Source organism: Hyperolius riggenbachi, chromosome 3, assembly GCF_040937935.1.
Source record: "Hyperolius riggenbachi isolate aHypRig1 chromosome 3, aHypRig1.pri, whole genome shotgun sequence".
In the NCBI taxonomy this organism is placed as follows: domain Eukaryota; kingdom Metazoa; phylum Chordata; class Amphibia; order Anura; family Hyperoliidae; genus Hyperolius; species Hyperolius riggenbachi.
This window is the reverse complement of record NC_090648.1, coordinates 125103326-125381324: the sequence shown is the minus strand read 5'-3', so window position 1 is coordinate 125381324 and position 277999 is coordinate 125103326. Positions and strand designations below refer to the sequence as shown.

At 44.8% G+C, this 277999-nt stretch overlaps 4 protein-coding genes and 1 long non-coding RNA gene across 8 annotated transcripts; 2 read left to right on the top strand and 3 right to left on the bottom strand.

Moving 5' to 3' along the window:
- The first annotated feature begins 54647 nt into the window (after positions 1–54647).
- Positions 54648–129978, top strand: LOC137562993 (metal transporter CNNM4-like). Its single transcript, XM_068274886.1, has 8 exons — positions 54648–55731; positions 71027–71390; positions 81479–81622; positions 91089–91226; positions 91339–91508; positions 92587–92686; positions 107877–108049; positions 124577–129978. Exons 1-8 carry the CDS (start codon positions 54721–54723, stop codon positions 124760–124762), a joined length of 2286 nt encoding a protein of 761 aa, XP_068130987.1. The 5' UTR covers positions 54648–54720; the 3' UTR covers positions 124763–129978.
- LOC137562994 (uncharacterized) lies at positions 116328–125535 on the bottom strand. Its single transcript, XR_011030229.1, has 2 exons — positions 125198–125535; positions 116328–116618 (listed from the first exon to the last, which is right to left on the bottom strand). It is a non-coding gene; the product is annotated as an uncharacterized lncRNA (long non-coding RNA).
- A 4082-nt stretch (positions 129979–134060) lies between the features above and the next one.
- On the top strand, positions 134061–164164 carry LOC137562998 (metal transporter CNNM3-like). Of its 4 annotated transcripts, none has more exons than XM_068274897.1 (9): positions 134061–135467; positions 135920–136063; positions 144534–144686; positions 145993–146162; positions 146240–146336; positions 147134–147240; positions 149844–149979; positions 160637–160711; positions 163660–164164. In XM_068274897.1, exons 1-8 carry the CDS (start codon positions 134072–134074, stop codon positions 160702–160704), a joined length of 2271 nt encoding a protein of 756 aa, XP_068130998.1. In that variant the 5' UTR covers positions 134061–134071; the 3' UTR covers positions 160705–160711; positions 163660–164164. The 4 variants fall into 4 exon arrangements, with proteins under 4 accessions (XP_068130998.1, XP_068130997.1, XP_068131000.1 ...); XM_068274896.1 differs by lacking the exon at positions 160637–160711 and adding an exon at positions 159502–159566; XM_068274899.1 differs by lacking the exon at positions 160637–160711 and adding an exon at positions 155144–155211.
- A 4774-nt stretch (positions 164165–168938) lies between these two features.
- On the bottom strand, positions 168939–181441 carry LOC137562999 (ankyrin repeat domain-containing protein 39-like). Its single transcript, XM_068274900.1, has 4 exons — positions 181287–181441; positions 179272–179375; positions 176192–176395; positions 168939–169167 (listed from the first exon to the last, which is right to left on the bottom strand). Exons 1-4 carry the CDS (start codon positions 181393–181395, stop codon positions 169033–169035), a joined length of 552 nt encoding a protein of 183 aa, XP_068131001.1. The 5' UTR covers positions 181396–181441; the 3' UTR covers positions 168939–169032.
- A 38128-nt stretch (positions 181442–219569) lies between these two features.
- On the bottom strand, positions 219570–275595 carry LOC137562997 (semaphorin-4C-like). Its single transcript, XM_068274895.1, has 15 exons — positions 275187–275595; positions 239500–239627; positions 238999–239150; positions 238819–238881; positions 237810–237908; positions 236958–237054; positions 235771–235887; positions 234167–234318; positions 232040–232215; positions 229755–229899; positions 227428–227650; positions 227171–227286; positions 224115–224272; positions 223964–224031; positions 219570–222289 (listed from the first exon to the last, which is right to left on the bottom strand). Exons 2-15 carry the CDS (start codon positions 239591–239593, stop codon positions 221445–221447), a joined length of 2505 nt encoding a protein of 834 aa, XP_068130996.1. The 5' UTR covers positions 239594–239627; positions 275187–275595; the 3' UTR covers positions 219570–221444.
- Between the last annotated feature and the right edge of the window lie 2404 nt (positions 275596–277999).

The window sequence follows — 277999 nt, the reverse complement described above, 5'->3', positions numbered from 1 at the left end:
TAAGACTGATAAGAAGTCAATACAACTGTTGGATTGACTTCTTATCAGTATCAGCTCTTTGAACAACAGCAAAATACTTTTTTTTAGGTGTTTGAACTTGTTTCACAACAAAAGTTGTGAACGCATAAAAGACCACTGTTAACCACTTCTCAACTGAGGGGTTTTACCCCTTGAGCACCAGAGCAATTTTCACCTTTCAGCGCTCCTTCCATTCATTCGTCTATAACTTTATCATTACTTCTCACAATGAAATGAACTATATCTTGTTTTTTTCCGCTACCAATTAGGCTTTCTTTAGGTGGGACATTATGCCAAGAATTATTTTATTCTAATTGTTTTTTAATGGGAAAATAGGAAAAAATGTGGGAAAAAATACATTATTTTTCAGTTTTCGGCCATTATAGTTTTAAAATAATGCATGGCACTGTTATTAAAACCCATGAAATGTATTTGCCTATTTGTCCTGGTTATAAAACCGTTTAAATTATGTCCCTATCACAATATTTGGCGCCAATATTTTATTTGGAAATAAAGGTGCATTTTTTTTCAGTTTTGCGTCCATCCCTAATTACAAGCCCATAGTTTATAAAGTAACAGTGTTATACCCTCTTGACATAAATATTTAAAAAGTTCAGTCCCTAAGGTAACTATTTATGTATTTTTTTCTTGTAATTTTTTTTAATTACAAAAAAAAATAAAAATTGGGGAGTGTGGGAGGTAATGAGTTAATTTCTAGTGTAAAACTAATGTATTTGTATATGAAAAATGCTTTAGGGTGTAGTTTTACTATTTGGCCACAAGATAACCACAGTAACTTTTTGTTTATGCGACCTACAAGCGTAGGAAGTACGCTTGCAGGAAGTCTTATGAGGCTGGGAATAGTGATGGGAATTCCGGCTCTTCTCGGAGAATCGGCTCTTCTGAAACGGCTCCCATTAAAGAGCCGGCTCTTACAGCTCTAAATCGGCTTTTCATTAGATATCACTAGACACCACTCAGAATCGGAGTAAAAGCCCCGCCCCCGTCTCCATGACAACTCCAGACTGCTTCTCTGATTGGGGCAATCCCTCCTGCTACTGCTCTGCTCCGCCCCATACACTCCTACAAGCTGCAAGAGGAGGACTACATCTCCCAGCATGCCTCAGCGCCCTTTATTACACAGCAAATCAGAGCTGTGTGGGGCGGCTGAGGCATCGGCTCTTTCAAAACTGAGAATCGGCTCTTGTCGTTCGCAGCAAAGAGCCGGCTCTTAGAGCCGGCTCGTTCGCAAACGACCCATCACTAGCTGGGAAACTTTTTTTTTTCACAATGATCACGCTGCTTCTCATAGAAGCAGCCGATCATTGCGGGGGCTTAGATCAACGAACGAGAATGTTTTTTCCCATTCATTGATCTCCGGGCAAGTGGGCAGCGGTGTGCACGAGTGTGGGGGCGCGCGCACGAGCGAGCAGGAGTGCGGACAGCGGCGGAAGCGGCGGGAGGTGAGAATATCTCCATCCCTGGTGTTGACAGGGTGGAAAAAGGGATGGAGATATCTGCACCTGTGGGGGTAAAGTGGTTAATATGGGGCTTGAGGCGCACATCTAGGTCTATTATCATCAGATTTCTCTGATAATTTGCTAATCCCCCTGAAAGGGAAGCCTAGGTGAGAGACATGTGGAGGCTGACATATTTATTTCCTTTTAAACAATGCCAGTTGCCTGGCTGTCCTGCCAATCTACTGCCTCTAATACTCTAAGGGTGCCCATTAATGGTACAATTTCTCAATCAGATGATATCATTCAACGTGATTTTTTAAAGTACCGGTATATAGAAAACTGTGCAGTTTGTGTCAAAAATTGTAAAACGATTCTACGGTCAATTGGAACAGAGAGTTTAATTGATCTGAATAATGGGTTTTACGATCAAATTGGAAGAGAGAAATGCCCTAAAGGACCCGTTCATGGGAACAATCGATAATTACTTTCCGATTACTCATACGAGTGATCATAAAAATTGCATCAAAAGATCACATCTGATGAAAAAATTGTACCGTCAATGGGCAACTTTAGCCATAGACCCTGAACAAGCATGCAGATCTGATGTTCCTGACAGAAATCTGATAAGATTGGTTGCATGATTGTTTCAGGTGTGTGATACCAACACTACTGATCAGAAAGATCAGCAGGGCGTCCAGGCAACCAGTATTGTTTAAAATGAAATAAATATGGCAGCCTCCATATACCTCTCACCTCAGGTTACTTTGAAATCTAGATTGTGGTTTACTCATATTTATAAATGAAAAACACCTGGAGACAATATTGTGTTGTGCCCTGATAGCCTTTGTCACCTTATCTTTTCCTGTCTGTTTTTAGCTCCCGCTCTCTCGATAGTTTCAGCACGAGAAAAAGAACTGAAAATAAAGTGACTTATGTTATTAAGGGACAGTTCTCACTTAGGCAATTAGCATCCGTTTACCGCTAATCGTTGAACTGCTAGCTAGCCCAAAATTAACTACATGGCAGTGATCTCACTGCCGTCATTGCCGCTGATCGTGGGTGATTTGCGATTAGCACAATTTTTGCTTTCAAATGTGCTGTGCTTATGATGGCCCATACTCACGGGCTACAAATGTCGCCGCAACCCGCAGAGCGCGCGTGTTGCAGCGACAGGTCGCCCGTGAGTATGCAGCGTTGCACGGGCGCGCACCCCGAACTGCCACTCGTCGCTGATGTCGCCGGGCGATTGAACCGCTCACTGCCGCCCGCAACTCCGCCGCAACTGTCGCTAGTCCGCGTGAGTACGCGGACTAGCGACAGCAACAAGATAAGAAATACATTGGGCTTCCGGCGGGGGGAGGAGCAACAGCGACCGCTTCCGCCGCATCAGTTGCCAGGTCCCTCCGCCGTGTGTATGCGGAGGGACCTGGCGACGAACTGTCACCGGCCTGTCGCGCACACGCTCACGTGTGCTGGCGACAGGCCAAAAAGTTGCCCGTGAGTATGGGCCATGAAAGCGCTGATCGTGAGGAAATCGTGAACATGTATAGTAAAATCACCCGCGTAAAACGATAGCGCGACTTTTAAACATGTTTGGGAACTTGCCAAAATAAACATGTTTTATTCTCTTAGGGCCCAGAACGGGTCCTAAGAGAATAAAACATGCTTATTTTGGCAAGTTCCCAAACACGTTTAAAAGTCGCGCTATCGTTTTGCGCGGGTGATTTTACTGTTCCCAAACATGTTTAAAATAATAAAGGTTCCCAAACACGTGTAAAATAATTTAAAACTACAAAAAGGAAATGTTGAGAACCTCCCTGGGGCTAAGAAGTGAAAAAAAGAAGACAAAGTGAAAGTTCTCTCTTCACAGCATACAGCCAAGCATCTCAGATTTTTTATAACTGGGCTCAAATCATTGTGAGTATTTCTTTTCCCTGCTAGATTATCGGTGTCAAACTCAAATACAAAGTGGGCCGTAATGGAACACTGGGACCAAGTCATGGGCCATCATCAATGTCTAGTGCCCCCTACCCTCCCCCCTCCCCCCCCCCCCCCCCCCCCCCACACACACACACACACACACACACCACCACCACCACCAGGGGACTTTATAAGAGAAAGAGGTAGCCACTAGACATTGATGTTGTCCCGTGACTTGATCCCAGTGTTCGATTTTGGCCCACTTTGTATTTGAGTTTGACACCCCTGGTCTAGATTGAGTGATTACGTAAATCTGCTAATCTAGAGCACCAAAAAGAATGTTTCCAGTAAATATATGACCACAGGTACACTTTAAATCCCAATTTATTGCCCTGTTGGGTTGGCATTTTTTACCTGCTTACCCCTTGACCTGTCCCAGTGCAGTGCTGTACAGAGTAAAACTCCATAAAGTCACATTACTAACTTTCCCACGGAGGAGCTCACAACCTAATCGCTACCATAGTCATATCGCCATCGTAGTCTAGGGCCAATTTAAGGGGAAGCCTATTAACGTGTCTGTGTGCTTTTTGGATGTGGGAGAAAACCAGAGTGCCTGGAGGAAACCCACATCGACACAGGAAGAACATACAAACTCTGTGCCCTGGATGGGATCTGAACTAAAGACCCAGCCCTGCAAGGGGAAAGTGCTATCCACTGTGCCACTGTGTAACAGCTCCCCAGTGACAGCTCCACAGTGACAGCTCCCCAATGATAACTCCACGGTGACAGCGCCCCACTGACAGATCCCAAGTAATAGCTCCTCAGTAACAGATCCCCAGGAACAGCTCCCTAGTGTCAGCCCCAAGTAACAGATCATCAGTGACATATTACCAGTAATAGTTAGAGACAGATCCCCAGTAAAAGGTCCTCAGTGACGGGTCCCAAGAAACAGCTGCCCAGGGACACATCCCCAGTGACAGATCCCCAGTAACAGCTATCAGGTTCCAAGCAGGGCATAGATTTTATTTAGCCTGGTCTGGAAGTGGTTAACGTCCCTTTAATTAATTGAACACACTGTGACCTTTTCCCTTCACTAGCTATCTTCATGGTCTTCATTGGTGCATAAATGTAAAGTTTTATTGCTACTTGGACCTATATGCTGACGACACACGAATCAATCTCTGCTCTCAGGCTCGGTGCCTAGGTGCAATATTAGACTTTGTGAGCCAATGGCAATTATCACAGGGTGAGAATTGGAAAGGTGCCCATTAACAATACAATCTTAACATCAGATGCAGGGTCCGTCTATGACGCCACCTGAACGTCTTGCGTAAGGCGGCGTCTTGCATCAGGCCCTCCCTCTCTGGGAGTCGGCGGCCGCCTCCTCCACAACAGTCCCCGGTCTTCCTCACTACCAGACCTCAGATCAGCGTTGACCCGTATCGCCACAAAGAGAGGAGGGCAGCTGCCGTGCAGGAAGTACTTACTTCCTGCATATGCACTGTTACCAGGGAAATTGCTCTCCTCTCTTCACTGTTGCGTATAGAGTTGGGCCGAACCTCCGATTTTAGGTTCGCGAACCGGGTTCGCGAACTTTCGCGGAACGTTCGGTTCGCGTTAAAGTTCGCGAACCGCAATAGACTTCAATGGGGATGCGAACTTTGAAAAAAAAAAAATAATTATGCTGGCCACAAAAGTGATGGAAAAGATGTTTCAAGGGGTCTAACACCTGGAGGGGGGCATGGCGGAGTGGGATACACGCCAAAAGTCCCCGGGAAAAATCTGAATTTGACGCAAAGCAGCGTTTTAAGGGCAGAAATCACATTGAATGCTAAATGACAGGCCTAAAGTGCTTTAAAACATCTTGCATGTGTATACATCAATCAGGTAGTGTAATTAAGGTACTGCTTCACACTGACACACCAGAACAGGTATACAGTGGCGGGTCCACTGAACAGAACAGGTATACAGTGGCGGGTTCACAGAACAGGTATACAGTGGCGGGTCCACTGAACAGAACAGGTATACAGTGGCGGGTTCACAGAACAGGTATGCAGTGGCAGGATCACTGAACACAATAGGTATGCAGTGGCGTGTTCACTAAACAGGTATACAGTGGCGGGTCCACTGAACAGAACAGGTATACAGTGGCGGGTTCACTAAACAGGTATACAGTGGCGGGTCCACTGAACAGAACAGGTATACAGTGGCGGGTTCACAGAACAGGTATGCAGTGGCAGGTTCACTGAACACAACAGGTATGCAGTGGCGGGTTCACTGAACAGGTATACAGTGGCGGGTCCACTGAACAGAACAGGTATACAGTGGCGGGTCCACTGAACAGAACAGGTATACAGTGGCGGGTCCACTGAACAGAACAGGTATACAGTGGCGGGTTCACAGAACAGGTATACAGTGGCGGGTCCACTGAACAGAACAGGTATACAGTGGCGGGTTCACAGAACAGGTATGCAGTGGCAGGATCACTGAACAGGTATGCAGTGGCAGGATCACTGAACAGGTATGGAGTGGCAGGATCACAGTACAGGTATGCAGTGGGCTGAGGGCTCACTGAACAGAACAGGTATGCAGTGGCAGGATCACTGAACAGGTATGCAGTGGCAGGATCACTGAACAGGTATGGAGTGGCAGGATCACAGTACAGGTATGCAGTGGGCTGAGGGCTCACTGAACAGAACAGGTATGGAGTGGCAGGATCACAGTACAGGTATGCAGTGGGCTGAGGGCTCACTGAACAGAACAGGTATGCAGCCAGGAAGAAGTTAAGCCTAACTAATCTTTCCCTATATGAGAGACTGCAGCAGCTCGCCCTACTCTCACTAATGCAGGCACACGAGTGGCCGTAATGGCCGCCGCTGCCTGCCTTATATAAGGGGGGGGTGGGGCTCCAGGGGCTAGTGTAGCCTAATTGGCTACACTGGGCCTGCTGACTGTGATGTAGAGGGTCAAAGTTGACCCTCAGTGCATTATGGGGCGAACCGAACTTCTTCCGCAAAAGGTTCGTGTGCGGTACCCGCACGCGAACCACCTACGTTCGCGCGAACCACGTTCGCCGGCGAACCGTTCGGCCCAACTCTAGTTGCGTAGCGGGTCACTGTTGATCTGAGGTGTAGCGAGGGGGACTGGGTACTGTCATAGAGTAGGTGGCCACCAACTCAGAAGGTAAATGAGCGGCAGCCAGGGAGGGAGCTGGGGCAGGCTGGTTACCTACAGGGGCACCTACCTGGCTAACATATACTGGTGGCAACTATGCCTGGCTACCTATTCTGTGGCTAACCTATACTGGGGGCACCTATATCTGTGTTTTTTTGAATTATGCATACTGATGCTGAATGTACGCTTGTGGCTGAATGTATACTTGTGCATGTATATATTTGGGGATGATGTATTACGGTCATATTTTTTATGGGGGCATTTTGCCGCTTTTGTTTCCATTTTTCTCCTGCCTTTCTGTCTATGTCCCGCTTGTTATTGTGCCAAACCCAATTCCTGGCATGACCCAGTCATGCTTGGCGAAATAAAATTATTCTGATTCTGGCTACCTATACTGGGGGTAACTATACTTGGCTAAACTATAATGTGGACAACTATACCTGGCTACCTATGCTGGGGGTAACTATACTGGGCTAACCTATACTTGGGGCATTTATACCTGGGTATCTATACTGGGGGTACCTATACTTGGCTACCTATGCTGGGGGCACCTTTACTTGGCTACCTATACTGGGGGTACCTATACCTCGTTTCCTAAATGGGGGGCACCTGTACTCGGCTACCTATACTGGGGGACCTATACCTGGCTACGTATACTGGGGGTACCAATATCTGGCCACCTACCTACCTATACTGAGGGTGTTTTTTTTTCCGGTGAAAATTGTTGAGTGCTGTGCGACCGTTCCAGGAAGGGGGGGGGGGGGGGTTACATCCTCACAAGTTTGCCTCAGGCAGCAAAAAGTCTAGAACCGGCCCTGATCAGCTTTGATCTTTAGATGCTATTTTTAATATTGAAAGTAACCGGAAGGTAATATTCGATTGTTCCCATATACGGGTGTATTAGGGTATTTTCGCTCTTCCGATTCGATTGTGAAGCCCAACATTCAGATCGGATCGATTACATTTTCACACACTCTGCGCATTTTTCTGTACAATTCAATCGTAAAAACTAAGTTGAAAGATTGCATCTGGTGAAAAAGTTGTAACATTAATGGTCACCTTAAAAATTAATAATTCTAAGTAATATCATTCTCTGGTCTTTATTGGGGGATGTGCAGTTGTGTACTCAAGTGGTTAATCTCACTCAGAATGCAGGAAAAATCTGGTTGAAAATTGACTAGTCTGCTTTCCCTGTTACGGTCGGTAACTTTGTATTGCTTAAAGAGGAGCTGTTAGGTATAGGGTCTCCGAGAAAAAAAACACATATATCAGTAGCTAAATATTGGCTGTACTTACATTACATATGCATTTCACTGTCCACGTTTGGATTTCACAGAATTTTTATATAGTATTTGCAGAGAATGATGCTCCTGACAGCTCATGGCAGGTTCCATGTTTGTCTGTCTCCTATGAAGCCAAAGTGTTGTCATGTCCTCCCTGCTTCCTGGTGATGCGACTCACAAAAAAGATCCTAATGGTTCATGATCCGGACAACACTACTGTGCAGTGAATATTAATTAGCCATGTGGTTAGGAACAATAGCGGACTCATGCAGTATACTCTAACGGAACATATGCCGTGATTTTTCAGTGCTGTGAGCTGGGCTGAGTTACAAGCTGCTGTAACTTGAGCCTGTAACTTCTCACTAGCTGCCGAGGGGAGGACCCAAGGTGGGAAGAAGCAGCCCCAGAATGCTTTGCAGTATGTTTTGCGGCCTCTCGTACTTTTAAGAGCTTGGGAATAACAGCCTTGCTGTTCAGCACACATCAAAAGTAAGAGAGATTTTTAACTTCAGTATTGCCTTTTTGGCTTCCTTCTAAACTGTTTAACACAGGAGAATAGAGGTTTAAATTAGCTTTTGCAGCCTGACAGTTACTCTTTAATGCATTACCATTACTCAGAACGACACTTTGGATTGATAACTTATTGCTGTATACTGAAAAGATAAAATGAAAAAATCAGAAGTGACAAATCACGAGTAGCGGTATGCACATCAGGATCATAGCAGTTTATACAGGGCAGTATGGCTTACTGGAACACTGTACCGCTTTTGTTATACACTGCAGGATCATGATTGCAGTGGAACTGGCATGGTGGTTTGATGCTGGATACAGGACAAACGTTCTTTGACGTTCAAAACAATGTTTCCTTTTAACTGCGTATGCTTGACATGAAAAATCATCTGTGTTTTGAGATTTCTTATCTCTCGTGAACAACAGAGAATGGAGAGCTCATGTCTACATGAAACCTCTCACCCTGCCTGACACAGCATATAGAGATGAGCATGTGAGTGTGTCTTGGAATTTCCTCTTTGGTTGTGTAACAAAACATTTATTTTTAACTCTGTACATACAGACAGTTTAAAACAGTTAGTCTTGGACTTGGTATGCCTCACATTTCTCTGTTCACCAATACACTTCCAACTGACTCTGTAACAGCATTTAGGCTGGGTTCACATATAAAAGGTGTCCAGTTTTAAATGAGTTTTCTATAGCTTGGTTCACACATAAATCTATACATTTCTGGTCTAGTCCTGTACTGTCCGTTGTGCATCCGTTTTGTAGGATTTTTCTATGGCTTGGTTCATACATAAACAGTGTACATGTCCAGTCCTGTCAGTTTTGTATTTATTTATTTATTGTATTTATAAAGCACCAACATATTACACAGCGCTGGACATTAGTTTAGGTTACAGATAATATTAAGGGTCGACATACAGCAATAAAACAATACAGGAATACAAGAAAAACCAGACCACGCAGCACAGTGTGAGTACAAGGTGATGATTAGTCAATCACTGGATGGGAGCCTGGGGATTAGGCAAGTTGAGTTCATTCAAATGCATAGCATGGGTGCACAATAATGGAGGTGCATGATCAGGAAGGAGAAAAAAGGAGGAGGACCTTGCCCGAAGGCTTACAATCTAGAGGGAGAGGCAGGGACACGAAAGGTAAGGGACCAGAGTTCAGCTGCGGGTTTAGAGCACTAGTGAGTGGTGGTAGGCCAGAGTGAAAAGTGAGTTTCAAAGGCCTTCTTGAAGATGTTGAAGGAGAGGGCTGCCCTAATAAGTGGAGGTAGGAAGTTCCATAGTGTTGGAGCAGCTCTTGAGAAGTCCTGGAGGCGTGCATGGGACTGGGTGATGCAAGGGGGGTGGGGGGGGGGATTCAGGCGAAGTTCATTGGAGGAGTGAAGGGAGCGGCTAGGTGTGTATCTCTGAGTAAGATCAGAGATGTAGATTGGACAGGTTTTATGGACAGTTTTGTAGGTCAGACATAGTATCTTGAATCTGATTCTCAACTGGATATGAAGCCAGTGGAGGGATTCACAGAGGGGAGCCGCATGGGAGGAGTGGATAATTCTGGCTGCCGCATTCATGATGGACTGCAGCAGGGCAATTTGGGTCAAAGGGAGACCAGACAGAAGGGCATTGCAGTAGTCAAGGCGGGAAATTATGAGGGCAAGGATGAGGAGTAGGGCGAATGGTAGTGCATCGATCTGAAACAATTTGGTTGTCTGCACACAATGCCATTTCTTATCAGATCACCAGATCTGATGGAAAATTGAACCGTTTGTATGGGGCTTAACAGCTGTAAGAAGGAAGTGAGCAGGGAAGCCTATAGCAGGTATGGAAGATAGCAGGTAAGAAAATAAAGGGAATCTCTTGGGAACAGCAGAAAGAACAGGCCGTAGCTAATTGAATTGCTCAGATATCCACTAGGCGGCGCTAGCAAGCTTTACGTGCAATGTTTCTTTCTGTGTATGCTGCTCTTGACAGCAGCAGCTGAGGCTGGCATCTGCTGTTATGCCAATATTCCCTAGTAGTGATGGTCATGTCTAGGAAAACACATGGAGATGCATGTGATTTGTTGGATCAGCTGACAGATTTGCAAAGCTCTGATTTGCTGTGATCACATACTGCTTTATCACATGATCATCATTAGCAAATCAAAGACTTCGGCCCGGTTCACACTTGCGTTGTTTTGTGGACCGCAGCCGGACCGCAAGGTCCGCAAACGGAACGGACGATTAAGGGTCCATTGTTAATCAATGGACTTGTGCGCACTCGTCCGTTCCTCCGGATCCGGATGCGGTCTGCGGTCCGGAATTTTCCAACATGCTCCATTTTTCCGGACCGGTCCTCCGTCCACCGCCACCGGAACGGATCCGGACAAGAAATCCAGCACAACAGCAACTGAGGGGAAACGGAAGTGCACAACACACTTCCGGATGAAAGCCGGACGTCCTACCCCACTTCCTGTGGGGTTTTCTATGGTGCAGGTGGCCATGTGGATGTACCCAGTGCCGGACAGCCCCCAGTCTCTCCACAGCCACCCCAGAACACAGCGGAGGATGGAAGGACCTGACCATCCAGACACAGGGCCCCGCGGGACGAGGAGGATGATGTCCGCACAGCAGGCTCTCCTCAAGAAGGACTCCAGCGCTTTTCCAGACCTTCCAGGCCCCTCTTTGAAAACGGAAACGGATCCAGGACGCATGAAGAACGGAAGAAGATCCGGATGAAAACTGAACGTGACCTGACCGGATCCTGATGGCCTCCTGATGGCGAACGGATGTTCTCAGAATGGACCGGAACGGAACGGACCCGTGCCACCGGTAAGTATTTTATCAAAACGTAAGTGTGAACCGGGCCTAACATATCTATCACCTGACCAAACTGATCACATGCTCCTCCATGAGTTCTCCTAGGCATGACCATCACTATTCCCTAGAGAAGTAGAAACCTGTACACACTTACTAGGACAGGTTTCAGTATATTTCTCTGCACAAAGTCCCGACAGCATAGCAGGTGGCGTGGGGTGAGCTGTGTGGCTTCTCTCACAAGCATTTGAACAAAGCACCCGTTGCTTTAATCTCATCCCGCTGCTAGCAGTGAAACCACACTGACCCCAAACCAGGAAGTCTCTGGGTGCTAGAAACGCACGCCAGGGAAACACACGCTGGCCCCACAGAAGCAGTAAGAAAGAGAGAGGGAGGATCATGCTGACAAAACGTTCATGCATTTAGCATACCGGTAATTTTCAAGCAGATTTTTATGAAAGCCTCTATTAGAAGCTAATACGCATAGCGCTCTCTAGCCCACAAGACCTACAGAATGGGTCAACCCCCTCCAATACCTACTTTATAGCTCACTAGAGGGCCCTCGACGGGAGAGGCCAACCTGAGGGAGGCTGCAGAAAACAGCCAGGGAGGGTAGAAGGAAAAAGCTCACACAGAAGCATGAAAAATGGTCCTTGGGTTAATCAGGAGGACAAAAGATGGAGGGGAGGGATACCTGATGCAAACAGCACACTTCACTTACGCCAGACTGGCTCCGACTGACAGAAGTGTGGGGACCTGGTTCCCGAAGCTGCGGGCAGCGGAGGACGGTGGCGTGGGAGCGATCGGAATGGATGGGGGCTGGAGGAAGCCCCAGGTATGTATACATCTTTTTTTTATTTCATTCAGCTGTGAGTCCCTTTTAAAGCAAACCTTCAGGTGCAAGAAGAATAGGGCCTAGCAAGCAGAGGTGGGCTGGAAGAGGATCAGGTAGACCTCTGGATCATTCCTACCTTTTTTGGGGGCGGCCACAGGTTGAATGTAAAGCCTGAATGAAAAAAAAAACAGATTGTAAAACTGATTTCCTGTGTGAATGTCATATGCATTTTGGTTGGGAAGAATAACAGTTTATAAGTTGTCTGAACCACTCCCCTTACCCAATCGTCACCCACAAGAGGTAGTCAAGGAAGAGCTGGGAGGTGCACCAGCAGTGGCATAACTACACAACTATGGACAGCAGTACAGATGTTACACTGGAGACACCTATCACTATTTGTATACGCATGATACAGGTAACCAAAACTGCCTCTCCAATGACAAGGATGTTTGAGAGAGGTGCAAACAGAGGAAAAGGAATGGTTTGTTAATGATTACTTCTACTCAAAGTGCATATAGAGGTGGTCATTACCACGATAGCACCAATGACAACAAAACATAATTAAAGGACAGCGAGAGGTATATAGAGGCTGCCATATTTATCCCCCCTTGAAGTGACTCTGTAACAAAAATTACAACGTTTTTTCTACCATCCTACAAGTTCCTAAAGCTATTCTAATGTGTTCTGGCTTACTGCAGCACTTTGTACTATGACAGTCTCTGTAATAAATCAATGTATCTTTCCCCTGTCAGACTTGTCGGCCTGTGTCTGGAAGGCTGCCAACTCTTCCGTGCTGATCTGTTCCTCTATGCACACTCCAGTGTGTGTTTTATTTACATAAGCCAGCAGCTTCTCTGCTATCTTACCAGTGATAGAAGAGAGCTGGATAAAAATCCTCCTCTTTTAGGCTGTGAAAGTAGCTGGCTGACACATACTGAGGAATTACAAACACAGGCACAGGCAGAGCTGTCTGCAGGAAGCCTGTAATGTTCAGTGCATGAGAGAAGAAGGGGACAGAAGGTAAACACACAAATGATCTTTTGAGATTCAAAAGGAAAGCTGTATACAGCCTGCTTGTGTATGGATGTATTTTCTATGTGTGGACATATTGTACATGAATCTACTTCCTGTTTTGGTGGCCATTTTGTTTGTTTATAAACAAACTTTTTAAAACTGTTTTTGACTACTTTTAATGCGGCGGGGAGCGGCGAAATTGTGACAGAGGGTAATAGGAGATGTTCCCTAACGCACTGGTATGTTTACTTTTGTGCGATTTTAACAATACAGATTCTCTTTAAGCAATACCAGTTGTCTGGCAGCCCTGCTGATCTATTTGGCTGCAGTAGTGTCTGAATAACACCAGAAACAAGCTTGCAGCTAATCTTGTCAGTTCCGACATTAATGTCGGAAACACCTGAGCTGCTGCATGCTTGTTCAGGGTCTGTGGCTAAAAGTATTAGAGGATCAGCAGGACAGCCAGGCAACTGGTATTGCATAAAAGGACATAAAATGGCAGCCTCCCTAAAGCTCCCCACACATTATTATGTAATGTGCCCCAACTCCAAATAATATAATTAGGCAGAATCCCCACACACATAACTAAGAAATGTACCCACCCACTCCAAAAATAAGCCATATTCAAAGGCTCATACACACGTACCAACAATCTGCCCAACTACGGTATCTTTCAAACTTGGTCTGTTGGAAGATAGTTGGGCGTGTGTATGGCTGGCAAACAACTAGACAGCCAACCGATAACAGGTTGTTTGCCAGATCCAACCGGTGGATCAGTCTGCACAACTATCATGCAGGTAGGAATGTATGTACAAGTATTTTGAACAACTTTGTTGTTTTTGAATGCAGATATGTTGTGCAGTTTGTCATTTAGTTTTCGCACATAGTATTTAAGTGAGTTGGTTGTTGGTTGGCATGTGTGTAGGTACTTGTCATGTGAACAACTTGTTGTGCAGTTGGTCATGTTGCGCGGCTGGTTGTGCATTATGTTGGACGTGTGTATGATTGGGCTAATAAGGTAAGGGGTAATTTGCCTAATTATATTATTTGGGGTGGTGGGCACACTGTGTGTAAGTGGGGCATGGGTGCACCCTCAGGGCTCTGTGCCCAGAGGCTGGCACCTCCTGAGCCTCTGTCTCGGCCCAGCATTGGTTAGTGAGCACTTCTCCCCAACCGATTAGTGATCTGACAAACCTGGCAATCCATTAATTCAAAACAAAAATGCAGCATATCACATAAATAGGCAGTGTCACTTAAGCATAACTAGGCAGAGTTACCTGGCTTCTGTGCTGCCTGGTGTAGCTGGGTGGGCTGGCCTGCCACCAGGTTATCTGGGAGTCCCCCCATAGCACTCCCTGATCTTCTAGTGGACCCCCTCCCATGGTCCCATGGGCCTCCCATTATGGCACCACAACTCTCAGCATGCTCCACTAGAAGACCCAAAGCTCCCTCCCTGCATTCCCCCATAAAGCCATAACAGCATCTAGCATGGCAACACAGCACCCAATATGCCCACATAGAGGCACCATGGCATCCAGCATACCCCCCATTGATATGTGCTGTGGTACCATGCTGCGTGCTATGGTGCCTTTATGAGGCATGTTGGGTGCTGTAATGCCATGCTTCTTGCTGTGGTGCCATGCAGGGTGCTGTGTAGTGTTATGCTGGATGCTGTGGTGCCTCAGTGGGGCATGCTGGATACTGTGTGGTGCCATGCAGGGTGCTGTGTAGTGTTATGCTGGATGCTGTGGTGCCTCAGTGGGGCATGCTGGATACTGTGTGGTGCCATGCTGGGTGCTGTGTAGTGTTATGCTGGATGCTGTGGTGCCTCAGTGGGGCATGCTGGATACTGTGTGGTGCCATGCAGGGTGCTGTGTAGTGTTATGCTGGATGCTGTGGTGCCTCAGTGGGGCATGCTGGATACTGTGTGGTGCCATGCTGGGTGCTGTGTAGTGTTATGCTGGATGCTGTGGTGCCTTAGTGGTACTGTATGGTGCCATGCTGGGTGCTGTGTAGTGTTATGCTGGATGCTGTGGTGCCTCAGTGGGGCATGCTGGATACTGTGTGGTGCCATGCTGGGTACTGTGTGGTGCCATGCTGGGTGCTGTGGTGGCTCTACTCTACCTGGGGGACATCCGGGGCACCACAGAATAGATCTGGGGCACATGCCACTGATCTTTGGTGCTAGCAACGCCCCTGCTGGCTGTCCTGAATTCATTCATTAAATATATATTCTTGCTGCAGATATCTGCAATACCACACAATAATTCACTAACCTTCTGCTTATTCTTGTTATATTCTGATATGACCCCAGAAGAGGTTCGCAAACTGCTGCCTTCTTCTAATAGCAGATATATTTAATTATAAAGAAAGAATAAACATGCAGCATGTTCATTCACACCTTTAATACTAAACTGGCGGGGCAAGTTATTTATAATGAGGCAATGGGCATGTTGCTGTGGCTGCATCACACATTTATCTGACTGTGAATAACACCGCTACCTTTTTACATTTTCTATTCAAATGTGTAGTGTTGCGAAACAGGAAGTGCACAGTGCCAAGTGCAAAGCCAGTGCCCTACGCCAGTGTCTATATTGTATTTCACAAATTAAAGTGACACTGAAGCGAAAAAAAAACTTAAGATATAATGAATTGTATGTGTAGTACAGATAATTAATAGAGCATTAGAAGCAAAGAAAAGATTCAAAAAAAAAAATTATTTTCAGGGATATAGCTTTTTTTTAGAACATTGCATCATTCTCTAATATTTACAGTTTACACACTACACTCTGCATTTTAAACTATGAAACAGAGCAGAGCTAATGGACCTTTGAACTTTCCTGCAGTAAAATTGTATCTGAAGTTGTCTTTCCACTGTTTCTTTGATGTATAAGTGCTTCAGGAAACAGCATTGTAGCTGACCAAAGTTTGGTTGGAGAGCTCAGAGAAACTCTTTTGCATTGATAACAAGTGAAGTTTCTTAACTCTCCCTGTACTGGAAACAGTATGAGACTCATACCTTTGCCATTTCTTAGCTGTACTACACATACAATCCATTATATCATAAGTTTATTTTCCCTTCAGATTTCCTTTAAAATGGTCTTCTAGTGTATGCCTCGCTATAGTGACCCGAGTTGTTCAGTAAAATTAGCCCTCACCTACGGTAAGGCAGTTCCTTCTCCATAAGCCTCTTGGGTTTCACATGCATAAATTTGATCCTGTTCATACTCTGTAGAAGTGAATGATGAAGCCTGCTTACCCTCGCTCAGCTGTGTCTGCCAATACAGGTCAGATTGCATTTAGAAGTCATGTAATATTCTGCCAACACAAGAGCAAACTACGCATATACAGTGTTCCTAGTCTCAGTAAATCTGTGCAGGGCCCTTTCACACTGGGGCAGTGCAGTGCGTCAAATTGATGCAATGCTACCGCTATCTAGTGCAAACCTAAGGGGTAGTTTACATTGCCTGCGTTGGGGTGCGGTACGCCAGAACACTTCCGCATACCCCGAAGCAGGAAGTGACCGCAAGCGCATGTCACTTCCTGCTTGGTCAGATGCGGAATTCCACGTAGTAACGCGGTATTCCCCGGAGGCCTATTTTTGGTGGTGCGGCGTGGCGGGTGCGCCGCACCGCACCGCCGGTTTGCAGTGTGAAACTGGCCTAAAGTGTACCTGAGCCAAAGCTCAAGGAGAAATTGAGATACTTACCTAAAGAGAGGGAAGCCTCAAGGTCCTATTGAGGCTTCCTTCTGTGTTCTATTGTCCCCTGTCACTGAGCGCAGCCCACAAAAGATTAGCATCAAGGCCACGCAGTAGCCGCACGAGCCGGCCCGCACATGCACAGTAAGCCGGATCGGCACGCTCTGTGCTACTGCGCATGCGCAGCTGTGCTCGCGTTTCTACGGAGGCGTTTGCAGGGCCGCTCAGCGATGTGGGACATCAGACCAGCGAGGGGAGCCTCAATAGAATCCTGAGGCTTCCCTCTCACCAGGTGAGTACTTTATTTTGATCCCGAGCTTTGGCTCGGAATCGCTTTAATCAATCTAACTAAACAGAATAAAGCACTGTAAGTATAGGTGAGAGGAGATCTTCATGCCTTGCAAGTCAGCACTCCTCACATTCCAGCATCCTCAATACACCTGAACTATCTATATACAGGAGAAGCCCCTCTGATGCTGCTAATTGCCCTCCGACACCCTGTTCTGGGTCACCGAAGTCGGGCATCACTGCGCCTGCGCTCCCAGTTCTGCGTGTCCCACAGTGAGCGACCGCAACTGGGAGCACTCTGCGCATGTGCATGATGTAATTGTGACATCACGCGTATGCACAGAGCACTCCCGCGCACTGTGGGACGCACCCAGCCGGGCAAGCGCAGGCGCAGTGATGCCTGACCTTGGCGACCTGAAAGAGGGTGCCAGAGAGGGCAATTAGCAGCATCCGAGGAGCAGAAAGGAGAATGGGGGGATGGGCCTCAGGACGGTTCACCATACATGCCAGCTTCCTTCGTCTCTCCTATATTTTTTGGATCTGGTATCCTTTATACAATACAAGTTGTCTGGCAGTCCTGCTGATCTGTTTGGCTTCAGTAGTGTCTAAATCACACACCTGAAACAAGCATGTGGCTAATCCAGTCAGACTTCAGTCAGAAGCTAGGAGCACACTAGGCAGAATCTCTAGAGTTGTGGAAAATGCTAGCGTTTTTGCCCATAATTAATGTCTATGGGCAGCTCAAAAAAAGCTTATATGTGCGTTTTTCAAAACGCACAACTTGCTGCATATTTCTCAAAAACTCATTTAAAATGCACATAATATGCACCTGAGATGAAAGGTGCGGGGGGAGTTATACATACCTAGGGCTTTCTCCAGCCCCCTCCAGGCTTATCGCTCCCTCGCTATCCTCCGCCTCCTGGTTCTTCTGCCCCAAAAAGTCCTGCAGTTGGGGTCAGTCGGCACAGGCGCAGTCTGGCCCGCACACTCCTCCTTCACAGTCACGTGGTCGGGAGTATTGCACAGGCACAGTAATGAGGGTGCCGTGGCCGGGCATGAGCAGTATGCCCCGGGCCAGAGAACTTTCCGAGGCCGATTGCAGAAGATCCAGGAGGTGGAGGTGGTTGGCAAGGGAGGGTGGAGGAAGCCCCAGGTATGTATTACCCCCCCCCCCCTCACACACACACACACTAGAGTTGGGCCGAACGGTTCACCTGCGAACGGTTCCATGCGAACTTCAGTGGTTCGCGTTCGCGTCCCGCAGGCGAACCTTTGCGGAAGTTCGGTTCGCCCCATAATGCACATGGAGGGTCAACTTTGACCCTCTACATCACAGTCAGCAGGCCCAGTGTAGCCAATTAGGCTACACTAGCCCCTGGAGCCCCACCCCCCCTTATATAAGGCAGGCAGCGGCGGCCATTACGGTCACTCGTGTGCTGCCTGCGTTAGTGAGAGTAGGGCGAGCTGCTGCAGACTGTCTCTCAGGGAAAGATTAGTTAGGCTTAACTTGTTCCTGTCTGGCTGCATACCTGTTCTGTGAACCCACCACTGCATACCTGTGCTGTGAACCCACCACTGCATACCTGTGCTGTGAACCCACCACTGCATACCTGTGCTGTGAACCCACCACTGCATACCTGTTCAGTGAACCCACCACTGCATACCTGTGCTGTGAACCCACCACTGCATACCTGTTCAGTGAACCTGCCACTGCATACCTGTTCTGTTCAGTGGACCCGCCACTGCATACCTGTTCATTGAACCCACCACTGCATACCTGTGCTGTGAACCCACCACTGCATACCTGTTCTGTGAACCCACCACTGCATACCTGTTCAGTGAACCCGCCACTGCATACCTGTTCTGTTCAGTGGACCCGCCACTGTATACCTGTTCAGTGAACCTGCCACTGCATACCTGTTCTGTTCAGTGGACCCGCCACTGTATACCTGTTCATTGAACCCACCATTGCATACCTGTGCTGTGAACCCACCACTGCATACCTGTTCTGTGAACCCGCCACTGTATACCTGTTCTGTTTAGTGAACCCGCCACTGTATACCTGTTCAGTTTAGTGAACCCGCCACTGTATACCTGTTCTGTATAGTGAACCCGCCACTGTATACCTGTTCTGTTTCGTGAACCCGCCACTGCATACCTGTTCTGTTCAGTGGACCCGCCACTGTATACCTGTTCAGTGAACCCGCCACTGCATACCTGTTCTGTTCAGTGGACCCGCCACTGTATACCTGTTCAGTGAACCCGCCACTGCATACCTGTTGTGATCAGTGTACCTGCCACTGCATACCTGTTCTGTGAACCCGCCACTGTATACCTGTTCTGTTCAGTGGACCCGCCACTGTATACCTGTTCTGTTTAGTGAACCCGCCACTGCATACCTGTTCTGTTCAGTGGACCCGCCACTGTATACCTGTTCAGTGAACCCGCCACTGCATACCTGTTCTGTTCAGTGGACCCGCCACTGTATACCTGTTCAGTGAACCCGCCACTGCATACCTGTTCTGTTCAGTGGACCCGCCACTGTATACCTGTTCATTGAACCCACCACTGCATACCTGTGCTGTGAACCCACCACTGCATACCTGTTCTGTGAACCTGCCACTGTATACCTGTTCTGTTTAGTGAACCCGCCACTGTATACCTGTTCTGTTTAGTGAACCCGCCACTGTATACCTGTTCAGTGAACCCGCCACTGCATACCTGTTGTGTTCAGTGAACCCGCCACTGCATACCTGTTGTGTTCAGTGAACCTGCCACTGCATACCTGTTCTGTGAACCCGCCACTGTATACCTGTTCTGTTTAGTGAACCCGCCACTGTATACCTGTTCTGTTTAGTGAACCCGCCACTGCATACCTGTTCTGTTCAGTGAACCCGCCACTGTATACCTGTTCAGTGAACCCGCCACTGCATACCTGTTGTGTTCAGTGAACCTGCCACTGCATACCTGTTGTGTTCAGTGAACCTGCCACTGCATACCTGTTCTGTGAACCCGCCACTGTATACCTGTTCTGTTCAGTGAACCCACCGCATCAGTGCGCATACCTGTGCAGTTAAGTGAACCCACCTACCTACGTGAGCGCACGCAGTGTGATATACCACTCCGTGCATACCCGATATGGACAGAACAGGTAGAGGAAGAGGTAGTGCCAGAGCCAGAGGAAGGCCACCCGGCAGATCTGCGCGAGGTCGTGTAAATGTAATTTCGTGTGGACCTGGCCCACAGTACAGTGCTCGGAAGAAGGCACGTCCCATCACCTCCCAAGATTGTCAGGACGTGGTTGAGTATTTAGCGACACAGAACACCTCATCTTGCTCAGCCACCAGCGCTACTACTAGCACCACTTCCGCTGCATTTGACACTTCGCAAGAATTATTTAGTGTTGAAATCACTGATGCACAGCCATTGTTGTTACAGCCAGATGAATTTTCACCAGCTCATATATTTGAGTTACCCGGCAACACTATGGATGTAACGTGTAAGGAGGATGAAGGACCTACTGATGGTGCATGTTTGGATTTGTCTGAGGCAAGCGAAGCTGGGCAGGATGATTACGATGATGATGATGATAGGGATCCTCTGTATGTTCCCAATAGAGGAGATGAAGAGGGGGACAGTTCAGAGGTGGAGTCAGAGAGTAGTAGGAGGAGAGAAGTTGCTGAAAGAAGCTGGGGCAGCTCTTCGTCAGAAACAGCTGGTGGCAGAGTCCGGCACCATGTATCGCCACCTATGTACAGCCAGCCAACTTGCCCTTCAGCATCAGCTGCTGAGGTGACGGTCCCCATAGTGCCCACATCCCAGGGTGGCTCAGCGGTGTGGAAATTTTTTAATGTGTGTGCCTCAGATCGGACCAAAGCCATCTGTTCGCTCTGCCAACAAAAATTGAGCCGTGGAAAGGCCAACACTCACGTAGGGACAAGTGCCTTACGAAGGCACCTGGAGAAAAGGCACAAACAGCAATGGGATGGCCACCTGAGCAAAAGCAGCAGCAGCACACAAAAGCAAAGCCACCCTCCTTCTCCTCTTCCTCCTCCATCAGGTGCATTATCTGCTTCTGCCGCTTTCTCCCTTCCACCTTCACAGGCACCCTCCTCCACTCCGCCTCTGCCCTTGAGCGGTTCCTGCTCCTCTGCCCACAGCAGCAGTCAGGTGTCCGTGAAGGAAATGTTTGAGCGGAAGAAGCCAATTTCGGCCAGTCACCCCCTTGCCCGGCGTCTGACAGCTGGCGTGGCGGAACTGTTAGCTCGGCAGCTGTTACCATACCGGCTGGTGGACTCTGAGGCCTTCCGTAAATTTGTGGCCATCGGAACACCGCAGTGGAAGATGCCAGGCCGCACTTATTTTTCGAGAAAGGCCATAACCCAACTGCACCGTGAAGTTGAGAGGCAAGTGGTGTCATCTCTTGCGAAGAGCATTGGGTCAAGGGTACACCTGACCACGGATGCCTGGTCTGCCAAGCACGGGCAGGGCCGCTACATTACCTACACAGCCCATTGGGTGAACCTGGTGGTGAACGATGGCAAGCAGGGCGCAGCGGACCAAATTGTGACACCTCCACGGCTTGCAGGCAGGCCTCCTGCCACTTCCTCTCCTCCTGCTACATGCTCTTCGCTGTCCTCCTCCTCCTTGGCTGAGTGGCAGTTCTCCTCTCCAGCTACACAGCCCCAGCTCCGCAGGGCCTATGCTGCATGCCAGGTAAGACGGTGTCACGCCATCTTAGACATGTCTTGTCTCAAAGCGGAGAGTCACACTGGAGCAGCTCTCCTGGCTGCTCTTAAGAAACAGGTGGATGAGTGGCTGACCCCGCACCACCTGGAGATAGGCAACGTGGTGTGCGACAATGGCAGCAATCTGCTTGCCGCTTTGCATATGGGGAAGCTGACACACATACCCTGCATGGCACATGTCATGAATCTAGTGGTTCAAAGATTTGTGGCAAAGTACCCTGGCTTAGCGAATGTCCTGAAGCAGGCCAGGAAGTTCTGTGGGCATTTGAGGCGGTCTTACACAGCCATGGCACGCTTTGCGGAAATTCAGCGCAAAACCAACATGCCGGTGAGACGCCTCATTTGCGATAGCCCGACTCGCTGGAACTCGACCCTGCTCATGTTCTCCCGCCTGCTAGAACAGAAGAAAGCCGTGACCCACTACCTCTACAACTACAGTAGAATGAAACAGTCTGGGAAGATGGGGATGTTCTGGCCCGACAACTGGACACTGATGGAAAATGCATGCAGGCTCATGCGGCCGTTTGAGGAGGTGACCAACCTGGTGAGCCGCAGTGAGGGCACCATCAGCGACTTAATTCCCTACGCTTACTTCTTGGAGCGTGCTGTGCGTAGAGTGGCGGATGAAGCTGTGAATGAGCATGACCAGGAACCGTTACGGCAGGAACAGGCATGGGACCAATTTTCATCAGACCCAGCTGTTTCCTCAACACCTGCGGCAGCACAGAGGGGGGAGGAGGAGGAAGAAGAGAAGTCGTGTGCAGAAGACGAGTCAGACTCAGAGGATGATGAGCAAGGTGTTTCTTTGGGGGAGGAGGAGGAGGAGGAGGGGACAGCGGCAGGAGAACAACCTCAGCAGGCATCGCAAGGGGCTTGTGCTGCTCAACCTTCCCGTGGTATTGTTCGCGGCTGGGGGGAGGAGGTTGACTTACCTGACGTCACTGAGGAAGAGCAAGAGGAGATGGAGGGTACTGGATCCGACTTTGTGCAGATGTCGTCTTTTATGCTGTCCTGCCTGTTGAGGGACCCCCGTATAAAAAACCTCAAGGGGAATGAGCTGTACTGGGTGGCCACACTACTAGACCCTCGGTACAGGCACAAAGTGGCGGACCTGTTACCAACTCACCGGAAGGTGGAAAGGATGCAGCACATGCAGAACCAGCTGTCAACTATGCTTTACAATGCCTTTAAGGGTGATGTGACGGCACAACGCCAGCAAGGTACCACTGCCACTAATCCTCCTCCCGTGTCCACGCAGTCAAAGACAAGACGCTCCAGCGATCTCATGGTGATGTCGGACATGCAGACGTTCTTTAGTCCAACGCCTCGCCGTAGCCCTTCCGGATCCACCCTCCACCAACGCCTGGAACGGCAGGTAGCCGACTACCTGGCCTTAAGTGTGGATGTAGACACTGCTGTGAACAGCGATGAGGAACCCTTGAACTACTGGGTGCGCAGGCTTGACCTGTGGCCAGAGCTGTCCCAATTTGCCATCCAACTTCTCTCCTGCCCTGCCGCAAGCGTCCTGTCAGAAAGGACCTTCAGCGCAGCTGGAGGCATTGTCACAGAGAAGAGAAGTCGCCTAAGTCACAAAAGTGTTAAGTACCTCACCTTTATCAAAATGAATGAGGCATGGATCCCGGAGGGCTGCTGCCCGCCCCAAGACTAAGTCAGTCCCCGCACACACAGCATCTCTGCCTGCACGCCGTGTGACTGGCTGCCTGGCCTGCCCCAAGAAGACTAAGTCGCTCCCAGTCCCTCCACACAGCATGTCTGCCTGCAGGCCGCTTGACTACCTTCTCCGCCACCACCAACAGGGTCCGGGACTCCAGGCGGATTGCTGAATTTTTTAGGCCGCTGCTAGCAGCGGCCGCTGTAATAATTTTTCTGGTGCGTGTACATGACTGCCTAATTTTTCTGGCTGCACTGCGGGCAGCTGCAACAACAAAAGAAAAGGCATGTACATGCGCCCATTCCCCTTCGTGATCATTACCTTGCCGTGGTGAAGGGGCTTGCGTATCACAATGAAGCAATGACCGGCGCCTAGATGAGTGTCTCGGGGGGCACACCCACGATAATAAGGTCGTTGCCTCATTGTAGTCAGACCAAATTTGATCAGCTGGACAGGCACTGTTCTGTCATTCAGCTACATCAGCCAGGCGACCATATGGGCTGTAAAGCCACCAAAACCTGCACTCTCGCCATGGTGCGCACCAGTCCATCACGGCCGTCACTACACAAACAGCTGTTTGCGGTGCGTTACACGGTGAGTTTGGTGTGTCGGTGTGAAGCAGTACCTTAATTACACTACCTGATTGATGTATACACATGCAAGATGTTTGAAAGCACTTTAGGCCTGTCATTTAGCATTCAATGTGATTTCTGCCCTTAAAACGCTGCTTTGCGTCAAATCCAGATTTTTCCCCGGGACTTTTGGCATGTATCCCACTCCGCCATGCCCCCCTCCAGGTGTTAGACCCCTTGAAACATCTTTTCCATCACTTTTGTGGCCAGCATAATTATTATTATTTTTTTCAAAGTTCGCATCCCCATTGAAGTCTATTGCGGTTCGCGAACTTTAACGCGAACCGAACCTTCCGCGGAAGTTCGCGAACCAGGTTCGCGAACCTAAAATCGGAGGTTCGGCCCAACTCTAACACACACACACACTTCTCAGGTTTACTTTAAATGGAGATGCAAAGGGCTGCGTTTTTACATTTTTTATTAATTAAATATAATACTGTACTTTAGTCCATTAAAAAAGGGAAGTCAATGAAATTGGCTTCTGACCGGCTCACAGAGCTCTGCCGTCATAGCGACAGCAGTGCAAGTGGCCTGCAGCAATGGGTGAGCGGCGAGAGCAGTGGATCCGTTCGACGAGACGTCAGTAGGCCCTGTTTTTGGTACCAGAAGTGCTTAAAGTGAACCTTAAGCCAGAAAAAAAAATGAGTTTTACTCACCTGGGGCTTCTACCAGCCCCCTGCAGCAGTCCTGTGCCCTTGCAGCCACTCACTAATCCTCTGGTCCCCCGCTGACAGCTAGTTTCGTTTTTGCCGACAGGCCCGTCAGGACTGGCCACGCGTAGCTTTTTCCGCTTTCCCGACTGTAATTAGCGCTATTGCGGGCCGTAATGCGTACAAAAATACGCATTGCCGCATATCTATACATGCGTAACACGGCAACGCGTATTTTTGTACATGTTGCGGCCCGCAATAGCGCTAATTACAGTAGGGAATGCGGAAAAAGCTACGCATGGCCAGTCCTGACGGGCCTGTCGGCAAAAACGAAACTAGCTGGCAGCGGGGGACCAGAGGATTAGTCAGTGGCTGCGAGGACACAGGACTGCTGCAGTGGGCTGGTAGAAGCCCCAGGTGAGTAAAACTCATTTTTTTTCTGACTTAAGTGTCTCTTTAAGGGGCCAGAGACTGCTGGTACACAAGCGGTTAATCAGCTCATGCAAATTAAACAAAATATAATTTCAAATTAGCATCATTTAGGCTCGGTTCACAGTGAGCGTTGCGTTACTGAAAAAACATGAATGCAATGAAATGGAAAAGTCATGCTGCACGTTGTACAACCATTGCACTGCATACAGTGAACCATACAGTCAATGAAGTATGCTTCACTGTCGCTGTTAACTCATGCATTTTGCGGTAATGCACTGCATGCAGTGCATTGGGATACTGCACTCTGCTAGATCGCACGGTCTGTATTATTGCAGTGCGACTTTCCGCAGTATGATGCGTTTCTTAAGTTGCACTGCAACACCCCAATGTGAACGTAGCCATAAATGTGTGCAACGTAAGAATTTCCTGTATACAGTAGCTATTACTACAAAGCTGGAATTTTCCTTTAAAGGAGTCATCAGGCTATTTATCCTACCCCCGATCTACTTACCTAAGGCTTCCTCCAGCCCAGGGCCGGCCCGCTCATGAGGCGGGGTGAAACTTTTGCCTCAGACGGCAAACTTCTAGGGGCGGCATCCGTGGGTGCGAGGGGGGGGGGGGGCGGCCGTCGAGCTGGAGGGGTAGCGGGCAGGACGGGGGTATTGGGCCTAGCGGTGGGGAGGGGGTCGAACCCCCCCTCCCTCGCCTGGGTCCCCCCAACTGTGCTCCCCTCCAGCTTTAAATAGCGAGTAAGCAGCCGTCCAGCCGACAGTAAGAGGCACGGGCGGGGGATCACTCACCTCTTCCTCGTTCCAGCGTGCGCTCCACTGACGTCACTTCCTGCAACGCCGCCCACTGTATTGTACGTGGCCAGCGTTGCAGGAAGTGACGTCAGTGGAGCGCACGTTGGAACGAGGAAGAGGTGAGTGATCCCCCGCCCGTGCCTCTTACTGTCGGCTGGACGGCTGCTTACTCGCTATTTAAAGCTGGAGGAGAGCGCAGATCGGGGGACCCAGGCGAGGGAGGGGCCACCGCTAGGCCCAATACCCCCGTCCTTTTTCAAAATTTGCCTCAGGCGGCAAAAAGTCCAGGGCTGGCCCTGCTCCAGCCCCTTGCAGCTGACATATCCCATGCTGCAGCTCCGCTCTTAGCCACCAGCCCGGGGTCCCAGCTGGTGCAGAGGCTGACCTCGAGGTCGTCCTCTCCTACACCTGCGTGAGCGCTGCTGTCAATGAAGTCCACATTGTCCATAATGGTTCTGCGCCTGCGCAGTACAGTCCAGACAACGTGGATTTGATTGACAGTGGCTCTCGCGCAGGTGCAGTAGAGGCGAGACACCGGCGGGGATCCCAGGCTGGCGGCTGAGAGCCGAGCTGTGGTGTAGGACATGTCAGCTGCAAGGGGCTGGAGGAAACCCCAGGTAAGTAGATCGGGGGGTAGGGTAAATAGCCCGATGACTCCTTTAAGTGATACTGAAGCCAGGAAAAAAGTCACATTCTCACCTATGGAGAGGGAAGGCTTTGAAATCCTATAGCGCTTTTACTATCCTCATTCTGGTCCCTCAATCCAGCTCTGATGCCCTCATAGCACATATCTACCAGCAGGTGGAATACACCTTTGGGGATCTGAAGACAGGGGCTGTGCAATCGAGAATGCGCAGTACTCAGCCTGGCGACACAAGTGCTTCCGAGGTTTCTGAGATTTCAAAGGGGGACAGGGCTGGAACCAGAACACAGTGAGGGGACTGGGAAGGCCCTATAGGATCCAGAGCCTTTTGCTCTACATAGGTGAGTATGGGACTTTTTTTGTCACTCTAGACTTGCTTTAAAGTGAACCTGAGGTGAAAATAAACTGATGAGATAAACAATTATATTTACTACTACTACTAAAAATGACTTTTTCTAAATATGGTAAATATTGAAATATGGTAAATATTTAAACATTTACAAAGTAGGTTGAATGTTTTACTGTCTTTAATCAGTGACAGCCTATTACAGTGGCTTGCAAAAGTATTCTGCCTCCTTGAAGTTTTCCACATTTTGTCATATTACTGCCACAAACATGGAACAATTTTATTGGAATTCCACGTGAAAGACCAATACAAAGTGGTGTACACATGAGAAGTGGAACGAAAATCATACATGATTCCAAACATTTTTTACAAATCAATAACTGCAAAGTGGGGTGTGCAAAATTATTCAGCCCCCTTTGGTCTGAGTGCAGTCAGTTGCCCATAGACATTGCCTGATGAGTGCTAATGACTAAATAGAGTGCACGTGTGTGTAATCTAATGTCAGTACAAATACAGCTGCTCTGTGACAGCCTCAGATGTTGTCTAAGAGAATATTTGGAGCAACAACACCATGAAGTCCAAAGAACACACCAGACAGGTCAGGGATAAAGTTATTGCAAAATTTAAAGAAGGCTCAGGCTACAAAAAGATTTCCAAAGCCTTGAACATCCCACAGAGCACTGTTCAAGCGATCATTCAGAAATGGAAGGAGTATGGCACAACTGTAAACCTACCAAGACAAGGCCATCCACCTAAACTCACAGGCCGAACAAGGAGAGCGCTGATCAGAAATGCAGTCAAGAGGCCCATGGTGACTCTGGATGAGCTGCAGAGATCTACAGCTCAGGGGGGTATCTGTCCATAGGACAACTATAAGTTGTGCACTGCACAAAGTTGGCCTTTATGGAAGAGTGGCAAGAAGAAAGCCAACAGAAAAGCATAAGAAGTCCCGTTTGCAGTTTGCCACAAGCCATGTGGGGGACACAGCAAACATGTGGAAGAAGGTGCTCTGGTCAGAAAAGACCAAAATTGAACTTTTTGGCCAAAATGCAAAACGCTATGTGTGACGGAAAACTAACACTGCACATCACTCAGAACGCACCATCTCCACTGTCAAATATGGTGGTGGTAGCATCATGCTCGGGGGGTGCATCTCTTCAGCAGGGACAGGGAAGCTGGAAAGAGTTGATGGGAAGATAGATGGAGCCAAATACAGGGCAAGCTTGGAAGAAAACCTCTTGGAGTCTGCAAAAGACTTGAGACTGGGGCGGAGGTTCACCTTCCAGCAGGACAATGACCCTAAAAATAAAGCCAGGGCAACAATGGAATGGTTTAAAACAAAACATATTCATGTGTTAGAATGGCCCAGTCAAAGTCCAGATCTAAATCCAATCGAGAATCTGTGGCAAGATCTGAAAACTGCTGTTCACAAACTCTGTCCATCTAATCTGATTGAGCTGGAGCTTTTTTGCAAAGAAGAATGGGTAAAGATTTGAGTCTCTAGATTTGCAAAGCTAGTAGAGACATACCCTAAAAGACTGGCAGCTGTAATTGCAGCAAAAGGTGGTTCTACAAAGTGTTGACACAGGGGGCTGAATAATTACGCACACCCCACTTTGCAGTTATTGATTTGTAAAAAATGTTTGGAATCATGTATGATTCTTGTTCCACTTCTCACGTGTACACCACTTTGTATTGGTCTTTCACGTGGAATTCCAATAAAATGTATTCATGTTTGGGGCAGTTATGTGACAAAATGTGGAAAACATCAAGGGGGCCGAATACTTTTGCAAGCCACTGTAAGTGTTACAGAGTTAAAATAAATGAACTATTTACCTTTCCCTTCCCTCCGAAGTATTTTGTCAGGAAAAAGCTGTCACTTCTATGCCTAGAAATTAACTCTTTTAGGCAGCAAAATAAAACAAGTAAAACAGCCTGGTAATTAATATGTTTTGTACTGTACATACACATGTTTATCTCATTATGTCCCATATCGCCTCGGGTACACTTTAAAGAGAACCCGAGGTGTGTTTAAAGAATGTTATCTGCATACAGAGGCTGGATCTGCCTATACAGCCCAGCCTCTGTTGCTATCCCAAACCCCACTAAGGTCCCCCTGCACTCTGCAATCCCTTATAAATCACAGTCATGCTGTGAGGCTGTGTTTACATCTGTAGTGTCAGTCTCAGCTGCTCCCCTGCCTCCTGCATAGCTCCGATCCCTGCCCCCGTCCCTTCCCTCCAATCAGCAGGGAGGGAAGGGATGCAGGCGGGGACTGGAGTTCTGCAGGAGGCGGGGAGAGCAGCAGACTGACACTATAGAGATAAACACAGCCAGCTCTGACAAGCTGTTTGTCAGCAGCGTGGCTGTGATTTATGAGGGATTGCAGAGTGCAGGGGGACCTTAGGGGGGTTTGGGATAGCAACAGAGGCTGGGCTGTATAGGCAGATCCAGCCTCTGTATGCAGATAATATTCTTCAAACCCACCTCGGGTTCTCTTTAAGTGAATATTGAGGCACATTATTACCTCAGAGACATGGGATGAGGGAGTCTGTATGCTGAGTACACCTGGTTGCATGGGCTCCTCACCAGCACAGGGATTCTTTGCTCAATACATAAAGTAGGTATTAGTTTTGAATGTTATTTTACTACCGGTAATTCTCTTTAATGATTCCTATTCATGTGTTTGCTGGGGTGTGATGGTATCCGCCTCTACGCTCTATAATTACCCTTTAAATTTATGAGTAAGGTTAGAGAGGCTGTATGGGCAAGCGGCCATAGCTGGCACAGATGCAAAAGCCAAGGTGTGGCCTGAAACATGTGCCAAAGACAATAGACTTGGATACAGCAAGAGAAAACAACACACAGACACCACTGAAACCTTCTGTGTCTACCTGAAGCTACAGTCTGTGATTCTAGTTATACAAGTCCAGGAAAAAGACATTATATAACTTCCTATCCCTGGGACCTCCTTAAATTCTGGTGGCCCTACGGGCAGGAAGTAAAAGACAACAATAAAGACTTGATTAAAGTTTAATGTTTAAAAAAAAAAAAAGTTTTATTTGCTTATCTCTTCATGGCTGTTGAAGAGACCAATCTACTTCTTGACAGATGAGCAAATAAGGGATCCCAGTATAAACAGAAACGTTTTTTCACGCTATCCAAAGCCAGCAGGAACTGGTACTAAATCTCAAAGCGGTTTTAAATCACTTGGTTAATTGTTTTTGTCATCATGTACAGTAAGCAGAGCATCACATAACAGCAAGCCTTATTTTCCTTACTGTCCTGCCCCACACTGTCCATTGTTCCTCCTGTGGTCAACTGTGATCTGCAACCGTGATTTCTACTCATGTGCCTATGTTATGATGGGATATCGCACCTATAGTATATAGCAAGAAGTGCTAGAGGTGGCAGGCTGCTGGAGGGTACATATTGTGTTGCCACTGCTTGAATTAGGTGCTGCTGATAGCTAAAATATTGGTAATGTCATATAATTTCACTGTAGATTCACCTGGTGCCTATTCTCACACTGAGCCCCCTCCAAGTGCCTAACACTACCCCCCACCTCCTTTCCTCATACCTAACACTAGCCCTCTCCTGATACCTAACACTAACCCCCTTGTAGTGCCTAACACTAGCCCCCTCCTGATACCTAACACTAGCCCCCTCCTGATACCTAACACTAACCCCCTTGTAGTGCCTAACACTAGCCCCCTCCTGATACCTAACACTAGCCCCCTCCTGATACCTAACACTAACCCCCTTGTAGTGCCTAACACTAGCCCCCTCCTGATACCTAACACTAGCCCCCTCCTGATACCTAACACTAACCCCCTTGTAGTGCCTAACATTACCACCCTCCTGATACCTAATACTAACCCCCTTGTAGTGCCTAACATTACCCCCCTCCTGATACCTAACACTAACCCCCTTGTAGTGCCTTGCATTACCACCCTCCTGATACCTAACACTAACATCCCCCCCCCCCCCTCACAATCAATCAAGGCAGGTTCTTGACTTTTTGCTGCCTAAAGCAAACCTGTGTGGGAAACCAGAGGGCAGAATGGCACATGGTGAGGAGATGGGGCTAGCAAAGAGCAGTGCATATTTTGGGCACACCATAAACCCAAATCACTGACTGGGCGCCCATTAACCGGCATTTGCATTGGTGTCTATGAGACGCCTGCCGCACCCATATGAACTGCTTCACGCTGGAGTTCTTCTGTCTTGGCAAAATGTATTATATGAGGCCTTCTTGACCCCCATATATAGCGATACTAGGTGCCCTGCCCCAAAGATAGCAGCATTAGGTGGCCTTTGGTTTTGTCCCTTCCCCCCACTCCCCTCAGATAGCATTAGAAAACCTATACCCCCCCCCCCCCCCCATAAAGCGGCATGAGTGAAATCTCTGTCCTTCCAACCCCCCACAAATATCAGTATTAGGTGGCTTTTATCTCTCCCTCCCCATAACAGTATGGATTGCTTTGTCCTCCTTACCCACCAATAACCATAACTGTATTAGGGTGCCCTTTGCCTCAGCTCCGAATGACACAGTTGTAGTCACTATAGGAGTGTGGTGCAAGTTAATGGTGGTCAGAGCCGGGACAAGGTCCTCCAGCACCCAAGGCTGAGACACCAAAGTTTGCCCCCCATCCCTCCCATCTCAGCCATCACACACTGATAGACTAAGAGGCACCCCAGGGCCCCCAACACCCTAATCTCTAGTTATCTGTCTTGCAGTCACTGCCATGTACTCCCCTATTCTTATTTCTCTCTGCTTCAAACACAATAGGGGAATGATAACTGAGTGCATTGTGCGCCCCTCTTATACTGCGCCCTGAGGCTGGAGCCTCTCTCGTCCCCCCTTCTTTCTTCAGCATCTGTTACAGTCACTTACATGCTTAGAATTGGTGGCTGCCACAATCGGGTGTCCATGCGCACGTCAAGGCACTGACACATGCTTCTACAAGGTAACATATATAACGGTGTGCGCACAGTTGTTTGGCACGTGTAATTTTGTGCCTTGTGCCCGAGTCTTGCCCTGTTTCTGTCTGATGCTGTTCCTTGTTTCTCCGAGAACCTGATCTGTTGCTGACCCCAAAGTAATTAACAGAGCTGTAAGTTGGACAACTTACGACTATTTTTGAATTTTGTATTGTGCCAATAAAATTTTGTCAACTTTTTGCACTGAAAGATTGTGCTATAATATTTTTCTTGAAAATTATAGTCCTCTCTAAAGAAGCAAGTAACCCTTAATCACCCCTGCCGCAAAGCCGCGATCAGTGGCAGTGAGCGGAAATAGGGCTACCAGCTGTGTAAATTGTGCAAATGCAACCCATACCTAAATACGGCGCAGAATAACTGGGGAGAGACACAGAGCCCAGAGAGAGCCCAGACACAGAGCTTTGCTGCCTTTGAGGTCACCATAGTAGACCTCACTTCCTAAATTAGTCATTAGTGTTAATACTAGTGCTAATACTTAGAATACTGTAATGATTTGCTCAGCTGCCTGTGCAGGCAGGCAGCCTTTTGACCATTGTGTAGGTTTGCATACTGCAGGACTCTGGAAAGAAGAGCTTCTGTCAGTTTTGCAGCTTGTGCTTGCAGAGGAATTTGCATACGTTGTCATGCAAATTGCCTGGCCACATTCATTGGAGGCGTGTACTATAAGTACTATGTCTTTCCCACAATGCTTCGCTGGTCATAAGGATTGCGTTCTATGTAACACTCCTGGTGGGGTGTCAGCCTTACTCTCTGTTTGAAGATCAGCTTAGAGTAATTCCTGGAAACTGTGCTAGGCAGATTTCCCTAAGTGCAGTTAGGATTGTTTATCTGTTTTGTTTGTCTGTTGCGATTGTCCTGTCCCAGCGGTGGTCGATAGGAAGTCGTTCTGATCTCTGTTCTTGGAGCATAGCTGTTGCAGCGGTTGCTACCAGCTATCTCTTCTGTTCTGCCTCTCTGGATCGCGCTAGCCACTTTCCGCTAGCGCTATGGATCCTTCTGTTCTGTCTCCTGGGATCGCGCTAGCCACTTTTCGCTAGCGCTGTGGATCCTTCTGTTCTGCTACTCTGTTCCTGGATTGCGCTAGCCACTTTCGCTAGTGCTGTGGATCCTATCTCTCGCTTGTCCCTGTTTTCGTGTGTCTGTCTTGTCTGCTACGCTTGCTAGAGGCTCGGTGAGGTAACCGTTAAGCAAGCGCTCGCGTCCTCTGTTTCATGTTTGTCTGCTAATGGTTAGTTAGGCGTGCTTGTCTCTATTGTGCTTATCACGTGGAGACCGCACATAACCACGTGCACTGTTGCGAATGAGTGCGGTGTTCGCGGTTAGTTAGCGTTTGTTATTTTCCGTATCTCCTCATTGTATTATTTGCTGTGCCTTTGCTAACCTCGTATTCTGTTCTGATCTGCCTTGTGTCACATCTGGCGATCGCACCTCTCGCGATTGCGTTCCTGTTTCATATCTGCTGTTGTGTGTGCACTGTCGCGGGGTGGCGACTAGGTTGGCGCACACACATACAACCTGTCCCTTTGCTCGTTCTCATTCGCAATCGCCTCTCTTGCGATTGCGTTCTGCGCTTCGTACAATTCCTGTCTGGCATTTGTGGAGGTACAGAGGATTGGTTCCTCTGCACTCCCCAGCGCCATCTGCCGACAGGAATTTTCCCTCTACGGGAGCGTAGCACCTTTTGCTGGGTGCCTGCAAATATACGCTTGTGGAGGATTTCCGTCGTATCAGCGCACGCGTTGTGCGCTGATCACGGCGAAAGTTCCACAATCGTTACAAATACCATATGATCCAAAAGGACTGATTTAACTGCTTCCGTATTGCTTTATTGGTCAGCTATTAATTTGCGACTGCTATTTATTGCTGCAATTTGGCCAGCGGGTAGCCCAGGGTGACTGCTAGTTTAAAGCGGTATTGTCACCATAAAAATCTAATTTCAACAGCAACTGGTCTGAGTGTATTAAGTGATAAAGATGCTAATCCTGCATTCAAAACTTTTTTCTGCTGTTATGGTTTGGAGTTATTACATACTGGCCTCTTCCATTTATTTCCCTGCCTAGCTGATCACTTGTGTTTACAAGCAAGGCTGAGGTGACTCAGTGATTGGATGTGTAAATAAAAAAAGGCTCTGGGAGGAGGGCAGCTAATGAATGCACAATGAGCAAGAGAAAGGAGGGGGAAAACTAGAGTCAGGGAGGAAATGATGTCAGCATTAGCTTGGCAAGATGGCCACTGCCTAGAATAAGATTTTCTGCTTTTCCTTTGTAAAATTCACAGGAATCATTACATGGATAGCACAATACATCTGTTATGTAAGTAGAGGTAGTATGTATCTACTTATATATGTGTTTATTATTTCTAGGTTAGCATGGGTGTCGCTTGTTCTTTAATGGGTGCCCAAATTTCCACTCATTGCTGCTAATCGTGGCTTTTATTATAGCTGCGAATTGCGGGCGCCCTTTTTTACCGGCTTTAGTATAATACAATCCATACCTAAACATGGTACAGAATAACTGAGGAGAGACACAGAGCCCAATAAGATGACTTTGTTGCCATTAGTCAGGCACTCAATGCAATAAGAAAAGCACTTATTCCATTGCACATCCATACAAAAGCATACATGTTGGAGCTGACAATAATAAGGTCACTATAGGAGAAATCACTTCCTAAATCAGTCATTAGTGTTTATACTAGTGCTAACACTGGGAATACCATATGTTACAATTGTACTGATTTATCTGCTACGGTATTGCTTTTTTGGTCAGCTTTTAATTTTGTACCAGCTTGTAAAGCTTTTTAATCCCCTGAACTGCCTCTCCCTCCCCAGCTGTTGCAGGACTGCTGTTCTCTGCAAGAGCCTGTGGTCACTTGGTAAGATTTGGCTCACACTATGAAATAAATAAATAATGGGGGAAAAACACAGGAAACCACAAAACATTGCCTTGTATTGTAAACTTGGTGTGTTTTGTTTCCCTCACTGCATTGCGTTGTAAGGCCTTGTTCCCTCTAAATTAGCAAGGAAAGTCATACAAAAATATGAGCATTTTTAATGCCCTTTGCTCCCTATGGGCTTGATTCACAAAAGAGTGCTGTTAGCACGGCTGTTTTCGCGCAAAATGATAACGTTTTACGCGCAAACGCGAATTTTCGCACTAAATCGATATCGTTTTTGTGTGAAAATTCGTGTTTGTGCACAAAAACGTTATCATTTCGCGCGAAAATTCGCGATCGCGCACAATGCGAAAATTCGCACGAAAACGGACGTGCTAACAGTTAGCACTCTTTTGTGAATCAAGCCCTATGTGTTTTTATATGCATTTGCCTTTTGTTTTTTTAAAGTGGACTATCAGTTACATTGCTCCACACACCTCTTCCCACAAAAACATGTGCAATATCTACTGTCATTGGTATTATTTGCTTGTGATTGATATTATCTGTCATTGGTATTACCTAGTGTTGGAATCAGGGATTCTTTATTTAGAAACCCAAAATTATGCCATACACCGTACTTCAACACCAAAGCTACTGAAGAGAGTATCCGGGCTGTGGTCCAAGTCACGGTTCATGTGACTCCAATCAGGCAGACAGACAAATGACAGCGCTCAAGGCTGCACCTGAAATGAAAACCAACAGAGGCATGCAGAGCCCCACTGGGGCTAAATACATGCCTTGAATACAAAACAGATGCAATTTATGCACTAATTCTAATCTAAAAAATGTTGAATGCAGATTTGAAGCAATTAGTGCAGCTAGCCACATCGCCAGTGGGGAATAATCTGTGCACACATTATTTACTGAAGCTAACACCCTCCTTTACCTGTTTTGAGAGCTAGGTGTGTACTAATGTTGTCCAGTTCCTGGAGCTCTGCACATCCATGCAGATAGATCATTCAGGTACAACCTCTGCCTGAAAGCGCTGCCATGTCTCCTGCTGTACAAATTGAACGTAAGTATACTAGTGGCTAGCTGCATTAATTGCTTCAAATCTGCATTCAAATTTTTTTAGAATAGAATTGGTTTTCATTTCAGGTGCAACCTTGAGCGCTGTCATTTGTCTGTCTGCCTGCTTGATGAAATGTGTATACCATTTATGATTAGCAGTCCAAGGAAAAATTATGTTTTTATTGCTAGACTAGTTTTAGGTCTTCCCCGTGAGGGTCCGTCATTGCCGTGGGGAAGTCCAGTAGGGAATAATCTATGCACACATTATTTACTGAAGCTAACACCCTCCTTTACCTGTTTTCAGAGCCGGCCTTTGGGGGGGGGGGCAAGTGGGGCAATCGCCCCAGGCCCCGCGCTTGAAGAGGACCCCCGCGCACCACCACTCAGAGCCGGCCTAATTCAATATTCACTTTCGGCTGCGCGGGCGGCCACAGCCGCTGATCGCTCACTGACCCGATGCGCTTCCTGTATGTGTGGAGCGCATCGGCATCCTTTCCCTCCTCTGCTGCCCGGCTGCTGGGTGCGCTCTGCAGTGACGTCACGAATGACGTTATATGCATGCGCAGAGAGAGTGCTCCCCGCGGCAGCCCGACCTGAAGAGCCGACCAGGACTGAGCGAGCAGCGAGCCACTGTCTGCAGCAGCCGCCGGACCTGGACGTATTGCAGAGGCCAGGGCACTGAGGGCAGGCAGAGCAGATACTGGTTCGACTCCGGTACTAGGTAGGAGGATTATTTGTGGGGCCGCTAATTAGAAAATTTGGGCGGGGCACTGGGGCTGGGGGAGCATAATTATTGTATACTAGCTATATACTGGGCACTATGCTAGCTATATACTGGGCACTATACTCGCTATATACTGGGCACTATGCAAGCTATATACTAAGCACTGTGCTAGCTATATACTGGGCACTATGCTAACTATATACTGGGCACTATACTCGCTATATACTGGGCACTATGCTAGCTATATACTGGGCACTATGCTAGCTATATACTGGGCACTATGCTAGCTATATACTGGGCACTATGCTAGCTATATACTGGGCACTATACTAGCTATATACTGGGCACTATACTAGCTATATACTGGGCACTATACTAGCTATATACTAGGCACTATACTAGCTATATACTGGGCACTATACTAGCTATATACTGGGCACTATACTAGCTCTATACTGGGCACTATACTGGGCACTATACTAGCTGTATACTGGGCACTAAACTAGCTATATACTGGGCACTATACTAGCTGTATACTGGGCACTATACTAGCTGTATACTGGGCACTATACTAGCTCTATACTGGGCACTATACTAGCTGTATACTGGGCACTATACTAGCTCTATACCACACACTATACTAGCTCTATACTGGGCACTATACTAGCTCTATACTGGGCACTATACTAGCTATATACTGGGCACTATAATGGGCACTATACTAGCTAAATACTGGCACTATACTAGCTATATACTGGGCACTATAATGGGCACTATACTAGCTATATACTGGGCACTATACTAGCTATATACTGGGCAATATACTGGGCACTATACTAGCTCTATACTGGGGACTATACTAGCTCTATACCACACACTATACTAGCTATATATTGGGCAATATACTAGCTCTATACTGGGCACTATACTAGCTCTATACTGGGCACTATACAAGCTCTATACTGGGCACTATAATGAGCACTATACTAGCTTTATACTGGGCACTATACTAGCTATATACTGGGCACTGTACTAGCTATATACTGGGCACTGTACTAGCTATATACTGGGCACTGTACTAGCTATATACTGGGCACTGTACTAGCTATATACTGGGCACTATACTAGCTATATACTGGAGCACTATACTAGCTATACTGGGCACTATACTAGCTATACTGGAGCACTATACTAGCTATACTGGGGCACTATACTAGCTCTATACTGGGCACTATACTAGCTCTATACCACACACTATACTAGCTATATACTGGGCACTATACTAGCTCTATACTGGGCACTATACTAGCTATATACTGGGCACTATAATGGGCACTATACTAGCTATATACTGGGCACTATACTAGCTATATACTGGGCACTGGGCACTATACTAGCTCTATACTGGGGACTATACTAGCTCTATACCACACACTATACTAGCTATATACTGGGCACTATACTAGCTCTATACTGGGCACTATACTAGCTCTATACTGGGCACCATAATGGGCACTATACTAGCTGTATACTGGGCACTAAACTAGCTATATACTGGGCACTATACTGGGCACTATACTAGCTGTATACTGGGCACTATACTAGCTCTATACTGAGCACTATACTAGCTGTATACTGGGCCCTATACTAGCTCTATACTGGGCACTATACTAGCTCTATACCACACACTATACTAGCTCTATACTGGGCACTATACTAGCTCTATACTGGGTGTCAGGAACCGGCCCGCGGCACGCCTGCGTATACGGTTCCCGACTGCGGGTTTGTCCAGACTGAGAGGGGAAGCAGCCTTAGTCAAGCTAAAACAAGGCTGGGACCCCTCAGAACACCTCTCACTGCCACCACTAGCGGTTCGCTAGACACTTCCACTCTGCTGTCGAGTCCTCAGCGCGCACTCCGCGTTTTCGTATTTGGGTCAGCTTTGCGCTTAGGCCAAATACGGGAACGCCACGCACCCACACACACACACAGTTGCAATCTTACACTGTCGTGAAGCAAAGACCCACTAACAGTCGTTCCGAACGATACTGTTAGCCACTCTGCTGTCGCTACTCGCACTGGCGTTGTTCGTACATTGGGTCAGCTGCGCGCTTAGGCCAACGTATGACAAACGCCCCCACACACAATGCAATTACAATTTTATACGGTAGTGTTGCTCAAGCGTACAATTAGGCATGAACTTATACACGGTTACACTTCAGTCTCTTCTAGGCTATGAGTGTTAGTTTAGTACGGCAGAAGTCAAGCTTATTAAATAATAATTTAATATTCCAGAGAAACATAGAACAGTGCAGAACTTAATATATACAAAAAGATTACAAAAAACAAAGTAAAAATAGTTACAAGATAAAAGTTACAAAGATAACACACACGGATATTTGCGTAAAAATAAACGGGGGAAAAAAGAACGTTACCAGCTTAGGTTAGAATGTTGTTTGACGGGAGGACGCCGCTTCGACCAGGAGTCGCGATCATCCCTAGCTATTCGCTACCTCCGAGAGAAGACACCGGTGGCTGTCCTGGGCCAGCTTAAATAGTCCGAAGTGTCCCCTGGGGCATTTAATGTCCAGCCCCCAGGAACTAATGCAGTTTCCCCGTTTGTGACATCCCCGAACGCTTGTCATAATCTTTCTTGTGATATGCAAACTTCAAAGGGGGTTCCTGTTTTAGCTTCTTGAAGTTTGGCAGAATACAATCTCACCCATTGAACTCTGCAGACATCAAAAAGCTTCCTCCACATTATTTCCTTGGTTAAAGTGTATTTTAGCACATCCATGAAAAGATTGAATTTTGGTTACAGGTAGCAGTTTGCCTGTAATCCTGTAGACAGACGCAGACAATCACACCTGGGACAGCAGATCAAAAGTGACTGCTAGTGGCTTGAGCCGCTTCCTTGCCTATTGAAGGTGACTGGTCTTATTCACTGAAGACCTCTTTAGATGCAAATGTAGGTCTAGTGACCCACCCACACAAATACATGAACAGTCCATGAATCTAGCCTGCATATCTACAACTTTGACATACCACAGCAGATATAAAAATGGGAAAATGAAAATATATTACTGTATTATCCTTACCAGCATCCGCACCCCAATATATCACCACACTGGGCACTATACTAGCTATACACTGGGCACTATAATAAGCACTATACTAGCTAAATACTGGGCACTATACTAGCTATATACTGGACACTATACTAGCTATATACTGGGCACTATAATGGGCACTATACTAGCTATATACTGGGCACTATACTAGCTATATACTGGGCACTATACTAGCTGTATACTGGGCACTATACTAGCTCTATACTGGGGACTATATTAGCTCTATACCACACACTATACTAGCTCTATACTGGGCACTATACTAGCTCTATACTGGGCACTATACTAGCTCTATACTGGGCACTATAATGGACACTATACAAGCTTTATACTGGGCACTATACTAGCTATATACTAGCTATATACTGGGCACTATACTAGCTATATACTGGGCACTATACTAGCTATATACTGGGCACTGTACTAGCTATATACTGGGCACTGTACTATCTATATACTGGGCACTGTACTAGCTATATACTGGGCACTATACTAGCTTTATACTGGCCACTATACTACACTGTACTAGCTATATACTGGGCACTGTACTAGCTATATACTGGGCACTGTACTAGCTATATACTGGGCACTATACTAGCTATATACTGGAGCACTATACTAGCTATACTGGAGCACTATACTAGCTATACTGGAGCCAGTGGCGTAGCTAAGGAGCTGTGGGCCCCGATGCAAGTTTTACAATGGGGCCCCCCAAACACTCTATACATATCAATTAATATGGCGCACCAAAACCTACCAATGGCAACTACAGTGTCAGAGGTGCAAGAAGGGGATGGGGAACAGTTTGGTAATGATTACCACTATTCAAAGTATCTATAGAAGTGATTATTATGAGCACAGGACCAATAGAGAGATAATTCTGCAGTTAAGAGAGGGCCCTTTCGGGGCCCCTCTGGCCCAAGGGCCCCGATGCGGTCGCTACCTCTGCACCCCCTATTGCTACGCCCCTGACTGGAGCACTATACTAGCTATACTGGAGCACTATACTAGCTATATACTGGGCACTATACTAGCTCTATACTGGGCACTATACTAGCTCTATACCACACACTATACTAGCTATATACAGGGCACTATACTAGCTCTATACTGGGCACTATACTAGCTATATACTGGGCACTATACTAGCTATATACTGGGCACTATACTAGCTCTATACTGGGGACTATACTAGCTCTATACCACACACTATACTAGCTATATACTGGGCACTATACTAGCTCTATACTGGGCACTATACTAACTATATACTGGGCACTATACTAGCTATATACTGGGCACTGTACTAGCTATATACTGGGCACTGTACTAGCTATATACTGGGCACTGTACTAGCTATATACTGGGCACTATACTAGCTATATACTGGGCACTATACTACACTATACTAGCTATATACTGGGCACTGTACTAGCTATATACTGGGCACTGTACTAGCTATATACTGGGCACTATACTAGCTTTATACTGGAGCACTATACTAGCTATACTGGAGAACTATACTAGCTATACTGGAGCACTATACTAGCTATATACTGGACACCATACTAGCTAAACTGGAGCACTATACTAGCTATACTGGAGCACTATACTAGCTATACTGGGGTAACTAAACCCCCTATACTGGGGCAACTATGCTAGCTATGCCACTGCACCCCAGCCCCCCCCCCCATTACCCGCTGAGCACGACACTGTCCACTAGGTCACGCGCACCGACCCAAATCCCCCCCGCCCCCCGTGGTCTCTAGGCCGGAAAAGGTTGGGGACCCCTGTTTTAACAACAACAACAACAACAACAACAAATAACATTTGTAAAGCGCTTTTCTCCCGTGGGACTCAAAGCGCATAAGCATGGCTCAGACCATCGTGGTACAGGGGAAGAAATTTTATAAGTCTGGAAATGCCAGGCTAAACAGGTAGCTTTTCAGTCTGGATTTGAATAGCTCCAGGGATGGTGCTGTCTTTACTGGGTGTGGTAGGGAGTTCCAGAGAGTAGGGGCAGCATGGCAGAAGGCTCTATCTCCAGATTTTTTGAGGTGCACTCTGGGAGTGACCAAGTTTACAGAACTTGCTGATCTGAGGTTGTGAGAGGTGTGGTGCAGCTTTAGCAAGTCCTTCATGTATCCAGGACCCAAACTGTGCAGGGATTTGAATGTCAGCAGTCCAATCTTGAAGAGTATTCTCCATTCTACTGGTAGCCAGTGCAGTGAGCGAAGGATCGGTGTAATGTGACAGTGGCGAGGCTGGTTTGTTAGCAATCTGGCAGCAGAATTCTGCACTAATTGCAGGCGACGCAGGTCCTTTTTGGGGAGGCCAACATAAAGGGCATTGCAGTAGTCCAGTCGTGATGTGATGAAGGCGTGGACTAGGGTTGGAAGATCCTCTGGGGGAATCAGATGTTTAATCTTTGCAATGTTCTTCAGATGAAAGAAGGAGGATTTAACTACAGATGAAATTTGGTTTCTGAAACTCAATTCCCCATCGATTAGTACGCCAAGGCTGGAGCTGTTTATGTCTGAATTCCCAATCCTGATTGGTGATGCTTTAGGATAGAGCTGTTTTGATGGCGGGCACTGGCCTTGGACAAACAGGACCTCAGTTTTGTCAGCATTCAGTTTCAACTAGTTACCATTCATCCATGCCTGTAGCTCAGCTAAGCAAGAGTTTATTTTTGGGGTAGGGTCTGTTCCACCAGGTTTGAAGGACAGGTATAGCTGTGTGTCATCGGCGTAGCAGTGGTACGTCAGGCCATGTCGTTGGATAAGTGTGCCGAGTGGCAACATGTAGATTGCAAACAGCAGAGGGGATAGGATTGATCCTTGTGGCACTCCGAATTGTAGAGGTGCAGGTTTGGACATTATAGGTCCTAGGGATACTCTCTGTGTTCTGTCAGTCAGGAATGATCTGAACCACTGGAGGACTGATCCACTGATGCCACAGTACTCCTGCAGTCTGTTAAGCAGGATTTCATGGTCAACTGTATCAAAAGCCGCTGAGAGATCCAACAGGATTAGGATGGAGCATTCCCCTCTGTCCCTTGCCATGAGCAGATCGTTGCAGACTTGGATGAGGGCTGTTTCACAGCTGTGGTGTTTCTTAAAGCCAGATTGTAGAGGGTCCAGGATGTTGTTTACTGACAGCCTGGTTTCAAGTTGCAGATAGACAGCCTTTTCAATAACTTTACCTAAGAAGGGGAGGTTGGAGACAGGTCTGTAGCTGCTCATAGCATCTGGATCCATGGAAGGTTTTTTAATAAGGGGCTTGATGATTCCTTCTTTTAGAGAGGTAGGAAACCTCCCTGCTTGCAGAGAGCAATTTACTATTTTGTGAAATGCTGGACCAAGCAGGTCAGGGCATTTCAGCATATGTTTAGTTGGTCCAGGGTCCAGGTCGCAGGTTGTCTGGCGGAGGCGACGGAGGATGTCTGAGATCTCTTCCTCACTAATACTTTTGAAGTCAGTCCAGGGTGTTAGGTTGTTTTTGCAGCTATATCCAGGAGTTGCATGAGTCTTGGGTGCTGTGGATTGAATGAGAGACCGAATAGAGGATACTTTGTCAGCAAAGTAGCAAGCAAATTTCTCACATAGCTCCTTTGAGGGAGTTATAGTAGGTTTTAGACAGGATGGATTACATAGTCTATCAACTGTGCGGAATAGTTGGGCTGGGCTGGCCTGTTGGCGGCCTTTGCGATCTCCTGTGATAGGTAGAAGGATTTTTTCTTGGTGATCGCATTTTGGTAGTTTTCCAGGTGAGAGACAAGGGCGTGTTTATCTTTTGAATTCTGGGATTTTCGCCACTTCCTTTCTAGTCTGCGCACTTCTTTCTTCATGTCCTTTAGTGAGCTGTCAAACCACCGTGCATGGTGAAGTGGTGTAGACCGTTTAATGTGAACTGGAGCAAGGGCGTCATAGGCAGATGACACTGCGTGGTTGTACATCAGTCTGGGTCTGCGCAATGATTGGTTAATGCGTCGAAGTTGAGGGTATTCTGAACGTGCTGGGGTGAGACATCTTTCAGTGAACGGTATTTTATGAGTTCTTTCCCTCTGTGTTTTATCGCTGGTGCTGTCAGAGAGAAGTGGATGGTGTGGTGGTCTGACCATACCACTGGGTTTATATCCATGTGTGATATTAAAAGTCCGGAATGAAATATAAGATCCAGGGTGTGCCCTTTCTTGTGGGTGGGGAGGTTGACAGCCTGAGAGAGACCCAGTTCATTCATTATGAGAAGTAGTTCACTTCCTAGGTGGGAGTCGTGATTATCCACCCATGCATTGAAGTCTCCCAGGATGATCCATCTAGGGTGTTCCACTGTTAGGCAGGATAAGAGTTCAGATATTTCCTTAAGAAAGGCTGGACCATTTTTTGGGGGGCGGTATATGAGCAATATGTTGATGTTTACTTCTGCTGACAGTTGGGCTGCAATACATTCAAAGGTTTCAGTGGGGCCTATGGGCAGGGGCCTTATGTTCAAAGAGGATCTGAAGCATATGGCAACCCCCCCACCCTTGCGGACTTGTCTCTCACAGTGCAAAACTGAATAATTGGTCGGCACGGTTGCTTCAAGAGTTGGGCCTGCATGCTTCCCAAGCCAGGTCTCTGTCAAAAAGGTCAAATCAGAGAGCTCTATTAGGTCATGTATAGTTGCAGTCTTATTATTTATCGATCTGGCGTTGCAGAGTGTGGCTGTGATTGAGCTTTGCTGGGGATGTTTTTTAGGCTTCACTGTCAAACTTGTTATCCTTTGCCTGGTGTTGCTTCCCTGGTGTTTATTTTTGGATCCACTACCTCTCCGCCCCCTTCTGCTTTTCCTGAGTATCCCAAAGGATTTTAAAAGGAGAGCTAGTGAGGTGTTAATTTGTAATTGATTCTTTGGAGGGCAGGCAGAGAAAAGGTCCTTTGATGAGTATTTGTATGTTGACATTAGAGACAATAGACTTGTTCTGATAGCTTGTACTTCTGGAGTCCTGCTGAGATCAAAGGGGATCTGTGCAAGCTCCTTTCATTCCTACACAGAGTTGGATCATAGATTTATTTTAAGTAAAGTTCCTTGTTTTAGAGTTAGATGATAAATGATAACATAAATGTGGAAAAATGTTTTAAGCAATTTGCCTGATGACTCCTTTAAATCTGTGATACTTCACAGATATAAGTATCATGAGAAGCAAAAATTATTGCAAGACAAAAGTTACTACAACAATGTGAATTTTGTGAAACATGAACCTTAGAATTTCCAGGTTGTTAGATGTTTAACAACATAGTTACTTAGTTTAAATGGAACCTGAACTGAGAAAAATTATTTAAAATAAACACATGATGTAGCTGAAAATGAATATTACATACTTATCTCACCATCTGTTCCTCTCAGAAGCTCACCATTTTCTTCTTACAGTGACCCCTTCCAGTTCTGACAATATTTTATAAGAACAGAAATATACCAGTTGCTGTCAGTTATATATTGGATGCTGTCAGTTACAACTGAATGTGCAAGGTAATGTCCATGTTTACCTATGGCTTAAGTGGGTGATATTACAGTTTAACACTGTGCTGACTAGGAAACAGTTATGCTGAATTGTACTGCTAATACTGCTAATACTGCATTAAAGGCGGACAAGCCCATGAACGTGGCGATACGGTATATGGCCTACACTTATGGCTCTAGGCCCCGCATGTGACACTCGCCCCAAGCCCCGCATACTCTAAGGCCGTCTCTGCCTGTTTTGAGTGCTAGGTGTGTAATGTGGTCCAGTTTCCCCAGCTCTGCACATCCATGCAGATAGATTATTCAGGTACAACCTTTGCCTGAAAGCGCTGCCATGTCTCCCGCTGTACATGTGACTCCAATGCTTCTTCTTTCCAAGCCAGAAGAAGGAAGTATCAGAGTCACACATGGGCGTAACTAGGGGGGCGTGAACTGACACCAGTTTAGAAGCACATACCAAAAAGGAGACTGTGTTATCAGCAGACTTTATATTAATTCCTAGAGTATTGATGCTCATATAGGACTTTTAAAGTGAACTTTTTAGTGTATCATGTGATTTTATTTGATTTATTCGATCCATATCAGCATTCATTTTTGTGCAGGAGTAATTTATATATTGTGTGAACACCTATCTGTAGCGCTTACATTATATATTTTTGCATGTAACTAGGGGGGAGCAGCCCCTGCAACCACATGGGGGCCCAGTGGTGTGGGAGGACCCCAACTACTAACTGTCCCTTTCTCTGATACTCCAGATCAGGTGATTTTGTGGCTACACGTGTTGTGGGTGTGAAGATCCCGATGGCCACACTTGTTATATGAGCCTTGTAAGATGGGCCCTCAGGCTGTGAGTGTTACCAAGAAGAGGCAAAAGAAGGGCTGTAAACATTAAGGGGGCCAATCAAAGTTTTGCTGGGGGGCCCCATGATTTGTAGTTACACCTCTGGAATAATGTGAAGCACGACATACACAGCCACCCTGTGACCCTCTCCACTAGCTTTGGTGCTGAAGTACAGTGCATGGCATAATTACAGTTTCCAAATAAAGAAACATGGATTCAAACACCAACATTAGTTTTACCTTCATGATATTTCCATCATGATATTTCCATCTGCCTGAATTATACGTGTGTTGTTAGCAATAGACTTTTGTTAGTAAAACCTGCATGTTGTTGGTAATATTCACATAATGCTGCCATCCCCATGGAGATCGCCGCTGTAATGAGAGATTGGGTGAGTTACACCCAATCACTCCTTAGCCACACAAGAATAGAGGGAGCAAGAAGGAGTGGGCTGCATTTAAGAGGAGGTCCAATTTCAAAAAAAGTTTGCCCACCCCTGGCCCACAGCTAAAAGTATTAAGCCCCATCTACACCATACAATTTTTATGCGATTTAATTCGATTCATCGATTTGATTCGGTTCAATCCGACATGTCCGATCGGGATTCGATTCGATCGGTAGTGTGATCGATTTGCCATTGTTTTGCAATGACATTCGACCACACTATCGAATCGAATCCCGATGGGACATGTCGGATTGAACCGAATCGAATCGATGAATCGAGTTGCACAAAAAATTGTATGGTGTAGATGGGGCTTTAGAAGCACATGATCACCAGGACTGCCAGGTAATCTGCATTGTTTAAAAAAATAAATAAATGTCACCTTCCATATTCCTCTGAATTTAGGTGTTGGAAGGTACTATCATACAAAGCTCTACGTAAGTTGTCACCTCCATACATTTCCTCATTAATCTTCAGATACCATCCTGCCCGGACCCTTCGCTCCTCCCATTGTTGTCCTCTAGCTAGGTCCCTCACCTTCTCTCACTCCCACTCCAGGACTTCTCAGGTGCACCATCTCTACTTTGGAACTCTTTCCCACAGCCTGTCTGTCTTGTTCCAAGCCTGGAAACCTTCAAACATACTTTCAAAACATACCTTTACAAATGAGCCTTTAATTTGCTGAAGGCCATAGTGGAGGCTCACTGCCTAATCCGCTAACTCCTGTATCTCCACCGCACTAGTACCCACAGGGGTATCAAACTCAATCACATCAAGGGCCAAAATCTACAACATAGTCTACGTCACAGGCCAAATTCATACAGTCCCTCTTATGGAACCCAGTCCCTCTGTCCCTCTTTCTTCCTCATTTGTCCCTCTTGTAGGGCTCATGTATAGATCTGTGTAAATATATGTATTTTTCTACTAAAAAAAATGAATTGACTCAAAACTTTATTCCCATCCTTTACATTGATATATTTGATATTTTCAAATGTTAATATGAAAGAAATTGAAACAGGATAGAAAGTACCAATGTGGTTTGAATCACAAAACAACATATTTTTCCTATGAAATCTTTATTGTATGTGTGACCAGGGTCAAGGGGTGTGTTGGTGGTGTGGCAGGGGTGTGGCTTAACTGTCCCTCTTTTTTTTAGCTCAAAAAGTTGGGAGGTATGCAAATTGTTTATTAAGATTTAACATTTATTGAACAGTCTCTAATAAAGTGGCGTGTGTGTGTGTGTGTGTGATTTCCTGGATACCTACTCCTCCCCCTTCTACAGAGTAGCACACTGCTCTGCTACTCTGCAATGTGGGAAGAGGGTGTCGGGGCCCAGGGGAAAGGTGTGTGTGTTTTATCAGCCACATGGGGGAAATTTTGGATCCAAGAAGTGGGTCACACGCTCAGGGCCGGTTCTAGACTTTTTGCCGCCTGAGGCAAACTTGTGAGAAACCACCGCCCCCTCCCCATCCCCCAGTATAGGTAGCCTGGAGGAGATAGCAGGCAGAAAGCGGGTATTGGGCACAGTAGCGGGGACCCCCTCCCTCACCTGGGTCCCCCGATCTGCGCTCCCCTTCCATCTATTAAGCCCAGCAGCGTAGTAATATCAGGCAGCAGGCGGGGATGACTCACCTCTTCTGCGTTCCAGTGTGCGTTCCACTCTCGTCACTTCCTGCAATGCATTATAGTACAGTGGCCGGCATTGCAGGAAATGACGAGCGTGGAACGCACACTGGAACGCGAAACAGGTGAGTTATCCCTGCCCACTGCCTGATATTACTATGCTGCTGTGCTTAATAGCTGGAGGGGGAGCGCAGATCGGGGACCCAGGTGACGGAAGGGGGGGTCCGACCCCCCCTCCCCGCCGCTGTGCCCAATACCCCCTTCCTGCCCGCTACCCCCTCCAGCTCGGCAGCACCCCACAGCCACGGGTAGGCGGGTGCCCCCCCCCGACTGAGGAATTTGCCTCACTGCGCATTATGGCCAGCCCGTTGCTTATTGCGCAGGGGGGTCCCATGGGATGGTGCTGCACTCAGGCTCAAACTGGCGATGTTTTAACCAGAATCACTGTCATCCTCTGGATGGGAAGGCAGGGTGGTGTTGTTCTTTTAGTGCTTACAGTGATGCACATTTCAAGCTCTTGAGGGCCACATAAAATGACGAGGGCCACATTCGGCCCACGGGCCTTGTGTTTGACACCTAGATTGTAACCAATTTTAGCGATGCCTCAAACCACACATCAACTTTGTATGTATTTTTCCATATGTTTCCATGGCAGCACAGTCGGGTTAAGTCCCACCCACTTGACCCCTATAGGACCATCCTATAAATTTCTCCCTTTAGCTCCCCCCCCTGTAATCTTTTTGTCCTCGTATCACCTGACTCTTAGGATCATCCTGCTGAACGAAAGTTTAGCAAAAAGAAGTTTACAGCAACTCCCTCCCTTTTACCCTCCATCAGGTCTGGCCTCGCCTGTATGAAGTCCCCAGCACAGAGTTTAAATAACTCACCGCTTGGGGAAAGAACCGCTGCTGGCCGCGGGCATGGGACTGTAAGGTAAATCCTTCTTGGCTCCCTCAGGTACGTCTGCCGGCGTTTCGCCGTATGGCTGCTCTGCTTTTGCTCTGCTTCCGCGTTAGGGGCGGTGGGCGGAGAGGCGTGCGCTCCATCTGCGGCTCAAGCCGTGGTTCAGCCTGCTTCCGGTTTCCGCCCAGCGGCGACGTCATCCGGACTCTAAGCCTTTTGCTGCGCAATACTGCCCCCCTCCCACATATCAGTCACGTGAGCGCAGTAAAGTATTCAGCGCTGGTGATTGGTGAAAGGAAGGAGGGAGGGGGTATTTAAACCTGCCGGCGCGACCTACTAGGTGGCTGCAGTATGGAGGAGACCTTGCCGGATTACGCTGCGGAGCTGCTGCTGCAGGCACAAGGATTTCCCTACATTGTATCCGGTTAGATTAAGCTTATTGGTGATAACTTGAAATGTGAAAACTTGCATGTATAGCTTGTTTACTCAGTACATATTGTTTATTGTTACAGCAGATGCTGTAGGTATGGAGCAGGAGCAGCCACAGACAAGTGACCAGTCTAGAGCTATTAGGTAGGAAGGGGGGGAGTTGAGAAGTAAGTATATTACTCCTTACCTGGGAAATTAGTGTGTCAATCCTGCTTTCAAACTATGGCAAGAGAACAGGAACCACCTAAAGACATAGCCACAATGATCAAAGAGGCTGTACAGGAATCGATGAACACTTATATTGCCTCACTACCACCTAATCAACCACCTCAGTCGGAATCAGTAACAACACAGCCCGGCCCATCACACTCGGATACGGAGACAGAGACCGCTGAAATTGGATTCAATTTTAATCTGGTGCAACCTTATATAACAGCAATCAGAGACGCAATAGAATGGCAAGATGAACAAGAACCGTCTACAAGTACTCAGAAGGAATACTATCCACACTTAAAGAAGTCAGTAAAGCCGTTTCCCCTGATGGACGTGATTCATGAAATAATGCTAGAGGAATGGAAAAAAACAGAAAAGAAAACCGTTTTATCTAACAGATTCAATAAACTCTATCCCATGGATGAAACTAAGTTGAATGCACTAGATGAACCTCCAAAAGTAGATGCTTCCGTAGTAGTTAGCACGTAACGCTACCCAGGGATGACGCCGCTTCTTTTAAAGATCCTATGGAAAGGAAAATTGACGCAGAATTCAAAAGATCGTATATGGCTTCAGGAAGTGCATGTAAGCCGGCAATAGCCTTAACATCTGTGGCAGAAGCACTGAGAGTATGGATACAAAATATAGAAGACGCATTAAGATCTGACACAGACAGAGACACTATTATCGCAGCCCTGGACGATGTTAAATTAACAGCAGATTTTGTAGGAGAAGCGGCGGTCGATGTGTTGAAGTGCTCTACGAAGTCTATACTCCATGCAGTAATGGCCAAGAGGGCGCTATGGCTGAAGAGTTGGTCTGCGGATTCCAATTCGAAACAAGATTGGTGTAAAATTACGTATGATGGGAAGAATTTGTTTGGCGAAGAAATGGATGCGGCCATTAAGAAAGTTACGGGGGGCAAATCGGGTTTGATCCCACAGGACCGCAGGAACAGAAGATCTACGTTCCAGAGAAACACCTACCAGTCTAGATACAAGACCAATATATCTTATAGACCTACACGTGACTTTAAAAAGAATTAGCAAAGTTCCCACTCTACACTTTTGAAATTAAATCGACAAAAGAAAGCCGGACAAGCCACAGCCTCCCAGAAGTCATTTTGATGTCCCGCCCGTCCAGACATCACCAGTAGGTGGCAGACTACAGGCCTTCAAGAATGTCTGGGCGGAAGAAATCAGCGACCAATGGGTGAGAGAGACGATAGCCCAAGGTCATCAGTGGAAATTCAAGAATATACCTCCAGATATGTTCGTCCGCACAAGCATACCGAGAGACAAGAACAAGAGAGAAACCCTATGGAAATATGTACAGGAATTAATTATGAAGAAGGCCGTAACAGAGGTCCCACTCAAAGAGAGAGGAATGGGAGTCTACTCACCTCTTTTCTTCGTCAAGAAAAAAACAGGAGACTTGAGGCCTGTAATGGATCTCAGGAAACTAAATTCTTTCATAGTCACGGAACACTTCAAAATGGAGACGTTACAAGCCGTTGTGAAGGTATTGCTTGTCAAGGACTGGGCACTTTCAGTAGACTTGGAGGATGCATATTTGCACATCCGAATCCATGCGGACTACCACAGATACTTGAGGTTCGCGGTAGGCAATCTACACCTGCAGTTTACATGCCTTCCCTTTGGAATCATGACAGCTCCCAGAACTTTCTCGAAGGTCCTACTGGCATTAGTAGAAACATTAAGAATCAAAGGCTTGAGGTTGCATCTCTACCTGGACGATCTGTCACTATTACATCAGGATCAAGAGACCATAAAACAACACAAACACTTGCTACTGTCGGAACTACAGAGATTCGGATGGAAAATAAACTTTGCCAAAAGCCAATTAGAACCGACAAGGGACATCTTGTTTCTAGGGGCACGTCTCCAGATGGAACACAATACAATCAGTCTACCAGAACAGAAGAAATTAGACATTCAGTCATTAATACAGAATATGTTGAAAAACACAATAATAACAGCAAAGCAGTGCCTCAGTATATTGGGAACTCTAACATCCACTATCCCAATGGTGCGATGGGCACAATGGCATACCAGGCAGTGGCAGCTGGGATTTCTGCGCCAGTGGCAGAAAGAACAGATGAACCAACCGATTCTAGTAACAAAACAGATGCGAGACAGCCTGTCTTGGTGGCTAAAACAAGAAAACTTGTCAAAACCATTACTCATCCAGCAACCAAGGACGATCATTCTTACTACCGACGCCAGCCAGAAGGGTTGGGGAGCACACCTAGAGTCATCCACAACGCAGGGAACATGGAAGCCGTGCAGGGAACACATACCAGCCAACATATTGGAGATCAGGGCAGCATTCTTGGCCCTTCTCAGTTTCAAAAACCAGATCCAGGGGGCAGATGTGACACTACGCATGGAAAATCTGACGGCGGTCGCATACATCAAGAAGCAGGGGGGGACAAGATCGAGGAGACTTCTCCAGGAGACTACTCCAATATTCTCATTTGCAGAGACTTACCTCAGAAGCCTAACAGCCATCTATATTCCGGGAGTACAGAACATCACTGCGGATTACTTGAGCAGAAAACAGATAGACAACAACGAGTGGTCCCTGAACAGCAAAATATTTCAATGGATATGCGCTCAGTTTGGCGATCCAGAAGTGGACTTGATGGCGACAGTGCACAACAACAAATGCGAGAGGTTTATATCCAGATGGAAAACACCGAAAGCGGAATCGGTGGACGCACTAGTAGCCCCATGGAGCTTCCTAACAGCTTATGTATTTCCTCCAGTCCCAGTGATTCACCGTTTACTGCAGAGACTGACACAGGAACAGGTAACGCTAATAGCAGTAATACCATTCTGGCCAAGAAGACCGTGGTTCCCACTACTGCTACAATTGAAGATAGGAGAACCACTACTATTACCAATAGTGCCAAACCTGCTGTCACAAGGGCCGGTGTTTCATCCCAATCCAGCCATCTTAAAGTTAGCAGTGTGGAGATTGAGAGGAGGAAATTGGAGTCGATAGGATGCTCGAGAGAGGTGATCCAGACGATTCTTAAAGCAAGAAAACCAACCACAAATGCTTCATATCAGAGAGTTTGGTCAAAATTCGAAGACTTTGCAGCACACCAGAATATAGACCCGCTCAAACCAAAAGTAACTGACGTCTTACTTTTCCTCCAGACGGGATTAGATAAAGGCCTAGGATACAATACACTCAAAGTACAAGTAACTGCACTGTCGGCCCTAACAGACCAGAGATGGGCATTACATCCCTTAGTGATGCAGTTCCACAAAGGAGTGATGAAGCAAAAACCACCAATCAGGACGTTCTTTCCAAAATGGGATTTGCCCCTAGTGCTGGAAACCTTATCTAAGCCTCCATATCATCCATCTAGTGAGTGTTCTCTTACGCTTCTAACTCAAAAAACAGTGTTCCTGGTAGCCATAACATCCGCCCGAAGGGTGTCTGAGTTACAAGCTTTAGGCTGCCAGGAACCTGCACTAACCTTCTATACAGACAGAGTTGTGCTAAGGCCAATACAGCATTTCGTGCCTAAAGTTGCCTCTATCTATCACTTCAATCAAGAGTGGACACTACCAACCCTCTTTGAAGAAACCAACTCGGTACCCCATCCTTTAGATGTAGGAGATGTACTCAGGACTTATATTGAAAAAACAAAGGACTTACGTAAAACGGATAGACTGTTTATTATATCTGCAGGTTATAGGTCTGGCCAGCCAGCCTCATCACGTACTATAGCAAACTGGCTAATGAGCACCATTCAGAACTCATACAAAATCAATAACTTGGTGCCTCCGCAACAAGTGACAGCGCACTCTACAAGAGGCATGGCAGCCTCTTGGGCGGCATTTTGCAAGGTTTCTCCCGAGAAAATATGCCAAGCGGCCAACTGGTCGTCATTAAATACCTTTATGAGACACTACAGGGTTGACCCTGCGGTCAACTCCACTTTACAATTTGGATCCAGTGTGTTAACTGCTAATTTGAGTTAATTAAACTTTCTTTCAGCATCACACTCATCCCTCCCTGTGTTTTATTGCTAGCTATCTCCCGACTGTGCTGCCATGGAAACATATGGAATACGGAAAATTGTATACTTACCTGACGGTAATTTTCCTTTCCAGATGTGTCCATGGCAGCACAGGGCTCCCTCCCTAGTTTCGGTGATCCGAATCAAAGATTACAGGGGGGGGGGGGGGGGGGGGGGGGGAGCTAAGGGAGAAATTTATAGGATGGTCCTATAGGGGTCAAGTGGGTGGGACTTAACCCGACTGTGCTGCCATGGACACATCTGGAAAGGAAAATTACCGTCAGGTAAGTATTCAATTTTCCGTAATTTGTACTTGTACTGCCGGACGTCCTTATGTTGTTTTCAACATCTCATGTATCTGTGTTCCCAAATATTTGTTTTGTACTATGTACAGCGCTAATGAAGATGTTGGCACTATATAAATAATAACAATCTGTATTCAATTGTATGCTTATGTAACTTTGTCCCAGTCATAACTTTATAACTTTCTGCGTTTTGCATGTATCATAAAGAGGCTTGTATTTGTTGACCTGTAAACCAGGACACAGCGTTCATATCACAGTGACCTGGAGAAACCTGTCATAGCCAAACATGTACAGAAGCCCCCTCCCATCTCCTCCACTCTGCTGAGTTTACCACTATCAGCACACGGCGCAGGATTGCAGATTTTGGGCGGGAGAAAGTGAAGGGGCGTGAACTGTCATTTCAAAGGCGTGATCTGTCAATGGAGTGAAGATACTCGTGTTTGAGCTTGAGGGGGCGAGTCAACAGGATACGGAGGCAGGGTTATAGGCCGGGCGTGGTTATGTAAATAATACCTCCAGCGTGGTGTCGGCCCAGCCCTCGAAAGTGTTTCTGCCGTGATGAAGGCGTGGCTTGAATGTACAGGATCGGGGTGGGGCGTGGTTGATACAGGCACGGGGCGTGGCCGCAGCGTCGCAAAGCCGGCTGTGGCCTCGGAGTGTGGCACACGCTATGGCTGGTCCGGGTGTTTTCTCGGCCGGTTTGTGGACGCTGCTCGTGTTACCCGCGCTGTGCGCTTCGCAGACGGATTCCCAGGACTCTCCGCAGCTTCCGCTCATCCTCGGCTTCCGGCTGGAGGGCAGCAACCGACACACCGAGCTGTCAGCGGACGGGGAGCTGGAGGTGACGGAGGGCAGCTGGCTGCAGCTCCGCTTCTATGGCCTCCACCTGCGAGCCGACAGCGCCCAGCTGCTGGCCTTCACCGAGGCGGAGCTGGGCGGCCAGGACAACCGCAGCTGCGGGGTCAGCACTCAGGACCTGACGTGGAACCACACCGGGCTGAACGTGAGCGAGGAGGCGGCGGGCACGGCCGCTCTGCTCCGCCTGGAGGTGCTGCCCCTGCGGAAGACCCATCACTCGCGTGTCTATGCTCTGTGCACCCGCCGGGGCCCCGGGCTGCCCTGGACCCTGCACCCGGGCCCTGACGGCCGCCTGCGGGTCCTGGAGGAGCACAAGCCTCTCATGCCGATCTGGCTGCAGGCGATCGTCATCGCGGTGCTGCTCGCCCTGTCCGGCATCTTCAGCGGCCTGAACCTGGGGCTGATGGCGCTGGACCCCATGGAGCTGCGGGTGGTGCAGCGCTGTGGCACGGACCGGGAGAGGAAGTACGCCGCCAAGATCGAGCCTGTGCGCCGCAAGGGCAACTACCTGCTGTGCTCCCTGCTGCTGGGCAACGTGCTGGTCAACACCACGCTCACTACCCTGCTGGACGAGCTGATCGGCTCCGGACTGGCTGCTGTGGCCGCCTCCACCATGGGCATCGTGGTGCTGGGAGAGATCGTGCCCCAAGCCCTGTGCTCCCGCCACGGCCTGGCAGTGGGGGCCAACACGCTCTTCCTCACCCGCTTCTTCATGATTGTCACCTTCCCCATTGCCTATCCTGTGAGCCGCCTGTTGGACTGCGTGCTGGGACAGGAGATCGGCACCGTCTACAACCGGGAGAAGCTGCTGGAGATGCTCAAGGTTTGTGTATGTGACTGGTGTCCTGCCAGCAGGGTGTGTGTGTCATTACACCTGCCTGCTCCTCGTCAGGGGTCTTCTGTAGGCACCAGGGAGGTGTGTCATTACACTGTCCTGCTTCTCATCAGGGGTCTCCTCTGCAGGCACCAGGGAGGTGTGTGTCATTACACTGTCCTGCTCCTCATCAGGGGTCTCCTCTACAGGCACAAGGGGGTGTGTCATTACACTGTCCTGCTCCTCATCAGGGGTCTCCTCTGCAGGCACAAGGGGGTGTGTCATCACACTGTCCTGCTCCTCATCAGGGGTCTCCTCTGCAGGCACCAGGGGGGTGTGTCATTACACTGTCCTGCTCCTCATCAGGGGTCTCTTCTGCAGGCACAAGGGAGGTGTGTCATTACACTGTCCTGCTCCTCATCAGGGGTCTACTCTGCAGGCACAAGCGGGTGTGTCAATACTGTCCTGCTTCTCATCAGGGGTCTCTTCTGCAGGCACAAGGGAGGTGTGTCATTACACTGTCCTGCTCCTCATCAGGGGTCTACTCTGCAGGCACAAGCGGGTGTGTCAATACTGTCCTGCTTCTCATCAGGGGTCTCCTCCTGCAGGCACCAGGTGTGTGTTTCATTACTGTCCTGCTCCTCATCGGGTCTACTCTGTGGTCAGGGTGTGTGTGGCAGGGGTCATTAGTCCTGCTCCTCATCAATAGTCTCCTCTGCAGAGTGCGTGTGGAGATGATGTCAGATCTAGTCCATGGTGGTGCGCTCTCTGGTGTGTATGTACACTCTCTCTCTCTCTCTCAATCCAAATCTCTCTCTCTCTCTCTCTCTCTCTCTTTGTTAGACAGTAGAGGTAAGCTCATTGGGAAATTTTCCTCTAGTTTTGAAACTTCCATAGATATAACCGTATGCCAGCTCAGAATATTTTCATCATATTGGGGTTGAGAGTGGATTCCATCTGGCTCTCTCTGCAGGAAGCCGCATTTCCCAGGACAGAACTGGAACTTAGAATGGGGCACGTTAGATTTTGAAGTACTGGCAGCTTATTAGCTTTCAGGTATTGTTAGGTATTGTTACCAGCCTTCTACATCAGTCTAACGTAATTTACAGGAAACCTAAAGTTAGAGAAATATGGAGGCTGACACTTATTTCTTACTAAAGTTTACCTGTTGGGTGGCCGCATACGTAGATCGATAGACAGATAGAAGCCTTGGATAGTCCAGAGGCTTCTAATGTCCGTGTTGTCAGGGTTGTTACCACGAGTGATTACCCGTGATTCGAATGAGGCTTAATTGGCGCAGGTGTGCGGCGGGGATACAAGGGGTTATTTACCAATAATTCCTCCTTCCTGCATTCCAAACAGCTTGCACGCACCCTATTGGTCGCGTTGCAAGCCTCACACCGGCGCACTTCCTCCTTCCGGCTTGAAGAAGGAAGTGCGCCATGGTGAGGCTTGCAACGCGACCATTAGGACACAAGCAAACGGTTTGGAACTCAGGGTGGATGCAGACCCACAGAACATATATCTGCCAAGAGCTTGACGGATGTTTTTGTGGCCGCAATCCTCATCATGCAGGAGTATGAAGTACTGACTACGTGAATATGGCCGTACTTGCGCAGTAAGATGAAGTTTCACATCCTTGAGCGGCTCTGTGCTACTGAGCAGGAGCAACTAGACAGTTGCAGTACAGAAGCAATCTTCCAGAGGGTCCTGGGCAGCAGTGGTGGTCTGCAGAAGGATGTGGGAGGCCTCTGGATCCAGCTTTGCTCTTTCAGACTCTAAGATGAAAAACTAAGGAGAATAGATGCTTACCTGGGGCTTCCTCCAACCCCATAAACACGAGTGGGTCCCTCGCCGTCCTCCCGCGGTCTGCTAATCAGCCCTGGTAACTGGCTCAGTCGGGATCAGTCTGGGTCTTCTACTGCACATGTGCATTAGAGCCAAACTTATCGGAGGTGATTACTGAACGGCAGACCACGGGAGGACGGCAAGGGACTCAAGTGTATTTATGGGGCTGGAGGAAGCCCCCGGGTAAGTATCAATTCTTCTTAGCTTTTCATCTCTGAGTCTCTTTAAAGGATACCTGAGTTGACATGAGATAGACTTGTACTGTATGTACAGTGCCTACCACACAAATAACTATGCTGTGTTCCTTCTCTCTCTCTCTCTCTCTCTCTCTCTCTCTCTCTCTCAGTTAACCACTTGATGACCCAGCCTTTACCCCCCCCTTAAGGACCAGCGTTTTAGCTGATCTGTGCTGGGTGGGCTCTACAGCCCCCAGCACAGATCAAACACCAGGCAGAGCGACCAGATCGCCCCCTTTTTCCCCCACTATGGGGATGATGTGCTGGGGGGGGTCTGATCGCTCCTGCCTGCGTGTGGCTGGCGAGGGCACCTCAAAGCCCCCTCCACCGCAGGATTCCTCCCTCCCTTCCCCGGAGATCCGAGGCTGCACAGGAACGGATCTGTCCTGTGCAGCCTCTAACAGGCTCCTGCCTGTCATGTGACAGCGATCCCTGGCCGCTGATTGGCCGGGGATCGCTGGTCTGGTACAACGCTGCTACTGTTAGCAGCGTTGTACAAATGTAAACAAAGCTGATTATTTCCGCTTGTGTTTACATTTAGCCTGCGAGCCGCGATCGGCGGCCTGCAGGCTATTCACAGAGCCCCCCGCCGTGAATTGATAGGAAGCAGCCGCTCGCGCAAGCGGCTGCTTCCTGATTAATTAGCCTGCAGCCGGCGAAGCAGAACTGCGTCGCTGGTCCTGCAGCTGCCACTTTGCTGACGCGCGTTATGAGTGCGCGGTCGGCAAGTGGTTAAACATCAGGTATGTAAGTACTGGACTGAATCAGACTACAGTGTGACCCTCACTGATAAGAAATTACAACTATAAAACACTTTCCTAGCAGAGAATGGCTTCTGAGAGCAGGAAAGGTATAAAAAGGGTCAATAGTCATAGATTTTAGCTCAGGTTTACTGCAATGAATGTGTCATTGAGCAAAAACAATAAAACAGAAAACATGTAAAAAGTAGATTTAAATATAAAATAAAACTGGAATCTCTTTTTTTTTTTTTTTTTTTTTTTTTTTTTTTTGTATAAAGAGCTTTATTATATAATAAGGCAAATATAACAACAAGCTGGAGAAGCTAAAATAGCAAAACATATACAGAAGGAAGATAAAAACAAACGTGGATAAACATCCTACACGTATATATGTTGAAGAGCAAAATTCCGATGTCCATACCGTTCAACCTAGGAAATGGGGCACAAAAGTGCCTCCTACTGAGATCCTAGGGATCAGTCCAATCTAATAAGTTCCATAGTACATTGCTCTTCTTGACTGAAAGGAAAATCCTAACCTAGAACTAACCCCAAAATAAAATCAAAGGAAAAAAAAAAAAAAAAAAAAAAAGGGGAAAAGGAAAAATAACATCCTGTCTAAGCACAAGAGTCCCGAATGTCATAGAGGTATACAAAACAATTAGAAACCCATCACACAACTGTCCAAGGGGAACTAAAATTGCCTATAGGATTTCCATGCATCCCAAATAAGATCAAATCTTGCTATATTCTCAACACTATAATAATAGACTCGATCAATTAACATCATCAAGTCAAGACGCTGAATAACCAGAGCTAACTCCAAATCAGTGGATTTCCACTGGAGGGCTATTGACCATTGGGCAGCCAATAACATATATCTATATAAGGGTCGGAAACTTCCAGGAACTTCATCATTAGCCATATATAAAAGGGCCTGGGAAGCAGTCAGAGAGATTGGAAAACCAAACACGTCTCGTATTAAATGTTTCCATGAATCCCAAAAACATTGTGCACGAGGGCAATCCCAAAAAACATGCACCAGAGACCCTTCTATACCACAACCGCGGAAACAAGACGAAGAGGCCAAAGGATAAATTTTATGAATTTTAACTGGGGTGTAATACCACCGAAACAAAAGCTTAACCGCCGTATCTTTCACCATATTTGACTTTACCACCTTAGAGACTGCAGTCCAGATAAGGGACCAGTCATATTGTGTAAGCTGAATTCCCAATTCCTGTTCCCAGGCCCTCATGTATGACTGGAATATCTTAAAGTATTTTCTTTTAGGAGGAGGAGAATAGATACTTTCATTAATTTATTTTCACCTGGGGTGTCCTTGCATCTCATTCGTTGTTTAACCGCCTCCTTACTTTAGCCACAGACCCTGAACAAGCATGCAGATCAGGTGGTATCACCTGGTTATTTGCATGCTTGTTTCAGGTGCGTGTCTCAGGCACTACTGCAACTAAAGAGATCGGCGCTAGCTTAGTGGACCAGAAAACCTCCTAGTGAATATTTCTCCAATCATGGCACCCTCTAAAGCACGAAGAGTTGTGATTGGCCTTATAGAGTGGGCATAGTTAGGGCCTGAACCCACTGCTGCATTTTTAGAAATGCATGCTTTTTTTTTAAAGCTTTTTAAAATACGTTTAGACGCGTTTTAACAGGTTCAAACGCGCCAAAACACATTCAAACTATTTAAAAAACACGTTTCTATGCGTTTTTAAAATGCAGCAGTGGGCTCAGGCCTTTACTGTGTAACCTATCTGAAGCCTGAAGTTTTGAGAGGGTGCCGTCCACCCAATTACGTTAGCGGAATTTCCCTGTAAGGTTTCCTGCTGGGTCCCCTAAAGTAGACCAGCTCCAAGAGATCAGTAGCAGTGCCAGGCAGCTGGTACAAAGAAATATGGCAATCTATTATTAAAATATGGTTCTTGCTTCAGGTTCCTTTTTAAAGTTCTTGTTTAGCCCTGGGGAGTTAATGCCATCATGAGATTACATTTTTTTTTTTTAATTTTTTTTATCTGCAGTCAGCTACAAGCTTTCCGAAAGAAACTGTAAGCTGAAAGAGACTCTGAGATGAGTCTTCTTGCCTTTGTTTTTACTTACCCGGGGCTTCCTCCAGCACCATATGTAAGGATGTGTCCCTCGCCGTCCTCCTGCGATCACCTGTTCAGCCGGAGTCCACTCCCAGTACGCGGCTCAGTCTGACTGAGTGATGTCAGCCGGGGCCTTCTGTACTTGCACATCCATGCTTGTGAGGCTGGAGGAAGCCCCAGGTAAGTTAAAACAAAAAATAAACTGAGTCCCTTTAAAGGCAACCTAAACTGAAAAATAAGTGCAGTGTAACTTACCTGGGCCTTCTTCCAGACCCCTGCAGTCCTTCTATGCCATTACAGCCTGGCGGTAACAGAGCGCAATATCTGGATGAGCGACAACCCCTGTCTCTGTCCCCCTAGTGTACTAATGTGCCCCCCTTTTGTGCATTGATACATTACCTGTCTTTTGTTGCCCATCTGTCTTTCGGTTCTTCCTCTATTTGCTCCTCACATGCCTCCGGTGTATAGCGCATGTGACGTCATACCCGCCATGCACTAAATGTTGGTGGTGTATGAGGCGCAAATAGAAGAGGAAGAACCGGAAGATAGATGGGCACCGCGCGATGGGTGACACAGTACAGGTAATGTATCATATGTATTTATACAATAGGGGTGGACTTGGATGATTCCCAAGAGATTTCATGCTGAAATTGTTTGGGAATCAGTCTGTGGTGTATGGACATCTGACAGATCTCTCTGGAATCAAATTCGATCAGAGAGAGATTTGTCTCTTGGTCGAATATGCCCATCATCCCTAGATGTATGGCTACCTTTATTCCTTTTCTTCTAAGTTAGCCAATAAATGGTATTATCCGGATTCAACATTTCTTGCTTTTACTGATGGCTAACACGGTACAATACTCCTTTAATCCTATCTTCAGTGATTGTTTTGGACAGCAGCTTAGGTACAAGCCCTGTGCAGACCAGTTGTCTCCCTACTGAGCAGCGTGTTCTGCTCTGAGGTGGTTGAGTGAACAGCCCTCCTTGCAGGAAGTTATCATGGAAATAATAGCAGTTGTGGGACAGCTGTCAGCTGAAGAGGCGGTCAACGTACACACCTTAAATTATTAATGCGAAAAAAATCTAAACAGTACAGCTCTAGTATGTTGCCCACATGCCCACATCTGGGCCGTTGTATGTCTTCTTCTATAATACTGCAGCATTGTCTCATGGGTCGGGGAGTTATATGAAGTGTACAGTAGACATATACAGTTTATGCACACTGTGTGTTGCAACCAGGACTAAATGATATTTAGCTCTATTCACAATACTTCTCATAAATGACTTATCACCTAATCGATAAAAATCTTTCAGCACATTTTACAAGCAAAATAATCACTCAAAGTAAGTTGTTCCTGATTAACTTCATTTCAATATTGGTTTTCTTAACTTAATCATATATTTGTACCCTTTTGTGAGCTTACAATTGTAACATAGATAAGGTGAAAACAGGTGAAAAAGCTTTGTGAACCTTGCCCAATATGTCCAAAAGTGAATCAGTCCTCCAATGCCAATGAAAGGAGGAAAGTGCAGCTCTCTCAGCGGTGGGATTTGACAAACATCTGTATCAGAAAAAGGAGAGCGAAGAATGCCTCTATGGCACTATACCTTTAGTTCAGTTTGCAAATTGCAAAAGAAATGCACGTACAAGATCGCATACATTTGCAAGCATATCTCACATGGCAGATGTCCACTCCTCGGACCACGACCGTGGCCAGCAGGGGACATAAACAAGGGTACGTGGTAGGTCTGGAGTCCAGGCAGGCTCCAGGTGCCGGGTGATGACATTTGCCATTTGCAAACTGAAAGGTATTACACCATAGAGGCACTCTCTTCTCTCTCCTTTTTCTGATACAGGTGTTGAGTCGAAGCTTGGGGAACAGAATCACATACTTAGCTTCCTTCTTCACAAGGGAAACCTTGCTCTTGCATATTAAATATTCGGAAGGGTCCCAATGTTCCAATTTTAATAATGCTGGAAGGAGTGAAGGCAAGACTAAATAATTAACTTCGGCCAGTCTGCGCAAGAGAAGTGCGCCCTTTACGTATTTCTCTCTGGCGGCTGCCAGACAGATGCATAGAGGGCGCACTACTCTTGCGCAGACTGGACGAAGTTACGGGACCGATACCGGCGCTACAGGAGACTGAGCCTGGCGGTGTGGGAGCGATCCATGCAGATGGGGCTGGAGGGAAGCTCCAGGTATGTATAAAACTTTTATTTAAAATCGTCTTTGGTTTCCTTTAACTACTTTGGCCTCCTGGACGTACTAGCTACGCCCAGGAGAACATGTGCACTGCCGCGCGTGCAGTGCACGCGCACTCCCGGCCCGCGGTTTGCTAGCCAGGCAATCTGTGAATCGGGCTATGGTGCCCGATCACTGATTGCCCCCACCCCCCACCCAGAAAAAACGTCAGTTTCGCATGGAAGCTGAGGTCCTATTTCCCCCGACGTCACTCTAACAAACTCATGTCTGCCATCTTGTGGCCAAAAAGCTAACTGCATGAAAATGCAAAAAAATATTAAAAAAATAGACCAATATGTACAAAAAAAATTGATTTGCATCCCACCCTCCCAAAAATACCCACATCAAATGTTTAATAATAAAAAAAAAAACATTACAATTAAAAAAACACATAAATATTTACCTAAGGGTCTAAACTTTGTAAATATCTATGTAAACATGAAATAATTCTATTTTTTTTTTAATTATAAGCTTGTAAATAGTGATGGATGCAAAACGTAAAAAATGCACTTTTATTTCCAAGTAAAATATTCTCGCCATACATTTTGACAGGGACATAATTTAAACGGTGTAATAACTGGGAGAAATGGGCACATGCGATACGTGAGTTTTAATTGTGGAGGCATGTATTATTTTAAAACTATAATGGCCGAAAACTGAGAAATAATGCATTTTTTCCGTTTTTTCCTTATTCTTCCTGTTAAAATGCATTTACAGTAAAGTGGCTCTTAGCAAAATGTACCCCCCCAAAGAAAGCCTAATTGGTGGCGGAAAAAACGAGACATAGATTAGTTTATTGTGATAAGTAGTGATAAAGTTATAGGCTAACGAATGGGAGGTGAACATTGCTCGGATGAATAAAGTGAAAACGACTGAAGGCTGAAGTGGTTAAGGACCTGCTTAAAGGGAACCTAAACTGAGATGGATATGGAGGTTTCCTTTTAAACAATACAGTTGCTTGGCAATCCTGTTGATCTCTTTGGGTGCAGTGGTGGCTGAATCACACACCTGAAACATGCAGCTAATCCAGTCAGAGCACCTGATCTGCATGCATGTTCAGGGGCTGTGGCTGAAAGTATTAGACACAGGATCAACAGGAGGGTCAGGGAACTGGTATTTTAAAAAGGAAAAAGACATATTCTTCTCAGTTTAGGTTCCCATTAAACTTGTTAAAGGTGGGAGTGAGCCTAATGGAGTGTTCCAGAGTAGGGGGCCGCTCTTGAGAAATCCTGGAGTCTTGCATGTGAGCAGGTAATGCGTGGGATGGACATCTGTAGTGTTGGTGAAGCAAAGAGCAATAAGAGTATTTCTGTTCTGTGTTTTTTTTTTTTTTTTTTTTTGCTTTAACATTGTAAATGTGTAGCTTGAGTCAGAGAAGAGGATGAGTGCATAGGGAGAGAATCTGTGGTTCAACTTGCATAACGTATGCTTTTTTTTTTGTGTGTGATTGTTTTTCAACGTGGCTCTCTCCTTAGTCACATAAGATGGAATAAAACAATGTGATCATTGTTCTGTCCACAGAAGATGGACAAGGAGATAAGTGTTGTTGCTATAGATAATTGATTTCAGAGGCAATGAGTATTTAGCGTTCAAGTCAGTTGTAACGCCCAACCTTTTACACACATTAGATCACATTAGATCAGAAGCCTGACGGTGCAGGAAATTTTGGTGGCCGATTGGTTATGTGACCACCGCATTGACCACAGTAGTAATTGGGGCTACAGCTGCACCCAAGGGATGTTTTTTGGCACGATGGTGAACGTTGGTGGATGTGAGTCTGTAGGTGTAGATTAGGGTGTACTAGAAGATGGGGTAGGATAGTGCTTGCCTTACAAAGCGGTAGGCATGTGTGTTTAGTTTTAGTTAGCGTTAGGAGTGGGGGTAGGTAGGGGGCAGGGTTAGTGTTAGGCTTAGACAACATTAAGTTAATGTTGGGAATAGATGGAGGGAGGGTTAGTGTGAGAGGAAGGTTAGGAAAAGCGATAATACACCAGGGCTGTAGAGTCGGTACAAAAATCTTCCGACTCCTCAGTTTATGAAACCACGACTCCGGGTACCCAAAATGGCTCCGACTCCTCGACTCAGACTCCTTAGTCTAATACTTAACAGGGCTGTGGATATTGTACAAAAATCATCCGACTCCTCAGTTTATGAAATCAACGACTCCAACTCCGGGTGCCCAAAATTACTCCGACTCCTCGACTCCAACTCTGACTCCACAGCCCTGTAATACACTATTGGTACAATACAGCTATTTTATTAGCGTAATTATCCAGCACTCAAGAATGTCGGTGGCACTGCTGATATTCTAGTAGTGGCTACACCCGGGGCCCAAATTTCCCTGTTGCTTTTTTTATGTACCTGAAGACAAGGACCCAGGTCTGATGACTGTAGGCAAAGGAACAAAGCATTTCAAGAGCCTTTGTTCATGTTCTCAGTCAGGAATAATATGTCATTTCTTGGCCCTGTGTCAGCCATGCACTACCATATAATTGCATTGGGAATATGTGATGGCTGCTAAAAGTGAGTTAAAATTTTCCAGTAAACTGCTGGGAATAGTGTGTGTGTGTGTGTGTGCGCTCCCCCCCCCCCCCAGTAGCTATGAGTGAACAATGACAGCTTGGATCTCAGCATGTATGATGGGACAGCTTCTGTTGTAAGGGGCCCAATAATGAAAATCTGCCTTGTCTAATCAGGTAGTACAAAGCTAGTAGCGACAGTAGAACGATCAATATTAGATCAGACCTCAACTGCGATTTCCTTAACTATTGAATGGTGCAAGGTGGCAAGCAACTAAAGTGACTGCAATCTGGTAGGTACCCATTGATTTTTCGGTTTAATAGCTTATGGCAGCTTTTAGGCATTCATCTGCACACATTGTTCTAAATGGCCTTATGTTGCAGCCATTATAGCCCAGATCCACTGTTTTTTTTTTTTTCTCTCCTATGGCTCCCCCAAATAACATTAAGAGGAACCACCCCTGACCAACCCCTTCCCCCATACTTTCCTGTAGGGTAATGTTATGCTCTTCTACGTGAAGTGCACAAACTTCTTCCCTCAGCTTCTGCCTGCTTAGTTTTTGCCCTGCCCTCTGGGTTGTTCCTATTGGGGATGCTCAATGACATGAAAAATAATTGCAGGTTGATGTAGGACTATGCAAATATATGTTGGTTGAAAATGGGCCAATACATTTTCTCCTTGGGGGAATTTTGTTAATTTTCAAGCTGCATAAATTTGCATTATCTGCATCAACTTAGAATCATTTGCATCTCATAGATCGTCCCTATTGCCTAATAGTGGTAGTCAGAATAAGCTGCAGGCCATCTCCATCTCCCTCTTCACCATGCTGTGGTATCTAAAATCATTTTTTAGAGGGTTTCCAGACTTCTACTTACAATAGAGATCGATCCCAATAGAACAAGTCCAACCGCATTCTAGTAAGTTGAAGACAGTAGTTTTTAAATAAATGCAGATGGGGTATGGAAGATTAAGGAATTGCTGTAATCTAGGTGAATCATTTAGAAAAGGAGGCACATGGGATAGAAAACAAGACACATGGGATGCGCTTAATCTACTATTCATGGCATGCAAAGGTATAATTTGAAAAAAATATTAATCTACATACCAAGAAAAGTAGGTGAAGGAAGCAAACAATGGATCTACGAAGAACCCATGCAGGGAAACTCGCTGAGTGGAGAAGCTTAGAGAATCAATTTTTTTTTTATCCAAATAAACCTCAAGGCTGGTGCACACCTAAAAGCACTAGCAGAATCGCAAATCCTAGGTTTTTTTTTTTTTTTTTTTTTTACAGAGTGAGATGATTCTACAGTCATTTTAAACTTATTTGCTTAGGTGCATGGCACAAAAATGCCACATCCCGTCATAGAAGCAGTGAAAGCGCTACGGGACTATCACATTGATTTGTGGTCCCAATGCAGTAGCACACTGCATGCAAGTGTGTTAATGGTATGATGGGAGTTTACCACATACATGAGGCATACTTTCATTGTACTGTATGCCTCACCGGTCGCCCCGAAGCATTATCATGCGGTGTGACCTGTCACGGGTTTGTTGCGCTGCAAATGCAAAAGAATCGCACCACAATCGACTGTTTAAAGCCTGGAAGGAGCCTCACAATGCATTGGACCTTGAGTGGCTTTATATATGGAGTACCCCGTTTTAAATTTGGTTATGGTCCCGAGTTGGTGAAAGGGCACAACATTAATGTGTAATGTCTATGGCAAGGAATCAACAGTCAAATTAAAAAAGAATGATCAAATCTGCAGGTAATCAATTTCCAAAAGCATTCCTTATAAGTCAATCAAAAGTATTGATTGGACCGAATGTAAGACTTAGCTTGGGCAGGGCAGGAGCTGTGGCCAGTCATCGTCCCATAGCGTTGCTCTGCATCGAGCAGTGCACCGCTGCGGTTCAGTTCTGTTTCTAAGGGCCTAAGCCCACTACTGTGTTTTTAGAAACGCATGTTTTTTTTAAGCGTTTTAAAACTTTCAAATGCGTCAAAACGCATTTTGAAACACTTAAACGCATGCATTTCTATGCATTTTTTAAAATGCTGCAGTGGGCTCAGGCCCTAATAGATTCCCTGCTGGCGTCTATTGAATCTAAGTGCAGTGTGTAGTAGAAATCTATTCCTCTCTAAATTGTTCCCTAGAAGATACGATTGTTTTGGCACATCAGGTGGCAATCTATAAATGTATAGGTACCGTTAGACATGTCTGTTTGAAATAAAAGATAACACCCCACCCGCAATGAACATGCCAAAACCCTTTATAAATTAACTTTAGCAACGCTTCTTTGTGTGGATGTGAGGATTAATAGCAACTCGTCTCTTTAGAGAGAATCAGTCAATTTATTTTCGCCAAGCTCGACTGGGTCGTGCCCGGAATTGGTCTTGGCACAAAAACAGGGCTTAAGAAATCGGAAAGGACACACACTAGAGATAACAAAGATAACTGGGTAGCATACATCAAGCAAAACCAATACAGTAATTACATACGAAAAACATTTCCACAAGGAAATGTGGGGTTTCAGCAGTGCAGACATGCTTAAAGGACGGTTCTGGCTAGTAGTAGGAGATCGTTCTAAGGAGAGGGGAAGGTGGTGATGGTAGTGGGAGATGGGAGTTGGTCGAGAGAGTTCAGTGATTTGACCGCTAAGGGGAAGAAGCTGTTCCTGTGCCTTGAGGTCCTGGTGTAGATGGACCGATACCTCTGGCCTGAACGGAGCTGCCTGAAAAGTGGGAGCCTGGGTGTGAGGGATCATACGCGATTTGCAAAACTTTGGAGTGCAGTCTGGTGTTGTAGAGGAGGTCCAGAGGGGGGGGGAGAGGTTTTCCGATGATTCTCTCCGCTGAACTGATGACCCTTTTGTAGTTTGTGTCTGTCGCCGGCAGAGGAGCCAGCGTACCAGACCAAGATAGAACAGATTCAATTGTATAGCATTACATATGAGAATAGTTCTGGCCAAGAAATGACAAATGTGGAGAAGATTGGAAGCCCATAAATCCAGCCACTGCTGATTGGGGTAATGATGGGGGATGAGTCTGATACCGTCTCAGACTTACCAAGTCCTTAAAGTTGATCTGTACATTTATGCCTAACCTAAGACTGAACTGTTTTTACATTTTTGTATAGACCGTGGAAAGTTTAGAACCTCTGTTAATTTGTTCGGACTGTTTGGTTCCCTCCCCCACTCCCCCCCCCCCCCCCCCCCCATTGGGGAAGAATTATGCCAAGTCCTGACTAGACATTAGCATTTTTTTCTAAAGGAAGCAGAATTAACATGGGCTGAACCTGAACTTCACACAGGGCTAATCTGTTCTGGAAAGTAATTTTATCTGAGAGATTTCAGATATCAATCATTAACATCGAGTCTGATTAGGCAAATGCAAAATTCCAGTTCAGCCCAGGGAGTTTGGCAAGTCAGAACCAAGATAACATCTCTATTGTTGGCCAGAAAGCACCATCAATGTTAAAGAGCAATGACACGTCTCCTAAAATGTTGATGTGACCTATATCAGTGCATTTTAGGGCCTGTTTCCACTACACGCAGATTGGATGCAGAAAAATTGACCAATGAATGTCTATGGACCTGTTTTCACGAAACGCAATTTTTCTGATGCAGATTATCCCATAGGCATTCATTGGAGTCAGTTTTTCTGCATCCAATCTGCATGTAGTGGAAACAGGCCCTTAATGTTTTTAAAATATATTCCTAATTTCAGGCTAGAGGTCCTTCAACTTTGTAAGGGTTTTGTACAAATTCTGTAGATCCATAAATAGTGCAAAAATAAGTCCAGCTGGCAAAAAAGGACATCACAACCGGTGGGGCATTGCTTAGCAGTGTGCCCTACAGTGTTGTCGAGTCGGTACAAAAATCATCCAACTCGGACTCCTCAGTTTATGAAATCACCAACCCTAGGTACCCAAAATGCCTCCGACTCCTCGACTCCGACTCCTTAGTCTAATACTTATTAGGGCTGTGGATTTGGTACAAAAATAATTTAACTCTGACTCCTCAGTTTATGAAACCTCCAACTCTGACTCCAGGTACCCAAAATTGCTCCAACTCAGACTCCACAACCCTGGTGCTCTACAGTGCTTATAGTGTGAAAGAGCCGTATGGCTCATTACAGTGGAACGGAAAGTTAAAGCAGTGCATCACCTGCTGATAAGAGCAGGAATGGCTAATAAGGTACCCACACACTATGCAATGTCCCTAATGGATTAGACATTAGATTCTGCAGTGGTGTGATCAATATTGTTGAAGACTTCTGTTGAGATCTAATTTAATGTCTACTGTTATAGAACTGGTAAGCCTCATACACAAGTACCAGGACTGCCACCCAAGAGGGATGTGGACTTAATCACTCGGGCGACAGTGCAGGGCCGAAACTGTACAGACCCGTCACTAGCCTCTAGGCTAGTTCACAGCAGTTGCCCAATTTACATATACCGGTAGTTAAAAAAAAATTTGACCATTGCCATTCCAGCATGGTGGACATAGATGAGTTACTTTGGCTTTGTTTTACCAGATGTCTGAGTGAGCAGTCTTTGCTACACCACTTACAATCTGTGTAGCCTAAGGTTTCGTGCACATGCTAGCTGGTTCATGGCCAGTTACAGCAGGCCAAGAATTTAGTATGTGTAGAGGCCCCAATATGTTGGCGGAGGCCCTACGGGTCCTGTAGGCTAGTGAAACGCCTGTACAGCACTCCACCCTGAGCTGTTTCTCAAGGGATAGAGTCCGGATACCAGCGGGTGATAGTCTTGTCCATGTGTACGACACTTAAAGAGAAACTTCAGCCTAAACAAACATACTGTCATTAAGTTACATTAGTTATGTTAATTAAAATTTATAGGTTTTAAAAGAACAGGCAAATGTTTGTGATTTATGAGTGCAGCCATGTTTTTGGTTGAAAGGAGATGATGGAGTATGAGACACAGTTCCAACTGTCCTGTGTCCTGATCACCCCTCCCAGTTGCTAGGCAATGAGAAAATCATTAGAAATCCCATCATGCTTTGCACAGCATCAGTGGAAAAATGCCCAGGCAGTTTTCTTTGATGGGGCAGAGCTTAGCTTCTGTGCAGCTAAAAATGAGACTTTGGTAAGAAAAACAAAGTTCTGATGCTGTGAAACTGTTAAAGAAACACCAAGGCTTTTCAGTGCTGCAGAGTAGATTTTTAGTCTGGAGGTTCACTTTAAGCGGTTATTGTCTCACACAAAGCTGTTCAGGCTGGACCTCCATACAAGGCAGTGAGGACAGCTTTAACTTCAATTCATATTGCAAAAGTCTTATGCTGCAATTGAAAATATTTATTGTTGAACTGCAAGTGAGGTGATGCAAATTATTTTTAAATATTTGAAAAAGCTGGACTAGTGTAAGTGCCTTCCTTTTCCTGAAGTGATAGCAGAGAGGAGAATGTCAGTTACAGGCCCCGCACACCTAATCCTCCTGTCCTTTGATGTATTGTGAAGGCTGATTGTATTTGGCTGATGTATCAGTACTCGCCAGGTGACAGTGAACAGTAAGGAAGGGTGAAGCGTCAGCCATGCATTGTATGATTAGCGCACATAGCTGCAGTCTGTTAAACATGTAATCCTTTTGTTGTAGGTTACTGAGCCATATAGTGGGTTGGTCCGTGAAGAGATGAACATCATTCAGGGTGCCTTGGAGTTGCGCACAAAGACAGTGGAAGATGTGATGACCAAAGTGGAAGACTGTTTTATGCTTCCCAACGATGCCATATTGGACTTTAACACGATGTCCAGCATCATGGAGAGTGGCTACACCCGTATTCCTGTCTATGAAAATGAGCGCTCCAACATTGTGGATATCCTCTATGTCAAAGACTTGGCCTTTGTAGACCCAGATGACTGCACCACTCTCAGCACTATTACCCGCTTCTACAGTCACCCTGTCCACTTTGTGTTCAGTGACACCAAACTGGATGCTGTGCTGGAGGAGTTCAAGAAGGGTGAGTGTCATCAGAAGCATGACAAGTTCTGTGTCACGGCTTTCATAAACGTCTCTTAATTTCTCACAGCTGCATGCGTAGCATTTGGACAGTTTCACCTAATGCATCATGACTTTTTCATATCCTTTATTCAATCATTGATTAATATTCACCTCTAAGCTGTAGATTGGCTGGAACCAGTTTTGCTTGTTAACTCCCTCTCTGGTCCAGCTGATTACATCTAAGAATAACTCCCTAAGTTATGGAAGATATCGCTATCCCTGATTTAAAAATGTCACTTGTGTGACTGTTGTGCTGCCTCCAGTTGAAACAAGTGTGCACACCTGACTGTTGTGTGGTCTCCAGTTGGAACAAGTTTGCACACCCAGGATTCTGAATTTACTGGTTCCATGCTTGTTCCAATAACTTACAACTCCTGAAGACAAAAGAGCATGACATCAAGTCAATTTAGCCATTTTCAAAATTAAGGTATAAAGATAACTGCTATTCTTCTCAGGAGAGGTATCCCTTAAAGTAAACTTAAGACTAACCTAAACCTTAAAGGGCAACTGTAACGAGAGGGATATGGAGGCTGCCATATTTATTTGCTTTTAAGAAATACCAGTTGCCTGGAAGCCCTGCTGATCCTCTGCCTCAAATACTTTAGCCATAGACCCCAAACACAAGCATGCATCAGATCAGGTGTTTCTGACATTGTCAGATCTGACAAGAATAGCTGCATGCTTGTTTCTGGTGGTATTCAGATACTACCACAGCCAAGTAGACCAAGATGGCTGCCAGGCAACTGGTATTGTTTAAAAGGAAATAAAGATGGCAGCCTCCATATCACTCACTTCAGTTGTCTTTTAAAAATACCTCAGAAGAAGGAAGTCTCTGGATCCTCCAGAGGTGTTCCATGTCCTCTTTGCCCCCACTGCTGCTGCTCAGGACTCTCTCTTGAAGTTCACGCCCACGCTCCTTTTCATTTACAAGCACGACCGTGGTACACCTGCATGATTACGAATGCCCCTGCACAAGAGCATGGGTTACTTCCCAAATGCTTCCATAGCTCCGCAATGTCCATGCATGAAGTGTTATATTTGGTGGTCAACCAGTTGACTTTCCCACTGAGGTGAGAGCACCCAAGAGCACTGGGTCGAAGTGACCATGGGTCTTCACTAAAACTCCCCACAAGTGACAATTGATTTAGCTGCCTAGTGCCCTCCAGGTCGCATTCAAGGGGAACTCTTTAACAGTGGTAGAGAGAACAGGTGATGCCACTATTAGGAGAGTACTTGTAGTCTGAAGCAGATCCGGGTCAAGAGGCAGGATTCATAAAGTTCAGTCATGAACGGATAACCATATGACTTGGGGCAGACAGCAAGACAAGATCAAGCCAAGGTCGATACAGAGGGATGCAGAGCAGGAATGGTCAAACAAGCTGAGTCACCATCAAAGGCCAATCAGATAAGAAACAAAACTGGGGGCCATATGCAATTCAGTTTTTCACCAGAGCTTTCTTCTAGGAGATAATTTTTCATCTTCAATTTAAAATAACTTTCCAGCACTTTTCAACTACAAAAGTACCAACAAGTAGGTGAAAAAGTGATATTCTAATTATTTTAACTATTTTCTTTCTGGTGGCTTAAAAGGCATTTTATTAACAAGTTTAAAAATGTCACCTAGGAGAAAACTCAGGAGAAAAGGTGAATTGCATATGAGCCTGGGTCACTAATGTTTACTAAAGCACAAAAAGGTATCAGCTGGGAGCCTCCTTGTAGGATGCCTTTTATAGGCCAGGCCAAACTGAATTGGCACGCAAGTTCGCACATGGACATGAATGGCAAGTCCCATGCATGCGTACCTTAACCACTTCTCTACCACGGGGTTTTTCACCTAAAAACCACAGCAATTTTCACATTTAAAGGAGGCAAGGGTTAATGGGGGTATAATTTATTTAAAAAAAACCTCACTGATGCTGATCAGTCACTAATGCTGTGTTAGTTATCCGAGATCCTCTCAGGAGTGATCTCAGTAACTGTAACAGCATAGTGACTGATACAATGTTTACACACATTCTGCATGAATAAGCACTGTCATTGGCTTTGTGAACACATGTTCACATCAGCCAATCACAGACCAGCGGGTGCCCGACGCGTATGCATGTCCGCATGCACGCGGACGCGATCGCGCACAGCAGGAAAATAAACAGGAGTTGCCTATCTACGCCCCTGTGACTCAGGTGAATTTTAAAGGGGCGTAGATAAGCGTGGCAGAGGTTGTTAAAGGGAACCTTAACTGAGAAGGATATGGATGTTTCCTGTTAAACAATACCAGTTGCCTGGCAGTCCAGCTGATCTCTGTGGCTGAAGTAGTGGCTGAATCACACCCTGAAACAAGCATGCAGCTAATCCAGTCTGACTTCAGTCAGAGCACCTGATCTGCATGCTTGTTCAGGGGCTGTGGCTAAAAGTATTAGAGACACAGGCTCAGCAGGCAATTCAGGCAACTGGTATTATTTTAAAAGGAAAAATCCATGTCCTTCTCAGTTTAGGTTCCCTTTAAGTGGTTAAACTCTGTGTATGCGTGCGAGCTCATGCCCCTAATCAAAGGATATAACCTGCTAGTGGCACATAGCGTGTCACGCAGCCATTCCAGCATCACAGAAGCCGAGCAATTCAGACAAGTGACAACTAACTGAGACCGACAGAGGAGCTTGCAGTTGCTATCACATTTCTGACAAGCTTGCATCAATAGTGGGGGCCAGGAGGATGTGGGGAGCCTCTGCAGGATTCAGGTAAGTATTTTTATTGCACTTTTCTCTGTTACACTTTAAAAGCCCCGTCCAGGAATACAATTAATATTCCACAGTCCAAATCGCACCCCCTGTATTCAGAACCAGCCTCCTCTATTGAGTACAAGAAGTAAGAGGTTGAGTGACAGCTTGGCCAGGACTTTACCCATGTCCTTATTGGAAGGGTTGGAGTAACAGTGATGGACAAATGACCATGGCTAGCTCACACAAGTGTTTTTTGTTTTTTTGTTTTCTTTTTTGAAATAAACTTGCACTTTTATTGCTCGTATAGTGGGAGTGTGGTTGTTTAAATTTTATGTGGACAGGTTTTAACGTGAACCCTTATTGTGAAATTGGAAGGGGGGGGGGGGTAGAGGGGGGCCGGTTCATTAACTTTCTTACATTCTTGAATAGTTTTAAGTTGGACTGTTGACATTCAAGTATCTACACAGTTTGGGTCCTGGATACATGCAGGACTTACTGAATCTGCACCACACCTCTCACAACTTCAGATCAGCAGGATCCATAAACTTGGTTACTTTCTGAGTGCACCTGAAAACCTTTGGAGCCAGAGCTTCTGTCATGCTGCCCCTACCCTTTGGAACTCCCTACCACACCCAGTAAAGATAGCACTATCCCTCAGTTATTCAAATCTAGACTGAAAAGCTACATGTTTAGCCTGGCATTTTGCATACTTGTAAAATTCTTCCTGTGTACCACAATTTACCTATCAATCAATTACTGGTCTGAGCCACACTTATGCATTTTGTTCTATGGGAGAAAAGCACTTTACAAATGTTGTTTTTTTGTTGTCTTTTCTTTGACTTCAGATTCCCTTTCTTGCTCCTTCTTAACACGCTTTTTATCCTTCAAGTACCTCTGAACTTTTTCTGTTGTATATGTGAGGCTGTGACATATGTCACAGCACCATCCTTTTTGTATAGTGCCCGCTGCGGTCCTTGTTCTGCTCAGATGAATTATTTGACTGGTTTAGAATGTCAGTTATGGGCAGGGAGGAACTGGCATTTCTCCTAACAATGCCTCTTCCTCCCTAGGCCACGCCCACTTGAACAACCCCTCCTACTTAATTTTTAATAGCCTGTTTAAAAAAAAAAATCACTGCACAACACTCCTACTCCAGGTTTCCTTTGCCACCCCTTCTGTCCTTTTGGCTTTGCTGTTCTGCCACAGTGTCCTCTTGTATATGCGGATGCAACTTCACAGCAATGGAGATGACTCGGTAGTACTTCAGGTGTACTCCCCAGTCAGCACCGTTGTTGTCAAGATGGCGGCATTTACTAAAAGAAACTGGCGGAACGGGAGAGCTGACAGGATGAAAGAAGCGGCGATGGGAACCCGGAATAGGTGAATTATGCGGTGGCTTTTTTTTTTTTTTTTTTTATGCGCCATTAAACCGCACGTCAGAAGTACTAACATCACAAATAGCTGTTACATTGACAGCCCCAGCCTGGAGGTTAAAGAGGAACGCTAGTGAAAATAATGTAATAAAAATTGCTTCATTTTTACAATAATTATGTATAAATGATTTAGTCAGTGTTTGCCCATTGTAAAATCTTTCCTCTCCCTGATTTACATTCAGACATTTATCACATGGTGACATTTTTACTGCTGGCAAGTGATGTTACTGGAAGGAGATGCTGCTTTCTTTTTTGGCAGATGGAAACCGCTGTTTCCCACAATGCAACAAGTTTCCCACAGTGTGATGTCAGGACCTCAGAGCTATGAGGTGCTGACGTCACACTGTGGGAGGGGTTTCACCACAAAATCAGCCATACAGAACCCCTTGATGATCCAATTGAGAAAAGGAAAAGATTTCTCCTGGGAAAGGGGGTATCGGCTACTGATTGGGATGAAGTTCAATTCTTGGTTACAGTTTCTAAATACAGAAAATCTCACTTTTTACCGCATGTTATAGTTTGTGGTATAAGGTATTTACCTCACAAATTTGGGAGTTTACCTCACTAGTTGGTAATTTTTAATTGACGTGACAAAATGTTCGGTAAAATCAGCTGTTTCCTGCTATGCCTCATAGGCCTTAAAGATAAATCGAATTTAAACCGAAATTGTGATCACCAAGATCACAACTTCGGAATCGTCAAAGCGGCAATTATCACGATCACGTAATTTCCACATGGGGAAGTTTGAAGAAGTGGCATCAAACTTTCCCAAAGTCCCAGCGCGTGCAGCCCGCAGTGTTGGACATACCTTCCGCATGAGTTGAAACGCTGTCCTTGGTCTATCATCATCTGCCGGCTCTTGTGCTTGGCAAAACTCCGTGTCACATGACATACAGGAAGTACTCTGTGCATTAGAGCCTACAGGAGGCGAGGTGGATAGACTGGCATTGCCAGACTCGTGCTTGAAGCCATAATCAGAACTGATGCAGCTTGGGGAGACAGAGGAGGCACAGAAGCACAAAGGGGGCAAGAGAAAGACCCAGAGGAGGCATAAAGAGGCAAAGGGGGCACAAAGACAGGGGGACAGAGGGGGAACAAACAGGCAAAGAGTGGGAACAAAGCTTGATTTGAAGGAAATCGTGAATCTAATCGAAATTGCAATTTCAGACAAATCGCTCAATTAAATATCTTCCTAAAATCATTCAGGCCTAATGCCTCATGCAGTAGTGCTTTGTGAATTGAGCCCAATATCATTGCTGGTGTCTCAGTGATGCCATTAATTCTAAGGCCTCTGATCTGTAGTACTTTATCGTGGACACCACAGTGCTGGCTGTGTAGGATTGCTGGATGCCTCAGATGCTTGCCTTGAATGAATGGCTTATGTACTGCAGCATAATGCAATCCTAGCTAGTAACAGAGGTGGTATCCTCACTGGGACTTCAGCTCACAGCTCTTGGATGACCTTGTACCATTTGTCATGGGGCTCTTTGTATGAGACTTGCATTCATTCATTATATATCTGCTGAGACAGTAACGGCATATTCTGTTTTTATTATGCGAGTAGCAATACACTCGCTTTATCTAATTCTAAAAATAAATGTCTGCCTTTTGTGGGGTGACAGCAGTTGGCTAGATTGCTCTCAGACAGGTTTCCTAACTAATAAGGGACATCATTGTTTGGTCTGATGCAGGCATGTGACCTTGTGTACGCAGCGGAGCTGGCATTAATATAGCCCCCTTCCCCCTCAACGTCCTCCTGGCCCAAAAGTCATTTCTAATTTCTGCCTGAGCTATTTAATGAAGGGGATATAGGGGAGATCTGGAAGTATGTAATTACCTTTCATTGCGTAATAACCTGCCTGGCACTCTGTACCCAGTTTATATCCTGCACACACACAGCACACATTGTATTTTTGTCATCCGAGAGCATTGCTCAATTGTCACTTTAATTATCTCTGTATTTGTTTTCTGTAATAACTGGCGTTTGGGTGGTGCCAATGGAGCAATTTTCCCATAGACGGGATAAGCTGACCCGGGCAAGTCATAACTCCAGAAAGGAGCTCTATTTGGGAGGCCAAAAACACTGAGGGGGCTGTCATTCCCAACCTCACGTGTCCTCCAAGTGTCTTACATCCTCTGAAATGTACGAGACACTACATTAAGCCAAATATGAAAAAGTAGTGTGATAAGTGCCAAACTGGTAACATTAATTGACCTGAGTTTAAAGTCTGACAGCGCTATCTGTATCATTTAAATACCCACATTGCACTAATACAGTGATGTGAAAAACTATTTGCCCCCTTCCTGATTTCCTATTCTTTTGCATGTTTGTCACACTTAAATGTTTCTGCTCATCAAAAACCGTAAACTATTAGTTAAAGATAACATAATTGAACACAAAATGCAGTTTTAAATGATGGTTTTTATTATTTAGTGAGAAAAAAAAACAACTCCAAATCTACATGGCCCTGTGTGAAAAAGTGATTGCCCCCTTGTTAAAAAATAACTTAACTGTGGTCTATCACACTTGAGTTCAATTTCTGTAGTCACCCCCAGGCCTGGTTACTGCCACACCTGTTTCAATCAAGAAATCACTTAAATAGGAGCTATCTGACACAGAGAAGTAGACCAAAAGCACCTCAAAAGCTAGACATCGTGCCAAGATCCAAAAAAATTCAGGAACAAATGAGAACAAGTCATCAAGGAGGGACAAGTCATCTAGGAGGAGAGAAAGATGGGGGACAGATTTTCAGGGGTAGCCAGGAACTTTCTCAGCACCAAAGAGGAGGCTCAGCCAATATAAGTATACAAATTGTCCTTGACACTTGGAGTGAGGAAGATATTTGTGATCTCATCCAAAGTCTCCGCCCTACTACTTGAGACCTGGATCGTGGTCCAACTGGTTCCTTAATGCAGTGCTATGAGCTGATCAGACCAGCACTACACAAAATAACTTGGTTCTTCTTGCAAAGCAGGCTATACCCAGAGGCACTAAAGAAATAAATCATAAAAGCCCTCTTGAAGAAACTGTCACAGAACTGTGGCTAACTATTCCTGTCAAAAAATCCAAAAGGCAGTCGCCAACCAGCTAAAAGCCAGGCTTACAGTGGACATATTTGATAACTTTCTGTTAGGATTCAGGAAAAGGCACAGCACTGAAACGGCACTAGTCTAGGTACTAAATGATCTACTTACAGCAAAATACAAGGGTGAATGCTTAATTCGGATTCTTGACGTGTTTGCAGCTTTTCATACCGTTGATCATGGAATATTAATCCAACAATTAAAGGAATACTGCGGCCTAATTGATGCCGTGTTCAGTCCTTTGTGTCGGACATGACACAGCAAGTGTGCCTGGGCACCCACTATTCTAATCCAGTGCCACTTGGCTATGGAGTCCCACTGGGTTCTGTGCTATCACCATTACTCTTTGCAGTTTACATGCTCTCAGTGTGCAAAATAGTCCAGACCTATGGCCTAGGATACCATTGTTACACAGACGGCACACAACTGTATCTGTCCTTCAAGCCTTACACACGACCCATCAGCATCCATCAATACCTGTCTAGTGCAGTGATCTGCAAACTTGGCTCTCCAGCTGTTAAAGGGGCACTATGGTTAAATAACTGGTTATGTCATTTAATATAAAATATGTGCAAGTGTAGCAATGTTTAACACATATATTGTGGCAGAAAAAAAGTCTATTTTAATATTACATTACCCTTAGTTACAGATGAGTGGCGTCAGCAGAGGAAATTATCTGACGCCAAATCAGCACATACCATTGTGCAGTAGGAGGCAGCTTATCAGCTGTTTGAGCTGCTGTTTTAATCCCCCCTTTGATATTTCAAGAGAGGATTCCTCCAACTCCTATAACGGCTCACTCTCGCTCACTCGTGCAGTTTTATTACTCATCTCAGCCGCCGTACGTCTCAGGACTTTGACATACGGCTCTGATGAAAAAATGCTCCTGGCTGAGGCATCCCAGCTGGCTCAGGAACGGACACGTTGTCCGTTGCTGTGGAGACCAGCTCTCTGAGCTGTATCTGTGTCCTGCATTCTTTTCATCAGAGCCGTATGTCAAAGTCCTGAGACGTACGGCGGCTGAGATGAGTAATAAAACTGCATGAGTGAGCGAGTGAGCCGTTATAGGAGTTGGAGGAGTCCTCTCACAAAACATCAAAGGGGGGATTAAAACAGCAGCTCAAACAGCTGATAAGCTGCCTCCTACTGCACAATGGTATGTGCTGATTTGGCGTCAGATAATTTCCTCTGCTGACGCCACTCATCTGTAACTAAGGGTAATGTAATATTGAAATAGACTTTTTTTCTGCCACAATTTATGTGTTAAACATTGCTACACTTGCACATATTTTATATTAAATGACATTATAACCAGTTATTTAACCATAGTGCCCCTTTAAGGAACTACAAGTCCCACAATGCATTTGCCTTTGTGAATCATGACTGTGGCTGTCAGACTCCTGTAATGCATTGTGGGACTTGTAGTTCCTTAACAGCTTGAGAGCCAAGTTTGCAGATCACTGGTCTAGTGGAATTACAAAACTGGATGAACACCAGCTGGTTGAGGCTGAACTCTAACAAAACAGATGTTTGTTCTAGGCGATCCACATATGATGGAAAACCTCTCCCCACTTAAAACGAGCAATTGGGGAGAAGCCATGAAGTATAAAGACTGGGTATAACCCGGGGGTTATCCTGGGTAGAAAACTAATACTCAGACATATCCTCATTCTTCCATCTGAGAAATATAGCGTAAATTAAACCCCTAATCCCAGCTGAAGACCTACCTACTCTAGTTCATACAATTGTATCCTCAGACCTGGACTTACTGCAATGCCCTTTTCATAGGATCCCCAGAAAAAGTTCTGTGCCCCTTACAACTAGTACGGAATGCAGCAGCCAGACTCCAAGCCAATGCCAACCCCCTGCCCGCAGCTCACCCCAGTAGTGCAAACTCTTCACTGGTTGCCAGTAAAATGGAGAATTACGGTAATTTTAGGATCTGCCTGTTGACATTCAAGGAGCTAAACCACAATGGGACCCAGTGTTCTCCCCAGGCTCTTTTAGCTGGGTGCTCCACCCGCCTCATTTTGGTGAGCACCCGGCTGTCATTTGGCTCTCCTCCCCATCCTCCTCCTCCTGTGGTACAAGCAGAATTGCGCCAGCACTGCATTCCCCCCCCCCCCCGGGTACTTTTTTTCATGCCACCCGGGTGGAAAAAAACATTCTGGGGAGAACACTGGGTACCCAAATACATAGCGGATCTATTTGAACATATAGCCCCTCTACAGACCCTCCGCTCTGCAAATAACATTGTTTGGTTATTCCCAGGATCCTCTTAAAGGGACTCAGAGCTGAACTAAAGGAAACTATATACATACCTGGGGCTTCCTCCAGCCCCATGCACAGGGATCGCTCCCACACCGCCATCCTCCTCTGCTTGCATTTCCGATACCGGGTCCCTGCACTTTTGTCAGTTGGGGCCAGTCTACGCCGGAGAAGTGCGCTATTTGCGTCTCTCTCCAGCATACCTGGGCCCTGCCAGGTAAGTATAAAACATTTTTTAATTCAGCTCTGAGTCCCTTTAAACATTTGGTGCTCGGGCCTTTTCCCATGCAGCCCCTACTCTATGGAACTCACTTTCACAATCGGTGCAAGAGGCCCCATCTTTGGACAGCTTTAAGAAAAAGCTAAAAACTCTCTCTTCCTAAGCCTTTGAGGGCTATCTATAGGCTTGTTCCTGGGCCTTTTTTTTCATTAGTTTCTCTTTAAGCTATCCGTTTTTCTATCCATTTTTTATGGAATGTATTGGAGGATGTTAAAGCTAATATCTTTGCATCTTTTTATTCATCATATTTGTTTTGGTCTCCTAGGAAAGTCCCACCTGGCCATTGTACAGAAGGTGAACAGTGAAGGAGAGGGAGATCCATTCTACGAGGTGATGGGCCTGGTAACCCTTGAAGATGTCATTGAAGAAATTATCAAGTCTGAGATTCTGGATGAATCAGATCTTTACAGTATGTTCCTTGTTGATGCCAGTGCTGACACTGCTAATCTATAGATCTTCAGAGATATTAGATTTTACTCATGCAAAAGGCACTTTAGGTGTCAGTGGTTTTGGTTTTTCTGTTCATATAATCGAAAAACACGTGCTTTAATACCTAGGTATCTTGTCTCTAAAATGTTAGAGGCAGATTCATTGGATTGGCATTTCGAGTGGTCTTGAATGTGTATTGTTTGCAATGTACATTCAATTTAGAATAAAGTATTGCTACTTGGGGTGGATGGGGGCAAGAGCTTAAAGTTATCCGGCTTAGGCCTGAGACGCACTGCGAGCACTTTTCTGATTGTCTGAGCGTTTTTTTTGTTTTTTTTTAAATGCTCCCATTGACTTGCATTAAAATCATGATTTTTCCACGGTTTTAATGCAAGTCAAGGGGAGCGGTTTAGAAAAAAATAAAAATGCTCTGACAGCACTGTCAGGAAAGCGCTCTAATATGCACACCTAATACTGCAGAAGCAACCAATGGTCTCCTGCTGTTTGTCTCCATCTTCTCTCCCCCATATGACCTTGTCCACTTTGTGTATTGTAGCAGTTGGTAGGAAGGGCTCATCAGCCTGGAAATCTCAGCCTCCTCCCCCCATGTAAAGTGTATAGTGCTGTTGTTACTGGACAATATGTAACCATGACAAACTCCTTTCTGGGCCTTATAGGCAGAGGTGCACCAAGCATGTTAATGACAGGCAGATTCATCCTTGCTGCACAAAAGTTTTTTTGGGAAACTGGGCTTGATTCTACTTTTATAGGGCTTACTTTTAAAGGTTGCAATTTTAAGCCCTTTTCCCAACAGCTTGCCACTTAAAGGACATCTGAAGTGAGAGGGACATGGAGGCTGCCATATTTATTTCTTTTTAGGCAATACCAGTTGCTGGGCTATCCTGCTGCTCCTCTGCCTCTAATACTTTTAGCCATAGACCCTGAACAAGCATGCAGCAGATCAGGTGTTTCTGACATTGTCAGATCTGACAAGATTAGCTGCATGCTTCTTTCTGGTGTTATTTAGACACTGCATCCAAATAGATCAGCATGGTTGCCATGAAACTGGTATTGTTTAAAAGGAAATAAATATGGCAGCCTCCATTTCCCTCTCACTTCAGTTGTGCTTTAAACTTCTTCCCATGGTGTCTGTGAGTGAGGACCCGCCAAGGAGTGAGTCCATTCAGATTATGGCTAGTGTTGTGCTACACACCTGATATGGATGTTTGTTCTGGGTCAGACATTCAAAATGCAGAGAAGACTGAGGTTCAGCATGACCACTAGACAAGTAATGGCCGTGGCACCTGACACGTTTGTTCTGTGGAAAGAAAATGTTTCACTTACCTTTGGCTCCTACCAGCCCCCTGCAGCCGTCCTGTACCTGCGCCGGTCCTCAATCATCCTCCAGTTCCCTGCTATGGCTAAGTTTCATTTTCCCCCGACTGGATAATGGCCACTGCGCCTGTGTGACCCTGGCCACGCACGTCCTCTTTCTGCACAGTACTTGGAAATCTCGTACTGCGCTTGTGCAGGATGCTCCCGGCGATGGGAGCTTTACTGGGTAATGCCCAGTGGTGTTTATCCAGGGATTTTGTCTGATTGTCATCTGGAGTCTGGAAGGATTTTTTTCCCTTTTGGGGCTAATTGGACCATGCCTTGGAAGGGTTCCTCTGGATCAACAGGGATATGTGAGGGAGTAGGCTGATGTTGTACTTTGTTTATCTGGTTGAACTCTATGGACGTATGTCTTTTTTTCAACCCAAATAACTATGCAACTGAATGAGGATCTGCGGGCACAATGGCAATCAACTGGCTAGTCGGGTGAAAACAAAACTTGGAAGCAGCAGGGGACTGGAGGATTGTTGAGTGACGGCACAGGGTGACTGCAGGGGCCTAGTAGAAGCCCCATGTAAGTGAAACTCTTTTCTGTTCGGTTGAGATAACTTTAACCAAAAAAGGATTGCCTTAAAAATAATGCTGACTCCTTTTTTCAAAAAAAAAAAAAAAAAAGTTTTATTGTCCTTTTTGTTGTAAAACAGAACAGCACAAACGATACAAATAGTAACAGAATGAAACCGTTCCCCGCTGCATAGAGTCTCAAAGCCAGTATACAACAGAATTTAAACATTACAGTATCCCATCATCTCTGATCCTGGTGTGGATGTTCTCACCTCAGAAACCACCCATTATCAATTAACAGTAAACAAACAACCATGTGCTAGTCGCTTAGTTTTAGCTTACAGTACGAAATCCAGCGCCTCCATACCTTTTTTTTTTTTTGTTATGACATTTGTCTTTGTACACACTTGTGTTAATTGTGCAAGCTCTCTATGCACATAAGATACACAGTTCCTCTTTAATGGGGGCATGGTTTGATTCCATTTTGGAATGATTTGGCGGGCATATGTTGGAATTGACCTAAATGCCAACATTTTGTCGGAAGACAGTACCTCATCATTTAGGTAACAGAGTAAGAGGTGTCAGTGGTATACTGACATCAAAATTTTTTTGCATCTCAACGTGGACAAGAGTCAAGTATTGTTGCATCATATTGCAGTGCCAGACCACATGGGCAAAGTCTGCATTGGTTTGTGACAATCTGATGCATAAACCGGTGGCGCCAGTATGAATATTCTGAAGTCAGAGCGGTGTGATGTAACTCCTGTGCAAGAACTTCAGTGAGATCAACCCATCACAGGCTGTAACTGGTACTTTGTAGATGTATCCCAGAACTGTCAAATTTCTTCAGACAGGTTAGGGACATCCTCACGCCATCTCTGCAGCAATTGTATAGTGTTGTGTTCACCTCTGGGAGGAAATGCAGGGCTGTGGAGTTGGTACAAAATTCATCTGACTCCGACTCCTCAGTTTATGAAACCTCCAACTCAGACTCCAGGTACCCAAAATGGGTCAGACTCCTTGACTCTGTCTCCTTAGTCTAATGCTTACCAGGGCTGTAGTTTTGGTGCAAAAATCATCCCACTCTGACTTCTCAGGTTAGGAAACCATTGACTGACTCCAGGTACCCAAAAATGCTCAGACTCCAACTCCACAGCCCTGAGGAAATGTTTGGTAGAGTACAGAGATGACCTATTCCAGTTACTCTTTTGCAATATTTTCCCTCGGGGGCATGGGACTGCATAAGCAGAGAAACTGCCTTGAGACTTGAACTGTGCCATAAAAGCATGGCTCAGCTGCAGGTATCGCTGACTGTGACATTTACCAACTCTTTCTGGTCTCTTGTTTCAATTCTGATCACCTGGTCCTATTCTGTAGGGCAGGGGAGAGACTGGCCCTGCCACATGCATCCAGCAATCTGTATAGTACGTCTAACCTTTGACTGTTAGAGAAGCCTATAGTGTATGCTTTGTATTCTTGCAGACACATTTTTGTCAGAAGGTTTAAGTTCGTTTTAAAAGCACAGTTGGAGTATTGAGCAATTTTGTAGAAGATTTGGACTGGGCAAACGTGTGCAACACCCATTGTTATTGCTAAAATCAAAGGTCATTTTATCTGGCACGGGTTTAAAAAAACAGGGCAGTTTATTGCTTTGCATTTGTTGCGAAATGTTGAAGTAAGTAATTCTGAATGACTGGAAATCTGTGCAGAGTGAGATCTGTAAGCTACCATTGTTAAGCTCCTTTAAGTGCTAGTCACTGGGCTGTTCTGTTAATTCCAGTCTTTCAGCCTTGTGCCTGGGGCCTGGAATGGACAGGTAGATTGTTTTCTTTTCCAGATCTTACAGGTTGCATACTAGATCCAGCTTGTGTGTGTACCACCACCTCTCCTCTCCACAATATTGCCTCTGCACCTAATACGAGACATGCTAGTGCAAAGCCTCACCACATCCCGACTAAACTGTATCTCTCCTGTGTGGTCCACCCATGAACTACTTGGCACGGCTCCCGTTCATTCTTTGCTCAGGTGCTACATCAACCTCTCTTATTGATCTCCATTGTTTGCCCTCAATTAAAGGATACAGTTTAAGCTTCTAAAGCCTTGTATGCCAGCTACAGGGAACTATACTTTGCTAAAAAGCACACAGCACTGTCTTGTACAGCTTCTCACTCCCCTTTCCTCTTGTGTTATGGGTTATCCCCTTTGACGGCAAGCTTCTCTGGCAATAGTGTGCAGATGGTTTAGCCAGCTATACGCAGCCATTTTGTAGTCTAGCGGTTGATTTTTGCACATCTTCCTATGGAAGTGAGTGGTCCAGTATGGGCCCTTGTGCATGATTCTCAAAAAAACTGAGTTCACCTTAAAGAAAACCAGAGATGGAGGGAAAAAAAGTCATACATACATGGAGCTTCCTCCAGCACCCTTCAATCTGTTGGCTCTCTCACCACCTCGATCATCCTCTGGCCATACAGGCATAACGGTCAGTTTTCACGTACTGCATATGCGCTGCAGAGGAGCGCGATGGGGCGGTATGCACCGACTGACAGATTTATTGGGACAACAGCAGAGGACTTGAGGAGGCCCAGGACGGCGACAAAGCCAACAGCCTGAAGGGGGCTGGAAGGAGCCCCAGGTGTCACACGTCCCCCTAGTGGCCGGACCGCTCAATGCCTTCTAATCTATTTCAACACACAGACCATCCAACCTTGTGGATGCAATCTGTGCGCTGAAACCAGGCCTGTGTAGTCGGTCCAAAAATCATCCAACTCAGACTCTTCAGTTTATGAACCCCCTGATTCCAGGTACCCAAAATTGCTCCGACTTCTCAACTCCACAGCCCTGGCTGCTACCACTGGAATTGGGCAGCAGACCGACTAGAAGGGAGTGAGCGAGCTACACAGAAACACAAAACTACACACTATTTCAGACACAGGGCTGCCACCATCCCTTTTACCCAGGAAAACGGGAAACCCGCTCTGTGAAGGACAAAACGACCTACGCTGACTGATTCTAAACCTGTGAATAAAAATTGTTAAACACTGCTCTGGCTAAATGATACAATACATCAGGGTAGTGACATTTCAGGAAGGCTAGGATTCTTTCTGTATGGCTGAAAGCAGGGCAGCTGAGAAACTGGCCTGAAGCAGTTTATTGTAAATGCAATATAAATAATAAATACAACAAATAATTAAAGGTAACAATTCTAGAGACAATGCTAACCCAGATACAATAAAAAGGTAAAACAAAAGAAAATACTTAAAGTTGGAAGAAATACTGTATGTCCAGAGTAAAAGACAAAATGGCCACCGGCCTTGGTTCTCATGCTGGCTGCTTGCAATCCTAATGCTGGATACACACGGTGCGTTCCCGCACTCGATGCGCCGCTCGATTATTTAGGAGCATTTCCGAGCGCATTTCGATGATTGTTAGGTCGATTGTCATGTCAAGTATGCCAAATCGACCTAACGATCCATCGAAACGCGAATCGGACATGTCGGAAATAATCGAGCGGCTGCGAATCGACGGGAATCGGGCGGCGCATTGAGTGCGGGAACGCACCGTGTGTATCCAGCATTAGGATGGTAAGAAATGGAGAACTGTTATCAGGTTTCACCCTTTTGCGTATATAGGACTCAGCTCTGAAACAGTCACCCCTCCCCCATAGCAGACCCTGTGTATTGCACACAAATGATAAATTTACATTCCTCAAAAAAAAATTAATTGGTCTCATTGACACTAGACTAGTATTGCACGATACTCTGTTACTGGGAAGTTTAATACTCCGGTTGCTGGGTATGTCAGCTGCATACATTTAATATGAGAATACTCAGTGGATCCTGACCATCAAAATATGATTTTCATACCCATCATAAATATGGCATCTCTTAGAATGTTATGAAGTGCCGCCACCATGAGTTCAAAAGAGGAACTGCATGTCGACATACGTGCTTAATTTTTTCTGCTTGTTCCTGCGGGTCAAAAATAACTAACTCTGATCCAGGCCACTGAATATCTAACCTCGGGCCATGATTGGCCTGTGGGCCAGACTTTGCATATGCCTGCCTTAGAGGCTAAAAAGATGTGGTCAAATAGGATGTTTTGAGCCTTTTACAAGGAAGAGACTAATGTGGAGATGAACTGATTAACCAAAGCAGTTAATTTGGGTGCCCAGGTAATATGGGTGGTGCCTATGTTAGTGGCCGGGATTAGCTGCTATTACTGGTAATTTGATAGCGGGCGATGGGGCCACAGGCTATTCAAACTGTGGCTACAAATGGCAGACGCTTCTCCCACAATACAAAGTCACTGCTGGCTCTGCAGGTGTCCACACCTTCATGCCTTCTCAGAATATATATATATATATATATATATATATATATATATATATATATATATATATATATATATATATATATATATATATATATATATATATATATATATATATATATATATATATATATATATATATATATATATATATATACACATATATATACACACACAGTGTTCTCCCCAGAATTTTTTTCCAGCCGGGTGGCATGAAATAGTAGCCGGGTGGCATGACATAGTAGCCGGGTGGGTCGAGATTAAAATGCAGGGCAACTCTGCTTACAGCATAGGAGGTGAGCCGATGACAGCCGGGTGGTCACCAAATCTAGCTGGGTGGCGCACCCGGCTAAAAGAGCCTGGGGAGAACACTATATATATATATATATATATATATATATATATATATATATATATATATATATATATATATATTCTAAATACTAACTTTTGCATTGTTTTCTTGATCAGCTGTCTAATGTCTTAAGATGAAGATGCTATTTTTGCTGAACAAGATCCTAAAACAGATATTTTTGAAAAGTCTGGTATTATGCAATTTCATTACAAACTATGACCCCAGCATTGTGTGTCTCAGCAATAAGGCAATTTGTGGAGTGGTTGATGTTGTGCAATTTGTAGAGGGGGTTGTGTAGTTGATTGGTGAGTTTTTTTCAGCATCTCTGAGAAAAGGGAAGGGCCCTTTCACCAATATCTCTCCATCAACTAACTTCTGGAGACTGGCTTTTTGGGCATGGGATATGCCAGTTGAAATCTTGTCAGTATTCAACCAATTCTTCTCCTGCTGCTCCAACCAAACCCAGACCTGTTTACCTACTACAAGACTAACCTCATTCTCTCACACTCTGCTTAACACAATTCTTGGCCCTTTAATAACAAATACCCTTCCTCCGTTATCCCAAACCAACTCCTAAACCTTATCTTAACCTCTCACTGGTGCCTAACCTGCCTATAATTGAGCAAAAAACTGTCACAGGACCCTAAAAGGAACCTGCCCCTAACCCTTAACTATCTTGACCTTACTAACAACCAAACAAGGGTGTAATGTACTGTAAAGTTTTTTTAATTCCCCAGAAGTTATGGTATATTGTTAATATTTCGTCTCTGCCATAATTGGTCCCTAAGTGCTTGATGTTGAGAAAATCAGCTCTTTGTATCCTTTATTTCTTAGACATTAAATATGTGCAGTTCATGATTAATAATGTTCTACACAGTACCATAACTGAGGCCAGTTTCATTCATGATTATTTGGATGGTTGTTAGTCAGTCTGTCTTCCAGGATTAAACTCTTCACTTTCTTCACTGTGGTCGCATAGTCCATCAGTGATGGTCTTTCAGGTCTTTGCTTGCCTGTGAGGGACAGGTGATCACTTTTGGAAATTCCTTTTTTTTTCTTCACAATATTGCTATAAGGTGGGCTATCGTTTCCATAAACTGCCATCTCATCATAAATCTGCTGGACATTATTAAGGTGGCCATATATCTAGCTATTTGGCTGTATGATCGACCATGTGGTTCAATCACTTAATCGAATCGAGAGAATCGAGTGTATTCCAATATGCCCAATCGAGGAAAAGTGGCTATGTTGAATTGACCAGCTTAGTCAATCAAGCAGGAGGCAATATATTGGTCAATTGCACAGAAATCAGCCACTGTTTACATGTCATTTGATCGACTCTGAATCGATTTTTGAATTCAGAGCATGGAGACACAATACTGGTCAGATCGATTAGTGAAGGTGAATCGCATAGGATATGACTTGTGTGAGGGCCACTAGTTGATCGACTTTGGATCTTTGTCAGTTGCATCAGAATCGCTAGATGTATGGCAACCATAAGCCTTGAAACTCAGGAATGTTAGCGCACTGTGAGCCTAATGCTGGGCATAGATGGTTCGAGAATACGGCGGTATCGAGCCAGCGGCTTGATGCCGGCGCGTCACCGCTCGTCCGCGTGTGCGCGGATCGATTCCCGCTCGTCCCCGCGGGCATTCTTCATCAGCCGCTCGATTCCCCCCTATCGTCCGCCCGAGCGGGGAATCTATCCGGCGGGTCATCGGACCTGTCGGATATGATCAATCGAGCCATCAGCGGCTTGATTGATAGGGACACAAACTAACAGTCTATGCCCAGCATTAATCCTTCTCTCATTTCTGGCTATATCTGGAAAGAAAATGATGCAATGAGCAGATTTTCTCAACATCGTGCACTTTGGAGTTTTATGATGACACTAACAAAATTTCATCAATCCACTATAACTTCCGGGTGAAAGTTAAAAACTTTACAATAGCCCCCATACTAGTGATGCATATTGGGATAAAGAGACCCAGTATAAAGTCCCTGGTGTTCACACCCAGCTGTTATGGATGTTAAGTAGAACCATTTCATACCTTCACTTAAAATAAAATGCATGTATTGTGGTAGAAGATAGAATTGAGGCAAAGGGCACTGCAAATGCCATTGTCATTTATGATATTCTGGTATAAACTAAGGCTGTTGTCAAGTGCATTTAATGCAGTATTCTCCCCAGGCTCTTTTAGCTGCGTGCTCCACCCGGCTAATTTTGGGGAGCACCCGGCTGTCATCTGGGTCCTCATCCTCCTATGCTGTAAGCAGTGTTGCGCCGGTCCTGGATTTGCCTGGTCGCGCCCCACCCGGCTACTTTATCATGCCACCCGGCTGGAAAACAATTCTGGGGAGAACACTGTAGTGTGCAAACTGATTTCAGTCTTACCTGTGTATTTCATCACTGAGTTTCCAGGAAAATCTATTACTTTGCTCAAAGGCAATAGACTCACTTGATCAGATGTACTAAAGTATAATCCAATCAAGCTCCCCGTCTTCAATTCCAATATCCAGTTACATGCAGGAAATAAAAAAAAACATTACGCAGCGCTGGACAATAAATAGGGGTACATACATTGTAAACAAAGGGTGACTGAGAGGTAGCAAACAGTTATACAACATAACCCAAGGTTACACATACAAATGGTGTATAAAATGTGTTTTACAGAGACCCAAAAAATCAAGTCATAGTCCATGAGAAGGGTGTCATTGCTGGGGTAGCACGATTAAGGACAGAGTGGGGGGAGGAACGACCCTGCCAAAGGCTTACAATCTTAACAATATTGATGGGTTATTTGTTACCTTAGTAATTTGCTTTACTGTGATCAACTTTGACTTGCTGTCTCTTCCTTTGCAGCTGATAATCGCAGTAAAAAACGTGTTGGTCGCCGCCAGGATAAAAAGGATTTTTCAGTCTTTAAAGATCACGACAATGAACTGCGAGTCAAAATTTCTCCGCAACTGCTACTTGCTGCCCACCGCTTCTTATCCACAGGTGAAAATATACTTCACACATTGACTGTGTCTGTGTGTCTTCATGTGTGCTAGGCTTGCTCTTACTCCTGCGTTGGGATTTGTCTGACCCCAGTCCCCATCTGTTTTTGCAGAGGTAGCATTGTTTGCACCCAGTTTGGTCTCTGAGAAGACACTTTTACGTCTCCTCAAATATCCAGATGTGGTGCAGGAGCTTCATTTTAATGAGGATGATAAGAAGGCAACAGAACATTATCTGTACCAGCGCAACAGGATGGCCGACTACTTCATTCTGGTATTGCAGGTATGTCTGTGCTCTGATCCTGAGCTTATACGGAACATAGTAGATTTTTGCATTTGGATTGAAATACTGGGCTGGTGTGCTGAATTTAACATTTTAGAACAGAGGTGTCGAACTCAATCACATAAAGGGCCCAAATCCAAAACCTAGTTGAAGTCGTGGGTCACACTGAGATAATAAATATTAAGTCTTAACAGTGGCATAACTACAGCACCCGGGGGGGGCATTAATCTCCCTTCTGCAGAGTAGTGCTGTGGAGCAGTTTTACTATTTGCCTGCTCTAGTGCTACTGAGGTATTGAAGTACAGACCGTGCAGCTACTGGGAAGAACAGAAGAAACCGACGCATTGCTGGAGCAGGTAACTATTACATTGCTCTGCTGCATTACTCTGCAATGTGGGGAAGGGTGTTTGGGTATGTGTTTTTCCAGCCACACAAGGGGGTTTGGATCCCAGAAGGGGGGGGGGGGGCATGTGAATATCCCTGATAAGTCCTGTGGATTATTGCTGCACCCTGGCTTAAACTGACAATGGCCTCAATTCACTAAGCTTAACTCCTGTCTTTAATAACTCTTTTGAGCTGTTTTACAGTTCTCACCATGGTGATATAATTGTGATAACTGTAAAACATTGAGCTGTTTTACAGTTCTCACCATGGTGATATAATTGTGATAACTGTAAAACAGCTCAGAAGAGTTATTAAAGACAGGAGTTAAGCTTAGTGAATTGAGGCCAATGTTTCAACCAGAAATACTGTCACCAGTGTGCTTCTCTGGATGGGAAGGCAGTGTACTGTCATCCAGGACTGTGGAGTTGAGGGGTCGGAGTAGTTTTGGGGTACCTGGAGTTGGTGGTTTCATAAACTAAGGAGTCTGACTTGGATGATTTTTGTTCTGACTCCACAGCCCTGCTGTTATCCTTTTAACTTCCTAGAATGATGCACATTTGAAGCTTTCAAGAGCCACATAAAATGGCAAGGAGGGCTGCGTTCGGCCCATGGGCCTTGAGTTTGACACCTGTGTTTTAGAAGGAAATATGATACAGTAACATTCCGGTAATTAGTGTTGTATTTTTCTACACAGGGAAAAGTTGAAGTAGAGGCTGGGAAGGAGAATATGAAATTTGAGTCTGGGGCCTTTTCCTATTACGGTGTGATGGCACTGAGTACACCTTCAACTAGTGGTGAGCATTTCATCGTCTTTGTAATTTGTGCTCCATGATTTGTGCAGAGTATAGATACAATCACATTTTTTGACTCTTGACTTCTCTATACCCTTATCATACAGTGTTTAAATCAAGGGCATCGTTATTAAACCATATCATAAATACATGTATTAGGATACTGCAGTGACTGGCTTCTTCTGACAGTATAGACTAGCTGGTAACTCCTTGCTCTGATTGAAAGAATGGCTGTCTAGGCAACACACCTATTGGTCCTTGTAGAAGGGGGGCGCAAGTAGCTGTATGGCCTTACATCCTTTCTGTAGGGCTTGGTAGAGGAATGAGTGTCAGCCCCGGCCGCACCTTGAGTACCAGAAATGCTTTTGAGGCTAAGATACGCAATGATAATTACTTGACTAAAGGCTATGAGCCTCATACAAATGGCAAAAATGTACCTCAAGTTAAATCTTTGTTTATATTTGGGATACATGTTTATGATGGTGTCCCCCTTCACCTATCCTGCTGCCTTTGGCGGTTTTGTTTGCAACACTACAGAATCTCTGAAGAACCTTTTTGCCTCATCCTCCTACTTGCCAGTCCTCCAATGGTCCACTTGCCCAATGCAGCGTAATATGCAAGGAAGGATGCGGGGGTGGGTTTGCTGGAGCTATCCTTCCTTTGTCTCCTGCATGCTCTTGTATTCATAGAGACTGCCACTTTCCACTACACAACTACAACCCCTCTGGGTCCAACTCTTCACTGTTATGAAGATGTCGGCAGTGAAAACTAGGACTCGGGTAAAGGGGACATCAGGTGGTCAGGACATGGGGAATTTGGGAGAGGCTACTTCCAGCATGCTGCTACATATTACTCTGCATTAGGTGAAGGGATTACTGGTGACTTGTTAGGACTGATGGGCAATTAAGAGAAGGGAGTGAAGCACTCCACTGTGCACTCTGGTATGGTGTTTTGGGGGAAACCACCACACTGGTTGCAGAAACAAATTAAATATTTCGTAATTGAATTAACAATTTTTACCCATTCTGTCAGCTATGAAGGGATGGGCCAGGGTGCGCTTGATATCTATCTATGGTTTTGTCTTAGTAATGGGAACCCTGGTGGTAAGAGGTCTTCTTTGGGGGGGGGAGGTACTGTTTCTAATCAAGAATGAAAACTTTACTTCCATGATAACAGACAGTTCCCTGCTGACTGTTACATTTATGAACAAACAAAAGAGAACGTAAGGCACTGTATACTGCAGGAAATGGTACCTTTAATCAACTGTGCACAGACATCGGGTATGCAGTGGGGGTGACGAAAGCCTTCATCACCCCCACTGCATACCCGATGTCTGTGCACCGTTGATCAAAGGTACCCTTTTCTTCAGTATACAGTGCCTTATGTTCTCTTGTTTGTTCATGCAAGATGTTTAATATGAAGTGCACGTAACTGCTGGGTCTGAATCTGGTGCAGGGCCAGTCCACCTCCTACTCAGATCTAGTGCCAGCTACTCTCTTCCATTTTTTGTGACTGTTACATTCATTCATAAATTCTGGCACAAAGGAATGGTTACTAGGAAGCAGGCTTAGACTTGGCATTTGCTTAGTGGACGCAGACTACTGTATATGGTACAAAGACGGACAGTGTAGGAGTTAAAATAATGGAATAGAAGGATGAGAAGCATTCATTTGTAAGTTTACAGCTCTGCTTTAATGCTTTCAAGTCCTAACCATTTCAGAACTGCTGGATTAGCGTAGTTCTGCAGTAAACAGGGCTACCGCCAGGGGACAGGCATTGCAGCCAGGGAATCAGGCATTTTTATAAGGTCAGGGTGACAGCTGCTATGTACTGAAAGGTGTGCTTCAGGCAGGGAACACACTTGACTGTTTTCGTACGCGTTTTCTGCACAGAAAAACTGAGAACTCATGTTAATCAATGGGCTAGTACACACTTAATATTTTGTTCGCGCAGAAAAAAAACTGACATTCTGCATCATGACTCTGCACATTTTGTCATTTTTTTGTATCAATTACATCAGCTGCTATGAAAAAACGCGCGCGTTTTCCTGCTCAGAGACACACTTGGTGTGCAGAAAAAGTATGCAGGAAAACGCGCGCAGAAAACTGAAAGACAAGTGTGTTCCCTGCCTCAAGCTGCTCTGCTTATAGTAACATTTTCGCAGCACATCTATAAACCTTTCATGACAAAAGTGCTAATAAAGTGAGTATACTAAAATTGCTGCATAGTATTAAGGAAATTTCCCGAAGGTCCCAGACTTAATGTATATTGCAGGTACTTGTAGTAAAACAAACTGTAACATTTATATAATGTGTGTGTGTATCTACAGTATATTGTGTAGTGATGATAGTAAAGTTAAATAATAGTAAATCTTTACTTTTTATAAGCCTAGCATTAGACACATCTGTTACAATTTTGACCCTTTTGCTTTCATAGTAGTGTGTAATCTCACTTGGGCAGCTCTAAAGCCCCATCTACACCATGGGACATTGCAGCGATCCGGCGGCTCGATTAGCCGCCGGATCGCCTCTTCCGCGTGCCGGCCGCGTCCCCGCTTGCGCCGCATTCGATTCCCCGCCGGCGCCGCTTATCTCCCGCACGATCCCTGCCATTGTCCCCTCGCGGGGATCGAGCAGGGAATCGGCGGTGCGGAGATCCGTCCTGTCGGATCTTATCAATCGAGCCGCATCAGCGGCTCGATTGATAAGGAGCATCGTGGCCGCATCTACTCGTGTAGATGTGGCTTAAAGGTGGCCACACACCATACAATAAAATGATCCCATTTTACTGCAATTCGATAAATATGATCGGATCTCCTGAAAAATGTGAGCTTTTTTTTATTTATTTTTTTCCTCTTTTGACTGAAAAATCTGATCGGATAACCCTGTATTAACCTGCAGGCTGTCGGTCTATCAGAGCTCCCCCACCTCTGTCCCCGCTGCACAGCAGACCCCGGGGGGAGTAGAGGCGGCCATAGCGAGACCCAGAGGCATGTCATTATGTGCAGGACATGCCTCTGTGGTTTCTGAAGATTTAAAATGCCCACCTCGGGTTCTCTTTTTAAGGGAGGCACTAAGGAAACTACCGGAAATCTATAGCAGTTATCCTGAGCAACCAATGGGGTTTTTAGCTTTTTGTAGCAGTTATCCTGAGCAACCAATGGGGTTTTTAGCTTTTAATGAAACAAGGATTAGTTGTCCCGGACTCTAGTTTTTTGTGCATGTAATCAGCGCCAGTAAGTTTGCATGCATCAACTGTACAGCTCAAGTAAAGACGGATTCTGACAGCACTGAACTGGTCTTGTGAATTGCACCAAGGAGTCGTGAACTTAGACACTTACCCTTCAGGTTTTACCTGAACATTATTGAAAACTACTCCATACCAAAGCTTGGTTGTATCTATTGTTGTGCACCACATTGCTATGTTCCTTTTCTTTTTCTTTGCATCTGTATTATATCTAAAGAAAAGCGCTTGGTGATGTCCATTTCACTAATTTATTTCTAAATATCAGACAAATCCTGGGGTGTAGTAATTGCTTTTTTTTCCTGCTTAATTTTATCAAATGGATAACAGATGCAGGCAGTCTGGCACTTGTGACCCTCCGATTAATTGCAATTTCAAAAAGGCATATTAGGCCCAGTGCACACCGAGCGGTTTTTGTAGCGATCCGCCGGCCGCATCCGCCTCTAAAAACGCTTGTCTAATGTATTGCAATTGGATGGTGCACACCGGCGGTTTGCGTTTTTTGCCAAGCCGCAAACGCGCCCCCTGCTGCGCGTTTGCGGTTTTTGGAAGCGTTTCGTCCTCAATGTAAAGTATAGGAAAACCGCAAACCGCTCTGAAAAACGCTACTTCAGAGCGGTTTGCCAGGCATTTTTGTTACAGTAGCTGTTCTTTAACAGCTTTTACTGTAACAATATGTGTAATCTGCTACACAAAAACGCACGCAAAACCGCTAGGTATGTTTAGAAAACCTCTCTAAACATACCTAGAATCGCTCTGAAATCGGCTCCCAAAACCGCTAGCGTATTGCGGATCTGCTAGCGGTTTTGGTGTGCACTGGGCCTTAGTTAGGTTAGGTCAGTGATCTGTAAACTTGGCTCTCCAGTTGTTCAGAAACTACAAGTCCCACAATGCATTTGCCTTTATGAATCATGACTTCGGCTGTCAGACTCCTACAATGCATTGTGGGACTTAACAGCTGGAGAGCCAAGCTTGCAGATCACTGGGTTAGGTAATATTGCAGCATACTTGCAGCGAGCTGTGGGTGATTATAACAAGTAGATAATAGAAAGTAAGAGAAGTTATCCCAGCATTGCTGTTAAAATGTCAGCTTTATAGTATCCAGCTCTTCATACAGCACACATGGCACATATGGTCACGCCCAGCATGAAAGCATACCCGTCACCAGAATGAGGCTGTGGGCAGTGTGGGACCATGACAACCCGCCTGACAATTATTTCACAGCCTGCACATCTTTTAAAGGGGAACTGAAGAGAGAGGTTTATGGAGGCTGCCATGTTTATTTCCTTTTAAGCAATACCAGTTGCCTGGCAGCCCCGCTGATCCTCTGCCTCTAATACTATTAGCCATAGTCCCTGAACAAGCATGCAGCAGATCGGGTGTTTCTGACATTGTCAGATCTGATAAGATTAGCTGCATGCTTGTTTCTGGTGTTGTTCAGTTACTACTGCAGAGAAATGGACCAGCAGGGCTGCCAGGCAACTGGTATTGATTAAAACGAAATAAATATGGCAGCCTCTGTATACCTCTTTCTTCAGTTCCCCTTTAAAGAGACACTGAAGCGAAAAAATGTTTGATATTATGATTTGTATGTGTAGCACAGCTAAGAAATAAAACATTAAGATCAGATACATCAGTGTAATTGTTTCCAGTACAGGAAGAGTTAAGAAACTCCAGTTGTTATCTCTATGCAAAAAAGCCATTAACCACTTGATGACCCACCCTTTACCCCCCCTTAAGGACCAGCGCTGGTTTGATTGATCTGTGCTGGGTGGGCTCTGCAGCCCCCAGCACAGATCAGGGTGCAGGCAGGGAGATCAGGTGGCCCCCCTTTTTTCCCCCCTATGGGGATGATGTGCTGGGGGGGTCTGATCTCTCCTGCCTGCTGTGGGTGGCGGGGGGGGCACCTCAAAGCCCCCCTCCGCGGCGAAATTCCCCCTCCCTCTCCTACCTGCTGCCTCCCCCTGGTGTTCCGGGCTGCACAGGACGCTATCCGTCCTGTGCAGCCAGTGACAGGATGTGGTCTGTCACATGGCGGCGATCCCCGGCCGCTGATTGGCCGGGGATCGCCGATCTGCCTTACGGCGCTGCTGCCGTACAAATGTAAACAAAGCGGATTATTTCCGCTTGTGTTTACATCTAGCCTGCGAGCCGCCATCGGCGGCCCGCAGGCTATTCACGGAGCCCCCCGCCGTGATTTGACAGGAAGCAGCTGCTCGTACGAGCGGCTGCTTCCTGATTAATTAGGCTGCAGCTGGCGACGCAGTACTGCGTCGCTGGTCCTGCAGCTGCCACTTTGCCGACGCACGTTATGAGTGTGCGGTCGGCAAGTGGTTAATCTCTACGACTTTCAAAGTCGTGGAGAGGGCTGTCTTCTGACTTTTATTATCTCAACTGTAAGTGAACAGTTTTCTTTTTATCTGCCAGAGGAGAGGTCATTAGTTCAGACTGCTCTGAAAGAATAATTTTGAATGCAGAGTGTAATCTGCACATATTAGAGAATGATGCAATGTTAGAAAACACACTATATACCTGAAAATAAAAATATGAGAATATTTTCTTTGCTGCTAATCTTCTAGTAATTATTCATAGTACACAACCAATTCATTATATCATATTTTTTTTTTTCGCTTCAGTGTCTCTTTAAGGCTCTGTGTCAGAGGTGTACTTCCTGGTCTAGGATTTATTGCATGGGGGAAACTCGTACAATATCACCCGCCTTCAGCTCTCCTCGGAAACGCTCCCATCATCTGTAACATACAGCATGTGCTCTGTATGATGCTCAAAGCACTATTTTTGGCAATAGCTTTCCCTATTTGAAAATGGAGGCACCAAATAGTAAAATTATGCAAAAAGTGTTGAATTTAAAGAAGGGGGTGGAACCAAAAAAGTGGGCAAAAGCATCGGATTTATAAATTGAGGATTGTTCAGTAAGCCAGGGGAAGGGGGGACGAGTGTGTACATTTCATACTACAAAAAGAAGGGGAGAAAACAAATTATAGAGACAGGCGGAGCCAGGTGATGTCAATGGAGTGTACTCCATGCAATCAATCTTAGATTGGGAGGTAGGCCACAGAGCCTCAGACACCCAGGGCTTGAAACGATCGTCAGACAGACAGGTTGTCCTGCTGCCGCACGGCATTGCTGGTGACGGGTATGTTTGCATATGAACCATATGTGCCATGCATGCTGTATGAAGAGCCGGATGCAATAAAGGGGACACAATTATAAATTGTGCTGCATTCAATTCTAAAAAGGCTGCCTAGAAAGAATTGCATAGTAATCAAACAATGTACCTGTGCAGCTCTGTGGAGAGGACTCCAGGCTTGGTCACCACTGAGGCAGCATTATTTGTTGTTGTGCCTGAAAGTGCTTGTGCTGCCTATAGCTAATTAAATGGTAGCATTAAAGGGTGTGCAATTTAAGTTGCAATAACCGCTCTGAAGCCTCCGTCTCCCAAAGAAATGATACTTGATCATCTCTTAATTTTACGGCTGGTTCACATGGGCGATATATGGGTTGTTTCCTGCTGGCCGCGGTTCTTGTCATGAATGGGCAGCACCTGTTCCGCAGGTTGCCGCAGTTTACGTGAATACTGCTGCTTCCACGGTCATTTGCCTCAGTGTCTGTGTCCCCCTGCGGGGAGGAAAACCGGCAAAAGCCAACAGAAGGTGTCAAATGCTTTTGTGCATGCTTTCAGGAAAGCGCTTGGTTGACACGCCAGCAGTAGTGATGGTCAAGTAGATGCAAATAACTTCGAGTTGATGCAAATTTGTATACAACGGTATGCAGCTTGAAAATGAACCACTCGAATTTTACCTCAGCGGGATTTGATTGGTTCATTTTCAAGCTGCATACATTTGCATCAACTCGAAGTTATTTGCATCTACTTGACCATCACTAGCCGGCAGATGCCTGTGTGAACCGGCCCTTAGCAGTGCCTCAGTTTCCCAGGGACTGCAGATCCTAGTACTGCTTTCTCCTTATTTCGACATATCTTATCTTCCATCTTGTACCAGCTCCTGCCCGTCCATCCCTTAAAAGGGGGTCTCTGTTTTCAAGGCTAATAGGTAATTATATGCATGCGTGTGAACATATACGCCTATTCACATAGAATGCCGGGGTGACTTTTTTTTTTTGTCTACATTTTTTTTTTATTACTCTGTAATCTTATTAGCAGCCCTCTAAATTGTAGTACTGGAGAGTAATAACCTGTGTGACAATTTGTGGACATGCATGTATTAACACGCAAGGTGTGTATCACTCACATTTGAATGACAACATAATACAAATGATCACTAAAAGGTTTTTCAACTACTTTATTTTACTGATGCATGAACATGTGCTCCAAACGTTGTTTTGGCCATGGCTATAACTGGTCTTGCCATGAGTTTGAATCACATAGCCTCCCTGTCGGTATGGACCAGCATGACTTGTCCAGGGAAAAATAGCTGAAAACCGTGTGAACAAATCGGGCTCATCTAGCAGTTCTAAGGCAGGGTTCTGTTTGTTTAGATTTGTGTGCACATTTCTGTATGCTCTGGAAACCTGCATGTGAAAGTTTGCACACAAACGTGCATTTTAAAGTGAAAAACGCTTTATGGCAAAAAGCTGAAGAATGGGGCAGTTGGTGCCTGGCAGAAAAGGAAAATGTATTGGTCATGATTTGGTTTTATTCTCACAAAGTATACTAGACCCTTGCTTGACACATTTTGGTAAGTATTAAAGGACATCCGAGGTGAAAATAACTGATGAGAAACCATTGTATCTATCCTCCTTCTCCTAAAAATGACTTAAGATATCCCACAGTTTTATTTTATATTTAAATCTAGTTTAAGTTTTTACTGTTCCATTGTCTCTGCTCAATGATACATACATTGAAGTAGGCCAGAGCTCAAGTCTATGAACTATTAACTCTTTATCTCTTCCCTGCTTTCAGACACCATTTACTGACAGGAAAGTGGTTTATGGCTGTAATTCCTTATCCGTGAGGGTTATGCTATAGTCCAATCCAGTCCCGATGTGGACAGAAACTGTCACTTGCATACCTGATGTTTAACTCTTTCAGGAAGAGAAAAAAAAAGGAACACAGCATAGTCATTTGAGTGCTTGGCACTGTATATACACGGCTGTCACGTCACCTCGGTTGTCCTTTAAGTTTAATATTAAGGGTTGTGCTCCACAACAGAAAACACAATGTAGATAAAGAATGGAAATTGGCTCAAAGAAAGTATATAGCATATCACTCCAAATGTCAAGAGGGGATGTCTGCTTATTCAGGTCGGTTTGTTGAACATAGTACCTGAATTAGTCTTAAATATCCAATTCACCCATGTGACCAATGCACTGCAATCCAGGAGGTGTCCACTCCAAGTTCAGCAAGATCAAGAGGCAGAGAAGGAAAAATAGAAACACACAGCGGAGTGCAAAACACGCCCCCACCATAGATTGCACGCACTGAAGAGTCCATTTGCATTATAGCGTATAAGCCCTCCTGGATCTGGGCAACATCACATAGCATCAACCTTGAATAAAAATCAAATGCTTCCATAGCGTAAAACCATACATTTAATAACCAGCCCAATCCCCTTTAAAATACATGTACAGTGTAATGTGCAGAGTTAGGCTTATCTGAAATACAATGCTCTCCAATCTGCCGCGGTCGTTGGATCAGTCAGCACGCATCCTGCCTCTCTGATATTGGCTGTGTTTCACCATACTTTCAGGTATGTCCTGGTCCACACGTGTCTCTGAAACAAGTTGGTTACAGGCAAAAATTTCATGAAATATGAACCGCTTTTTGCACAGAAATACAGCAGAAATTGATCTTCATGAGAGGTTTGTTTGTCTCGATTATTCTGGCCGTTGGGCTGCTGGTTTGCCAACAAATCAGACAGAAGTTTCTACAACTCTTAGTTCCTGCTCACACTATCCACACTGTTTAGCTATTGCTTAGAATTTGTCCATTTACACTATGCGCAGTGAAATTTGGATTCATGTGCACATGATGGGCTTCATGAATCCTCTTTATATAAATATGTTAAAAAGCCACATCACACATTGACATGTGTATAGTAATGTGTGGGTGATATGTGATAGTGTTAGTGTTTTTTCCCTTATATTTTTTCCCTTTAAACTGCATAAAAAAATAAAATAAAAAAAACACCCTATAGTTGTCAAATAAACAATGCTACTGTAGATGAAACCCACACATTTTATTGTCCCTATTTGTCCTGGTTATCACAACATTGAAAGTATGTTTCTAGTACAATGTATGATGACAATATTTTATTTGGAAATAAAAATGTATATTTTATTTTTGGTTTTCTTATTGTACGTTATAAATAATCATAACCCTGAATTTGCAAAAATAACAATATACCCTCGTGGCATTCATATTCAAATAGCTAGTCAGCTAGCTATGTAAGTTCTTGATGTAACAATCTATGTATTCTTTTAAATTTTGGCATTTTTTTTTCAATACAATTTTTTTTTTTTTTTTTTTTTTTTTTGTATTTTGGTAACTATGGGGCCTGTGGATGGGACAGAACGGGTTAATGGGATTTTTATTTTTTGGTGTTGCACAATTAAATTTGGCCACTGGATGTCTTCTGCTTAGAAGCATTCTAAGGCAAAAGGAAAGTGAAAGTTCATTATTTTTACAGACTTTCATTTAATGATCAGTGCTGTTTGTTACAGCAGTTATCATTCATGAATCAGGCACTTTGGCTTTAGGAACACATCTTTCCATTTATTAATCTGAGCTCTAATGGCCAGCAACAGGGGCACACATGGCGAGCAGAAGACTATCTATGCTCCTGGGACATTAAAGGGAAGGTTCAGGGAGGGGGGTATAAAAATCAATATCCTGGGGCTTCCTCCAGCCCGTGGCAGGCAGGAGGTGCCCTCGCCACCGCTCTGCAGGCTTCCGGTGGCCGACCCGACCTGGCCAGGCCGGCTGCCAGGTCGGGCTCTTCTGCGCTCCAAGGCCTGGCAATTCTGCGTCCCACGCGGGCGCGCTGACGTCATCGGACGTCCGCCGGCTCTACTGCGCAGGCGCAGTAGTTCTGCGCCTGCGCAGTACAGCCCGGCGGACGTCCACTGACATCAGCGTGCCCGCGTGGGACGCAGAAGTGCCAGGCCTTGGAGCGCAGAAGAGCCCGATCTGGCAGCCGGCCTGGCCAGGTCGGGTCGGCCACCGGGAGCCTGCGGAGCGGCGACGAGGGCACCTCCTGTCTGCCACGGGCTGGAGGAAGCCCCAGGTAAGTGGATATTGTTTTTTATTTATTTTTTTACCTCCCTCCCTGAACCTTCCCTTTAAATGAAGTCCTGTAGGGCATAGATATACTGCCGTAAATTCAGTAAGTGGTGAAAGAGTATTTTACTGTTAAAAGTGCCAACTAACTTATTAGATTCAGTGCTCTCCACCAAAAAGTTTTCCAGCCGGGTGGCATGAAAAAGTAGCCGGGTGGGGCGAGATGAGAATGCAGGGCCGGTGCTTTTCTGCACAACTCTGCTTACAGCAAAGGAGGAGGTGAACCTAAAGGCTCATACACACATCAGACCATGGTCTTTTGAAAATGAAATATCACAGACCAATTGTACCCCCTTCCATGTAGTATGAGTGCCATACTCTACACAGTCTATTCTATGGAGCTGAACTCCCCATCAGACAGAAATCTTTGCAAGATGCTGCACACAAAGATGCTATAGACATTTAAAAGATCAGAATCTGCAAAAGATCTGTTCCTGCAAAAGATCTGTTCCTGCAAAAGATCTGTTCCTGCAAAAGATCTGTTCCTGCAAAAGATCTGTTCCTGCAAAATGCATTCATAGTCTATGATATCTGCAGATACTCATACACACCTGGTTTAACAGACATTCATCTGCAGATCAGATCCACCAGGATGGATTTTCAGATCTGCAGATGATTGTCTGATCTGCAGATGAATGTCAGTTAAACAAGGTGTGTATGATGATCAGCAGATCTCATAGACTATTAAGGCAATTTGCAGGAACGGATCTTTGGCAGGAACAGATCTTTTGCAGATACTGATCTTTTGTGTCTGTACAGCATCTGTGTGTGCAGCATCTTGCAAAGATTTTTTTCTGATGGGGAGTTCAGCTCCATAGAATAGACTGTGTAGGTATGGCTCTCATACAACATGGAAGGGGGTAAAATTGGTCTGTGATCTTTCATTTTCAAAAGACTATAGTCTGATGTGTGTATGTGGCCTAAGACAGCCGGGTGCTGACCAAAATTAACCGGGTGGAGCACCTGGCTAAAAGAGCCTGGGGAGAACACTGAGCTTAGTTTTGTTGACATCTGTTCATGCACAAAAATAAATCCCAACTAGCACTAAAGGCTTAAAATCCTGATGAATATCAAATGGTAGCATGAAGCATCACCCACAATCCAACAATCCAATAACAGAAATACTTGTAGCTACAGGTGATGTATATTAAGGCTTCATGCTAAAAATCTGCTAAAGCCAGCCAGAGATAAGAGTGCATCTTGTGGCTCTCTGTTTGGGACACAGGTTGAAATGGCCTAAGCAAAGTGACTAAAGGACCTTTTGGGAGAAACGTGTGGTAATATTCCCACCAAATTGAGCAGATACATTAGCAAGAAAAAGTATGAGAAGCCTTTGGAATTATATGGATTTCTGCACAAATTGGTCATAAAATGTGATCTGAACCTTCATCTAAGTCACAACAATAGACAATCAATCAACTAGTACCACACAAATCATTACGCAGGTGATGGTGGAAGAAGATGGTGGAAAAAGTATGCGAACCCTTGGATTTAATAACTTGTTGAACCTCCTTTGGCAGTAACTTCAACCAAACGTTTCCTGAAGTTGCAGATCAGACATGCACAACAGTCAGGAGTAATTTTTGACCATTTATCTTTACATAAGTTTCAAAGTCAGCATTATTCTTGGGATATCTAGTGTAATTCACTTTCTTGAGGTCATGCTATAGCATCTCAATCGGGTTTAGGTCATGATTCTGACTGGGCCTCTCCAGAAGGCGTACTTTATTCTATTTAAAGGGGTTCTGTGGGGGTTCCTGAGGAGAAAAACTGCCACTTACCGGGGGCTTCTATCAGCCCCCTGCAGTGGTAATGCCTCACGCCGTCCTGCTCCCATCAGCCGGCACTGGGCTATTATTCGTCTGTCACACAGACGAATAATGCGCATTGCCAGGCCTCCACTCGCGTCATCTGAGGCTTACTGCGCAGGCACAGTACAACGGAGCCTTGTATTGCGCTTGCGCAGTAAGCTTCCGATGACGCAGGCGGAAGCGAGCGGGTGCGCGCCCACTGTAGCGCAACCGCAGTTGGATCCCATGCCGCGCTAGACCGGGGCCGGCGGCGGCGACCGGCAAATGGGAGGACGCCGCCGTGGGACATTACCGCTGCAGGGGGCTGATAGACGATAGATTCTTCTTCACCTCATTGAGCATTCTGCGCTGTGCTCTTGCAGTCATCTTTACAGGACGGCCACTCCTAGAGAGAGTAGCAGCAGTGCTGAACTTTCTTCATTTATAGATAATTTGTCTTACTGTGAACTGATGAACAGCAAGGCTTTTGGAGATACTTTTATAACCCTTTCCAGCTTTATACAAGTCAACAATTCTTAATCGTACGTCCTCTGAGAGCTCTTTTGTGGGAGGCATCATTCACATCAGGCTATGCTCCTTGGGAAAAGCAAACCCAAAACTGTTTTTTTTGGGGGGGGGGGGGGGGGGGCGCAAACAGCTGTAACCAACACCTTCAATCTCATTGATTGGATTCCAGCTGGCTGACACCTCACTCCAATTAGCTCTTGGAGATGTCATTAGTCTAGGGGTTTACATACTTTTTCCACCTGCACTGTGAATGTTTCCATAGTGTGTTCAGTAAAAATGTGGAAACATTTTAATTATTTGTGTGGTATTAGTTTAAGCAGACTGATTGACTATTGTTGTGACTTAGATGAAGATCCGCTCACATTTTATGACCAATTTGTGCAGAAATCCATGTAATTCCAAAGGGTTCACTTACATTTTCTTGCTACTGTATTGGAGCTGTCAAAGGTAGTGCTTGTCTAGATTGCATCATTTGACTTTAGAACAGGAGAACTGTATTCATGTGACCAGATCAATAATAGATTAGTATGTGGCTGCTTCATTTCAGGTGAAATGTTACTCTGCATAGGCGAGCTTCCTTTCCTGGATGTGGGTTTTAAAATATTCAGACATTTTAGCAGGCTGTAAAATATGAGGTGAGGGTTTTTCTGTCTCCAGAGTACAGAATTTTTGTAGTCGTGGATGTTGTTTCACCTGAAGAAATGGTTGTCTACAGTTAAAGATTGATTTGGCCAAAATTGTAGTCCTAATTAAAGAATTCAACAGTGTCTAAAGCTACGTACACACATACAACGATCGTTAGAAAACGAGTACATCGTTCGTACTAGGCTTGATATGCGCATTTCGTTATATCTCCATAGAACTTTTCATTTTAATGCGCAAGCGCGACACTTGGTTTTTGTTGTTTAACGTTCGTTCTATGAATGTGACCTATGTGACACGTTAATTGCTCCATGATTATACCAGAATTGTAATTTTAATGGACACTAAAACAGGACAGAGTGGTTTTTTTTTTTGTTTTTTTTGTTTTTATGTGTTTTCAACGCTGTATTATCTAAATGCTCTCCTTACATACCTACAGTATGAGTTCTCGTACTGTAATGTACTATACGCAAAGTTAGTTTTATAGTGTAACGTACGTTTTGAACCGTTGGTTACGTGCAGGCGGAACTTCCTATGTCACTTCCAGGAACAGTATGTGACATCTTCACTGTACAGAAGATATGATGGCTAGACATGAGCCCGTCGCAGAAAAAAACGCTTTTTCATGTATTCTACTGTGACGACGTTCTGGATTGTTCACAAACGATCAGATCGTTACACCTTTTAAAGAGACACTGAAGCGAGACTAAATCTCGCTTCAGCTCTCATATATAGCAGGGGCACGTGTGCCCCTGCTAAAACGCCGCTATCCCGCGGCTTAACGGGGGTCCCTTCACCTTCAACCCACCCCCCGCAATACTTGGTCGTAAAATGGTCGCTGGCTGTCTCTTCCTGGAGGCAGGGCTAACGGCTGCAGCCCTGCCTCCCAGCGCGTCTATCAGCGGCGCATCGCCGCCTCTCCCCCGCCCCTCTCAGTGAAGGAAGACTGAGAGGGGCGGGGGAGAGGCGGAGATACGCGTCTGACAGACTCGCATGGGGCAGGGCTGCGGCGGTTAGCCCTGCCCCAACCAGGAAGCGCTCCCCCGCTGCACGGAGGGGGTTTGGGGGGACAGGGACCCCCGTTAAGCCGCGCTATAGCGGTGTTTTAGCAGGGGCACGCATGCCCCTGCTAGCTATGAGGTCTGAAGCGAGATTTATTATCGCTTCAGACTCTCTTTAAAAACTACTTTTGCTTAAGTCGTTCTTTCATCAATTAAAAGATCGTTCGTCCGTAACGAACTATCATTCTCGTATGTGTGTACGCAGCTTTACTGGCTGCCCATACAATTTTGGATAGTGTTAGGAGGGCTTAGGACCTTTTTAGCTTTTTATTGTTCTTTATATTGAGAGTTCTCAACTCAGTTCTCAAGTACCCTCAACAGTGCATGTGCATCTCCTGGTTTTTATACGGTATATCTTGTTTTTAGTTCAAAAGTATGCTGGTTTCATTGCTTTCAGGGGTCTTCTACTTTTCTTGTGCCAGTTATGATTCATAAATGGCCATCATGAAACCAGTGGGCATGCCATACTGTCACATGGTGAGCAAAAAGTGTGTTGGGAGACCTTTAGCTATCACTATAGATATAGCTGGTGTATTTTTTTTTTTTTAATACTGTTTTTGTCCAATTAGTTTTATGTCTTACCTATGTACTTCTACTTTCAATTTTTATGACAGAGCTCCGCTCTCCTTCTCACATGGGCAGCTTGAACAGATCTCTGTCCCTCAGCCATGAACGCTCAGATTCCATCTCCTCTGCCATCAGCGGTAGCAATACGCAGCTCAGCGCTCAAGCACAGTACACAGCAGACTTCAGTGTGCGAGCTCTCTGCGATCTACAGTATGTAAAGGTAAGTCAGTGTTACATTTATTTACATATGAGAGTCTTGTCCTCATTGAAGGGAGCTATACTGTCTGAAGTTGGCAAATATATGTTCCTTTTTGATGATTACCCTCTTGAGTGAACCATTATTTTACATAAACATTTCATGACCAACTAAAGAGAAATTCTGAAAGTACAGTAGTTATGGTTATTTGTGTATTTTAGAAGTAATTGCTCCGGAAATATACTTTTTTTTTTTTTTTTTTCCCCCTGTGGTTTTACGCCACAGATAGGGACGTCAACTCTTGTCCTCAAGGGCCGAGGTCCTCACACCTTTTTGGCACAGCTGAAATTAATTGATGGGACTGAATCAGGAAAGAAGTGGTTTAAGGGCTCGTTCACACTATGAGCGTTTCCATTTTTATTTTATTTTAAGAAATATCCCTAAAAGCGCTTGTGCAATGTTTTCCTATGAGAGTGTTCACATGTGAGCGTTCCGATTTCTTTGAAATCACAAAAGCGCCACCCGTACCATTTTCTGAGCGCTTTGGCTCAATGGAAGGTATAGGAAAATCGCAAAGCGCTTGAAAAAGCTCTTTGTATAGGGATTTCCCGAGTGCTTTTATCATCTAATACATTTTATTTATTCATTTCTGGGTCAAATAGTCCACTTCCTGACTGACGTCAGGAAGTGAAAAAACACATTGCTCAGCAAAAGCGCTTTTCAAAGTGCAGGGAAAAGCTCATTTTAAAAAACTCAATAAATAGCTCAGCGCTTGCACTAGCGCTGCCGAATTATGTGAACATGGCCTAAGTAGGAAACCTTTTTCAGTTTCTCAGTCCATCCTAAACACTGGCATGGACAAGTCCCTCAAAGGGTCGGAGTTGGATACCTGTGTCCGACATCAACTCGGAATTATTTGTAACTCATTGACCATCCCTAGAGTGGTTATTTTGAGAACCAGGCATATTGTAGCATCCTAACTACCTTGTATCTCTCTGATTGCATAGGCTGTTAGAATCTAATGCTAGGCATACACCTAGCCAATTATGCGTTGGATCGAGCCGCTGGCTCGATGCCGGCTCGTCCCCGCCGGCGCTGCTTACCACCCGCTCGATTCCCGGCTATTGTCCACCGGCGGGGATCGAGCGGGGAATCTATCCGGCAGGTCATCGGACCTGTCGGATATTATCAATCGAGCCATCAGCGGCTCGATTGATAAGGACTGAAAATGCTGTGTATGCCTGGCATAAGACCCCATTCCCTTCTATTGATAAGCCCATGTGTTGGAGATGCTCTGAGTGCAATTTGACATGGCCTATATCCTGGTCCAAGCCAACTTGCTAATGCTGCAAAGAGTTTGTGACAGCAGAGTCACCTAGCTTAAAGAGCCACTGAAGCGGAAAAAAAAGATATAGTGAATTGGTTGTGTACTATGAATAATTACCTGAAGATTAGCAGCAAAGAAAATATTCTCATATTTTTATTTTCAGGTATAAAGTGTTTTTTCTAACATTGCATCATTCTATAATATGTGCAGATTACACAACACTCAGCATTCAAAATGATTCTTTCAGAGCAGTCTATGAACTAATGACCTCTCCTCTGGCAGAGAAAAAGTAAATAGTTCAGGAACAGTTGAGATAATAAAAGTCAGAAAACAGCCCTCCACGACTTTGAAAGTCGTAGCGCTTAATGGCTTTTTTGCATAGAGATAACAACTGGAGTTTCTTAACTCTTTCTGTACTGGAAACAATTAGACTGATGTATCTGATCTTAATGTTTTATTTCTTAGCTGTACTACACATACAAATCATAATATCATAATTTTTTTCCGCTTCAGTGTCTCTTTAATGATAGATGTAAATCCTTTGCATTAGGAAATGCAGGCAGCTTTTCAGGCTTTTTGTGATAGACTTTTGCCCAATACTTCTGGTTTGCCTGCTCAGGTGGATCCGGTTCCTAATACTAGCCCTAGAGCAGAGTTCCCCAACCCTGTCCTCAAGGCCCACCAACAGTGCATGTTTTGTGGAAATCCGCAGAGGTAGTTAATCAGCTCTGCTGAGGCACTAATTACCTCACCTGTGAGTGTTTGTGGTTTTCTGCAAAACATGTACTGTTAGTGGGCCTTGAGGACAGGGTTGGGGAACTATGCCCTAGAGCAGTGTTTCTCAACATTTTATTGGTATGTACCCCTTTCAAAACCCTGTACTCACCAAGTACCCCCTAGCATAGTAAACATTATCACAAGTACCCCTTGACAATATATATTTAATCGTAGTACATGATACTTGGTTCTTAGCAATTTCCAAGCATTTACTATTGTTTTCAACCACCCTGGCGTTCTATCAAGATCGCCAGGGCGGCTGCATGAGGGTTTTTTTTAAATAAAAAAAAAACTATTTCATGCAGCCAACTGAAAGTTGGCTGCATGAAAGCCCACTAGATGGCGCTCCGGAGGCGTTCTGATCGCCTCCGGCGGCCAAAAGTAACACGGAAGGCCGCAATGAGCAGCCTTCCATGTTTGGCTTCTCCTGTCGCCATGGCGACGAGCGGAGTGACGTCATGGACGTCAGCCGACGTCCTGACGTCAGCCGCCTCCGATCCAGCCCTTAGCGCTGGCCGGAACTATTTGTTCCGGCTGCGCAGGACTCAGGCGGCGACCCTCTTTCGCCGCTGCTCGCGGCGGATCGCCGCAGAGCGGCGGCGATCGGGCAGCACACGCGGCTGGCAAAGTGCCGGCTGCGTGTGCTGCTCTTTATTTCATAAAAATCGGCCCAGCAGGGCCTGAGCGGCAGCCTCCGGCGGTGATGGACGAGCTGAGCTCGTCCATACCGCTAAGGTGGTTAATTAACTAAAATACTAACCTGGTGTTTAAATAAGATTTATCTATTTCTAAAACTCTAAATATGTTATTCTTGGTTAAGCATATCAAGCCCGAGTACCCAGTGGAACCATCAGAAGTACCCCCTGGGGTATGTGTACCACACGTTGAAAACCTAGGCCCTAGAGGACAGAAAGCTGTTTAGACTAAAATTCTCTGAAACCTGTTAATGCTGAACTATTATCAGGAACTCCTGTAGGTCAAATATTCATCCAAAGATATTAACCACCCTGGCGTTCTGATTAAATCGCCAGGGTGGCTGCGGGAGGGTTTTTTTTAAATAAAAAAAAAACTATTTCATGCAGCCAACTGAAAGTTGGCTGCATGAAAGCCCACTAGAGGGCGCTCCGGAGGCGATCTTCCGATCGCCTCCGGCGCCCAGAATAAACAAGGAAGGCCGCAATGAGCGGCCTTCCTTGTTTTGCTTATATCGTCGCCATAGCGACGAGCGGAGTGACGTCATCGACGTCAGCCGACGTCGTGACGTCAGCCGCCTCCGATCCAGCCCTTAGCGCTGGCCGGAACTTTTTGTTCCGGCTACGCTGGGCTCAGGCGGCTGGGGGGACCCTCTTTCGCCGCTGCTCGCGGCGAATCGCCGCAGAGCGGCGGCGATCAGGCAGCACACGCGGCTGGCAAAGTGCCGGCTGCGTGTGCTGCTTTTTATTTCATTAAAATCGGCCCAGCAGGGCCTGAGCGGCAGCCGCTGGCGGTGTTGGACGAGCTGAGCTCGTCCAGACCGCTCAGCTGGTTAAGAACCTTTGCTTATTTTGTTTGGTCAAGATTAAATGTATAGTGGGTTTTGGCATTTTAAAACCAGGGGTGTACAGTTGTAAGTTTACATACCCTGGCAGAATTTTATTTGACATTTTTTTTTCAGAATTTTATAACACAAAAAAACTTTTTCTTTCATTGTTAGTGGTTAGCTGAAGCCATTTATTGTCAAACAACTGTTTACTTTTTTTTTTTAAATCCATTTTCAATACCCAAATATCCCTGATCAAAAGTTTACATACCCTGGTGATTTGACCTGATAGCATGCACACAACTTGACAAACTAGTTTAAATGGTTATTAAAGGTAACCATCTTCACCTGTGCTTTGTTTGCTCTATGCCGGCTCGTCCCCGCCGGCGCTGCTTGCCACCCGCTCGATTCCCGGCTATTGTCCGCCGGCAGGGATCGAGCAGGGAATCTATCCGGCAGGTCATCGGACATAGTTTAAATGGTTATTAAAGGTAACCATCTTCACCTGTGCTTTGTTTGCTTGTGATTAGTGGGTGTGTATAAAAGGTCAGAGTTTCTAAACTTCTGACAAACCCTTCCATCTTTCATCCAGTGCTTTTTTTTTGGGAATCTAAGGGCGCTTTCACACTTAGACGTTGCGTTTGATGCGACGTTATGGTCGCACAATGTGCCCCTAACGCAACGCATGTGGATTTTGAAGTTGGACGTTGTTTTAAAGTACGTTATGTGTATCGCGGTGCGCAGTTTTTGACACATACTGATGGAACGAAAACGGCGCATGCGTCACATTTAAAAAAACAAACATTACTGAGCATGTGCAAACAGTCCAACGCAGCTAATAACGCTTCTAACGCACAGCATGCAGCACTTTCGAAATATTGCTACACGTTACACACAACGCAACATGTGCACTGTGAATGTCACACATACTTTGTGTTGCTATGCGTTAGTCTACATTATTACTTTTTGTAATGTGCGACTTTAACGTCGCACTGTGAAAGCAGCCTAAGTCATGGGGAAAGAAAATTAAATGTGGATGTTTTCAGGGAGCCCGCTTTTTCATAGGGTATAGAACACACCCACGGGGTTCTATAGCCTCTGAGGAAGTGAGCTCCCTACCCGGATGTCTGAAAGTGGACCTGAACTCTTGCACAGGACAGAAGGAAAACAGTGAAATGCACCCTGTATGTATTTAGAGCATTTAGCATGTTTAATTCCCCCTTAATTGTGTCTAATCACTAGCTGTAATTTGATCTCTCCCCTGTGTCACATGACTGCCACAGCAGATAAGCTCATTTGAAAGCACAGGCTGTTAACAATATGTCTGCTTCATTGAATCAGGAAGTAGAATCAGTGCAGATTTATTTTTAGGATTTGTATCCGCTGTAACAGAAGTGTTTTTTGTTTAAAGGTTGTTGTGCTGCTTTGTATCTTTTAGAGCAGAGTGTTCTGAGTTCAGGTACGCTTGAATAAAGGTGCAGTTTGACAATGCCATGCTTTCTTCTTTACAAGCATTGATTGGTGTGCACTTTTGTTGAAGAGCACAAATTTGTCTGCATGTCCACACTACTGGCAAGCATCTAGTGCCAGGGTTTCCTCCTATCTGTTGTGAACTTCAGATACAATACACGACCCTCTGACAAAATGTGGGATGACCGTTTAAAGATGCACAATAAGGAGGCACTTGAAGAAAGATGGGCTGCGTGGTTGAGTTGCCAGGAGTAAGCCATTACTATGCAAATGCCACAAAGTGTCTTGCTAACAATATGCCAAACTGCATGCCTCAAACCTTCTGGCACAGTCAATGGAAGTGATGAGACTTGAACTTTTTTGCCTTAACCATAAATTCTACATTTGGAGAGGCGTCAACAAGGCCTATGATGAAAGGTACACCAATTCTCTCTGTAAAACATGGTAGTTGATTGCTGATGTTTTGGGGATGTGTGAGCTACAAATGCACAGGAAATTTGGTCAGAAATGACAATGGCAATATGAATGTAGTAGGTTCTCAAACAATACTGGAGGAAAATTTGCATTCACCAGCCAGGAAACTAAGCTTGGAACGTATTTTGACATTCCAACCTAATGATCCATAACACAAGGCCAAGTCGATCTGTCATTAGTTACAGCAACATAAAGTGAAGTTTTTGGATTGGCCATCGCAGTCTCCTGACCTCCATATCATTGAGCCACTCTGGGGAGACCTTAGAGTACCTGCAGTGAAAAAGTGCCCCCAAGGGGTACGTTCCTCGGGAGGGGAATGCGTTTGGATACTACTGAGGCTTCCTTTGTCTTCCTCAGCACCCCCGATCCAGCGTGGGCCCCCTGGAAAATCCACTGGCAAGAGCTTGTCTGTGGATTACGCAGGAGCACTTCAGCTTCTACCACTGGGTCCCCCAAACAGTGTGCGCCCTTTTTTTGAGGGGGGAGGGGGGTGTTAAAGCCCTGTGGTGGGGAAGTGGTTAAAGGTGATTAATCATAATGCTCATCCAAACGTCTCCTCACTGGAGGAAGTGGCAGGCTCACTCCATGTAGTTACCAGAGCAGCTGCTTTCAAAGCTGACACACTGGCATGATCCCTAAGGGCTCTTTCTCATCAGAGCTTGCGTTGAACGCTCAAAGCATACGTTTTGTTGTATGTGTTTTAATGCGTTTTGATATGCGTTGCACTGCAGTGAGTGTGCGCTTTTAATCCGTTTTCAATGCGTTACAGCACATAGGAAAACGCAGGTATTTTTTTTTTCTTTTAGTTTTCAACTTTCTACATTGTTCCACTGTTGCATTCTGGGACTGATTGCCTGCGTTCACGGATTAAAAACGCACATAGTGTGCGTTTTACATTGACTAACATTGTAACGCATAAAGCTAGCGTTGGCCGAAAAACTGCGCCTGGGTGCAGTGTAACGCAACGCACAAAAAGGCTGCGTTATATGTGAAAGCTAAAATGAAAGTCTATGGACTTTCATTTCACCTTTGGTAACGCAAACTTTACCCGTTGCGTTGAAACGCAAAAAATCTGCCCTAATGTGAAAGAGCCCTAAGCATTCCTGAAAATACCTTAGTCTTGGTAAATGCAGCAAGATGTGGAGTATGGTTATAGATCAGGGAGAGAGGTCTTGTATCAAAAATATGCTATATTTAATGCTGTTTGAGGCTAGGATCACACTGGGACGACGTTTTCCCTGTATAACACGCAATTGAACAAAAAGTTGCACCACTTGTTATGCGACCTTTGACCATTTCAGCCCGTGGGGATTTTTCACCTTATGCATCAGAGCAATTTTCACCTTCCGTTTGTTCGCTAATAACTTTATCACTACTTAACACAATTTTTTGATCTATATCTTGTTTTTTACTCCACTAATTAGGCTTACTTTGGGTGGTACATTTTGCTAAGAATTATTTTTTTATAAATGCATTTTAACAGGATTAATAAGAAAAAAATTGAAAAAATTCCTTTCTCAGTTTTCCTCCATTATAGCTTTAAAATAATCCACACTACCATAATTAAAACATATGTATTTTATTTGCCCGTTTGTCTCGGTTATGACACCATTTAAATTTTGTCCCTATCACAATGTATGGCGCCAATATTTTATTTGGAAATAAAGGTGGATTTTTTTTATTTTGCGTCCATCACTATTTACAAGCTTATAATTTAAAAAATGTTCGTAATATACCCCCTTCAAATGCATATTTTAAAAGTTCAGACCCTTAGGGTAACTATCTTTTTTTTTTTTTTTTTTTTTTTTTTTTTTTTTCCATTAAAAATTTTATTTGGGTAATATTTTGGTGTGGGAAATAAACAGTTAATTTTTAATGTTATTATATGTGTAAATTGTAATGTAAAAAATATGTAGATGTAGTTTTACTATTTGGCCACAAGATGGCCACCTTGAATTTATTTTTTTCTCCTTGTGCTTCTTTCTCCTTATGCTTCTTTCTCCTTGTGCTTCTCGATCACCGGAAGCACAAGGAGCACGGGGAATTTTTTTTTTTTTTTTTGCAGAAAGACTAAAGCCTCTAGTAAGAGCGCTTCGGTTTTCTTGCTGGGGACACGGATCGGGAACCATGTTCCCGTTCACTGATCCCAGGGCTACCGGGGGACAGCACGGGGGCGAGAGCACGCCGAAGCGCGGCACCGCAGCTGAGCAGCCGCCTGGACGTGAACATCACGTCCGGGCGGCAGAAATGGTTGAGACATTCAGTCAATGAAAAGTATGCTTCACTGCCTCTGTTAATGCGCGCATTATGCAGTAACCCACTGCATGTAGTGAGTTAGGAATCATGTAGTGCGTTGGATCCCAATGCAACACATGCACTGTGAACGTTCCATAGACTAATTGTTGCAGTGTTGCTTTCTGCATTAATATGTCCCCATAAAGTCGCACCACAACTTCCTACTGGGAACCTAGCCTAAAAGTGAACCCATACTTGCTAGTGCATGGGTAGGGGAGCAGAATGAAGGAGAGACCTGCGAAATCTTCAGACTTCAGAGGCCATTGGTCATGTGTTGATATTCTCATACATCTGCACAGCAGTTGCCGATATAAGCAGGCAGGGGGCACCAAAGTCCCAGAGCTGTTAACGTTCTCTTCTGAATTTCTCGATTAGCATGAAAGTTTGTATATAGTCATGGCATAAAGTTTTGAGAATGTCACAAATACTGATTTTCACAATTTGCTGCTTTAGTTTTTATTATGGCAATTGGCCCGAAATGTTATGTAGCGTGATCAGGTGAATTGCAAAGTCCTCCTTTGCCTCTTAAAAATGAACTTCATCCCCCAAAAGTCTACTGAGTGTTATTCCTGCTGAGATCATTTCAGTAATCTCGTCATTATCATAGGTGAGAGTGTTGATGAGCACAAGGCTGGAGATCATTGTCATTCTGAGATAGAATAGCAGACTGGATGCTTTAAATGGAGGGTGATGCTTGTAATCCTGGTTCTTCCTCTGTTGACCGTGGTTACCTGCAAGGGAACAAAAGCATTAATCATTCTGTTACCTAAAAGGGCTTCACCGGCAAGAACATTGCTGCTACTAAGATTGCACCTAAATCTTCCCTTTATTGGATCATCAAAAACTTCAAGGAAGGAGGTTGAATTGTTGTGAAGAAGGCTTCATGGCAAAAGATAATTCAGGTGTGGGATCTAGGTGCTACCATTGCCTTGCTTGCTCTGAAATGGCAGCAGGCAGTTGTAAGTGCATCTGCATGCACAGTGAGGTAATATTTTCAGAGGATGGCTTGGTGTCGAGAAGGTCAGTAAAGAAGCCACTTCCTGCCAAGAAAAAAAATTACGGACAGTCCGATATTCTGCAAAAAGTACAGGGATTGGACTGCTGAGGAATGGGGTAAAGTCCTTTTCACTAATGAAGCTCCTTTCCGAATGTCTGGGGCATCTGGCAAAATGCCTGGAAAAGAAAAGATAAGCTTTACCATCAGTCCTGTCTCATGCCATCAGTACAGCACGCTAAGGCCATTCATGTGCAGAGCTGATTCTCATCTAAGGGAGTAGACGCACTTATAATTGTGTCTAGGAACACAGCCATTCATAAAGAAAATGGTACCATAACATCCCCTGACAGCAACTTCTTCACCAAACTGCTCTTGGAAGGTTGGAAGAACAATGCCTTCTCCAGTATGGTGTAGCACTGTGCCATAAGGCCAAAGTAATAACGAAGTGGCTTGGGGAACAAAACATGGAGCTTTTTAGGTCCAAGACCAGGAAACTTCCCAGACGTTAATCCAATTAAGAACTTGTGGTCAATCCTCAAGAGGCAGGTGGACAAATAAAAACACACAAGTTCTTAAAAACTCCAAGCGTTGATTATGAAAGAATGGGTTGTCATCACTCCGGATTTGGCCCAAAAGTGGTAGACTATAGCTTAGATCAGTGTGAGTTCATTTTTGTTCATCTTGAATTCTTGGGTAGAGGTGTTGTACAGATACAAATCATGGCATCTCTAGGCACTCTACAGGTCTGTAGTAGTTCCTAACCCACCTTACGTCAGTGATATTTTCCTGGCATTATCTGGAGGGCTGTTACATTTCACTCAGCAGTAAGGGTGTTGGTGTGCAAGTAACAAAGCCTTCATTTTATGACCCAGGTTGTCAGCTTTTAAACATTTATTCATGCTACTCCTAGGTTTTGCTGTCAGTGCCAACCCAACCGTGTGCATCTTACTTTACAGGTCCGCAGCTGTAAGCAGAGGGGATGAATAATGGGTCACTAGAGGCATTGAGGAGCATATCTATCGACTTCTGGCATGAAAACCTTTTTTGGGTTTTTCCCCATTCAATAACCTCGTACAAAATATTGTTTTTAATGCGGTCTTTCTGTGACTGTATTTGTATATTACTTGCTAGGGACAGAACTATACTGACGGGCTATATCAAGAAATCCATGTAATTGACTGTAACGAGCTCTGCATTATGGGATTTATGTATGAAAAATGAAGCCGTGGATCAGTGAACAGATGTCTTGTGACTTTTGAAAGATAAAACCTGATTAATATTGAAAGCATCTGCTTCTACATTGTCAAACCGCTTTTCCTGGGAATCTAACTATGCACCACAGATATTTGAAACTGAGCATGAAAACTGGATGTTTGCTTTGGGCAGCACACTATCCATACAGACCCTTTAATATTATTTGAATGCTGTAACACTGCTTGAGCTAGTCATACCGTTTGATGCGTGGAATGCTTGATATTTCACTAATTGGAAGTCTGTTGTGGAATATCAATTTTTTAGCCACTCGACATCTATTATTATTATTATTATTATTATTATTATTATTATTATTATTATTGCTTTATATAGCGCCAGCATCTTCCGTGGTACTGTACAACGGCATACAGGGAATAACAATACAAAACTTACTTACAAGTCCAATTTGAAAAAATGTTTTTGACTTGTTCCCATGGAAACACAGAATCCATGCCGTTCGTATCCATGGTTCGTTCGTAAGTCGGGGACTACCTGTACATATTTTTGCACAGGGTTGGGAGGTATGCAAACACATTAGAGAGCATTGTGAGTCAAAAGGGGAAGAGGGAGCCCTGGCTAAAAGGCCTTACAGGCTAAAGGTTTAAATAGGACAGAAGGTAAAAGGAAGCTGTGTATGAGCAGATGGGCAGTGGCTTAAGTGTCCTAGGGAGGAGAGTATGCTTGCCTGAAGAGGCGAGTTTTCAGATTGCACCTAAAAAGAATAAGTGTGGGTGAGTGGTGGAAATGTTGAGAGAGTGTTCCAGAGGAGGGAAGAGGATCGAGAGAAGTCTTGTAAGCGGGAGTGAGAAGAGGTGACAAGGGAAGAAGACAGAAGGATATTGTTAGTAAAGTGGAGATTGCGTGTTGGATGGTATCTGGAAACAAGTTGATTTAGATAGGAAGGAGCTAGGTTGTGGAGAGCTTTGTAGGCGAGAGCAAAGTTCCCTCTACACCATTCAATTCCAGGCGAGATCAATTGAATTAGATTGGATCAAATTCGATTAGATCTATTAAATCTGACCTGTCCGGGATTCGATCAATCGTGTGATCGATTTTGGCTAGTTTTCAATGCAAATCAATCACACGATCGATCAAATCCCAATCGGACATGTCAGATTTAATTGATCTAATCAAATTCGATCCAATTGAATTCTATTGATTGCGCCTGGAATTGAATGGTGTAGAGGGGGCTTAAGGATTTTAAATTGTATCCTTTGTGTAACTGGCAGCCAATGATGGGACTGACAGTGGGGTAGGGCTGGAGAAGCGTGAGGAGAGGTGGATGTCGTGCAGCAGAGTTTATAATGGACTGTAATGGGGCTAAACGGCTGGCAGTGATGCTGCAGAGCAGAGAGTTGCAATAGTCTAGTCGTGAAATAATCAGGGCATGCGCGAAAAGGGCGGATGCCAGAGATGTTTTTTTTTTTTTTTTTCTAGGTGGAGGCGACAAGAGGAGAATGTGGTTTGAATTAGAGACTTGAGTCCAGTATTACACCAAGGCAGCTAGCCTGGCGGACAGGTCCTTTCTGTGAGATAGGAGGAAAGCCAGGAGAGAGCAAGACCCTGAATGCCCATGGATGAGAGGATTTGACATTGATCAGATTTCAGTGGAAACTGATTGGAACGCTGCAACTGCTAGTCTTGTGCAGCTAAGGTCTCTTTTATATGGGCAGGTGACAGGCAGAGAATTCACACCGGTCATCTGCTCTTGCAGTGACCTGTCTACCGCTGCTCTGTACCAGTGGTAGGCAGGCACCCCCCCCCCCCTTCCAATTGAGACATATTTTATAGTGGCCACAGCCATGTTCAGATGCGCCATATCAAGTACTGACACGTGGTGTTACAACTGCTGCCATTCAGCTGCATTTTAAGTGCGATGAACTGTCCGACAAGTTCCCAGTTCAGAATCCCTTCTGAAAGAGGCTTAAAGTGGACCCAAACCAAACATTTTTTTCATTCAAAATATTTAGTTGCACCACTCTGACACATACAAAGATAAATAAACACTCTTTCAAGCCTATGTGCATTGCTTTTCACCCATCTCTTTTCATAACTAGGGTTATACAGGTGGCAGCCATTAGCAATTCCTCCTTTGCCGGACACCTCCTACTCCACCAGTCTGCCGGATTCTGTCCCGGCAATATAAAACATTTTACATTTATTGGAGGAACTCCTCCCTTCCTTTCACATTTGTTATCATGCAGCTGAAAAAAAGGCTGCTATTATAATTTAGAAAATAGATTTTATTTCTGAAATCTTGCATTTTTAATTTGGGTCCACTTTAAGATTCTGTGGGCTTCCATTGTGCACTGCTCCCATTGTGCTTGATTGATAACACGATTGAAAGTCAACTGTGAGGGCCTTAAAGTTTAATTTTCATTGGAGTCTATGTTTAATCAAAGTTTCAAATCGATTTTAAAATGCAAAATTTACATTATATGGCTAGGTTTACACATTCTGTATGTATTTTAAGTTCAGTGAGTGTAGCCATATTAGTGCATATTATATCACTTGTAAGATCAAAGAAAGGGTTGTGTACTTTGATACTTTTTTTCTCATATATGGGAATTTCTTGCCAGGTGAGCTTTGAAGAGTCCATGAGCTTTCCAATGTAATGTGACTGTTTGCCAGACAAGTGGCTTCCCTTTTTCTGTTTACTGTATTTACTAATTATACAGATTTGTATTCCTTTACACCGCCCTGACCTCTTTTATAATGCTTTCCAGAATACATAGTTGTATCACTTCCTGTTCCTGATTGGAGCTCTCTAATCCATACAACAGTCTAATGTGCATACCATAGACCTATATTGATTTGTTGAGAGAAACCAATTAAGCAATTGTATGCTTTTGGGATGCGGAAAGAAACAGGGTTGCCTGGTGGAAACCCTCACAAACCTGGGGAGACAATACAAATTCATGCAGATAGTTGCCTGCGTGAGAGTCCGATTTGGGATTCTAGTTCTGCAAGGCAAAAATGCTATCACTACAACATCATTGAGCTCAGTGTTTTATGTAGCCCAGAGGTGCCCACACTTTTTCGCTTGTGAGCTACTTTAAAAAATTAGCAAGTCAAAATGATCTACCTATGTACAATTTTAGGAGCACACTTGTATATACAGAATGGAAAATGTAGTGAGGTCGGGATCTACCATGAAGCGCCCCTGATGTAGCCTATTAGTACTAAAACGTAACCTTTATTGGGTGTATCGTCTACAACTGTTAATACATATACGTATAAAATGAAGAGTACGACCTAAAATTACCTGCCTCTAATAGTGAGCGAGTGTCTCAGCACATTACATTTGCGTCTACTCCTTGTTTTTTCTGATGGCCCATACTCATGGGCTACAATTGTCGCCGCAACACGCGGTGCGCGCGTGTTGCGGCGACAGGTCGCCCATGAGTATGAGGCGCAACACGGGCGTGCACCCCAAACCGTCGCTCGTCGCTGCTGTCGTCAGGCAATCGGCGCGGTCAATTGCCTGGCGACAGTTGCCGCTGCAACTGTTGCTAGTCCGCGTGAGTATGCAGATTAGCGACAGCAACCTCTGTCCAGAACACGGAGCTTCCGGCGGCGGGGGAGGAACGTCGGCGACAGCTTCCGTCGCACAGCTGATCCCTCTTCCGCGTGTGTACGTGGAGGGACCTGGCGAAGAGCTGTCGCGCACACGCTCCCCTGTGCTAGCGACAGGCCACAAATGTAGCCCGTGAGTATGGGCCATGAAAGTCAAAAGGTATCTCGGGATCAGGGTCATAAAAACAGCTTCACAGTCCAACATACACAAGTTAGGATGTATATCTCACAGTAACGGACTATAGACAGAGGAATGCAAGTGTTCAAACTAACATACACCACTTTACACCCAACATGTTTTACCCTAAGATGGGGTTTTCGTCAGGGGTATGTACAGTGAACAGTGTAAAATATATACAGTAAGAATTAAACCCCTCACCAAAAGTTACAGGATTCTCTAGCAAAGTAACACTTGCTCAACTCAGAGCTCTCTCATCTGTCAGAACTGGTTGCACCTGTTTAGTGGTGAAAGGGAAAATTCCTTGGCTGTAGATCTGCAGTTGTAGGAGTACAGTGAAGGCATTGCACTTAGAACACGCTGCCCTTTGTCTGTCTTTGCCATGGGGGGGGAAGTGACAGGTGGCTAATTTCTATTAACATTGTGTTACTGATCCCCATTCTGTGCGCTCGGATTTTTACTTCATCTGCCAACAGACCTTCATGCACTTGATTCTATCTGCATTCGGTTTCTGCACAAAAGTTATTAAAATGTAGAGATCCTTAAAGGACAGGTCCGAGGAAATGTAAAAAAAAAACTTACCCGGGGCTTCCTCCAGCCCCTGGCAGCTTATATGTCCCTTGCTGCAGCTCCCGTGTCCTGGGATACCCTCCGTTGGAGTTGCCGACTTCGCCAGGTCGGCATCTTCCGGGAGCGTTCTACGCTTGTGCAGAATGCTCCAGAGCACGTGAGCGTTCTGATGCCCGCTTACAGGCCTTGGCGGTTATTGTCCTCTACTGACGAGTTCAGACCAGTATGGTTGCGGACCTTTAGGGCTATTTTTGACTGGCCTCTGAATCCTGTTGGTTCCAGGGTTGTCTCAGACGGGAAAAATGGGGATCAAAACACTGGGTTTGTGTAAATGACAGTAAACCACATGCAAGCTTCTATTTGAGATTACATTTAATTTAGAATTGTATTTTAATGATTTTGTGGTTGCAACTTATATTATACATAAAAGGTATACTAGATCCTTGCTTGACACATTTTGGGAAGTTACAGGCAACATTTTTTGCACAGCAATGGAATGCCAGTATCTGCTGCAACAAAAAGTTATTTGGTTAAAGGTCATTATGCTGTTGTGTATCTTTTAGAGCAGCGAGGATGTTCTAAGTTCAGGTCCGCTTTAAAGTGCAATAGCATGAATCAGTGTTGCAATTGCAATCCAAAGTTACAGAGCTAAAGTGCACCAGTGATAAATCTATAAATACGGTAGATACTGCGATAACAGTTGAAACTATTACAATGCACTTGTGGCTCCAGAGCTGCAGCCACTAGGGTGCGCTTTATAGCAGTAGCAGTGTTAGGGAGACTTGCCCAAGGACTCCTTGCTGAATAGGTGCTGGCTTACTGAAGTGGGAGAGCTGAGATTTGAACGGTACACTATCCAGCCACTTGCCCATCAATACAGCAACTCATGATTTCATCCAATTCAGCAGCAGTAAAAAAAATAAAAATAAAAAAAATAAAAAAATGGAGCATCAGTACGTATATTAACAATGGGATTTATTTACTTAATTGGGGTAATTCTGCAGTGCACAGACAGCGTACGTCAGCATTACCCTTATTTCTGGCTGAAGTTACCACAAGTTACACTATTAGTGCAACCCACGGTACTTGAGTAGCGCGACCATTGCTACGGCAACGAGCATTACAAGTATTTTAATTAACAGTCGCGCTGCACTACTCCTGCTTGTTGAGCTAATAGCATAACTCGTAGTACTTGCGGACGGAAATAAGGGTAATACTGCCGTGCGCTGTCTTTGCACAGCAGTATTGGCGCGGTTTTGTGAATCAACTCCAACAAGAGCTAAATGCCCTGTATTGAGCCACAATATGGATGTATTGAGTCCACTTATCTATATCATGAATTATGTTGCTCTGCTTTTTCTTGAGGTTGGGTTGATAAGCAAGTATTAGAAACGGAGGATCAGCAGGATAGCCAGGCAACTGGTATTGTTGAAAAAGAAATGCATATGGCAGTCTCCATACATATCCCTCTTAATTCAGCTGTCTTAGGCTTTCAGCCGAGCGCCTATCCTCAGGCCCCCCTAAGCGGCAGGGTCCTCCCCCTAATGTGTCCTCCTTGATCTTGCAACTTTAATAAACCCTTTCTCATGAACTGACTTGAACTTGAATTGCTGGACCCCTGTAACCAGCTCCTTAATATCGCATGATTATGTATCTTATACCCTGTCAGTGTTCTCCCCAGAATTTTTTTTCCAGCCAGATGGCATGAAAATGTAGCCATTTGCTTACAGCATCGGAGGAGGGGAGCTTATAACAGCTGGGTGCTCACTAAAACTAGCCTGGTGGAGCATTCGGCTAAATGAGCCTGGGGAGAACACTGCCTGTTTGTGTGTATAACCTTGTGCTACGTTTTATAAGCGTGTGCTTCAGTACATTTCTGTTGTCTCCCCTTGTTAACATTGTTTCCCTATTCATTTAAGTACTGCCAATGTGTTGGTGCTGTATGGATACAAAGGGTAATAACAAGACTGCCATAGTGGTAAATATACCCTGTAGTTCAGATAAATTAATGTAAGTTAACTGATAAAGCTGGTAAGGAAATCTGGCTTGGATGATGATATTGTTATGGTGTAAGATGTGAGAAAGTATGCTGATATATTGATTATTTCCTTCAGATCACAAGGGAACAGTATCAAGGAGCCCTTCTGTCCTCCCGGATGGACAGCAGCCCCCAGTCTCCTGAAGGTGGAACCCATAAGCCAGAGAGCACCATATCAGAACGCAGCGAGGTGGTGGATGAAACGACAAGTCTCTTAAACCAGAGGAACTCTCAGCACAGTTTGCAGCACAATGCCGTCTGACACCACGAACAATTGATCTGCATGTTATTCGGCCTGTGGATCAGCCTAAACCAATCTCTGCAATATCTGACTGGACACAACGTGCCAGCACCCTGCATGCAAAGCTTTATACTAAGAGACCAGGGCAGACTTCCAGAAGCCTGGAGGCCGCAGAGCTGTCCTCCCGACATCTTGCTGAGGAGCGTTTGTACTGAAGCTCTGCAGTTCATCAGAGGTCTGTCGGAAGTCACGTTCTACAGCACTGAACTATAGAGTCTTGTCTAGAGGAGAATACGAGATTACCAAAGGGGATCTGGCAGATCTGCAATATATTGGGAACGACATGATGCTGTGTGGAGCATCAACTCAGGGAGGGAATTCTATATGTGCACTGGAGACCCCTGCCTCGGAGGGGTTGTATTTTGTCTGTCTTCCAGGGTAGTGGGTAATACTTACTTTTCCTTAGAAGTGGTCAAAAAGATGCTAGTTTTTTCCACTTGTATGCAAATTGCGTGCAGCTTGGAAGTGGTCCAATCCAAACCCAGCAGCAAAGGTATTCGATTGGCCCAGTTGTCATCTCATTGACCATCTCTGGTCTTCCTGTTTGTATGTGGGTGTGGGTTGACTGCCCTTATCCATTGTCTGACTAGATGGGGCCACCAGGGGTCTTTGCCTTGAATAATTCAGCCCCCAATTAAAGAGTTAGATTATATTTGTAATCTCCCCAGTGATAGGTGTTTTTGATGCAGGCATGATTTTCCAGCACTCCACATAGGACTTGGAGACTGTTAGAAACAGTCAGTTTTCTGTATGTAACGTCTCCTTGACACAAGCGTGTTATGGAACTGATCTGGTGATTGGCTTGCTGTGATCACATGATCAGGTTTTGCTTTGTGTGGGGCAAACAGGAAGCAAAAGTGAGGCTGTCAGACTAACTAATCCAATCGTCTGATTTGTCACAAGTACAATTAATGCAGGATAAATTGGCTTTCTCTAATTACAACCGATGATGCCCTAGCATTGATATGGTCACATGACAAGAGCCAGCAGTATAATTCAGCTTCCCATCAGTATTGGGTGCTCTAAACTGGTCCTTGCAGAACCTTATAGTATCTAGTCTAGAACCTTCCTTACAGAACCTTATAGTATCTAGTCTAGAACCTTCATTTACTGCAAGTATTTCATCCTGCTCACGTACAGTATTGAATTTTGGAGAACAATAATGGTATATGTATTACTGACAATGTACAAGGGCCGTGCTGGCTCATCGCTCTAGGTGACTGTTGCTAGGCTTTGTGACACACGGACTGTGTAGACACCCTTGTCACACTCCACCTTTGTTTAAATTTGTTTACATGGTGTGCCTGTTTTCTTTATAGGCCTACATGTCTGCACATATTGCTTTTGTCTTGTGCCCAATCAGTCACTCTCAGCTGCACTGACACAGCACACGTTTGTATTTATACACCTCTGACATTGCTGGGGCCATCCCAAAGTGCCCCTGCTGCTGTCTGTTTTTACTTTTTTGCTTCCTTCTCTTGGTGTGGTGGTGAGACAGTTGTCGCTGTAGAAGAGGTCACACCATGCACCAAAGAAGTAGAAAATGTAGAGCGCAGTGTCAGCAAGAACCTAAAGAGGAGTTTGCAAAACAAGTGTGATATTCAGCATTTTTTTTATAACTATTATGGTGCCAAGGTTATACTGGACAGCACAGTTGGTGTTCCGCTTGTGCTGGAAAGGTACATTTTTTTTTTACCCAGCTCTAAATGAGCTCGCACAAACGTCTGTCTTCCTGTTCTTTCATTGCACTGCAGAACTGTCCTCTTCCTAGAATCCCCCCTAGAGGCTTATTTTTATGTTCCCTCGCCCATCACTGATAGTGGCATAGCTGCATCCTTTTCCACTTGGCTGTTTGTATTTGGCTAGCTCACGGCAGACTTTAATATTATAAACTAGAATGCAACGTATTACCAGCAATTTGAGACCACAAACTAGAAACGATAACCGTACAATTTGGATACAGTTTCCAGCAAAGTCCTTTTCACCTACGTCTTGCGTACTTGCGTAGTCTGTTTGCACAACACAAGTCATTGAATACCGTACATTCTGCTATAAGCATATTATTCTTTATCGGTTACGTGCTTTTTGAGAAAATGTGCCAGTGAAGGCAGGTTAGTCAGCTACACCCCTTGGTGTGGTCACCTTTTACTGTAATAATACAACCACAACGTGTTTTTTTGTTTTTTATTTTTTTTCCAAGGTTTTTGTTTTTTCTTTGTCTTGTATTGACCATCTTTCAGCAATGCCCTCTGTCCCTGTTAACCCATATTCTCAGTATTACATAGAGGTATTGGCATGATGCTTGTTTCAGTGTTGACAAACACTAGCCCATCATTCCCAAACTAAAACGGACACATTGATGTGCGTGCCACGGGATGTTTTGGCTCACCATCATGGGTAATGTTGTAATTGATTTCTGATAATTATGACTGCGAGCAGGTAGTGTGAGTGCCATGGGGAGGGTGCAGGAGACTATCACTAAGGCCTCGTTCACAGGCAACGCGTATGGCTGTGCGTTCGGGACGCAAGCACACCCGATCGCACGCCATCTGCATTGTGCTGCTGATCTTATTTAGCACAGTTAATGAGATAAAATCGAGGCGCTTTGCCAAAAATGCATGCAGCAGTGCTGTGCAGCGTGCATAGTGTGAACGTCAGACGTGCTGTCTACGCACTTCTGATGTTCTTGTTGATCGCACACCATAGGTGCTGCTGAAATGCGCATGGCAGCACGTATAATGTGAACAAGTCCTTAAGCGTTGTTACCACTGAGAGTGGATAGTCCAGAATTGCAATAAGCAAACCTGAAGCAAAAAAAAGTATGATATAATGAATTGTATGTGTAGTACTGATAATGAATCAACCATTAGTAGCAAAGAAAAGACTCTCCTATTTTTATTTTCAGTTGTTCTAGCTTTTAGTACATTGCATCATTCTGTCACAGTTGCAGTTTTAAAACCACGCCATTTATTTCATGCTATAAAACAAAGCAGAAATAATGACCCCTTGAACTTTCCTGCAGTGAAACCTTATCTCAAGCTGCCTCTCACTGTTGGCTGTTAAAGTGCTTCAGCAAACAGGACTGTATTCAACCTATTGGGTCAAATAGCTCAGAGAAGGTGTTTTGCATAGATGGCTTAAGCTTTTTAATGCTTTCTGGACTGTAAAACAATGAGACTCTTTTCTTTGTTTCTTAGCTGTATTACACGTACAATTCATTCCCTCATAAGTTTATTTTTGCTTCAGGTTTACTTTAAAGAAGGACCAATTTCCATTTGCATTTCGAAAATTCACATTAGTACAGAAAGCAATGCAATTTCAATTGAAGAGCTTACATTGAGGCCCTGTTCACAGTGGTCAGTTGCGTTGCAGAATAATTCTGCATGTCCACTTACTGCCCATACAATTCTATGGGCCTGTTCAAAGTAACAGATTGCGTTATTCTAATGCATGCAGGTTTTGTATTAGTCTATGGCCAGTCTCCATTGCAGTTTAGTCATTATTAGGGCTGAGGAAGTTGGAGTTGGGACAATTTTGGGGTACCTGGAGTTGGAGTCTGAGTCGGTGGTTTTATAAACTGAGGAGTCAGGAGTCTGAGTTGGATGTGTTTCGTACCAAATCCATATCCCTTGGTAAGTATTAGAATAAGGAGTAGAGGAGTCTGAGTTGGAGCAATTTTGGGTACCTGGAGTCGGTGTTAGTCAGTCAGTGGTTTCATAAACTTTTCATAAACTGAAGAATCGGATGATTTTTGTACCGACTCCACAGCCCTGGTCATTATAATGTGTGCGCTATGCAACTGACCGCTGTGAACCTAGCCTATAGGGTTTTTTGTAGTCCATTCCCCCCGACCACCACCACCAAAAAAATCTGGCGGCTAACTAGATTTTCACACCACGTGTGCATTTCCCATGTAATGATTCTCAATTACACTAGATGCATGTGAAAGTTCACATAAAAATTTGTATACAATAATGTAAAAAATGTGCATACGGAAAAACGCATACAAAATGTGGAAATGGGCCAGAAGAATTGTGGACAATTCAGTTGGGTTACTCACAGCCCACTATTTAATTGTAGCTCACATCTCTCCAAAACATCATGTCCGTCACAAGAATAATTCAATCACTGCTGTTTGTAGAACATTCTTCTCTTCAGCCTATTATAATTGGCCAGTCAGCTATTGCTTGAGGTAAACGATTGGCCAGAGCTGTTCTTACATGCAGATTTCATGAATTGTGACAATTTCAACTGCACTCGCTTCTATTCACTCCCATTGCTGTTTACATAAAACAGGTTTCTGCTATTTGCTACAAACTTACCATCTGTCAGCTTGTAATGGCTGCAAAGCATGCATCTATTGGAAATTATGGGCAACCTGAGGTGAGGCAATCTTGTGGTTTATCTGTTTTTTATTTAATTTATAACCGATTTAAATTATTTAAAACTATGGGGACCTGAAGAACCCAGTTAATTGCCCAAACTTAATCTTTTCAGGGTAAGAGGTAGCATATAGTGGACAAGATTTATAATTATGGGATTTTTAGCCTTATACAATTGCCCATTTCCCCATTGTCATTACAGAATTGGCCCAGTCAAAGCTGATATTTTAACTTCTGGACTGTGGTGGACCAAATCTTCAACTGGCTTTGTACCTCTCGTAGCTCATTCAGTGGAGATTTTGATGCGTTTTCTGTAATGCTAACTAAACACATACCACACACATACCATGGCGAGCATTTGGAAACTTAAATCTAGGCCCTGAAGTTGCTGAAGGATATAAGAAGCCTTTGGTAATTCAATAAATACTGGCATTAACTTAATTGACTTGATTTCTTTCACTGTAGGCTCATTTTGTGTCCCACTGTTTTGGTTGATTTTTTTTTTCTTCCTTTGGAGAATGGACAAGTACGCACAAGTCCTATACAGTTTCTTGTAGTATCTGGAGCTGTTTTCTGCTGCGGTGGCGAGTCAGATCCTTCTTGCTCAGGGACTTGGATTTAATCAGACTTTAGAAGTGAAAATCGGTTGCTGTTTACGGAGTTCCAGAAGAAGGGAAATGTTTGCTTATATTTTATTTTCTTTCCCTCGGGCGGGGCTGTGGATGAACAAGAGGGTACGATCTGAAATGACTGTAAATATATAATTGTTTAATTATTAAAGAGTTTATTATTTAATCTCTGTGGCTGGTTTATGTAAAGATAACTTTGGTGAAGTGCTGCATAAGGTTTGTATGCATATGAAGCATGTACTTCTCCACGCTTACTAGTAGGCATGAGGATTTTGGCCATATAATGAGCATAATCTGTTCTGCAAACATGGTAACAGTTAATCAAGATCTAGTCATTATCCAACATAAATTATATGCCTGCAAGCCCAGGAAAATTATTTGGATATTTGCCTGTTGTATGGTGGCCTGAAGAACACTTGTCATGAAAGGAATCAGGAGAGGGATTAAGTTGATCTCCCAAAAAATGCTACTAAAGGTAGCCATACATATAGCGATGTATGGGCAGATTCGACCAAGAGAAAAATCCCTCATTGAATCTGACGAGAACTCTGTAAGCTGCCCATACACCACAGGTCGATTCCCAATCAATTTCATGCTGAATTTTCGCTGCTGTGCCCCCCCCCCCCCCCCCCCCCCAATGTAATGTCCCTTGTGCCAGTAAATGCATAATTACCGCCCCAGCAGGCTTTCAGGATTCTTCTTCTGCATACACGCGCCCCACGTTGTCTCCTAGTAAGGGCGCGTCACACGTGTGCCCTTTCTAGAAAACCACGTGGGGCGTGCATGTATGCGGAAGAGGAGAATGTGTCCAGAGCAGGGGGGGAGGAGGGGGAGACAAGCAGAGGCTGTGGACAAGTAACGTATACTTTACACGGGCCCTTGGGGAGGGGAGGCTAGGGGGACGACACATTGACATTAGGGTGGATGGTTTCTTTGGTCGTCGGGAAATTGCACTCCGTTCCCGCTGCGCATCCGACCAACCAACTTCAGCCCGACATCTTGCAGCATGCGCTATCGACAATGCAACCAATTTCCGTCCCGAAATTGGTTACTTTCAGGCGGGCATGCACTTTGCGGCACGATTTTCCTCTAATTCGATTGTAATCGAATTGGATGGTTGATCGGCCACAAAGTCGCCTGATGTATGGCCACCTTTACTCCTGTAATCTTCCAGAACATATACTGTGAGATTAGGCTCATGAGCAGGACACTTGAACACCTTTCTTATAAAATCAAAGCCATGCTGAAGAGCACATGATCTACCTGGTAAGAACCACCAGATAACTTTTTTTTTTTAAATGGTTAAATTCCATGTATAGGCTAAAACATACCATATTTTTTCTGAAGAAAGCTTGGCGGGATAATGCTAGTGTGCCTGTGCAAGCTGCCAACAAGTGTGCACAAGCTCTCATGAGTCTTGGTGCTGGAACGGGGTTGCTGAGAAGGATAAGGCAGTGATAGGAAAACTTGGCTCTCCAGCTGTTGAGGAACTACAAGTCCCACAATGCATTTGCCTTTATGAATCATGACTGTGGCTGTCAGACTCCTGCAATGCATTGTGGGACTTATTGTTTCTTAACAGCTGGAGAGCCAAGTTTATCTACCACTGGGATAAGGGAAGCATTTTAGGATCAAGAGGCTTCCCCCTCTCAAGGTAAGTAGGGGCACTTTTTTCTCGAGGGTCACTTTTTATGGCATACACACATCAACATTCGATGCACAAACCTAAAACCTGGTACACAGCATGCAATTTCCCTTCAGATACATGGGTCTGATCAGGTTCCGAGCAATTTCGTGCAGAGGTGATAGGAAAATCAATTGGAACCTGATCGGACCTTTTGAAAATTATCGATTTGACTCGTCAATCTAATGGGATTAAGACAGCCTTTCTCAACCTTTGACTAATTTAGTCAAATACTGCTTTAACTGGCCAAAGGAGGCTTCAGAAGTCTTCAGGAAACCCGAGTGCTCCTGAAGAAGGGCGGCCCTGTACTGCACCTGCGCAAGCACGCTCTCTTGCACGCTCACGCCTGTGCAGTATGGAGCCGCACGTCTTTGGAAGGACATGGCTCCCGAAGAATTCCAAATACCCTTTCGGCGGGGGATTGAATCTGGGGGGAGCCTGCACAGGATAGAGAGCACCGAGAGAGGAGACGGAAGGCTCTATACGACCCAGAGCCTTCCCTCTCCTTAGGTATGTATTTGCTTCATTTTTTTTTTTTTTTTTAAATGCGGTTCCCATTCACTTGAAGGTGGTGAATCCCCTGCTGGTCACCTGGGCCCCTGCACCAGCAGACTCTTGCTAGCACTTGGCAGAGCAGTGAAGTGGCCACATCTTTGCCTGTAACAAGACATGATGCTGCCAATCAGATCAGGTTACAAATCTCTCAAGAAGTACTGCTGGGGGGACATAAAGGAAAGACTAAGTTTTTTGTTCTAAATTGTAAATTCACTTTCCTCTATAGCCCAGTAAAAGCAGAGATATTTCCTTCCAATAGGCTTATGTAAGTAGTTGTAGTCTTGTACTACTTGGCAGTGGTAAAATTGGCCACTATCCTGCAGATTAAAATTTAATGTGTGTATGTAGCCTTAGATTTATAAAGACATGGTGGACAGATGGTTTAAAATATGTTCAATGTTAAGATGATAGATTTAGCCCTGCCTCCAGGAGCGACCAAGTCTGCGACCAAGTGTTTTTGTAATAATTTCAGAGGACAGTTTAAAAATGGTAGCTGTACAGACAAAACTGATTGGCTCAATAAAACTAGGGAGGATGAGCATATGTCCTGCAAGAGCAATAGTTTGGGCTTTATTGATCCACAACAATGGATCACTAAAGGTGACATACATCTAGCGATGATGGGTGGATATCACCAAAAGACAGAACTCTGATTGAATCTGATTGGAGAGATCTGTCAGGTGTCCATACACTACAGGCCAATCTTGCATGAATTGGTATAGTGATGTCGGCCATGGTGCTGTCCCCCTAGTATAAAATGTGCCCTGTGCATGAATGCTCTTTACCTGTTGGTGTGTGTGTGTGTATGTGTGTGTGAGTACGTAGCCAGTGGCTGATGCTGACAGCTAAAGTAGTCATGAATGGTGCCTCGGGTGGCAAATTTTACTCCGGGGGACAGTGCCAGAGGTTCTGACGCTTGAACCGAAATCACACGTTACTGCCATGCACCCAATCGAGTGTGTCGCGTCCAACCAGGGTTGCGCTCACCAGTGATTACCTGTGATTCAAATGAGGCTAATGCTGGGCATACGTGAGTCGACCACCCGCCGCGTGTGCGCTGATCGATTCCCCGCCGGCGGTGCTTATCAGCCGCTCGATTCCCTGCCATTGGCCGCCAGTGGGAATCGAGCGGCCGTGGGTTGATGGCATGATTGGGCCAGCTGAATATTATCAGCGGGTCGATACACGGTACAGAAATGTACCGTGTATTACCAGCATTAATTGCTGTGTGTGTCGTGGGGCTACAAGGGGTAATTTAACCATAATTCCGCCGCCCACCCTGCGTTCCTAACAGCTTGCATGCGTCCTATTGGTCACGTTGCAAGCCTCACACCGGCGCACTTCCTCCTTCTGGCTGGCATGTCTGTTCGATATATGTAACTTATTTCATCCAGAAATTGGTTGCATTGTTGATTGGTAGTACCCATTTTCATCCAATAATGATTTCAAGCAACAAAAATCAAATGTGTATGAATGTTGGCTTTTAGTCAAAACAAGCTCTACTTGCATTATGAATGGGTTTTAATTTTCTAATCTTCCTAAAAAAAAAAGGTAGGTATGGTATAAATGGGTTTTGCCTCGTCATTATATCCACTGCTGAAACCTGATCCTGCCTGTAGACTGGAATTTCCTGAATGCGGATCTATGCCCCCCGGTGTGTCCATACTCCTCCTATCGCAGTGATCTGGCAATAGGGAATCCTGCATGTGCCAGACCATCTAGCTGGGCAGGAAATCTATCTGCATGTTATGAATAGGTGACTGTTGTAATAAAGCGCTCTGTGTATTCTTCCCCTGCCATTGTCTGCCTGCAGCGTGACGGCAGTGAAAGTGTTAGGTGGCTCTTAGCTGCCTCCTTGTTTACAGCCGCTGGGCCCCGCCCCGGCCAGCGATGGCTCCTCCAGCTTCCCATTGGCCAGTGAAGTTTGGTGCGTTTCTCATTCGCTGCGCTGCCTGCCAGAAGTCACACTGTATTGGCAGCTGTCTTGCGGAGGGGGCGGGGCGGTTTTTCCTCCACTAACATGGCCGCTGCTGCTGTGCGGCTGCTGATAGTGGCTGGGCTGGGGGTAACGCAGCTGCCGCCGGTGACAGGAGGGGTTGGGGACCAGGCTCAGGTGCTGGGGGTGAGGCTAGAGGATGGAGTCGGGGTATCTATGACAGGAGGAGTTATCAGGGCTCGCCCTGGCTCTGTATTCCGTCTCCGCATTTATGGCTCAGTGCTCAGTAACGTCACCTGGCCCTGGCTGTCCATTGGGGGCCACAGCTGTACTCCAGCCCCAGACTGCCCTATTGAGCTGCTGCAGGAGTTCCAGGTGTGCACTGAGCACTCTGGCCTGGTCACTCTTCAGGTTCCTGAGGCAGTAGACCAAAAAGGCGTTTTGTATACCCTGTGTGTGCTCCAGGGGGGAAACTGGGCCCCTTATGAAGGGGGGGACACCCTCATCACTGTATTGGGGGATGAGGATAAACTGCCCTCTGCTGGTCTTGCACAGCAGCCATGTGTACAGTTTGTGCCCAGCACCAGAAGTCTTGATGATGTTGAGCCCAGTGAGCAGAATTCTTTACCCATTTGGCTCCTGGCTTTTCTGATCATCCTCTGTGTTATGCTGTCTGGCCTGCTTAGAGGTCTGCAGTTGAGCACTCTAGCCTTAGAACCTGCAGAACTTGGTCTTCTTAGAGATTGGGGTTCTCCCTCTGAAAGAACAGGTGCCACTCATTTGAACTATCTAAGGACTAATTGGGGCGGTTATACGTTTATTTCCCTGTTGGCCCTTTGCTGCATCACCAACGCATCTGTAGCTGTCTTGTTGTACCATGCAATAGGTTCAATAGCGGCCGCCATCTTCTCAGCTGCTGGACTACTATTGATAGCTGGAGAGGCTCTGCCAGCTGCCATCAGTTCCCGCTGGGGTCCTTGGCTGGCATCAAAGTGCCTTTGGCTCACTCATTTTTTCCTGCTTCTTCCTGGGCCCATTTCATTTCCGTTGTCCTGGCTCCTGGAGAAAGTGTTTGGGCAGGACCCAAGCTGCTGTTATATGAGACTGCGAATTTTAGACATGGCCAGATGTGGGGATCCCTACAGTGAGTTAGTGAGGGACGAATTCAGCAAGGGAGCTTTAAGAAACAGAACCGTGGAAGATATTTTAACACCGGTGAATGAGTGCTTCATGCTACCTAGCGATGCGCTTTTGGACTTCAGCACTATGTCCAGCATCATGGAGAGTGGCTACACCCGTATACCTGTGTATGAAAATGAGCGTACCAACATTGTGGATATCCTCTACTTGAAAGACTTGGCCTACGTGGATCCAGATGACTGCACACCTTTGACCACCATCACCCGCTTCTATAGTCACCCTGTCCACTTTGTGTTTAGCGACACCAAGTTGGATGCTGTGCTGGAGGAGTTCAAGAAGGGTGAGAGGGCCCTGGCTATGCCAGAGCAGCACATGTGTTTGTGTTTGCACACATACAAGTTTTGTGTGCTTCTTGTTCAGAAAATGTACAAAGTATAAGGGGTTCCATAGAGTGGGGGTAGAGGATATCATGCTCCGAAGATAATTGCAAGTTTTAAGGAGTGTGAAAAAAAAAAATACAATGGATTCGTGGAATGGTCTTCAAGTAGTGTTCATAGAGGCAAATGCCGTAATTGACATGAAAACTAATCCATTAATAATAATCATCCCTTAGAACCTATAAGGTATGTGCTAGTGATCTTTCTGGTACTTCTGTTTCAGTGTCAAGTGAAGCTAAATATTTCCATAGTATTTTGCATGTTGTATTCCCCATCATTGCTGTTTTCAGAATCACAGTTTCCAGTCGTATCTCATATCCTGTCCATGTCTGTGTGTATATCTCTGTTCCCACAGGCAAGTCTCACATGGCCATTGTCCAGAAAGTGAATAATGAAGGAGAAGGCGATCCATTCTACGAGGTGATGGGCTTAGTCACACTGGAGGATGTTATAGAGGAAATCATAAAATCGGAGATCTTGGATGAGTCCGAGGATTGCAGTAAGTTGTGTATATGTCAGTGTAGTGACGTGAAAAAGAGAGATGGTGAAGAAATAAAGCCTCATCCTCCCAGATTACTCATTGTTATATTAAGTAAGTTTGGAGCACAGACAATTTTACCGGTGATCATGACAGTAAGGTAACCTGCTTTGCACAATTAGCATGGGATACCAGGGCACCCTAGTAAGGTATGTGTTTACTAGGTAATGCAGATCATGGTTATTGCACAACATGCACTACCTTAAGGCCTCGTTCACATCAGGGACGTTTCTGTGCGCTTTCCACAGCGCACTGCCCTGTGCGTTCAGCAAAGTATTAATTTTTCCATGTAACTAAATGTAGCTGGTTCACATCTATGCGCTGCGCTGAGCAGCGTTACAAAAACGTAGTGTTGCATGCATTTCTGTGCGCTGAGCTGCAAAGCACACATCAATGCAAGTGAATGGGTGTGCTTTTTTAGCGCATGCGTTTTTTACCCCTAATTGGAGAAAAAAATACATTTACAAACAAAAACAAAGTTTTATTGACAACTGCTGCTGCTACAGTAAGCAAAACATGCTTTAAAGAAGCGCAGCGCAACACACAGAAACGTGTACTAAAGTGCGCACAAGCGCATGCGTTTTTTACCACGCGCTTTAACATGTTTTTCAGCGCAGCAGATGTGAACAAGGCCTTAGGCACGTACACACGCCAGACTTTTACAAACTACAGGTCGTCAGACCCACCCGCGGGGTGGTCGTTGTGACGAAGGCTGCACATGAGTACAGGCTGTTGTCAGACCCTGAGCTGATCAGTCTTATCAGTCTGCCTACAGCCTGTACTCGCGTGCTACTGTTGGCAGAACGACCCGTTGTTTGTGAAAATATGGTCTGTGTACATGCCTTAACTGGTGCCCTCTCCCTGCTCCTTCATGACTACCTTCCATGGGGGAATTGGGGAGGAGTCTGGTCATCTGTGTCTCTAGTCAAACTGCACTGCCATGTCTGCAGGAAATGGAACTAGAGAATTCGGCTACGTGATTTCATTGTGTTATAATAAGCACAGATATGCAATACACAAAACAATATTAATTTTTAGTTAATGCAAATTTATTATAATATGCATCAAATACGGGATACTGAACTAGTGCTTTGCATAAAGGAAAGTGATGAGTCTCTTTCTCACTAACCTGCATGAATAAGATCCTTTCTGCTGCTGACCTAAAACATTGTCGTGTGCAGGAGAATAAGATGAGTAAAGGGGCCCATACACTGGTTGATTTCAGCAATCCATCGATTCTATACAATTGATCGATCAGAAATCGATTCTTTCAAATTTGCAACGATTTTGATCAGTTTGATCTATCTGACAGGATGTAAAATCTGGCCCATAGAGTTGCATTGGATCTGATCTGCTGCAAATCTATAAGTGAATGGCCACCTTAAAGAGAACCCGAGGTGTGTTTAAAGAATGTTATCTGCATACAGAGGCTGGATCTGCCTCTACAGCCCAGCCTCTGTTGCTATCCCAAACCCCACTAAGGTCCCCCTGCACTCTGCAATCCCTCATAAATCACAGCCATGCTGTGAGGCTGTGTTTACATTTGTAGTGTCAGTCTCAGCTGCTCCCCCGCCTCCTGCATAGCTCCAGCCCCTGCCCCCGTCCCTTCCCTCCAATCAGCAGGGAGGGAAAGGATGCAGGCGGGGACTGGAGTTCTGCAGGAGGCGGGGAGAGCAGCAGACTGACACTATAGAGATAAACACAGCCAGCTCTGATAAGCTGTTTGTCAGCAGCGTGGCTGTGATTTATGAGGGATTGCAGAGTGCAGGGGGACCTTAGGGGGGTTTGGGATAGCAAGAGGCTGGGCTGTATAGGCAGATCCAGCCTCTTTATGCAGATAATATTCTTCAAACCCACCTCGGGTGCTCTTTAAGAATGTCTTCCCATAGCTGGCGGTATTAGGAAAACTTGGCTACACTTTACTGCAGGCCTGTGGAGTCGGTACAAAAATCCTCCGACTCCTCAGTTTAGGATTCCACCGACTCCTCGACTCCGACTCCTCTAATTTGCATATTACAATCTTGTTGATTGAAAGTATGTAACATGAAATTCGTCTCTTAACTGCCAACGCTTAGGAATTTTAAAAGACAACTGAAGTGAGAAGGATATGGAGACTGCCATATTTATTCCCTTTAGTCATAGACTAAAACTAGTCCTTGGTAAGAGTACTTGTAAAAGGTACAGGCCGGAACAAAGAACATCTATCAGGCCCTAGGCAATGTAACTGTGGGTACATGTAAGAGTGATGTGCAGGTACTCTGCAGGGGAATGAGGAGATTCTTCCTCTATTACACATTCTTCATGCAAAATCTGAACCAGGTTTATGGGTGATAGACAACACCTCTGTGTTCAATGTGCACAACATTCTCAGTGGATTCCCTGCAGCTCTGTGGAGAGTGCATATGTAGAGTATAGTACTACTGTGTAACAAAGTAAACCTGAGACAGATGAAATTAAAGTTGTATACATACCTGGGGCTTCCTCCAACCCCCTTCAGGCTAATCAGTCCCTCGCTGTCCTCCTCTGCCACCTGGATCTTCTGCTATGAGTCCAGGTACTTGAGCCAGTCTGGCGTAGTGTGCATGCACACACTCCGCCGCCGGGAGCGTACTACACCTGCGCAGCACTATTGCGCAGGTGCAGAACGCTCCTGGCTGTGGAAGCGGCATGCGGCCGGACTGCGCTGACTGGCTGAATTACCAGGACTCATAGCAGAAGATCCAGGTGGTGGAGGTGGACAGCGAGGGACTGATTAGCCTGAAGGGGGCTGGAAGAAGCCCCAGGTATGTACAAAACGTTTCATCCTTCTCAGGTACCATTTAATTTGTAGTCACCAGACCAAATTTTAACAACATATCAAATTATTTGATTTCATGAGCAAAGAGTACATTTGAATAAATCAGAATCAACGCAGAATTATTTCCATCTCATTGACCAACTATATTAGTGACACTGCTACACATCAGGCTTTATTCTTACAGCATACCGTATATACTCGCATACAAGCCGAATTTTTGACCCCCAAAAAGGGGGTCAAAAGTTGGGGGGTCGGCTTGTATGCAAGTCTTCCCTGGAGGTCCGCGGCCCCCGCTACCCCCTCCCCGCTCACCCCGCCCCTGCTATTACTTGTTTAGGCAAGCGGCTTCCTCGTCCCCGGCGCTTCCTCTTCCCCGCTCTCATGCCTGTATGAAGAGATCACAGCAGCGCGCCCGGCGCTGCTGCTGTGACGATACAGATCGCCGCTACAGGGAGCCGCGCTCTTTCCTGCCCCCTGCATCGTCACAGCAGCAGCACCGGGCGCGCTGCTGTGATCTCTTCATACAGGCATTTGAGCGGGGAAGAGGAAGCGCCGGGGACGAGGAAGCCGCTCCAGGCACCCAAAATTGCCCCGACTCCACAGTCTTGCTTTACTATGCAGATCTTGCAGAAAATCACCCCATTGAGTCTGGACAAGAAAACAGACTCTAGCCTCGTACAAACTTATGAGGCATGTTGTCTGTCAGGGATTGGGAATCGATCCCTCGGGCGACACTGCAGGGCTGAGGCTGTACAGGCGCATATGTGGGAGGTTAGTGCAAAGGGATGATGGAAGAAGTGATGTTACACGGCGGTTTGGGTGATGGGGGAGAACCGTGTTCTCAGAAAATGACTATGCCAATCACAGGGCCCTTGTGATGGGCAACTTGCATGCACTTTGATTATTTAATTGCTTGCAGTGTGTTCAGGCGCTAAAATCGCCACATTTGCCATCATTGTAACAACTTTTAGCTTGGCTGCATGCTTGTTTTAAGTTTACTGACTCATTAAAGGTCACTACTTACGAATCGATAAATGTATGGCCAGTTTAAGTCGTAAGTAAAGCTCAGCACTCACCGCCCGACAGGTCCAGCAACTTCCCCTTGACTACAGTTGTCAAGTGACGCTTCTTCCTGGCGGCAGTTATGCATGATGTCACGTGTCGCTACATGTCGGGAGTGAACGAGACTTCGAGCGATCACGGAGTCGTCGGGGATCTTAGCGATCCAGTCCGCCATGACAGTCATTATTGCGATGCTAAGCGATGGTCATATGACTGTACCCACGTCGCAATATTGGAGACGATCGCTCGGCGCTCAAAAAATTGTCAGTCGTCCGGAAAATCACGACGTGGGTACAGCTTTAAAATGACAGCTCAGAAACGTATCAACTTAAAAAAAAACAGCAGCGTCCAAATTTACACTTTCATGGAGACTTTTGCTATTATTTTTATGTGGTCTCTGTGCAGCTTGGAGTCACGTCATGCATGCCACTATTGTGTTTTTGTGTGTATATGTAAACACACCTGTGTGTATGGTTTCCAGCTGAAAATCCAGTTAACCATTATTTCTACACACCTTAGCTATATATAGCTGTAGAGTCCAAAGATTTACAAAATGGTTTACTTCTTGGTACTACAAATGTATCCGCCACTTAAATATACATACTGTACTTTAGGTACGTAAGAAATAGAGGTGACTTGGGACACTTCTCCAGCTATGAGTTTTATTTTGGTTCGGGACTGAGACAGGAGAGAGTGTGTTTTTTTTGTTTTTGTTTTTTTTTGTTGCTTTAATACTTTGTGTTTCGCTGGAGTAGAAGTTGGGAAAGGATACTTCTCCCTCCAGTAAGTGGAATAAACCTTTGGCAGATACAGTGACAGCACTAAATTCACAAAGTGGGAAACAAAGCAGTGATGTAATGGTGGTTTGTTTATTAAACATATTTTTTGTATGAAGCTCCCGCCAGTTATCCAGGGGTCTGCACCGTCTGTTCTTATAAGAAATAATTGTCAATCCAACATCACTGTGCCTGTGACATTAAACTTTTGCCATTTGGGTTGGTATTGGCTATCACTCTACCAAGCAAACCCCTGTGCACATCCAGCTTAGCTGTGCTGTATTTACAGTGTTGTAGACAGGGGAGGGGGTGAGTGAGTAGAGAAAGGACAAGACCTGCAAATGTGGATGCCTTCACTTCCATTTATCTACCATGCTTTGCTTGCTCTGAAACAGGCACTGTAATTTTTGTATTTGACATGAATAGGTTTGGTGCTCTACTAAAGTTGGGTACATACTTTGAATTACTATCTCCTGGCAGAGGTAGGGATGTGATCCCTCAGGTGACAGTCTAAGGCAGAGGCTGTAAAGACATGTTGGTAGTCTGCAGGCTAACATGTTCTGTCACTGAGGAGGGCGGCAGAGGGTCAATGTGCAGAACACGATGAACAATGGTGGGCTGCTCTCTGGTGAGAGGAAGTGGATGCTTGATCTCTGCGTAAATTTTTTCGCCGCCCAGTCTTTTGGGCGCAGGGCGAGCCAAATGAGGGCACACCCTGCTGCCACTGAAATTCCCGGCAACATTACTTACTATTCCGCCTCCGTCTGGGCCACTGTACACACACTAGATTCTTGCTTAGAGACGTCTTTTGTTTCCGACTCGGTCAAGTTTAAAGGATACCCGAAGTGACATGATGAGATAGACATGTGTATGTACAGTGCCCAGCATACAAATAACTATGCTATGCTCTTTTTTTTTTTTTTTTTTTTTTCCATTTCTCTGTCTGAAAGAGCTAAATATCAGGTATTTAAGTGACTGACTCAGACAGGAAGTGACTACAGTGTTACCCTCATTGATAAAAAAATTCCAACTATAAAACACTTTCCTAGCAGAAAATGGCTTCTGAGAGCAAGAAAGAGATAAAAAGCGGAATTTCTTATCAGTGAGGGTCACACTGTAGTCACTTCCTGTCTGAGTCAGGACTGACTCAGCCATTTACATACCTGACATTTAAATCTTTCAGGCAGAGAAAGGAAAAAAAGGAACACAGCAGTTATTTGTGTGCTAGGCACTGTACATACACATGTCTATCATCATGTCACATGCCACTTCGGGTATCCTTTAACCTAAAGTGAGTAGAACCTCAAGATTCACCGATATGGCCTGTGATTTAGCGCCATCTTGGTAGCACGTTAACAGGCTTCTCAGCACAATTGCAACTAGATCAGTGTTGGCAGACGCAACTGGATTGGTGAGAAAGGTTCTATTGTTCTTTGTACAGGTTGTAAGCAGGGTCCATATCATATGTGTAGCAAACGGTTCCAGCATTTCTTTTCACTGGGAAGTTATCTGACTGTTGTGCAACATTTGTGTCGCATGAGCTTTCTACAACACAAAACTGGAGTAGGGTGGAGAAGTTCCCCCGCAGGCCTGTAATACCAAAGGGAAACGACGTGCTAAGAAATATCATTGGAAGTTCACCTGGTTTTAAAAAAAACAGCAGATTTTGTAAGGCAGGAGAGGGCAGACAATTGTCCACCTTCCAAAGAATCGTCATTTATCGTAATGATTCCTTCAAATGTACTGTGTGTATTTTTATCAGACTGGTTAGAAAGATGTTTGCTATTATTTCCCCTGAGGCAAGCAGCGCTGTTCAGCCACTCTCCACGGTTTATTTAACACAGAGCTGAGTTTACAACCAGTATAGCCAACGTACATGGTCACGGATGGTCAGACTTCATTATTCTCCGTCTAATAACAAAAATATTGCACTTTAGTCCCAAAGAAGTTTTTTATTTCCTTTTAAACAATAGAAGTTGCCTGGAGGTTCTGACTGCAGTAGTGTCTGAATCTTAGGGCCCTGACACACCAGAGAGCGTTTTGCGGGTCCTTTTCGATTTAAAAAATAAAACCCTTCTATTGACTTGCAGTAAAATCACAGCAATTGCATAGATCCCCATTTTTCGAAAAATCGCAATTGCAGCTATTTTGCTACGATTTCAATTTAAGTCGGTGGAAGCATTTTAAAAAAATAATAAAAACGACTCGCAAAACGCTCACTGGTGTGCCGGGCCCTTACACCTGAAACAAGCATGTGGGTAATCCAGTCCGATATATATGATCTCCATGCTTGTTCAGGGGCTGTGGCAACAAGTATTAGAGGCAGAGGATCAGCGGGACAGCCAGGCAAATGGTTTTGTTTAAAATTAAATATGTCTGCCTCATATCCCTCTCACTTCAGGTTCCCTTTAAAGGGAACTTAATCCCATGTAAAAAAAAATGAGTTTCACTCACCTGGGGCTTCTACCAGCCCCCTGCAGCCATCCTGTGCCCTCGCAGTCACTCACAGCTCCTCCGGTCCCCCACCGCCAACTAGTTTCGTATTTGCCGACTCTGAGTTGGTGGGCTGCCACGCGCATCTTTGCACGAATTCCCGCGGATGCAAGTCGCTATTGCGGACGTCAACGCATATCTGTTGACGTACAGATATGTCAATATGTACAATATGCACAGCCACTGGGACCATAGAATGGGACTAGACATTTATCACAGGAAGCAGGAGGTGATAACTTCAGAAATGGCACGAAAGAGCTCGAATTTCGCATAATTGCAATTTTGCATAAAAATTTGCAATTACGATGCAAAATTGTAATGCAGAATGTCTGCAGTTATCCGTAACTGCCTTCCATAATTTTGCGATTTCGAGACCACCGACCCAGCGCTGGACCGTCTAGAAGTTCACATCCGTGCTCCCATCCCAGGAACGCAGCCTCAGGACGCCTCACACCTGCACAGAAGCACAGAGCTGATTAAGCTCGGCTTTTTCCACCGGGCCTCAGCGACTCTGTACTACTGCACAGCTGCAAGGCATCCTCCACCTGCGCCCATTCATGAACGGGAGCATGGTCAGGAACTTCCAGTGGGTCCCAGTGCTGGATTTGGCGGTCTGGAGGAAGACGTGGGAAGCTTCCTTTGGGGGATCCAGAGGCTTTCATCTACCAAAGTAAGTATGTGACTTGCTCCATTTTTAGGGCTTTCGGCAGCTGCGTGTTTAGCTGCAAACGAGCAGAGAAGCTTTTGGCATCAGTTCCTGATGCTGGGTCGTGTTTTGACCCCCTCAGGGAGACATGGAAGTGCCGACTGCCGAGCGTAGCAGGACACAACAATACGATGGGATCGAGTGTGGCATTTGCATGGATGGAAAAGACTGTTATGACTGTTAAAAAGCGACAAATGCCTCGTCCTGTGAAAAGTCACAAGTTGGCTTTAAAGTGTGTATGCAGAACTTGGATCTCGGTATATATTAAAGTGTACCACAGCAAAATCTCATCTCACAGTTTAAAAAGCAATATTTTAAAATCGATATTCTTAAAAACAGCCAGGTCTTTTTGAGATTTTTTTTTTTTTACTTCAAATCCGTAATTATGTATAATTATTGCAAGATTTTGCAGAAGTAAAATTAGCACATTCCGATCATCACTAACGACAGATTTATCATCTTCAAATATCTGAGTACTGACTGCTGATAATAAAGGAATTCTTAACCTGAAAATTACCTGAGATAATTATATGTGTAGTAGCAAAAGTATATAGAACCTCCTCCATGCAGTCTCACATTCCTATTTTCCTCCTGCAGAGCAAACTGTGAAGAAGAAACGTCCTAAAGTGCATACAATACCAATGTCACATGGTGGGGAGGACCTGTCATTCCTCAAAGCTCATGACCCAGAACAGAAAGTGAAGATATCACCACAGCTCTTACTGGCCACTCAACGCTTTCTGTCTCAGGGTAATTTCCTTACTTCTTTGTTGCAAGGACCAGGTTACTACAAATTACATAAGCCGGTAGCTGCAGTGATTGCATCAGGTCTCACAGAAATATGAAGCTGTAGCTGAGTTTGGCCCTTCTAGCCTACCTTCTTTGTGTATTCAGTCACCTCAGAGTCTTGTCCTCTTCTTTCTGTTAATAAATGTGTTTAAAGAGCCGCTTGCACGAAAAATTGTAAAATGCATGTGTGTGCACATGTATAAAATGTACATATTTTGTTCCTGAGCAAAATGCACTATAACAGTGATGCAAAACTACAAATCCCATCATGCCTCTGCCTCCCTGAGTTATGCTTAGATCTGTCAGGGTATTGCAATGCCTCATGGGACTTGTAGTTCCACCACAGCTGGAGTGCCAAGGTTCGCCATCACTGCACTATAAATTACTTTTTTTTCCCATGTTGTTGTCAGATCTAACATTTAGTTATTGTTATACCTTTCTCTTCAGGCAACATATTGGCTAGTACTGCCCTTGCTGTAGAGCAGGGGTGTCAAACTCAAATACAAAGTGGGCCTAAATTGAACACTGGGGCCAAGTTGCGGGCCAACCTCAATGTCTACTGGCCACCTTATAAAATTCCCTGGTGTCCAATTACTCCCCTCCAACTCCTATACAGTTCCCTGCCTGGTGTCTAGTGGTCCTCCTCCCTCCCCTGTACAGTTCTCTAGTGTCTAGTGCTTCTCCCTCCCATACACAGATTCCTGGGGCCATATGCAATTCACTTTTTCACCTGAGTTTCATCTTCAAATTAAAATAACTTTCCAGCACTTTTCAATTAAAGTACCAAAAAGTAAATGAAACAGGATTAAAAGCATTTTCTTGCTTTCTGATGGCATAAAATGCATTTTGACAAATTTAAAAATATCACCCTGGAGGAAACTCAGGAGAAAAAGGTACCAGTAATTGCATATGGGCCCTGGTGTCTAGTGGCCCCCACCCTCTTCTATACAGTTCCCTAGTGTTTAGTTCTTCCCCCCCTCCCTCCCCCATGTGGTTTCCCTGGTGTTCTAGGCTAGGGCATCACCTCCAATATACCCTAGCTTCCCTGGGGTTCTAGAGTGGTCCAAACATAATGCAAAGTGGAAAAACCCCTTGAGGGCTAAATTTAATAGCTCCGAGGGCCAGATTTGGCCCACAGGCCGGAGTTTGACATGTATGCTGTAGAGGCAGCCAAATGAGGGAAGCCTTGTATAGTGGAGCAACCAGACTTAAGCTCTGTAGGCCTTACTGCTTTTAGTGCTCATCTTCTCCTGTGTTTGCTTGGTAGAGGTGGAGCTCTTCAGTACCACTCGAATCTCAGAGAAGGCCCTCTTGCACTTGCTCAAAATCCCGGGAGTGACTCAGGAAGTGAAGTTTGATGATAGTGACCGGCTTGCCGCTGAGCACTATTTGTACATGCGCAGCCAGCCTGTGGATTACTTCATTCTCATCCTGCAGGTGAGGACAAGTACAATATGTATTCCTATAAGCTTTGTTTTTTATCGTGGTAAATTGCTCTGTTCTTGGTTTTCCAGGGCAGAGTCCAAGTGGAGATTGGGAAAGAAAGTCTAAAGTTTGAGAATGGAGCATTTACCTACTATGGAGTTGCTGCTTTAAGTCCTTGCCAATTAAGTGAGAGCTGTACAAAGGGGGCATGTACTGTAAAAGGGCTTTGCTGGGTTTTGTGACTATTCCAAATGTTTGTTTTGTATGTGTGGGTGCGGGAGGGGGTGTTACTCTTTGCAGGAGTTATTTAATGGGGATCAGTGAAGTAGCAAGTGGAAGTAGAGCTTGTCCAGGTCATAAATGGCAGGTGACCATGCATTATACCACTCTGCCACCTTTTGATATCCGTTCCAATGCTCAATCCAATGCTTGTTGATGGATACAGAATAGAGCAGCAGCTCTGCAATGAGGCATTTCACAGCAGAGTGATGCTACACAGCCACTAATCTGATACAAACCAGGCCAGGCTCCATCCCTTGCCTCTAAATAAAATACCTTACAACTGTCCCTCTTTTGGAAAATAATCCCCCATCTCTCTTTTTGGCCTGCTATACACATCTGGATAATTAAAGTGAAATTGTGCTCTTGCTATATTTTACTGTAAACCTATATTAGCGCATTATTTTTTTTTCAGTCACCCAGATACCTTCCTTGTTGGACAGTCACCCAGGTATGTTCCTGTTCCTGCATAGGTAATTGGCTGTACAGTACAGGAACAACTACTGCTCATTTTCCACACCTGCATCCACTGAGTGACTAATAAATCCAGAGCAGGTTTCTAGGATTATTTGTGTTCTCCTGCCTGGAAGCAACTCTGTAAATTAAGGAAAGCATAACTTCACTGCTCCTCACTATATTCCTCCTTTATTCAGTTGTCTGGTATAGTAATGGATATAAATCCTAACCTCCTGTCTTCTTCCTAGGTCATAGTTCTCCATGCAGTGGCCGTGAGCAGAGCGATTCCCCAGACTCTGGCTTATATTGTCCAGACTACTCTGTTAGAGCCATGTCCGACCTGCAGATAGTCAAGGTGTGTTATTGTGCCTCTGCCTCACATTTTTTGTCAAGTGTATAGTTGTGATGTTTTAGAAGTGGTTTTACTTTTCCAGAAAGGAACCTTCGGATAGTTTCAGGTCCACCCTGGGTGTAAATCCAGCCAGTACTGAATATTTTTGTATTTGGATAGAGTGGAGAAGAGCCACAGTGCCCAATACAGTTTTTCATTTGTGTTTCTGTTTGGGGAGATTATCCCACTTTTTTGTGTTCCCGGTGACCCAGGAGGTAAGGAGGATATACTCAGTGGGGACATAGACTGCAAAGGGTAAAAATAGATTTTCTCGTTTGTTTTTTTTGTTTGTTTTTTTTTTTTTTTATATTTTTTTTGCTCTGTCCTTATTGGACAACAGGAACCCATACAGCAGGGATGTCAAACTCTGTCCCTTAAGGGGCCCAAAATGTAAAACTGCGTAAGTCGCAGGTAAAATGAAGCGGTGCAACTATAGGGACCGTAGGGGGCCAGCTCCTCCTCTTCTGCAGAGTAGCCCAGTTTAGCAGCTTTCAATATTTTTTTTCTGCTCCAGTGCTGCTTTGGGTCTCCTATGATCTTCCTGACAGCCACATGCTCTGTGCTACTTACCTTTACCGTCAAATGCATGACACATGATCGAAAGCTGGAGGTATGGATGCACAGAGCGTGCAGCTGCTGGGAAGAACCAAAAAGTGTGTGTGTGTGTGTGTGTGTGTGTGTGTGTGTGTGTGTGTGTGTGTTACCAGTGGAGTTTGGATCACAGCAGGACAGGGCCCCTTGGTAATTTTTCTGGCCAATCCCATGGGTTGTTGCTGCAACCCAGCTCAAACTGACAGTGTTTTAACCAGAAACTCTGTCACTGGTGTGATGGGAAGGCAGTGTGCTGTCGTTCTTTCACTGCTCATGATGGTGCACATTTGAAGCTCTTGAAAGCCATATAAAATGCAGCGTTCAGCCCACAGGCTTTGAGTTTGACACTTTCATAGCTTGGTAGTTACAGTGAATGGTGCCACACAGAACTGCTCACCAAAACGGCTCCTGTATTGCTCTTCTAAAATACACAGTTCAAGTCGCATATGATGGTTACTGCCAGTGAAATGCACTTTCATCATATAGTGTACATATATGAAAAGAGAGGTTTCTGAACGGAGTTACACTTTAAGAAAAAGTGTGTTTCCTGCATCCTCACCCCATGTAAAGAGTACTTGTTGCATCTCCATCCCATTGCTGAGACAGATTGCAGGCCTAGGGTTTGTTTAGACAGGCAGTAAACGTGCGTTTTCGGGTAGGTGACAAAAACGTTGTTTGAAAGGGAACTACTACCGCTCGATTCAAATTATTGAAAGGGAGTTTTTAAATGAAAGTAATAGCTTTTGGCATCCTCGTAAATGCGGCGTTAGATCTCGTCCTTATGTCTTGGACTCTAAATGGAGTGTCCAGTGTCTGCTGTGTTCGGCACCTCCAAACATATGCCGAGCGCTTCTATGCGGAGTAGAGGAAAAACGTTTAGCATCAGCTAAGCAAGCCGCCGCCAGCCATCCTGCTGAAGTCTGTGTGAACCAGCACTTGGGAATACACCGCTCGATTTTGAGCCATTAAGATGGCTCGATAGATAATTTCCGACATGTCCGATTACCGTTTGATCGCCTCGCCGGTCGATTTCTCAATGAAGTGAATTGAAAAATGAGCGGCAGATAAGAAAATCGAACGGGCAAAACGATCGGGCGCAGAATCGAGCGCCAGAATCGACCCGTGTGTTCCCAGCATTATATGTGCTGAAGTGGCAATGAGTTATTACAAAGCACAGATTAGATTACATCTATAATACTGGCCTATAGAAAGTGAGACTCTTCCATCACCCCTCTTCTACCACCGGGCGGCGCTGCACTGCTGACACCGTCCCCTGGGTTACAATCACATGGCTTATCATATGATCAGAACTCTAAAGAGGATGTCGGTGTTGCGTCGCCGGCGCAGTGGAGACGCAATCCAGCCTTTGGGACAGTTAAATATGAAAGTTCCCTGCACCGCTCTGCACACCCTGCCAGGCTGGGGAAAGCATACTTTCCCAGCGGTAAAAAAAAGAAGCCTGCAGCCGCATATAGCTTTGCTATATGTGGTTGCTAATGGGTTAATATTGAAGCACTGGTACGTATTTATGCGAGATCTGCTCGTTTCATGGTCTGTCACACCACGCCTAAGAAACTTGTCATACCATAAATTGGATGTAGAACACCAGTCCTCAAGGGATGAGGTCCTCTCACTTTTTGGCACAGCTCAAACTAATTGATGGGAGTGAATCAGGAAAAATGAGGTTCATGAAGTAGAACACTTTTGAATTTCTTAGTTCTTCTAAACACTAACATGTATATAACACTCAAGGAGGCCTGTGAATTAAGGAGTTGCAAATCCAAAGGTTTTAGGCAGGAGCTCCACAGCCCTGCTGGACTGAGATGTTGTATTTGGTGGAAGAGTAGCTGATTCTTTCATGCTTATGATTGCAGCTCTTATTAAGGTCTTGAAATCATTCAGGCTCCATGAGACACCTTCCGCTCCTTTCATGACGGGTTGTTCTGTTTTGTGATTTGTCTTTGTACTTTATCCAGGTCTCTCGGCTGCAGTATCTGAATGCCCTGCGGAGCTCACATTCACACAGCAGTGCCCAGTCTCCAGACAGCATAGAGCTGAAGATCTTTCCTAACAGCCAAACACAGCTACTGAACGACAAGAATGCTGCATCAGGTATAACGTGGGCCCCTAATGGCCGGGCTTCATTACTTGTAGGCAGATCTTGGACACTTATCACATTAATCCTATTCCCACACATAAAGCTCCAGTATAGGCAGTTTTGTTTTTTCCATGAACTTAATTTTTCTTCTACCTTTTCATGGGACAACACTGAAGATATGACACTTCGATTACAGTGCAGTCGGTGTACAGCTGATATAACAGTATACATTTGCTGTCCCATCAAAATAACTCAACACACAGCCATAAATGTATTAACCACTGGAAACGAAAGTGAGAATATCCCTAACGAGGAACTTGAGCAAAAAGGGGGAAAAAATAAATCAATACACTGCAAAATGAGAAGTTAAAGAGAACCTGAACTAAAAAAAGGGCCCAGGGGGTACTTCGGGAGTGGGAAGCCTCTGGATCCGGTTGAGGCTTCCTCGTCCTCTTCCATCCCACGGTGGTCTCTCTAGGCTGCTCCGAACGGAGGTCATGTAAACAATCGCCTTCCCCGGCTTCGGCGCAGGAGCGGCTCTCGGCTCGGATCAGGTGGAACTAGCCGATCTCAGTGGAGTCCGCTCTACTGCACAGGCGCAAGTCACCTGTGCAGTAGAGTGGACCCAATTGGGATTGGCTATTTCCCCCTGATCTGAGTCGAGAGCCGCGCCTGTGCTGGAGTCAGGGAAGGTAAATATTGCAGGTGCTACATCCTGACAGTTTGTCAGCTGTGGCTTCGTAGGGGCCTAGAGAGACCACAGTGGGACTGAGGAGGACGGGGGGGGGGGGGGGGGAGCTTCAATTGGATCCAGAGGCTTCCCCCTACCGAGGTAAGTACCCCCCAGGAGCCCTTTTTCGGTACAGGTTCTCTTTAGATAGAAGAGTGATCAAGAAATGATTCATATTTACCATGTCATTTGTTCATATTGTTTGATTCACAATCAGCCAAATAGTAAAATTACACCTACACACAATTATTTATTAAAAAACACAAATCTATTATTAAAATTAATCCCTTACATCCCCCACTCTCCCATAGTTACACAAAGGATACATTTGCATACTAAAAAAAATACTGTTAAAAAAAATACATAAATAGTTACCTTAGGGACTAAAGTTATTTTAACATTTATGTCGAGAGGGTATATTACTGTTCTTTTTGCATACGGTATATGGGCTTGTAATTAGTGATGGACACAAAAATGAAAAAATACACCTTTATTTCCAAATAAAATATTGTCGCCATACATTGTACTAGGGACAGGATTTAAACTTTTTCAATAACTGGGACAAATGGGCAAATAATATGTGTGGGTTTTATCCACTTTAGAACGTTTTATTTTGAAATTATAATGGCCGAAAACAATAATTTATTTTTTTTTTACTTTTTTTTTCTTCCTCATTTTGTTTAAAATGCATATAAAATAAAATAATTCTTAGCAAAAAGTACCACCCAAAGAAAGCCTAATTGGTGGTGAAAAAACCTAGATATAGATCATTTTGTCGTAATAAGTAGTGATTACGTTTTTGGCAAATGAATGGGAGGAGCGCAGAAAGGTTGAAAATTGCTCTAGTCCTTAAAGTGAACCAGAGGAAGCACCCTCATGTATTTTACCATATATATCAGTGGGAACATTAGAGAAAACGCCTCCCCTGCTTTCTGTTTCATCCTTCACTGTTCAGCTTGCTTCTTATCAGCCCTGATAAAATCCCCGACTGAGCATTGTCTATCTTTGCTCAGGAATCTTTATAGCTGAGTCATTATAGCACAGCCAGAAGGGGGCAGGCTTGGGCTTGAAAAGACATCAGAGAAGGCAGACTCAGCTATAATGATTCCTGAGCAAAGCCAGACTGAATGCTCAGTCACGGATTTTATCAGGACTGGTAAGAAGCAAGCTGAACAGTGAATAATTAAACCGAGAGCAAGGTAGGTGTTTTCTTTAATGTTCCCACTGATATATATGGTAATATACATGAGGGTGCTTTGTCTCTGGTTCACTTTAAGGGGAAAAAAACCTTTAGTGGTGAAGTGGCTAACACACCTTCTCCCCATTTACACCTGAAACCTTGTAACGCTTACAAGTAACATGACCCTGGGGAGGGAAAATGTCTAATTGGGCAGAATGTTGACATTTCTGATATAGGGCTATACTCATGTTGTTGCCAGAAAATTTGGACATTAAAGGCTATGTGTGTGTTATTTTGATGGCACAGCAAATTTGCATGAATATACTATCTGTACACTCACTACTTTACATTGCATCAAAGTGTTGTCCCATAAAATCATATAAAATATTTTTAAAAAATCTGAGCGGTGTACGTAACTGCTTTTGTGAGACACTGTATTTATAGTTTTTCGAATTGTTGCCCTTTTATAGGAGCTCCAGAGTAATTTTGGGGCTGGATGTAGCCAAACCCCAAAGAAGATGAATTGTGGCGGGAGGGATGCAGGATAATGATAAATGGCAGTGGAGGAATGGTGGCGGCAGAGCCAAGTAATAGGTTGCACATCATCATAAGTACTGTAAGGCCAGGCAGGGGGGTTCGTGTTATGAGCAAGTAGTCTGTTGGTTATTGTTCGAGGTAAGTAGCCGTAGGTTAGTGTTAGGAGTAGATAGAGGGAGGGTTAGTGTGAGAGGAAAGTTAGGTTAAAGTGATAGAATATGGGTAAAATTTACCGATATTTTACTTTTGACATTAGCTAGCACACAACAATAGAATATCGGCAATTTTACTGATATTCTACTAGCTGCTTCACCAGGTGCCGAAATTACCAAACGCCCTTTTTCAGTGCACAATCCAGTGGATGCCTGATTTTATATAACACTGGATACCAGATCACTAGGTGTCTATTTATTCTTCCTGGAGAGTTACCCAGCATCCTGAAAAACAGAGTCATTCTATATGACATAGGGTGAGCATTATAGTCATAGAGGAAAGAGGCAATCGCTAATGATTATTTCAGTGTTAATAATAGAAACTATTTCCTAAATAAATAGAAATTATGCACACAGGCTTCACATAGGCTTTAAAGTAAACCTGAGCTGTCTGAATAAAAAGATTCTATACTCACCGGGGGCTTCCTCCAGCTCCATGAGCACAGATGCCCCTCCACTAATGCACAGAAGAGCCAACTGGCGCAACTGAGCAGGATTACCGGGATCGATACCACGTGAATACCACGCGAACGGAGGCACTCGACAGCGAGGAAGCCCCCAGTGAGTATAAAATCTTTTTTTATTCGGACATCTAATGTACACTTTAAAGAGTATCTGTAAGGAAAAAAGTGCCCCATGGGGCGCTTACCTCGGGAGGTGGAAGCCTCTGGATCCTGAAGAGTCTTCCCTTGTCTTCCTCCATCCCTTTGTTCCACCGGGTCTCCAGGATCATAACAATCCTGTGTGCGCCTCGCGCACGTGCAGTAGTGGTTTTCCTTTACCGGAAGCTGCAAGGAGCCCGAGAAGAGGTCCAGGAAGGCTGCTACACATCGCTGGAGGCTCGGTAAGTATTCTTGCCTGCCAGCACCCCCAAAAAGCACCCCAAAAGAGGTCCCCGTTATCCCTCAGGCATGCTGGTTAGATGAGACTTCCGGTTGCCTGAATTCCAGATAACGGGAACTCTGCTGTATTTGGGCAGCAGCGATGCAATCAGCCATACGCATCCATTCTAATAATCTGGAACACATGCAGTGGAAAAGGGCCCTTAATGACAGCGACCTCTGAATGCATTGTTCCCAGTTACCTCCCTTCTGCTGGAAGCCACTGTGTTGTCTGCTCCACAAATATACGAAGAAGTCTTCTATGTACCACACAGTATGCCTTGGCTATGTTTCTTACAAGCTACACTTACAAGCTACTACTATTTTTTTTTTACCAGTATTAGAAAGTTAGAGTAGCTGTGGACTGAAATGAAAGGGGTATTTTTAATAATAATTTACAAAATGTTTTGTGTGGCACTGAAATGTCATGTTGTGTTTTTTTTTTTTTGTTTGTTTTTTTATGAAAGTGGGGTTCCCTTTTAACATATATGGACTGGCTGCATCACTTCATCTCCAGCAGCAACTAACCTTCTGCTGAGCTGGTTTTAAAGACCGTGTGGATTAATATTTGGGGATTAAAGATTGTGAAGCTTTCTAGCAACATTGCCCTGTTATCTGAGGTGGCTGACATCTGGTGAGGTGATTTGGTAGTGGGGTGTGAAGTGAGAGCACAGAGTTTGCCACGCGTGTTACACCTGCACCTGGAGTGATTGATCTTCGCTGTACAGTATTACCCTATGTCCAGTTTATTTTCATCTTTATATAGACCAAGTGAAGTACGCAGCAAATTCTTACCTTCTAATATATAGTCACACATCCGGAGCTCTCTGGGCTAGTGAGATTAGGATTACAACCGGGCACTCTTAGGCTGTAGACACACTATGAGCACTTTCTGAGCCTTTTAAAGAAAAAAACTCCCATTGACTTGCATTAAAATCGTGGTAAAGTTGCCGCAGTTGCGATTTTTCAAAGTAAATTGCAATTGTGCAAATCAATGGGAGCGTTTTTAAAAAATGTGCAGAAAGTGCTGATGGTCATAAAAGCACTCGGAAAGCGCTCAGTGTCTACAGCCTTACAAGTAACCAAAATCAATCATAGCTCTACACTCATTTTTAGAATACTTTTAATTAAGATTGTGTGTTTTTAATGCATTCACATGATTTGCTCATTTTAGGGCACCAAATGTCCAGTAATTTTGCTGACTGGAAATGTATCCTTGCACAGAACACCCAATGCTCAGTGGCAGAAATAAAAAGATTGACATTTTCCACACTTCAGTAGTGGAACTGGACCTGAAACTTTCTGGAGAAAAACAAACTGTACACCCCCTTCATGTGACCATGTTTCTGCCTACTGATTGGCTAAGCATCGAGCAGTGGGTGAGGTCAAGTGGGCAGTATTGCCAAAACATTAGTATATCTAATAAATGTATCTGGTCTCTGCTGTGTAACTCAACTACAAAGTAAGGTATATAGGAAAGTGTGCAGTGATACATTTCCTTCAGCAACTGCCTTAATTCAAGACTTCTTGACAAGCTCCACAGTGCTAAACCTGCAGAGTGTAATTTACTGGCATTATTGCAGATTTTCCCCGTTGAGCCTAGCGGTCTATTCACTTCTTGTAACTGTCTGTTCCCAGCACTTCTAATCAACGCTGCTGTTATGGGTACAATAGAAAGTTTCAGCTAATAGCTGGTAAATGTAGAGGTAACTATATGTATTATCATCCTTCCTCATCATTCACATCCATTCACCTCCCTCTGCTTGCTCCACAATCTTCACAGCTCTGCACTGAATACTTTAAATGGGATCTATTATGGCTTGTATTCCACCTTTTAAAGTTGAACTCTGGATTGAAAAGGAGGGCTCATATGGAGCAGGAGCCACACCAACTCGAGAGCCGGGACTCACTAGCCGCGCTTTGGCAGAGCTTGCCAATCGGCAAATGCTTTGCCAGTGGATCCCAATAGGGGTGATCCCTGAGCTATCGCATCAGTGGCTGCAGTAGCCAAATTGCAATAGATCTGGGAAATTCCACGATTATGCAGTGTGTCCATAGTGGGTACCTGGCCTAAGACACAATCTGTATTTCACAAAACAGAACTCCACTGCTTCAAAATGCTGTTTAGCAGGACCTCTGCCAGTGCATCTGCAGTTCTGCTCATAGGTTTACATGCCCTAGTAGAATTTATGGTTTCTTAACCATTTTTCATAGAATATGAATGACACAATTTTTTTTCACTCATGGTTCACTGTTGGCTAAAGCCATTTATTGTTAAACATGCAGTTCATGCAAGACAGTCCAAGAATGTACAGGAGGCTTTTTGCCAGGAAGAATGGGCAGCTTTACTATCGAAAAAGGTAAAGCGCATCATCCTTAACTACCAAAAAACATAAAGCTGTTATTGATGTTAAAGGGACTCCGAGCAGTGCAGAAACTATGGAAAGATGCATATCATTTTAAAGCTCTCTTTCTCCTCTTTCCAATGATATATAAACCGACGTCCTACGCCTTTTAGTTTTCGCTATTTTCGCGATTGAAATTGCCGTGGTCACGATTTCAATTGCGAAAATAGAGAAAACTAAAAGGCGTAGGGCGACGATATAGGTGTCGCCAGAAAGAGGAGAAAGAGAGCTTTAAAATGATATCCATCTTTCCATAGTTACATTGTATTACACAGGGCGACTTTTTCTGCTGAATGGAGCTGCTGACACTGGGGAAAGTGTCGCCCTGTGTAATACAAGTAACTATGGAAAGATGGATAGTTACTTGTATTACACAGGGCGACACTTTCCCCAGTGTCAGCAGCTCCATTCAGCAGAAAAAGTCGCCCTGTGTAATACAATGTAACTATGGAAAGATGGATATCATTTTAAAGCTCTCTTTCTCCTCTTTCTGGCGACACCTATATCGTCGCCCTACGCCTTTTAGTTTTCTCTAGTTTCGCGATTGAAATCGTGACCACGGCAATTTCAATCGCGAAAATAGCGAAAACTAAAAGGCGTAGGACGTCGGTTTATATATCATTGGAAAGAGGAGAAAGAGAGCTTTAAAATGATATGCATCTTTCCATAGTTTCTGCACTGCTCGGAGTCCCTTTAAAGGGGGCAGTACACGGTATTAAATCAGTCATTTGGGTAGTTTGTGTAGTGATTATGATTTAAAAAAAGTAAACAGTTTGACAATAAATGGCTTCAGCCAACCACTAACCACGAGTGAAAGAAACGTTTTTGTGTTCTTTATATTCAATGAAAAATGGGTAAGAAATCTTAACAGATGAGCACAACTGTAATGATATTTTAATAACTACTTAAAGAGAACCCGAGGTGGAGTTCTAACAACGAAATCCCCATACAGAGGCTGGGTCTGCCTATAGAGCCCAGCCTCTGTTGCTATCCAGATTCCCCTTAAGCCCCCTCCTGCGCTCTGCGAGACCCCATAAATCACAGCCATGCTGTGCGGGCTGTGTTTACCTTTGTAATGTCAGTCTCTGCGCTCCCCCTGCCTCCTGCATCGCTCCGGTCCCCGCCCGCGTCCCTTCCCTCCAATCAGCGGGGAGGGACACGGGCGGGGACCGAAGCGATGCAGGAGGCGGTGGAGCGGCGAGACTGACATTACAGAGCTAAACACAGCCCGCTGTGACACGCTGCGTGTCGGCAGCGCGGCTGTGATTTATGGGGTCTCGCAGAGCGCAGGGGGCGATTAGGGGGAATCTGGATAGCAACAGAGGCTGGGCTCTATAGCCACACCCAGCCTCTGTATAGGGATTTCGTTGTTAGAACCCCACCTCGGGTTCTCTTTAATAATTATTCTTATTAAAGGGTGTGGGGGTGTAAGGGTAATATATGGTCACTAGCGGACCCGCGGCGTAGCATACGCCACATAAGAGGGTAGCGGGCAGGAAGGGGGTATTGGGCACAGCGGGCGGGGAGGGGGGTCGGACCCATGGCCGGATTTCTGGCAAGGCCACATAGGCCATGGCCTAGGGCACCAGATAAACAAGGGGGGGCCTGCAGACAATGGGCATTATTTGCAAGTGTCCAAACAAATGAAAGTGGTCAGGATAACTGCACTATTAGTACCAGCTGGCATCTGCCTGTGCTGTGCCACAGGCAGCTGCAGTCCGTTAACCAAACGTTTGTGAACAGTGTGTGACTAGCAAAAAGCCAGGCCTTGTCCAATGACATAGCAGCAGCTGCAGGCAATTACAGAATGCCGGGTCTCACACACTTGGGGTGGGGGATGAAAGGACCAGGGGCAGCACCAGCAAATAGTACAGAATACAGAAGGCAGCCTCTCACAGTACCCATTTCTAAATTATTGATGGCCAGTGCTGTTACCCTGGAGACAGCAGTGGGTACAGGACTCACTTTTACATGTTGCTGACCCCACCCAATGTCCAATTGTGAGCCACTTTTGACTATGTGTGTGTGGTGGACGACTCCCACCACGCCCATCACCTGTAGATCTCTTGATTGACCAGTTCCCCCGTGTGACGTGATTGATTCACTTCACGTTGCCATGGAGACCTCGGCATTAGCCGCAATAGTGGACACTATCGGCCCAAAGTTTTTTGGGTGTGTGTGGAGAGAGGTGGTAGGATACGGTTTCGGTTGGGGCGGCTGGTAATAGTCGGCGGTAGGGCGGTAAGAAGTACAAATCCGGCCCTGGTCGGACCCCTCCTTTCTGACCTGGGTCCCCCATCTGCGCTCCCCCTCTAGCTTAAGCTCTGCAGCAGCCGCTGCCATTAGTAAGAGGCAGCGGGCGGGGATGACTCACCTTTTCCGCGTTCCACTGTCGTCACTTCCTACAATGCCGCCCACTGTATTGTAAGTGGACGGCATTGCAGAAAGTGACGACAGTGGAACGCGGAAGAGGTGAGTCATCCCCGCACGCTGCCACTTACTAATAGCGGCGGCTGCTGCTGAACTTAAGCTAGAGGGGGAGTGCAGATGGGGGACCCAGGTGAGGGAGGGGGGGTGTCCGACCTCCCTCCCCGCCGCTTTGCCCAATAACCCCCTTCCTGCCCGCTACCCCCTCCAGCTCGGTGGCAAGTGTAAGACCGCCCCTGGGGGCAGGGCACTACTTCTTGCTTGGACCGGCCCTGGGGGCAGGACGCTACTTCTTCTTGCTTGAAGGTTGAGGCACTTAGCCTATTAGATAGATAGTTTATTGCACACTGCACAGTTTGTCCAGCCCTACAAAAGCTTGAGACCTGACTGAAAGGGAATCTGGTGAGGCAACTCCCTTTAGGTTTGATAAGTATCTAGGTAGAGGGAATGCTCAGGATGCCATAGAGACTTCCCTGTCCTCTGCCCATCCTCTCGTTCCTATGCCATCCATGGTTGAAGTTATTTGACCTGCTAGATCGAACAGCTCTTCGGTACTCATCAGGTAGCCTTTGGAATTACTTGTGTCTCTGAGTTGTCCTGAAGACTAGTGAGTCCAGGATTGTGTGTGCAGTACAGGTGCACTCGCCTTCGGAACTAGTCAGATGACGGGAGTATTTCTGAAGAAGTATTTAAGAGCCAATCGATCTAGCAGGATCAAACAACTTCGGCTGGGAATGGCGAAAGAACAATAGGCCAGACCTTGGACTGAGAAGGCTCTATGGTATACAGAACGATAAGAAAAAGGCACTCCACTGGCTTCAAACTTCCGTTTGATTTATTTAGAGCTTGGACACATACATGTTACAGGTCACTTGACCCTTCCTCACTTGAGGGTCAGGAAAAGTGCACCGGCCAGCTACCTTATCCAGGTTAGCAATATTGAGTGAGTACTAAGGTGACTGTTGAAGTCTATGGTATCCAGAGCCTTGCCTCTTCTTTAGGCAAGTATCAAACCTGATGTGAGTGTTCTTACTTTAGAAAAGCTTGTACACACATGTAATATTTGTTCAGGTGACAAATCTGATCATATTGGCTGTTGCTTGGGAATAGATTCTCCTGCTGACTGATTTTAAATCACAATTTTCTCGGTCATTTACTCATCAGACACTTTATACAGATCCTGGCTTGTGTTTCGGAGGACCAATCGATATGAAGGTGGATGCAAGCAGGTTGTGGTCAGGGTGCGGTTGGGCTGTGACTGCAGTTGGGCTTTAGCTCCCCTCCCTGCTTTGGTCCTGTTCCCCAAGTTCCTTGCCCATGCAGGGGACCTGTGTGTTCAATGGTCTGGCATCACCAGCTAAACTATTACCTTCTGGCAGATCAAGCACTGGTTAGACTGCCCAAACCTTCTCTTCTGCCTGTTAGGCCTGAAGTCTGGTACACACTTTCAATTATGATTGGCCAATCACTGACAAATGTTACCAGTTCCATGTAGTATGAGGGTCAACCGATAATAAACACTAGGAGCAGATTGTGTGTGCAAACCCTCATACTACAAGGAGGTGGTAAAATGGGTCAGTGTTTGGTCAATCATAATTGAAAGTGTGCACCAGGCTTAAAGGATGCTAGAGCTGATAAAAATATGGAAACCGGAGGGAGCAGGCATATATGGTCTCCAGTGCCAATGCCTAGTCCTCCCATCCCTTCTCCCTTGCATTGTACCTGAAAGCACCCTTGAATCTTCTAAGTCACCAGAGTGGAGGTGACTGTGCAGGTACTGGCTAGGAGTGCCCTGCGCAAGTGTGTGACATCATGCACAGTGCGCTCCCGGCCACGGGCAGCCCGTCCAGTGCCTGTGCAGTCTCCCTGACTCTGGTAACTTAGAAGAAGATGCCAGGGTGCTTTCAGGTACAATGCTGGGGGCAGAGAGGAGAACGGAGGGATTGGTAGGCATCGGCACAGGTGACAGTATATGCCTGCTCCCCCCCCCCCCCCCCTTTTTCCATGTTTTTTTCTGGTATCCTTTAAGGGTAAGTACACACATTCAATTTTGATTGGCTAGTTTTACCACTTCCATGTAGTATGAGAGCTTATCTACACAATCTGTTCACAGTATTCAAAAACGCCCTCACACTACATGGGGGTGGCAAAATTAACCAATCAAAATTGTTTGTGTGTATGCACCTCAAGACTCTGCTTTTGTTCTGAAATAAAATACACGATAATGTCCACATTTCAAAGGTAAACAATATTTCCCTAGAGTTCCTCTTTAACACAATTTAATGTTTGATCTCTAAAGATGTACGTAAAAGTAAGCAATCACGGATTGGGAAAAAGCTGCATTGCAGTGGAAAATCTCTTCAATAAAACACAGGTACCCTGAATGATTTTATCAACAGTACAAAAGCCATAAGACTCCCTTTAAATGTTGCTACTTGTGCATTAGTCTGCATGTGTGTGCCGTGTCTTCCCTGTGCAGTAATTGCCATATTGTTGAATAGTCGGCATTAGAGGAGCTGGAGGCTGTGCATATACATCAGAAATGACCAGCGCAGAATGTGATCTTGTTTCTTAGGACAGGTGCTGCTCTGCAGGGGTCCAGCACTGTGGCATAGCCTCTTTATTAAATGGGAACTTATAATGGGCATTCCATCACCGCTTCATCAACATGATTCCTATATCTTTTGCAATGTAATCACTTAATATTTCATCACTATGACAAATCTTGCTCCTTTTCTGCAGCTGGCATTACAATTGCATTTCCATTACTTAAGCCCAACTAAACCAAAAATTGAACAAGGCAATTAATAATAGCAATCAGGTTAATACGTGTATATAAAAAGTATAAAAAAAAGTGGGAGAGAATACTTGTTTAGTGGCCAAATGTGCTCAGAGCTGCAGAGCAACTTGCTTTCTCTCCTCTCTGGCTGAAGCTGGTGGGTGGGGCAATGAGGTGTGGCTATATGACAAAGTAGGAAAAACAGAACATGCCAGGGCCTATTTCCCAGAATCCTCGCATTACAGTACAAACCAGATGCCTGTACAAGAGGAGGAACTTTGTAGTTCACCGGGAGTAGCTGAAAGTCCCACTGAAATTTCTCCTAACAGTAAATAGAAGTCTCAGGTGTGTATGGAAAGGTGCACAACTACACAATGGATTTGTTTTAGTTTGGAAAGGTTACTTCTACATGTAATAGTTATAATTTATACTACTAATAATAAACATGATTGATTTTATAACTTGCCTTGATCAGCTCTGGATTTAGTTGGACTGAAAGGGCCGGTTCCCACTTGTACAGAAAACGTACCAGTTTGGTATCTTTTTTGTAGCGCAACAACGTACATCTAAATGCATCTGATGTTAAAAATAGTTTGTGCTTCCACTTGCTATTTTTAATTGATCCATTTGCTGCTTTGTAGTAAATGCAATGCAGAGTCCCGACTTGCTGCAGATACAGTCAGAAACCATTCAAGCCTACGGGAATGGATGGTGTCCATACCCACTAAGCTTCTGTCCTCTTCTTCGGTTACCTTCTACCTTCATTTATGGGTGGTAGCTGTCATCCTTCGATTTCCTGCTGCCGACAAGGACTCCCGTTGGCCTGTTTCACGTCCAACAGGGAGTTTCATTACTTTAATAGGCTTTCAGCGGGGCTCCTATTCATATTGCGCTGCTTGTCGGCATCGCAACTCAAGTGGCATGGACGAGAGGAAAAAAAAGATGCAACAGTCTGTGAAAGATCTTGCTCTGTCGCAAGTGGGAACTGAGCCTAAATGAGAATAGGTATGAATTGCTGCTTCTGCTGTCCATACAAGACATGGGGTGGATTACGGTGGGTTCAGCTTTGTATGTGACAACTCCAGCTCCTTTAATATGTGCTTATGTGGTCTTGAGGCACAGTTCTGTTCTCTTCAGGGATCAAAGTTTACCTTTAATACATACCAATTAATTTAGCTAGATCACATTACATGTACTTTACCTAACATGATTTACACAAGTAATCACCTACAGAATGGAACCTGAAACCACTCGGATATCATTCCACACACTGGACAGTTGAAATCCAAAATTAATAATCTATTTAACAAACTGCTTCAGCCCACATTTGAACAAATCTCTTGGTGTGAGTACGTTAAATCGAATCTCCACGCTAAAATTAAAATCATCCTGTTTAAGAAAGTTTATAGTTACCTGAGCTGCCTTGTCCCACAAAGCCGTCCCGAAGACCCCGCATCACGTGACTTCTGGTGTGTGGCTCCACCTCCCCCTCTACCTGGAGAAAAATGCCAAGATGTGTACTGGAGTCTCTTCAGTAAACAACTTGGCATTTTTCTCCAGTTAGAGGGGGAGGCGGAGCCACACACCAGAAGTCGAGTGATGCGGGGTCTTCGGGACGGCTTTGTGGGACAAGGCAGCACAGGTAACTATAAACTTTCTTTTACAGGTCGGTTGCTGGATTTTAATTTTGTCCGCTTTAGAAGGACCATCCTGAAAAAAAAACGAATGTGCAAAGATTCATATGCAGATGATCCCGCCTTTAGAAAAAAAAATACTTTATGAAGAAACATGAGATTATACTTCCATTTCACACAACCTCATATCTGACAATGTGCACACATTGCTGTCCCTCTGCAAGATCTCCTGTCTGCTGTCAGCCGTGCATGTAGTGATCATGTCAATCAATCAAAATGTATACAGTAATTCAGCCTAATCACACTATAGTTTAGATTGTGTCTGTACTCCTAATCAACCTTGATTGACTGTTGTTCTTTGATAGTCAGTAGGTTAAAATTCTGTACCTCATGACTTTATAAGAGATATTCTAAAGAAAGGACTGTGTTGTGTGCAAGGCACTGTTACTGATAACGAAAGAACAACCAAAAATAACCGTAATGGAAAATGTTAGGGCTGCTTTTAAAATAACCGCAGTGCTAAATGTGACCACTAGAGGGAATTTATAAAAAGTAGCTGCTAACTAGGGACCGTCAATGAGATGTAAATCATTCTTGAGTTGATGCAGAATTATGCAATTAAGTTTATGCAGCTCAGAAAATGACCAGTCGAATTCCATCTTGACAAGATTTGAGTGGTCTATTTGAAAGCTGCTTAAATTTGCATAATCTTTAAATTATTTGGACCTCACCGACCATCCCCTACTGCTAACCGATAGCATGCTTGGACCGGCAACATTGCTCACATAGCCTGCTTCCGCATCCCCTCCCATCCTGCTTGTGAAAGTACTAACAGCAGCATTCCTCAGATCAGGTTATGTGCTAGAAGTCACCGCTCTGATTGTGTCTTCCATGATATTGATATTTCAGATGTGAAGAATAACAGTGGGAGACAGAGCGCTGGAGTGCAGCTGAGATCGGAGTAATCTTCATCTTAACCACCCTTACCTCACCGGAGAGCCTGGCCTCGCTCCAACCAGAGACTCCTGACTAGCGTGGAGAAGGTCCCAAGCGGTGCCTTGCTGGTGCCTGTTCATTGTGCCATTCCTCTTTTCAGTGGACGCCTGATGAGAGCATCCAGCGGAGAGGAGGAGCTTCCCTGGCAGGTCACAGGAACTTCCCCTCCTTTGCGGCTGGTTCTCTGTAGACATTTCTAGGCATTTTCGGACATTTCCGTCCATGGACAAAAGCTGTACAAGAAGAGTTAGTGGAGACCTCCGCGGGTGCCAAGTGGAGGACTGAACACTGTGAAGGTGTTGGGCTATTAGTACTCTATAGGAGAGATATGTTATATGTTTATTTTGTATTAAGCTAATCAGGGGCAGGGTAAGTGGAAATTAGAAGCATTAACAGAAATGAAACCCGTTTATCCTCATGTGATGTGTGTGGTGACTGCTTTGGGTTATCTGGTAACACAACCCCTGCATCGTGCAGGAACCCCTCCCCATCGTGCAGGAACCAAGCTTTCTCTTATGATCCTCTATGAAGTGCTACCTGCAGTTTAGTCTGGAGCAACACAGCACACGGCGTACCTATGAAATAGCTGCCGGGAGACTTGGGCGCAGGATACAGCCAATATACAAGACAAGACAAATAACACTTATATCGCGCTTTTCTCCTGGCGGACTCAAAGCGCCAGAGCTGCAGCCACTAGGGCGCGCTCTATAGGCAGTAGCAGTGTTAGGGAGACTTGCCTAAGATCTCCTACTGAATAGGTGCTGGCTTACTGAACAGGCAGAGCCGAGATTTGAACCGTAGTCTCCTGTGTCAGAGGCAGAGCCCTTAACCATTATACCATCCAGCCACTACACTATACAGCTTCCCCTCCTGCACAAGTCCCAGCGACGCTAATTACCTTTCCAGGTCCACGTGGATGGTGGGGAATGATGTAATTCGCTATTGCTAGCGTCCAAATTACATTGTTTTAAAAGTAACAAAGGACCTCTATTGCAAAAATGTCAAATACATGTAAACATACACAAATAAGAAGTGTGTTTCCTCCGGAGTTAAATGAGCCATAAATTACTTTTCTCCTATGTTGTTGTCACACAGTAGTTAGTAGAAATCTGACATTACCGACAGATTTTGGACTAGCCCATTTTCTCAAGGGGGTCCTCAGGGTTTTCTTTATTTTTAAAAGCACTTAGTGAATGGCAGTTGCTCCGTCCCAACTGCCAAAAAAGTGTGCAGCGAGCAGGGAGGCTGGTCAGCATCTTTGTATAAATCTTTTTCAGGGAATGTCTTTAAAGAATAAAGGCCATGCTGAGAATCCCTCATGAAGAGATGGAATAACCCAAAACCTGTTGGTAAGGTCGGATTTCTACTACCTACTGTAAGTGACAGCAACATAGGAGACAAGTAATATATGCCTTATTTTACTCTGGAAGAAATTTACTTTTTATTTGTATGTGTTTTAAATGTTAAAGATTTTAGCGACAGTTCCTCTTTAACCTCCTCAGCGGTATGGACGACTATACACGTCCATCACCGCCGGAGGTCGCCGCTCAGGCCCTGCTGGGCCGATTTTAATGAGATAAAAAGCAGCACACGCAGCCGGCACTTTGCCAGCCGCGTGTGCTGCCTGATCGCCGCCGCTCTGTGGCGAACTGCCGCGAGCAGCGGCGAAAGAGGGTCCCCCCAGCCGCCCGAGCCCTGCGCAGCCGGAACAAAAGTTCCGGCCGGCGCTAAGGGCTGGATCGGAGGTGGCTGACGTCCATGACGTCACTCCGCTCGTCGCTATGGCGACGATGTAAGCAAAACAAGGAAGGCTGCTCATTGCGGCCTTCCTTGTTTATTCTGGTCGCCGGAGGCGATCAGAATGACGCTTCCAGAGCGCCCTCTAGTGGGCTTTCTGAAAGCTGGCTGCATGAAAGTTTTTTTTTTTTTTTTTTTTTATTAAAACCCTCCCGCAGCCGCCCTGGCGATCTTAATAGAACGCCAGGGAGGTTAAGCTCAGTCTTCTGACGGCACGGAAGTTACTCACTGTGCGCCACTATAGCCGTAACTCCTATTACGGTCTAAGGTGGTGCCAGCTGCGCCCAAATCTCCTGCGCTGTTTTAAAGGAATACTTAAGTCATTTAAAAAAAATGACTTTTACTCACCTGGGGCTCCCCTCAGTCCCCTGCAGCTGAACGGTGCCCTCGCCGTGTCCCTCCGATGCGGCTGGTCTCGCCGGCGGCCACTTCCGGTTTGGCCGTCACCGGCCGACAGGCTGTGAACGCGGCTCATTATCCGCGTCCCCGGACGCAATAGCGCCTTCTACAATGCTGAGGGGAGCTCCAGGTAAGTAAAAGTCATTTTTTTTTAAATGACAAGTATTCCTTTAACAGCACTCACTGCACGTGCCCAACAGCATGCTAGGCAGGCGCTGTAGAACTGCAGCCCTGGTAAAGCTTGGCTAGGTGGCATGTATGGATGTGGCTCAGATGGTAAAGCTATTGCCAGTACTCAAAAGTATCAGAAAAGTGACAAATGGTTAAAGCTGGTCAATGAATTGTTTTTGCAACAAGCAGCTTGTAACTGGGTGAGTCAAATGCACTTCCTGATGGTCTGGGCTATCCCAATTCCAAGCTGCGTACTGTTTACATTAAAGTACAACTGAAGCTGGAAGGATATGGAGGCTGCCATATTTATTTCCTTTTAAGAAATACCAGTTGCCTGGCTATCCTGCTGATCCTCTGCCTCTAATACACGTTTAGCCATAGACCCTGAACAAGCATGCAACAGACCAGATTTTTCTGACATTGTCAGATGTGACAAGATTAGCTGCTTGCTTGTTTCTGGTGTTATTCAGACACTACTGCAGCCAAATAGATCAGCAGGGCTGCCAGGTTACTGGTATTGCTTAAAAAAAATAAACACAGCAGCCTCCATATTCTTATCACTACAGTTGTCCTTTAAAGTGAACCAGAGACAAAGCAGTGAGCAGCCTCATGTATTTTACCATATCAGTGGGAACATTAGAGAAAACACCTACCCTGCTCTCTGTTTCATAGTTTACTGCTCAGCCTGCCTGTTATCAGCCCTGATAAAATTCCTGACTGATCATTCAGTCTGGCTTTGCTCAAGAGTCATTATAGCAGAGCCAGAAGGCGGCAGGCTTGGGCTTGAAAAGACATCAGAGAAGATAGACTCCGCTACAATGATTGCTGAGCAAAGCCAGACTGAGTGCTCAGTCGGGGATTTTATCAGGGCTGATAACAAGCAGGCTGAGCAGTAAAGGATGACACAAAGAGCAGGATAGGTGTTTTCTCCAATATTCCCACTGATATATATGGTATAATACATGATTCTGGTTCACCTTAAATTTATATGTCAGTCGGGAAAATTAGCATCCACTGACTGTTCTCATCAGGTTTCCTCCATCTGATGCTTAACCCTGAGGTCCCTTTTCCACTAGCGATTGCGATTCAGCAAAGTCCTTCCAATTCCCCGGGGATTGCGATTTTGCTATGCAATGCACTGCATAGCAAAATAGATTTCAAAATCACTAGCTATTTGCGATTTAGCATCGCAATCACCGCTAGTGGAAAAGGGCCCTTAGGGCTCTTTTCCACTAGGAAACGCAATCACCGTTCCATCTAATTTTGACTACTGCGATTGAGCTTCTGTACAAAGTATACAAAGCTCAATCATAAGCAAAACGCGGCAGGTTGATTGTGCTCTGGAGAAAAATCATAACACAATCTGATTGCACTAAAAGAACCAATCCTTGTCATTTCCATAAATTGACTAACTGTAGCCTGCGGTTTGCGCTCTCTTAGTGACCGCCTGACCGGAATTGGAACACAAAACACAGGATAGTGGAAAAGACCCCTAATCAATGCCATTAGGCGCCTGTGCATTAGAGCAGACCCGATTGGGCTTGGACATTTCCTCAGGAGCCTATCGGAAAGCCACCACTGCGCCTGCACTGGATTGCGGTAGGTAAATATTGCTGTGCTTGGTGGGGGAGTTTTCGGGGGAGCCAGTGTTGAATCCCCAAGGCTACAGAGGATGGGGAAAGCCTCATTAGGATCCTGAAGCTTTTCCCTCCCGAGGTAAGTATCCCATAGGGGTTGTTTTTTTCTTACAGGTATACTTTAAAGCCAAGTTTTCACTTTTCCCTCTGCGCCATTGCGGAGATTTTGTCCTCATCTCCTGGGTCCTTCATGAAGACAGGTTATTAAGGACAACAGAAACCTGACTGGTTTCTAACTGCATCACTCTACAAAAACTATGGCCATCTGAGTAGTCCAGTCATTATAACTAGCACATCTACACAGAATCATGCAACGGAAGAATATTCATTATTATTGGACTTGGCCCACATTTATGGTTACAATTCTCAAATGTAACTACTTTGAAATGATCTCTATATTAAAGAGTACCTAAAGTGAAAGAAAAATACCCAATTTAACTTACCTGAAGCTTTTTCCAGCCCCTTGTAGTCCTTCAGGTCCCTTGCTAGCATTCTGCTATGATCAGTTCAGCAGTTTTGGCCGTCTAAGCCAGTTGCAAGCTACAGGGCCCTGGCTTGGAGCCATGCTGACCTCACATCCTCTGAAGCAGAGAGGTGGATGGGTGGACTACATGGGACTGCCCATCTATCCAGCTTTCTATGTTCCCTTGGCAGTGACCAGCCCCATTTCATGCATGTAGAGGGCTGGATATTGGTGCCCATTCAGCTATGATCTGCAGGTGATGTGAGCACAGCTCCAGAATAGTCAGCGCAGGTTCCTGAACCCGTAACAGCAACCCTCAACACACTGACGCCTCTAGTGTGTCTCGTGCTAAGTCCACCACGCCTCATACACAAGTCCTCACTAGGTTGTTATTTATATAGCACTGACCTCATCCACAGCCCTTTAAAAAATGTCTGTGGTCATGTCACTAAATGTCCCTTCAGTGGAGCTCACAATCAAATCCCTACCGTAGTCCGAACATATGATGTAATCATTCCAGCCGCATTGGCACTACTAGCAGCAGAACTGTGACTGTTAGTTGCTATTACTAAGCTAACACCACTGAATCCAGTTGTCATGCGAGGGCCAGCAGAACTACTAAATGACATCAGTCATTCAAAGGACTAGAAGTTTCATATGGATTTATTCAGCAAATATAGTAAAATACAAAAAAAAAAAAAAAAAAATGAGCAAAGGTAAAAATATTTTCATTCAGATTTACATATTTATAGTCCTGTCCTCTGTACATTTTGCCCGGAGTTCTTTATTAATATACTTACTTGGTGTCCTCTACAAAATTTATAAGAACACATCTGCTATATTAGATGGAGCCAGATCTGCTGCTCTTTGGCCTCTGCAGTCCTGCACGTCCCTGAGGCCACTGCGGTGATGCAGGAGGAAATGGCATAAGTCCCGCCAACCTCCCTCTGCTGCCTGCGGAGCACACAAAGAAGAAACCAATTCACATATACCATAAAACCGCATACATCATGTAACATGCTGAACTATAGTTAAAAGCTGAAAGGGACACTGAGCAGATAGTTAAAATGAAAATCTGCACTTACCTGGGGCTTCCTTCAGCCCCCTGTAAGTCCATGAAATCACTTAGCATCCTCTGGGTCCCCTCCGTTGTCCTAATGGAAGCCCTGTTAAGCCAGCGACTTCTGTAGAAGTCGTGCGCATGCGCAGCCCTTCCATGCACCTGGCTCCTCAATCATGCGTGCATCCATCGCCATAAGCATCCTATGTCAGTTCAGTCTTTTGAGAACCACGCATGCACCGGAAGCTTACGGTGACGGGTGCGCGGACAGAGGCCGCACATGACTTTGCCAGACGGGCTAACAGAGCTGCCAGCAGGACCATGGCGAGGACCCAGAGAATGGCAAGGAATTTCGCAGGTTGAAGGAAGCCCCAGTAATGTGCAGATTTTCATTTTAACGATCTCAGGTTCCCTTCCACACTTTTTGGAGTTTTACTGCTATTAGTATCTCCAACTGCAGGAATTTTCCATATGTTCTGCCAACACTGACAGACCATGATAAAAAGTTATTGAGTTGCATCTTCTGTCTGGCACCTGCTTTCACCCCTCAAGTAGCCCGGCAACACCTCTCTATCCTCCCCAGCAACGCCGTGAGTATAAAAAAAAAATTGCCTGCCTGTCCTGCTAATCATCTGCTTTAACCACTTTTGTCCTCCTTAACGTAGAACTACGTCAAAAAGGACATGTGCGCTCCTGCGGCCGATCGCACGTGTGCACCCGGCCCACGGATCGATAGCCCAGGAATCAATGAATCGGGCCATAGTGCCCGTTCTCTGATTCCTCTCCCCTGCAGAAAAAGCGACAGCTTCTCTCGGAAACTGTCACTTTTTCTGGCTCCTATTTCCCTCTAAGTGCTTAGAGTAACGTCATGTAAACAAACTCAAAGTTGCCATCTTGTGGCCAAAAAGTAAAACTACATCTAAATGTAAAAAAAATAAATTCACATATTTACCCCAAACAAATACTATTTACATCCCACCCTCCAAAAAATACCCACATAAAATGTTTAATAATAAAAAAAAAAAATTACAATAAAAAAAAACCACATGTTTACCGAGGGTCTATACTTTTTAAATATCTATGTAAAGATGAAATATTTCTAATTTTTTTTTATATAAGCTTGTAAATAGTGATGGACGCAAAACGGAAAAATGCTCTTATTTCCAAATAAAAAATTGTCGCCATACATTGTGATAGGGACATAATTTAACCACTTAATGACCGCCTAACACCAATAGGCGGCGGCTGGTCGTAACTGGAATTACATGGAAACGGCTCACGGAGGGTGTTTCCGTGAACAGCCTGCGAGTCGCCGATCGCAAGCTAAATGTAAACACGCGGGGAAGAAATCCCTGCTGTTTACATCATACGGCGCTGCTGCACAGCAGCGCCGTAAAGGAGATTGTCAATCCCCGGCATCTGATAGGCTGAAGCCTGTCAGAGGCGGCGCAGGACGGATCGCTGTCCTGTGCCGCCCAGAAAGACGAGGGGAGGGAAAGGGAGCGAGGCTGGGAATCGCTGCGGAGGGGGCTTTGAGGAGCCCCCCGCAACACGCAGGCAGTCGGCGCCCCCCCCTGCAGTACATCTCCCTAGTGGGGAAAAAAAAAAGGGGGGGGGGGGGGGGGGGACGGGGAGTCCGATCGTCCTGCCTGTAACAGGATCTGTGCTGTGGGCTGAGTAGTCCACCCAGCACAGAGCCTTCCAAAATAGCCCAGTCCTTAAAGGACTTACGAGGCCAGTTTAAAAAAGAAAAGTTAGGTACCTGCATCCGTTTGCAAGGCATGGAGGACGCCGTCCACGCCCTCCGTGCCGTCCCGCCGCTCAGTAGCCCCCCGAACCGCCCCGCACTGCCCGGGTCGGGCTCTCCAGCCTGCAGAAAGATGGCCGCGGCTGCGCAGTCCGCATAGCCGCGAGTATGGCTGCGCAGCTCTAAGGCCAACCCCTTGATCCATGCTACAGGAAACAGCCTGTTACGTGGATCGGGGGGTTGGCCCTAGAGCTGTGCAGCTGCACTCGCGGCTATGCGGACTGGGCAGCCAGCTCCGGCGGCCATCTTTCTGCAGGCTAGAGAGCCTGACCCGGGCAGTGCGGTCGGGGGGGGGGGGGCTACTGAGCTGCGGGGAACCAGCGAAACGGCACGGAGGGCACGGGCGGCGTCCTCTGTGCCTTACAAACGGATGCAGGTATCTAACTTTTTTTTTTTTTAAACCGGCCTCGTAAGTCCTTTAAGTGGTTAAACGGTGAAGTAACCGTGACAAATGGGCAAATACAATACGTGGGTTTTAATTATGGAGGCATGTATTATTTTAAACCTATAATGGCCGAAAACTAAATTTTTTCAGTTGTTTTTTATTCTTCCTGTTAAAGTGGTCTAACACCCAGCATTTCAACTTTGCTTTAAGCTTATAAACTATTATGCCAGATTTTTTTTTTAGCAGAAATTCACTGAATGGATTAAACATGACATTTTAGTGCTGCATTTAGCTAGAAATCCTCCTCCGTGCTTGCTTGTTTAGTTACAAATGTATCTATCTACAATGTAACAAACAAACACTGCTCTGAGAACAAAGAGGGCTTCCCCGGCAGGCTTTTCAAAGGTCTATTTGTATTCCAAATAAAGATACATTTGTAACTAAAAGATAAGAACGGATGCGGATTCCTGCGGGGGACCATTAGAAGCCCCGGGTAAGTTCAGCTCATTTTCCCCCGACCCCCCTACAGTATCCCTTTAAATCCAACACTAAAATGTCATGTTTAACCCATTCAGTGAATTTCTGCTTAAAAAAAATCTGGCATAATAGTTTGTAAGCTGTAAGCAATCTTTTAAAGCAAAGTTGTAATGCTGGGTGTTAAACCGCTTTAAAATGCATTTACAGTAAAGTGGCTCTTAGCAAATTGTACCCCCCAAAGAAAGCCTAATTGGTGGCGGAAAAAACGAGATATAGATCAGTTCATTGTGATTAGTGATAAAGTTATAGGCTAATGAATGGGAGGTGAACATTGCTCGGATGCATAATGTGAAACCGACCGAGGGCTTAAGTATACCTTTAGCCATAGACCTGGAACAAGCATGCAGATCTGATGTTTACCCTTTGACTGAATTTGCTGCATGCTTGTTTCAGATGTGTGAATCAGACACTACTGGTGCATGAAAGATCAGCAGGCGCCAGGCAACTGGTATTGTTTAACCGATTCAGGACTACAGGTTAAAACTATGCCGCACTTGTGGCTGCCTAAGCAGAATGCAGTGTAGTCTTAACACCGGCAGCTCCCGTGCGTGTCACCCACTGCCACAGAACTGTCTAACGAGTTTTGTATGTTGGTCAGGACCTGTTTTCATTGGCTCTTGACCCCCTAATCACCTTGAGTCAATCCCAGTGATCACAAAAAGCTCTGGTCTGCTCCTAAAAGGATACATGAGGTGAAAAAAAAAATATATCCTTACTTACCTGGGGCCACTAAAAGTCTGCGTCCCTTGAGCAGTTCAGCTTATACCCTGTCTTCTCCGTCCCCTCCACAGCGGCTGGCGATCTGACTGGGTCAGCAGTTTCTGAGCATGCACATGCCACTGGCGGTTCTGTGCAGGTGCAGCCACTAGTGGCGCGTACCCATATACACAAAAGTTGTCGACCCAGCTGGGTCCCCGGCCACTACAGAGGGGACAGCAGAAGACCGGGTGAAAGCGGAACTGCGGCAAGTACCACCGGCTTCTAGGGGCTGGAAGAAGCCCCAAGTAAGTAAAGATGCATTATTTTTTTTATTTCACCTCATGCATCCTTTAAAGAGACACTGAAGCGAAAAAAAAAAACTATGATATTATGATTTGTATGTGTAGTACAGCTAAGAAATAAAACATTAAGATCAGATACATCAGTCTAATTGTTTCCAGTACAGGAAGAGTTAAGAAACTCCAGTTATCTCTATATAAAAAAGCCATTATCTCTACGACTTTCAAAGTCGTGGAGAGGGCTGTTTTCTGACTTTTATTATCTCAACTGTTAACTATTTACGTTTCCTCTGGCAGAGAAGAGGTCATTAGTTCACAGACTGCTCTGAAAGAATCATTTTGAATGCTGAGTGTTGTGTAATCTGCACATATTAGAGAATGATGCAATGTTAGAAAAAACACTATATACCTGAAAATAAAAATATGAGAATATTTTCTTTGCTGCTAATCTTCTAGTAATTGTTCATAGTGCACAACCAATTCATTATATCATATATATTTTTTCGCTTCAGTGTCTCTTTAAAGGGGCCAGAGCTTGTGGTACTAAAGTAGTGAAAAGGAAACAAAAATGCCAGCAAATCCCTCTGAGGTCAGGTGGGCTTAAATAAATAAAAAACAGTCCCGGTGAAACAATCCGGAAGTGGCAGGAGAGTATAAAAAGTTACCTCATTAGTGGGAAGACTCTGGATAGTCCAGATACTTCTCTAGACCACCATCCAGCGATGGGAGCCTCTATACCTATGTTACCCTGCAGGTCAAATAAGCTTCTTCTAGCTGGGAGGGTAATAGCAGAAAGTATGTACGAGTGAGGTCCATGCATGGCAAGTAGAGGGGAAGCGCTCGTGCTCAGAGGGAAAACCTAATGACCATGTGTGAACCAGTGCAGATGCATTTGTTTCCCGCCATGTTCCCTGACAGAAGATAAAGAGTAGCCAAAAACCAGATTGGTGGCCTGGAAATCTTCGACAGCATCCACAGGCTTTCCACTAATGCATTAACTACTTAACTTTTATATTTTAGAACACCTCAAGACCGCCTTCACCTTTCTTTCATATGTTGAAAGCACATTGTTCCAGAAGGCAACAGGCGTGCTTAGATTTTCCTTTGCAAAGTGCAGTCTGAACCCCTTATTCTTGTGGTAAACCTGCACTTACATTCAGCAAGTTCTCTCTGCATTGTAAACTATGACAATGGTACACCAACCTCCTCACCATGGGAAGAATGCTGCAATTGAGTTGCTGACCTCAATGTGCCTCTTCCTTTTAAAGATGCGCCACATTTAGTGATTTGGCCATGCCCGGTATGGTCATGCACTGTATGCTGCTTGGAATTGGGCCAATCTAACGCATTTCCCGATACGGATACCAAGCTGCATACAATTTCAATTATTAGGATCTCACTGACCATCTCTAACACTGTTTCTGCTCTCTTTCTGATTGGCTTGGTCTAATTTCCCAGCCTCGGGGTGACCTACATGGACTGACATCTTTTGCAAAAAATAATCTTTTAACGAACGAAAAACTGGAAATTAGATCATATTTCTCCAACAAATGCACTTTATATTGAGTGTTTCAAAAGCATTCAAATTGTAAAAAGAAAAAGGAGAGCCCACAATAGTGCAGTATGTTAAAGTCACGTTGCATAAAATAAAATCAATGTGAATGAATGCTCACAGGGAAGAGTTACAGCTAAGGCAACCACTATATAGGCAGGTGGGGAGATTACACCTGACCCCACTTGAGCAGTTGTTAAAAATTAAATTGGTACTTACCTGGGGTTTCCTCCAGCCCACCGTAGGCCGCAAGGTCCCCCTGTGTCCTCCTAGCTCCTCTCTCGGTCCCGCTGGTGTCTCTGTTAACGGCGACTTTCGGGCTTCAGACTTTCTTCATCACGCTGGCCGGCATGACTGTGCTGCGTAGTTCAGAGTTAGAAAGCCGCACACGACTGTCATGCCGGCCTGATGACGTGGAGCATGGACTTCCAGGAACTATACGGACGACTTTCAGCCCCAAAAATTGCAGTTAACGGAGCCACCGGTGGGACCGGGAGAGGAGCCAGGAGGATCCTAGGGGACCTCGCGGCCTACTGTGGGCTGGAGGAAGCCCCAGGTAAGTACCAATTTCAACTTTAACGACTGTTCAGAGTCCCTTTAAGAAGTTGCGTTCTGTAGATTGGAAAATAGGGGGTACACTCTCCACCAAGGGTGGACAAACTTGGAAATAGGATAAAACAGAGCGCCAGGAAGATTAAAATGCACTAAAAACAGTTAAAAAACGATTATGAGCTCTTAGGCACGGATGCCTCGACAGAAAAATTGGCTTCAGGCTGCAAATAGTGTACAACCAGCCTATTGAGGAGTCTGTGCCTGCTAAGAGCTCGTATCAGTTACACCTGCTAATTGCCTGAAGAAGCGAGAAAAATGCCTGCGAAACGCGTCACACTGTTTTGCGGCGTATGCAATAATATTTGCCTGAATTAGACAAGTCATCAATGGGGAGGTAAGTCCACCACTACCTACCATTCAAACCCACTAGCAGCCTTTTCTAAACACTAGCGTTTTGAAAAACTTGCTAACGCAATGCTACGTGGGATTTTTATAACATCACATCACTCAAGTGGGATCACACTCATAGCATTACATCAGCAAGAGCTTTTCAAAACACAAAGCGCTCAGAAAAGCGCTCCTAGTGGGTTCCAAGCCTTAAACTGTTTTTAGTGCATCTTCCTGGCACGTCTGTTTTATCCTATTACCTAAAAGCATCCAAATACAGGTTCAATACTTGAAGTCAACTGCAGACCATTTACCTGCCCAACTATAAATGAGATGGAACGGACCACACCTTAAGACTACATCTAGCATAACATTTCTGCCTCCATTGGTTAGGATTTTCATGCCAATATTTTTTGCTAGGACGGTAAAATAACTAACATTACCAATCTCCAGCTGCTTATGTACCAACCACACATGGTCAGATCAGCATCTTTCTGTTACACCAACTCTTCTGATCCATTCCCAGATGAGTATTTGACTGGATGGGAATTCCAACTAAACATATGCAGGGGTGCAGTTATTAAATGCCTATATGGAATGTATGCTGAAGCTTTATGTGGATCTGGTTTCCAGAACCACACCAAGGCATGCACCACATACAGAGTGCTGCCATTACTCTACAATGGAATGCTGTGCTTACCTTGTGCAGAGCAGTCCTCCCATCAGAGTCTGTCTTGGCTGGGTCTGCTCCATATTTCAGCAGTAGCTGGACCACTTGTAGGTGGCCACAGTATGCTGCTCGATGCAGAGCTGTGCTGCCCCCATGTGTCTGGGCATTGCTGTCTGCTCCACTATCGAGAAGAAAGCTGCATACAGGCAAGTGACCATTCCGGCAGCTGTAGTGCTAAAACAAACCGAGGAAAAGACAGAGTTAACACATTACAAACAATTTAACAGTATAATTATGGTACATTGCACATGAGCTGTCATCTCGTTTCTGGAATTGACTCACCAATCCGAAATTCACTACTGAGGCAAAGTCTGTCACCATTGGCTGCTCAGGTAATCATGTGACTCACCTCAGAGCTACAGCAGTCTGCAAGTTGGCATTGTTATGTATATTCCGCATGAGTTGCACAGCTACTGGGTTCACATTGCACAACCATCCATTCCGCAATGCTGTTGTGGAAACAACCTCTCATTCAATTCATTATTTAAATTCTTAATTGTGTAGATCCTGTCCGGTGTTTGGTGCGGCAATCGATCTCTCAGGATGCTGTCCTGGAGATGACCGGGGGAAAAAGTCCTTCACATCCATTGAGCCTTGCACTAAAAACAATGTGCAGACTGTAAACTGGCACTTATACTACAGGAATGGAAGTGGTCATATTGTGTCTACTTAGATCAGCTTAGGCCAAGGGCCATATCGCCGTTCTTGAGAGTGCTATGATGAGGCTGAACTAGTGAAACAAAACACAATTTCAAATAAATGTCAAATAAAACATTTCCATGGGAAATAACTCAAGTTATTACAGTGCCAGCTGCTAAACAGTGGCTACTACTGCTACAGTGGAGGTCGATAACCTATAGGTGAACATAGGGGGAGGCAGAGGAGTGGCAACACAAGGTGGCCCTGCAGCTATGACCTGCATGCCGCACGGGATTAAATGTAGACAATTTTGGATTACCAGAGCCCGGAACAGGTGGACACTCAGGGACTCCGTGGCCTACGAGGGGGAGGGGGGAAGGATGGTGCTCAGAGTCCCTTTAAGTTAATTATACACATATTGATTTTAGTTTGATCAGATTTAAAATTTGATACATAAAAAATAAAATCGATCACCCCATCATACAAGGCAAGCAATGTGTGGTCAATTCTATGATGAGGAAACAGAACATAAACACAGTGATAAAAGGGTTACTTTGAATGCTTCTATAATATGACTGGGCAGCACGGTGGCGTAATGGTTAGCACTCTTGCCTTGCCGCTCTGGGGCACTACCTGCACAGAGTTTGTATGTACTTCCCATATCTGCATGGGTTTCCTCCGGACACTCTGGTTTCCTCACACACTTCAAAAAAACATACAGATAAGTTAATTGGCTTAACTCTAAATTGACCCTAGAGTAGACTATGAAACATGCACTACACAATACTATGGTAGGGATTAGATTGTGAGCCCCTATGAGGGACAGTTAGTGATGAGAATATGTAGACTCTGTACAGTGCTGCGGAAGACGTCGGGGCTATATAAATAAATACTGTTCACACTTGAGCGATTAGCAGGTATTTCCCGCTAATTGCTAGCGCTTTTTAAAGCACTAGTGCAATAGAAAGTATATTGCAGTGATCTCACTGCCGCAATTGGCTCAGATCATGGGCTATTTGTGCCAATCGCAAAATGCGTTACATGCAGAATTTTGCCGCTATTCTGAAGCGATTGTGGTATAGTGCTTAATAAAGCGCTGATCGCTCTGAATCGCGGAAGTGTGAGCAGTGATTTACCGCGCTAAAAATCACCCACGTAAAAAACGTTTTGCAATTTATAGTGTGAATGGGCCCTAAAACGCACGCAAAATGCAAGAAAAATACATGTGCAGAACAAAAATGCAGACGCACACAAAATGCACAAACGAATATACATAAACACTAACGTTCACACACTGCCTGGTGTGTTCCCACCCTAAAAGGTCAAATGGACTGCCTCACTGGATGGATGAACTGTCTCTAGTATGCCATATTTATTTATTTTCCAACAATACCAGTTGCCTGACATTCCCATTGATTTTCTGGCTTCAGTGGTGACTGAGTCACGGCCCTGAAACAAGCATGCGGCTAATCCCATAATCTGCATGCGTGTTCAGTGTCTATGGCTCAAAGTATTAGAGGAAGAATGGGGAGGACAACCAGGCAATTTGCACTGTTTAAAAGGAAATAAATATGGCAGCCTCCATATCACTCTCACCTTGGGCATTTTTTAAAGTACCTCTAAACTGAGAGGGTTATGAAGGCTGCCATATTTCCTTTTGAAACAATATTATTTGCATGGCAGTCCTGCTCATCTCTTTGGCTGAAGTAGTGTCTGAATCACTGAGTTGTGAAACTCACTTGTTCAGGATCTATCGATAAAAGGTATGAGAGGAACAAGATAGCCAGGCAATTTGCATTTTTTAAAGAGAATCTGTAAACTTAAAAACATCCCGTGCAAGGTACTAACCTTAGGAGGAGGAACACTCTAGATCCTAACGGGGCTTCCCCTGCCCTCCTCCGTCCCACGGTGGCAGTGTCTCAATAAGATCCAGAGGCTTCACCCTCCCGAGGCAAGTACCCCCCAGGGGATGTTTTTTCCGTTACAGTGTCTCTTTAAAAAAAGAAAGATATATGTCAGCCTCCATACCTATTTCAGTTTAGGTGTGCTTTAAAGGGAACCCGTAGTGAGAGGGATATGGAAGCTGACATGTTTAGTTCATTTTAAATAATGTACATTGCCTGGATATCCTGCTGATCCTCTGCCACTGATACTTTTAGCCATAGACCCTGAACAAGCATGCAGCAGATCAGGTGTTTCTGACATTATTGTCAGGTCTGACTGGATTAGCTGCATGCTTGTTTCTGGTGTGTGATTCAGACCCTACTGACCAAGGAGATGAGCAGAGTTGCAAGGCAATTGTTTAAAAGGAACACAAAGGAACCTCAGGTTCCTTTTAAGAAGACTTAATATACTCTCTGTCTTAAGAAGCTATGCAGCATTGTAGAAGGTAAATAACGCAAATGTCTCACCAACGCTGTGTAACCAAAGTTATCCCTCAAGTCTGGATCCGTTCCCTTCTCCATGAAGCGCTGGACACGGCTGAGTTCACCATCCAGAGCAGCTGACCAGATACCTGTATGAATAATGCAACATGTCCAAGTTCAATACATGCTGTTTGTTCTTGGCCATCAGGCACAATACAGCTTTTCTGCCCCGGGTGTCAGGAAGTGCTCAGCAGGTGCAGGGAATACACCAGGGGGCCTCACTGTAAAGGGAACCTGTAGGGGGAAAAAAAAAGCACTCAATTTGGGTACTTACCTCAATAGGCTAAACCTCTGAATGACTGGGAGGCTTCACTTGTCACAATTTTACCGCTAAAGCCTTAGCGGTCCGTGCATCTGTGCAGAACGGCCACAGTTCAGGGTCCCTGCTTGCAAACGACTTGGTGGAGGAAGAAGGGGAAGTATCCCAAGGTATCTGTTTTTTCTCTTCCTAAACCTCACAGGTTTACTTTAAGAAAATATTAAAAGGGCCTATTTATGACGTTCTGATTCATAAATTCACCAATTCTTAGACATTACTATTTGATTATCACCAGATTTATCAAAACAAACTGTCTAACACATTCATGTCAAACTCCGGCCCTCGGGCCAAATCTGGCTTTCGGACTCATCAGATTTGGCTCTCAGGTGCTTTCCCCAATTTGAATTATGTTTGGCCCACTCTAGACCACCAGAGAAGCTATATTGGAGGGTAAACCCTAGATCATCAGGGAAGCCATACTGAGAAGGGGACAGCACTAGATACCAGGGAACTGTATAGGAGAGGGAAGGGGGCCACTAGACACCAGGGAACTGTATAGGGGAAGGAGGGGTTCACTAGACACCAGGGAACTGTATAGGGGAGGAAGGGGGCAACTAGACACCAGGAAACTGTATAGGGGAGGTAGGACCACTAAACATCAGGGAACTGTATAGGGGAGGAAGGGGGGGGGGGGGCTATAAGACAACAGGGAACTTTATAAGGGAGAGAGGTGGCCACTGGACATTGCGGTCAGCCCACGACTTTTTCCCAGAGCTCAATTTCGGCCCACTTTTTTATTTAAGTTTGACACCCCTGGTCTAACAGCAATAACTGTTCAGCAGCATTGACGTCCCCATTTTTTTTTTTTCAACACTTTCTTCTTTGGAAAAGTCATTTTAAAATTACTTTAGGCAGTGAAATGCCTTTTTGCCACTTTATAAACAGCTAACAGGAATATAGAAGTGTAACGACACTGGGCACCTACTGGCACTAGTCTAGCTTAGGGGACCCAGTAGAAAACCTCACAGGGAACGGTTCTCCAATCACAGCACCCTCTACACTACAAAGCATTGTGATTGGACAAATTTTGTGGGCATAGTTTACTACAACCTACTGGAAACCTAGCAGTTCGAGAGGGTTCTGTCCACCCGATCACATTAGCTGAATTTCCCTATGAGGTTTCCTGCTGGGTCCGCAACTGTAGACGACAAGCTCTTTTCAAAAGCATCACCATGGGCAGGGGTGTAGCAATAGGGGTTGCGACCGCATCGGGGCCCTTGGGCCAGAGGGGCCCCAATGGGCCCTCCCTCAACTACAGTATTAGCTCTCTATTGGTCCTGTGCTGATAATAATCACTTCTATAGATACTTTGAATAGTGGTAATTATTAATAAACTGCTCCCCATCCCCTTCTTGCACCTCTGACACTGGGGTTGCCATTGGCAGGTTTTGGTGCGCCGTATCAATTGTTATGTATAGAGTGCTTGGGGGGCCGCATTGTAAAACTTGCATTGGGGCCCACAGTTCCTTAGCTACGCCACTGACCATGGGAAGCCACCGTTGCTCACTTAATGCTGAAATATTGAAAATTCCTATTCATGGCCACTGAGGCACATTGCAAGCAGCAGTGTGGCAGCATTTTTACATACATGTATTGCATATGGCCTAGTGAGGCAGCTGCCAGGTAACATTGGCTATAGGTCTCCCTGACCTGGTATCAGCACTGCCAGTGGTGCACATACCTCTCTGGAAGTCCATCTCTTGCACAGTCTCCCTCACTCCGGGATCGGCACCAGTACAGGAACCCTCACAGCCCCGGGGGTGAGAGGAGCAGACTCCGGGACCCTCCATAGTGGACAGCAGGCAGCCAGGCACCACTCACAATTCACTAACCACAACAAACATGGCGCACACACAGCATGCACCCATCCACCAACCAGGACGCTGCAAGCGTCCTCCAATCAGCTGTGAAATTGCGCCGGCCAATAGCATTATTTCCTTTCAAAGGCTGTCGTCATTTACCTCAGCCGCCAGCAGATGGCGAAGTTGGAACAAAATTGCAGGGCTGTGGGAGACGAGATCCTGAATGGGCTGTATAATCACGGCTGCTAAAGCTGGACCTGGCTGGCTTATCATAGTTCAGCCTCCCCATCCATGATTTACCTGACGGAAGCCTATAGAATTCAATAAAATGTTAAGATGTACTCCAAATGATATCCCTGCAATCCTCAAAGGAAACATCTGGGAAATATATATAAAAAAATCAGATTTACTTACCTGGGGCTTCCTCCAACCCCCTCACTAAGCTTTATCAAACACTTTATCAAACGTTTGATAATTTTCCTCATGGGTAAAATCTAATTTTGAATTCACTAAGGTGTTATAGATTTATTGATCATTTAATCGATAAAACATTTGATAAATCTATAACACCTTAGTGAATTCAAAATTAGATTTTACCCATCAGATAAATTATCAAACGTTTGATAAAGTGTTTGATAAAGCTCTGTGAATTGAGGCCACAGTAGTGCCACTGCTGCACTCTAATCGGGTGGTCTCCCAGGGTCCCCTCCATAGCAACCGTGGACTTGGTCAGGATGGCAGCTACTGCGCATGCATGAGGCCACACTGCTTGCGGTCGCACTCTTGTGGCTCGGGGCGTTCTGCACATTCCATCTACTTAGAGCCTGAGCCCACTGATGCAGCTGTATCCGCTTCTTTCCGCTTTTCAGCATCTCTAACATTGATGTTTAACTGAAAAGCGGACACAACTGCGTCAGTGGGCTCAGGCCCTAAGTGCTGCCTTCTAAAACAAAAGTTCCGCTCTAAAGGAAGAAGTGTAAGAGGATGGAACGCAGCAAGGAGTGCGTCAGAAGGGAATTGGTAGCTTAGGGGAGTTAACCCCGCATATACAGCCTGTTGTTCTCGACTCCGTTATTTGCATGTCATTAAGTGGACCTTAACTCTTGCACTGGACAGAAGGAACAATGCACCCTGTATGTATTTAGAGAGTTTAGCCTGTCTAATTCCCCCTCGCAGTGACGTAGCAATAGGAGGTGCAGAGGTAGCGACCGCATCGGGGCCCTTGGGCTAGAGGGGCCCCATAGGACCCACTCTCATCCACAGTATTAGCTCTTTATTGGTCCTGTGCTTGTAATAATCACTTTTATAGATGCGTTGAATAGTAGTGGTTATTAACAAACTCCTTCCCATCCAATTCTTGTACCTCTGACACCGTGGTTATCCTTGATTGGTTTTGGCGCGCTGTATCAAGTGTTATGTATAGCATGCTTGGGGGCCCCAATGCAAAACTTGCACCAAGGCCCAAAGCTCTTTAGCTACCCCACTGCCCCCTTGCCTGTGACTAATCGCTACTGTAATTTGATCTGTCAGCTCAGGAATCTCCTCTGCCATGGCAGAGCAGCTAATTGGTAAACAGGATGTTAAGCATATGTCTGCTTCCATGAAAGCAGGAAGTAGACACACTGCAGATTTATTGCAGGATTTGTATCAGCTGTAACAAAGAAATGTTTTTCTTTAAAAGTTATTATGCTGTTGCAATTCTTTTTTAGAGCACTGAGGAAGGTTTGAGTTCAGGTCCGCTTACCGGTATAAATTGAGTACTTGTATGTGATACTATTTTGTATTTGCACTGTTTATTAAAGGATTGGCTCAGACGTAAGACAGTGGTGTGGGCAGGAGCCGATACAGAAGCTGTCCATTCCTCTGCTATTTCCTTCAGTCACCGACCACAGTGACAATATAAAAACCTGTCTGTCACCAACTCTTGTCACTAAACTTCACCTATCTGCAACTACTTGTCACCCACTACCTGTCATTACTCATCACCTGATACATGTTATTACTTTCACCTAGTGAGTACTAATTACTATCAAACCATCACTAGAATCTATGCATGCCACTAGGATCCACCAATCACTACCTGCATGCCACTAGGATCTACCAATCCCGTCCTGCATGCCACTAGGATCTACCAATCTCTACCTGCATGCCACTAGGATCCACCAATCACTTCCCACATGCCACTAGGATCTACCAACCACTTCCTGCATGCCACTAGGATCCACCAATCACTACCTGCATGCCACTAGGATCTACCAATCACTTCCTGCATGCCACTAGGATCTACCAACCACTTCCTGCATGCCACTAGGATCTACCAACCACTTCCTGCATGCCACTAGGATCCACCAATCACTACCTGCATGCCACTAGGATCTACCAATCACTTCCTGCATGCCACTAGGATCTACCAACCACTTCCTGCATGCCACTAGGATCTACCAACCACTTCTTGCATGCCACTAGGATCCACCAATCACTACCTGCATTCCACTAGGATCTACCAATCACTTCCTGCATGCCACTAGGATCCACCAATCACTACCTGCATGCCACTAGGATCTACCAATCACTTCCTGCATGCCACTAGGATCTACCAACCACTTCCTGCATGCCACTAGGATCTACCAACCACTTCTTGCATGCCACTAGGATCCACCAATCACTACCTGCATTCCACTAGGATCTACCAATCACTTCCTGCATGCCACTAGGATCCACCAATCACTACCTGCATGCCACTAGGATCTACCAATCACTTCCTGCATGCCACTAGGATCTACCAACCACTTCCTGCATGCCACTAGGATCTACCAACCACTTCTTGCATGCCACTAGGATCCACCAATCACTACCTGCATGCCACTAGGATCTACCAATCCCTACCTGCATGCCACTAGGATCTACCAATCTCTAACTGCATGCCACTAGGATCCACCAATCACTTCCTGCATGCCACTAGGATCCACCAATCACTTCCTGCATGCCACTAGGATCCACCAATCACTTCCTGCATGCCACTAGGATCTACCAATCACTTCCTGCATGCCACTAGGATCTACCAATCACTACCTGCATGGCACTAGGATCCACCAATCACTACCTGCATGCCACTAGGATCTACCAATCACTTCCTGCATGCCACTAGGATCCACCAATCACTTCCTGCATGCCACTAGGATCCACCAATCACTACCTGCATGCCACTAGGATCTACCAATCACTACCTGCATGCCACTAGGATCCACCAATCACTACCTGCATGCCACTAGGATCTACCAATCACTTCCTGCATGCCACTAGGATCCACCAATCACTACCTGCATGCCACTAGGATCTACCAATCACTTCCTGCTTGCCACTAGGATCCACCAATCACTACCTGCATGCCACTAGGATCCACCAATCACTTCCTGCATGCCACTAGGATCTACCAATCACTTCCTGCATGCCACTAGGATCCACCAATCACTACCTGCATGCCACTAGGATCCACCAATCACTACCTGCATGCCACTAGGATCTACCAATCACTTCCTGCATGCCACTAGGATCCACCAATCACTTCCTGCATGCCACTAGGATCCACCAATCACTTCCTGCATGCCACTAGGATCCACCAATCACTACCTGCATGCCACTAGGATCCACCAATCACTACCTGCATGCCACTAGGATCTACCAATCACTACCTGCATGCCACTAGGATCCACCAATTACTACCTGCATGCCACTAGGATCTACCAATCACTTCCTGCATGCCACTAGGATCCACCAATCACTTCCTGCATGCCACTAGGATCAACCAATCACTACCTGCATGCCACTAGGATCTACCAATCACTACCTGCATGCCACTAGGATCCACCAATCACTACCTGCATGCCACTAGGATCTACCAATCACTACCTGCATGCCACTAGGATCCACCAATCACTACCTGCATGCCACTAGGATCTACCAATCACTTCCTGCATGCCACTAGGATCCACCAATCACTTCCTGCATGCCACTAGGATCCACCAATCACTACCTGCATGCCACTAGGATCCACCAATCACTTCCTGCATGCCACTAGGATCCACCAATCACTACCTGCATGCCACTAGGATCCACCAATCACTACCTGCATGCCACTAGGATCTACCAATCACTACCGGCATGCCACTAGGATCCACCAATTACTACCTGCATGCCACTAGGATCTACCAATCACTTCCTGCATGCCACTAGGATCCACCAATCACTTCCTGCATGCCACTAGGATCAACCAATCACTACCTGCATGCCACTAGGATCTACCAATCACTACCTGCATGCCACTAGGATCTACCAATCACTACCTGCATGCCACTAGGATCCACCAATCACTACCTGCATGCCACTAGGATCCACCAATCACTTCCTGCATGCCACTAGGATCCACCAATCACTACCTGCATGCCACTAGGATCTACCTATATCACCATCTACCTGTTGATAGAAACTATCATTATCTGCCTGTCATTGGTATTATTTGCTTGTGATTAGTAATATCTGCATGGCATTGGTGATACATTGAATTGAATACAGGTCATTGAATCATACAAAAGTAGCCATTTTCATCATGTTTGGACCTAAATAAGAGAAACACAGGTGCTTATGGATGTGGCTAATTTACATGCATACAGTCATTAACCCTCTGCACTCAATATACATACAATATGCTGAAACACTGACAGAGCTGTCAAAATAGAAGCCGCAGTTTACAAAAAATATTGCAGTATCTTCTGTACTTGGCCAGCCCATCCCTTCACAGTTCCCGTTACCTACACCATTCCTATGCCAGTCAACAAGCAAGAGAACATATCAAGCTCTGGAACAGGAGTTTCAAACTGAGGCAATTCTGGTTCTTTATCTTTAAACAAAGGGAACACAATCATGTATTAATCAGTCTCTCTTCAGGGAGTAACAAGTTGTATTGTTCACATAATTAAAACTATGTCCTATGCCTGATGCCATGTGTACCACAAATGATTCCGGGTGTGAAACCTGTCGCACTTCATTCGCAAATAAAGATGCTTCTGAAATGGGTTGTGCTGGCATAAGGGCAAAAGAGCTCCAGCCTACAGTCAGACCACATGACTACAAAATATATACACAAACAAGGGTAGCCATGCTCATGCTGCTAGAACCTAAATAAGGGAAATATAGGTGCTGATGTATGTGGTCAATCTACACGCAGACGGTTATTAACCCTCTGCATTCAAATGCATACTCACAACAGTGGACACTGACAGCTATAAAAGACACTGAGTGTTGTCAAAATAAAGGATCTTAGTTGCTCAAAAGACTGCAGTAAATTCTGTACTCTCCCAGTTCACCCCTTTGCAGTTCCGTCCGTAGAATTGGTCTTCACACTTCATGCTCTGCAACCTTATATTCAAGTTGAAGGATAATTGTTTGCATGCTTGTCATTGATTTCTGCCTATCACTGGTACGGGAGGTGATATCTGCACATCATTGGAACTTACCTGTTGTTTTTGTGTTACTGTGTATTCTTGGGCCCAGTGCACACCAAAAACCTCTAGCAGATCTGCTAAACGCTAGAGGTTTTTGAAGCAGATTTCAGAGCGATTCTAGGCATGTTTAGAGAGGTTTTCTAAACATGCCTAGCATTTTTTAAGCGTTTTTGTGTAGCAGATTTCATATATTGTCAGGCCTAGTGCACACCAGAGCGGTTCGGCAGCGTTTTCAGATCCGATTGCGGATGTGGAAACGCTAGGGTAATGTATTTCAATGGGCTGGTGCACACCAGAGCGGGAGGCGTTTTGCAGAAACGCATACAACCGGGCTGCTGGAGATTTTGGATTGCGGAGGCGTTTCTGCCTCCAATAGAAAGTATAGGAAAACCGCAAACCGCTCTGAAAAACGGCAGTTCAGAGCAGTTTTGCAGGCGTTTTTGTTACAGAAGCTGTTCAGTAACAGCTTTACTGTAACAATATCAGAAATCTACTACACCAAAAACGCTTCACAAAACCGCAAAATGCTAGCTGAAACGCTACAGAAAAATAAGAAAAAGCGTTTCAAAATCTGCTAGCATTTTGCGGATCTGCTAGCGGTTTTTGGTGTGCACCAGGCCTTACAGTAAAGCTGTTACTGAACAGCTTCTGTAACAAAAACGCCTGGAAAAACGTTCTGATCTAGCGTTTTTCAGAGCTTTTTTCTACTTTTCTACTTTCCTATACTTTAACATTGAGGCAGAAACGTCTCAGAAATCTACAAAATGCTGCAGGACAGGAGTTTGCGTTTGTGGAAAAAACAAACCGCTCTGGTGTGCACCATCCCCTCCACTTTTATTAGCCAAGCGGTTTTCCCCCTGCAAGCGTTTTAAAAAATGCTTCAGAACCGCTCCGGTGTGCACCAGCCCTTTGAGGGTTGTTGGAGAGCTGTTTTGGCAGCACAAGAGGGACCCAGACAATATTAGTCAGGTGGTTTAATGTTCGAACTAATCAGTGTATTTTTACATTGGTGCCCAAGTTTGCCAGAAATGTTGTCTTTTTCTTTTCTCCAGGTGCCCATACATCAAGCGATTTTGGTGGCTGATCGACCAAGAGGCAGATCTCTCGCTGATCGAATCAGATCGGAGAAAGGTCTGTTGGATGCCATAAACCGCAGGCCAATTCCCAATCAATGTCAGTATGAAATCTTTTGGGATTTGGCCTCATGACGCTGCCGTATTGCCTCGCCGCCACCCGGCTGTGCCCCCCAAATAATAGCTGTACCCCCTGGTGCTTGCGCATTTATACGTTACCTGTCCGCTTCCCCCGAGTGTCCGCTGCTATGTCTGCTCTGTAATACCTCATTGGCGCCCCACATGGTTGCCAGCATTATAGCACGTGGGGCGCATGTGTAATGTCACATGGAATATGCCAGTAGTCACATGGGGTGGGCACAGCAGCAGTTTTCATTTACATCTGATTTTCAACCAATTTTCATCAGATTCAAATTAATGAATCGGATGAGTTGATCAGCCCCCAAGTTGACAGATGTACAGCCATCTTTAGACAATTTTTCTACACTTAAAAATGGTTAACAAAAGTGTGGAATCTTCATTCTATTTTCAAATGCGATTTCAAAAAAAAGGGGAAAAGAACAAAATTTTTCTTCGCTTTGTATTGACAGATTCCAGATCATGACAATTGTTGGAATACAAATGACCTTACGGCAGAATTAATAACTGACCCATGAATATCTGAGTGAAAGTAAATTTAGACTTTAAACAAAAGCAGCTGTCTGACATTGTGCGGCGTTTGCAGAGAGAGGTGGGGGGAACTGCCAGATAAGCAGATGAAACCACAGCACAACTTGTGCACAGTGGAGTCCTTTTTTTCTTGTACAATAGCCAGATTCATCATTTTCAGCCAGTTTCATCTGAGCAGTTTCTTTTTGAAGTCTTAAATATGCTTTACCACAAAACAATCTCAGTGTAGCTCTGCTGCCCATATTGTCACAACAGAACAAGTAGAATTACAGCAGCTAACGCCCATTGTCATCCTGTCAGTACTGATTTTTCCAGGAACGTCTGCAAAAAAACGACTGGGTGGCACACGAAAATCCATCCCGCCCCCATGGGTAACGCTCTCATATGGCAGCACATGCAGGTGGCATAGGCTTCAGTAAAGCCGAAGGCAGGGCCAGTTCAAGTGGCACAGGGGCCCCAGGGCGAAGGTAACCAGGGCCCTACTCATTCTTCCCCCCACCCCCCAGCAAAATCAGTCCCAGGGGCCCCCAAGCTGGCTGTCACAAGGTCCGGGGCAAATACTTTAATAGGAGAGGCTCCACCAAGTTCACATTATTCATGGTGCCCATCACACCGATCAGGATATGTCCTCCACAATGTACTCAATTACATGTCGTCTTCAACATCCTCCGACATTCACTGGCATTGCAGCACATACTTCTACTATTGCGTGCAGCATTGCCTTCCAGTGCCCTGTGCTTCCAAATCAGGTTGTACCACACTCTAATTGGTGGAGCTGCATACATGATCTTACGCCTTCCATGCAGTCGGAGGGAGCCAGGTCATTGGTCCGCCCTAATGTGATACCTGGACATGCAGCCACACAGAGTGCAGGGGCCCCAGTCAGGAGGAGACCACCAGGGGGCATCCATCAGCCTGGGGGACCACCAGGGGGCATCCATCAGCCTGGGGGACCACCAGGGAGCATCCATCAGCCTGGGGGACCACCAGGGAGCATCCATCAGCCTGGGGGACTACCAGGGAGCATCCATCAGCCTGGGGGACCACCAGGGGGTATCCATCAGCCTGGGGGACCACCAGGGGGCATCCATCAGCCTATGGGACTACCAGGGAGCATCCATCAGCCTGGGGGACCACCAGGGGGCATCCATCAGCCAATGGGACCACCAGGGGGCATCCATCAGCCTGGGGGACCACCAGGGGGTATCCATCAGCCTGGGAGACGACCAGGGGGCATCCATCAGCCTGGGGGACCACCAGGGGGCATCCATCAGCCTGGGGGACCACCAGGGGGCATCCATCAGCCTGGGGGACCACCAGGGGGCATCCATCAGCCTGGGGGACCACCAGGGGGCATCCATCAGCCTGGGGGACCACCAGGGGGCATCCATCAGCCTGGGGGACAATTTCCCCAGGCCATGCCGGAGAAGGGCAAACACACAGTACAGAGAGAGTAATAGGTGCAAGGGCAAACACACAGTACAGAGAGAGTAATAGGTGCGCAGGGGCAGCCGGCCGGTATCTGTCTCTATGCAATCACAAGTGGCAAGCAGCCGTGCCAGTTTTTCATGCGCCCCCTGTATAATGCACTTATCCATGCAATTTTTCCATTATTCTCGAATTTGTGATTCTGCATTTTGTGATATTTTTTTTGGTTATGAATATTCTTTTGTTTGTGCGAGTTATGTGAATTTACAGAATCCAATTTTCATGTATGCCAACTGAGTTTATCTACATGAAATTGCATGTAATTAACTTCAACATCTGAAAATGTACACAACACAAGTCAAATGCTATGCCATTGACTTGTATTAGATATGCGGCGAATGCAAATTCGCACATGAATTTTATGTGTAAAAGGGGCCTTGGAGATAAAAGAAGCACAAAAGTAGAATTCTAACTTTCAAAAAGTGGAGGGCGCTTTTGTAGACTTCCTAAAGGCTTGTCTTACCCGCAGCTAACCAATCATGTGTGGGGACCCACTAGCCCTCACAAAACAATATATAATATTTGTAGACTGAAGAACCAGTTGCGCTGGGTATATATATTCATCAATCTAAATAATCAATAATAATTAGTGTCTATACACCTAATCAAGATTTAAAATGTGCACAGTTTTATTGATACAAAAAGCATGTACAAAAAATAGGAATAAGAAAAACTTTTAAAACTTCCACATAGGTATTTATAAGTTTGCATATGTGTATCAGCGCCAAGGAAACAAAGTGGCCGCTGCTGAGAGAAGAACGATGTCCAGAGTTCACAAACAGGGAAATTATATATGCTCAGCGCAGAGTCCAAAAACAAAAGACGAGTCTTCAACAAAGAATAAGAGCAGGCAAATCTCCACCACAATAAATATTGGGTTCACGGCACAACTCTGCAATCATGGATACCCAAAAAAGGAAAGAGGCTTACCAGCTGGTGACAACCCACATTATAAGGTTGTATCAACGCTTTGGTAGGACATCAGGAAGCAACAGTCTGTCCAGGATCCACCAATTCAGCAATGATTCCTCTCACGTATGGATATCAGTAAACATCAAAAAAAAAAAAAAAACGGCAACTCTAAGTGTAAACCGTTTAATATAGTGTTTTCATAGTAAAAACAGCTTAAAAATAGCATAAAAATAGCATAAAAACAAAACTTACATACGGGGCCCATGCAATGGGAACCCAGAGAAAGTTGCACGCGTGTATGGGTCAGCAGTAGAGGACAGTATGAAGGTGCCGCCTGTCTCCTTCCCGACCGGTTTCGCAAACTAGCGTCAGCAGGGGATTCGATGACGCTAGTGTGCGAAACCGGTCGGGAAGGAGACAGGCGGCACCTTCATACTGTCCTTTACTGTTGAACCATACAGGCTTGCAACTTTCTCGGGGTTCCCATTGCATGGGCCCCGTATGTAAGTTTTGTTTTTATGCTATTTTTAAGCTGTTTTTACTATGAAAACTCTATATTAAACGGTTTACACTTAGAGTTGCCGTTTGTTTTTTATGATGTTTACTGATATCCTTTCGTGAGAGGAATCATTGCTGAATTGGTGGATCCTGGACAGACTGTTGCTTCCTGATGTCCTACCAAAGCGTTGATACAACCTTATAATGTGGGTTGCATCAGCTGGTAAGCCTCTTTCCTTTTTTGGGTATCCATGATTGCAGAGCTGTGCCGTGAACCCAATATTTATTGTGGTGGAGATTTGCCTGCCTTTATCCTTTGTTGAAGACTCGTCTTTTGTTTTTGGACTCTGCGCTGAGCATATATAATTTATAGGTATTTATAAAACAATAATTAATATCAGAATTCGCATATTTAATCAATAATTGCCATATGTCACACTCATCCACTCACTCATGCCCAGACCATCCAATGTGTACAAAAAAAAGAGGGGGATATAATTGTAGTTTATATCAACCGGTTAGAAAAAATATATAGGATATGGTAGGGTAGTTTCAGATGGGAGATGGTTATATCGTGATGGGGGATTAGAGTATGGAGATGGACGTGTGTTGCTGTGCACAGTCCCTCTCCATAAGTTTTACTTCTCTATTAGAACTTCCCTCTTTCTTCTCAAGTAAGTTACTCGTTTAGTTGTATGAGGATTTTATGCTATATATAATCATGTGAGAATGTTCTCCTTGTCCTTGGTCTTGTTAGCAAGTGTAGTGCCCTCAAAGTCTATTCCGGTTTTATACCATCCTAATTAGGTAACTTTCCGTATAGGTTATATGTATACTCACGCTCCCCTCTAGGTTTCTGCGGGGTTGCGGCGAAAAGTTCACTTCTTGAGTCAGAGCTCCGGCCGGCAGCTCAATGACTCGCAGTAGCTCTCGTCTCCCGTAATCACTGGTCTGCAATAGTGGGATGCAGTAGTTCCGGGTGGCGGCTGGTTCACTTCCGGTGACGTCACCTACTGCCCGCGTCTCTGGTTGCTTAGATACCACTCCGCTGCGCTTTTTAGAGAAGTTAGTAGAGTCTGTCTCAAGCGTACGGGGCCTGTGTAGTAAAGTTCCTTAAGCACCTTGGGACTCCGGGAAGGTATACTTAAGGGCTGACGCGTTTCAGCAGTCTACGGCCGCCTTTCTCAAAGCCAGTATCCTTGTGAACTGCCGTCCATTAGTAGATATAGTCTGGTTACTCCCTCCCATCTTTGGTCACGCTGCTCCTGGGTCATAAAGAGTAAGCAGTTCGTCGGCATGAATTGCCGTAAATCTTGCGTTGTATTCACATATATTTCTTTGCATAACAATATTCATAATTAAATGGGATTGTTCAGAGAGACAAAGTTAAATTCCAATCTAGGGTTATAGATGCGCCTGGAATTATTATAAAAGTATAAAAAATAGGGGCGAAAAACACTCCATTTAATATGAAAATAGGGATTAAAAATTGGGAATAAATATATATAAAATATATATAATATATATATATAAATGTGCACTAAAATTAGGGTACTAAACTCCTAGGTGATAAGGATTACTACACAGGATTATATGTACACATGGATCGTCTGTCACATTGGTTGGGTATGGTATACACATATACATTCACAGGAACCCAAATATCTCAAACTCAGCATTTAATCCTTTAGGTATCATAGTTTCTAAGGTGAAGATCCAGTAGCTCTCCCTATTAGACATTCTAGCTATAAAGTCCCCACCCCTGGGGTCTCTGTTCACTATTTCTAGGCCTATAAACTTTGCAGTTGTGTGTATCCCTATAGTGTCTTGATAGGGGGTGGCCATCCCACCCTTTCTTTATATTCTTAAAATGTTCTCCTATTCTTTCTTTCAGCGGTCTTTTGGTTCTACCAACATAATATTTATCACATGGACATATGATACAATAAATTACCCCCTTTGTATTACAGGTTATAAGTTCATTAATTAAGGAACTTTACTACACAGACACGTACGCTTGAGACAGACTCTACTAAGTTCTCTAAAAAGCGCAGCGGAGTGGTATCTAAGCAACCGGAGACGCGGGCAGTAGGTGACGTCACCGGAGGTGAACCAGCCGCCACCCGGAACTACTGCATCCCACTATTGCAGACCAGTGATTACGGGAGACGAGAGCTACTGCGAGTCATTGAGCTGCTGGCCGGAGCTCTGACTCAAGAAGTGAACTTTTCGCCGCAACCCCGCAGAAACCTAGTGGGGAGCGTGAGTATACATATAACCTATACGGAAAGTTACCTAATTAGGATGGTATAGAACCGGTATAGACTTTGAGAAAGTGAACTCTTTGATTTTGGTGCCTCCATAGTATCGGACAGGCACTACACTTGCTAACAAGACCGAGGACAAGGAGAACATTCTCACATGATTATATATAGCATAAAATCCTCATACAACTAAACGAGTAACTTACTTGAGAAGAAAGAGGGAAGTTCTAATAGAGAAGTAAAACTTATGGAGAGGGACTGTGCACAGCAACACACGTCCATCTCCATACTCTAATCCCCCATCACGATATAACCATCTCCCATCTGAAACTACCCTACCATATCCTATATATTTTTTCTAACCGGTTGATATAAACTACAATTATATCCCCCCCTTTTTTTTTGTACACATTGGATGGTCTGGGCATGAGTGAGTGGATGAGTGTGACATATGGCAATTATTGATTAAATATGCGAATTCTGATATTAATTATTGTTTTATAAATACCTATGTGGAAGTTTTAAAAGTTTTTCTTATTCCTATTTTTTGTACATGCTTTTTGTATCAATAAAACTGTGCACATTTTAAATCTTGATTAGGTGTATAGACACTAATTATTATTGATGATTTAGATTGATGAATATATATACCCAGCGCAACTGGTTCTTCTGTCTAGAATTCTAATTTTACATATACGCTACCAGTCAAAAGATTTAGAGAAACCCAGTTTTTTTCAAGCAGTTTAATGTCTCGTTGTGCTCTGAATTAAAAGCATAGAACAAATCAAAAACTGAAAAACAAACCATGGAATCCGTGTATAAAACTAAATGTATTCTATAGTTTTGACTCATCAAACTGGCCACATTTTATAGATACAGTATAGTATAATTACTGAACACAGTGACTTGTGACATTCTTTCTACAATGAAAATAAATATTCTTCAGAATGTTCTTTCCAGCAGACGTTCCCTTAGCAGACGTTCCTTTAGATGTGTGCCACTTGTAAGTTGCTTTGTTTTCACTCTTCTGTTCAGTGCATACCAAACTTGGGGTTCCCTGGGGCATGGGATTTATGTCTGGAGACTGTGCTTATCACTTCATGTTTACAAGCTTACTATCTTTGTTTGCTTTTCCTAAGGTAGTTCTAGCATCACTTGGACTTATCATTTGGGTCATTACCTTGCTGTAGGATGAACCCCTGACCAACTAGGTCAGCACTGAGGTTCATCCTACAGGTTCAGGCGTTCATCCTACAGCAAGATAACGACCATGTCCAACTTCATGGGCAGGGGCAATGGCTAGCACTGGATGTTTCAATTGGAAGGGGCAGAGCATCATTGTCCTGACCTCGGGTGGGGTGGAGCTAAGCACAAACAAGAGATGGGCCTGCCAGAGGAGGGGACGGACACAAAAAATAGTCCAGGAAAGCGTGTGAGGCCCACGGGCCACATTCGGGCCACAGGCCGCCAGTTGGACAGCACTGAACTAAGTGCATACCAGAGGGGTGTGGCGCTGCAGAATGATGTATGGGCGTTTTGGTTCAGAATGCCTCCCTCTCTCTAGAAGTCACTAACCCTGGAACCAGGATCATCACACATTCTCCCCCATGTTTGACAGTTGTCACACGCTGAGAAACCATGCTTTTGCCTTCTCAATGGTGTACAAAAATCCTGCATGATGAACCAAAGATGTCCAATTTTGATTGACCAGTCCCTAACACCTTCTCCCAGTGTTCAGTAGTCCATTGGCGGTGCCTCATGGCACAGGGAAGCCTCTTTTTCTTATTTTGACATCTTAGCAATGGCTTTCTTAATTCAACTCGACCTGTTGAACCTGCATCTCAAAGTTTCCTCTTTACACTTGAAACTGAGACTTGCCTACTACCGCAACTAATAAGATATGCTTGAAGCTGTGGTCCTGTAAGCCACCTGTCACGCAAACTATTTACTCTCAGAAACGTGCTTTCTTATGCTGGTGTGGTTTTGGAGTCTGCCAGACCTTGTCCTGTCAGAAGCACCTCCACTTTCTGATTGTCTTTTGATGGTGAAGGAGAACTCACCGACACCTTTCCTTTTGTCGTAATTTATTTGTAGGAAGGACATACACATTTAAGTGTTGTGATTATCTGTCTCGCCTCCATTATTAATTGCCATTTGTATAGCAACACACTACTTTCTGCGGTACAATACTGTTCAAATAATGCTAAGAAGGGTATGGTACCATAGTGTGTTCCAACACTACTTTTATGCAGGTAGAGGGGGTTGAGAGTAACCAGTAAAAGTTGGCACACCTGTAGAAATTGGCAACAACTTTCAGAGATTGATCAACCTCCATTGTTGTAGAACAGCTGTAAGTCGTTAACCCATTTCTTGTTCCCTGCAAGAGGCCATTAATTTTTATCATTCTGAAATGTACATTATTTTCCAGTTTGTTTGTTTTTTCAAGCTATTCATTGGATTTGACCTCCTGCCTCAATGTGTTTGTCTTGCAGGTTCACTTAATGGTGTATACAAGGGGGAACCAGAGATGGGCCTAAAACAGCAAATATACATACCTGGGGCTTCCTCCAGCCCCCTCGAGGCTGATTGCTCCCACACCGTCCTCCTCCGACTCCCCATTTGCCTGCAATTGGCCCCGGAAAGTCCTCTGGTCCTGGGCCAACTGCGGATGTGTGGTACCGCTGCATTCTTGTAGACGGAAGCAATGCAGGGGACGGGAGTGCACCTGGATAGACTGTGACTGTGCTGTCTGGCCTCGACTGGAGGGTTTTCCAGGCCTAGTTGTGGACGAACGGGTAGTCAGTAGGATGGTGTAGGAGCAATCAGCCTTGAGGGGGCTGGAGGAAGTCCCAGGCATGTTTACATTTTAATGTGGCCCTATCTCAGGTACAGTTTAATGAAGATTCTTTGAGAGTACAAAAAACAACTGGAACTGGAGTTCCTATTAAAAGTGCCTGCACTGAGAGGGCATAAAAGTTGCCATTGTTGTTTAAAAAAAATGCTCACTGCCTGGTTTTCAGGGTGAGCAGGAAAGTAACTAACATGTTTTAGAATAATAAAGTCACCAATGGCGGCTCTCGTGATCTGTCAGGATAGATCTGCTTTCATTCTGCTTTTGATGAAAATGTAGCCGTCACAACTCAGTGCAGAGGCCAGAGCCTGCGTTCAGATGATATGGCTCTAAGTGACAAACCGTTACAGAAAACCATGTTCTGAAGACACTAAGAGAAGGAGGTTAAACATCCACAGCCGTGGCTGGGTTCCCACATCAGCCTCTGAGAACCCTGAAAAAGAAGAAACAGTCTCCAGCTTTCTCTCTCCCACGGGAAGCAAATTATGTTATCTCAGCAGCTGCAAGACCTCAATTCCCATTCCAAGTTCCCATCGGCTCCAGCAGTCACCCCACATACAGGAAGAATAGGCAATGAGACCGCGGCCTCTTGATTAACAAGCAGAGAGATTCTGTTGAGCAGATATCTCGCCCCTGTTCACACGGCGTGGGTTTCCCCATATCTGCTTTATGCGAATGGAAAGTGGAAACCGCTGCCAGAACAGTTCAGAGGGGAGGCAGCAAGTTGCAGCAAAAACTCTGAGTGTAAAACACAATGCGCTTTCTCAGAGCAATGAAATCCATTATAGTAAACAGATGTGAGGTGAAAAGCTGCCGCTCCTTCCTGTGGGGAATAAATAACTGCGACACACTTGGACGACTTTCAACAGGAAAAAACTCACCTTTTCGGATACCAGCAAATAAATATAATTGGCATTACAGTGGCTACTGATTCTTTTAAAGCATCTTTAATCCTTTTACACCAGAGCAAGCTGAGTATTTTAGCACTGCATAGTGGGAAGTGCAGGGTGACGAGGAGGCACTGATAGCAGCAACACAAGTTCAAAAAAGTATCAGCTGCTGGAAAAGAGAGGGGGCGGGACTATGCCTACAAAAGAAAACATTAAAGTCTTCCTCTGGCTCCTTGGCTATTAAATGGCACTCCAGGCCTGTGCCTGTAGTGGATATGTCCCAAAACGACCCCGACTGCATGAGTGAGGTTCACCAGTAAAAACAATGTTTAATCTTTACAATATCTATTGTGTTGCTGTTGTATGTCCTTAAAGGACCACTATCATAAAAAAATTGTAAAATTTAAAATACATGTAAATACATACAGAAATGACATAGGTTTCTTCCAGAGTAGAATGAGCTATAAATGACTTTTCTCCTATGTTGCTTTCACTGACAGTAGATAGTAGAAGTCTGATGAAACTAGCAGGTTTTTGACTAGTCCGTCTCTTCATGGGGGATTCTCAGTATTTCATTTGTTCTTTACAAAAGCATTTCCTGAAAGGATCTATATAAATATTCAGGCCACCCCTCCCGCCTGTCTGCAAATTCTGAACATTATTCTGGCAGTTGGACTGAACAACTGCTGTTCATGAAGTGCTTTTGAAAACAAAGAAAACCCTGAGAATCCCCCATGAAGTGATGGGCTAGTCCAAAACCTCTTAGTTCTGACAGATTATTACTACCTACTGTAGTAGCAACATAGGAGAAAAGTAATTTTTAGCACACTTTACTGTGGGAGAAATGTATTTTTTTATTTATGTTTCTTCATGTATTTTAACCGTTACATTTTTTTTTTGCGATAGTTGTCCTTTAAATGCCTTCCTATGTACAGTGCTGCCCATAATTATTCATACCCTTGGCAAATTTTGACTTAAAGTCACTTTTATTCCCAGCAGGTAATGTTTTGATGGGAAATGACACAGGTGTCTCCCAAAAGAGAATACGTCAATGCACAAGAGGCATTATTGTGGACAAAAAAAACATTTCTCAGCTTTTATCTACACTTGAGCAAAAAGTCCAGTCCAAAATGATTCATACTCTTCACAAACTGTCACAGTCTGTGGGAAAATCCAAAGTTTTATACCATTCCAAATAGTCCAAGCTGTTCTAAAGCATCTTAATTACCCTGATTAATTGGGAACAGCTGTTTTAATCAGTTCAACAGATGAAATACAGCAGCTCTCTGCAGTTGGTTTGTGGACAGTCATGGCTAAGACAAAAGAGCTCAGTGAGGACCTGCGGTTGCGCATTGTGGCTGCTCACTAGTCAGGAAAGGGCTACAAGGCCATTTCTAAATGTTTTCAAGTTCCAGTGGCTACAGTGCAAAGTATTATTAAAAAATACAAGATGTTCCGCGCTGTGGAAAATCTCAGAAGATGTGGTTGAAATTCAAAAGTGACACCTGTGCTGGCCAGGAGGATAGTGAGAGAGGTGAAAAAGAATCCCAGGATCACCACCAAGGCCATCCTGGTGAATCTGGGCTCTGCTGGTGGCAATGTCTCAAGGCAGACAATCTAACAGACACTGCACACTGCTGGGTTCCATGGATGCAGACACCACTTCTCCAGATAAGGCACACAACGCTCGCTTGGCCTTTGCAAATGCTCATCTGGACAAAGAAGAAGACTTCTGGTCTTCTGTGTTATGGTCAGATGAAACAAAAATTGAATTCTTTGGTCACAATGAAGTTTACTTCATTTGGCGTAAAAAAGAGAAGCCTTCAACCCAAAGAACACCATCCCCACTGTCAAACATGGTGGTGGGAACCTAATGCTTTGGGGTTGTTTTTCAGCCAATGGACCAGGGAACCTAATCACAGTAAATGACACCATGTAAAAAAGAGCAATACATGAGGATTCTCAATGACAACATCAGTCTGTAGAGAAACTTCGCCTTGGGCACCAGTGGGCATTACAGCTTGACAATGCCCCAAAACACGCAGCAGAAGTGGTGAAGAAATGGTTAGCAGGCAGCAACATTAACGTTTTGGAGTGGCCCCACCAGAGTCCTGACTTAAATCCAATTGAGAATCTGTAGAGGGAGCTAAAAATCAGGGTGATGGCAACAAGACCCTCCAACCTGAAAGAATTGGAGCTCATTGCTAAAGATGAATGGGCAAAAATACCTGTGGAGACTGGAGACATACAAAAAGCTGGTCTGCAATTATAGAAAGCATTTGATTGCTGTAACAGCCAATAAAGGCTTTTCTATCAATTATTGAGAAGGGTGTGAATAATTTTGTCCTGGACATTTTTTGCTCAAATGTAAATAAAAGCTGAGAAATGTTTTTTCCCCACAATAATCGTCTTGTTCATCGTCTTATTATCTTTTAGGAGACACCTATGTCCTTTCCCATCAAAAAATTACTTGCTGATTGAATAAAAGTAACTTTAAATCAAAATTTGCCAGAGGTATGAATAATTATGGGCAGCACTGTAGGTGTGTGCATGTCCATGGCAAAATTGTATATGTTCAGATTTTCAGACACCCCCTAGCAGTCACAATGCCTCACCATGGAGTCATGCTTGCTGCCTACCGCCAAGGCTCCCTTATGCCATAGCACATGTGACTTAGGCCTGGAACCCACTAGAACACTTTCAACTGTGCTTTGGGATCACCGGCGATCCACTGGGTTCCCAGTTCGAATTCCAGCCAGGGTAACATCCGCAAGGAGTTTGTATTCATATGCCCTTATACTGTTTATCCACTGATCTAGAATCATGTGACAATGTTGTCGGTTAGTTAAAGTGGTTTAACACCCAGCATTACAACTTTGCTTTAAAAGATTGCTTACAGCTTACAAACTATTATGCCAGATTTTTTTTTAAGCAGAAATTCACTGAATGGGTTAAACATGACATTTTAGTGTTGGATTTAACTAGTTCTTATCTTTTAGTTACAAATGTATCTTTATTTGGAATACAAATAGACCTTTGAAAAGCCTGCAGGGGAAGCCCTCTTTGTTCTCAGAGCAGTGTTTGTTTGTTACATTGTAGATAGATACATTTGTAACTAAACAAGCAAGCATGGAGGAGTATTTCTAGCTAAATGCAGCACTAAAATGTCATGTTTAATCCATTCAGTGAATTTCTGCTAAAAAAAAAATCTGGCATAATAGTTTATAAGCTGTAAGCAATCTTTTAAAGCAAAGTTAAAATGCTGGGTGTTAGACCACTTTAACCAGGAAGTGTTAAAGTTTAATCAGAGAGAAGAGAAAAGAAAATAGAATAGAATGTTTTCCTGAGAGAAACCAAAGCATGGTGTGCAGTTTATCCTCCACCAGAAATCTGCTGTAACTCACAAGATAAGATTAGAAAGCAGCATCAGGCCAGATAGTATCCCATCTCTAAAATCAAAATGGCAACATCATACAATATACATACAGTGCTAAGCATTGCCCAGTGCACAGTCTGCACCAGTGGCGTAGCTAAGGAGCTGTGGGCCCCGATGCAAGTTTTACATTGGGGCCCCCCAAGCACTCTATGTATAACAATTGATACGGCGCACCAGAACCTGCCACTGGCAACTACAGTGTCAGAGGTGCAAGAAGGGGGCGGGGGAGCACTTTGTTAATGATTACCATTATTCAAACTATCTATAGAAGTGATTATTATGAGCGCAGGACCAATAGAGAGCTAATACTGTAATTGAGGGAGGGCCCCTCTGGCCCAAGGGCCCCGATGCGGTCGCAACCTCTGCACCCCCTATTGCTGAGCCCCTGGTCTGCACTGTGGTCCATGGCTCTATAGCTATACCACTGCACCTTAGCAGGTACTTTTCTGTGATGTATTTACGTAACATCAGCTACTCACGGATCTTCTGCACACATGATGCACGAGTTCTGCCACTGTCTGCCCAGAATTAGGAAAACATTTGTGCTTGGACTTGAAATAAAGTGCTCCGTGTTACATTTGTTAGCCAGGATTTTATTTGAATCTGGCAATTCACTAGAATGTATTTGTATTGCTTGTCTCACTAGAAACATTTTTTATAAAAGGAAAATCTGTGAAATGGAGCAGCCAGGAACACGTGAAGACAGAGCGGGTGAGCAGAGAGCACAGGGAGGGGACAGAGGGGTGACGTGAGGAGACACCAGAGTGTGGCAGGAGAGGTGACAGGCCAGTATGCAGGCATAATACCACATGCTAGGAAGGACAGTTTACTGCTAGTTCTCTGATTCTTACAAAGAGGAAAAGTCATAATCAGTCACCTGCATTATAAATAAATTACTACAAGCCTGTAACACAATAGCCAAGGCTCCTTTAGGGCCCACTCACACTAGAAGCACTTTCTGAGTGGTTTGCGATTGATTAGCGTTTTTAAAATCGCTCCCATTCACTTTCATAAAAAAACATTTAAGAGTCGATGCAACTTCGCGATTGCGTATGAAAAAAATCACAGCCATTTTTACTGCAATTTTAATGAAAATCAACTGCAAAACACTCAGGAACGTGATTCTAGTGTGAATGGGCCCTTACCGTGCATAACCTGGGCTCAGGTGGCCCCCTTAGGGTAAGCCATGGTGCTTTCTCATTCAACTGATACCTGAGTCTCTCCTGGAAATCTGCTGACCACACCACACACATCAGTGGCCATGAAATGCTTCAGTAGAGTATTGTACTGTGATAATCATCAAGCTTTGAATTAATTTATAACAAATGCTAGCTGAAACTTGGCCAAAGGGGCCGATAATGACCACCTCAGCTGAGAATCTACTGTGTGTGCATCAGCCCCCAATGCCCCCCAACACCTCGGCCAGTGTTCACCCTGACAGATTGATTTGGCCGATCACCAGCCCACAGTATTGTCCTCCCCACGCACCCCGGCAGTCGCGTGACATTACTCGCACATCACTTCCTCCCCAACAAAGCAAATTTTATATGCAAATGTATGCAGCTTGAAAATGGACCAATCAAATTTGACCTCAGCAGGATTTGTTTGGTTCATTTTCAAGCTGCATACATAATTTGAATAATACTGCATCATCTCGAAATTATTTGGATGATCTACTGCTGCATCCTCCGTATGGTTGCTGATGAGTGCACGTGACTCCATGCGTGTCCAGTGACACATCGGGAGCCTGAGGAGAATGCAGCAGTGCAGCCGACAGCTGTAAGAGGTGGAGAGGACCAGCGCATGGAGCTCTGATGTTTTCCACTGCACACTGCTTTGTATTAGTGAGAGAGAGGCACGCCCCCATGGCCCCTATAAGTTCCGGTTAGTTGAGAGTCCTGGTTGCCTGAGTTTTGGTTAACCGGGACTCTACTGTAGTATTTCTTCTTCAGACTCTCAGCCTGTGTAAGGGACATAGTTACATAGTTATTTGTGTTAAAAAAAAAGACATACGTCGATCGAGTTCAACCAGAAAAAGTACAACACCAGCCTGTTCCCTCACATATCCCAGTTGAGCCAGAGGAAGGCAAAGAAAACCCTTACAAGGCATGGTCCAATTAGCCCCAAAAGGGAAATAATTCCTTCCCGACTCCAGATGGCAATCAGATAAAATCCCTGGATCAGCAACACTGGGCATTACCTAGTAATTATAGCCATGGATGTCTTTCAATGCAAATAAAGCATCTAAGCTCCCTTTAAATGCAGATATAGAATTTGCCATAACTACTTCCTGTGGCACTGCAATCACTCTTACTGTAAAGAACCCTGTCCTAAATAAATGGCTAAAACATTTTTCCTCCATGCGCAGATCATGTCCTCTAGTCCTTTGTGAAGGCCTAGGGACGAAAAGCTCATCCGCCAAGCTATTATATTGCCCTCTGATGTATTTATACATGTTAATTAGATCCCCTCTAAGGCGTCTTTTCTCCAGACTAAATAAGCCCAGTTTATTTAACCTTTCTTGGTGAGTCCTTCCATCCCACGTATCAATTTTGTTGCTCGTCTCTGCACCTGCTCTAAAACTGCAATATCTTTCCTGTAATGTGGTGCCCAGAACTGAATTCCATATTCCATATTAAGGCGAGTTCATCAAGGTCATAACAAGCAGAAAATAAATGTCTATTCAATCCATGATCTACTGTAAGTACTGGAAACACAGTAATATGGAAACACTTTGCTGACCAAAAAAACTACAGAGAAGCCTAATTAACAATAAAAAGTAGAAACTACAAAGACTAAACCTACATAAACACTTTAGGATCTTCGATCAGAACAATTTTTCATAATTTTTTTGCCTAGAAATATAAAATGTCCCCGTTGCATAGCCCTTGTCTGTAGCAATCTGACTTGTTGGATCGCTGTTACCTGCAAAGGAAGGTCTAGCAGCATGATACAGCTTCTATGTCTCCTCCTCTCCTCCGCCTACAGCAGAACACGCTGCTTGGCCAGGAGCTAAACGCCATGCTTGTACAACGACTGTTCCGAACGTGCCACCTGGAACATTTCATTAAGATTATTTTAGCGTCACACCATCAAGGTGTATATGTGCAGAAGATTTACAATAAAAAGTGGTTGCCTTGATGCTCCAGTAGAAAAAGAGCAGCCCGCAAGTGTGATCAACCTTTCCTCATATATCCTCATGGCCCATGCACAGTACTGGTGAGATTGCAGCACATCCCATGATGAGCAGAAAGGATCATTGGCTGCAGCTTCCCCTTGTCCTTCAGGTGCAAAAAGAGACAAGACTGCCACGGACCTGTTCACTCTGCCCTCTCCATTTCCCAGCACCTTTCTTCAGGGCTACAGATTGCCCAGCAAGCTCACGGTGAACCAGAACGCCTTCGTGTGTGTAAGGGGCTAAAAAGGACCAAAAGCCCTCTTACTAAAATGCTATGCAAAACAGAATTTTTGCCTTCTTAAAACAGAAGGTATTTGCCATTATTCAGGTTGGAGTGAGTATATGAGGTGTCCCACAGTGCATCACTGCTGAATACGCAAATCATCCCTTCCTTTAGGGATGAGATACCAACCTGCTTCATGATAAATCATGCAACCTCCAGCACTAAAACTAATGCTGCAACTGCTGAAATAAGGTGCAGTACACCACAGAGCTGTACACGTGTAGAACTAACACGTCATGTCCTTTTAAAGAGGAACTGTTGCGAAAATCTTAAAATTTAAAACACATACAAATAAGAAGTTCATTGCTTCCAGAGTAAAGTGAGCTATAAATTACCTTTCTCCTATGTTGCTGTCACTTACAGTAAGTATTAGAAATCTGACATTACTGACAGATTTTGGGCTAGTCAATCTCTCCATAGGGGATTCTCAGCATGGCCTTTATTCTTTATAAAGACATTCCCTGAAAAAGATTTAGGGCTCGTTTCCACTAGCGAAGTGATGCGAGTGTGGCTATGCAGCCGCATCGCATCACTTCCGCCGCCGGCCGCATCACTTCCGCATCTCCCAATGCGGAAGTGTATTGGGGAGATGGGACACGGCTGACGGCGGATGCGGGCGTGCGAAAATCTGCAGCATGCTGCAGATTATCGGACCGCTCCGCGCCGCACCGCACAACATGCACGCAGTGGAAACTGTTCCACTGGCGTGCATGTGTTTCAGCACACCTGCGGTGCGATGCGGCTATGTAGGCGTATCGCACCGCTCCTAGTGAAAACGAGCCCTTATACAAACATGCTGGCCAGCCTCCCTGCTCGCTGCACACTATTTTGTCAGTTGGACGGAGAAACTGCCATTCACTAAGTGCTTTTGAAAATAAAGAAAACCCTGAGAAACCCCCCCCCCCCCCCCCATGAGAAGATGGGTTAGTCCAAAATCTGTCGGTAATGTCAGATTTCTGCTACTTACTGTAACAGCAACATAGGAGAAAAGTAATTTATGGCTCATTTTACTCTAGAAGAAACGTACTTCTTATTTGTATATGTTTACGTGTATTTAAAGGAGTTATCAGGCTAAAAGATGAAAATAAGCGCTACTTACCCGGTGCTTCCTCCAGCCCTAAGCTCCCAGCATGTCCCTCGCCGCAGCTCCATCCCGGTCCCCGGCGATGATGTCAGGCTGACCTCCAGGTCGGCCTGTACTGCGCCTGTGGGAGCGGCGCTGTCAATCACAATCACGTTGACCGGTGGCAGACTGTGCAGGTGCAGAACTACTGTGCCTACGCAGTCCGCTCCGGCCCACGTGGCGGTGATTGACAGCGCCGCTCGTGCAGGCACAGTACAGGCCGACCTGGAGGTCGGCCTGACGTCATCGTCGGGGACCGGGATGGAGCTGCGGTGAACAGCTGCATGCAGAGCTGCAGCGAGGGACATGCTGGGAGCTTGGGGCTGGAGGAAGCCCCGGGTAAGTAGCGCTTATTTTCTTATTTTAGCCTGATAACTCCTAAGATTTTCGTGACAGAGGTCCATTAACCAATACTTTGTATATTATCTAATTGTTATATTGTTGGCGCTAATGTAGTTGGGCAATTTTAGTGTCACTATTTCCCAGAGTCCTCTATGTCTTACAAATTAGTGAACGTGACTAATTTTCTGCGAAAAGGAACAGGCAGTCAGGTTTCCCGCTGGGTCACCTCAACTAGACTAGTGCCATGTTGTCTGCATTTGTTGAGCAACTGCCAAATCAAATTTCTCTTATGTGAAAACTTACTTGGTCGATGAAATATGATTCTAAACCGCAGCTGACAAGGGCACCTTCCAGAACACTTTACTAAAATAAACCTACAGTCAAATCTACACCCCCTCCCTTAAGCTGTTGGCTAGTTGATGATGATTTCACTATACTCCATCTACTGGCAGTCTAACCACCTGATCAATATTTGGCAGTTCCCAGCTGATTGATTTTCTCTTCAGTGTTAGTCACATTGGCGGCCAGCATTTGTCATAGTCACCAGCCTGCCAAGGGCTCTGCGAGGAGTAGACTGTTTAAAGGAGAATTTGATCAGGTTATTGCCAGGTTTTTAAGGTTGGTGACATCAGTGCTTCCACCCTCCACATCTACAAGCAAACGTTTTACTACAAGGTGGCGTTTTTGAAACCTTTCTCTTAGCTGAAATAGAATGTGGAGTGAGGCCAGAAAGACTTCCTAGTAGTTGGTCCAATTATAAGAGAAAGTGATACATCTGATTCTATCCTTCACTGGGAATAACAATAAAACAAGCTCTATGAATAACAATAGGCAAGTCTGTTCAGAATGGCTCAGAGTTTAGGTTTGTTTGTTTGACTTTGTTAAAGTGTACCTGTAGCGAATAAAAGTGCCTCAGATTGGGGGCACTCCACCAGGCCATTCCAGCCCTGTGTCCACCCAATCCAGCGATGTCCCCATGACGACGAGAGTTCCACGATCCATCTTTCGGCCAGCAGGTACATGCGATGACATAAAACGGGCGCGAACAGGAAGTCAAGCAGTTGTGTTACTTTGCACAGAGTCGTCAATGATCATAAAAGATCAAATCTGCCATGATGGTCGTTACATTCTTCTATAACCCCTCCCTTCTAATAACTCATTGGCCTCAATTCACTAAGATCATGCTGGAGATAATAAGGCAAGAGAAAACTTACCTCCACATAGTGAGGGAGTTATCTTATCTCTTCATTCCTTACGTTACCTCTTCTGTAGTTAATTTACCTCCTCTGTAGTTAATTTACCTCCTCTGTAGTTAATTTACCTCCTCTGTAGTTATTTTCACACGCAGTTAATGAACAGCCTGTCTTTAACTCTGGAGTTATTTTAAGGATTAAAGAGTTAACTTAAAGTCAGTAGAGTTAACTTTAGGTTTGCCTGAGGTAAAAGGTTTCCTGAATACTACATGCCTTATCACCATGGTAACAACTCTAGAAGAGTTATTAAAGACAGGAGATAAGCTTAGTAAATTGAGGCCATTGTCTACTACCCCCCTAAAAAGCACAGTTCTCCAGGAAAGGAGAGGTGAGAAGCATTCAAATGGGAGATTCAGCTGTGTCTTCATGATTTCCTTGTCCATTCGAACTACAGGATATTAAGGCTCTGATTTAATACGTTTTTCTCACCCTATCAAGAACTCCCTTTTATCATCCACCAGCAGGAAAAAAAAATTTAAATACTCAAATTTACTAAAACATTGAATATACTGTACATTTTCCTAAGAACATTTCTTACTTTTCACTTAATATATGCTGAAAAAAAGTATTTTGTATACAATAGGAAAGATAAGAAAACACCTTGCATGCAAAAAACAATAATAAAAAAAAAAGATCAGGAGAAAAGTGACAGCAACATAGGAGGGCCCAAGTAGGTTAAGGAACACCTGTGCTTTTAATTAATACTTCTGTTGCAGAATGCTGGATTCATACGCATGCATGGATTAGTTGGTCCAACTTAATATCCAAGATATTGATCAATAGCCAAGACTAACAAACAAGGTGGCTATACACTAATAGATTGCCACCAGATGTAACCATCGGATAAATCCTTCTCAGATTAGATTTGATTGAATTATTCCACACACACACTGTACACAGATTTTAAATAGATTTCAACATTAAATCTATTAAAAATATGCAGAGCCGCACATTGCCTGCCAGGCACCCCCATCCCGTGCAGTGTTTGCAACAGAGCTTACAATCACCTGTCCGCTGGGCAACTCCTCTCGCTTCTCTCCATTGCCTGGGTCTCGTGACAAACACTAAGGGCCCATTTCCACTAGAGCGGAAATCAGGCCAAATCCACTGTTTCCCTGCAGGCAAATCGCGTAGGGAAACTTTGCCATAGGGGATAATGCTGCCACGCAGCGGCTAGTGGAAAGGCGGACACTAGAGGCCTGGTGGCCTGTACCTAATGTGACCACATCACACCGAGCCTCTAGTGTTTGACCTTCAATGTTTGTCACACTATACAGGTGATGGTGAGAAGACAGACGAGACAGAGGAGTGGAATGGGCAGCGATGGAGAAGACATATGCTGACAGACAGGCAAGTTTAAGCTCTGCTGCCAACACTTTGCATGCAGTCATCTAGAAACTGAACACCGCTACCAATGCACTCCCAGCCTGCTGCAATCGACTGATTCAAGCAATTCCAATCGAACAATCAATTGTGCATTGTTTGCGGCGTTAACCGTTAGCAGATTCGATCAAATCTGCTGGACATGGATGGAAAAAAGTATTAAATGTATGGCCACCTTAAAGAGACACTGAAGCGAAGAAAAAAAATGATATAATGAATTGGTTGTGTTGTATGGATAATTACTAGAAGATTAGTAGCAAAGAAAATAGTCTCATTTTTATTTTCAGTTATATAGTGTGTTTTATCACATTGCATCATTTTCTAATGTTTGCAGTTTATACACTACTCAGCATTCTAAATTTTTTTTCAGAGCAGGCTGTGAACTATTAACCTGTCCTCTGGCAGAGAAAAAGAAAATTCTTCACTGACAGTTGAGATAATAAACTTCAGAAGACATCTCCATGACCAAAGTCCTAGAGCTTAATGCCTTTTTTTGCATAGAGATAACAACTGGAGTTTCTTAACTCTTCCTGTACTGGAAACAATTAGACTTTTGTCTCTGATCCTAATGTTTTATTTCTTAGCTGTACTACACATACAATTCATTGTATCATAATTTATTTTTTCGCTTCAGTGGGCCATATGCAATTCCCTTTTTCATCTGAGTTGGAGATAAGTTTTCATCTTCAATTTAAAATAACTTTCGAGCACTTTTCAACTAAAAAAGTACCAAAACGCAGGTTAAAAAGTACTATCAAAATTATTTTGAGTATTTTTTTGCTTGCTGGTGGCTTGAAAGGCATGTTTTTGACAAGTTTAAAAATTTCATCTAGGAGAAAAAACTCAGGTGAAAAAGTGAATTGCATATGCCCCAGTGTCTCTAACTTGCCTCTTCTTTTGCTCTTATTCCACCTACACAAACAATTTAAAGTGGAATATAACCCAGCATTTCTTCTTTGCTCTAAAAAAATATTTACAGCATATTATATGAAACCAGCATTTTTTTTTACTAGACCAGCATTGGAAGGGTTACACACAGAGCTTGAAAGTTCAGTGCATTGAAATCTGGAGGCATCTGAAGTTGTACATAATGTTATCTTGTGTTTACTTAAATGTACCAAGTGAGGAATGTGACACGTTCTCTGACTGTGCAGAAGCTTCTGGACACAGATAGACACTGAAAGCATTTCTCCCCTCAATACATAATGAATAATCCCAGTTATTAATAAAATGCAAAGTCAGCTTACAAAGCAAAAAACTGTACTTTTGGGAACCTATAATTTCTAAATAATAATACGTATGCACAAATGCAAATATGATAACCATATGGCATATAAACAGTAGGAAAACATGTTTTTATTGAATATTATGTCAGGGTTTTAAACCGCTTTAATGTACCCGAGATCATAGAAGCGCCACGGAAGGTGTTGGTTCTATACAAATCAATAATTTTAATACAATTTAACTCATTTTCAAATGGCTAACTTACAATCTGCCTGTTGGAAAGTAAGTAAATGCCTACAAAGAGTTAATATGTTAATCTGAAACAATTAATCTTGCTGCTGTAGCCCAGGCCTCAAATCCCGAGTGATATTAGAGATAAATTGCTGTATGTTGCAGCTGCAGGAGAGTTTGATGAACTGCTGGGAGATTAGTCTTGGGCAACATGAGTGAGTGTAATTGCTTAAAGTGGCTCCGGCACAGGTTTTAAATGACGTACAGTAAGGCCTTATTTACACTATGCATGTTTTCTAGAGTGGAAACACATTAGAATTGACAGCTCATGTAAATCAAGCAGCTTGTTCACAAACAACAGTGTAAAGTCCATTCTCTCTGGAAACTGAGTGTTTTATATGTAACTAGCCCTGAAGCCCTAAATAACCGGCACCAGAGAACTTCCTCTCAGCACGTGGGCCCGTCCACGGCCACGCATGTGCAGCTTGCACCTGACACCGATGCAGGGGAAGGGAGAATGCAGCAAGGAGGGAAGTAATTATATAGGATGCACTAGCTGATTGCCCGGCGTTGCCCGGGTAAGTATTTGGCTGGTGTTGGCTCCGCCTACTTTTTCTAACCCTAACACACAATTACTCACTGACCAAGTTTGTGAGCTTTGCGGTCTTTGGTATCAATAATCTGCATTGAAATGAAACAAATCTGATTGGCTGTGTGTGGCTCCACCCCCTTTTCTGAATTTGAACCCCAGTCACCCAATAACCAACTGTACCAGGTTTGAGGCCTGTGCCATTAACAGTTCAAGAATGGTAGCAATTAAATATTCCCCTTGAAAAGCAACAGGTGAAGTTTGATTCACTTTTGTAGGCTCCACCCACTTTTCTGAATATTAATTCCAGTCATCCAATGACCAACTGTGCAAAGTTTAAAAACCCTGGCATTAACAGTGTAAGAATGGCTGCAGTTTACATGTTCCCAGTGAAATTTGTATTTGTCTCCACCCATTGATGACCCGGCGTTGCCCAGGTATGTATTTGACTGGTGTTGGCTCCGCCCACTTTCTAACCCTAACACACAAACACTCAATGACCAAGTTTGTGAGCTTTGGGGTCCTTGGCATCAATAATTTGTATATTCCCATAGAAATTAAACAAATCAGATAGGCTGTTTGTGGCTCCGCCCCTCTCCAGCATTTGAACCCCAGTCACCCAATGACCAACTGTAGCAGGTTTGAGGCATCTGCTATTAACAGTGTAAAAATGGCAGCAATTTAAATATTCCATTTGAAAATCAACAGGTAAATTTTGATTGGCTATTATAGGCTCCACCCACTTCCCTGAATATTAATCTCAGTCACTCGGTGACCATCTGGGCAAAGTTTGGGAACCCTGAAATAAACAGTGTAAGAAGGGCTGCAGTTTACACTTTCCTAGTGAAATTTGTTTTTGGCTCCGCCCACTTTTTGTAACCTGGACACAAAGTCACTACTCAATGCCCAAGTTTGTGAGTTTTGGGGTCCTTGGCATCAATAATTTGTATTTTCCCATGAAATGAAACAAATCTGATTCACGGTTTGTGGCTCTGTCCCCTTTTCTGAATTTGAACCTCAGTGACCCAATGACCAACTGTACCAGGTTTGAGGCTTGTGCCATTAACAGTGCAAGAATGGCAGCAATTTTAATATTGTCCTTGAAAAGTGACATGTGATTTTTGATTGGCATTTTAGGCTCCACCCACTTTTTTGAATATTAATTCCAGTCACCCAGTAACCAGCTATGCTAAGTTTGAGAACCCTGCCATTAACAGTGAAGAAGGGCTGCAGTTTACAATTTCCCAGAAAAATCTGTTTTTAACTCCACCCATTTTGTGTGACCTTGACACACAGTCACTACTCAATGACCAAGTTTGCGAGCTTTTGGGTTCCTGGCATCAAACTTGTGCTAATGGAAGCAGTTTATCCAGCAAAGAAATCTGGCTGTTTTTGGCTCCACCCCTTTACTGAATTTGAACCCCAAACACTTAACGACCGACTGTAGCAGGTTTGAGGCCTCTCAACAGTGTAAGAATGGCTGCAGTTTCAATATTCCCCTTGAAAATCAATAGGTGAATTTTGATTGGCTCTTGTAGGCTCCACCTACTTTTCCGAATATTAATCCTAGTCACCCAGTGACCATCTGTGTGAAGTTTGAGAACCCTACCATTAACAGTGTAAGAAAAACTGCAGTTTACATTTCCCCATGTAAAAAGTTGTTTTTGGCTCCGCCCACTATTTCTAATCTTGACATACAGTCACTTAACAACCAAGTTTATGAGCTTTGGGGTCTTTGGCATCAATAAGTCGCATTTTACCATTGAAATTGAACAAATCTGATGTTGGCTGTTTTTGGCCTGATCCCTTCAGAATTTAAACCCCAGTCTCCCAGTGACTAACTGTAGCAGATGTTAGGCCTCTGCCCTTAAGAGTGCATGAATTGCAGCAATGTAAATATTCCCCTTGAAAATCAAAAGGTGAATTTTGATTGGCTGCTGTAGGCTCCACCCACTTTTCTGAATATTAGTCCCAGTCACCCAGTGGCCTAATGTCTCACGTTTGAGAACCTTGCCAATAACAGAATGGCTGAAATCAATCTAACAAATCTGATTGGCTGTTTGTGGCTCCACCCCTTTAGTGAATTTGGACCCCAGTCACCCAATGACTGACTGTATCAAGTTTGAGGCCTCTGCCACTAACAGTGTAAGAATAGTAGCAATGTGAATATTCCCCTTGAAAATCAATAGGTACATTTTGATTGGCTGTTGTAGGCTGCACCCACATTTCTGAATATTCATCCCAGTCACCCAGTGGCCAATTGTGTAAAGTATGGGAACCCTGCAATGTAAAAAATGAAGTTGTTGGCACCGCCCACTTTTTCTAACCTTGACATACAGTCACTCAATTATCAAGTTTATCAGCTTTGGGGTCCTTGGTATCAATACTTTGTATATTCCCATTGAAAAATAAACAAATCTGGCTGTTTGTGGCTCCGCCCCTTCCTGAATTTGGACCCTAGTCACCCAGTGACAAACTGTACCAGGTTTGAGGCATCTGCTTTTAACAGTATAAGAGAATGGTAGCAGATGAAATATTCCCTTTGAAAATCAAAAGGTGAATTTTTATTGGCTGTTGTAGGCTCCACCCACCTTCCAAAATCTTAATCTGTCACCCAATTATCAACTGTGCAAAGTTTGAGAACCCTGCCATTAACGGTGTAAGAATGGCTGCAGTTTATATTTTCCCAGTAAAAGTTATTTTGGCTCCGCCCACTTTTTGTAACCTTGACACACAGTCACTCAATGACCAAGTTTGTGAGCTTTTGGGTTCATGGCATCAAAAAATGTGTGAATGGAAGCAGTTTATCCACCAAGGAAATCTGATTGGCTGTATGTGGCCCCGCCCCTTTAGTGAATTTGGACCCCAGTCACCCAATGACCGACTGTAGCAAGTTTGAAGCCTCTGCCATTAAAAGTGTAAGAATAGCAGCAGTTTAAATATTCCCCTTGAAAATCAATAGGTGAATTTTGATTGGCTGTTGTAGGCACCACTCACTTACCTGAATATTAATCCCAGTCACCCAGTGACCAAGTGTGGCAAGTTTGAGACCCCAGCGATTAACAGTCTAAGAATGGCTGCAGTTTACATTTTCCCATTTAAAATGAACGGCTGAAATTTGATTGGCTGTTTTATGCTCAGCCCACTTTTCCTGGATTTGTAACCTCGGTCACCAAGTGACCAACTGTGCCATGTGTGGGGACTCTGGCTTAATTACTGTGAGAATGGTAGCCTTTTACATTTTTTCCATTGACTTGAATGGGTGGAATCTGATTTGCGGTTTGTAGCTCCGCCCAGGTGTGCAGGGGGGCCGCGAGACCCCCAGAACATATCATCCCAGGTAGTAAGGGATCTGTATACCAAGTTTCGTTAAAATCGGTCAAGCCGTTTTCGAGTGATCGCGGCACATACATACACACACACACACACACATACATACGAATATATATATATATATATAGATTACAATTGGCTGCAGGCAGCACAAAGTATAAACATGGCCCATGGCTACATGTGAGCGACCTTAAGCCGCTCCCACACTTATGAAGGTCTTCCAGTAGAGATTGGTACTCAAACCCTCAGGTGACATTGTAGGCCCAAGGCTGTACGGACGAGTCACCAGCTTGGAGGCTAGTGACATGCTCTGTTGCTATGTGGGGGGGGGGGGGAGGACTGACAGAGTGGCAAGGGAATTATATCACACGTTGGGCAGGGTGAGCGGGGAGAACAATGCCCTTGGAAATGATCTGATAAACTGATCACTGGCCAGGGAATCATGGAGTATTAGGGGCACGCTAGATTCTCGGCAGAAGGAGTTTTATCTAGCGTGCTTACTAGGCTTTACTGTCCAAATCATCCCCCTCCCCTCCATGTGAGGGAACAACTCTGAGCTCCCCGCCATTTCTGACACATCCCAGTCTATCTCTATGTGTCATACTGGGAACCGCTGGGACTGCCAAGCTGTTGGGCAGATCCACCAAGCTCTTGCCCTAGTGTTGTGAAATTCAACTAGGCAATTTCTCATGGTTTAGAATCAGCACTAGAATCAGCACATTTGTAGCAGTGAAAGGGCAGTAATGGTGTTGGGAATAGGGCAGGCTAGGCATATGTGGGTTGGGTGAAGAAAGCACCATGGCTGGGCAGGTATCTCTGCTGCAGTGACCATAAAGCCTCCTACACACAAGCAGCTGCAAGAAGTGCATTCACCGCCTGTCATTTCTGTTATCCCCAATTATAGCACTTCTAATTTTAGTGCCCCACATTAATCTGCAGCTTCACCCCCTTGCGGAGAGGACTACCGTACATAGTAGTTCCCGGCTTGATCTTTCTACTTCCTCTTCGTCCATTGTACACCTGTCCCAGCCTCCTATGTAGTCCATCACCACAGTACAATGGTCATTTGTCAAGTGAAAGTCACATGACAAACTGTACTAGTTTTGTCAAAAAGAGAGGCTGGAACCTGGGATAGGCACAAAACGAGTGAACAGAACACTGGGAAGAAACAAAAATGCCAGGAACCACTGTAGAGTCCTCAAAGAACAGAAAATAGAAGTAAAATGTAGGTCAAATACTGTGTGTATGAGAAGGGCCTATACACACTGAACATCACCAAGTGCAATCGCAGTGCAAAGCAATTGCGTTTTGTTAACCAAAATTCTACTTGCGATTTTTGAGTGTCTGCGATGTGATTGCGATTTAGCTGAGGATATCTATTCCTGGTTTCCTGATTTTTTTTTTTTTTTTTAGTTAAACAATCGCATGCATTGCATTTTTTCATGATTTTTAAAGCATAGCGCTTAAAAAGCGCAGCAGTAACTGTCGTAATAAAAAAAAATAAAAAAATAAAAATTCTGTGTGCTCCCATACAACATAGAAATGGTAAAATTGGATGCGTTTACACCCCATAAGTGTGTCCTTTTGATTTAACTGACACGTATTAGGCAAGACAAATAACATTTATATTGTATATATAGTAGAGAAATGGATTCATCCGGCACTACATCTGAGGTTGAGCAAAAGCTGTTCTTTATTGTATCTCAGTTGCTGATCATGCAAACAAGTCCATAAACATTGTAAATGTATGGATAGAAAACATACCCTTAAGATGCTTGCTGTGGGGCAGTGTGGGAGCAGCGGTCCGCCTGACAGCTGTTTCGCTCAAGTGAGCTTCTTCTGAGGCTCCAGGCGCCTGGAGCCTCAGAAGAAGCTCACTTGAGCGAAACAGCTGTCAGGCGGACCGCTGCTCCCACACTGCCCCACAGCAAGCATCTTAAGGGTATGTTTTCTATCCATACATTTACAATGTTTATGGACTTGTTTGCATGATCAGCAACTGAGATACAATAAAGAACAGCTTTTGCTCAACCTCAGATGTAGTGCCGGATGAATCCATTTCTCTACTATATATGTATATACATTTGATGTTATCTTCAGCATCCAGAGCACACAGGAGGTTAATACCCTTAATGTCCAGATCCATTTCGACCCCTCCAGAGAATCATCCCCATTTAGACCCTGTGACCGCAGTGCCAGTCTTTTTTTCTTTCCACTTGAAAACATTTATATTGTGATTTCTTCTGGCAGATTCGAAGCGCCAGAGCTGCAACCACTAGGGGGCGTTCTATAGGCAGTAAAAGTGTTAGGGAGTAAGGATGATCAATGAGATGCAAATATTTCTGAAGTTCATGCAGGATTATGTTAATTTTTATGCAAATATATGCAGCTTAAAAATTGATCAATCAAGTCTCACCCAGGTTTAAAGGGAACCAAAGATGGAGACATGAAAAAGATGTTATACATACCTGGGGCTTCCTCCAGCCCCATATGCTCTGATCGATCCCATGCCGCCGTCCTCCGCTGCCTGCATCTACGAGAACCGGGTCCCGTCACTGATGTCATCGGAGCCAGCTACGCAGGAGGAGTGCGCCCTCTACGTATCTCTCCAGCGGCTGCTGCAGAGATACACAAACAGTGCACTTTCCTTACGCTCAGACTGACTCCGACTGACGGCAGAGCGGGGTCCCGGTTCTCATAGCTGCAGGCAGCAGAGGACGGCGGTGTGGGATCGATCAGAGCGTATGGGGCTGGAGGAAGCCCCAGGTATGTATAACATCATTTTCCTGTTCATCTATGGTTCCCTTTAAATTGATTGGTCCATTTTCAGGCTGTATATATTTGCATAAAAATTTACATAATTCTGCATGAACTCAGAAATATTTGCATCTCATTGATCATCCCTATTAGGTAGTGTAGCCTAAGCACTCCTTACTGATCAGGTACTGGCTTTATTTACAGGAAGAGCTGAGATTGGAACCCAGGAAACTGATAAATTTAGGTATTTTATGATTATCACTATAAGTTAGGGCTCGTTTCCATATAACGCGCTTTCTTGCGAGCTTATGGAAACGCAATCGCAGGAACATCAGAGTGCATAGACTGCACTGTCTGCCGTTTCCATTCACCGCTGAATCGCTGTGCATGGTTTGCTGCATTTCGGGACGCTTCAGCCCGCGATCCCATTCGATATAATGAACGGGATCGCAAGCCCTCCCCCACCCACGGGGCTCTTCGCTGCATGGAAACGAGTCCTTACTGTTTGTAGGCTAACACACACACACTTCTGTAACATATTTGTTTAGAATAAATATTGCTCATCTTAAATGAGGTTTTATTTATTTTGAGACTACAGCACTCTCTGTGCCTTGTTCATCTCTTTTGGACGTTGAATATTGTTACTATAGTGACAGTGCCATTTGTTAGGCTTCCTCCTTGCTTGATTTTAATTCTGATTAAAATAAAAAAGGCAAAGAGCATCAAGCATATGGCAGAACGCATCAAAGGCAGTGGGGGAAAAAACAAAACAAAACAGTTTTTAAATTTAATTTTATTTTTTCTCAATATAAAAAAATACAATTATGTACAGGAAATAAATATATTTCAAAACAAATAAATTATACAGTGACCTACAGAAGTGAGAAGGTTCCGGAAGAGAGAGAAGGAGGAGAGCAGGTGGGAACGGACAATGATATTTACAAGAGGGAATGGAGAGCAGAGATTTTTAGCGTGCAGACCCCAAACAGGGTACGGTGCTGAAAAAAACATTGGATAGGCTATGTATATACAAAAACACAGCTCTCTCATCGGGGCCTTCACACACTCGCAGACACACCCACAGACACAAAATTGGCATTTGGCAGGGGGGGGAACCACACAAATTCTGGCTTAAAAAAAATGGAGTTTTGAAATGTTATTTATCATAGGCTGCAGTATTGCAAATTGGGTCTTTACACTGGTGGAATATTCAGGAGATATGTGACTGGGAGGACACTTAAGAAGTGGTATTCTGGAAGGATTGTCCCAGCTTAAGACATTTAAAAACATATTTATAAATATTACTACATCCTCACATTCAGTTTCATGCGCCTTGAAGAAAAATTCATTTACACGAACACTCAGCAAACAGCCTGGGCTGCATCAACATTACGTGACTGAAGCAGTCATCTTGGATGTTATCCACATGTACAGGTCAAAAAGTGATGGGGGGGATTGGTCGGGGTGTTAGAGGGCAGATTACATTTACCAGGAGACTGCCGCCATTTATAATTTTACAATAAAGTTTGGATATGTTCAGATGACTTTCTAGAAGAGGTCACAAACACAGGTTCTCAGCTACACCACAGATTAAGCATCAATCATTGGCCAACAAATGGTGACCTTATGACTTGCATATATGCCACTTGCTCCACAGGACCTGGCTAGCATCACTCACTAATATTCTCCACTAAATAGCAACTCCACCTAAAGCAAAGGAATCAACTTTGGTTTCTTCTACAGAACCACGATGAAGAAATCTACCCAACAACACTAGTACTGGTAGGCTGAGAAGGTGTAGAGCGAGTCCTCTATACATTACCGGTAACATAGGGAGAGCACAGGAGCTACCAATATACAGCAGAGTCCCTAATATCTGGCATCGGCAGGGATCACCTAATGTCGGATACACCTGCTTGCCAAAATACTTACCACACCTCCTTTTCGCTTTCCCGCATCACCTAGGGGCTGCTAGCAGCTTTCCGGCTTCCCCCGTGCACAGAAGTCGGTGTGTCAGCTGACCTGCATCAGGTCACATGACACTCCCGACATGCATGCACGAACGCCAGAAGCCGATAGGAGCCCGCTAAGTGATGCAGGAAGGCTGCTACACATCACTGGAGGCTCAGTAAATATTCAAATAGCCTCAAAACCCACCAAATGCAAAGTCCCCGTTATCACTCAGGCATGCCAGTTGGTTGAGACTTGTCTCGAGTATACTAATCTATTGAGTCTTTTTGAATTCCTTCTAGAAAATATTCAAATTTCCTGTATGGAATGCTGTTCCTGGAATGTTCATACTTATGCTTCATACACACTTGAGATAAAAGTCTTTGGAAAATGCAAGATCACAGACCAATTTTACCCCCTTCCATGTAGTATGAGAGCCATACTCTACACAGTCTATTCTATGGAGCTGCACTCCCCATCAGACAGAAATATTTGCAAGATGCTGCACACAGAGATGCTGTACAGACACAAAAGATCATCATCTGCAAAAGATCTGTTCCTGCAAAAAATCCATTCCTGCAAAATGCATTCATAGTCTATGAGATCTGCAGATCCTCATACACACCTGGTTTAACTGATATTCATCTGCATATCTGGCAATCATCTGCAGATCTGAAGATCCATCCTGGTGGATTTGATCTGCAGATGATTGTCTGTTAAACCAAGTGTGTATGAGGATCTGCAGATCTCATAGACTATGAATGCATTTTGCAGGAATGGATCTTTTGCAGGAACAGATCTTTTGCAGATAATGATCTTTTGAGTGTGTACGGGCATCTTTGTGTGCAGCATCTTGCAAAGATTTTATCTGATGGGGAGTTCAGCTCCATAGAATAGACTGTGTAGAGTATGGCTCTCATACTACATGAAGGGTGGTAAGATTGGTCTGTGATCTTTCATTTTCCAAAGACTTTTATCTCAAGTGTGTATGAAGCATTATTCTAGAGCTAATTTACAGTTCAGGTGTGTTCTGACTATAATGGTTTCTGAACTACTGAACTGGGAGAAGAATGCAGCACAAGAAAGTCATTTTAACAAAACAGTCAGTCAAGGCATTTTTAGAAGGAGGTCAAGAAAGCAGCCTCCATAGCACTTAGTATTCAAAGCAGACCAACATCTAAAGTCATTCTACACAAGATTCAGTAAGGCACAGTCCATGTGGTGGCAGCAGCCATGTGTGTTAATGGAATGAGGGGGTTCTATATCAGTTGCGACTTGGTGCTGATCTAAATGAATGATCTAAGCCCAGCAGGCTAACAAGTTCAAGAAAACACACTGAATTATTATTATTTATATAGTGCTGACATCTTACGCACGCTGTACAGAGTATATAATGTCTTGTCACTTAACTGTCCCTCAGAGGGGCTCACAATCTAATCTCTACCATAGTCATATGTCTATGTATGTATCATGTAGTGCATGTATCATAGTCTAGGGCCAATTTAGAGGGAAGCCAATTAATTTATCTGTATGTTTTTTGAATGTGGGAGGAAACCAGAGTGCTTGGAGGAAACCCACACAGACACGGGGAGAACATACAAACTGCTTGCAGATGTTGACCTGGCTGGGATATGAACCAGGGACCCAATGCTGCAAGGTGAGAGCGCTAACCACTACACCGCCGTGCTGCCCATAGGTCTCTAATTAAAAAAGGGCATTGCAGCTCTAATCCGCTTCACTTTGCCATCTTGATTTCTACTTCCTATTCCTCGAAGTCACAGGAAGTAGTAATATAAAGAGCATTTTTTTAATTCGTAGGAAGAAAAGAAGGAGATTTGAAACATATCATATGATTTGGTAATACCAACATGCACCCCATTGATTTTTGGAAAGTGTAATTTTTGACTGTGGGTCGCTTTAAGTCACCCAAGGGAAGCTTGAAGTTTAGTGTTTAAAAGGTGCCAAGTAGCAACCAGTAAGTCAACAGGCTAGGCTGGTCATGCTAACTTGTGTTTAGTGTTGTCTTAGTAACCACAGATACTATCCTATAATTTTAGAGTTGTCTTGGTAACCACAGATTTTCTCCTATAAGTTTCAATGACTATCAGCAATGTCAGCTTGTCCTGTGGAGAGTGGAATGGAGCACAAAAGGGTCAAAGCAATTTCTGTACACTCAACATAAAGAGATACAAAAATTAATTAGAACCAAAGGCGTTTTTGTGTTGAGTGCCAAAAGATTGCCATGTCCCGTTCTCATATACATATCTACAAGCGGAAATAAGTGGTCATGTCATAAAAATGGATGTCATCGTATGGCAGGCTTGTAAACGCAGGACACAAAAGCTGGAGATCACAGTAGTGAAGATTTTACTGCCAACGATGCCAGAGCAAGCCTGGCATGTAGTGGTTAATGATTGCTGAGCGCAGTGCAGAGTTATCGTGCCGCTGAGTTCTCCATCTGTTATTGCTGCCCTGGCTGCAGGCTTTAGGAAAGGAAGGCAGAATAGTCACACTAGTTTTTACATCACCCATGAGTGTGCCAAATCTTACAAGAAAGATTCACAAAATACTGAACTTTTACAAGTCTCTCAGAAGTCAGTAAGTGGTGAGCAATGACACTGGAACAACAAGGGAGCCGCTTAGGTCTTTTCCTCACGTTCATAAATCTGTAGACCATTAGTGGAGACATTGAGGGAGAGAAAAAAAAATTTGGCTGCGTCCCTCCCCCCCCAGCCTCCAGTCCCTGAGGTAGTTCAGGAAAAACAAAAAAACATAACAGTGCAAAGTGTGCAGGTGGTGACAGGTGGTGTCACACTGAGGATTCCTCAGGGTTGGAGTCTGGCAAAGTCTGTCTTTGTTTCAGTTTCCACCTCAGTTCCTCGTTAAGCTCTCCAAGTGGAGGGCGATCCTCCCCCATTCCACCACCCAAATTGAGCCGTATATAGCCATTGCTGCTGGATCCTCTTACTCCTGACAGCAGCATGTGGTTGGGAGAGTGAAGAGGAGGTGATGGCAGTGGCTGACCAGGGATCCCGTTTCCAGAAGGAGAGGAAGAACCAGTGCTGTTTTGGCACAGTGCATGACCAGGGACTATTTTAAGTGAGCCATCAGAATAATAAAAAGAGGTTGGGTCCCAGAGTTTTTCATCAGAGTCTGCACTGGGCAGGCACTTGGTCATTTTGGGTTGAGAAGGCAACTGGATAGGATACACAAGCGTGTTCTCAAGAGATTTAGATCCTTTCTCCATCTCATCCTGCAGCTTTCTTCTTAAGTAAACCACAGCCAGAAACAAGGCCAAGCACACTGCTCCAAGTGCAATTACCATCATCCATACCAAACCCAAACCGTCCATGGGGGCACGGGATTCCAACGTGAGAGAAGGGGAAGCCACAACGCTTAACTCGTAGCGCTCGGATGCAAAACGGGTCCCCTGTTCAACTGAATAACAATAGTATGTTCCAGAGTGGTGGAAACTAACACCAAGAATGACTAGAGCCTGCAGGGTAATGTCATACAGCACAGATTCATTGTCTTCCTGGGACAATTCCCGCCCATTAAAGGTCCACACAGGTTGAGCCAAGTTGGATGTCAACTCACAGGGAAGAACAACATTTGTTCCAATGGCCACAGTGAGGTTTCTTGACAAGGGTTTTACTGGAGAGAAAAAAAAGGCATAAGTAATTATATTTGGAAAAGTTTATTATGGAAAAAACAAGACAAAAAGACAGTCCTTAAAGGGATCCTTAAAGGACAACTGTAGGGAGGCTGCCATGTTTTTTTTCCTTTTGTGCAATTTCAGTTGCCTGGCTATCCTGCTGATCCTTTGTCTTTATACTTTTAGCCATAGACCCTGAACAAACATGCAGCAGATCAGGTGTTTCTGACAATGTTGGAAGTGACAAGATTAGCTGCTTATTTCTGGTGTTATTCAGACACTGCTGCATCCACATAGATCTGCAGGGCTGCCAAGCAACTGGTATTGCACAAAAGGGAAAAAAAAATACATGGCAGCCTCCCTACAGTTTTCCTTTAAGCCTAGAAAAAGAAAATCAGTTTTACTCACCTGGCGCTTCTCCCAGCCCCCTGCAGCAGTCCTGTGCCCTCACAGTCACGATCGGATCCTCCTGTCCCCCGCCGTCAGCTACTTACATTTTTTGGCCGACAGGCTTACGGCGCCTGCACAGGCCTGACCTTGCGTCTCCTACACGTTCCTGTCGGCAATAGCACCCAGCACAGGAATGCGTAGAAGGCTACGTGTGGCCAGGCCTGTCAGCAAAGTGAAAGTAGCTGGAAGAGGGGGACAGGGGGATCCAATCGTGACTGCGAGGGCACGGGACAGCGCAACAAATCCAGGTAATGCAAAGAACCGGGGCTCACCCAGTTGTGATGTTTTCACTAAGTCATTTCCATTTATTTCAAGCAGAGTACATGTTAAAACTTCACGACAGTTTGTTGCATTACTCGCAGAGAAGAGTCACCCATTTGAGAACATTCACACTGTGATGCTTTGCAGCATGAAATAAAGACTAATACCCATACATTTTAGCTGTACATACTTAATGCAAGCTATAGCAAACAAGGAAAGGGGGACAAAAACAAGATGTAACAGCCACATCTCAGAAGAGAAGTAAATAAGACCGCAAAGCAACAAAATGTGAATACTTTCCTGTACCCACTGTAGTAACAATGAATTTTAACTATGTGGTCAGCAAGCTGGTAAAAAAACAAAACAAAACATAAATCCACTTAAGAGAACCTCAGGTCAAACGTTTAAGACTAACCAAAGGAGAGGAAATCATCTGAATGATCCACGTTGTCCTCCGCCCGGCCCGGGACCCTCATGAACATCGCCACTGCGCTCCTCTTCATGTACAGGCATGGCTGTGCTGCATGAATGGCTCTAGCTTACTGTGTAGGTGTGGCCATGCTTGCGCTGGTGCAGTACAGCCACGCTCGTGCTTAAAGAGTGCACGGTTGCAAGCCTAGAATCAGATAGGAGCTTGTCGGAATCTTTTGGGGTCCGCACTCAGCAATGGGGGGCTGGAGGGTGGCCTGGAAAGCCTCTGGAGGATCCAGAAGCTTACCTTTATTTAGGCAACTATTTAACTTTTGATTCAAGGTTCACCTTGGGTACTCTTTAAATTGATATACACTGCCAAGCTATGTCTACTGCCATCTTGCATTCTAGCAAACCAGCCATCTCTATGAATACATGGAAGACCTAGGAAGCCCCTAACAACAAAGCATGTGTGTACAGTAGAAAAAAGGTTTCAAAGCCCCTTTCTAACAAGAAAAAATAAATACAATGAATAATGATGCACAACTTACCTGCTTTTGTAAACTGGATCTCGCACATGGATGTATCAGAGCTCTCAATATCCTGAAGCAGCAGATCCCTAGAAGGAACACAATCCGTGTCACACACATTTCCAGCACACAGGGTGTTACAGTCATCATGGTGCATGTGGCCATCACTCACCCATAGTTCTCCTCAGAGTGGACACAGCGACTGAGGTTGACGTTCCATGCACAGAAGGGGTCCCGAGCCAGCACACAGTCTGCACAGGATCTGTATTTACTGCAGTCTGCTAGGGGCAGCTGTACCAGGCCAGAGGGGGAGCCAGCAAAGAGAAAGGACTGCAAGAGAGACAAGAAGCCATAAGAGGAGGCCAGCCTGGGAGGGATTTACTACACAGACACAGTTATTGAATCATCAAAAATGACTAGTCCTAAACTACAATTGTTTTTCCAAAACTAAGGTCAAAATCACGGTTAGGTCTTTATTGCCATCCGTGTCCTCACATTGTGCTGGATTTATTGTGTATGCTGAGTTGTGATAGTCGTCCATCGGGACCCCTGTTTAGAGCAGCTAATAAGCTCACTTACCCCAAATTCTAGTTGTGTCCCTGAGACAGGAAATAAGTATTTGTAGAGCCCCTGATAAGCTGGGTTTCCAGTCTACAAAGTTCCTGCGGCTCCACCATAATTGCTCTAAACACCACAAGCCTCACGTACACACTGGCATTATGAACTGGAGGCGTGGCTCCACTTTCACATGAAAGTGGACCTGAACTCTTGCACAGGACAGAAGGTAAACATAGAGCATTGCATCCTCTACGTATTTAGAGAGTTTATCCAGTCTCTTTCCCCTCATTTGTGTCTAATCACAAGTCGTAATTTTATCTCTCCGTGTCATCTTACTTCCACAGCAGATAAGCTCATTTGAAAGTACAGGATGTTAACAATATGTCTGCTTCCATGAAAGGAAGTAGGAACAGTTATATCAGCTGTAACAAAGAAATGTTTTTCTTTAACGGTTATTATGCTGTTGTGTATCTTTTAGAGAGAGAGGACGCTCTGAGTTCAGATGCACTTTAAACAGGGCCGTTTTTTCCACCGTGCGGGCCGGGCGACCGCACTGAGCGCAGACTGACAGGACAGGAAGGGGGGCGCCGGCAGGAAGACACTGACTGAGGGAGCTGCTGAACAGGACAGGTGATGCACGGTGCAGGCGAATGAAAGTACACAAGCGCGATCACCATCCTTCCCACACTCCTGGCTCCTGGGCGTCCTGCAGCATTCTCCTTCCGCTCTGACGTCAGCGCGTGATGACAGTCACTTGACGTCTGTAGCGGTATTGCAGGAGAGGAAGAGCGCCGTGGAGTCCTGGCTGTCTTCACGCCACGGCGATGCGTCTGTCTGTGTTCCCCTGCCTGGTGACCCGCCCTGCGTGCTTTGCCACCTGGATCGGCGCCTCTTCACAGACACTGCTGCTGTGCTGTCCCCTCTGCCTCTGTCCTCCGCACCGATGTGTCCGCTATCAGGGAGGGGGGAGGGACGCTCTCTGCCGGCACCTACCTAATCTAACCTATACTGGGGGCTCCTACCTATCTAACCTATACTGGGGGGCACCTTCCTATCTAACCTATACTGGGGGGCAGCTACCTAATCTAACCTATACTGGGGGGCAGCTACCTATCTAACCTATACTGGGGGGGGGGGGGCACCTACCTAATCTAATCTATACTGGGGGGCAGCTACCTATCTAACCTATACTGGGGGGCAGCTACCTAATCTAACCTATACTGGGGGGCAGCTGCCTAATCTAACCTATACTGGGGGGCAGCTACCTAATCTAACCTATACTGGGGGGCAGCTACCTAATCTAACCTATACTGGGGGGCAGCTACCTAATCTAACCTATACTGGGGGGCAGCTACCTAATCTAACCTATACTGGGGGGCAGCTACCTATCTAACCTATACTGGGGGGCACCTAGCTAATCTAACCTATACTGGGGGGCAGCTACCTATCTAACCTATACTGGGGGGCACCTACCTAATCTAACCTATACTGGGGGGTACCTACCTAATCTAACCTATACTGGGGGGCAGCTACCTATCTAACCTATACTGGGGGGCAGCTACCTATCTAACCTATACTGGGGGGCAGCTACCTAATCTAACCTATACTGGGGGGCAGCTACCTATCTAACCTATACTGGGGGGCACCTAGCTAATCTAACCTATACTGGGGGCAGCTACCTATCTAACCTATACTGGGGGGCACCTACCTAATCTAACCTATACTGGGGGGCACCTACCTAATCTAACCTATACTGGGGGGAGGCTACCTATCTAACCTATCCTGGGGGGCAGCTACCTATCTAACCTATACTGGGGCACTTACTTATCTAACCTGTATTGGGGGCACCTACCTACCTAGCTAGCCTATACAGGTGGCAATTTTACCGGCTACCTATATTGGAGGCACCTACCTAACTAACCTATACTGGGGGCACCTACCTATCTGACCTATGCTGGGGGCAACTATTCTGGCTACCTATATTAGAGGCACCCACCTAGCTAACCTGTACTGGGGCACCTACCTATCTAACTTATACCGGGGGTGCCTGCCTATCTAACATATACTGGGGGCACCTATACTGGCTACCTATACTGGAGGCACCTACCTGGCTAACCTATAGCGGGGGCAACTATACTGGCTCACCTATGCCAGGCTGCCTATACTGGGGGGACCTATAGCTGGCTACCTATACTGGGGTACCTATTCTTGGCTACCTTTACTGGGGGGACCTATATTAAGTGCAACTAGACCTGGCTAACCTATACTGCGGGCACCCATACCTTGCTTCCGGGGGGGGGGAGGCAATTTTTACACCCTCGCCCTGGGTGCATTTTAGCCTAGAAACTGCACTGACTTTAAACAATACCAACCTGGCAGTCATTCTGGCTGCAGTAGGGTCTGAATCACATACCTGATACAAGCATGCAGCTAATCTCAGATTTTTGGCATCTGACCTGCATGCTTGTTCAGGGTCTATGGCTAAAAGTATTAGACGTAGAGGATAAGCAGGAGAGCCAGGCAATGTGCATTGTTTAACAGGAAATCAGGAAATACATAGGTCAGCCTCCCTATCCCTCTCACTTTGGGTTATGATCCGCAGTGCCTCCCATAGGGAGCTAGAAATTGCAGTGAATGTGTAGGTAAGAAGGACCCCATAGACATGCTTACCATCTGGCTGGACAGTACAAGGCTGTGCACTGGATATGGCTTATCAAACATCTGAAGCTCTTCAATCAAATGTACGGAGGAACCCGTTCTAACTGCTTTGTTCAGCCAACCATTTCCTGGAGGGGAAAAATAAATAAATAAATAAAATAAAAAGGCTCATAATCTGCTCATACAATCTTAGCCAATATGCTTTCAAGCAAAAGAAAGGAATACAACCTAGCCTTGCTGTTCATCAGGCCTCATGATATAAAGCTCACCTGTGCCAATGAACAGGACATCATAGAGTTCCCCATTGAGCCCTGTAGTAGTCTGCACTGCGAGTGTGGTAAAGTTAACTCCTTTCCTGACCAGCAGAGGGCGCCCATTAACAGGCTGGACTTGCTCATCCATCAAAGGGTGTTTCTTGGCAAAATTGAGGGTGTTATCTGGAAGCGCAAGCGAGTTCATCATTCCGTGACGCTTGTGGAAGTCTGTGATGCACTGGAAAAAAAAAAATACAAAAATATTTTCATAACAAATCACAACTGCAGAAAAACTGAACAAACACACATGCTTTAGATGTTTAGTTTAAGCCACAACTGCCAGCTCCTGTTTCTCTACCAGCACCCATCAATAATCTCCAGCAGCACAGAGTGTATATTTCTGATAAGAGGTAGGGCAGCCCAGCAGTCATTCCGCCTCACAGCCAATCAGACTCCGCTAGACTGAACCGGAGCAGAGCAAATCTGAATAATGCTGACATCAGGGTAATGCGAGCAGGTTGCTGCAGCTCTACACAGGTTTACATCATTGCTACAATCATTCAACTGCAGAGCCAGTCAACATCAGAATGGATATCTCCTATGCAAGCATTACAGTAACCTCACCTGCCGGCTGGCTTTTGTACTTATAAATACCTTTCGTCATACATTCAAAATGTAGCCCTGAAATCTTCTGCAGCACTTTACAGAGTACATAATCCTATCACTATTACTTAAGGTTGCTCACATTCTAACACCTACCAGAGCCACTATTATTATTATTTAGTATTTATATAGACATCATTTGCAGCACTGTACAGAGTATACACAGAGTATACATACAAACAGCTGGAGGCACAATGCAAGGACACAGAGGCTGGTCATTGTATACAGAACACCCCTCTGTGTCCTAATAGGATTTGGCAAACCCACCTCGGGTTCTCTTTAAACTTGTCAATAAAATGCATTTTAAGCCACCAGAAAGCAAGAAAATACTCCAAATAATTTTGATAGTACCTTTTCACCTACTTTTTTAGTTGAAAAGTGCTAGATTTAAATTTAAAATCGAAGATAAAAAAAAATTATCTGCTAGGAGAAAACTCAGATGAAAAAGTGAATTGCATGCATATGCCCCCAAGTGTTGATGCAATCATTGCTGTGGTTTTCCTGGATTTGTAATATAGGTGAGGTTGTATCCTAAAAGTCATATAATCGTTTTCCTGCGTAGTGAAAAAGTCACATAGGCCACATCATGTGCAGCAGGTAGGTGTTGAGGATGTAGTCTTCCCAGTGGTGTGATATTATCCACAGCCGGTAAGGATCCCAGGAGAGCGACCATCCAGTTCCGGCCATACCGGAGATACCGAGCGGGGACATTTTCTTCCCCGTAGACTATATACGGTGGTGGCAGATTCTGCAGCCCACCTCTGTGAGTAGAACTACTCTTTTTCCATATCCAATATTACTGCACCATTTGGCTCTTGGTCTTATCTTGTCACACAGGCTACCATGGATCCAACACAGTGACTGCTCCTTATCTCTAAGCAGGTAGGCGTGGTGAAGATGCTAATGATTTCCAGTTATTTCCAGTTAAAGTACATTTTTATGTTAACAAAATCAAATCAATCAAATGCAGTGACTAATGATTTTCATTGGTCCATTTCCAATCTTGGTAAAAACATAAAATTGGCATCAACTTTAAATGAAAAGCAACCTTTTGAGCAGCTCTACTTCTTGCGGGTCACCAATTGTTTAATGGCGTTTGTAGCAGCTGTGCAATTCCTCTGTGGCAGCTGGTCCTAGAGCCGTCCACAGCAGCTGAGCCAGTCTGCAGACCTACTGTGTAATCACTCTGTGTCACCAGGCCGTAAAGAAACAGCACACTAGGAAAACCTCACCTGTTACATAAGGTTTAGCCTGTGTCACTTTTCCACTGTCACAAAACTATAAAAAAAGTGATGGTCAGACTCACTTTAGAAATGTTCAGAATAAGAACAGAGAATTTCGAATTTAAGTGCTGTTCAGTGTATTGGACTCTCATCCTGAAGAGGCTTTGTAACTTTTGGTTTAAATACTCCATTTCGAGAGACATCATCAAAAAGAACTAAAGAGAAGAAACTCCACCACTTATTGAAAATAATGGCCTTTTCAGATGTTTCTTGTAGCAAGCCGAAATGGTAAGTCACCACAAATAGTTCATTGTGCCGCTGCAAGTTTTCCTGGCTTTGTCTCAGGGGATGAGCAGTCTGTTCCCGCTCTCTCCCTGCTCAGTTCATATGAGGTCAGTGACTGCAGCTTACATGCCTTACATCTCCAACATTAATTAGTAATTAAGCTAGACTTACAGATCCAGGCCGGGGAGTGGGCACGAGGTCAGAGTAGCGGCCCCACTTCTGGGCCTGCTCGCGGTATTCCTTGTACGGCCCATCAAACACGTTCTGGATGTCCTGGATGTCGTACTGACAGACGGCAGAGACCGCAACATCACCCCTGCAATGACAAGAGACCATTAGCCTGCAAGAACACACAAACAAATTATTTGCCATATGCCCAAGCATAATAGAAGGGATAGGAACATGGCAAATTCTAACAGAATAGAAAATAATGGGGTTGATTCCCAAAGCTTACTTATTTTTCAGGAGAGCCAATGTATGAGATGAACAAATAAGGAGAGATACATTATGAGTTAAAGTCAGTTAGGGAGAGGAAAATAGTGAGTGAGTATCAAATAAGGGGGTTGATTTATTACCTGTAAAGCAGGCAAACCGCGTAAATAAACTGCTGTTACTTGTGCTAATAAATCAGCCTTCACTAGCTGCGCGTGGTAGTGACGTAACGCATGCTACGCTGCCACTAGTGTGCATAACTCGCATGGCGTGCTGATTTATTAGCTGTTTGCCTGCATTACAGGTAAAGAATAAACACCATGGCAAGATAATTCAACAGAAAAAAAGTTTGTGAATCAGACCCAATATCTTCTTTTTTTTAAAATCAGCCTTTATTAAAAGTCAAAAAGGCATAGAACAATATAACAAAAACATTGTATGAAGCACATTACAAACAGAGCAGCAGCTAAACTTCCAAACATACATAGCAAATCAACCCAAACAATGACATAACATGACCAGTCCTAAACTTACATGGGAAATATCTATTAGTAATCTTTCTTTATTAAGCAAGCCCTCCAAAAATTCTGTCTTAGATTAAAGAACGATCCGGTAGCCCTGGAGTGTCCAGCCATCCAGATTAGATCAAATTTATGAGGAGCGCCTATATGAACATAAATTATTTTTTCTATCTTTAGATACTCATTTATCTGTTTAACCCAGGTATCTGCTAATGGGGGACTAGGATCCTTCCAGGATCTTAAAATGAGCAGTTTTGCCTGAAATAGGAGTCTATGAACCATCAATTGAATATGCTCTGGTATTGGTAGACCTGTAAGCAAACCCAATACACAAAATTGAACCGTTCTGGGAATTTTTTTTGCTTTACAACAGTATCAATAGTATCTAATATGGTACCCCAATATCTATGTAACTTTGGACAATGCCAAAGCATATGTAATAGATCTCCATGGTCTCTACGGCACCTGGGACCCAATATCTTCTTTTAAAGATTCATACCCACACTAAAGTAGTTTGAAACGTCCGACAAACGTCAGGTTTTGCCGCGTTGGACGACAACTGTGTGCAAAAATGTAGCCACAAACAAGAATAACGAGCAGCTAACATTGGGCATTTCGCCCAATCCATTTGCCGGATCACCTGTTGGGCAGATATCGTGCAGTCAACATGTGTACAACATCGTTTGAATGACATTGTTCTACTGAATGCGGACATGTAATTTTCACTTGCAGGTGTAGTATAAAAACGATTATCGCTTGCAATATTGGTGTGCGGAAACGGCAAGTCTTTTCAACAGCATCGCTGGTAGTTTCCGCGAGGTTAGTCGACTGCTTTCTGCAACTTTTGGTGAGGGCGTGTGTGTGTATGGAGCTTCAAACAACACCTTCTTCTGTGCAGTACTAAACAAAAGCACACAAGAGACATTGGCCCAAGGTTTCAGCAAAACATGTTTGAGTGTTTTGTTACAGCCTAGCTCTAGGCATAAATGAAAGGTTAATAATTCTAGCTTGCATGCAGCAAGCTGTATGCAGCTTGGAACTGGGTTAACCAAATTAAATTCTTGTTGATTTTACTGTCTCAACTGCAAGTTGCATACAGCTTACATGCAGGTGAGAATTATCAGCATCTCACTGACAATCTGTACTGGCGGGGGGGGGGGGGGGGGGGGGGTTTGGAGCTTTCTACGCCCCTCCTGTTCACGGCCACGCTCCCCTCCATGAACAAGTGCGGCTGCACTGTGCTGGCAGAGTACGGCCCGTGCAGTAGCATGAAGCTGCACATGCACAGCTTTTTGTCCTTGCACAAGCGGCTCTGTGCTACTGTTCAGGTGAAGGCAGAACTTAGTGTGTGCAATGCAGCTGCACTCGTACATGTAGGGGGACGACGGGCTCTTGGACATCAGGAACACCTCGACAGCATCCAAGGGCTTCCCCCTACTGACGCAAGTATGTAACTTTTTTTTGTAACCCTACAAGTTTCAGTTTTACAGTAGTGTATCTCACCAGAGTGCTTGGAAGACAGCGTAGAACTGTGTGGACCTCCAATGATCAGCGCGCAGCGTGTACACAGCCTGCAGCCGGTTAAAATGAAGTTTTAGCTCTGGAATGGAGCACACCAGCCGGGCCTTCAGGAAACTGGTCCACTTCCTCTGCAGAGTGCGAGCCCCTCCTAGGTCCCCCTGCAACAGAGGCAGAATACTGTGTTACCAACAGCTCATGTGGGAAAAAAAAAAGAGGAAAAGCAGGAAGTCTCAATCAAAACTCTGATTAGAGCTTGTCGGCTGAGAAATCTGTGTTTATGTGTAGGAAGCTCTGCAAGTGTATTAACCTCCCTAGCGTTCTGATTATATGTGGCGCATGGCCGCTGGAGGTTTTTTTTGGCTAATTCTTTTTTTTTTTTTAACATGTAGCTAGCCTAGCGATCGGGACAAACACGCAGCTAGCAAAGTGCTAGCTGCGTGTTTGAAAAAAAATTATGCAAATCGGCCAATTAGGGCCTGAGCAATCCAGCGCGGCGGTACTGGACGAGCTGAGCTCGTCTGTAACGCCCAGCTGGTTAAGGCAGTGATGACAAAATGTTATTTTAGTATATATGTTAGCTTGGGGATGACTTATGAGGACTGGATGAAAGAGAAGACATGGGCCTATAGTGCGCAGTCACTGAATAACTGCCATTTTCTAAGTGGCAGAGAAAAAGGACACAGAATGGGAATGGGTTACAGAGCGAACACGGTAAATCCAGCGCTGGACACTTGGGCGCAGCAGCGCAGGAGACTTGGGCGCAGCCGGCGCCACCATAGGCCGTAATAGGAACTACGGCTATCGCAGGCACAGGGAGTAACTTCAGCGCCGTCAGAAGATGGATCTGAAGTTGCTTTTAAAACAATAATTCGGCTTCCAGCAAATGCTGGAAGCCAAATTATTTCATTCCCCCACTATCCATGTCGGCCTGGAGGGGGAATAGTAATTAACACGGCCCGGACCTGTGCGGCAGCAGGATCAGCCATATACTGGCTGTGTCCTGCGCCCAAGTCTCCGGCGCCATTCTCTCTCATACGCTTACAGAGAACTACACTGAAGAAAAAGAATAAAATCTTGTACACACACACACACGGCTGATTCACACTACGAAAGCTTTTTAAATGCCAGAGATGCCAGTGTGATTTTAACAAATCACATCGCTCCAGTGTGAACACTCACATAGGAGAACATTAGCAAGAGCTTTTAAAATCACAAGTGCTTAGGTAAGACACAGAACCAGAACATTTATATCGTGCTTTTCTTTTGTCGGAACTCAAAGCTCCAGAGCTGCAGCCACTAGGACGCACTCTATAGGCAGTAGCAGCGTTAGGGAGTCTTGCCCAAGCTCTCCTACTGAATAGGTTGGGTTACTGAACAGACAGAGCCAAGATTCGAACCCTGGTCTCCTGTGTCAGAGGCAGAGCCCTTAACCCTTACACAATCCAGCCTCTGTATGTAGGTAAGGCGTAGGGATGGTCAAGGAAATGCAAATAATTTCGAGTTGATGCATGATTATGCAAATTTATGCAGCTTGAAAATAAACCAAAGAAATCCTGCTGAGGTAAAATTGGTCCATTTTCAAGCTGCATACATTTTCATAATGTTGCATCAACTCAAAATTGTTTGCATCTCATTGACCCTCCCTAGTAAGGAGAAACAATGGGCTTGGCCAAGACTATTCATCATTCCAGATCACTCAGTGAGGAATCGGGCTGCTTTCTGTGTACATCCTGGAAGGCCCCACCCCCTCTGGATCCTGTCTCCTGCACACTAGGAACACCCATCCCAATGATGGGTCAACATAGAAGCATCAGAGCCAGGTACCTCTAGGTGGCCACACTGCACACCTCTATCAGAGTGCAAGAATAAGGCTATTCTTGGGTGACAAGAGCATATGGAGTGCTTCTCTAGAGCACAGTACAGACATTCCATTGGCACCCATTTCAAACCTTTGGAGTCTGCACATTACTCACCTACACACAGTGTAACTACCGCTGCACAAAACAAATAGCAACTGCTTGATAATCTCTGTGGCAAGTATATTTCCCCACTGCATGGGCTTCCCATCCTCTCCCACCTCCACAGGAAGGATTACTTGGATCCCCTCACCTTGCAGACACGGGCCACCCGGGAGACCACCTGCTCGCTGTAGCAGTCATATTCCAGGGCTCGCTCAGTGAAGAAGAAATAGATCTTATCATCATCCCCCATCTCATTGTCCATACTTTCCGGGATGTGAGAGGAGCTCACAAAGTTTGGCTCTGGAAACAAAGAAGACAGAAAATTAGCAACATACATTCACATCACCAGTAGATGAATGCCGTGCAATGCATAGGAGAATGGAAGGGCAATATGGGGACATGCACAACAAGGCAGAAAACAGAATGAAATGTAAAGCCCAAGTCCAGCAAAGAAAAACATCTTAATATACCTTGACAGGATCCGAGTCCATTGTGACAGATGTCATGTGTAATAAAAGCAGCCACATGCCTCTATTGAGCAACATACCTATACTGATCAGATCACAGTTCTTAATGAAGGCTCATCTCCAGTTTTACAAACCATCAACCTCCAGCATCCTAACTAATTTAGCCACTTCCTATTCTGGGATTTGTACCCCATAAGATTCCTGACCATTTGTCACTACTGATACAGCAAGTATTACCTATGCCACCAAAGTAATGCATATATTGATTTTTTTCAGGACAATCTAGATTTTTTAGGATAATATTTTTTCCTTGAATTGTTTAATACTACAGACATTATATTGGTGAAATTTAGGCGTTCACACAAAAATTATACATCTTTTCATGTTTCACTCTTCCTAATTTTCACATGACAAGTGCCACAGTTGTAAAATACCTCCAGATCCATTATTTGGCTTGTCCACATGCTATACTTCCATCTCTAGTGGGGCATGTAGCACACCATTGTCACCAGTCTGAAGCAACTGAATGCGATCGATATGGCACATCGTTTGCAGACCCCAATGCTGTACAGATACATTGGTAGGCAACAGCGTAGGGGTTAAAAGTTAGCGGGGGAGGGGGGCCGCCCTTTATTATTTAATGGGACACAAAAAAAAAGGTAAAAGTTAAAATTTACTTTCAATGAATGATCCCTACTATAGAGCAATCATTCACTTTACACTGGTGTACGTGCGGCAACAACGGTGGGCACGCAGCATCGGGATTAAGTGCAGCTCTCTCATGCCCCCGAATTTTTAGGGACAAAATTAGGACGTGAGAATCACACCCAAAAAAAAGGAGGGTGTTAAAGGTGACCCCCAATCCTTCACACAATCCCCATATACTCACTCACTCAGACCCCTGAAAGCTCCAGGGATAACCTCATTCTCCATTTGGTTCCCATTAGCTTCAGGCTGCAAATGTGGCATCAGTCACAGCACTGGTCTCCGAATGATGTGGCTGAGCTCTGGCTCATTAGGACCCATCCACTGTTCTTCCGAGATTCAGATCCTGGTATACTATTTAATGATTTGTTGGTATAGAACAGTCTGTCACCAATGATATAAATGGTGTCAGAAATAAAGTAGAGACATCGTGGAAAGCTTGATAACTGATGACTAGACCATTATTTGGAACCGTAGAGGCAAAAAATTAAATTGTGAAATGAACATATGTGATTGTAGCTGGACTTGGGCTTTATGTGCACCGGAGGACACCATACTGACAGAACAAGTCGGGGCTCACCATTCAGCCATGTTGCCAGATATTCTGTCTTCATTGTGTTGTGCGGCCCCGCACTGCGCTGTATGACTGGCTCCGTGCCCAGGAAGTTTAACAAGGTCGCGGAATACAGAGCTCCCTCTGAAATACATGAATGATGGATGCAACTGTGTGAATTCCACAATTGGTGAACAGTCCAGCAGGATTAGATCATACCAGCACACTTCAGGATCACTCTGCTCAGAGGTTAACAGACACTTTAACAATACAGAGTTTCTCCATGGAAGCAAAAAAACACACAGAGGGACGTAAACCCACGTCAGCAGTGCTGCCAGGCACACTAAGCCACCGCACTGGAGAATCCAATCTTTCTAATGCTCACCTTGATTCCCATTCCTCTTCAGTTGACTGATTAACATTCTAACAATACCGCCAAGAGCCAAGCATGTTGTAAATAACAGCGGTGGCTAGAAGTCCTCTTCCAGCAATCCGATAATTACTTGTCATCCGTTACTGCTCAGCATTGTTATCCGCACTGCCACTATGTACCCTGCATATATATGGCACTACAACTAGTGGTGTCAGACATAAGACTGTCTTAATGCTGCCAGGATCAGGGTTACCCCCACCTGTTTTGCCATGGCCTACCCTCAGCTAGGCAGGTGTGGCGTAACTGGAGGCTGCAAAGATGGGGGTGGGCCACAGCAAAGCAGGTGGGGGTGGCCACAGAGCTTTGGAAAAATGGTTGCGCCTGTCTTACAGCTGGAGGGGCGGAGCTTCACACCCCAATCCTGCAAAATTAAGACCTCACATGACAGGCTCAGTCCTTTACACTGGAAGTACTCTTTAACTCAGTAGCTTTAGCAGCTAAAGGGTAAATGATTCTCTTTTGTCAACTTGATTCTTATCCAGTATTCCTGTTAGTCTAAAGCGGTTGCCGTTTTCACAAGACTCATTGATCGGTTGACACTAATCAATCCCCTCAACACTAGAACTCCTTCCAATGCCTAACCTCACCCCAAAGATTTAATCTTTCCTATCCCTACCAACAATTATCCCCTTGCAACGACCACCTCTATCCTGAACCTAACAGGTAGCTCTAACTGAACTCTTCTCTTTTCTTGAACATGAATCTTCTGAAACCAGGTCTAGCCCTAGCCACAAATTGGGGTGGGAGAGAGAAGATCTGTACAAAGTAGCTATGAACTGACCCACAACAAGTCCTGTGTGGCCTGTCGATGGATCATATGGACATCTTCCCTTCCCATCTTCTAAGTTAGCGCCATCTAGAGTGAATGTTGCCAGGTCCTGCAAAAGAATATAATGAAAGTCAACACTATGTGGAAAGTACAAAAGTCTTCTCTAACTGTAAAAAATGAATGCACTGCTACAGGCAAAATTGGCAGGAAGCCCTAGGAGTTGAGGTTAACAATCACATCCGCCAAAGGGTTTTTCCAGGAACGTCAGGCCATTACACCAGCTCTGAAATGGGATTTTGTAACACTTAAAAGAGATATCCAGGCAACAGTAATGGCTATCAATGTTCTCAGATGTACTATAGAGGAAAATAGGCGTGCCACAGGGTGAAGTGGGGACTTTTCAGTCAGGACAATTAGTGAGTGGCAGGGCAGGAGGTGCGGCCATGTCTATCATTGAACAAGCATCACTGTGTCTGTCTTGCAGTTGGCTGTGTGTGGCAGCTGGATAAACAAATGACAGGCTGGTCTTCAGCTGTACCTCAGACTACATCACAAAGGAGCTTCCTTTATCAGAGAACATGGTACTTACAATATAATGACTACAGTACAGAGGAGCTGCCATCATGAGAGAACATGGTACTCACAATATAATGACGACAGTACAGAGGAGCTGCCATCATGAGAGAACATGGTATTCACAATATAATGACTACAGTACAGAGGAGCTGCCATCATGAGAGAACATGGTATTCACAATATAATGACTACAGTACAGAGGAGCTGCCATCATGAGAGAACATGGTACTCACAATATAATGACTACAGTACAGAGGAGCTGCAATCATGAGAGAACATGGTACTCACAATATAAGCACATTTGGGCTGAAAGGCGTATGTCCCACATGTCAGGAGGTGAGTTTCATTGTATTCTTGCAAAATGCGGATATAATTGAAGCACTCGGTCTGGAATAATGAATAATAAACTGGAGTTAGAACAAAAAAAATATTACCAATTCATAGCCGTGACAGGTGAAATGTACGTAATAAACTGTCCAACTTGTAAGCTGCCATTTTTGGGGTGCAGATCATGCTGCAGACATCAGTGAACACAGAGGTAATGTGGGGCTGGCAGCAAATAGCCATCAGGCACTCCAGAGTTGGGTTTTTGCGTAAGCAGAATCACAACAGACCGACATGTGTGAACAGGTTCATAGGAAAGCATGGGTTAATTCTGCATGTCCACTAGGCCGCTGTCATCCTCTGTGAGAAACAGGCAGTAGGCCTAGTGTGGGCAAAGCCTAACAGAGTTCCGTATCTTAGGTGCCCATATTCGTGACTGAATAATCGCAGGCACTTGTAATTGACCTGAGGAAGTGGGCAGAGACCCGTGAAACACGTTTTCTTATGTGCATCAATAAACATACTTTTTCCTTTACTTATGGTTTGATCTTCTGAGAAGGTAAGACGTTACACTTCTCATTAACGGTATTGCAATCAGCTTATATTGTCAAAGGCGCCTCCACCAGTGTTTGTTAACAGAGTTCCTAGTCAGAATCTGCACGGTTACCACATGATTGGGTAATAAAATAAATGCAGCATTCTGTATTTTGAAGGTGAAATCAAAAAGGGGGGGGGGGGGGGTGACACACACACACACACACACACACACACACACACACACACACACACACACACACACACACACACACACACACACACACACACACACACTTTGTTGGTCATAGCTCAGCCTTTGCAATACTCAGGAGGGTGTAGGTCAAATTTTCTGAAATACGATCAGCAGTTTGCAGGCAATAAGCTTTTGTATGCATCAGTCAACCTTCTAGCCACACAGCAGCACAAATCAACTTACCAGATTGCTCTTTCCTTTATTCACGCACTCTGACTTCCTGTCACTGGGGGCTTCCCACACAATCTGCCAGGGGGGAAAAAAAAATACATTTCTCGTGTTCCATTTATGCATAAAAAAAACAACAACAAAAAACAAACAAACCCCAAAACAAATGACTGATTTAATACGGAGACCACTTACCGGAGGCTGTAGCTCCTTTCCTATGTTCGTTAGATCCAGCGCGAATATGAACTCCCGTGCCCCCACGTACAACGCCCCGCGGCTCTCATCCAGCGTTAAGGTCAGGTAGTGGGAGATGCCAATGTGCCAAGACTGGCGAATTTCAGAGACACCTAAAATAGGCCAGCAAGTGAGCATTACTAAGAATAACATACAGTACTATAGAAACACATGCACAGGGGGCCTCCCTAAAGATTGCTCTCAGCCATCTCTACCATGGGTCATGCCATTCGTCACTGGCTTACAAGCCACAAGGGGACAGAGGCAGTATAATTACAGCATGACATCACCTCCCTGTAGATCCTAAGGCACACAAACAGGTGACAGCAGTCAGGCTCAGCAGCAGCACAAAGGCAGAGGCTGTGCAGCAACATTGCTTGCAGCTGTCTAATTCATTAGGCTGCACTGTTAAGGAAATTTTGGGAAGGAAGGGGAGGCGGTTAGAGCTGGTAGAAGTCTCACCTGAGTAGCGGACAGTCTTCCGTGGCAGCTGATTCCACCCTCTGACCTCTATTCTCAGCAGCAGGGCCACAAAGCATAACCACCGTGGAATCATTCCCTTGTCTGGTCCGCCTTGTCTGCGTGGGAGTCTGCAGAACAACAACAATAATAAGAGACATTTCCAACAACAAGGCTTTGTAGAAATAAAAAATGTTCCATGCATAAGATGGACAGATGTCTCGCTGTAGCTGCTCTGGTGCCTGTCATACAATCGGGTCAGTGTTTAAGGCCATACTCACTGAGCTATTTTTCGCGAGTGATTTTGCAAGCAATTTTTTCACAATATCGTGCAACCATTGTTTAACAAAAATGTATTAAACAATGCTTAGCGACACACACCACCTGTGGCGATTGTTCATTTCTAAATGACCGACATGTCCGATTAAGTTGTTGAGGATCGTTCCGATCCTGACATGCGTGGATTTCACCGCAATCGTGTAATTGATTGTTTACATGATAGTTTGTTCCCGCCGGTGCAAAAGACGCATGAAGATTTGGCCAGATAGATCAGGGAACGATCGTTCGTTGGGGAAGATCCCCAATCCATCTGGCCGTAATCTGCTAGTGGGTACTCAGCTTAAGAGGTTTAAACACTTTCAGCAAATCTGCCCGTACTCTAGTGAACCCCAACATACCTGAGCGATATACCTTCTACTGATTGCCCGAGCCAGGGAATAAAACGTGATAGCTTCGTAGTGCATACAGTAGCACAAAGCTAATGGGGGCAGCAGCACAGTGAATTCTCAGATTGCTGCTGAAACCAGAAAAAGTGGGGGCAAGATCCATAGCTACCCGAATCAGGGAGAGTCCGTTTGCTTGCTGTATTGGGGCACTATCTAGCTATCTAAATCTAACTTAAACATGAGTTCCTAATAATCCATTAGAAAATATGAGGTCTAAACAACTAGCAAATCTAAAAGGTGAAAGGCAGCTGATACAAAATGGGAAGAAGGTGGAAGAGTTACAGCTGGAGCGGCAAATTAGAGCTCATCAATAGAAAATACATTACCACTGCTTTGTCTGGGCTACGCAGCTTCAGTTAAGGCTTATACACAAGTCCAACATAACGCACAACCAACCGTACAACTAAACAACCAACTCACTTAAATACTATGTGCGCAAGCTAAACGACAAACTGCACATGTCCGCATTCATAAACAACAAAGTTGTTCAAAAGACTTGTATACATCAACGGTTGGAACTAGTAAACCACCTGTTATTAGTTGGTTGTCTTGTTATTTGCCAGCCGTACACACATCCAACTATCTTCCAACAGACCAAGTTTAGATGATAGTTGAGCAGATAGTTTGGGCGTGTGTACGAGCCTTTGGCAAAGTTAGAGGTAAATAAATACAGGATTCAGGGAGCCAGCTCCACTGACAATTATAGAAACCCTCTGAAGTCCAGGCTGCCTGACTTCTGGAATTTGTCCCGACCTGACTTTATTAGCTGCATACTTGTTTCAGGTGTGTGATTCAGATAATACTTCAGCCAGAAAGATCAGCAGGACTTACGGGCACTGGGTATTGTTTGATTGATCCAGTCGGATCTTTAAGCGACCATGGGGGATACATGTACTAACGATAGATTTGCAGCAGAGGCTGCCTCAACCAAGAACAGTCTAGCCAGGCTTAAAGGAATACTGTAGGAGGTTGGGGGAAAATGAGTTGAACTTACCCGGGGCTTCTAATGGTCCCCCGCAGACATCCTGTGCCCGCGCAGCCACTCACCGATGCTCCGGCCACGTCTCCGGTTCACTTCTGGAATTTCAGACTTTAAAGTCTGAAAACCACTGCGCCTGCATTGCCATGTCTTCACTCCCGCTGATGGCACCAGGAGCATACTGTGCAGGCCTAGAATGGTCTGTGCCTGCGCAGTACGGTCCTGATGACATCAGCGGGAGCGATGACACAGCAACGCAGGCGTATTTTCTTGCTTGTTGGTGGCTTTAAACGCATTTTATTGATAAGGTGTGAAAAAGAGACTTGGGAGAAAACTTAGGAGAAAAAGTGAATTGCGTATGGCCTAATGGCCCATATGCAATTCACTTTTTCACCTGAGTTTTCTCCTAGGTCATATTTTTAGACTTCTCAATAAAATGCCTTTTAACCAGTTTGGGGGGTTGGGTGCGCGATGGTGCGGGCAGAAACCCATGATTGCGGTGTTGCCAACAACAGGGGGAGATTGGTTGCAGGGGACAAAAGTCCCTTGAGCCAATCAGTTCTTGTCCGCCGAGAATTATCACGGTTTTTGATTAAAAAAAAAAAAAAGTGATTATTCTAAAATACAACCGCCGAGCTGCCTCCCGCTCGCCGATCGTTAGATTAATGAATGGGAACAAAGTTCCCATTCATTCATCTCACCTCCAGGCCACCGTGATCACAGGCATCAATGGATGCCTGCGTCACTTCCTTAGTTACATAGTAACACATTGCATCCTATGAAGCATACTTATTGGTCCTGTGTGAGGACATCTTGTGGCCAAATAGTTACACCTACAGGCATTAGGGACTGATTTTTTTTTTTTTTTTAATATGTATGACAAGAGGGTATATCATTAATTATGGGCTTGTAAATAGGGATTGGTGTAAAACTGAAAAAAATGCACCTTCATTTCAAAATAAAATATTGTCACCATACATTGTACTAGGGATATAATTTAAATGTTGCAATAACCGGGACAAATGGGCAAATTAAATGTGTGGCTTTTATCCACAGAAGAATGTTTAATTTTAAAATTATAATGGCCGAAAACTGGGCAATAATGATTGTTTTCCATTTTTTTTTTATTCCCGTTAAAATGCATTTAGAATAAAATAATTCTTAGCATAATGTACCACCCAAAGAAAGCCTAGTTGGTGGCGGAAAAAACAAGGTATAGATCATTTTGTTGTGATAAGTAGTGATAAAGTTATTGGGAAATGAATGGGAGGAGCGCTGAAATGTGAAAAATCCTCTGGTCCATAAGGTGAAACCAACACGCAGGCTGAAATGGTTAAACTGCCAACAAGCAAGAAAACATTTTTTATTGTAGTGTAGAATAATTTTTATTGTACTTTTTCACCTACTTTTTAGTACTTTTTCAATTGCAGAGAGCTGAAAAGTTATTTAAATAGAAGATGAAAAAATATCTCCAAGGAGAAAACAGGAGAAAAAAATTAATTGCATATGGCCCCATGTATTAATGTGCGTACACACATACGGCAATGATCATTCGTAATAAGCGAGCAACGATAGTTAAAATAGTGATCAGCCCATAAAGCAAAGTAACAACTTTGAGGCTGTTTTCACAGTGCAACGTTAAAGTCGCACATTATAAAAAGGAATAACACAGACTAAAGCACAGCAACACAAAGTATGTCCCACATTCACAGTGCTCACGTTGCGTTGTGTGTAACGTGTAGCAACATTTAGAGTGCTGCATGCTGTGCGTTATATGCGTTATTAGCTACGTTGGACTGTTTACACATGCTCAGTAATGTTTGTTGTGACGCATGAGCCGTTTTCTATCAGTATGCGACGAAAACGGTGCATCAAGAGACGCATAACGCAGTTCAATATAACGCCCAACTTCAAAACTAACATGCATTGCATTAGGGGCACGTTGTGCGACCTTAACTTTGCATCAAACGCAACGCCCCACTGTGACAGAGTCCTAAAAGTGGCCAATGATGCAGTGGTAGAAAAGCTAACAATGTAGAAAAAAAGGTTTTATTTAAAAGTGGTTTTTACGCATGCGCTGTGGGTTGTGAATGATTGTTTCCTTAACAATCTCCAAACAACACACACACACTTAAACGATAATCGATAAAAAAAAAAAAAAAAAGACAGCAGGTTGGATCAGGCTTTTTTGAACGACTTGGCTCATTTAATGATCGTTTTGTACATTTTTACCAATGATAGTTGGCCAATACCTTCTGGAATGATTGTTTCAAAAGTATATAGTCGGATGTGTGTAAGAGGCTTTGGTCGCTGTGACTAAAATGAAGCCCTTTCACCTCTATTATGTACCAGTGCCTGTATTATACAATGTTTATTATTTTGTACAGCGCTACAGAAGATTGAGCTTTAGAATAACAAACAAGCATGGGGTACACAGTGATACAGACAATGGTGTATGCCAACATACAAAATACAGAGTTGGCAGAATTGGTGATTATTACAGTGACATGAATAAAATGTATAATTCCAGGGCACAAAATGGTAAGGGAGTCCTGCCCTTGCAAGCTTACAATCTAAAGAGGAGTATGTTTTGGAACAAATTATTTATATTATTATTCATATTCTACTGTTTTGTGTAGACAGAGTATGGTTGAGCTTCAGTGCTTAAAGGGAACCTGAAGCAAGAGATCTATATAAAGGCTTCCATATTTATTTCCTTGTAAGCAATACCAGTTGCCTGGAAGCCATGCTGATCTTTCTGACAACAATAGTGTTTGAATCATCAACATGCAACAAGCAACAAGCAAGCGACTAGTCTTGTCAGGATTCTGTCAAACCTCTGCTCTGCATGCTTGTTCAGGGTTTTGACTAAAAGTATTAAAGGCGGAGAATCAGCAGGACAGCCAGGCAACTGGTATTGCTTTTAAGAAAATAAACATTATCCTCCATATCCCTTTCACCTCAGGTTCCTTTTTAAAGTTTATGAAGCAGAAGTGTTGCCGCATAGGACGTATAGCCAGAGGCTGTAGTTTGGAAGTGAGACTCCGAGGTACAGGAAGCGCCAGGTTCCTCCACTCCTCACTCTCACCGGACACTGAACTGGGTGGGCGTAATTGTAAGACAATAAGCCTTGGCAAGGACTAGGAAACTGAAGGAGCTACCGGCGAGCAGAGTTAATCCACTGAGAGAGGCTGCGTACGTGTGCACGTCCTATAATATGCAATGCTGTGTACACAACATTAAGGATTCATGTCAGCACTGTGGATGATTCAAGGAAAATGAGGTTAACATCAGAGATAAGTGGAACATTTTGCTATGTTCTCATTTGGTATGCAATCATAACACATGGTGAATTTTACCATTACACACACACTTAAGCTCCGTAATGAGCCGTTGCTGGCCCTGCATTGTAAAACCACCTCCAGCGGCTGCAACAGGCGGCCCGATACGGGTGACTTCACTTCATATCCATGGCGAAATTTCAATTTAAACCGAAAGATTAACTGTTCTCTGCAAGGGGGGAGCGAGGCTGCAGCCATTGGCCCGTATACCTCTCCGCAGCAGCAGCGGAGGAAGGGTTAACTGGATGACTCAATATATACTGTATAAAAATCAAAAGAAAATTAAATCACTAAGCGGTGCCAAAAGTGTGGAGGAGGACAGAAGAGCAGCGAGCGATGAGGGTGGGAGTTTCAACAGGATACACTTCCTGGGATCTAGCCCACAGGCTGCAGAGAGACTCACTTCCTTCTGTTACAAAAGACAGCCCCCCTCAAACCACAATACTGTGCAGGGGGAGGAAGAGAGGGGCGCACAGCCTTCCTGTAACTCAGACCTGTTGGCCTCCAGCTGTTCTGGAAGTATAAACTTCACACACAAATGTTGGAAAGATATGCTGAAATATCAATGGCTCAGTGACAGCAGAAAGCGGAGCTCCATTTAACTGACTGCATTTGAGAAGGGAAAAAAAAAGTGGACTTAAAGTGAACCTGTTATAAGCCTTATACAACAGCTGTTACTTTTATGACTAGAAGTGCATGCATGATGATAACACAGCTGCTGCTGTTTCAGTTTCATTTATTTTACTGGGGATCCAAATGGTCCAATTCCAAGTGGCATAAACATTTGCATCAACTTAGAATGATTAGCACCCAGATCTGGAACCATACTACTGGCAACCCTGAAAGTTGCAATTAGCATCGCAAACTGGCTCCATTCACCAATTTACTCTATTCAAAATACGCACATTGCACTGCGATTATGATGCAATCGAGTGGGTTTTCACTATGCGATTGAGAGTCCCATGGGCATGAATTATCACTAAGGGCTGGGACCCACTACAGTGTTTTTAGCAGTGCTTTCCAATTGCCAGTGAGTGGAAAAGCACTGAAACAGTAGAACCCTATTTGGGGGGGGGGGGGGGGGGGGGGTGAAAAGATCAGAGACTAATAGCTTTATGTGGTAAACGGTCAGAATATCGGTGTGGAAATTCACACAGATATTACGTTTTCCTACATACCGTGTGCCTATGTGTTAAAATGAAAAATAAAAATAAAACCTAAACTAACCCCCCCCCCCCCAAATAAAAACACCATAGAAAAAAATGCATTCAATATGAACAAGCCCACAGACAAACATGAGCTGTCAGTTCTAATGGAAACCCCCAAAAATATGAGCAGTGTGAACAAGGACCATGGATTCTTTTACATGGTGGGCCTGATACACTAACCTCCAGTAAATGTGCAATGCACAAGGTAATTTCAACATTACTGGTGCAGGGCGAACACCGGCTGTTAAGTCATTACCGCCACGTGCGTTACAGCGGTAAAGTGCAATACCATAGCAAGCAAGGCATACTGTATGTTACCCCAGTAATGTGTGTGGCTCTAATGGGTTAACAGCCGATGCTCCATCTGTGCTAGTAACTGTAAAATCGTGTGGCTCTAATGGGTTAACAGCCGATGCTTCATCTGTGCTAATAACGATAAAATCGATGTGCTGTGCCTGTGAAGGGCAATTTTACCAAATTTCAGGTGCATCAGAGCCTATATCAGTTGCTGTCAGTTATAACTGAATGGACAACTGATGTCCACATTTCCCTGTGGCTCAGTTCACATCATACACGGTTAACTGAAAGCTTTTTCACAATGTACTGCGATCGAGCAACTAATCAGTTAAAAGCGTATCAGTCTTCTCAGTGTACAGTGTAAGGGACTGTTTCCATTACACGCAGATTGGATGCAGAAAAACTGATTGGATGCAGAAAAACTGACTCCAATGAATGCCTATGGGCCTGTTTCCACTAAATGTGATTTTTCTGATGCAGATTTTCCCATAGGCAATATAGCTGCGATACGCTAGCGTTTTGCCAAAACGCTGGGCTAATGTTAATGGATGGGGCAACTTCCACAGGAGCGTTTGCGTTTCCCAGAAACGCAAACGCAGGACCTGCAGCATTTTGGGAGTGTTAGCGCTTCAATGTAAAGTATTGAAACGCTAGCAGAAACGCTCAGCAAAACCTAAACTGAGCGGTTTTGCTAGCGTTTTGCGGTTCAGCACACTGTAACAAAATGAAAAATAATTCACAGGACCAATCAGGATAAAAACGCGAAACACAAAACGCTACACAACCGCTGAGCAAAAAAATACACTGTTGCAAAACGCGACCGAAAACGTGCATGAATCCGCTTGCAAACCGCTCAGACAAAACGCTAGCGGTTGCGTTTTACGTTTGCGGATTTCAGTGGGTTCCAGGCCTAAGGCTGGATTCACAGTGGTCAGATGCATAACACATGCGTTATAAATGCACTGAAATGAGTGTGAACTGCAATGGAGACTGGACATAGACTTTAATGCAAAGGCTGCATGCAGCAAGTTAGAAAAACTTGATCAGTTACACCCCTTTACTGTGAACAAGACCATAGAACTGTATGGGCAGTGAGTTGACATGAAGAATTATTCTGCAATGCAACTGAGCACTGTGAACCTAGCCTTAGACTTCTTTTACACTGGATGCTAGCAACACAAGAAGAAAGTCTCAGAAAAAAATGCAGCATGCAGGACTTTAATTGCATCAGAAATCGGAATCCCATGTAAAATCGCATTGAGATCGCATGTTGTGTAAAAGAGCCTTGAAAGAGGCCTAAAGCAGGATTCACACGTATAGCGAAAAACAAAGATTTTTTTTTTGTGTTAAAATTTGCGATTGTAAGTGCAGGCGCATGTACGGCATACATGGCAGCACGAATGCCATAAGAGCAAAACAGAAATAGCATCAGTGGCCCGATATCTAATGTCTACAGATAAATCTAGAGACACCTATGAAAGTAGATCACTAAAATAAAATCCAGTATTGGTCAGGATTTGTAAAGTGGGCTCATGAGTTACACTGCAGGGATGCACATATACATCCTGATGAAACAACAAGTAACAGCACAAAGAAACAAAGGCTGGCCAAAGGATTGTCTCATTATTTCTACAATCAAAAAGTACTGCAGAGAGGAGCCTGAATGATGTCACTCTACCATTATAAAATTATTGCCAAGAGGACAAGAACAATAAAGCGACGGTGATGAAATATCCACATGGATGCACACTGGAGTTACAGACTATCCGGCAAATCCATTCAGACTTGAAAGAACACATTTTATTGAGACAATTAAATCTTTAAAGGACACCTGAAGGGAAAGGGATAGAGGTTGACATGTTTATTTCCTTTTAAACAATGCCTATTCCCTAGCTGTCCTGCTGACCATCTGCCTGTAATACTTTTAGACAAAGACCCTGAACAAGCATGCAGATCAGTAGCTCTGACTGAAGTCTGACTGGATTTACCACATGCTTGTTTCTGGTGTGCGATTTAGATACTACTACAGCCAACAAGATCAGTGGGACTGCCAGGCAACCTGTACTGTTTAAAGAGACACTGAAGCTGAAAAAAAAAAATATGATACTATGAATTGTATGTGTAGTACAGATAATTACTAGAACATTAGTAGCAAAGAAAATATTCTCATTTTTATTTTCACTGATCTAGTTTTTTTTTTAATAACATTGCATCATTCTCTAATATTTGCAGTTTGCAGTTTACACACTACTCAGCATTCTAAATGATTTTACAGAGCAGGCCAGTGAACTTTTGAACTGTTCTCTGCAGAAGAAAAAAACAATAGTGACTGACAGTTGAGATAACAAGTGGATTTGCTTAACTCTTCCTGTACTGGAAACAATATTAGACTCATGTCTCTGCTCCTAATGTTTTATTTCTTAGCTGTACTACACATACAAATCATTATTTCGCTTCAGTGACTCTTTAACCACTTCGCCGCCAGGGTACAGTAGATCTACGCTCCTTTGGACTTCACTTCCCCGCCCGGAGCGTAGATATACACACCCCCCGCCGCTGCCGCCGCTGTCCGCGCTCCCGCTCGCACTCCCGCGATCGTGCACGCCGCTGCCCGCTGATCAATGAACGGGAAAATCCATTCCCGTTCGTTAATCTCTGCCCCCGCAATGATCGGCTGCTTCTATGAGAAGCAGCCGATCATTGTGAAAAAACTCAGTTTCCCAGCCTCCCTTCCTGCAAGCGTCCTTCCGACGCTTGCAGGACGCCTAAAAAAAAAAATGTGACCATCTTGTGGCCAAAAAGTAATACTACACCCAAACATTTTTTTCACATACAAATAAATTATTTTTACTATTAATTTTAACTAGTTAACTCCCACACTCCCCAATTGTTATCAATATTTTTTTTTTTTTGAAATATTAAAATAAATTAAAAAAAATTACAATAAAAAAAAAAACAAAAAAAACAAAACAAAACTTAAATAGTTACCTTAGGGATTGAAATCTTTAAATATTTATATCAAGAGGGTATAACACTGTTACTTTATAAATTATGGGCTTGTAATTAGGGATAGATGCAAAACTGAAAAAAATGCACCTTTATTTGCAAATAAAATATTGGCGCCAAACATTGTGATAGGGACATAATTTAAATGGTGTAATAACTGGGACAAATGGGCATATAAGTTACATGGATTTTAATTATAGTAGCATGCATTATTTAAAAACTATAATGGCGGAAAACTGAAAAATAATGTTTTTTCTTCCAAATGTTTTCCTATTTTCCCATTAAAACACATTTAGAATAAAATAATTCTTGGCATAATGTCCCACCTAAAGAAAGCCTAATTGGTGGTGAAAAAAACAAGATATAGTTCATTTCATTGTGATAAGTAATGATAAAGTTATAGGCGAATGAATGGATGGAGCGCTAAAAGGAGAAAGTTGCTCTGGTGGTCAGGGGGCAAAACCCCTCAGTTGTGAAGTGGTTAAATATGGCAACCACCATATACCTCTCCCTTCAGGCACCCTTTAAACCAGGGGTCCCCAAACATTTTAGGTTGAGGGCCGAATCAACATACTTGAGACCGCTGGGGGGCCGAAGTATACATAAAATGATGTAGAAGTCTTTGTGGGCCAGACAGTGAAGCATACCCAGGTGACAACCTGCAGTCCAATTAGACAGCAGTGTAACCGGATGTGGAATTTGATTGGAAACTAGCGAATTACTGCTTTCTGCCTTCATTCTATATTTGGACCACCAATATTTAAAGATGTAGCTAACCGCAGCTATAATACATTTTGTGTGTGCGGTGGGCTGGTAAAAAAGCCTCAGGGGGGCCACATTCGGCCCACGGGCCTTAGTTTGAGGACCACTGCTTTAAACAGTAGTCTCATGTATCGGTAACACAATGAAAAATGTTCCCCCGAGCGCAGGTGTTGGCAGATAGTGAAAGCATTACCACTTATCTCATGACACCCACCGACTGCCAATTGCAGCAGACTCCGCAGCGGACCCCTAAGAGGTGTGCAGTGTATCAGTACTATATGCATATGCTACCGCAAGTGTGAGCCAAGGGCTGCATCACATCCTCATCCCTTGCCATGCATTTTTCTGCAGCTGGGAGTGGGCATGCAGAAAGTGCCTGTGCCTTCCTAATGCACCCTGTTCACATTTACCCAGACAGTGGACTGACTGCCACTCATGGGATGAATGTAAGACCTCTGCTCTGGAGTGGCAGCAGACCCTGCAACGGTCACCGCTAGTGGCACAGTGCATTCATCAATATGTAAATGCTCCAAGCATACAGAGTTTAGCTTTCTCCACTAAGGCAGGGCTCACACTAAGTGAATAAAGATGTTCTATACCAGACATGGGCAAACTTGGCCCTCCAGCTGTTAAGGAACTACAAATCCCACAATGCATTTGCCTTTATGAGTCATGACTGTGGCTGTCAGACTCCTGCAATGCATTGTGGGACTTATAGTTCTTCAACAGCTGGAGGGCCAAGTTTGCCCATGCCTGTTCTATACTGACCTACATGTGACAAGTACACACTGTAATCAGTGGCGTACCTAGGAAATTTGACACCCGATGCTGATTATTTACATTGCAACCAATGTTTTTGATGAGAGGGTTGGCAGGTTGGGGCGCAGAAGCGTAATGCAAATTTGGGGGGATGTTTGGGGAAAAGGAGTCATCAGGTTGTGGACGGAGCTAACTGTACTCTATACAGTGGTGCAGAAGATGCCAGTGCTATATAAATACACAATAATAATAATATGGTAGCACATGACACAGACCATGACTATGGCATGATTAGATTGTGAGCTCCTGAGGACAGTCAGAAAAGGGGGACATACGAAAGTGGGGGATGCATAGGAGGAGGGGGGGGGGGGAGATAAAGAGGTAGAGGCACAAGAAAGAGCCTGGTGGGAGTGGAGAAATGGCAGGCAGGACTGCAGTTTGGCAGGGACATGCTGTTAAGAGAAGCCACTAATGCTGGGCACACACCATACAATTTCTGTTTGATCGATTTCCATTCACTTCTATGAGTAATCGACCAGAAAAAAACGATCGAAAATAAGATTGAACATGTCGGAAATTATCTATCGAAGCATCTAACAGAAAATTGTATGGTGTGTACCTAGCATAAAATCTGAAAAGAGAAAAAGGGTCGTGGGGAAGACAACAGGGTGGGAAGGGGAGCTGGGAAGAAGAGATAAGATTACCTGCAAGCTAATCTACATTGCCTGGAGCTTGCTTCTCTGCTCACTACAGAAGTTGGCTGTCAGCACCTGCATCACTGGCTTCTGCAACAGCAGACTGCCCTGCATTATTGACTAATTACTCTGATCAGGATAAATAATCAATATTCCAGGGCCCTCTAGTATTACAGCAGCCAGTGCACATGGCTACTAATGACAGGCAACTTCTGAAGCACTAAACACATCCTGCCACCTCTCCCTGCTAATGTCCCAGCTACAGCACAGCAATCATTCTCTCTACTCACTCTGCTGCTCTGCACAGTCACTCACTGCAGGCTGTGTGTAGAGAGCAAGGAAACAGATTGCCCATGGGACAGGAAGGAGGTGATACATCTAGTGCAGGAAGTAGTACAGTCTTCTACACTGCCTGCTGCGATTTTCCCAAATGTAGCCCAAACTATGAGAAAAGGTCCCAGGTGGAAGGACACAGTGGCTGAGCACCGTAGTGGCACCCCTAGCTAGGGCTACACCTGGTGGCTGTGAGCACCTGCAGCCTTGTGGTAGGTACACCACTGACCGCGATAGCCGTATACACGCCACGTTCTATACCCTAGTGACAAGTATAGCACTAATGGAAGAGCTGGGGATTCCGAAGATGGATGGGCATCGCATGGTGGGCGACACAGAACAGGTAATGTATAAATGCACACGAGGGGCGCTATTATACCAGGGCTGTGGAGTTGGTCCAAAAATCAACAGACTCTGAATTTTATAAGACCACCGACTCCAGGTACCCAAAATTGCTCCGACTACACTAGGGGGGCAGTGGCAAGGCAGCGGACTGAGGCGATTCCTGAGAGATTTCTCTCTAATCAGATTTGTTCTGAGAGAGATTTGTCTCTTGGACGAATCTGCCTATCATCGCTAGATGTATGGGTATCTATACTCATTGATTTTCTAATGCTATTCCTAGTAAATGTATTTCATCTGCTGGAAACTGATTTCCCAAAAACGTCAGATTTTTGATCAATTTTGACTAAAAAGAAAAACATTCACATGTATCCATTGGAAAGGATAGAAAATTTAAAACAATTGGGGGCAGGGCAAGAGCATTGGCAGATCGATGGCCTATAGCTTTGTACTGCATCGAACAGTGCAACTCTGCAGTTTGATCGATTTTGAATAGATTCCTTGCAGAAATCTATTAAAAACTGATGTGCAGTGTGTGATAGGAAACAATTCAGAATCGATTTTCAGAAAGGAATCGATCATTTTGGTGTAAATCTGTAAGTGTATGGCCAGCTTTAGTGGTGAAACAAACCTAGAGGTTTTTACTGTTGTTTTCTAGTGGAAATAATAAACAGTCATACAATACAGTAAGGAGAGTGTAAACGTGGACTGCAGTAATTGTTTCCGTACTAGTAATCCCCTTGTATAAAATATTCATAGACACTGATCCGGGTTAAACAGAACAGTTATCATACGCTGCGAGCCAACGAGGGAAGCACACAGCTAAACAGAGCCCTGCCACAGTCTGGAGCTGTACGCTTCCCAAGAAACACATAATAAAGGGCTAATTATCACTTCCATCTACCAAGAAACACCCACCAAAAGGAGCCGAACATTAGTCATTCACAGTATATATACTTTATACGTTATTTTACAAGCAACACAGACAGTCTGAGCAGCTATTGCGACAACTGTTTTTGCGCACAAGTTGTGGCTAGATCAACAGCTCGAATGACTGGTCAGTCCTTGAAGGAAGCAGAGTAAAAAAGGAACATGGAATACGTATTTGTTCCCTTGTCCATTGTAATAGATAAATCATAGAACAATATTTCTTTAGATCTGTTTTGATTTTGTTAGAAATACTATTGCTTCCTTGTGCAATTCCGACCATGCTTGTGCTAGCCCTTCTGCGTTCCTGAATGGCAGGAGAAGAAAATGCAGTCGCATGTGTTCGCATTTTGCGATTTACAGTAGAAAAGGGCCCTTATAGCTGTGCTTTCCTGCATGTGAACCTCTCAATATAGAGGCGCATCTTGCTTCTATACACTCTATATCCACTTTGCTTTATCGCTATTAAAATCTGCTCCATTCAATTCTGGTTTTAGTTGGGCCAGCACTGTAGACACACTGGACAGTTCTTGGCTGAGGCAGCCGGTCAGGGTGACTGCGATTGGTCTACATGGCGGACCGGCTTGCGAGAGCCCTGTTCTCCCCCTTATACCACACACTCTATCATGCCCCATTGCCCCCCCCCCCCCTCCTCACACAGTAACATAATGCACCGCTAGCCTGTAGGCCAGTGACAAATTTGTACAGCCTGGATCTCGCACCGTCGCCCGAGGCATAGAGTCTTGATGCCTGCCAGGCTACAATCCTCATACATGTGTGTAAGTATCTTGCATCTGTACTGTCCCATTTCCAAGCCTTGAGCCAGACTTGGCCGATTTGAAAAGCGTGTGTTTGGTACCATTTCTGACTGGAAAATATGACTTGTCTGCTTAATAGGCTGATAGTCTGTATTTAATGAGATCCTGTAATTGTAGTCCATAGATATCACAGTGTACGTTCTGTCCTCTACTGCGTGACACATATTTCTCACAGGAGAAGTATGAGGAGGTTCATCTCTGAGTACGTTTGTCTGTTGAGTTACCTCAGAGTTGGTTTAGATCAGGGGTGTAAAAAACTTAAATACAAAAGGGGTCAAAATTGTACACTGGGACAAAGTCGTGGGCCAAGCTCAATGTCTACAGGCCACCTTCCACTCTTAGGGCGCATTTCCACTTGAGCGGAAACCGCAGCGTTTGCCCGCAGGCGAATAGTGCGGGGAAACTCTGCCATAGGGTGCAATGTTAACGCCGGCCGAATCGCTACCGCTAGCGATTCGGCCGGCTTTTCCATCCAAATCGACGCGGGAGGCTGCGGATCCCATAGCCGTGCATGGCATGGCTGATGGTATTCGTCTGCTGTCCTCGCAGACCCAGAAAAGCCGGCTCGTGTCTTGCAGACGCGTGTCGCTCAAGTCGAATTGCGCCCTTATAAAGTTCTCTTGTGTCTAATGCCCCGCCTCCAACTCCTATACAGTTCCCTGGTGTCTAGTGTTCCTCCCTCCCCTATACAGTTCCCTGGTGTCTAGAGGCCCCCACCTTACCCTATACAGTTCCCTAGTGTTTAGTTATTTCTCCCTACCTCCCCGTATGGCTTCCCTGGTGGTCTAGGGCTTCACCTCCAGTATAGCTTCCCTGGTGGTCTTGAGTGGGCCAAACGTAATGCAAAGTGGGGAAACCACTTGAGGGCCAAATTGAATGGCTCTGAGGACCAGATTTGGCCCACGGGCCAGAGTTTGACATGTATGGTTTAGATAGATAAATGCCTTGTCAAGAAGGCTGACTGAAAGAATTGTAAGAGCATAATGCCTGGGGGCGGGGGTGGTCAAGGGGCCTGGGGATTGTACATACTTTTTAATTTTGCACACAAGGAGCACCAGATTTTTCGCACCATAAGACGCACCTAAGTTTAGAAGACAGAAACCAGGGTACAAAATAAATAAAAATAAATAATATACATATTCTAAACCTGGTGCGTCCATGTTGGTGTAGGGACGTCTTGTGGAGCTTTGTTCCTGCTTACAGCAATAAACCTTCAATTTCCCCTCTTGTGCTGACACAGTCAGGAGCAATTCATATATAAAGCAAAGAGCATAATGTACATCAAGCAAAGACGAGTGAGCAGCCATGTCATGCCATGAAATATCTAGCACTGACGTTACTAGCTGTGGGGGTGTCCCTAAAGGTGGCCACTAATGGTCCAATTTTCTAGCGAAAAATCGTTCGAGCGATAAGAAATTCTGATCGGAAGAAAAATCGTTCACTACACCATCAACGAACCAATCTTTGCTATCTATCGATCACGATCGTCTTTAAAATTCAAAATTTCGTTCGACGAAAATTCAGTCGGACGACTTTTTTTTCACTCGTTCATAATCGATCATAACCATTAATGGAGATTATTTACTGGCAATTCGATCACTGCCGACCTAGAATTTCGTATCGATCGAACGATTTTTCGCTAGAAATTGGTCCATTAGTGGCCAGCTTAAGGCTAAGACTATGCGTTTTCTGCATTTTGCAGTACTTTTTTTTGGGGGGGAGGGGGGTATGTATTTGTAAGCATTTTGGTGCTTTTGCATTTTATTCCATAGTTTTCTTTTTTTTTCAATTGAGTACAATACAGTATCATAATTAATAAAAAAAAAAATGCATAAAAAATGTATGTGAAAAAGCAGTCTCCATGTAAATTCATTATGTGCATTTTAAATATGAAAGGATGAAAGAATCTGACACAGCAAGTGCTCCTGGCCTGAACCTCCTCCACAGGCTGTCATTCACCGGCTGGCCAGCATGCTGCCAGTGCCATCCTCCTTCCACACAAAACCTTGTTCCGCTCACAGCACTGGCGTGCCCCTGCACACATCTTCCCTCCGAGAGCAGCGACCTAACCTTCAGTTCCATTTACACAGGATGATGGCGATGGCTTGCGAGGAAAGGAGCCAGCACCTCCATTGAGAGAGATTCCTCCGGCACCACTGACATAGCATTTGCCACTCCAAGGGTCCCTGCAAATTCGTAGCAAGTACTACGCCAGACCCAACACGCAGACAGCTTGTGGGCTTAAATTTAGGCCTCAGGCTTCTATACGGGAAGTAACTGCAGCCACCTGGCTTCAGATGCAATCACAATATTATTTCAGTTATTTGCTCCTTCTACATCACTCTGAACTGAAATATCAAAGCTTTGGTCTCCATGCATGCAGTAGCCCTCATGTTCCTCCACTGTGCTTACTCTTCTCAGGAGACTTCCAAAGTCAGACAGATGTTAACAACTGTATAACCTCATTCACTGTGCTGCAAAACAAATCACTGTCCTCACAGAAGCATTACAACAGCCAAACCATGTATATGGTTAATGTTCTCTGTAGCACTGCAAAATAATGAAAAAAATTGTACAATGGTAAGACCTCAACAGTCCAGTAACTGGTCACCACACAATGGGTTCACTCTGAGCTCTTTGCATTGCAGGGCTGTGAAGTCGGTACAAAAATCATCCGACTATGACTCCTCAGTTTATGAAACCACCGACTCCAGGTAACCAAATTCGCTGCGACTCCTTAATCTAATTTTTACAAAGGCTTTGGATTTGGTAAAAAAAAAATTAAAAAAATATAAATTCTTCCGACTATGACTCCTCAGTTTATTGAAACCACCGACTCAGACTCCAGGTATCCAAAATTGCTTCGATTCTGTCTCCACAGCCCTGTTGCACTGTGCAAGGTATTTGCCAGCATATTTCTCTACGGTATGGTCATGTGATGTCATGCAGTCACATGACCATTGTGTTGCGGAATAAAAAACAAAAAAACAAACAAAAAACAAAACACTACGCAACCTGGCAGTCAGTTCTTGTGCTGGAGCATGGCAGGCTATACACAAACATTGAGGCAAACTTCTCCATACTCCAGCCCAGGCTATCTGCCCGAGTCTTCCCCAATATGGTGGCCAAGTATTAATTACACAACAGTAACATCACAGCCATGCTGGGGGAAGAGGCAAGCTGGCAGTCGGTACTCAGGAAAGCGGTGTGATGCATCTAAAAATGCTTCAAGTGACACACACACACACACTTTATATTATCCTCAGGCTCCAGTTTTCATCAAGGTATAATGGTCATACTGAGCTAAAATCTAAAAATTGCTCTCTGCACATTTTCCTGCCACTCAGGCCATTTTTCTACCATAATTATAGTATACAGAGTCCAAAAACAGAACTGCAAACCACAAGGTTGGAGGTAAAATCTCCCTTTTTCCAGATAAAAAGTTCCCATTCCAGGATTTGCCCACACTGGCTCGCCAGCTCCTGGCATCCGCTATCTATAAATCATTGGAACCGGTTGTAATAAAATGGTGTACTGAATAATGTCCAAGAATTCAGTTCTCACAGGCAACAAGCACACAACTCGCTTCACTTCCCATTAAAGCTAGTTTCACACATGGGGCTTGATTCACGAAACCGTGTTAACTCAAATATCACACCTTATCAAAGTTAACACGCTTGCAGGTTCGTAGCGCTCGCTATGCTACTCTGATAAGGCATGTTGACTTTGATAAAGTGTGATATCTTTGATAAGGTGTGATATTTGAGTTATCACAGTTTAGTGAATCAAGCCCCTGGTGCGGTACGATGGTCCAGCGGCACGAGAGCTTGGAGCAGGACAACCGAACTGCACTATTCCCCCAGTGTTCATTACCCTGCAACAGAGTGCATAGCTCCGGCCCCTGAACAGTGACTTGCTCCCAGCTGGACAGGAAATAAGTCACTGGAAGTATGACTGATAGACACATGCGCTAAATAGGTTGTTGCGGTGTTATAGACTCCAATGCAAATGTCTGCCGCACTGCAGAGTCTGCGTCGTCGTGACCACTTCCGCTACATCGTGTCACACCATGGGTAGTGCGTCATCCCTCATTGAGACTAATAACCACTGCGATAGAGGAGCATACCGCAAATGTGAAAGTAGCCTAAAACAGCAAGCAGATGCTAAAGTCTTTATTTACCTGTAGTACTATGTTGTGGGGTATTCCCCAGCCTGCAGACCTCTTATAGGGCACCTTAAAGGGATACTGTAGGGGGGGGTCGGGGGAAAATGAGCTGAACTTACCCGGGGCGTCTAATGGTCCCCCGCAGACATCCTGTGTTGGCGCAGCCACTCACCGATGCTCCGGCCCCGCTTCCAGTTCACTTCTGGAATTTCTGACTTTAAAGTCAGAAAACCACTGCGCCTGCACGCCCATGTCCTCGCTCCCGCTGATGCCACCAGGAGTGTACTGCGCAGACACAGGCCATACTGGGCCTGCGCTGTGCGATCTTGATGACATCAGCGGGATCGAGGACACGGCAATGCAGGCGCAGTGGTTTTCAGACTTTAAAGTCTGAAATTCCAGAAGTGAACCGGAGGCGGGGCCGGAGCATCGGTGAGTGGCTGCGCGGGCACAGGATGTCTGCGGGGGACCGTTAGAAGCCCCGGGTAAGTTCAACTCATTTTCCCCCGACCCCCCTACAGTATCCCTTTAACTGACAGGACTATGGAGGCTGATATATTCATTTCCTTTAAAACAATACCAGTTGTATTCCTACTAGGAAAGATGGATGGGTTGAGGTGGATGAGAGTGCAAGGAGGTTGAAACGGTCTGTATGGAGCTGGCCACCACAAACAAGTACTTTGCATTTCTTAATTGCAAAAAACAAATACTTTTACACTTTAAAAATGCACATTGAACTGAATTTATACAAACTAAAGCTCACCCAGAGTTTTACCCTGTATGGCAAACCTACAGGCTCCAGTGACTGCGCATCGCACAAAAGTATAAAAAAAACAGCACCAAGTACTTCAGCCCAGGATAAAACTAAATTCAGAATCTCCATGACAGAGGCTCTGCAGCAAACTCCCTGCTACTCCAGGCCAGAAATAAAGGGCTTGATTATGAGCAGTCAGCACTGACAACAGACTGAGAGGCTGGCCTTTGTACTCTTGTCAATGTGGCTTGCCCCAAATGCTCAACAAGCCAAATACGGTAATTACACCAAGCTTTGAAGAGCTGTTAACAAGACGTTAAGAAAAACATAACAAAAAGATGGTTTATTTTAAAAGATGGAGGAGAAGGAGTGGAGAAAAAAAATAACACAAGGAGGAGAGAGAAAACAGCAGTTGGAATCATTTAATAGCAGTGTGCTTTTTTTGTGCTTGTGAAGGACTGCATTATGTATCCATGTTCTAGGCCCAGTTCCAAGTCTACAAAACATGCTACAACCAAACAGGAAGAGGGAGTTTCTCCGAGGGCGAGACTTTCACTCGTCACATCAGTTATCACCCACTGATGGAGTTTATTATTTGCAGCAGACTCTCCCATAATTAATACACAATTTCAGACTCTTGTCAAATTAGGAATGGAAGTAAACATGGAGCTGGAAGGAGGAAGAGAGTCGGCTTTGCCAAGTGGCTGAAAGGTAAACAAGAGACATGAAAGGAGGCATCTCTGAAGAAGTCTATTACTGCAATTAAAACAATATCACCAATTACAACAGAAACACTGGTTGGACATCCCATACATCAAACCCATACGGACAATAGCGGCCTTTATGTCCTCAGAGAAATAAGCTCCTTGGGTGTGGTTTCCTGTTATACCTGAAGGCTAGAGGCAAGCTGAGGTAAAGTGTCCTGTCACAAGACCAGTCTGCAACATGACGCTCTTAACAGCCATTAGATACCCGAGTAGAGCACTGAATCCCATTATGATGTCTGATGACAAGTCCTGTAGCATATTACTAGAAATTAGGTTCAGGAAGGGACAGGATGTTCCCTCTAATCTCATTAGACTCCAGGAGGTTTGCAAACCAACCTAAAAACACAAAACTGCCTTATAGAAGCATTTTAGCTACAGATCTGCAGATGTATAAAATATAGATATATACACGAATCAGACAGATTACAAAGAAATGTTACACAGCTGAAATCCTCCATTTTTATTACATGGCCAACAATTTGAAAAAAAAACCTGACTGTTGGAAGGGTCTTCGTGCAAGCAAGAGTGATTCATCTTATAGACTCCTCTGTGACAGGGAAAGGAGGAGGGGAGCCCTCTGAGTAGAATCATGGGTTCTCAGGTCTCCATCACATGCCAATGCTTAATCCATAGATAGTAGGCCAACCAGTACCATTGTCTGGCCAGTCATCTGCACAGGAGCCCTTACACACTGCAGAGCAAGAACGGTTTACTGAGGGAGTTATTAGTGACAGTTTGTACTACACATGGTTGGCCAAAAGTAACGGATGATAATAAAATATCTGTCGATACTTCTAGGTGAGTATGTGTTTATTAGAACCAGTCTTATCGCCAAGCACTATGGAAGCCTTGAGTCTAATTAGGGATTGTCAGAAATGCCAATTTCCGATTCTGTGGAAATTCCGATTTCTTCCAATTTACGATTGCCTTTTTTTTTTACAGAGTATTTTGTCTTTTTTTTGGGGGGGATAAATGATGTGTCTAAAATAACCAGGGTAATCCCGTTTTTGGAGTAAATTCTGCATTCTCTAAGTGGTCCAAAGCTTCAAAGTTCTGTGATTGGGCTAAAATTGCCGAGTTGTGATAAATCGGATTTCTGTGGCATTCCAATTTCCCTTTTCCATTGGAAGTGTCGATTTCCGATCGGAAATGCAAAAATTTCCATTCTGCAGAGACCGAATGAGCATACATAATTCTAACTCTCTAAAGTACATGCATACTTAGCCCCCTGTGTGCTGTTGGGTACCAGACTGTACATGTACCATGGTCTGCTCCAATCATAGGCGGTGTCATTGTCTCTGTGTACAGGTATAAACTACCTTCTCTCTACATACAAATCATTCATGTGAAAAGTCCAGTCACATGCTTTATAGATTTCACGAAAGGTAAACAAGGCATTTGTCCGTCTGCTGGGCAAACATGTACCACAGTCATTAGTCAACACGCCAAGCCTTAAAGCATTTTCTGTGGTTCAATATTGTTAACATGTGACCCCAGGAAAGCTCAGCTAAACATAGATCTGGGAGTGTCCAGATTCCTCTCCTATGCTCCAGTGCCCCCCTATTGGTTGTTTGACGGTTTACAATCCCTATTCAAAAGTTTATTATAAACCCAGAGAGAGGGACAGACAGAAACCAGGTTAGCCTACACACAACCAGCTGATCTGGCTTAGGTGACAGCTTTAAGGGCCCGTTCTCACTTAAAAGCGCAAAATGGCAGCGCTTAGGACTATAGCTTTGCATGGGCGATTTTACCGCAATTAGCATGGTAAAATCAATGTACACTCTCGCGATTCATGACTGTCAGCGCTTTAAGCACTGTATAGCGATGGCTCCAGAATCGTGGGAAAACGCTGCAGGCAACACGTTTTGCGATTGCCTCTAATCGTGAAACACCCGCAATTGGCGGCAATCGCGGCAGTGAGATCACTGCCATATAGTTACAATTGTGCTAGCGCTTCGTGATTAGCGGGAATTACCCGCTAATTGCCCTAGTGTGAATGGGCCCTTGGGCCCAGTGTAGTGCTGGGATTATCAGGGCAGTGTGTAGAACAGGGCAGGGAGCTGAGACTGCAGGCTTCAGTGCAGACATGGTTTGGAACAGGTAGGCTGCATAAAAACACACACTTGTGAAAATCTCTTTACAGAACATTCAAATTATTGATCAGGATCTTCGGTTATAGCCTTCTATGAGGAAAATGCCAAGATGATGATTATATGCTTAAAGAGAACCTGAAGGGCCCTTTTCCACTAGCAGTCGCTAGCGTTCACGCTGAACGCTAGCGATTGCTGAATCGCTAAAAAATGACCGGCGATTTCCCGACGTTTGCGGCCGCGATTTTGCTATGCTATGCACTGCATAGCAAAATCGCGGCAATAATCTTTCCGCCGTGCGTTCGCGTTCCTGTAAAAAACGAATTGCGGTAGTGAAAATGACCTACCACGATTCCTATGTTAAAAAGCAAACCGTAGCGATTGTAAAATCGCTAACGGTTTGCCACTTTCCGATTCAGCCAGCGCAAACGCGCTAGTGGAAAAGGGCCCGAACTGATTATATGCTTAAAGAGAACCTGTGTAGTCTACTCCTCAATCTCTTTCTCCTCTCCTGTGTTCCATTTGTCCACTGTGATCAATGGAATTCTCCGTCCTCAATTTTAAAACTGGCCATTACCCCATAACCGCTTCCTGGTCAGCACACTGTTAAAACTGTAATATCACCCACTTGAGCCACAGGGAAACATGGACATTACCTTGCATATTCAGTTGTAACTGACAGCTGCTGATATAGAACTGACAGAAACTGGTATATTTCAGTTCTGACAAAATATTGTCAGAACTGGAAGGAATCACTGTAAGAAAAAATGGTGAGCTTCTAAGAGAAGCTAGTATGGAATATTCATTTGCAGCTATGTCATGTGTTTATTTTAAATAAATAATTTTACTCACCCTCCTAACAGACTATCAAAAACATTCACTTTACAAAGATCCTTGTAGAGACCTTACATTTGCCATGAAACAGCTATGGGTCATGTGACTGGAATCAGGAAATTTGGGAGCCTGCGGCTAATGAACTATTTGTGCGCTCCATAGGCGCTAATGCAGATATCGGCTATTAAGCACCAAAAGCCGAAATTTGGGAGCCTGATAAATAGCAGGCGCCGGGCTCGTCTAACCAAAATTTTTCGTTTTCAGAATGAATGTTATGAAAAATATTCTACATGAGTAGAGTTAGGGTTCTGTGTGAGAGTAGGGTTTAGTTGTAGTACAGTACTGGTAATATTTACCAATGTTTTACTATCCTCATGACTGTAAATATATTTACGATTTTATTGTTATAGACCATATTTTGCAATTTCAGCTTCACCCTGCACCCTAATACTGTTATTTTAACATATTTATTATTCTATCTCAGATAAGGATGAAGAAGGGGGGGTGTTTGTCACACTTGTATGCGCAGAAAGTCCACACATTTTCGCATGTTTGCCATACAAGACGCGCATTCATCTCCATTACAATGTCCGTGGTTTGACAAAGTAGATTATGATTTTAAAATGAAAAATCGCACTGCATGCAGAAGCTGAATTCGATGTGAATGAGCCCGTTGATTTACATAGGCTGTCCATTTGGCTAAAATTACTAGAGACAGAGCATCAGCCGGATAGCCAGGCAACTGGTAGGGAAATAAATATGGCAGCCTCCATATCCCTCTCGCTTACACTATCCAGCTACCACATTTCAGGCCATAAGTGACCTGTGTATAGCTAGCTATAGTCCATTTGGAGGGTGTGGAGGCCAAAGGATTAAACACTTTAGCTGGACAGGAGCTTATATGTATTATAAGTACTGGCTGAGTGGTTTGACACAATACAACCATAGCCGTGTGCAACACTAGCCTTCTGCCCCATCATTGTCTCTGAACAAAGCAGAGATCTCCTCAGACAAAGCCAGTATGCAAGCTGCCCACCAACCTGGACTGACTCACATTCAGCTCAGCAGGAAGCAAGGTGGAGATTTTACTGTTAGGAAAGCCACAAAGATGCCCCCCCTCCCAGCAGAGAAGAGATCAAGCCCACATCCTCAATAAGAGTACATCTCACAGCAGTGAGGAATCTAGCATTAGGGCTGCAAGAGTGACGTCAGCCTTGTGGATGCGAGAGGTGAAGATGAGCAGCAGGTGACAGAAGCCAACTCCAGCATCTGAACTGTGTCCTGCAGGTTTATCACCACACCAGAGGCACGCCAGCTAATATCTGTGCAGCCACAGGCTATGGGATAAGTAACTAGCTTCCTGTATTAAAAATGCAACTCAAAGCCATAAAATATACAGTTAGCTGAGCCGGCTGCAGTAATCCGGAGGCTGCCATGGGTTACTGCACTCCACCAATCCTCTTTGTTCTCAGAACTGCTTTACGGAAAGCATTGAATAGCACATGGAAACCAAAATGCTCCCATTTACCACATTGTTTCCAAATGTAGACATTGCTGCATTACAACGGGTGCAATATTCTGCTAGACTGAGGCTAGCGTTATGAAAACCTTCATTTTAGAAGTCCCTGGGATATACTAAAAACATAATAATCATCCTAGCTTCATATCCTTAGTAGAGCACAGAGGCGTTAGACAAGCTCATTCACAGACCTAATCAATGGAGTCCTGCTCTGTACACACACACACACACACACACACACACACACACACACACACACACTTCTTGTGACAACAGACCTAATCAGTGGAGTCCTACTCTGTCCACACACGAGACACACTTTTTGTGACAATGTTTTTTTATGCAGGGTTCTGGTTCAGCGAGTAAATCAGAACGGATGATGAACAGTTAGCTGTTCCCGGCATGCAAACCAGTTCTGCAAGAGCTGTGCTAACTACATAAATCAATAATTACCGTGGTTGAAAAATAAATAAATAAAACACACAATTGTTGTTTCAAAGCTCAACTAAACCTAAAATTGAAAGTGATTAAAGCCTGGAAGCACACACCATTCAGTGCAACATATAAGCATTACTTGTAGCACTACATTTGCAAATGGGAAAAAATCTATTTTACTTCTGTCTTTGCAGGCAGCTGTGCACTACAAGTCCTCTGGTACTTTGATAGGTTCCTGTTCCAAAAGTGAGGTCTTGCAATCCCACTTCCTGTTCCAAAAGTGAGGTCTTGCAATCCCACTTCCTGTTCCAAAAGTGAGGTCTTGCAATCCACCTTCCTGTGAACTACAAGTCTGCAGCAGGTTGTACCAGCATGGTGACAGATAGAAGCTCCAGCCCACCTCTTGCGCATTAAACTCAATAGGGATGGGGTGAGGGGCTGTGAACTATCTAGATAAAGAAAGAAGCTACAGAAACAAAAATGTATAAACCATTTCCATGCTCCTCCCCACATTTTTTTAATACTGGTGGGAAATGTAGTCTGGCCCTTCAATCTTCTTTTTTCAACTTTGAGAGTCACATGGTCACTCCTGACTGACCTACTCAACAGCTGAATCTTCCAAAGGCAGAAAGCATTGTACCACAGCTATCATTTCATTCATGAATAGGGATGAGCAAGAAGTGAGACTGTTCCAACGTGTACAGGAATACGGGCAGCGGCGCGGCCTCTTGCCGCTACACTGCTCTCCATCTTCTTGACACTTTCCTTCACTGCAGAACTTCCGGCTGTGAAGGCGGAATGGAGAGCAGCATAGGGGCGAGAGGCAACGATACAGGCAAGTTAACCCTCTCTGCCGCAGCCCGTTTTCCTGTACAAGACGGAACAGATTCACTTTTCGCACAACTAATCTCACTCATCCTTGAGACAGTATTTTGTCCAGCGCTTGACTTTTACGCTCATTACATCACTGCTAGTTTGCCTTATTAAAAATCGGAGGTTATTTGGGCGGTAAAAATATACTAATCAACTCTTTACTAAAAACATATGACTGTTCAGTCCCTGACCTGTTTTACCAGATCAAAAGGAGACAGAGAGGGCTTCAGAAGCTGCACAGTGGCTCACTGGATTCAGTTATGGACTGGAAGAAGATTTGTAATTTATACCCTTAAAACCCTTTCTCCTTCAAAAGGTGTAAAGCCTGGTACACACCTTACATTTTTAATTGGGCCAATCACTGACCAATTTAACCACTTCTATGTAATAGGAGCGTTGACCTACACAATCTGCTCATAGCATTCAAAAATCTGTTGACCCACATGCTTCATGGAGTTGATAAAATTGGTCAGTGACTGGCCACTCAAATTTGAAGGTGTGTATATAGCTTTAGGGCCCATTCACACTAGCCGGCGATTTCGGCAAAACGCTCAAGCGCTAGCACTTTTTACCTAAGGAATATTGCAAGGATTAAACACCTAATTCCTTCAGAGGATCTTCCAACCCTAGTTCATGCCTTCATCACATCAAGGTTGGACTACTGCAATGTCCTCTACACAGGCCTTCATAAGAAAGACCTACGCCGCCTGCAATTAGTACAGAATGCCGCCACTAGGCTGTTAACGAGCCAACCCCGCCATTACCACATAACACCATCCCTGTGCTCACTCCACTGGCTACCGATTAAATGGAGAATTTTGTTTGATTTGTAAGATTGGCTTACTGACATTCAAATCCTTGCAAAATCTGGGCCCTGGATACCTGAAGGACTTGTTGCAACTGCATCACACGCCCCACAATCTTAGATCAAAAGGACTTAACACCTTGGTCACCCCCAGAGTCCACCTCAAAACCTTTGGAGACAGGGCCTTTTGTCATGCTGCCCCTACACTTTGGAACTCCCTGCCACACCCAATCAGGACAGCTCCATCCCTGGAAGTACTTAAGTCTAAACTGAAAACCCACCTCTTCAGTCTGGCATTCATAAACATCTGACTATCTCCTCTGTAACACAACCCAGCCTGCAACCCTGTATTGATCTGAGACACAACTATGCGCTTTGAGTCCTATGGGAGAAAAGCGCTTTACAAAATGTTATTGTATTGTATACCCTATGGGCCTGTTCTCACTTGGGCAATTTGCATTAATTGCTGGTGATTAACGCAAATGTGTAGCATGCACCATTTTCAGGTGATTTCTTGACGATCGCGTTTCAGTGCTATAGAAGCGCTAAACGTAATCGCAGAAAAATCGCTGCAGTGATTTTTCTGCGTTAAATCGCGGGAAAAAAAAAGTCACTCCCGCAAAACACTTTGCGCTTTTAAGTGTGAATGGGCCCTTACACCCTCTACAGCCAGCTTCAACTAAAAAAAAAAAAAAAAAAGTACCAAAAAGTAGGTGAAAAAGAACTATCAACATTATTTTGAGTATTTTCTTGCTTTCTGGTGGCTTGAAAGGCATTTTATTGACACGTTTTAGGCTACTTTCCCACCAAGACGTTGCGTTTTAGGGGACGTTATGGTCGCATAACGTGCCCCTAACACAACGTATGGTGGTGTTGAAGTTGGACGTCAGATTGAGCTACGTTATGCGGCTCTCAAAGCAGCAGATTAGTGATAGGAAATCCGGATCTTGTTAAGGATTCGGATCATTCGAATCGGATCATTGAAAAGATCCGGATCTTTGAACCGAATCATTTTACTAGGGAAGCAGACTGGGTGAAATGACTAGCAGGACAGGACTTTCCCTGCACTGTACATTCTGTATGTTCCTGTTTCTTCCAGACAGACATCCACTGTGAAACAAATCTTTCATTGTGATGATCCGACTCACAAAAAAGATCCGGATCAAATGAACGGTTCGTTCATGATCCGGACGGCACTACAGTCCCACCACGAGTCTCTGCAGTGCAGTGAATATTAATTAGCCATGTGGTTGGCCGCAAGGAGGAGGGGAGACCTCCTCCTCAAACATTACTGAGCATGTGCAAACAGTCTAACGCTGCTTAGCCCAGTATAAGGTACAGCATGCTGCACTTTCCCAGAACGTGCAGCGTTACAATGTAACGCAACGTGGGCACTGTGAACAGCACAATTGATTTTACAGTGCTGTGAGTTAGGCTGCGTTACTGGCTGCTGTAACGTGGGACTTTAACGTCCCACTGTGAAACCAGCCTAAAATTAACACCTGGGAGAAAAATCAGGTGAAAAAGTGAATTGCATATGGGCCATGCTGTCTAATGAGTCACGGTATGGCTTGAGAAACTGATTGCTTGACCAACAGCTCCAATGATACAGTATTACTAAGTGAGGTATGTCTGGGGGAAAAAAAAAAGAAAAAAAAAAAAAGAAAAGTACTCATCAATGCTAAAACAACAAAAAAAAGATATAACACTATGATTACACTTACAGTCATTACTGGTTGTTTGCTGATCTCCATTAGCGTAGTGGAGTATTGCCCAGTATCAAGGTCCATGCAAAGGAGGCTGTCAGCACAGTCAGAGCTTGACCCACTCTCAATATGAAGACACTCTGTCCTCACATCAAATAGAAGATGGTTGGCGAGAGATGTCACACTATGGGCAGAAGCAGCCACAACAATCAGATCATGCTCCAGCAGGTCCAGGGAATACGCCACTAAACTAATGGATGAAAGATCAGAACATGGATGCCACTGACCAAGTACAGTCATGGCTCTGTATGTAGCTGTGCTGATTAACAACTTTGTCCTAATTATAGAGTCACTTTGACTAATCCTGGAGATCTTCTTTAAAAGGGACTCCGAGGACTGCCCGAATTTAAAAGAATACACTTTCCTGGGGCTTCTTCCAGCTCACCGTAGGCAGCGAGGTCCCGCGTCTCCTTCAGCCTCCGCCGGCCCCTGTTACCGGCGTTACCCGGGCCTGGTGTCAGCCGGCTCTTCCTGGTTAATGACGCAATGCATCATCACGGCGGCCGGCGTGATAGGTCTGCGCATGCGTGGGTTTTCCGCGCATGTGCAGACCTGTCACGCCGGCTGCCGTGATGACGCATTGTGTCATTAACCAGGAAGAGCCGGCCGACACCAGGCCCGGGTGTCGCCGATAACAGGGGGCCGGCGGAGGCTGAAGGAGACAAGCCAGGAGGATCCTGCGGGACCTCACTGCCCACGGTGAGCTGGAAGAAGCCCCAGGTAAGTGTATTCTTTTAAATTCGGGCAGTCCTCGGAGTCCCTTGAAGCAAACCATAGAGATGCAGCAGACCCAAGATTAGGCAAAAGTACGGTGCCACCTTGGTTTGCGAGCATAATTGTTGCGGAAACATGCTTGTAATCCAACAGCACTCTTATATCAAAGTGAATTTCCCCATAAGAATTAATGGAAACCCAGCTGATTTGTTCCACAATCCAAAAACAGTTATGGTAAAATAGTATAAAATAAAAAAAATGTAAACAAGACTTTCATTATAACTAACAGAATCGCTGCCATCTGTTGGCTCGCCCCAACGTGTGTGTGTGTGTGTGTGTGTGTGTGTGTGTGTGTGTGTGTGTGTGTGTGTGTGTGTGTGTGTGTGTGTGTGTGTGTGTGTGTGTGTCTTTAACTAGGAACTTATCCAATGACAGTTACTTTTGAGGATTAAATGGAAATGTGACTTTGCACAGTCTCTACACTGAGATTAAGTACAATCCTGCAGCGGTGCCAAAAGGAGAAAAAAAAAAAACTATCGGCTCAGTTGCGATGATGTGACGCATGTATACTTTTTTTGCTTTTAAATCAAGACGTTGCTTGTATATCAAAGCAAAATTTCACAAAAATGTTTGCTTGTATTGCAAAGCGCTCTTAAGCCAAGTTACTCTCAATCCAAGGTTTTATTGTACTAAATGCTCAATTTATTCAAAGTGGGAAATACAAATATCCCAACTTCTGGGTTCCCAGTCAGTCTCCACCACACCAGGTACGAGAGGGGATCCAGTGAGGGAGGCCTGCTATAACGGCAGAACATGCACAAATCCATATCCACAACAGTAAAGCCAATCACAGCTCCCCATATCCTCTACACCATAGTTCCCCAACCCTGTCCTCAAGGCCCACCAACAGTACATGTTTTGCAGAAAACCACAAACACGCACAGGTGAGCTACTTAGTGTCTCAGCAGAGCTGATTGACTACCTCTGTGGATTTATACAAAACATGCACTGTTGATGGACCTTGAGGACAGGGTTGGGGAACACTGCGTCTACACAACGCCAGCCAGGTTTGTTGTCTTACTGACCCACAGCATTTCAAATTGGAATGTTTCTGCTTGGTGTAGATCAGGCTCCTAATCTGATGACAGGCAGACAAGCTCCCCTGGCCGATATGTGCAGCCCACACAGTGCCTGGTGGCACCACGTCAGACGAGCACTGGTTGCCTGTGTGTGACAATAAACAGTGTTGCCAACTCATCCCTTTAAATAAGGAGGATTATGAATTATACATGTCTTGTGCCTAGTTAGATGCAGTTTAGACACTGATTATGTGTGAGAAGCCCCAGAACCTGTATAAAAACTTAGATGTGTCAGTACTTAAATGGATGAGTTGGCAACCCTGCAATAAAGTCCATTTAGCCACAGCTAGATGGGCAATGCTAACCTGACACTTGCAGTTTCAGAACTCAAACCCAGCAGTTGTTATATGAAATTTAAAAAGGCAGCATCTCTTGTCCTACATAGCTCATGTGGACCTTCAGGCCCTGCACTTGCTTCACGTGTGGCCAGCGGGAGCTGAAAGTACAATGTCCGCCCTTCTGGTCAGCAGTGATGCGGCTGGCGCCTGGGGCGGATGCGCTCCCACATAGGCTGCATAGGGGAACGCATGTGCCTGCCCGGGATAATTGCGGACTACACTGAAGTGCGGTCTACTTACTGCAAGGGATTCCGCCCTAGTGGGAACAGAGACCATTATGTACACACCATACAATTTACTGGCAGATTTACCTGCCAGATCGATTATTTCCAACATGTCCAATCTGAATTCCAATCAATTTTCATAGAACTGAACAACAACAAAAATAATAATAATAATAATAAATCAAAATTCAGGACATGTTGGAAATAATCGATCTGGCCGGTTAATCTGCCAGAAAATTGTATGGTGTGTACCTAGCATGACACAGGGCCAATATCAGAAATCAAAGATCAATACCTGTCCATCTGATTGACAAATCAGTCAATAACATCTGAATCTGATTAGCCCCCAGCAAAGCTCCAGTTCTGCCTATAGGAAATAAATTCCTTTAAAGCAAGAAAAACCCCTTGATGTGTGGGATATGTGAAGCTTAGCGCTATGAATTAAGTTTCATGCAGATAGCCATTATTTGTAGTGGCAAATATTTTTAAGTGATAATCTTTAAGATAAACTTTGCTGAGGCATGCTAATTTCCTGGCTGTCAGGCTGATCCTCTGGCTGTAGTTCTGATCTGCTGAGCCATAAGCACATCAGGAGGGCCAGACTTTGGAATTCCACAGCCTGCATGCTTTTTACAGGCCTATAATGAATCAGTTATAACAACCCCCCAAATGTCTAGAAGGGTCCTTCTAAGTTGAACGTGATACGGAGGCTGCCATATTTATTTCCTTTTAAACAATACCAGTTGTCTGGCAGACCTGCTGATCTCTTTGGCAGCATTAGTGACTGAGGTTTTCCCCGTGAATAGGCAGAACAAGGGCATATGACCCCCACACATTAATTAAGGTGCATACACACATTCAATTTTTATTGGCCAATCACTGGCCAATTTTACTACCTCCATGTAACATGAGGGCCAACAGATTGAGTAATATATACAGACTGTGTAGGTAAGTTTTCATAGTACATGGAAGTGGTAAACTGGACAATCATAATTAAAAGCGAGTACCAGGCTTAACAAAGGGGATACAGCAGCTATCAGCCAGCAAAAACACCCAGGTCAGTCCCATGATCCTCTGAGCAAGTCACAGGAGGTTTGGCACACCTACAGACTTCCATCCACTACTCAAGGCCGTACCCAGTTCGTGTTTTTTTTCCCAACAATTGTGCGATTCTGCGAACGTTTGGCAACAACGACCGTCACAGCAGATCAGATCATTAAGATCCCCAAAGACACCTGTGCAAAGTACCAGGATCACTTCAACTCTCGTTCATGCCTGACGTGTGGCATTGCGTGTACCCGCTGGCAAGAAGATGGATCGGGAAACGCTCATCGTCGGGGATGTCGCTGTGATCCAGCCTCCTGCATCGCTAGGTGAGTATTCAGCTTCAATCATGCATGTACATAGTTAAAGGATTCAAATGAAAAAAAACAAGCCTCTGAAAATCAGAACACAAATAAATATAAATGAATGGAGCCACTGTGCACAGAGGTAACCCCTGGCAAGTGTCTCTGGGTAACAGCTCCTCTCTCAGTCTAGCTTTGCACATCGCAATCTATTGTGGCTGCAGACAGCATCGGGATCTTGTACAAGAGGCAATTAAAACGAGGTGCTGAGAATAGAAGGCACACAGTCACTCTAGAATGGAGAAGTCTGACAAGCAGCTCCGCTCCGGAAGTATCCAGTGCTACTACTGCAAATGGACACGCAGGTCGGTCATTGATTAGTCCTACTCTTGTGATTCACCAGATGCACATTAGTAACGTACACCAAACACCAAGCCCACTCTACAGGAAGCAGCATGGGGCCAATCAATACCCGACGACTCTGCACCAGACGCTAAACCTAATTTGGGGACATCAGATCAACTGTCAGACGCAAGATTGACATTCATGATTTTACCATATTCTGACTAACTAATCCCCAGTTCAAAAATAAATGTACAAATAAAAACCAAAAACAAACAAGTACATTCATGCCTCCATCTCACTTCCATTCACTATTAGGTTTCAAATTTAAATGAAGATAAAATAATATAAATTCATGAGACAGCAAGATCTGTACATTCTTCCACAGCATAAAAGCATGCTTTCTCCACAGCAGCCTGCTGCCGCAGATCAATATATGGGAGTGTTGCCTGCGTTGGTGTGGTGAAGGATCCATGCTGCTTCTATGAATGGCTTCTAGTAAGATGTGGCAAAGAGACTGAAGATCCTGCCACAGATTTCAGCCATGCCATGTACAGGTAAAAACGAGATAAGGACTGTAGGTTCATTCTTAACACAAACCAATGTGCCATCTTTGTCCCCTGCACCCAGAGCCGGGACAAGGTCCTCCAGCACCCAAGGCTGAGACATCAAAGTGCACCTCTACCTCCCTCCTACGCCAGCCGTCACACACTGATTGCTATTACACTAAGAGGTGCCCCAGTGCCCCCAACACCTTAATCTCTAGTTATCTGGCTTGCAGCCACTGCCATGTATCCCCTTTTCTTATTTCTCTCTGCTTCAAACAAAATAGGCGAATGATAGCTGAGTGAGTTGTGCGCCCCTCCTGCACGGCACCCTGAGGCTGGAGCCTCTCTCGCCTCTGCCCTGCCTGCACCTCTTCTATGCCCCCCTGTGCGTCTAGTGTCCTCCTCGGTGTCACCTCTGTTCCCCTGTGCCTTCAGCAAAATTTTATTTTACTGGTCTTAAAACCTTATTATTTTTTTTTTTTTTTTAATCAAAATTGATTTTCTCAAAAATTGACAGGGTTTTTTTCTTGGGAAAAAATAAATAAAAAGTATAATTATAACTGTATCAACTGGAAAAGAGAATTGTCACAAAATAGGGTCAAGATTGCCAATCGTTCCCAGCAAATTAAATGTTCATTGACACTTCAGTTGCAAGAATTATGAAGGGCTATCTTTTTCCATTGAAAGATTTGAATGACTAAGACTAAAAATGAAGTCAGTGATGGCCTAAGGAAAACAATGATAAATATTTCATAATGCCAGCTCCACACTAAACTATGAATAGTGGATGTGAAATAGGCCCAGTACACACTTGAACTGGAACTGAATATTTCTGCAGACAACCTACAACATTTAATCGATTACCCTGTGATCATACGGGTCATTAAGCATCAATTTATCGCACATAGGTGGTGCTGTGTGCACGTGTGACCAGTCATTCTACAATATGGAAAGGTACCGGAACTTGCTTGGAAACAAAAGATTGGACAGAGGAGCTATCATACATGTGTGTAAGTGGATTTGAAATTCCCATCTAATCAATTAACAGTCGGAAAATCGATTATAATGATCACTGCCAGGAAGGTGGAGCACAGATCCCCCCCATGTACCAGGCTTTACTGTACTTCATTTAAAACTCACATGCATTAAAATACACATGAATTAAAGTATATAAGCTGTATAGTATAAAGGTTACAGCTACAGTCTTCCCTGCCCTCAAACAGCAGTTCAATCATAGCACTGCAACTGTCTGACAACTGCACTATAAAACAGCCAGATATTAATACAAACCAGCACGTCTGGCAAATCTAGCAAGTAGAGAGCTGCACACCCACTGGCCTGTGGAAAATCAAGATTCATTCTAGCAGGATCTCTGCTATACATCCACAGCGTGAATATAAACAGAGGGACATAGAAGCTTAGCAGGAACTGTGGAAAATAAAAAAAAGTAGCAAAGTGCAGCTCCAAGCATCTGTAGATACAGACTGCAGAAGAGGAATTAACCCAAATTATTTAAATGATGCTGTCAAGAAACAGAAGGCGGTCATGTGAAATCGCTTGGCGGAGTAGCCCCGGGCCTGCCCTTTCCTCTGTCACTACTGGTGAAGCCCTACTTAAAAGCATGAGGTAATGATGATCAGAAGGGAGGGGAGTTACGTGGACCAATTTTATTGACCTGTAACAGATGCCAGAGCAGGGGCAGGCCATAGTAATTGGAGGGGTAATTCTCCAAAGCAGCCCATCTGGAAAATTACTAACATGATGTGTCAAAGAAATCTGATTATAGCAGCCCTGCCACAAGTTGAATGGAAGCGAGAGGCCAGAAAAACTTGCCTAGTGCCCATAAACAGCTTACATATGATGTATACAGGTCACAGGGCCAGCAATGCATTGTGCAGGGCTGTCTGCAAAGGCCACAGCTGATCATTACATATGGGATTTATGTGATGAAATATAATACTGTGTGTACAGGCTGCAGGCCATCTCTCCCAGGCCAAGCTCTTCCCTATAACAATGCACCTCCCTGCAAGAACAGTGATATGAAGGCAGGCAAGGGATTAAGTGTCAGCAGCTCAGGTTTTGGCTTGTTGGAAAACCTGAGCTGGAGGCAATCCTGTACTTCCCAGGATTGCAGCAGCAGCGCTACACATGGCGCTCCTCTCTAATTAGATTGTAAGCTGGCAAGGGCAGGGCTCTCTCAATGAATTTGTTATATATTTTGTGTCCTGCAATTTGTTTTACTATTTATTTATCATGTTACTTTTGTCACTTTAAATTACCTATTCTGTATTTTTGTAACAATTGTTTATTTTTGAACCAATTCTGTATTTTGTATAATTGGTGTACACCACTGTCTGTATTATTATGTACCCCATATTTGTTTCTTACTTTCTGCAGCACTTTATAAATCATTGGTAATAATAATAATAATCTATAGAGAATGTAAACTATCAGCAGTCATCCCACACATCCCCCCTCCACACACACACACACACGTGCAAATCCCCCCTCCACACACTCATCTCCCCTCCCCCCTTACACTATACACAAACCTCTCCCCTCCTCCTCCTCCTCCTTATACTGTCCAGACTTCAGCGAGTCAGCAAGAAATCCCATTCCCTGCCCCCAACCACTATATACATCCAGACCAGCCACTATACATACAGCCCAGCCACTATATACATCCAGACCAGCAGTAATATACATATAGTCCAGCCACTATTATACATCCAGACCAGCCACTATACATGCAGACCAGCAGTAATAAACATACAGCCCAGCCACTATTATACATACAGTATAATACAGTAATAACAATATTTGCCCCCAGCCTCACCTGCTCCCCGGGTCGGTGTGGGAAGCTCTTGTGCCCAGGTGGAATCCCAGGTCCAGCAGTACCCAGCCGGGGCAACTCCTGCACTACTGCTGCTGCTCCCGATCTCCGCTGGATGCACCAAGTGATCAGTCCCAGCAGCGACTCCCCACAGCAAGTAATGCAAAGTGATCCAATACACACAGCAGATCCAAGGAGAAGCGATCACATCCACAGATCACACAAGGGTCAGATCTGCACACAGACAGACGATCAGATCTGTAGATAGCCGATATCTCTGTACAGACACAGGGCTGGGGGGGCTCCGGTAGGGGGGAAGCGGTCACTGTACTCCTGCACTGGATGAAGTCTCCGCGCATCAGTCCCGATCTCTGGATACACTGTGTCTCCTCCTCTACTCCTCACATCTTTTTCGTGCCAGTTTTTCCCCCTTGTCCCCGCCCTATTCCTCCTGACGTCAGGGCTGGGGGATGGGCCATCCTGCAGGCAGATTTCCCTGGCGTTATAAATACGTCTATTGTCCTGATGGAAGGCGATGCACTAGAGGTCAGGGCGTCTTCAGAGTAGAGATGGGAAGTTCGGATCTTTTCAATGATCCGGATGATTCGAATCGGATCATTGAAGAGATCCGGATCTTTGATCCGAATCTCGGATCATTTTACTACCGAAGCATTCGGGGGTGAAATGAACAGCAGGACAGGTCTGTGGGCAGGAGAAGGAGAGGGGGGTGGACACACGGAGAAGGGGAGAAGATGGACAGAGGGCAGGGAGTGGACAGAGAAGGGACAAGTAGAGAGCAGAAATGTTTGCACACAATACCCACATGCTGCAATCATATGCTTTACATGTATTTCACCTATATGGTCATCTGTATACTCTGAATGGAAACATCTCACAGTGAAAGAGCATTCCCCAAAGATAAGTGCAGCTGTTTAGTGCTGAGTGCAGGAGGATTATATTGCCTTTCAATCACACTGTCTGCAAAGTTACTGAGCTATGCTGAGCCAAAAGCTTCCCATGTGTTCACTGTGCAGCACTACGGAACAGGCAGCCTGTAATGAGCAGCACATTGCAGCCAGTATGTGTGCTCTACACATATCTGGCAGTGGCACCCATGTCCCCTCTCTCTCATCTACCTGTCTCCCTGCAAGGCTGGCTCCCATCCAACAGAGCGATCCCTGCTTCCAGGACCCCGCTGCCCGCTGAGAGGGGGCGTGCCGCTCCTGGCCCCGCCCCTTTTCCGATCCGAATCGTTCATTTTTATGATTCGGATGATCGACTCATAAAATAGATTCGGATCAAAGATCCGAATCGTTCATGATCCGGACAACACTACTTCAGAGGACCCCCATCGAGGAGGCAGCGGCTGCTGTGCCACTCCGAGCCCGTCACTGGTCCTGCAGTCATCTATCAATCACTGGCTGCCTGTGCACGCTGCTATACCCGGGGATCATGGCACACACTGCATGCACAACTAATACACACAGACAGTGCAGGAAAGTGATGACTGCAAAAGTGCTTGTGTGCATTACAAACCTCTAACTCCTGCACATCCGCGCTTGTTTCACTTTTCCAGGCGTATGAATGAATGTTTGTAGTGGACACAGCTTCTCAAAAAAACTTAAAATCTCCTGTTACTTTTAAACGGGGGTGGGGGTGGATAGAGATCAGTGCAATAATATTATTGATATCAGGATTGCTTAAAGAGCAACTGTATTGAACATGACATAATAATATTGCTTATTTTTTACAATTTTCACTTATAAGTTATTTAGTCAGTGTTTGCCTACTGTAAAATCTTTCCTCTCCCTGATTTACATTCTGATAGTTATCACTGGTGGTGACATCTTTAGTTCTGCCAGTTAATCTTTACGGAATGTTCGTTGCTGAGAGTTCTATTCATAGAGGGAGATATTGGTTGCTTGGCAGTTGGAAAAAAACAATTTATTTCCCACAATGCAATGAGGTTCACAGACAGCAAACTGTCAAGACCATGCAGAGTCAGATCATTCATAAGGCAATTCTAAGCAGTTGCGTAGGTCCTGGAGAGAGTCTAGGGGCCTGGTGGGTGCTAGGTGGTTGGGTGCCAAATTGTACTAAAAAAAGCCAGGTGACCATCAGCGGTGGGCTAACACTAACTTGCCTAGGGCCCCATTTCATCTTAATCTTCTGGGACCGCCTAACGCCAATGGACGTGACCAAGGCGGCAGCCCCAGGATCGCCTAACGCCAATTGGTGTCAAGTCCTGGGATTTGCAGGAGATCGCGTGCGCATCTTTCACATGAATGACGGAGCTCCGCTCCACCATCAGTCCACCTGCAGCAATCAACACTAGGAGACTGTTAAACGTCTCTTATAACTGTACAGCGCTGCATCTATAGCAGAGCTGTACTGGGGATAGCCGTGTGACACGGCCGTCCCCCTGGGAGACATGACAGTGATCGGCTGTCATAGGCTGAAGCCTATGACAGCCGATCACATTAATTGGCTGGCGGGGGGAGGGAGGGGGGAATAAAAAAAAGAATTATACAGGAAAATGTATTAAATATTTGTATAAAAAAAATAAACATTGGGGGAGCAATCAGACCCCACCAACAGAGAGCTCTGTTTGTGGGGAGAAAAGAGGGGGGAATCACTTGTGTGCTGAGTTGTGCGGCCCTGCAGCGATGCCTTAAAGCTGCAGTGGCCCATTTTGTAAAAAATAGCCTGGTCTTTAGGGGGGTTTAAGCCCATGGTCCTCAAGTGGTTCATATTTTTCTGGGACCATGGTCATGACATCACACTGTGGGAGTCGTTTCACCACAATATAAGCCATA

Excerpts from the sequence above, each read along its gene's own strand:
- LOC137562999 (XM_068274900.1), bottom strand. The coding sequence starts at position 181,395 with ATGGAGGGTCCCGGAGTCTGCTCCTCTCACCCCCGGGGCTGTGAGGGT. Across the intron at positions 176,396-179,271 it reads ACTTTGGTTACACAGCGTTG|CACTACAGCTGCCGGAATGG; the intron begins GTGAGACATTTG and ends GGTTTGTTTTAG. Across the intron at positions 169,168-176,191 it reads GGAGGACTGCTCTGCACAAG|GCAGCAGAGGGAGGTTGGCG; the intron begins GTAAGCACAGCA and ends TGTGCTCCGCAG.
- LOC137562998 (XM_068274896.1), top strand. The coding sequence starts at position 134,072 with ATGGCCGCTGCTGCTGTGCGGCTGCTGATAGTGGCTGGGCTGGGGGTA. Across the intron at positions 144,687-145,992 it reads TCAACGCTTTCTGTCTCAGG|AGGTGGAGCTCTTCAGTACC; the intron begins GTAATTTCCTTA and ends TTTGCTTGGTAG. Across the intron at positions 147,241-149,843 it reads CCGACCTGCAGATAGTCAAG|GTCTCTCGGCTGCAGTATCT; the intron begins GTGTGTTATTGT and ends TACTTTATCCAG.
- LOC137562997 (XM_068274895.1), bottom strand. The coding sequence starts at position 239,593 with ATGATTCCACGGTGGTTATGCTTTGTGGCCCTGCTGCTGAGAATAGAG. Across the intron at positions 239,151-239,499 it reads GAAGACTGTCCGCTACTCAG|GTGTCTCTGAAATTCGCCAG; the intron begins GTGAGACTTCTA and ends GGCCTATTTTAG. Across the intron at positions 232,216-234,166 it reads GGGTGGCCCGTGTCTGCAAG|GGGGACCTAGGAGGGGCTCG; the intron begins GTGAGGGGATCC and ends CCTCTGTTGCAG.
- LOC137562993 (XM_068274886.1), top strand. The coding sequence starts at position 54,721 with ATGGCTGGTCCGGGTGTTTTCTCGGCCGGTTTGTGGACGCTGCTCGTG. Across the intron at positions 92,687-107,876 it reads GAGTACACCTTCAACTAGTG|AGCTCCGCTCTCCTTCTCAC; the intron begins GTGAGCATTTCA and ends TTTTTATGACAG. Across the intron at positions 108,050-124,576 it reads GCGATCTACAGTATGTAAAG|ATCACAAGGGAACAGTATCA; the intron begins GTAAGTCAGTGT and ends TATTTCCTTCAG.